Source organism: Hemitrygon akajei, chromosome 11, assembly GCF_048418815.1.
Source record: "Hemitrygon akajei chromosome 11, sHemAka1.3, whole genome shotgun sequence".
NCBI classification, from domain to species: Eukaryota; Metazoa; Chordata; class Chondrichthyes; order Myliobatiformes; family Dasyatidae; genus Hemitrygon; species Hemitrygon akajei.
Window position 1 is genome coordinate 109098050 of NC_133134.1, and position 256471 is coordinate 109354520.

The 256471-nt window shown below is 41.6% G+C and overlaps 2 protein-coding genes across 3 annotated transcripts; one reads left to right on the forward strand and one right to left on the reverse strand.

Moving 5' to 3' along the window:
- Positions 1-29688: 29688 nt before the first annotated feature.
- LOC140735887 (tumor necrosis factor receptor superfamily member 5-like) lies at positions 29689-56796 on the reverse strand. The gene is made up of 9 exons (XM_073061462.1): positions 56338-56796; positions 42142-42226; positions 40656-40781; positions 38114-38263; positions 35015-35111; positions 34253-34308; positions 32203-32313; positions 31305-31342; positions 29689-30622 (listed from the first exon to the last, which is right to left on the reverse strand). Exons 1-9 carry the CDS (start codon positions 56383-56385, stop codon positions 30500-30502), a joined length of 834 nt encoding a protein of 277 aa, XP_072917563.1. The 5' UTR covers positions 56386-56796; the 3' UTR covers positions 29689-30499.
- A 16454-nt stretch (positions 56797-73250) lies between these two features.
- LOC140735886 (AP-1 complex subunit gamma-1-like) lies at positions 73251-234852 on the forward strand. 2 transcript variants are annotated; one of them, XM_073061459.1, is made up of 23 exons: positions 73251-73342; positions 92558-92762; positions 97505-97629; positions 99262-99403; positions 113903-113999; positions 116377-116453; positions 127089-127184; positions 133186-133266; positions 135712-135810; positions 136675-136730; positions 142280-142393; positions 144902-145042; positions 165426-165480; positions 165589-165711; positions 174439-174528; positions 175699-175826; positions 179635-179739; positions 182486-182621; positions 211509-211629; positions 220524-220619; positions 222090-222250; positions 227017-227115; positions 232054-234852. In XM_073061459.1, exons 2-23 carry the CDS (start codon positions 92562-92564, stop codon positions 232153-232155), a joined length of 2445 nt encoding a protein of 814 aa, XP_072917560.1. In that variant the 5' UTR covers positions 73251-73342; positions 92558-92561; the 3' UTR covers positions 232156-234852. The 2 variants fall into 2 exon arrangements, with proteins under 2 accessions (XP_072917560.1, XP_072917561.1); XM_073061460.1 differs by lacking the exon at positions 127089-127184.
- The last annotated feature ends 21619 nt before the right edge of the window (positions 234853-256471 follow it).

The following is a 256471-nucleotide window of genomic DNA, read 5'->3' on the forward strand; positions in this document are numbered from 1 at the left end:
GAAATCTGGATTTATACCAGCACCAACAGCAGCCAATGTGTCTGTTGTGTAAAAATGTTGTTTTTTTTTTCAAATGTGACAATGAAACCATCCATTTGAAGAGAATACACTCTGATAAAGCAAGCAAGAACTTGGTTTATATTCAGTCACTTTTCGAAAACTTTCAGAAACAGAAAACAATTCAAAACATGCTTGTCAGCACTTCACAACAAAACAGCAATGGTTTGCATTTCATTGCTTATTGCTAAATCTGGAAAGCTCTATAGAATTGGAGTGGAACTGATTCTGCCAGCAGTAAGGAAGGTTCTGAGTACAGTTTTTGCATGAGTCACCAGAACAAATTAATAAAGCAATTTCGCTCAGCGATGACGCTGATCAAAGACGAATAGATGAAATGTCTGAAAATGTGGAAGATAACTTGTACAACATACATAGGACAACGGAATTTTTTTTTGCAGTTGGATGAGTCAACTTCACTTAGCAACAAATCTTTGCTTCTTGGTTATGTTTGCTTCATAAAAGATGAAAGTATGGTTCAAGAGTTGTTATTTGCAAGAGGACTAGAAACAGATATGAAAGGGGAGTCAATATTTTGGATTCTTGACCAATTTTTCAAACAGTAGGATATTCCGCTCACCAAGATTCTTGCTTGCGCAGTAGATGGGACACCATCAATGAAGGACACCATTGTCTAATTCACAGGCAACATCTTGACACAAAAAAACCTAAGCGATCAGTTGCACAAATCATTCAATTTTGTTATCAGAGGTAAATAAAATCAAGTGTCATGCTCTCAATTCTTGTCTATTTTGAGAGGTTTGTATTGAGAATGATGAACAGTTTTTATGCTTGCTGTTGCACACAAGAGTCAGGCGGCTCTCTAAAGGAAAGTGCTTTTAGAAACAGTGATAAGATTTTTTGAACACGGATGTTTCATTCAGTAATGAACTCAAGAATATTAGGCTTGACGTTACTCATTTTTTCAGAATTATTTGCAATGTTTAATGAAATCAATCTTCAAATGCAAGGAAATGATGTGAATCTTACCATAATCAATTCAGTTGTCTCCACATTTCTTTCCAAGTTTAACATTGGCCATTGTGACCTTTTCCAATTTCTGAGCCTCTCTGAGCTGGAAGAGAAAGAAAGAACACCAGATTATTATCTTCAAGTGTACTGTACCCACCTGGGTGAGCTGCATAAAGAAATGTCAGAGAAATTTCAGGATCTTCTCTCAATGTAAATTCCAGGTTGGGCAATAAATCCATTTCTGAACCCTTGTAATGAGGAATTAACAGGAAAGATGGAGGAAGAAATGATCTCGCTACAAAATGACTTTGAGCTGAAGCTGAGGTTCAAAAAATCATATCAAGACTTTTGGTTACAGAAAGAAATATCTGAATGCTATCCTGAAGTGCGGAAAAAGGTCGGGATGTTCTGTATTTCCTTTCCAATATCATATTTAGTGGAGCACAGTTTCAGTGCAGTCACCCAACATTTTTCAAAGCAACAGAACAGACTGCAAATTAGTGAACTTAGGGATCTGAGACTCCTTCTGAATAACATTCGGCCTGATGTTGAGAAGCTGATATCACTGCACCAATCCCTTCCATCTCACTGAAAGGTCAAAAAGCAGGGCGTGAATATTTGGCGTGAATAATAAATGGCAATAATGCATGGGCTGGGCCTGGGAAAAACATGATTTCTTCAATCCATATTTCTCATGTTATGCCAGATACAGATGTGTCACATTGCTTTTCAGCAAATGTAATGCATTTCGAGCCAACTCTAAGAGAAGGGTGGGTTAGCAAGAGATTGTGTGATTATGTGATTACATGATCATTGTAATCAATTATGAGGCACTGTGGATCAAATGTTTACAATAAGTAATTCATTTCTTAAATTAAGTCCATAATCCCTCAGGTGTCCCCCCCCCCCCCCCCGATATTGAGCATTCTCCACCTCCCTCTTTATCTTTATCGCCCCTTAGAAATTCCCACCACCCCTGGGGGGGGGGGGGAAGAGGGGTGATACTGCTAACTTTGGGAACTACTGCTATTATAGCGGAAAGGGTCTGCCCAAAGATAGTTACAAGTACCCTCACTAAAGGGAGGTTATATTGTTACTAATGTATGCTCTAAAATTGTTGATAAACATAGTTTTTACCATCATTAAAGAAATCATTTTATTTGTAGCTTTAAATAGATTTGAATTATTTTTGCAATTTTTGTCACTGCTTTGAGTTTGCAGTTCCTATTTTCTTTCATTGTTGCATCGTAAATCAAAATTCTTTATAGTTTTAATGTAATGGCTGGAAAAGGAGTTTGAGTTTAGAACTTCACGGTCATCATAAGTGCAAGCAGCCAATCAGGTACAAGATCATAACAAAGTAGATTGTGAGGTCAAGAGTTCAACTTATTGTAGTAGGGAGCCATTTAATTGTCTAATAACAATGGGGTAGAAACCGAGGCTACATCCACACTAGACCGGATGATTTTGAAAACGCCGGTTTACGTAAAAACGATAGGCGTCCACACCAGGCATTTTTGAAAATACCTCCGTCCACATTAAAATGGGTATTTGGGTGAATCTCCTCCTACTGGGCATGTGCAGGACACATCTACAGAAAACAAGCGACACGTATGGTGTCGAATCTCGCCGTGAAAGACTTGGTGTGTGTTTGTCCAGTTACAGACTAGAGAAACTTAAAAGGAAATTGCCAAACAACGGACAGCTGTTGGCTCTCGTGCAGGAGGACTTTAAACTAAAAATAACTGGAGCGTATGGAGGCAACCGACAGGGAGTTCACGGACAGTATTGGAAACATTTCCTACAGCCATAGTCTCTTCACCGATGAAAGGGACGACAGCTACAACTAAACGCAATAAGGCTTGTTACTGGGCAAAAGTGAAATTTGCTGTTACCTCATTTGTTTGCCTTTACTTTTGCAATGTCTTTCTGTATTATTTTGCTGTATTTAACATATGCAATAAAACAAGTTACTGGGCAAAACTTACAATTTTGAAACTTACAATTTTCCTTTTTTGGCCTTAACACTTTCACGTCTATGCCGAACATAAGCTACTACTTGAAAATGACATTTCGGAAGTAGTGACAATTGCATCTATTGAATGTTTGCACAAGCAATACATTAATAAAGCACCTTGTTAAATGTATAAAACATGTCTGCATCAGTGTTATCCTGTACTTCCATACAATGTTACATTAGGCTGTTACACATCTATTGTCAGAGAAGTACTTGCATAAATAGGTAAACCACCTTCATACAAGCAAGGACAGAAAACAGGGCAAAGTGAGTACACTTATTTATTCAGTAAGTTATGGGTCAAAGTATTTGGTGAGTACATTTCTAACTCTTCTGGCTTCAGTCTTGTTGCCGTCTGTTCTGAAATTGTTAGGTTGTGTGTGGGGGGGGGGGGTTGAAATTCTCTGTCATACTGCAAAGCTGCAGTAACATTCTGCTCAGGGACAGTCTCCTGAAGCCGTCCGCCATTGTTGTTGTGGTGTTGGAGGTTGCTTTCAAGAAAACAATGAAATTCCATGCTGCTGTCACCATCTGTTCCGGCACGTCATGACAGTGTTTGTAAAATGCTCCGGTTACCCCATACACACTACACCAGCCAATCGGCGTTTTCAGATTTAAACACTCTGGAAAGCGTTTTAGAAAACCTCGTTTTCGGGGGGAGGAAAACACCATTTCAGTGTGGACAGAGCATCAAAACAAAGAGAAAAAGCTTCAGTTATGGATTTATCCGGTCTAGTGTGGACATAGCCTGAGCTTGAGCCTGGCGGTACCTGCCTTCAGTCCTTCGTATCTTCTGCGCAGTAGAAGTGGGCAGGAGAGAGAATGTCCAAGGTCAGTGGTGTCTTTGATTATCTCCTTCCCCTGACCTCTCATCAGTAGACCATTTTTACATGATCCTTTACTGCTAAAGTATACACACAGTTGTTAATATCAAACAAAGATATATTGTTTACCTCCTGCTCCATCCCTCACTATCCTGTCTCCATGAACATTAAGTGAGCACAAATCTTCATGCCTAGATTCTTAGTCAATAAGATCCAAAAATGACAAGAGTGACCAGATGCTGATGCCCATGAACTTGAAACTGCTCAAGCTTTCCACTGCTGACCCCTCAGTGAGGATTGGTGTGTGTTCTCCTGACTTCCCCATCCCAAAATCCACAGCCAGTTCCTTGGCCTTGCTGACACTGAGTGCAAAGAATTGCTGTGACACCACTCAACTAGCTGATCTATTTCGCTTCTGTACGCCCCCTTGTTGCCATCTCAGATTCTGCTAACAACAGTGGTGTAATCAGTGATTTTGTACTTGAGCTCAGTCTAGCCACATAGTCGTGAGTAGAGCAGTGGGCTAAGCATGTATCATTGAGTTACGCCTGTGTTGATTGTTGGCGAGGAGGAGATGTTATCAACAATCTATACTAGCTATGATCACCCGATAAGGAAGTCAAGAATCCAGTTGCAGACAAAGGTACAGAGGCCGAATTTTGAAGCTTGTTGATTGGTACTGAGGGGATGAAGGTGTCGAATGCCGAGCTGTAATTAATAAATAGCAGCCTGATGGAAGTACTGCCGATGTCCAGCTGGTCCAACGCGCAGTGGGGAGCCAGTGAGATTGAGTCTGCAGTAGTAGGCAAGATCCTTGCTTAGTTAAGAGTTAATTCTAGCCATGACCAACCTCTCAAAGCATGACATCACAGTAGATTGCAGTGAAACCGGGCGATAGTCAGTGAGGCAGCTCACCTGCTCTTCTTGGCCACCAGTAAGATTGTTTCCTTTTTGAAGCCTGCTGACCGCAGCAGTGAGAGTTTTGAAGATATTCTCAAACACCAGTTGGTTGCTAAAGTTTTCAGTTCCCTGCCAGTACTCACAAAAGCAAGGTAACCTTCATTGTCAAAACACTGAGCTATGAATCCAGGAAAACAGAATTGTTTTCCATCATTGAAAAGAGACATTTAATTGTGCTGCCTCATAGACATAAAAAAGTACATGTCTGAGAATACTGCCATGATTTTAGTTGTCTCTTGAAAACTGTTGCACCAGCTTTCAGTCATGGTACTTACTGTCCACCCCAATCAGAATTTTGCCAGGAAATTATTGACGGTACAGCTATACATTCATCAAAATCACAGTTCTTATCTGTCAGCCATAAAGTACAATCCTCACTCAGTAAGTGTCCAGACTGATGGTTATATAGTCTGTCTCCAGTAGGTTCTCCAGAAATAAGCAGTCTTTGCACTCAAAGGCTGGTTTCCACAGATCCAGATAACTGGACGTTAGGAGAAAAGATCTAAACCGCATTACAGAACTCCTTTTCTCTGAATTCCACAGTATCAAGAACACTACAAGAGTTATCCATGTGACATATCTTTCTCTGAGACTTTCTACTAAGTTTTCCCTGAAGGGCACGGAAATATAAAGTAATATCAGTCTCTGGTGATTCTCTTTTCTCAATCTTCACCTTCTGGAAGGGGACTGTTTACAACCACAAGTTAACACCAGCTTGGCGTAAGGGGCGCTAAAGATGCTTTTCAACAGCACTGGGCACATGTGACCAAAAAAATCGCCTTCAGTCATGTAACAATGAACAGCATTCTGCCTCGTACTGGACAAAAGAGAGGATGTGTGCCAGGTTTCAACAAGGATGTTGCCTGGATTGGGAAGCCTGCCTTATGAGAATAGGTTCAGTGAACTCAGCCTTTTCTCCTTGGAGCGACGGAGGATGAGAGGTGACCTGATAGAGGTGATAATGAGAGGCATTGATCATGTGGATAGTCAGAGACTTTTTCCTAGGGCTAAAATGATTGCCACAAGAGGCCACAAGTTTAAGGTGCTGGGGAGTAGGTACAGAGGAGATATCAGGGGTAGGTTTTTTACTCAGAGAGTGGTGAGTGCATGGAATGGGCTGCTAGCAACTGTAGTGGAGGCAGATACAATGGGGTCTTTTAAGAGACTTTTAGATAGGTACATAGAGCTTAGAAAAGTAGAGGACTATAGTAAGCCTAGTAATTTCTAAGGTAGGGACATGTTCAACACAGCTTTGTGGGCTGAAGGGCCTGAATTGTGCTGTAGGTTTTCTACGTTTCTATGATTTAGAACACTCAAGGTTCACGAATCAGCAGAAGTAATTTGGATCTTCTACACAAACTGTAAACGTGAGTGCATTGTTAACTTCCACTGCAAAGCACAACCCTGTGAAGTGCATGACCGTAGGGTGCTGTTTGTAGATGATTAACGGCAGCATGAGCACCACAACTGATAAGGAGTCTGTGATCTTTTTTGTTTGATTTTTCCCAGCTCAGTGAGATGGAGGAACGCCCCTTTATATCAGACAGCAGCTCTTTGTCTGACACTAACAATTATACACTGCAAGGTGTTGTCCAGGAATTTTGTCTGTGTGGATGGAAAATTTGATTGGTGAAGTTGTCCAATAACCATCTGCCGGGCATTGAATGGCAAACAGACAGTCCGCACCTTACATCAGTGAGGCTGTCCATATATTTTGCTTTATAAAAATTATGGAAGGCTCTTTGAAATGCAGACCTGGAGGGCTAAGGATCCTGCGTCTGTGCTGTCTCACTCTATAACTAGGAGGTGCATACCCTATTCTATCGGATGCAAAGGTACTAAGCTAAAATCACCTACCATCCCACTAGCACATCATTCTCTGCAATGTCCAACAGGATCCTGCCACCAGGCACATCTCCCCCACCCTCCACCCCCCTCCAGCATTTATCCCTGCAACTGTACGAAGTGCTACACCTGCCCCTCTGCCCCTACACTTCCTCCCTCACACCATTTAGGGCCCTAGACAGTCCATCCAGGTGAGGCAGCTCTTCACATGCAAACCCATCAGTGTCATTTATCGGTGTATTTATCTTTATCCTTGTATCTGTTGCTCCCGGTGCAATTTGCTCTACATCGGTGAGACCTTACATAATGGGGGAGATGACTCCGTCCAGCACCTTTGCTCCATCTGCTGCAACAATCAAGATCTCCAACCGACAATCATTTTAATTTCACTTCTCATTCCGACACTAACGTAATTGTCCATGGCCTCCTCCACCGCTATGATGAGGCCAGATGCAGATTGGAGGAGCAACACCTCATATTCCATAAAACCATGACCATATGATATAGGAGCAGAATTAGGCCATTTGGACCATCGAGTCTGCTCCGCCATTTCATCATGGCTGATCAATTTTTCCTCTCAGCCCCAATCTCCTGCCTTCTCCCCAAATCCTTTCATGCCCTGACCAATCAAGAATCTGTTAATCACTCTTAAATATTTGTGAAAACTTGGCCTCCACTGATGCCTCTGGCAGTGAATTCCACAGATCCACTACTCTCTGGCTAAAGAAATTCCTCTTCATCTCTATTCTGAGGTTGTGTCCTCTGGTCCTAGACTCTCCCACCACAGGAAACATCCTCTCCACATCCAGTCTATCAAGGCCTTTCAACATTCCATAGGTTTCAATTAGGTCACCCCTCATTTTTCTGAATTCTAGTGAATACAGGCTGAGAATCAACAAACTCTCTTCATATGAAAGGCCATTCAATCCTGGAAGCATTTCCATGAACCCTCTCCAGTGTTAATACATCCTTTCTAAGATAAGGGGCCCAAAACTGCTGACAATACTTCAAGTAAGCCCTCACCAGTGCTTTATAAAGTCTCCTTGCTTTTATATTCTAGTCCTCTTGAAATGAAGGCCAATATTGCATTTGCCTTCCTCACCACAGACTCAATCTGCAAATTAACCTTTAGGGAATCCTGTACAAGGACTCCACAGTCCCCGTGCATCTCAGATTTTTAAATTTTCTCTCCATTTAGAAAACAGTCAACCCTTTCCTTTCTTCTACTGATGTGCATGACCATACACTTCCTGGTACTGTTTTCCATCTGCCACTTCTTTGCCATTCTCCTAATCCATCCAAGTCCTTCTGTAGCCTCCCTACTTCCTCAAAACTACCTGCCTCTCCACCTATCTTCATATCTCCTGCAAACTTTTCAACAAAGCCATCAATTCAATCATCCAAGTCATTGACATATAATGTGTAAAAGAAGTGGTCCCAGTACAGACCCTTGTGGAACAGCATTAGTCACTGACAGCCAGCCAGAAAAGGCTCCCTTTATTCCCAGTTTTTGCCTCCTGCCAATAAGCCACTGCTTTAACCTTACTAGTATCTTTCCTGTTACACCATGGGCTCTTTACTTGTTAAGGCCTTCTGAAAATCCACATACACAACATCCATCAATTCTCCTTTGTTTATCCTAATGGTTATTTCCTCAAAGAATTCCAACAGTTATGTCAGGTAAGATTTTCCCTTGAGGAAACCGTGCTGGCTTTGGCCTAATTTATCATGTGCCTCCAAATATCCCAAAACCACATCCTTAACAATTGACTCCAACACATTCCCAAGCACTGACGTCAGACTAACTGGCCTATAATTTCCTTTCTTCTGCCTCTCTCCCTTCTTGAAGAGTGGAGTGACATTTGCAATTTTCCAATCTTCTGGAACCATTCCAGAATCTAGTGATTCTTGAAGATCATTACTAATGCCTCCACAATCTCTTCAGCCACCTCTTTCAGAACCCTGTGGTGTACACCATCTGGTCCAGGTGACTTAACTAGCTTCAGGCCTTTCAGTTTCCCAATAACCTTCTCCCTAGTAATGGCAACTTCATTCACTTCTGACCCCTGTCACTCTGGAGCTTCCACCATACTGCTCATGTCTTCCACAGTGAAGACTGATGTAAAATACTTATTCAGTTCATCCACTATTCCCTTTTCTCCCATTTCTACCTCTCCAGCACCTTTTTCCAGCAGGTCTGATATCCACTCTCACCGCTCTTTTACACTTTGTGTATCTGGAGAAACTTTAGGTATCCTCTTTAATATTATTGGCTAGCTTACTTTCTTCTTCCACCTTTTCCTTTGTAACAGCTTTTTAGTTGCTTTCTGTTGTTTTTTAAAAGCTTCCCAATCCTCTAACTTCCCACTAATGTTTGCTCTATTATATGCCCTCTCTTTGGCTTTTATGTTGGCTTTGACTTTTGTTGTTAGCCACAGTTGTGTCATCTTGCCTTTAGAATGCTTCATATATATCCTGTGCCTTCCAAATTGCTTCCAGAAATTCCAGCTATTGCTGCTCTTCTGTCATCCCAGCCAGTGTTATTTTCCAATCAGTCTTGGCCAATTCTTCTCATGCCCCTGTAATTCCCTTTACTCCACTGTAATACTGATACATCTGACTTTATTGTCTCTTTGGTTCTCCTTGTCCTTCCATCTTGGTGATCTCCAATCTGTTGGTATAAAAATCAATTTTGCTAACATCGGGTTACCCCCCCCCCCACCCACACCACCCCTGTTCCTAATCCTTCTGACCCATTACCCTTTCTATTTTCACCGCCTCCCTCCCAACCCTGATCATGATTACTCCCTCAACTTCATCTTCCACCCTCTGGTTCCCTTTCTCCTTCCCTTTATTCCATGGTCTACTGTTCTCTCAGCATCAGATTCTTCATCTTCTTCAGCCATTTGCCTTTTCCATCCATCGCCTTCCAGCAACTTACATAACTCTCTTTTCCCTGCTCCCTTCCCCTCCTATCTATATTCCCCCCCCCCCCCCAAATTGGCCAATCCACTGCCAGCTCCTGTTCTTCCCCTTCACATCTTTTATTCGGGCTTCTGCCCTCTTCCTTCCCAGACCTGAGGAAGGATCTTGGCCCGAAGTGTTGACTTTTTATTTTCCTCCGTAGACGCTGCCTGAGCTGTTGAGCTCCTCCAACATTGTGTGTGTGCTGAGCTAACACCCCGTCAGGTACACTTACAGCATTTAAAAGCTTAGATGAGAATTTTGGTCAGCATGGACTGGTTGAGCCAAAGTACCTATGGCAATGCTGTATGAATCTATGACTCTATGTCTAGTGCTGTCCATACTATGTACTGACTACACATTTCAATACCTATCACTCCACATGTCATAAAACTGATGACCTACCCTACTCTATTGTGAGTGCCACAAGATTTTACTTTCACTCAGCAGAGCTAACCCAGCTGCACTGCCAGTACTGTTTCAGGAACATTGACAATTAGAAAAATGGAGTTTTATTGTGGAATGCAATGCATTTGGGAATCAGAACCCACAGAAATATTGGCCACTTCTTAAGAAAATGCCAAGACACCCCCATTCTTGTGGGATCTCATTGAAACCTTTTGAATGTTGAAAGGCCTAGACAGAGTAGATGCGGAAAGGATGTTTCCCATGGGTGGGGAGGGATGGTCTAGGACAAGAGGGCACAGCCTCAGTATAGAGGGGCAGCCATTTAAAACAGAAATGTAGAGAAATTTCTTTAGCCAAAGGGTGGTGAATTTGTGGAATTTGTTTCCATTGGCATTTGTGGAGGCCAGGTCATTGGGTGTATTTAAGACAGAAATTTTAGGTTCTTGATTGGACACATCATCAAAGGTTACGGCAAGAAGGCCGGGGAGTGGGGCTGAGGAGGGGAAAAGAAGGGTCAGCTATGATTGAATGGCAGAGCAGACTCAATGGGCCAAATGGCCTAATTCTGCTCCTATGTCTTGTGGTCTTATAATGGCAGTAATACATGGCTAACCCTTAAAAATGCCAGTTATGCTGACTGGCTGGAGGAAATGTGACAGCCAAGTTGAAACAGAGAAAGCTTATGCAAATATGGGAAAGTGGTCATTGTGGTAGGAAAAATTTTAAAAAAGGAATCATTTTATCCAAATGTTTGGGAACTACAGAGCTCGGAGATGCAGAGGGATCTGGGAGTCCTGGTGCTTGATTCACGAAAGACAGGTTAAGTCAATAATGAAAGAAACTGAAGGAACTGATTATTTACCGAGAGAGGAATTGAATAGATTGAAAACGAGGATGCTTCCCAACCCAATGAACAGATGATGTCACGGTCAAAAATTTCAAAAAATCAGATTTAATTTCATATGCACAAGTACATGTATGCACAGGTGCAATGAAAAGCTTACTGCAGCAACGTCGCCTGCATGTAGCATCATATAAGCAACATTAGACAAGGAAAGCACAGGTTAAAGATAAATTAAAGACAATTTTTACTTGAAAGAACATAACTAAAAGCAACGTTGCACGTATTGAGGAATGCAATAGCCTATCAACTAAGGAGTCATCTTCGGCAGGGATTGGGGTGGGTGGGGGTACTGTACTAAACTTTACTGAGTGCAGGTTCCCATAACACAGTAGCAATGACTGTCTGATGTGATCACCCTGCCACTCAGTCAACCGATAGAACCGACTCAAGCACACGGCCTTCAATTCCGAACGGCAACTTTGCAATATGAATAAGTTGCAGCAGAAGGAATAAGACAATGTGGTTTAAAATTGTGTGCTATTCTCATGCCTTGGAACCGATAGACTAGTTGCCTCAACTTTATGCAGCAGTCAAGCTTGCCCTAATCAAAAAAAAAGGGGAAGATTTATTTTAAACTTAAGGCAAAGCAGAATCATTTGCTTACTTCTCAGAAAATTGTTTCAGTGTCCATCACCATAGTGACAGTGGAAGAGCTAAGCTGCTTGGCTGGAAGCCCAGAACTATTTGTCCTCCTTCTTGGGTTCCACTCGAAGCATTCAAGCTGTTAGTAAATGCTGCCTGTATTTTGCCTGTACCCTTGCAAGGATCCTGGAAGCTTTTATTATTGAATGCTTGGAAGTGGGTATTTTATTGAATTGTTGGAATTAAAATTAGTTTATGATTGTCACATGTGCTGAGGTATGGTGGAAAGCTTTTCTTGCCTTACTGTTCACTCAGGTTGAATTGTGCATTGAGGTAGGTGTAAGTAATAACAGATTGCAGAATAACAGGCAGCTCCTATAAAGAGAGTCAGTACAAGTAGGCTATAAGATGCAAGGTCATAGTGCAGTAGATTGGGAGGTAAAGAATCCATTGTATCGTGCTGTGGAACCATTCAATAGTCTTATAACAGTAGAGTAGAAGCTATCCTGCAGCCTGATGATACATTCTATCCTGCAGACTCTTGTATCTTCTGCCCAGTAGGAGGATGGAGAAGGGAAAAGGTCTGGAATGGGTAGGGTCTTTGATTATTCTCAGATTTCAAAGTTCAAAGTAAATATATTAACCAAGTACATATTTGTTACCATATAATACCTTGAAATCAATTTTCTTACAGGAATAAAAAGGCATAATTTAGAATTTTACAAAAAAAAACATGTACAAAATTGGTGTTTGTCAGTGTTTGATCTATACAAATAAAAATAATACTGAGAGTATGACTAAAGAGTCCGTAAAGGTTACTCAGAGTAGTGGTAGATGAAGTTACCCACGTGATGCTTGTCAGGTATTAACTATTCATGAACATGGTGGTGTGGGACCTAAAGTTTCTGTACCTTCTTCCTCCTGGTAGTAGCGAGAAGAGGCCTGGCCTGGATGGTGGGGTCTGATGATAGATACTGTTTTCTTATGACAGTGCTCTATATAAATATTCTCAGTGGTGGGAAGTGCTTTGCCTGTGATGGACTGGGCTGTATCCACCGCCTTCTGTACACTTTCCCATTCCTGGGCATTCGTGTTTCCATACCCAGGCTGCGATGCATCGTGCATCGATAGAAGATTTTGTGGACATGCTGAATCTACCCAAACTTCTATGATTACAGAGGCCTAGTCATGCCTTCTCTGTGATGACATGTATGTGGTGGTTCCAGGACAGATCCTCTGATATGTTGAATTAAAGATACTGACCCTCTCCATCTCCAACCCCCTGATGAGGACTGACTCATGGGCCTCCAGATTCTTCCTCCTGTAACCAGCTCTTTGTTTTTACTGATGTTGTAGCACCACTTAACTAGATTTTCAATGTCCCTCCTATACTCTGATTCATTACCTGATTTGATTCGGCCAACAATAGTGGTGTTATCAGCAAACTTAAATATGGTATTGGAGCTGTAAAAGTGAGTGTATAAGCATAAAGTGAGTGGGACAGGGGACTAAGCGTGCACTCTTGTGATGTATCTGCGCTGATGGCAAGTGTGAGGTCTTGTTGCCAGTCGCCACTAACTGGGCTACCAGTGGGGAAATCAAGGGTCCTGTTGCAAAGGAAGATACTAAGGCCTAGATCTTGGAGATTAGTAGTGAGCTTTGAGGGGATGATAGTGTTGAATGCTGAGCCGTGGTCAATAAAGAGCATCCTGACGTATGCATCTTCACTGTCCAGGTGTTCCTGATCTGAGTGAAGACCCAATGAAATAGCATCTACCCCTGACCTTTTGTGCTAGTAAGCAAATTGGAGCAGGTGCAGCAGGAGTTGATATGCTTCATGACCAATGTCTCAAAGCATTCCATCACCATGGATTCAAGTTCTACTGGATGATAGTTATTGAGGCAGGTTACCATGCTTTTCTGAGGTAGTGCAAAGAATAGACAGAGTCCATAGAGAGGAGACAAGTTTCCATGACGTGTTCATATGTGTCCACAACCATGTGCACTTTCTTGCGTCAAAGTCAGGGCAGTTGCTGTACCAAATAGAATGGTTACCAGAGTCTGCAAATGAAGATATTCCCAACAATGCTTTTGGTTAAGATATTTAGCACCCTTATCCAGCAATGATGAAAGAACAGAGATATATTTTCAAGTCATGATATAAGGTGCCTTAGAGATGAACTTGGTGCTGATAGTCCCACACACTTAATATCCTTGTCATAAAGAACACAAGAAATAGAAACAGAAGGAGACTCTTCATTCTCCCCACCCCCCCCCCAACCATGACTGATCCATTATTCAATAAGATCGTGACTGATATTCTCGTTCAGCCTCACTTCCCTTCACTAATCTCAATTCCCCAATTCACTAGTCTGAATATCTACAATAAATCAATTAATGCCTTGGACTAGATAGGCAAAAGGGCCCGTTTTTGTGCAGTCATGCTCTATAACTCAATGGCTTTTAGTATATCAGTTATTAAAACACCGGAGATTGGGGAACTGGTTGGAGATGATCAGAATTAATCAACTAATTTGACACAGGGCGATGGCAAACTCTCCTACATCATGAAGAGGAGATGCAGGAGGCCAAGCGCTAGGCCAGCATGAATTGTCTATCCCTAGCTAGTCCCTGGCCTGAATGAGTTGGCAGGTTACTGAGAGGGCAGTTATGAGTTATGGAATAGAAAGCTGGGTTTTACTGTACAATAATGCACCAAAGATTGACACGTGCAGAGCTATCCATTTTCATTTATCACATCCATTTCTGTGGGAACAGAGCTTTAACATTCTCTCTGTGCTGTTCTCCTTCCATCCAACAGCAGTACTGAACATCTGTAACCTCACTAATTAGTTAGCACTTATAATGCCCGTAACAAGCAAGTTTGCACCTTTTGGACACTTCCCCACTCTCCAGGCATTAGAGGTCAAGTCCTCTGCAACTGCTTGAGGCCATCGGATAAAAATCATTGGACAAGTTTCTATTTTATGACAATATTGAATATGGTTTTACTGAAATCAAGTTAAAGCCCCAAATGTTACAGAACTGGATAGACTAGGAGGCATCTCTTGGCTGTGATGAGTGCCCAAAAGGGAGAAGGGTGGGAGAGTGAAGAGAGCAGGGGCTGGCCTAGTATGGAACAGGAGACATCAAAGGCAGCTGCTGACTACAGGAGCAGGTTCGGGACCAGATGAAATCTTTACTGAGAGATTTGGACTAAAATGCTGCTCTTCCTAGCCCAGGAGAGATGCATTGAAATTGTAACTTGTTTCTTCACCCAGTGACTGAATTCCACGTCAATTCCTAGAGCCTAGGGAATCTAGCCCACTGTTAAAATTTAATCCAGGCTCTTAGCCACGTCCTGCAAAGCCAGGTGGCCAGCTGCTCTTCCTTCATCGAGTCTGGAGGAGAGTGCCAGCTTCTCCTAATAAATAGGCCTGTTCTTGAAGCAGCATGTATCTCTTTTAAAAACCACCAGTTAGAACACACATGACATGAAAATATCATGGATGCTCGTCCATCATTGTCTCTGCGCAAAGTAAACAAGACAAGCTATTTAGATCAGATCTTATGAGCATTATGTATCAGACCAGGATGAGAACCTGTGCTGATTTCAGGTGTTTACCAAGTCAAGAGAATCCCAATTCTAGAATACCTCAAATGCCTGCAGACCAAAGACTTCCAGTCAAGATGATGCCTGCATGCAATTGTCCTTCAGTTGACATCTTCTGGATAGATCATGAAACCATACATTTCAATTCTTTTATATCTTTTATGGTTGTTTTTCATCTCGAATGTGATTCTGGAACTGCTGGAGCCTACGATTTACAGTTTGAAGATCGTTTGGGTGATTCAGCACTCTGCAGTCTGTGAGAGGATTCAGGGAGGCAGAGGCCATGTGTATGAACTGCGTGGCAAGAAGTCCGCGGGACAGGCCGCAAGCCAATGTTTGACTCCACCTCGCCGATTAAAGCGACGAGGGAGATTAAAGCATCGAGGTGAACGCGGAGCGTGAGCTCCGGCAGCCTGCACTTTGATTGTTGGTGGGATCACTCTGCTGCCGGAGAAGAGAGCCTGACTTTAGATCGCTGGTGGAAAGGCCTGCCACTGTGCCTGGAGAAGGGTACATAGGTGTTTTGCGGTTTGGGATATGAACTTGAACTCTACACTTTTCTGTCTTATAGTTATTATATTCTGGGTTTTTCACCCAATCTTGCTCGTTATTTTTGCGTACGGGGGAGGGGGATTTGGAGGCCGATGTGCCTGTTTCAGTTTTGTTTGTTCTTTTGTGTAAGGAGGAGGGATTTGGGGTTGATGATCGTGCTGTTGTTCTTTTCTTTCTTGGTTTTGTGGCTATCTGGAAAAGAAGAATTTCAAAGTTGTACACTTTGATAATAAATGAACGTTTGATTTGTGTCTTCCTAAACTGTCACTCAGGCCCTGTGATGAGTATACAGTTTTAAAATTAGACTGCATTAAAGGGTTATGCTACCTACTTACTCCACGTTGGAATCAGTACAATATCATTTGCTTGTTACAAGTGAGCAGGAGGGTACATTGTTTCTACCACAACCACCCACGGATACCTGGCTGAACACCACAAGTACCTCCAGCTTCCGACAATAAAACTAACGGGGATGTTTCTTTGCTGTTACCTCTCCGTGGTGTTGTATGATGGCATTCCATCACTGGCAATGAATCCAGGATCTGCTGACGTCCAGCCCCAATACAAAACGCTAGTAGTTTCCGTGGGCAAGACTTGATGATGGGAGACCTGGAGGATGCAGGAAGTTATTTATCTCTAGATCTGGCAGTGGTTAGAGACTCATATCAGGAGGAAATGAATGGTTTTCAGAACTATCAGACAACCTTACAAAGATTGTGAGTGTTCAAGGTAGATGATATCATCATCCATTAATGCAGTGGCCAGCACAGTATTTACAAGTGTTATTACGGTGCCGGAATCGTGATGCTTCTAGGAGTAGTTATCTCAGCTGGTCTGATCTACTGCTTATCCAGTGCCGATTGTTAGATAAGACCCTCTGGAAACAATTTTATTTTTTAGATTTTTGTTTTTTTAATTTTTAGTACATTTCTGATACATTTTACATATTATTTAATTTACATTTTGTTTTTTTTTAAACTTTTTCCTCTTTCCTCCTTTCCTCATAATGATTGAAGCCAAACTGAAGTTGAGGTTGGATATTATGCTGGCAGTTACTATGAATGCCTGGCCTATTTCATTATTTGATTACTGATTAATCTATCCTTCATAATGTTCCTTTACTAAATGTAGAGCACCACACCCCATTGAATGATGGATGACGAGACGTTGACTCAGAGTACACAACTGCTTTTGGAGAACTTGTAGCTACACAGCCCCTCTCACAATGTCCCAAGGTGCTTCACGGCCATGGTAAGGGATATCAAACAGCAGGCCTCGCGCAGTGTGGGGAATATTAAAAATGGTTGTTGAGAAAGAGGTGGTAGCAAGACAATTGGAAACTTCCTGGTTTCATTTAAAAATTGTTCCATGGCATCTTTCACAAACACGAGAGGGATCAAATTCCCTCATGACTGGACTGTGTGCAACTTATATAAGAATGAAATTCCACGCGGTCAATACCTATAGCGTGAGAGCAGCAGTCTAAATACTATATATCCAGCCCGGAATTTCAGGGCTTGTTTGTTTAATGTTTTAGTAAGTGACTTCTAATTTTTAATATTTATTTATAAATGTAAAATCTCAAAACTAATCCTAATGGGCCAAAAGGTAACTCAATCTCAACAGGTCCATGGCACATCCATGTTCATTTTTTTACAACAACTGCAGATTTAATGCAAAAAAAAACGGTGCAGCCCTAACAATAATGGAATAAAGTGTAGAAGTGCATATCTCAAGGAACGTGAGAGTTTCTGACAGTTTATGATTTGCCAAGAAGAATGGTCAATTTTACACCAGGTGGATAGGAAAGAAGGAATTGCAGAGGTTAGAGGCCCCCATAAATGATGAATACAAATGCACCCTGTCCTTGTTATATGTGGGGGATACGTCCCTTGCAGTTGACACATAATGTGAATAATTATTTAAATGGAGAAAATAGGGATGCGTCCCAGAGGGCTTCCTAAATATGTTTTATCTGTAATTTATTCACATTTTCATACCAATACGACACAAAAGCAGTACCACAAGGCAACATTCATATTATATTTCATCAATTTATGGTAATATTCAACATAATAAATCATAGAAAGTTAACATACTAGGGTGTACAGTGCTCACCAACAGTGGCTGGTGTGTTTGCTCCGGGAGATGAGTGGTTGTTTGTGTTGGGCAGCTTTACATGGATAATGTGGATGGTTGTGGGTCATCAGGATCATATCAAGCACAGGAAGGCATGAAGGAAGACTCACAGAACTCTTAGGACTCCCGGCAGTAGGAGATGATACCGCTTTGAAGAAAGTGGTGAGGGTTGTTTGCTTGGCAGCATTTTGTTTTTCAGCATAAATTTGTTTGTAGGGAAGAAGGGTTGATGGCAGGGAACAACTGAAATGCGGATTCCGTTCTAAACTTGGGTCCCTGTCCATCACCATCTGCTGCTTGCAGCATCTGAGAGATAGTTTGCCGTAAAAAAAAAGCCTTGAAGGAGGATCACACCTTGGTCAAGTGGTTGAATCAGCGATGTTGTGTTAGGTGGCAGGAAGCACACTGTTATGTTAGGATGAATGCTGCCCAGATGTTTAGGATGGGCTGGCGCATTGTCAAGCAACAAAAGAACTTTAAAGGCAAGATTCTGTTCCCGGCAGTAGCGCCCCAGAGCTCTGTTACCTTCAGCTGATGCCGCGCTGTTTATAATTTCCAACTTTTTTTCAAGTGTTAAAGCGGTTCTCTGCCGCTCGGCTGATGGCCCAGGACATGACATCCGACACTTAGGAGGCACAGTTAAATATTTCAAGCAGAAAATCATTCCACCGTAGGAAAAACCAACAAAAGTTTAAGAGCACAAGATCGCACATCTACTCCTTCTCAAAACCAATGCGAGACTGGCAGGAGTGAGTCTGTGAGACGTGCGCACCTGACTTGTATTGGCAGGAAAGCAGTGCTCTTCGCATAACTGAGTTTTGGATGGATATAAAGAGACAATGGTAGAAATAGGCTCCTCGAATAACTGTGAACCCGCATAGTCTGTGAAGACGCATATAACGAGGATCAGGTGTATATGGCATTGGCATATTGTTCCAATGCCATATTCAAGTTTGCTGGCGACACCACCATCGTAGACCAAATCAAAGATGGAGATAAATCAGCATATAGGAGAGAGATTGAAAATCTGGTTGAGTGGTGCCATTACAACAAACTCTCACTCAATGTTTTATTCACTCAATCTGATTAGGTGAAATCCTGGAAGAAAACCTGATGCAGTCTGTAAGAGAACTGTGACTTAGGAGAAGATTTGTTTTGCATCAAGACAATGACCCAAAGCATAAAGCCAAAGCTACACAGGAATGGCTTAAAAACAAGAAAGTTAATGTCCTGGAGTGGCCAAGTCAGAGCACAGACCTTGATCCAATTTAGAATTTGTGGAAAATGCCTGTTCACTCACGATCCCCATGAAATCTGACAGAGCTTGAGTAGTTTTGTAAAGAATGGGAAAAATTGCAGTGTCCAGATGTCCAAAGCTGATAGAGACCTATCCACACAGACTCAAGGCTGTAGTGCATACTGACTTGAAGAGGGTGAGTAGTTATGTAATCAATTATTTTATGTTTATATTTGTAATTAATTTACAGCAATTTGTAGAAATTTATTTTCACTTTGACACAAAAGAGCCTTTTTCTGTTGATCAGTGTCAGAAAAGCCAAATTAAATCCACTGTGATTCAATGTTGTAAAACAATAAAACATGAAAACTTCCAAGGGGTGAATACTCTTTATAGGCACTGTAGTTATAGAATAATATAGTATGGAAAAAGACCATTAAGTCCATTTGTCAATGCTAACCAAGATGTCGGTCCAGGGTAGTCCAATTTACATGAGTTTGGCCCACACACTTCCAGATGGTTCTGTGACAAAATATATTTTAAACATTGTAATTGAACCCACCTCTACCACTGGCAGTTCATAAACCCATCACATTCTGTGTAAAAAAAAAGTTGTTTCTCAGGTCCCTTTGAAATTTGGCCAAGGGCGCGACAACATTTGGGAGCACCAATCTTCAGTACGATTGCCAGAATGTAGTCAGAATAGCCTTTGCTGTATCCAATGCCTTGCGCTATTTCCTGATATCATTTGGAGTGAATCAAGACACTTCTTGTATTCTATCAGTGACTCTGCATTCACCACTCTTAACTACTCCCCTTCCACCTCACCCATTACTTCCTGCCCTCATTAGCTCCTTGTACCCCATTCCCAACTCATCGACTAGATTTGGAATCCCCATCTAAAAATTGCCATGGAAGAATTCCTGCAGGGTTCACTTCTATTTTAAGTTTGCAACTTCCTAAGCCCTTCGCCTCTAAACTACACTTACAGTGTGCAGTTTTGATGTCCTGATATTCCAGGGTTGAGGGAAGGGCTAATGAGATGGCATCTGCTGTGGATCTGATGCTCTGGTAGGCAAATTGGCATGGATCTAAGATGCTTTTCAAGCAGGAATTGATATGTTTAATCACCAACCTGTCAAAACACTTCTTTACTGTGAATACGAGGAAAACTGCAGATGCTGGAAATTCAAGCAACACACACAAAATGCTGGTGGAACGCAGCAGGCCAGGCAGCATCTATAGGGAAAAGCACTGTCGACATTTCGGGCCAAGACCCTTCATCAGGATTAACTGAAAGAAAAGATAGTAAGAGATTTACTGCCAAAGTGAGCATAGAAGGCATTGAATTCATCTGGAAGTGAAGCTCTGCTGTCACCTAATATATATATATATTCTTATATATATATAAGAAGTGATGGACCCTGGTTGTGGTAGGTGCCTCTGAATGAAATTGCTGTAAATGTAAGTGCTGCTGGACGATGGTCACTGAGGCAGGTCACCACATTCTTCTTGTGCACCGGTATAATTGAAGCCTGCTTGAAGCATTTAGGTTCCTCAGACTGCCAAAGCGAAAGATTAAAGATCTCAGTGAACACCCCAGCCAGTTTATCAGCACAGGTCAGTTACTCGGTCTGGGCTGGATGCCTTGCATGGGTTCACCCTCCGGAAGGCAGTTTGCACATAGCCTCAGAGACTGAAATTGCAGGATCATCAGGGTTGTGGGAATTAATGATAGTTCCTCCATGTTTTGACTGACAAAGTGAGCATAGAAGGCATTGAAATCATCTGAAAGTGAAGCTCTGCTGTCACCTATATATATAAAAGAGGTGATGGACTATGGTGAATGAAATTGAGGAAGGAGCTGGATATCGGTTGATCTGTGTAAATATTATACCGTACATATACATTGTATGTAGCTTTTTTGTCTTTCCTCATTGTACATGTATTTTCATATTTATGTGAAAAAATGGGAGGACTTAATAAAATACGCACACCTGCTATTGATGCGGTCCCAGCTTTTTTTTAGCATCACAGTTAGTGAGGCAGCGCAAGGTTTAAAAAGAGTTTGGGGCCTTTGGAACGTTTTGGTGGGCTGGAATCATTGCAAGAAGTTGCTCATTGCTGAGGTAGCACCAAGTTTCAGAAGAGTTTGGGCCCTTTAGGAGCTTCTCAGCAGAGTGGAAGCATTATGAGAAGTTGCTCATTGTTGAAGCAGCGCAATGTTTAAAACGAGCTCAGGGCTCTTCAGAACTTTTCAGTGATGTGCAAATGTAACGATCCCTTCGGCATTCAGCAGGGGCTAATAAAAGGAAGTAAGGTGTAAGCAGAGTGGTCATCGTTGGAATGGCCATTCCTGGAATGGGCACTGTTAGAGTGGTCAGGCATAGGTGAGCACAGGCCCAGGCTGGAACTTAAGCTTGAGAAGTTAGAGGAACAACAGGTGTGGGCAGGGTGGTAGATAGATAGATAAGGCAGTGGGATGCTCCTCCTGTGAGTTATGGGGTTTCAGGGTACCTGACAGTCTCCCTGATGATTACATCTGCAGGAAATGCATCCAACCACAGCTCTTGGCTGATAACACCAGGGAACTGGAGCTGGAGCTGGAAATACTCCAGATCACCCAGCAGACCGGAAACCTCATAGATAAAGCTTTTACTGAGATGGTCACATTCAGAGGGCAGGCTTCAGATTGTAGCTGGGTGACCACCATGAAAAGTAAGGGGAGTAAGAAGTTAGTATAGGTTTCCCCGTGGCCATTCCTTTCAGCAAAAAGAATACCCTTTGGATTCTGCTTGTGGGGGGGGGGGGGGGAATGATCCAATCAGGGCACAGCAACAGCAGCAAGGTCAGTGGCACTGTGGCTCAGCAGGGAAGGGTAAAGTCAGGCAGAGCGATGATGATAGGAGACTTGATAGCTAGGGGGACAGACAGGAGATCCTGTGGCCGCAAAAGCAACGCCAGGGTGGTGTACTGCCTCCCAGGTACTAGGATCCGCCATGTCCAAGAGCAGCTGCAGAAGATTCTCAAGAGGGAGCGTGAGCAGACTGAGGCCGTGGTGTACAATGACATCCTGCAGATATAGAGGAGGAAGAGGCTGTGCACAGTGAGCACAGAGAGTTAGTGAAGAGACTGAAGAGCAGGACCTCTAAAGTAGTAATCTCTGGATTACTCCCAGTACCACATGCTGGTACTGGGAGTAGGAATAGGGTGATATTACAGGTGAATGAGTGGCTGAGGAAGTGGTGCAAGGGGCAGAGTTTTAAATTTCTACATTGTTGGGATCTCTTCTAGGAAAGGTATGACTTATATGAAAAGGACGCTTACACCTGCACTTGGGGGTGGGGAGGGGGGAACCCATGTTCTTGTGGGCAGGTTGGGGAGGGTTTAAACTATCTGGGAAGCAGATTGATAAGGCTGAGGATGGGGCAGTTGGTATATTCGTTGATACAGTGTGTAGTGAGACAGTGAGGAAGGACAGGCAAATGACAGGACAAAATTGCAGTCGGTGGGATAAGTTGAAGTGCAACATGGGGGAAAAATCGAAAAGAGCAATGAGTACAGGACTGAAACTGGATGGAAACATATCTTTAAAAATATGTGCAATAATTTTTTTTTTCTTTTTCTTTTTTTTTTAAATATATATTATGATATACCTAGGTTTGCCTTGTTTATTTGTTACTTGTATCGTCCATGATTTGGGAATACTTATTTATACTGTAACTATTGCTTATGTATTCTTTCATGTTCAGTTGAAATGTGTATGTTTGTAATCCCATTATCTATGTATCAATTTTATTTTGTTGATATTAATAATAATAATAATAAAGATTGAAAAAGTTAAAAAAATATGTGCAATGATTTCAAATGATATGCACCCCATCTGCTTAATACTCTTTGTCATTATTACTTTCAGCATACAGAATACAATCATTACTTTGCCAAACGTCACACAGTATCAGCATCTCCCCAGTTCCATAGTGACTGTTTGTGACAAGATTTCCCTGGCTTCATCAGCACCTTCTCCTCAGCAACTCGTCAGGCAGCTGATGTGCACCAGGATTTCCTGCCCTCCCCCAAGAGTCTCAAACATTTTCCACTGGTGAAACTTGGCAAGTGGGTTTGCCGCATTTGACTCAGAAGACTGGGGCCATTGTCAGAGATTAGTAGGATCTTGTTGTCAACTAATTAGCTGCTGTGCTTTCCATTTCACAAGAAGAGCTGCCGGTGTATTGGCAGTGTCCATATATCCAACTGGGGATGCCAGTGGTCTGATGCAATTGGAAATTGGGGATGCTATTTAAATGCAGGAGCTTATCGCAGTGGAGTGTAATAATCACACTGCACCCCCTGTTGTAGTGCTTCATATCTCACACCTGCCCGCAGTCTGGAACAGATAAATCCAGTGCTCAGACTGTGAAATAGGTTGAATTATGACAGTAAACACCCAACTAAACAAACATAAATTCAGGTCATGTGTAACCAGGTGTGATTGTGCTATCATAAAGAACGTAGAATTCCTTGTACCAGCCACTGTGATCTTGATGTTATATCAACAGCAACTTGAAATATTTAAAACAGAAAGCTAAAGATGCTGGAAATCAAAAGTAAAATTGAAAAATGCTGGAAAATCTCAGCAGGTCAGACTGCATCTTCAACTAGAACCATAAAGTGATTCTCTCTTTACAAGTGTTACCCAGTTTTCACTTGTTAGTTATATTAAAAATGACTTTTTATGAGCTAAGGAATAAGACACCCTCTTCTTGTATTTAACAAAGGTTCATTACTTTAAAAGGATTTTCACTGGAATATGCATTTGGTCCAGCGGTCTCAACTCAGAGCAAATCCAAAAGGGATATTAGATCCGTCAGCTGACAGTAATGAGAGATACAATGTTCCACTATTTCACCATCCGCACTCCCTGCACTGCCCTGCCCTGAGATGCAGGGTGAGTACATCCTAACATGGAACAGTGCATACACACTATTGGAGGAGTTGGTCTGTATCGCAGACTCACAGTTTGTTACAGCCAGAAGCGGTGACGCTCCAATTGTCCTGCTATCCAATAGTTTGGCATCTGTTCACCAGATTCATGTCTCCCTCACTCTCTTTAAACGCACTGGGACCCTGTTTCCATTCATCCCATTTAACATGCCAGAGTCTTGTTTCCTAAACTCTCTTTAAAAATCAACTGTTGATTCCTCTCCATATAGGCCACCTGTCCTGCTGTGTTCCCCTAGCATTTTGTGTGTGTGTCAGACTTTTAGTGTCCGCCAAATCTCTTGAATTCAGAATGAAATATTGGCTCTCCCTCCAGGGACGCAGACCGACCTAATGAGTGTTTACAGTTCTGCCATTATTGAACATATGTACTTCAGATCCAATTCACCCAGTGGGAAAGTGACCGCTTCACATTTTACCAACAGGGTGTAGAGTCGAGTCTGTCACATGCAGGGCTGAGGGAGTGCTGTGCCATTGACACACTCTGGAACTTTTCAGCTAGTAACCCAGGATAGTTCAGACTCCAGGCTTTAATTTTCATTAGAGCCCTACACTAGGTGCCAAAGAGAGAATTAATATTGGGTCACATATTCAGATACCCAGGCACACCAGATTTTGAGTGTATCGACACAATCCTGCATAAGGAATATACATACAGTCTGCATGGGGATTTACGTGTACAATCCTGAGCTAATATGTACATAGGCTATCATCCATTTAGATATACATATCTTTCTTGAGTCTGAGTGTATGTCACAGCCCTGACTTAGGGTGTACCTGTGCAGTTTGTCAAGTGGTGTACATGTGCAGTCCTGCAGATGCAATTTGATTTTTGGGAGCATGTTACAACCTGGAGTCAGTTTTATATGTGTTGTCCTGTTAGGATGTACTTGCACAGTCCTGATTCTGGATATAAATTTAACAGTCCTGAGGAAGGATTTACTTATGTAGTCCTGAGTTAAGGTGTACTTGCCTGTATTTGCACAGGCCAGAGTTAGGGTGTTCTGTATTTGCACAGGCCAGAGTTAGGGTGTTCTGTACTTGCACAGTCCTATGTTAGGGTGTTCTGTATTTGCACAGGCCAGGGTTAGGGTGTTCTGTATTTCCACAGGCCAGAGTTAGGGTGTCCTGTACTTGCACAGTCCTATGTTAGGGTGTTCTGTATCTGCACAGGCCAGGGTTAGGGTGTTCTGTACTTGCACAGGCCAGAGTTTGGGTGTACTTGCAAAGTCCTGAGTTAGGGTGTTCTGTACTTGCACAGTCCTACGTCAGGGTGTTCTGTATTTGCACAGGCCAGAGTTTGGGTGTACTTGCACAGGCCAGGATTAGGGTGTTCTGTACTTGCACAGGCCAGAGTTAGGGTGTCCTGTACTTGCACAGTCCTATGTTAGGGTGTTCTGTATTTGCACAGGCCAGGGTTAGGGTGTTCTGTATTTGCACAGGCCAGAGTTTGGGTGTACTTGCACAGGCCAGAGTTAAGGTGTACTGTACTTGCACAGGCCAGAGTTAGGGTGTTCTGTATTTGCACAGGCCAGAGTTAGAGTGTTCTGTACTTGCACAACCCAGGGTTAGGGTGTTCTGTACTTGCACAGGCCAGAGTTAGAGTGTTCTGTACTTGCACAGCCCAGGGTTAGGGTGTTCTGTATTTGCACAGGCCAGAGTTAGGGTGTTCTGTATTTGCACAGGCCAGGGTTAGGGTGTTCTGTACTTGCACAGGCCAGAGTTAGAGTGTTCTGTACTTGCACAACCCAGGGTTAGGGTGTTCTGTACTTGCACAGGCCAGAGTTAGAGTGTTCTGTACTTGCACAGCCCAGGGTTAGGGTGTTCTGTATTTGCACAGGCCAGAGTTTGGGTGTACTTGCACAGGCCAGGATTAGGGTGTTCTGTACTTGCACAGGCCAGAGTTAGGGTGTTCTGTACTTGCATAGGCCAGAGTTAGGGTGTCCTGTACTTGCACAGTCCTATGTTAGGGTGTTCTGTATTTGCACAGGCCAGGATTAGGGTGTTCTGTACTTGCACAGTCCTATGTTAGGGTGTTCTGTATTTGCACAAGCCAGGGTTAGGGTGTTCTGTACTTGCACAGGCCAGAGTTAGAGTGTTCTGCACTTGCACAGGCCAGAGTTTGTGTGTCCTGTACTTGCACAGTCCTACGTCAGGGTGTTCTGTACTTGCACAGGCCAGAGTTAGGGTGTCCTGTACTTGCACAGTCCTATGTCAGGGTGTTCTGTATTTGCACAGGCCAGGGTTAGGGTGTTCTGTATTTGCACAGGCCAGAGTTTGGGTGTACTTGCACAGTCCTGAGTTAGGGTGTACTGTACTTGCACAGGCCAGAGTTAGGGTGTCCTGTACTTGCACAGTCCTATGTCAGGGTGTTCTGTATTTGCACAGGCCAGGGTTAGGGTGTTCTGTATTTGCACAGGCCAGAGTTTGGGTGTACTTGCACAGTCCTGAGTTAGGGTGTACTGTACTTGCACAGGCCAGAGTTAGGGTGTCCTGTACTTGCACAGTCCTATGTCAGGGTGTTCTGTATTTGCACAGGCCAGGGTTAGGGTGTTCTGTATTTGCACAGGCCAGAGTTTGGGTGTCCTGTACTTGCACAGTCCTATGTTAGGGTGTTCTGTATTTGCACAGGCCAGGGTTAGGGTGTTCTGTATTTGCACAGGCCAGAGTTTGGGTGTACTTGCACAGTCCTGAGTTAGGGTGTACTGTACTTGCACAGGCCAGAGTTAGGGTGTCCTGTACTTGCACAGTCCTATGTCAGGGTGTTCTGTATTTGCACAGGCCAGGGTTAGGGTGTTCTGTATTTGCACAGGCCAGGGTTAGGGTGTTCTGTACTTGCACAGGCCAGAGTTAGAGTGTTCTGTACTTGCACAACCCAGGGTTAGGGTGTTCTGTACTTGCACAGGCCAGAGTTAGAGTGTTCTGTACTTGCACAGGCCAGGATTAGGGTGTTCTGTACTTGCACAGGCCAGAGTTTGGGTGGACTTGCACAGTCCTGAGTTAGGGTGTTCTGTACTTGCACAGGCCAGAGTTAGAGTGTCCTGTACTTGCACAGTCCTACGTCAGGGTGTCCTGTACTTGCACAGGCCAGAGTTAGGGTGTTCTGTATTTGCACAGGCCAGAGTTTGGGTGTACTTGCAAAGTCCTGAGTTAGGGTGTTCTGTATTTGCACAGGCCAGAGTTAGGGTGTTCTGTATTTGCACAGGCCAGGATTAGGGTGTTCTGTACTTGCACAGGCCAGAGTTAGGGTGTTCTGTACTTGCACAGGCCAGAGTTTGGGTGTACTTGCACAGTCCTGAGTTAGGGTGTTCTGTACTTGCACAGGCCAGAGTTAGAGTGTCCTGTACTTGCACAGTCCTACGTCAGGGTGTCCTGTACTTGCACAGGCCAGAGTTAGGGTGTTCTGTATTTGCACAGGCCAGAGTTTGGGTGTACTTGCACAGGCCAGGATTAGGGTGTTCTGTACTTGCACAGGCCAGAGTTAGGGTGTTCTGTACTTGCACAGGCCAGAGTTTGGGTGGACTTGCACAGTCCTGAGTTAGGGTGTTCTGTACTTGCACAGGCCAAGGGTTAGGGTGTTCTGTACTTGAACAGGCCAGAGTTAGGGTGTACTGAACGTGCACAATGCTAAGTTCGCAGAAACATGGTCATTTTATAAATTACTATACTGTATATTCAACATTGGAACTAAAGTGTTTCCAGGACTGGGCGTTAATAGTGCTGTTTAGCAGCCAAGGTCATCACCTGAAGCATCAACACTTCAGAGATATCACCTGTCCTGCAGAGTATTTCTGTCTCTTTTGGATTTTAGTTAGTACATTTCCACCAGGCAACAATGTGGGTAAGAGGTTGTTGGTGAAATTTCAGTATTGTTAATGCATCTGAAGGTCAGTATGGAGTGGTCATACTGTACTTGTTGGAGATGGTGGTGATCACCACTCTTTTTCATTAGTGGTGCCTATTGGGTTTGGACAGGTTTGAGATCCGAGTTGGGCATGAAAGATAATGCGTGTATCATTGCCTACGCCATCACCTGTTACAATGCCACTTGTCAGCTACAGGTGAATATTGTCTAGATCTTGCTACATACTGGCAGAGACCACCATTGCGCAAGATGTGTTGACTCTTTGCTGTATCCTCCCTTAACTACAAATGACAAGTCTCTCTTTCCCCCGTACAACCAGAAAGGACCTCAAGTATCACCTCCTCTACAGCTTCTCCTCCTCTTTTTCCTGCCATTGGGCTGCAGCTGAGAATGTGTCAGCACGACAGCAGAATTATGAAAGATGCCATAAGCTACCACAAAGTGAGAAGTTTGTCCCTGGACTCTACCAACATGTGCCCTCGGACTGGCTTAGGTGGAAGAATTGGTGCTTGAACACACCAGTGATGGATCTGTAGGAACCTTATAATGGTTAGCCAGGGGTAGTGACTGGTCTTTATCCTCCAGTCCAGCAGGTCTGCTGCAACATGGCGAGTGTGGGTGTCTATCACAATTAAATTCCATTGCACAATTCTCTGTGCATCTTGGCATTCATTCAGTCGAAGCATCCCAGGCAACTTGCAGGCCTGGTACAGCTCCATGATTTGCATTTTATTGGCTAAGGAAAACATGAGTCCAATCAATCACCACTGTTCCATTCAGAAATGCATAGTTGTTGGCAAAGCCTTACACGTGCACTCATAATGCTCCTGACTAGGGATGGAGGGAAACCGTAGCCTCTTGTGTCTCCACGCTCAAAATTTCCTGTTTAGCTGTAAATGCCTTGGGCACACCGGCAAGCACTCTAAAAATGCAAGGTTGTTTTTTCAGTTCTACAGAAATGTGACACAAAGAATTAATGCCTTCAGGTAAGTACTGAGAAAACAGAAATGGAAGTCCTGCATGAAATATTTTTTCTTTGAACAGGTTACATGGCTCCTCTTTGTTTTGTGGGTGTCTGTAGGGAAGATAACTCTCAGGGTTGCATACTGCATACATACTTTGACAATAAATGTACTTTGAACCTTGAACATATCATGGGCATCTAAATTTTTATATCAGAGAAACATTTATTTGAATGAGATTGGTCGATTTCACAATACACCCATCAGGCAGGAGGTACAGGCGCCTTAGGTCCCACAACGCAAGTTTCAGACGCAGTTATTACCCTACAACCATCAAGTTCCTGAACCAGCATGGACAACTTCACTCACCATAACTCCAAACTGATTCTACAACCTGCAAACTCACTTTCAAAGACTCTTTACAACTCATGTTCTCAACATTATTTTAATTTGCAGTTTGTCTTCTTTGGCACGTTGGTTCTTTGTAGGTCTTCCTCTGTTTAAGTATAGCTTTTTTGTAAAATTCTATTTATATTTTTCTTGTAAATTCCTGCAAGAAAATGAACCTCAAAGTAGTATATAGTAACATATGTATACTTTGATAATAAATTTACTTTGAACTTTAGACACCTGCCAGCATAACAAACATAAAACTCACTCCATAGGCTTCTGTCACCTCAGTAATGTGGCACTACGGACCACCACTTACATGACCACGGGCTTATCACTGATTATGTTTTTTTCCTGCACTAAATGTGTTGTTTTTGCACAGTCTTTTTTACTCTCTCTCTCTCTTCAATGTCTTTTATTGTTTATCTGTAACTTATATACAACTTATATTCTGTGTTGTTCGTGCCAACATGTGTATGATGCTGCTGCAAGCAAGCAAGCTTTTCATGAGCAAATGACAACAGACTCTACTTGACGACTTAACACGTCTTCCTTTCTACAACTCTACATTTATTATAAACTACAGCTGTACATTTATTTAAAAAAAAATATATATATATATACATAGGCCAGCAGGAGAATATACAGAGACTGGGGACAATGGGGCTGCAGTGGAAGAGTGGGGAGAGGCCAGGGTTAGGACAGAAAACAGCCTGAATATCCGATTATGTTCACAGTCGATTATTTACACAGGCAAACTCCACATAAATAATTCAACTACTATCACATCCACTGATACTTATTTGCCTTGAGGAAGTGCAAGAGGAGGATTGATAGAATGAAACGTTCCTCCATATCGAGCCAGCTGCAACATCTTGGAGCTGAGAAGTTTCTGTCTCCAAATAAACATGGAAGTAAATTCCCTTGCTACAACTCAGGCAAACATCTACCTGTTCTGTCGCTGCACACGCTGCTTCGTCCATTCATTGCCCCTGTGTCAGGGCCAGATGCACCACAGAGTGCCAAAGGTGACTGTGGCAGCTGTTCCAAACCAGCTTTCAAATGTCAGGATTAAAATGTTCATAGTCGCAGATCATCTCAGGTCAAAGGCCAGAGCTAACTGTTGCTGGATCCGGCAAAAAACACAGCAAACTAAAGACATCAGTGCCATTGCCTAGCCCATTGCAGCCTTTAATCCACCAGCCGTTTACACAAGCAGAAGCTCCGTCATCAGCTCTGGGCTCTTGTCTTCATCGCCAGCTGTAGCCACAATCCTTCCGTTCTCAGTCAGCTCCTGGACTGGCCTTTTTGTAGGCTCTGCACATTTCACCTGAAAATACGAAACCCTGGGTCATTTTATCGAAAGACAAAGCACAGAACAGGGGGGTACTTTCCTTGTTATGGTTTTGATCGGTGGCAATCTACCCTCCAGGTAACACCCACAGATCAGTCCCTGCCACCAGCTGAAGCACTGGTTACACAGCCACTTGATCACTGTGTCAGCATGCAAATAGTGCCACCACCCACCCTCTGCTCTCCATGGTCCTCACCCAAGTCAGCACTAAGCTGTACACCTCAGCACCAATGGCGACCCTTTGCCCAATCACCTTCTCTCCCTGATCACCATCTGTTCCATCACTCCAATCATCAATGACTCCCTCTCCAAGTCACTGAGTTCCCCAGTCAATGATTCCCCTCACGATGGTCACCTGACTCCCTCCTGATTACTATCAACAACGCTCTCTTTCGATGACCAGAAACCTCCCTCAGCTCAAGTCAGTGAACTCCTGCCCACCCCAGCACTCTCTCTACTCCCTCCCTTCATCTATCGTGACCCTTTTCACCACCAGTGTCAACTCGCCTGATCACCGAGTGACTGCTTTTCCTGAGTATCAGTGAGCCCCGCCCCACCCTGCCTCGATAGCCAAGTCATCATCAGAGATCGCTCCCCGGTTCAGCATCAAATGAAATGCGTCAGCATGAAATGTAAGAATGTTCATTACACAACTTACCAGCCTGGTAAATAAAATCCACACCTTGGTCCGATTCTCTGAAATAAAGAAAAGAAATGCAATCAGTCAGGATCTGCAAACTGGAGCCAACACCAACACCCTGACCTGGAGGAAGGTGACGAATGACAAACGTGAAAAGAACCTTTATGTATTTCCAGTAGGCATGGATCAACAAAACATAAAGCACAGAAAGAATTGGCTCGGTGACGTTGTTACATAATGTCCAACATCCATCCGAGAAAGCAGACGGAGCCAAAGGACTGGTTTGCTGCCACTAACTGGAATATATTATGGCTATCCAATACAACCACAGGATGGAGCTGGAGCTGGAGGTTACACACCTGATGCTGTCCTGAAGTTATGGGAAGGCAAAAGCTCAAATCAGAACAGGAAATCTTGCTTCGATCCTAACTATAACTCACCCTATTGTGGGAATCTCTGATGGGAGACTATAAAGGGGGTTTTTATTTTGAACATAATCCTTGCTCTACCTACAGTGGCAATGGTCTATTGGGTATTCATTTCATCAACAGTACCTGAGCTGGGGTGGTTAATATAATGGACAGCTAACTTGGAGTTAATTTCCCTAGAGCAAACACGAGGAAATCTGCAGATGCTGGAAATTCAAACAACAACACACACAAAATGCTGGTGGAACACAGCAGGCCAGGCAGCATCTATAGGAGAAGCACTGTCGACGTTTCGGGCCGAGACCCTTCGTCAGGACTAGTCTCGGCCCGAAACGTCGACAGTGCTTCTCCTATAGATGCTGCCTGGCCTGCTGTGTTCCACCAGCATTTTGTGTGTGTTGTTAATTTCCCTAGTCCAGTATCCTGACAAGTGTAACCTCTACAAAATGGTTAAAAAATAAACACAATGAAAAGCTTTAACTGCTCACCTTGATTATATCCTGAATATATGAAGAAGGACAGCAAGATGACAGAAAGTACTGTACTAAGCAGTGCAATGACCACAACCAATACCACTTTGGATGAAGGTACTTGCGTGCCTGAAAATAAACAGGATAATGAACAATCACAATTCTCTACCAAATCCCGACTCCTTGAAATGTTTGTCAGTAGGAAGGACAAGAAATCAACAAAATTCCCTGAGAGAATACTCTTGGTAACTGGGTAACTTGAGGGATAGTACAGGTGTACGATGACATTAAAAAGACATCAGATCTCGTCACCTGCTGTAAGCTTAGCACACTGTCACACTAGAGTACAGCAACAGGCTTAACAATATCAAAGGACTCGCCGCAGAAGCTTGGAGTTTGATGTTCAAGCCTTGGTTTTACTTTAATTAGGTTTGAGTCTATGTGAACTATTTATACCATTACATTTATTGCAGAGGATAGACTGCAGACATCTTCAAATCATGATCTGCTAATCATCTGCTGGACCACAGGCAGGGGGTCTGATGACTTGCCAATAAATACTACAGAAGGACTGAGAAATGAGACAAAATCATGTGGTCAGTTAAACCACTTTCCCGGCTACATTTTGTTGCAGGATCCCAGATGGATACAATACTAGGTGACCAATTTTGCCATGAGCATTAAAACTCTGAACCACACAACAACTCCTCATATACCCTTCACCGATTTCCTAGCAGAAGCTTTTCGGATACAACCAGCTGCAACTTCAGTAATGAGGCACCCATCAGACACAGCAACACCTACCCACAAAATTGCTAAAAACCAGCAAAGTTACACCCCTGGTTCATCCAACCATCAACGGTGTCACAGTACAAAAATGCTGTTGAATGTTGTTGACTGTTTGGAAACATTCTTATGCCTTAATAATTTGATTACTTTCAGTAGTTTTGATAGAAATAAAACACAAAAAACATCCAATTAAATACAAACAATTGAAACCTTGAAGATGCAAACACTAATTCCCTTACAAATATTTGTTGCATTGAGACTATTGAGAAGAATCTCCTGCATCAATCTGTACAGAGTGCCATTTCCTGCAGATCCCCTGAGTTTGTGCTGGAGGTTACCCCATGTCTGCTCAATGCTGGGGAGTCCAGGATCACCGCTATACGGCTGCAATTCATCGCAGAACCGTGGGGAACTCTATGCAAAAATCAGAATGCACAGAGGTGATTAACCGGACCTGGACACTTTTTGTACAAGGAAACTGCCCCCATCATGCTCCATTCTGTCCAGTCTCCTCCACTACCTGCTTGGTAGGTCTCTGCTAACCTTCTCCCATCATTGTGGCATCTACTTAGTCCTCACCTACTGTATGTTCCCAGTATCTGAGTGAGCACCAGTAGAGTAGTGCAGTGATTGTTTACCGAGTACTTCCTGGGGTTAGAACTGTGGAAAGAGGTGTTACCGATGTGGGAAATACAACCTCTAATGCCCTCCACTTAGACACAGCATGCAAGAAGTCTGAAAGTTGTTTTCTCTGGTGTGTAGTGGCCGAGAGCAGTCCTGACAGAAGTTTATAAGGTTATGAGAGGCATAGATTGAGTAGGCAGCCGGTACCTTTTTGATAGATTTAATAGTAGATGGCAGCATTTAAGGTGAGGGGGTAAGGTTCAAAGGGAAATGTGCAGGGCTAGTTTTTCTTTATGTAGAGAGTGGTGAGTGCCTGAAATGTATGACCAGGGTGTTGGTAGGGGCAGGTACAATAGAGACATTAAAGAGGCTCATAGGTGGGCATTTGAATAGGAAGGAATATGGCGTACATGGCCCATGTGCATACAGAAGGGAACAAGTGTCACTAGCTTCATTAATTCTGCACAACAGCATGAAGGACCTGTTCCTGTTAGGTTCCGTTCTATGGTCTATGAATCACTTACAATTGATGATAATGCATTTCCCTTTTTTAACAAAGCTTTTTAGAACAGAGTGGTGAGATTGCTAACACTTACAACATTGTCAAATTCATGCAATTGTATTTTTAAATTAAAATCTCTAAAGTGGAACTTACCACATTCCACGTCCTTCATAGTCGTACCATTCTCCAACATATGGAGAGAGCCGCAACTGAAGGTAGAAAACAGGAAATACTTTGGTTATTTTTATCCCCTCTACTGAGAGCTCCTGCATCATGCACGATCTAGCTACTAGCAGTTCAGTCTGGTAGCTAGACAGCTCCGGATGTGTTGAAGCATGAACAGTCTTACACACTTGACCAAAGGTGAGACATTAGCTGCAGGCCACAGTGCCTTAGCACAGGAACATTCCGTACAGTTAGGGAAGGGAAAGGTTCATGTGGCTCATTCATGTTCACCTCTCTCCTGTCCAATGGAAGCTGATTCCCCAACACCAAACTCTCCACTGGAAAAATTACTCCTCCAGTACTCTAACTTTGCCATTATAGCCTCTCCCTTCACTATCTAAGAATCCATTAAAATTGAGCTCACTCCTGCTTTAATTCTCCTGTTACACGAAACAGTAGTTGAACATTGTAAGAACCAAGAAAAAATTGCTCATGCATTATGAACACTCTCTCAGCTGGTATCACGAGGAACATGCCTGACATTTCTCTCTCTCCTTGCTTCTCCCGTCCCTGTACTGGTACAACTGAACTAAATCTTCTTCCTTGGTTGAGATCAGACCAAGGTTTTCTGTCTTGTACATCTGTACAACGCAGCATCGTAATCTCTGTGCTCTTCATGACTCTGTGTTAAACTACTTCTGAAATGTGTTAGTATTATATCCTGGAAATTTCATTCCATGCCAGACTTACTCGCTCCATTTCCTGCAGGGTTCCAAGTTAGAAGATATGTTTGAGTAATATCCAGCTTCGCATACGTCGCACACAGGTATTGTGAAATTTGCACCTTCTGGGAAAAAGAAAAGTGTGCTTTTAAATTATGATCTACTTTGTTTATTTGCAAACTGATTAAAAATAATTCAATGCACCATTTTATTAAAATATTGCCGTCATCTATGTCCCAATCTATGGCAAAGTAAACCCCATTAAATCTTTTAATGAGTTAGACCATTTTTGGACCACTTCACTCTTCATAACCAAATAAAAATGCACAAGAAGGAGAAATACCCCAGGACAGGGACTACCTGACTGGTGTGCATTAACTTTTGAAGGAGGAAGATTGAGATGGAGTGAGCAAAGGAATTTTAGAGCCAGCAGCTTAAGGCATTTCTGCTGTTGATGAGTAAAGAGAGTAGGAAGTACACAAGAGGATAGATTTGTGAGAACACTGGGTTCTTGGAACATTGCAGAATAATTCTGGTGAGATAGAGAACATCCAGCTCACAAGACTGTAACATTTGTCTAATGCATAATATTGGAGATGAACAACCATTGCCGTGTATAGCTTTAAGGATATTGGCCTGAAACCCATTTAGACTGCAACATAGCTCACAACAGAACCTGCAGGAAGTTGTTTGCTTCTGTGGAAAAAGCCACAGGAAGAAAATGCTGTCCTGACTGAGTCTTTCTTTAATTTAATAAAATACCCTTATTGTTGACTTAAATTATCAACTGTTTTCCCAGAATCTTGGAGATAAGGAGATATGATGTCAGGAGTGATGGTGTTTGAAACTAAAGTTTAGAAGCTGTGCCTGAATTGGAGTACCAGACATAAGGAACGATCTCACCTGATTGATATAACACATGGACATGCACTGAGAGAGAGAGAAAGCTCAGGAATTCAACTGAGATCAAAAACAGTAGGACCAACTGAGATGGCTGAGCATCTTTCAAAGCAACTAATTTGTCCAAATCTTGGACAGATGGAAGGTAAAGTTCATATTGTATTGAACCAGATTAAAGAAAGTTAAGATGTTATTGTACCACACAGACTGCTGAAGGAACTCAGCTGGCCAGGCAGCATCTATGGAAAAGAGTAAACAGTCAACATTTTGGGCCTGATGACGGATCTCGGCCCAAAATGTCAACTGTTCACTCTTTTCCATAGATGCTGCCTGGCCTGCTGAGTTCCGCCAACATTTTGGGGGTGTAGCTTGGATTTCCAGCATCTGCAGATTTTCTCATCCTCATGTCATTGTACCAAATTGGTTACAAGAAGGAATATGGATTTCAACAGAGTTGACCAACAAAATCTCATACCTCTGCTTGGGATTACCATGGCATAGCAAATGGGACAGAATTGCACTGTAACATGATCATAAAGATCATTTCAGTGCTATGATCTCACTGATGCAGATACGATCTCCTTCACTGAACAGGGGAACTGGAAGGAAATATTTCTGGTGGTGACAGGAAGCAGCCAGCTGTCTTCCCTCTAAGACACATTCCCTTTATCTTAAGGGTAACTTAAGGCCAAACTATAAAGTCAACCCAAAGCAGAGAAAATTGCCCAGTAGGTACTCCAACGCAAGTACCCAGCTCAGTGTATCGAGAAGTCAAGTAACAAGCTGAGGTTCCACCTGGATACAGACGACCTTTATGGAGCTCAGACACAGATCCATTCACCCATGAGGACAGTACAGGTTTCACCAGATCTGAGCAAGGATTTTCATTGGGTTTGGAGAAGAGAATGGGCTCTGACTCGTGGAGCTTGATGAGGAGGGCTCCTATTTCATCTTTCTGGTTCATAGGCATGATCTCAGTTGTGGCACAGACCAGGCCTCATTTGTGCCTTGGGTAGCCTGTTGTGGCTGATGAGGAAGGAGACGCCGTAGCGGGGTGCGTACCACTGGACTCTACGATGGCCTGGTGACTCGCCGCCCCCCCCCCCCCTCCCCCTTCAGTGCTGCCCTTCAGTATTCACACAGTGGAAGACAAGCTGGGTTCCACAGTGCGTTGGGGGTTGGCTCCGCCTGTCGTTGCTGCCCTCCAGTGTTCACTTGGTGAAAGACAAGCTGGATTGCCTTCATCAGTGGCCGCACTGGGCGATATGAGAAACTGCTGCGAGCTGTTCTTGCAGAGACGTGGCTCCAGGCCAACATCCGTGCACCATCAATCTACAGGCCATCACACTCAGGGACTTCGGCTTTATTATTTTTGTAAATATTATTTTCTTTTGTGACTGTATGTTTTCTGCTTTCATAGTTGTACGTGCTCTATGTGCTGCGTGTGATGGTTGGCTCTGTGTTTTGCACCTTGGCCCTGGAGGAATGCTGTTTCATTGGGCTGTATTCATATGTATGGTTGAATGACAATTAAATGGGAACTTGAACTTTCTACACACCACTCAGTAGACAACATTGGAGCAGAACATTGCTTGGAATCAACACAGCCTGGGAGATTTCAGCAAAGACTAGAAACTGAACTGGCCTTGGTGGTGTGAAGACCATAACAGAGTTGGACAAGGACCGGATGCTGAGAGCCTTGAGGAGGGTAAACAAGTAAAGGTTGCATTTCAAGATGAAGGTGGTCTCCATCATGGGTTACATGTTCTACAGAGTTGGGTTGGAGGCAGACCCAGTCAGAGCCAAGTCAGAGAAGATGCCAAGCCTGAAGAGTTGCCAAAGCACAATGATTTCTGAGCATATCAACCAGCAGGCTCAAACTACAAGTCTTCCAGTATATTGGACCTACTGTAAGTCCTGAGACTGAAGGATAACAACATGATGTGAATTTCAATTTTTTAATTTGGGGGAAATGTGTTTCTGTGATTCTGGAGGCAAACCTAACTAAGTGCAGGGTTTCTGATAAGCTTGAGTACCTAGAATTACGAAGAAAAATCAAAACGTTGTCATTTTGGCACAATGGAAATTTTCCTGCTACAAAGCAATGACTCAATCTAGGACGGGGGGAACCAGTTCATTCATTTTCCAATTCTGTTTAAGATCCATCACAGCTGATGACCTCTCCCTGTGTGTCCCACAAGTGTTGGAGGAAGAATGGGAGATTCACCTTCTTTGTACACAACTCCGTAGCCGGGTTCACAGACGCTGTTTTCTTCACAGATCTCACAGTCCTTATTGACACAGTGCTTCCCAACCTGGCACTGACAGACTGTATCACTGATACTGCTGCCAGCCTTTTCAACCACAAATCCTCCATCTACAACGAGACAATTAGAGAATTAGAGGAGATAACACTTATCACATGCCTGTTTGCTGCAACAGAGGGAGGGCTATAACGAAACAATACTTAGGTTCAAATTTCAAAGTAAGTTTATTATCATTGTACTTATATGTCACTGTATACGACCCTGAGGTTCATTTTCTTATGGGTATACACAATAAATCTAAGAAATATTATAGAATCAATGAAACTCCGCACCCAACTGGACGACAGACAACCAATGTGCAAAAGACAACAAACTGTGCAAATAGAAAATAGGAAATAAAAGTAATAATAATTGCAAATAAATAACCAATAAATGATAAGAACATGAGATGAAGAGTCCTTGAAAATGAGTCCATAAGTTGTGGGAACAGTTCATTGATGGGACGAGTGAAGTTGAGTGAAGTTATCCTCTCTGCTTCAAAAGCCTAAGTGTTGAGGTGTAATAACTGTTTCTATTCCTGGGGGTGTGGGTCCTAGGGCTCCTAGACCCTGATGGCAACAGTGGGAGGAGAGCATGGCCTAGGAGGTGGGGGGCTTTAATGATGGAAGCTTCCTTCCTGTAACTACGCTCTGCGTAGATGTGCTCAATGGTGGGGAGTGTTTTACCCATGATGGACTGGGCAGTATCGACTATTTTGTATAGGATTTTAAGGTCAAGGGCATTGTTTATACACCAGGCCATGATACAACTAGTCAGTACACTCTCCACCTCACATGTATAGAATTTTGTCAAAGTTTTGGATGTAACGCCACATCTTCGCGAACTTCTAAGGGAGTAGATGTGCTGCTGTGCTTTCTTCATAATTACACACATGCTGGATCCAGGACACTGAGGCATTTAAAGTTGCTGACTCCACCTCTGACCCTCCAATGAGGACTGGCTCCTGGACCTCTGGTTTCCTCCCCCTGAAGTCAATAATCAGGTCTTTAGCCTTGCTGTCCTTGAGTCAGAGGTTGTTATTGTGGCTACACCCAGCCAGATTTTCAATCTCCCTCAAATATGTTAATTCATCACCACCTTTGATTCAGCTTATGACAGCGGTGACAACTTGAATAGAGCATTGAAGCTGTGCTCAGCCACACAGTCATAAGTGTAAAGTGAGTAGAGCAGGGGGCTAAGCACACAGTCTTGTGGTGCATCTGTGCTGATGGAGATTGTGGAGAAAATGGTGTTTCCAATCCAAACTGACTGGGGTCTGCAAGTCAAGAAATCAGGGATCTAATTGAATAAGGAGGCAGTGAGGCCTAGATTTTGGCGCTTATTGTTTAGTTTTGAGGGGATGATATTATTGAATGCTAAGCTGTAGCCAATGAACTGCATCCTGATGTATGTATTTTTGCTGTCCAGATATTCCAGCATTGAGTGAAGATCCAATGAAACGGCATCTGCTGTGGACCTGTTATGCCAGTAGGCAAATCGGAGTGGATCCAAGTCACTTCTCAGGCAGCAGTTGATGTGCTTCATGTTGCAAAGGGACTTGGGAGTCCTTGTGCAAGATATCCTAAAGGTTAACCTCCAGGTTGAATCGGCGGTGAAGAAAGCGAATGCAATGTTGACATTCATTTCTAGAGGTATAGAATACAAGTTCAGGGATGTGATGTTGAGGCTCTATAAGGCACTCGTGAGATGACACTTGGAGTATTGTGTGTGGTTTTGGGCTTCTTGTTTTATTTTAGAAAGGAGAGGGTTCAGAGAAGATTTATGAGAATGATTCCAGGAATGAAAGGGTTACATTATGAGAAACGTCTGGCAGCTCTTGAGCTGTATTACCTGGAGTTCAGGAGAATGAGGGGTGATCTCATAGAAACATTCAGAATGTTAAGAGGCCTGAGCAGATTAGATATGGCAAAGTTATTTCCCATGGTAGGGGAGTCTAGGACAAGAGGGCATGACTTCAGGATTGAAGGACATTCATTTAGAACTGAGATGCGGAGAAATTACTTTAGTCAGAGGGTGGTAAATCTGTGGAGTTTGTTGCCACGAGTTGGCTGTGGAGGCCAAGTCATAGATAGGTTCTTGATTAGCCAGGGCATCAAAGGGTATGGGGTGAAAGCAGGAGCGTAGGGATGACTGGAAGAATTGGATCAGCCCATGATTGAATGGTGGGACAAATGGCCTACTTCTGCTCCTATATCTTATGGTCTTATCACCAACCTCTCAAAGCACTTCATCACAGTGGATGTAAGTGCTACTGGTTGATAGTAATTGAGGCAGGTTACTCAAGGTATTGGTTAAAGTACTTTTCATCTCTAAACAAATACACTCCCCAATAGTTTTAAGATGATGACATCGTGAAAGTCGTTCTCATGGAGCAGTTTTTCGAGTTAAAAATTAATTAACTTGTTCTGATCAATTAGATACGTAGCAATAAATGATACCCACTATTGGTACAGACTTTATGCAGATGACAATGTTCCAGTCTGTTCCACTTTGACTGATAACGATCAGGGCCACATGGTTGACATTTTGAGTCATTTTTCTCAGTGCACTCGCTGCTCATATACATGCCTGCAAAAAACAAAGTTCGACACTCTCAGCATGGAAAATGTACTCAGTATTTTCCACGAACGTTTATTAACCTGTCTTTGTTTTCAGTCGCCACCATTGTCACGTGAAATGACTTCGAGCCCAGAAATCTCCACCCAACAGATTCCCCATAGGGAAGCAAGTAGCCACACTATATAACATGGTACTATTGGTAAATTGGCTTGTTTATAGTCTGACAGTGGCAGGGGAATAGAATTGTACTTTGACGCTCTTGGGTTGGAGTGAATCTCTCTTCTGACTGGGTTGGCCTGACATACCTCTGGTGCTCCAACAAATGCATCAGATTCAGGTGGGTAGATGGAACTGACTTGCTGGTCAACCATAATCTCATATGAATGGCAGGACGTGCTGAATTGCCAACGCCTGCTCCTGAGTTCAGCTATCTGCTTCATCGAGCACATTCATTCAGTCCATCGTGCCAGCTGGAATCTCCCAGTAGCTGGTTATTTTAATTCTACTTCCCATTCCCACATCAGTACATCTGTCCATGGCCTCCTCCACTGTCGGGTCAAGGCTAAACTCAAATCTGAAGAACAGCAGCTCATATTCCACCTGAGCAGTCTCCAAACTGGCAACATGAACACTAAATTCTCAAACTTCTGGTAACTATTCCCTCTCTGTCTCTTTTCCCTCATTTTCCTTTTCTTTCTCCTCCTGACCCAATTGGCTTCATCACCCGCTCCATCCACCCATCTCACACACACACACACACACACACACACACACACACACACACACACACACACACACACACACACACACACACACACACACACACACACACACACACACACACACACACACACACACAATTCTACACCCCACTTTCCTCAAATAATTCAATGTTCCACCATCCTCACCTATCAAATTTCATCATCTTCATCACTTTGTCACTTCCAACTATCACCTCCCAACTCTTGACATCATTCCCACTCTCCCCCTCCCTCACTTATCTATCACCCCATCCCTCACCTGGATCTACCTATAACCTGCCAGCTCTTGTTCCACCCCTTTCCTTCCACCATGTTATACTGGCTATCTCCTTTCCTAGTCCTGATGAAGGGCCCCAGCTCGAAATGTTGACTGTTTATTCCTTTCCAAAGGCACTGCCTGACCTATTTACTTCCTCCAGAATTTGTGTGTTACTCTGGATTCCCAGCGTCAGCAGAATCTCTTGTGCTTATTATCTCCTCTCCTTCTTTCCAGTCCAGATGAAGTGTCTGGACCTGAAATGTCAATTGTCCATTTCCTTAAGTAGCTACTGCCTGGCCTGCTGCATTTCCCCGGCGCTTTGCTTCAGATATTTAATATCATTACTCACCAGGCGGGCACAAACTGCAGCACTTTCCAAACTTTGCGTATTTAGAGACAGAATCGCAGGCACTGCTTGAGGCATGTTGACAACACTGTAAAAGAAACACAGGCATAATTGGAAAATTGAACCTGTATCAATGATCCATTCAAGCTCAGACTGGCCTTGCCTTCTTGGATAAACAGCACATCAATTCCCAAAGCTGTCTCAAATGGCCCCTCCTTTGGCTTGGTGCTGAAATACCCTTCCTGTTAATCTCAACTTTCAAAGTCGCGTTTGTCGCTATGTGTACATGCGTGCAGAGGTGTAATGTAAAACCTACTTGCTGCAGCATCACAGGCACATAGTGTCAGAAGAAAACCATTCACAAGAAAAATATAATTAGACATAAATTATACAAGAACGAATGCTAATAGAACAAAAAAAGTCCATTGGTGTGTAAGGTGGTCATAGTGTTGCTAAACTGAGGTAGTGATCAAGGTTGTACAGGCTGGGTTCAAGGACTGAAAGGAAGCACAGTACAGTACAAAAGGTTTAGGCATCCTAGATTTTTATATGAATTTTGATTTTGATGCTTTTTTTGTCTTCTTCATTAATGTGTCTGCAGAAAAAAAAGCAAATTTTAGATTTCCAAACATTCGCTTTCCCAAAAAAATTAAATGTACAGAGAAACACACACAAAATGCTGGTTGAACGCTGCAGGCCAGGCAGCATCTATAGGGAGAAGCGCTGTCGATGTTTCGGGCTGAGACCCTTCGCCAGGGCTAAATTGCTTGAATTTCCAGCATCTGCAGATTTCCTCGTGTTTGATGTACAGAGAAAGTTTAAGTTATAGACCACTTTTCAAATAAAAACCTGATTGCTTTGCAGGTATATAGCCCAGTGCACGATTAAACAAAGATAACAATCAGGATGCTGATGGTCAATGACTTAATGAGTAATGAGTTAAATAACCTAAACTGATTAACTGAAACAGAAACGGGTGTAGAAGAAATCAAACTGGGTGAAGGACAATCAAGCTAAAAGGTGAGGGTGTGGCAGATGTGGCGGTTTAACCTTCAAATCATCCATCTTACACCATAGCAAGAGTGAGCAAATCAAGACTCACGCAGTCGTCCTACATCAGCAAGGTCTCTCCCAAGCAGAAATTTTGCGGCAGATGGGAGTGCAAGTTATTCTGAAGAAGCACAAAGAAGCAGGCAAGGTTGAGGACCAAAAACGCAGTGGCCGGCTATGGAAACTGAGTGCAGCAGACAAAAGATGCATCAAACTGACGTCCCTTCTAAATCGGAAGAAGTCCAATGTTGTTATCAGCTCTGAACTCACAAAAACCACTGGAATTCAAGTGCGCCCTCTGCAGTCTGGAGAAGGCTTGTCAGAAATAATCTTGCTGTACAGCCATTCCTCTGATGTGGAAATAAAGCCAAGAGACTCGCCTATGCACAAAAACAGGGGCGCTGAACAATGGCACCAAGTGCTTTGCACTGTCCAGTCAGAATTTTTAATTTTTGACTGAAGCAGGAAGCAGTTTGTCTGTAGAAGAGCTGGAGAGTGTCACGTGGATAAGTATCGGCAGCCAACATTGAAACATGGTGGAGGTTCCCTGCAGGTTTGGGGCTGAATTTCTGCAAATGGAGTTGGTGATCTGGTCAGCGTTAACAAAATCCTCAATTCTGAGAAGTGCAAGCAGATTCTCATCCCACACAATACCATCAGGGAGGTGTCTGATCGGTCCCAGCTGCATTCTGCAGCAGGACAATGACCCCAAAACGTGGTCAAGGTCATAAAGAACTACCTTTAGTGAAAAGAAGAACACAGTATTCTGCAACAGATGGTATGGCCTCCACAGAGCTCTGACCTCAACATCGTTGAGGCTGCCTGCGATGACCTGGAGAGGCAGAAGCAAGTGAGACAGCCAAAGTCTGCAGAAGAACTGTGCCAGGTTCTCCGAGATTCCTGGAACAACTTACCAGACAATTTTCTAATGAAACTGCACCTAAAACTTTTGCACAGTACTGCAGCTGTCCTTGAACCTGGTGTGGGGTCTTCAGGCTTCTGTACCTCTAGTCCAATGGTAGCTGTGAGAAGGTAGCATGACCCGATGGTGCAGATCTTTGATGATGGATGCCGCCTTCTTGAGGCACTACCTCATATAAATATTCCCAGCGGTGGGGAGGGATGTGCCTGTAAGATATTGGGTTGAGTCCAGCACTCATTGCAGCCTCTTACATTCCTACATTTCTGTGCATTTGAATTGCTGTATCCGACATGATACAACCTGTCAGGACACTATCAGCAGTACACATGTAGGCATTTGCTTGTGTGTTCAACCTCTTTAACCTTCAATGAAAATGAAAAAAAAGCTGGCACGCCTTCCTTTTGATTGCCTTTATGTACAGGGACCAGGACACGTCATCTGATATGTTAACGCACAGGAATTAAAGCTACAAGGTAGAATGGTCATTTAGATTACACATGCCACATAGCTGTACAAGTTGTTATTATTGTCTGTGGTGCCAGCTGGAACCAGATCTCTGTCAGCTGCCAGGTTTGTTGATTTCCCAAGGCATTGCCAATTCTGGCCTTGAAACTCATTGGCACTAGGGGTGGGGCAGGTTCACTAAAGGGTCATTGCATGGTGCTGAGACCTGGGGTGCAGGCCACCAAGGAATGTCCTTCACTCTCCTCCCTTTGTGTACTACTTCAATTCAGAGCCTGAAAAGGAAGGTTGGAAGCGAGCTAAGCTGGAAACTAGGGTCAAGTCAGGATTGTCACAAAGAATAAAGACTCTGGGGATCAGGTACGACTTCAGCAGTTGGATTGGGATCTATTTGGGGGACATCACCTCAAAACTATTGTGCTTGACAGATAGGTCTGAAGGGAAGAGGTAAGTGAGAGAACTCGTGTAATACAGATTCCGAGCCTCAGGCCAGGACCGGTTCAAGGAACAGCGCTATGAAAAATGGTATGGACAGGTAGTCAGCGTTAGGTATGGAAACATTTGGCTGAAGCACCAGTACAACTTGATTAAAGTCTCTGAGAATGGCCAATGAGAAGAAAGCAACATGAACTGATTTCTCAGGCAATACATGTGAAGGCATTATATGCTCACCTGATATGAAACCAATCATCAGTGCAAGTGTGATCCAAAACCAGAAATGTCCTGGGACAGAACGGTACTGGGTTAGCAGAATTGTACCCAGAAACTGCCATGAGCAATTTCCAACATGGAGTAATGGTCTTTCAAGTGTCTCATGCCACAGGAGGTTCCGGGCATGAAACTCTTCCTACTGAGATTATAGTTTTACTTAAATAATCTTTTAGTTAATAACAAATCTTTTCCTGACATCTCTCAATAATGAAATGGATGGGGTAAGCAGGAATATCCTACTTAAGCAGCGAATAAGTGGGGGGCATATATTTAAGACCATTGGTGTAAGGAAAGAGTTTTTTTTCCCCACACAAAGATGCGGTGAGTCTGAAACTCTCTGCCTCATATTTCTAGTGATGACCCTTTTAAAAAGTGCCTGTGTTCTGTGACGTGAAAACTGAGAACTAGAGAGCGGGGTTTGTCTAAAGCAGGGGTTCCCAATGTGGGGTCCACAGACCCCTCAGTTAATGGCAGGGTTCTATGGCATAAGAAAGGTTGAGAACCCTTGGTCCAAAGAGTTCTCCTTGGCATGATACGGACAAGGTGGGTCAAATGGCCTCATCCTGTGTTACAGAATGCAGTCTGATCTCAGTAGTCGCTGCTTGGCTGGAGTCAGTGACAAACCAGCTTCCAGTTAGCAGTAAGCACTGTGGCGGGACTTGAATTTGCCCCATGGCATGGCAATGACTCCCAGTAATCTCCACCTCCACTAAACCAAACCCCCACCACTCCATACCACTCCCACCCCACAACCTCTCCCCCCACCATTATCCATCAAGACCCTCCCCCACCTCAGCTTGCACAGGAGCACAAGCAGATGCTGCCAGAGGCAGAGTCCCCTGTGTTTGCTGCAGAATAACGATGGGCCTTTCATACATTATATGGCCATTTTATAAGCACTTAGGTTCTCTCTGTGAATCATGGTGTTGTTCTTCTGCTTTAAAAAGAGGAAATGCTTTTCTTAGAAAATCTCCAGCCTCAGAAATCCCACAAAAAAAATACCAATCTTCTGATGACGAACAGGGAAACAATTACTTCTTTGTTCTTGAAAAAAAATTCCAAGTGGTGTTTTAGACTTCGGGCTCCATACTACAAAGAGAAAGTGGATTAACCGAAATTACCGAAGTTAGTTCCTGCATGTTACTTGTGATTTCTATATAAAATCACAAATTCCACGTCACAGAACAAGATTATTTGGCTCATCTTGTCCATGTGATCCAAAGCAGAACTTAAACAAATCATGCTTTTCAGTTCTTGATCTGAGGCTTTGCAGATCACATGTAATTCTTAAATATCAGAAGAATTGGTGTCTCTGCATCTCAGACCGTAAATTCCATGCCTACCATGCTCTGTGTAAAACAAAAATCCTAAATCCCCTTTAATTCCCAATTCCAGTTCTTCATCTCTCTGCTAAAGTAATGGTACTTTCCTGTCACACCACCCCTCTCTCTAAACATTATTAATTGTCATTAAATCTGTTCCAAGAAAAGCAACACCAGCATATCCAGAATTATATTCCCTTATATCTAAAATCCTGCAGTTTTATAGCATAATCCCATAATCTGCTCTGCACCTTCCCCAGAGCTTCCAAAACCTTCCCGTACTGAGGTAAAAAACTGCAAACAGACCAGAATGTTCTGGCTGCGGCCGAATTGGCATTGGGTGCCATGCCAGCTTTTTCATTGTTGTATGCTTTCCTACCTTGACCTTCTGTAGAATCAGCACCAACTGCCATGTGACAGTAGTCAAGTTATCTGTAAAGTGCCGGAGTTTATGTCTCAAATGATCTGAGGCTTGAACTTCTGACTCAGGGTGTACAGTGCTAACTGCTGGGCTGCAGACATGCAATGACTATTGGTGAATAATGAAACTGTACTATAGGTACCTGTTATGAGCAGAAAAGGAGCAGCAAAATGTCCCAGATTCCTCTCATTTTTCTCAAGAATAACTTTTCGGGATTGACTGTATTCTGAGCTGTACTCTTATGCAAAAAGTATTGTTTGAAAAGACCAAAATTTAGACTTCGGAAATACAATATAAATAGGTTACACTAAGGGGAAGTGTACAACTTTTACTGATTTCTTAATATTTAATGACTTCATCCTTTAACTCTGGAAATATAGCTTTAAGCTTGGTTGTACAAACTTAAATAATGGCTCAAATGTTAATTGTCTTAATGAGTAACTGTTTTATGTCAGGAGAAAATACCAATGTATCACTGATCTATAAACCTGAGGTAGCAAAAGCTCTTCAAGTAGGCAGCTATCAAAACAACTTTGCCCATGGAAGCATGAGTAAAAAGTAGTTTGGGGAGACCACGCCTAGCTCACAAAGAAATTCCACACTGACACTGAATGATAAAGGTGATTAAAATTTGCGAGCAGAGTTTCATCAACAAATTCTTAGGTACATTGTTGGAAGGAACATTGTTTTTTTTTACAAAAGTCTTGCTCCTAAGTGTGGTGGAAGAACAAGGCAATTAAAGCCTGAGTTTCTTATCAATAATCAAGTCTATGGCATCAGTATAGATATCACACTGTTTCTGTACCCCATATTTGCCAAAGAAAACTACACCTTCATAGTTCAGATATGTTTAGGGTGGACGGCTGTTAATAATATTTTGTTCAATGGACTGTACTCTTTCTACAGCTTTAACTGCTATTGTTAATTCTTGGTGAAATATTGCTGAGAAGTTTTTACCGTTTAAATAGCAGACACTTGCCCTAGCAAGGGCAGTAACAAGACAATACAAATTTAACATAATTTACAAAAGATCCAGGGATGATTAGGAGCATTTTCTATTTGCACGGCAAGTTCTACTAGTCACGTTCTCAGTATTATTTATTTAATTAGTTATTGCTGTATTTGCACATGGTTTGTCAGCCTTTGTGTACAGTTTTTCATTGTCGCTGTTGTATTTCTTTGCTCTACTGTGAATGCCTGCAAGAAAATGAAAGTCAGGGTAGTCTATGGCGACAGAGCTTAACTGCCAGCCAGGTAAGGGACAATGGCATGATACGTAGCAGTTAGTGTAATGCTTTACAGCGCCAGCGATCTGAGTTCAATTCCCACTGCTGTCTGTAAGGAATTTGTAAGTTCCCCCTGTGACTGTGTGAATTTCCTTCGGATTCTCCGGTTCCCTCCCACATCCCAAAGACTTATGGTTAGGATTAGTAGTTCTGGACATGCTATGTTGGTATCTGAAGCATGGTGACACTTGTGGGCTGCCTTCAGCACATCCTTTGACACAAACAACACATTTCACTATACGCTTCGATGTTTCAATATACATGTGACAAATAAAACTATTTAATCTTCAGACGCAGAGTAAGTCCTTCCATTTTGTTCAACTTTCCCAAACCTCACCAGAGCAGAGGCTTTGCCTGCTGAGTTCCTCCAGCATTTTGTGTGTGTTGCTTGCATTTCCAGCATCTGCAGATTTTCTCTTTTTTGCACTAGCAATAATATTTTTTCCACGTGTTACACTTCTGCTGCTTTGAATGGAGTTTCACCCCAGATCTACCGTATGGTAGAGAGGGTCCGATTTCAATTCTACTTCCCATTACCATTCCGTAATGTCAGTCCATTGCCTCCTCTACCGTCACGATGCGCCAAAACTCAGGGTGGAGAAAAAATACCTTACGTTCTCTCTGGGTATCCTCCAACCTGATGGCATGAACATTAATTTCTTGAACTTCCAGTAATAGCCCAATTGCCCCCCCCCCCACTTTCACCATTCCCCATTCCTGTTTCACTCTCTCATTTTACCTCCTTCCCTGCCCATCACCTCCCTCTGGTACTCCTCCTTCTTCCCTTTCTTTCTTGGTCTTCTATCCTCTCCTATCAGATTCTCCCTTCTCCAGCCCTTTATCTTTTTCACCAATCAACTTCCCAGCTCTTTACTTCACCCCAGTTTCACCTATCACCTCCCCCCTTGTACCTCTTCCTCCCCTCCCCTTACCTTACTCTTCCAGTTGTGACAAAGGGTCTCAGCCCAAAACGTCAACAGTTTACTCTATTCCATAGATGCTGCCAGGCCTGCTGAATTCCTCCAGCATTTTATATGTATTGATACTGAATGCGAGAATCTCAAACAAGGGCCATTATGCACGGAAGTTATAAGAAACTTATTTTTCATCACTGGGAGCTTATTTAAAGCAAGCTACTTCCTTTAGTACAGCTACATAAGACTTCTAAGAACTGGCATGAATGACACTTTTTCCTGCTTTATTTTCTAACCATATAACAATTACAGCACGGAAACAGGCCATCTCGGCCCTTCCAGTCCATGCCGAATGCTTACACTCACCTAATCCCACTGATCTGCACTCAGCCCATAACCCTCCATTCCTTTCCTGTCCATATACCTATTCAATTTTACTTTAAATGACAATATTGAACCTGCCTCTACCACTTCTACTGGAAGTTCGTTCCACACAGCTACCACTCTCTGAGTAAAGAAATTCCCCCTCGTGTTACCCCTAAACTTTTGCCCCCTAACTCTCAACTCATGTCCTCTTGTTTGAATCTCCCCTACTCTCAATCTTTTCTCTTTCTTTGTTGGTGGGAATGTACCTGGATTTAGCCTAACTCTTTCCCATGATTTATGTCAGAAAAGATTAATAAGAAGAATGCCCTATCAGATTTTTGCCTATGTTTGCATATTGGTTCTGCTTGACAGCATTTCAGAAACATTCTGTCCAGTTCTGTTTCCAGAAATAAAATTCTCGTTTAGTTCCTGGCACATCTCAAAAGTACAGATATGGTTTATGCAAAACAGGAAGCAGAAAGGATAACAGAGAGAAAGCTGAGAGCTGGTCAGACTGAGCATTCGCAATATGTGATCAGCTGCAGAGTAGGGTCGGTGGAAAATCCCCCAACATACAGCAGCTTTGCGCACTGACTTATGCACACGGTGTTCACTCTACCTAATCATGTGGCCACTAAGAGTATACGCAATAATTTTCCCTTTGTGTTAATAATATTAATTTGTAGATGCTGAGCAGTGTGCATAAAATAAATTATCATATGTGGGCATGCACATGGTTTCAATCCGATATATTCCGGTGACACAGCCACTGAGATCAAAAAGAGGCACTACAATGACAAAATTAAGAAATTTTTGTAGTGTCATTGATTTTGTGCTGATTTCTCTCCCTTCACTGACTGCACCAGAATCCTTGCCCCTCTCCACCACAACGCCTCTTCCTTTCTGAAGATAATGCCTTGCTGTTAATGACGATCATCTTTAAGATCCTGCCAAATGACTTTCTTTCAGTGACAAGAAAGTCACTGTTCCAGACCAACATGAATCTACGGTACACTCAGTGTCCACTTTATTAGGTGGAGGAGGTACCTAATAAAGTGGCCACGGAGTGTATATGTACTGAGTGGGAAGGGAGAATCACAGCATTCTTACTGAGTAGTCTTCTTACTATCTGATCCACCTGTCTTCATTTAATCCAACCAAGCATAATATAGCGATAAAAATTAGGAACAATGAGTAAAGAAATGGAAGATGCGACAGAGAGCAGGGATCCTATTATAGATTGGTGAGATGTAGGTTGCAGTAAGCCTGGTGGGACCCCTTTGCTCTACATTTAGTTTAATTGATTTGAACTTAAGAGGAGTAATATAAAAGATGGCTGATGGCAGCTGTAGCTTTGTCAGAAAAACATGCCAAAAAATTGGTCAATATGAAGCAATGTTGTGAAAAGCAACAGCACAGCTGACATAACCACTTTCTTAATGTCCAGATGAGGAATTGGCATGAAATGGGATCCAGTGTAGACAATTACAAGGAAAATTCTGTGATAATCCTGCTTCTTTCCAAAGGCTTCACTTTTGGGGAAGTTTTTGTATAACCTTGCAACTGTTCTTAAAACAGTCAAAGTTCCATTTGAAAATATTTGTTTGCAGTCCTAAAAATATTGTTTGTACCTGGCTGAGGATGGGATAGGACCCTCTGGACAAATTTATAGTGCCTCTACACATGGTAAGGGGTAGTTTCCCAGTTTGCTGTTAAACACTCCTGCTGAATATACTGTGTGGATAATGTACCAGAAATTATCCAGAAGCTTACATCAACTGAACTGGTCTACATCTTCCCTTTCCCCTGCAGTTGACAGCCTAACTTCAACAAATCATCTCTATCTACTCGACTGCACTGGTTCTTGTTCCAGTAAGTGGTATATTTTTGAAATTCTGTTTCTTTCTTTCAAACCACTCTGTGTCTCTGCCCCTTCTTCCTTTTCATGTAATCTCCTCTTAACCTCACCATCTATGATTCTTCAGTTCTGGCCCTTTTACATTCCTGATCTTCATCCTCAGCATCAATGCCATTCTGTGGTATAATCCCCAGGTTCCTCTTAATTCTCTCCACATGAAACATATGTGTATTTTTCTAAGCTTTTGATGACCTGGCCTACTGTTTCATTCGGTAACTCTGCTGATACAAGGCAGTTAAATTGAGCACATGCAACCAAAATGGCTGATCTATTGATTTAGAGAACGCAATAAGAATCCCATGATGGCAACTGGGAAATTTAAATTCAACAGTATAAAAATCTGGAGTATACACCTGTTCGATTCACTGACTAAGGGAGGAAATCTCCCTTTCTTACCTTTACTTATATGCCACTCGAGAAAAAGCTGCCTGAAGCTGCCCAACAAAATGCACAGTTAAGAGGCAGTGAGAGAGGAGAATAACTTCTCAGCATGACCATAAATGGCCAACTGTTGTCCTGAAGCACACTGAGATGTTTCACCGTCTAAGTGACTCAGGTAAATCTGTGCCGTGGTAAAATGATGTTTGCTTCTCAAGTTATAAAGCCCCAGAGGTATTTCATCAATCCATTTTATTTCTTTGTGCTTGACCAAAGAGCTCTGCATCAAATGCTTTACAATAACATCTTTTTATAGACATACCCAGAAAATTTATTAAACCAGAGCTTACAGGATGAGGAAGGGTGTTTGTCTAACAAAAATCCCCTACAACTGACACAGTGCTGAGCTCCCATAAGAATAACAGCAGCTTACTTCCTGCACCAGAAAGAATAGGCCAATTGAACTTCTCACCTTGCAGATAACATTTTTACACTTGATATATATGAAGATATCATATAGTCATTGATATCAGCTTTGATATAATTGCAGTTATTCTGTGCTAAGCAGAGCTTAAAAGAACTTACTTTTAGTCACCATGAGAAGTACAATATTCAATAATCATGCAGAATAATCCCAAAGTAAAAGCAATGGACAAAAATTAGAATTGGAATTGGTTTCTATTATACTGAGATACACTGAAAAACATAGTTCAAGTCCACAGAGACATTTCAAACATAAATACAGCAAGATGGTACAAAGGAAAGCAATAACAGAATGCAGAATAGAGTGTTGCAGGCAAACATTAAGTTGCAGGGGCTGTGACAAAGTATGCGTGGTCAAGAATTCATCTTTAATGTACAGTAGATTAACCAGTTTACCAGATAATCTTATTCTGGTGATGATTGAATCATGAATATTGATCACCACACCTGATGAACTCCTCATGATATATTGATTGGTTTGTTGAATTTTTCCAAATTTACATATTTACATTACATTGGGAGAAATTCCTTCTTCTTTGCACATTGGTGTGGAAACATCCAAAATCATCTGAGAGTTACTGTGGTCTTTGTACAAAATTTCATTTTAACCTATTAAAGATCATATTTCCTCCTGTATATATAAATATGAGGAAGCATGATCAGAAATATAGAAATTGAAAAATAGCCATCAACCCTTGAAGTTTGTTCCAACATTCAATTTAATAATTGCTGATCTTCTGTTTTAACCATATTCCCACTCCTTACCTATATCACTTGTTGCCTTTTTTGTGCTGAGGCATCTATTCACTAAGGAAATACTTTCAGCATCTTGGCCTCCACCACCTTGCAATAGAGGATTCCAGAGTTTCACTATTGAAGAAATTTCTCCTAGTCTCAGTCCTAAATCTTTTGTCCCATAATGTGAGATTTGACCCCATTATTCTAGAAACCTCAGGAAGTGGAAACATTCTCCTCACATCTGGTGGGTCCATCCCTGTCAGACCTTTTGTATGGTTCAACGAGATTCCCTGTTATTGTTCTCAAAGTTCTAATGGATACAGGCTTGCTCAACCCCATCACACCACACACTGCAGTCTAATATCCCGGGAGTCAGAATCGGATTTAATATCATCGGCATATGTCATGAAATTTGTTGTTTTCTGGCAACAGTACATTGCAATGCATAATAAAAAAATAAACTGTAAATTACAATAAGATGCATATATTAAAAAATACATTAAATAAGTAGTGCAAAAAGAGAGATTAAATCAAAAATGGTGAGAGAGTCTTCAAGGATTCATTGTCCATTCAGAAATCTGATGGCTAAGGGAAAGAAGCTGTTCCTTGTGTGTGTGTCTTCAGGCTCGTGTACCTCCTCCTTGATGTTATCAACGAGAAGAGGGCATGTCCTGGGTGATGGAATTCTTAACGATGGATGGCGCCTTTTTAGGGTATCGCCTTTTGAAGGTGTGCTCAATGCTGGGGAGGACAAGAGCCCTTGTTCGAGCTTCTGATTTTACAACCTTCTGCAGCTCTTCAGTATGAAGAACCTCTCTGCACTCACTATGTAGCAAGAACATTCTATCTCAGGTAAGGAGACCGAAATTACACAAAATAATCAAGATGCAATCTAACCGAGGGCTCCAAGTAATTAATCTCTGTCCTACATTAAAATCAGTATTGTATAGTTTGTTTGATGTAGCTTATTAAGACCCCTACACTTGGCCAAATCTTGATGAATTTGACTGGCAGATGTGGGCAAAGTTCCCAGTGATGCCTGCAGAAGTTTACATTGGTCAGCAAGTACGTCAATGAGAAATTTGGGACTTTCAGATGGATTTTCCAGGATCTCATTGCGAAACTGTTTGAGGATACAGAAAATTTACCCCGATATAATCCAGAAGTTGAATCAGGAAATGTAGATTTAGGCTAGAATAGATCCCTGAAAGGTAAAGTCTGCAAAATTACTCAAAGAATAATTATTGCTGCATTGTAGAAGACTACTATCTCTCCAGGAGGATGAAGGAAAATGAGCCACGTGGCTTTCTTTGTCTAATCTTGTTGACTAATAATATTATATTCCCCTCCAACACTGGCCAAGCACTATCCGAGTCACAGAGAGATACAGCAAGGAAAAGGCCCATCGGCCCATCGAGCCCGCACTAACCATCTATCATGTAGTTTTCTATTAACCCTACGCTGACACCTTTTATTGTCTCCAATTCCCATCAATTCTTCCCCAGATTTCACCGCTTTCCTACACACTAGATAACTCTTTCAAAAGCGCTGGCACATGCACAAGCATTATAACGTTTTGTTTCTCTAGAGTCTAGATATTATTGCCAAGGGAAGAGAGCGCTAATCCCTATACACAACGCACAGTTGGTACTGTGGTCATGAAGAAGTTAAAAAGAAATTCATTTCGATCAAATTCAGGCTCTGGGTGTAATAAACTAAACTGTGCCTTCAATCCTAACTCGGTGTAGATAACAGAAACTAATTGGAGTAGGCAGCGCTGCCTCAGATGTGTGCACCACTCTGGGGTGTCTCTACACTGAAGCCCAACGTGCAACCTGTACTAACAAAAATGAACCACTGTGTCACTCAACTCCTCATCATCTGCTGTCTTATCTGTACCCTAGCACCCCCCCCCCACACTTCTGTCGCGCAGTCTCCAAGTTAAACATTTGGAATGCAAAGCAAATTTCCTTTTATAATGCCGCTCTCAGAATGTCCCGTTTTCTGCCGAGCCAAGTTTGTGAACACCGGGATACAAACTCCAGCCTACTGTGGTGAAGAGAAGTTGCAACACGGTGATCGAGCAGCCGAAACGCACCGTGCCCGCAGTCCTGCGATTAACCCCAAACCCAGCGGTCCGGCTCCGTTGTGCCTCGCCCTCTCCCACCCTTAGCGACCCTGCGGCCCACACAGAGGGGCCTAGCCCATTGAGGCCAATCTGACCTCCCAAGGCACGGTTTCAGGGACCGTTTCCCAGCTGAAAATTTCAACCTCATTATGTTTCAACTTTGAACAGGTCCGCTGTCCGAAACGGCAACGGAGCTGCAGCGTTTGCAGTGTCGTGTGTGTCAAAGAGAATGGAAATGCTATAAAAACTCGGGCCAGTAAGCGCCATCTGCGAACAGTGGAACCAATTCGCGTTTAGAATCGGAACTGAGTAAGGTGTAAGAGTCGAAACGTCGCTTTGGTTTCTGTCTCCTCAAATAGATACTGTTTAACTTGTTGCATTCTTCCTGCATTTCTGTTTCAGTATCTTTGTTTTCTGAAACAATGACTTCAGGACCCAGAGTCGGGCTCCCGTGGTTTCATCAACACTGAGATGAGACGCGCGGTTCGAAACGTAATTCAGTGTGACTATGTGGTGACTCACACGCCCCCTTGCCTCCAAATTCAAAAGACCTTATTACCGCACACTTTCTCCTTGCGCTTTCACTGCAGACACCTATGATAATCCTCTGTAAAAAGATGCACTGCGCCTTCATCTCAACAACACACCGATAGAACTCCTTTTCAAACCCTCTGCTATCTCTTCAGCATTGTAGCATCGGACGCTTGGCTTTCTCTCTGCCACCAACAGTCGAAAGTACAAGGGTCAATTGGACCAATTAAATCCAGACTGCGCGACCCAAATAAACTGGAGCCCTCGCCAACCTCCAGTCCCCCGTCCCCCACCCCTGCGCGGGACCCATCGACGCCCAAGGTGATCAGAAGCAAAGGCTCCCTGTTCCGGCTAGTACTATAATTGGATGACTTGGGTCACAATGTATCTCAACCGCAAAATTCCTTACAGGATACTCAGAAACAACGTTATATGTTCTGACTTTTTAGTAGTCCTATCCACCCGACCAATATGTAACAAAAAATATTTTCCCGTTACTTTCAAATGAAACAATCGACCAATCTTACACTATTTAACCTTCTAACTGAACTTGAAACTAATTGTCTTACCTGGAACACAAATAAAGTGCAACAAAACAGGACGCGTGAAGCCAGCATTTCGGCCAAATCTCAGTTGATGATCGCCCGTTAACAAGTGGCAAATGCGTTGTTGAAGGAATCCTTATTATTCGTTCCGAAGAAAGCTAAATTCCCACCTAAAACGTAGCTGCAGCTACTGATAACAAGCTCTGTGACAGAGGATATTTATAAGAAAGCAGTTCCTCTGTCGGGGTATTTTCGCGGGGGCTTTCCAACCACAGCGTCCACTCATTGCACCCCGTTCATTCTCGATTTGTCGGTTTTCTCTCTCTCTGTCTTTCACACACACACACACACACACACACACACACACACACACACACACACACACACACACACACACACACACACAGACACACACACACACACACACAAACACACACACACACACACACACACACACACACACACACACACACACACACAAGGGGGGGAAGAACGGGTCGACGCAAATGATAGAAAATCATTCAAAATTGTCATCAGGTTTAAAAGGTCTGAGTCCCGGAACTCGCGCCCTAGGGCAATTCTTTTGCAAGATTTATATCTGTAAACTGATACGATTTCGATTTTTTTTTAAAAAAAATCATTGGGGTTGTATTTTGTTTTTATGATACACGGAAACCAACAGTTAAATAAACAAAGACAAGGTTCCTGAAATTCGCAGAGTTAGGCTCGCTCCCTTGTGTACCGTAGCAGGTGGGTGGGAAATTACTGTAAATGACGGAGTCTACTCATCATTAAAGCAACAGCGTGCCCACCCAGCTATGCACAAACTAGCAAGGTTAAAAGGACATTTATCCCTTCGGCTTTACCCGTCTGGAGACAAATCTAGTTGGCTATGATGTGGCCTCAGTACATCGTAACCAAAGTACGCCGAAGTTTTCCAGAAGCCTGTGAAAATCTACCTCTCAAAATTGCCAATTTCAGAAACAAGAAATTCGGGGCCATCGCTAATTGCAGCATTGCCCTTTCACCATTTGTTAAAAAAGAAAAGGATGATACTCCATGCATTATCACCTCTCTAATAATGCTAGGTTCTTGTCATAGCCGGGAATGGTAGTGGGGATAAGCTCCCACTACCTATAAAGTGCTCCAAATGGGGTGCGTCTCTAACAGCCTCTGACAACCAAGTCCAACTCTTGGCCTTCACATGTGGATGAGCTACTAGGCCTGGCAGAACTGTTTCTACTGGCGAGAAGGGGCAAAGGTGGACCACTGGCACCACAAAACCAGTTGCTTTGGGCCGGTGGGGCTCGTCAGTCTTGGACGGCAGCCGCCTAGAAAAAGGAAAACTCTGATTTTAAACCACTGCTGCCTTGCGCCCATACCCACCCGTGGGAAAGGCTTCGAGATTAAACCCCGAAGAAGAAATCCGGAGCCAGGGTCCCTAAGGCAGTTTGATGTTGTTTACAACTTCACTCTGGCAACCTCTGCGACAACATGGGTTCCAAGCTGTATTGGCGCTTGCCCTTCCCTTGGACTACACCAGTCACCTGGAGAGGGGAAACCCGCTGCATGGGCAACAGCCGGTTCTTCAAATCTCCCCGCCCAGGCTTGCGCCCTGGAGAGGACACGGTCCACCAGAGGCGCAAACCCACGATCCCCTGGGTTCGACGGCTGTCTACCACTAACCGTACTACTACTCCACATCGTGAGAAATTTTTCAATACCTAACGTGTTTTATATAGTATTTATATTCAAATAGGTCAACAATTCCCCAACACACCAAAAAATATAATTTTGCCCTGGTATTGGATGTAATAGTTTATTAGACTATGATAAGAGAAAAGGCAGATAAGCTTTCAGATAAATTCTGCTTCTCTAACCAGGAGAGTAACACCCAAATAATTGGCAAGACAAATATCCCCAGATTTCCAGATTTACATCTCATTGTTTTTTGTTTATCATAGTATGCTCCAACCAATCACAAATAATCAACACCACCAATTTATATCACTATATATTTAAAGTGTAAGGACTTCCAGAGGATATAAAAAAACACTTCCTGTTATTTTTCTTCCATAAAATTAAATACCTAACTGAGCTTTAAGGTCTCTCTACTTCAACATCATTGCAAGTTCGGTTTGCCTGCAAATTACAGCCTAGCAATGGCTCTTTTGGGCAAGTTTAAGGAAAGAGTTAAATTTCATTCCTCCTTGGTATGTGCTAAAATTTACAACACAAAATGGAAGTTTATAAGATAAATTGCAGTCAGCCTATAATGTGGGTTTGTTTTCAGAAATTACAAGGGAACTAGTGCATAGCTAAGTTTTGGGAACTTACTCGACGCACTAGTCTACAGCTCTGAAACATTTTTTTTGTGGGAAAGGGAAAATTATTATGCAGCTGCAGTGAGAGAGGGAACTTTTTCACTCGGTGTGTGATGAGGGTGTGGAATGAACTGCCAGGGGAAGTGGTTGATGCAGTTCAATTCCAACATTTATGATGAATTTTTATAAGTACATGGATTGGAGGGGTATAGAGCACCATGATCCAGGTGTGAATCAATGGGACTATGCAGAATAATAGTTTGGCACAGACTAGATGGGCCAAAGGGCCTGTTTCTGTGCTGTAGTGACTCTACAACTCTATCAGCAAGACCAAGGAATTAATCATTGACTTCTGGAACAGGAACTCGAGAAAACTTAGAGCCTCATCTAAGGCTCAACAGTAGAAAGGGTAAGCACCTTCAAGTTCCTGGACATCAAGAAAGAGTCATAGAGTTACAGAAAAGTACAGCACAGAAACTTTGGCCCATCTAGTCCATGCCAACCCACTCAATCTGCCTACTCCCATTGACCTGCACCAAGACCACAGCCCTCCATATCCTGACCTTCCATGTACCTACCCAAACTTTTGTTAAACATTGAAATCAAGCTTGCATGCACCATGTGCATTGGCAGTTCACTCCACACTCTCATGACCCTCTGAGTGAACAAGTTTCCCCTCATGTTCCCTTAAACGTTTCACCTTTCGCTCTTAAACCATGACCTCTTGTTGTAGTCCCACCCATCTTAAGTGGAAAAAGCCTACTTGCATTTACCCTATTTATACCCTTATAATTTTGTATAACTATCAAATTTCATCTTAATCTTCTATGTTCCAAGGAATAGAGCCTTAACCTATTCAATCTTTCCATTTTACTCAGGCCCTCCAGATCCAGCAACATCCTTGTAAATTTTCTCTGCACTCTTTCAACCTTGTTTACATCTTTCCTTGTATGTACCAAAACTGCACACAATACTCCAAATTAGGCCTCACCAATGTCTTATACAACTTCAGCATAACATCCCATCTTCTGTACTCAATACATTGATTTACGACGGCCAGTGTGCCGACAGCTTTCTTTACGACCCTATCTACCCCTGACACCACTTTCATCGTATTATGTACCTGTATTCCCAGATGCTTTTGTTCTTTCACACTCCTCAGTTCCCTACTGTTCATTGTGTAAGACCTACTCGTACCCTGGTTGGTCCTACCAAAGTGCAAAACCTCGCACTTGTCTGCATTAAATTCTATTTGCCATTCTTTTAAACCATTTTTCCAGCTGATGCGGATCCCTTTGCAAGCCATGATAACTTTCCTCACTGCCCACTATAACCCCAGTCTTGGTGTCATTCACAAATTTGCTGATCCAGTTAACCACATTATCATCGAGATTGCAATGGACCTAGCATTGATCCCTACGGCACCTTACTAGTCACAGGCCTCCAGTCACAGAGGCAACTATCTACTACCACTCTCTGACTTTTTCCACAAATCCAATGTCTAATCTGATTTACTACTTCATCTTGAATGTCAGGCGACTGAACCATCTTGAACAAACTTCCAGGCAGGGCCTTGTCAAATGCCTTGCTAAAGTCCATGTAGAAAACATCCAATGCCTTACCTTCATCAACTTTCCTGATAACTTCCTCGAAAATTTCTGTAAGAGTGATTAGGCATAATGTGTGAAGCCATGCTGACTCTCCTTAATCAGTCAATGTCTTTCAAAATATATCCAGCACTTTATAATATCTTCCTATAGTTTTCCCACTACTGATGTAGTAGTGGGAAATTACAGGTTCAGATGCCTATAATTTTCTGGTTTATTTTTGTAGTCCTTCTTAAACAGTGGAACAATATTGACTATCCTCCAATCCTCTGATACGTCATCTCAAGTCAAGTCAAGTCACTTTTTATTGTCATTTCGAACATAACTGCTGGTACATTACACAGTAAAAAAAAACATTTTTCAGAACCATGGTGCTACATGAAACAGTACAAAAACTACACTGAACTACGTAAAACAACACAAAAACTACACTAGACTACAGACCTACCCAGGACCGCATAAAGTGCACAAAACAGTACAGGCATTACAGTAAATAATAAACAAGACAATAGGCACAGTAGAGGGCAGTAAGTTGATGTCAGTCCAGGCTCTGGGTATTGAGGAGTCTGATAGCTTGGGGGAAGAAACTGTTACATAGTCTGGTCGTGAGAGCCCGAATGCTTCGGTGCCTTTTCCCAGACGGCAGGAGGGAGAAGAGATTGTATGAGGGGTGCGTGGGGTCCTTCATAATGCTGTTTGCTTTGAGGATGCAGTGTATGGTGTAAATGTCTGTAATGGTGGGAAGAGAGACCCCGATTACTAAGGATACTAAGGATAATTGTTACTAAGGATAATTTAAATAACTCTGACAATTTTTGTACTTGCCTACTGCAGGGTCCAAGGGGACACCTCATCAGGCCCTGGAGATCTATCCACCAAATCCCATTATGATAGTAACCTCCCTGTTTGCTGGAGAAATTGTGGAAATCAAAATGTAAATCATTATCATATTTTTTGGGACTGCCCTGTTATCAAAAACTATTGGAGGGGGATACACAATGCCCTACAAGACATCTTTAAATGTGAAATACCCGTAGAGAGTAAGAGCATATTTTTTGGATATATACCTCAAGAATAGTTGAAAAGAGATAAACATTTAATAAATATACTGTTGGTGGCTGGTAAAAAGACTCTTACTAGGAAATGGTTATCACAGGAGAGCCCAACTTTAAATGCATGGATAGAAATTACAATGGACATTTACAAAATGGAGAAGATAACAGCATCTGTTAGCCATAAGCTGCAACAATTTGATTCATACTGGGGAAAAATGGTTTAACTACATAATACCTCATAGGCCTGATTTTATTCTCACAAATCAACGAATATGTTGTAAAAAAAGATCACTCCCTATTTGTACATAGTTTTTTCCTTTTGCCTGTTTTTTCTTTCCACTCTTTTCTATAAGTGTATACCTCAGATAGATACTTTGTGGAGATTTGTGATATATATGATTATATGATATATATGTACAATGTCTGAAATACATCTTATGGAAATGTTTGTTTGATGAACTTCAATAAAAAAATAAATTACCAAAAAAAAGTTAAAGCCACAACAAGTACAGAGAAAATTGTTTTTCTAGACGTCACCATCTTTAAATTAGCACCAGAAAATTAGCGACTCAAGACAACAGACTCCTATTCCCTCCTATACACAAACTATCATTTCAAACACACTTCAAGGGCAGGATAAAATCACGAATGACCTATTTCCACCAAATCTGCATCAGAGAGGAGGATTTCAACTAGGGATTTACTGTCCTCTTTACTGCATGTAGACAGAAAGGTTACAGTGTAAATGAAAATTCAGGAACATCCAATCAAATTTCGTGAATGTTCTCACAAATCCTACACCACAGAATCAGACAACATATAAGCTACCATTGATGATGGGTTACAGTAGAATGGCCCTCAGTATCCGCAAAATACTTCAAACAACTCAGGGGACATGGCCACACTGGCTCAGTACACAATAGTTTCAGCTTTTAATAGAGCTAACAATTTAAGGGATCTACTGGTTGGCACCAAATGCTACACAACTCCATACTGCAGCGGGAGGCACTGTAGAGCATTAAGCATTTAAGTATACAAAAAAGCATAATAATGGAGCTGTAGGAAAGTGGGTCCAGAGAGTGTAGAAGATAACTCATGAATAGCAGAATTTATTGTAAGCACTTTAGTATAAATAATGATGCATCATGTACATTGGAGAGACAGGTAACAGCTTAAGAGTCAGACTCGGGGCACCTTAGTATTATTATAGGGGAAGACCAGAAATGACCTGTTAGCAACGTTTCCAGCAGCATGGGATCCAATCTTTGGAGATTCTGCACCAGGAAACTAACATGAACTGGCCAACATTTCAGAGAAAGGGAACAGAGAAGAAATGGATCGAAACATTATAAACCTAATCCCCAAATAGTCTACAACAAATCTAAAAATTTGCTTTTAGAGCTATATAATCAGGGCTATAAAAATAGGGTTACACCTTCCTTGTTAATTTAATTCTGAATGGTGACCGAACACATACATAATCATAAGACATACTGTACCCTGGCAAACCACATAGACAACACAGGTAACATCCAGAAAAAACCTTACACCCCTCACCGATCATATGTTCCCATAAATCTACGTACACTCAGACCCCAATCCAGACAGAATCCACCCCATACACGTGAGGTAACACATACTACACTCTCTGCCAATCACAGATACACAGCCACACACTTGCATTGGTGTCTTTCGCATCTCCCCCCACCCACCCCCCACATAGGGCAGGCAACACACATCCCCTCTGACCCTGTACACATTCTTGTACATTCTCCCTTCACACTCACACCTGGGTCCCAAACAGCTCCCTACATCACAGATTTACCACCCCTTGTTCTTACAGACATTCCCACGCTGGTGTCATAGACATCTTCTTTCCAAACAGGCCAGGAAACACAACACTCCTACCTGACCCCACATACCCTCCACAACATTCTCCCTACACGCTTACACCTGAGTCCAGTCCCAAGCAGTTCCCCCACACGTTGTACATGCCACCTCCCCCTCCATCCCACATACGTCCTTTTATACTGGCCACCTTCTCCCAACATAGACAAGAGAAAATCTGCAGATGCTGGAAATCCGAGTAACACACTCAGCAGGCTTGCCAGCATCTATGGAAAAAGGTACAGTTGGTGTTTTGGGGCAGGACTTCTCCCAACATAGACCAGGCAACGTGCATACACTCCCACCGGCCCCGCATTCACTCCCTCCGGCCCCGCATACACTCCCACTGGGCCCCACATACACTCCCACTGGCCTGCATACACTCCCACCGGCCTGCATACACTCCCACCGGCCCCGCATACACTCCCACTGGGCCCCACATACACTCCCACTGGCCTGCATACACTCCCACTGGCCTGCATACACTCCCACCGGCCTGCATACACTCCCACTGGGCCCCACATACACTCCCACTGGCCTGCATACACTCCCACCAGCCTGCATACACTCCCACTGGGCCCCACATTCACTCCCACCAGCCTGCATACACTCCCACCGGCCTGCATATACTCCCATCGGCCTGCATACACTCCCACCGGCCCCGCATTCACTCCCTCCAGCCCCGCATACACTCCCACTGGGCCCCACATACACTCCCACTGGCCTGCATACACTCCCACCGGCCTGCATACACTCCCACTGGGCCCCACATACACTCCCACTGGCCTGCATACACTCCCACCAGCCTGCATACACTCCCACTGGGCCCCGCATTCACTCCCACCGGCCTGCATACACTCCCACTGGCCTGCATACACTCCCACCGGCCTGCATACACTCCCACTGGCCTGCATACACTCCCACTGGCCTGCATACACTCCCACCGGCCCCGCATTCACTCCCACCAGCCTGCATACACTCCCACTGGGCCCCACATACACTCCCACTGGCCCCTCATACACTCCCACCGGCCCCTCATACACTCCCTCTGGCCCCGCATACGCTCCCACCGGCCCCGCATACACTCCCACCGGCCCCGCATACACTCCCACCGGCCCCGCATACACTCCCACCGGCCCTGCATTCACTCCCACCAGCCCCGCATTCACTCCCACCGGCCTGCATACACTCCCACCGCCCCGCATACACTCCCACCGGCCCCGCATACACTCCCACCGGCCCCGCATACACTCCCACTGGCCTGCATACACTCCCACCGGCCCCTCATACACTCCCACTGGCCCCGCATACACTCCCACCGGCCCCGCATACACTCCCACCGGCCCTGCATTCACTCCCACCAGCCCCGCATTCACTCCCACCGGCCTGCATACACTCCCACCGCCCCGCATACACTCCCACCGGCCCCGCATACACTCCCACCGGCCCCGCATACACTCCCACTGGCCTGCATACACTCCCACCGGCCCCTCATACACTCCCACTGGCCCCGCATACACTCCCACCGGCCCCGCATACACTCCCACCGGCCCCGCATACACTCCCACCGGCCCCTCATACACTCCCACCGGCCCCGCATACACTCCCACTTGGCCCCACATACACTCCCTCTGGCCCCGCATACGCTCCCACCGGCCCCGCATACACTCCCACCAGCCTGCATACACTCCCACCGGCCTGCATTCACTCCCACCGGCCCCTCATACACTCCCACTGGCCCCGCATACACTCCCACCGGCCCCGCATACACTCTTGTACATCGGCCCCGAACCCAGATCCCAGACTGATCCTCCCCAACCCCATAGGCTGGTCAACACCCACACCCTCTCACCCATACACTCCCACGCACTCACACCCTGGTCTGTGCAGTGTCCCAGCCTACGCAGACCATTCTACACTGACCCCCTTTCACTCCACGTACCTTGATACACAGTCACATCTTGGTCTCAAGTAGTATCCTTTCCCACGCAGGACAGCTAACACACCCAACTTCACCTTGTAGTATAGACATACACCTACCCATTAGACCATAAGACTTAAGAGCAGAATTAGGCCATTTGCCCCATCGAGTCTACTCCTTGATTCAATCATGTTCCAATCACACACTCACCCAAGCCCCTGAGAGAATCCGCTCCTCACGGGCAAGCCAACGTCCATCCACTCTCATCGTCACATACACCTCCACTGATTCACTCCCACGTTCCCCCAGCAGAGGCTGTCAACACTCCTCCCACAGACTCCTACACACCCCTGCACACTCACATCCTGTTCCCAGACATTGTCCAGTCCACACAGGCTGACCAACACCTGCCCCATTTCATCGCGTGTGCAATTCCATATGCTCATGCCCTTCTTCCAGGCAGTGTGCCCTTCACAAGAGCCAGGTAGCCCAGCCACCCTCACCACACTTACATACACTCACACTCCAATTCACCCACCTGTTCCCCTAAATATCAGTTCCACAACCCTCACTCCCCTGACCCTTTTCAAGACCTCCCAACCTTACGCAAACCCCCCACTAGCCTTACACAACACCTCACACACAAACATACTACAAAACTTGAGATCCTCCCTCACCCCAGTAATAAACAATAAAGGCAATGGAGTGGGACCAGGCTAATGAAGGTGTGGTCCAGATAAAAGTGGTTGGGCCCAGTGAGACTGAATCTCTAGAACGAGATCAATAAAAAGAAGATGGATGATTTTCTCACTGCCCACATATTTATATCCCAGCCCTGACCAAAACTCTCTGGATTCTCCAGATTGGAAGACAGCAAATGTCACATCATTGTTTAATAAGGGATGTAGGCAAAGGACAGGTAACTATACATCAGTTAGCTTTATGTGTGCAATCAGAAAAAAGTTTGAAGCTATCACTAAAGAACAAAGAGCGTATCATCTGGAAGCATCTGGTTCCATTAGACAGGCACAGCATGGTTTCGGGAATGGCAAATCCTGTTTGACACACCTAACGGAATTCTTTGAAGGTATCATGAGTGCATTAAATAGGGGGAGAAAAAGGTAGATTATTGTACTTTTGGATTTCTAGAAGGCTTATCAAAGGCTTATCCATATTATAAGGATTCATGGAGTTGGTGTGGGGTCTGTTAATGTATTAACATAAAGGGTTGGTTACCCAATAGAAGGCAGAGAGTTGGGATAAATATGTGTTTCTCCAGTCAGCAATCAGTAGTGAGTGGAATACAGCAAGGGTTGGTGCAAGGCCCGCGACTTTTCAAGATATACATTAACTATTTGGAAGAGGAGATCAAGTGTAGCAGAGCTAAGTTTGCTGATGACACTAAATTTAGTGAGAAAGCAAATTTTACAGAGAATACAGAGAGTCTGTGGAGTGAAAGAGTCTGCAGAGTGACCTTCATAGGCTATAGGTTGCCCCATATGTGGGTGTGCGGAGAGTGAATGAAAAAGGACATCCCTGAGTATCTCCAGGAGCAGCGTGGAGGACATGCGTCTTTGGGGTGTGGCCTTGTGCGACCACTGTGGACCCAATTCCTCGCCAGTGTTGCCAACTGATGCGCTGTGGGAGATTGGAACATCGAGACAGTCAGAGGCTGTCAGAGGCTGTCAGAGGCCTCTGCACTCTCTCTCTCTCTCTCTCTCTCTCTCTCTCTCTCTCTCTCTCTCTCTCTCTCTCTCTCTCTCTCTCTTGAGTCTGTGATTCTTGAGTCAGGGGAACTCAAAATAAAGGCAATGCTGCAGGATGTAACATCGAAGCAGTGAGCTGTTGGCTCCCCTCTCGCTGTGGAAGGTACGGTACCTCAGCCTCATTCGTGAGAGAGACTTTGGCACGGCGAAAGTGCTGAGTTACGGACAGTGGTTTTTGATGGGCTCTAGATCATGGTCTCTTTCGGGGCTTTGCTAATGCTTGATGGTGGGTGGTGGGGGGGATGTGCTGATGATTTCTGCTGGAACAAGTGGGGGGAGGCTTGAGGCTTTGCCGCTGCTTGAGCATAGGAGGGGTGAGGGGGTTTGTGGTTCTAACGTTTTTCAGTCTTTCATACTTTGGGGTTTTCTTCTGTTTCGTGGATGTCTGCGAAGAGTAAGAATTTCAGGTTGTATACTGTATACATTCTCTGATATTAAATGGAACCATTGAACCATTCTGGGACGTGTGAGAAATGGATTTATGTGGGAGATGGTCTGACAACAGCACAGAATGGAGGTGCCATGGAGTCATGGATGCAGACAGCACCTGAACAGGCCCTTTAGCTAACAGAGGCTGCGACAACCTCTAACCATGCATTTACCTTCACTAACACCATTTCCAATTCTCCTCGCCTTGTTTATCAACTCCACACGTTCTGTCAATCTCCTACAAAATGAATGCAATTTACAATGACTGATTAACCAACACGTGCACCATTAGGATGGGCAGGAGACTGGATCACCCACAAAGTGAAAACTTCACCGAGGGAGCACACACAGTCAGAATGGTACCCCGGACTTCCTTTGCATAATTGTGATTTATCGAGGTTAAAGGATCAACATAGCTTCAAAAATCAGATAACAGTTATTAAGTGAGAAAATGTGGTTGCATCTCAGTAAAAGACAGGGGTAGAGATGACACTAATTGCAATCTGCTCAAGTGCATAAGATAGGGTGATGCTGGAAAACGGATAGACGGCCAACGATCGTACACAGGAAAGCAAATTGTGGCTACGGTTAGGGTTGCAGAAAATAACTTGCAGCTCAATTTCAACTGATACATTTATGCCCCAGAATTGTTAACATTATATCAATGACATTTTGTTAAAACTCAGCAGAATATCGCAACCTTCCTGGATATGTGTGTAAGGTCTCTTCTGGTGATCCAATGGTTCAATCATTTGCAAAACTTGTGCATTTCTGTTATCTATCAGTTTCAGTTTCTGTTTAACCAAATTTTACCATAAAGCTCACTGAGCTGCAGTCTTGAGATCCAAGTATTTACCTTAATAACAACAGCAGCATATTCTATGGCATAAGATCATGAATAATTGAGGCTCACAAGCTGGTCCTCAATGCATTCTCTTCCTTGACCTTTGCAGCAGTAGTTTATTCTGGCTTTCTGGTCTTCTACACGATAACCGATCATTAATCGGAGCATGAAGATCGTGCAGAGGGTGATGAGTGGGAGAAGGTGATAAGTTGAATGAGGAAAGGTAAAGTTGTGAGGCAAAGGCAGATGGGTGAGAGTTGGGAGCTGTCCAGGAAAAAAAATAGACAGGTCGGGGCAGTTGACTGTAAAGGCGGAGAAAGCTGATTATTAAAAAAAAAGATTGGCTTTATTTGCTGCAAGTACTTCGAAACAGACAGTGAAATGTGTTGTTTGTGTCAACAACCAACACAGTCTAAGGATGTGCTGGGGGCAGCCCGCAAGTATCGCCATGCTTCTAGTGCCAACATAGAGTGCCTACAACTTGCTACCCCCAACCGTATGACCTTTGGAAGGTGTGAGGAAACTGGGGCGCCCGGAAGAAACTCGCACGACCACGGGGAAAACATACTTACAGACAGAGGCAGGAACTGAACCCTGATTGCTGGCACTGCACTAACCATTACACTACTGTGCCTCCCTGAGCCATCTCCTACTGTGAGCTGATGAAGGGTGATCAGCGGGAACACAGTGGCTATCAGTGCTGGGATCTGATGAGTAAGGGAGGTGATAATGGGAGGCATTAAAGAAGAGATGAAGGGCAGATGAAACCAGATGGGATTTGGGGGATTACACGGTGGTGTAGATGATACAGTGTGGAAAATATCTGGGTAGTGAGTGAAAGCAAAAAGTAGGTGATGGATGTTGGATGGGTTTTAGGAACAAAAATTGTAGGACCGGAGGAGTATTTGATGGAGGGAGAGGGAGAGGGAGGGGGGAAGAGGTAGGAAGGGAAGACATGAGTAAGGTTTGCTGAAGTTGAAAAATTGAGTGTTCTTGCAATTGGGCTTCAGTCTACCAAGGAAGATTATGAGGGTTGCTTGTCATACATGAGTTCCATTGAATGAATATTAGCCAGCGTGTTCAGGCACTTGTCATCCATCAGACAATTCTGTCAAAAAATACACTGATTAAAGTTCCCGTAGACCATTGTGTACCAACCCTTTCCTCCCTAGTACATTCTGTTCCCTGACCCACTCAATGCCAATGGAAAGATTTTGATTGATGATAGCATGGTATTTGGCAGGTTCTTACACAGTGAAGAAAATTACCTTTGAGTTTATGATCTCGGAGTTGAAACTATTTGTCAATGGAGCAGTATAATATGAACCTTCAAACACTTCAAAACCTTTCCCATCAAGCTGGGTAACAGGCTGGAAGTTTAATTTTCAGTGGATGATTAAAGGATTAAACTTGGTACTGTGGTAGATTCAAAAATATGCCAAGGATATGATGCAACTGTTATATGCAGTAGAATCTCCCAATAGATTTAAGAGCAAGGTCTGGGGACTAATGACACTGAATGTAATTGTACTTTTGGTCTTTACACAGGTGTCTGACACTTAGGGTAGGTTCTGAAGAATGAAAGCGCCTATATAATTATCACCAAAAAGGGATCATAATGGTATTATAGAGAGAGATCCATTAGTGATGGCGGAGCCATGTGGGAACTTGATAAAAACAAACAATGGCCCATGGATCAACGTAGAGAGGTGAGGAGTGGAGTTGGGTGGGCTGAGTGAGCAATGGAGCAGCTCAGTGTGGATAGTGGGTTCATCCTGGCCATGGAGCGAGTATATTTCACTAGAGGCAGGCAGCACCTGATCCACGTGCTGTGACTGACAAGATCATGGATCTCCAACTTACACCCAAAGGGATGTGATGGTAGCTGCTCTCTGTGGCCTGGCATTGGGTGTAAAGTATGTCTTTTGGTTTCCCTCATGTTGATGAAATATTAAAGGTGGTCTGTTATCTGGTGTTTACATGGTAAGGTAGTGATGTTTACATGGTATGGTAGTGATGTTTACATGGTAAGGTAGTGATGTTTACATGGTATGGTAGTGATGTTTACATGGTATAGTAGTGATGTTTACATGGTAAGGTAGTGGATTCCTGAGACTCAGGAACTGGAGTGCCAGCTCTCTCTTTAATCTGACATCTCATTACAATTTGCTTCTGAGATCCATGTCTCTGAGTAAATATGTTCATCTGAGGGTGCTGAGCTCCCACAGGTTGTTGCATCCACATATGGTGTATTGGATACGGAACGGATTTCTGTGACTTTGAGATGTAATTATTGGGTTTCTTAATGTAATATGTACTTCAAGTCAGTTTGGAATGCCAGATGACATTCAGACCCTGCAGGAAATGACCACTGGTGATCAAGGCTTGTTTCAGAGAATCTGAAAATTCATGACATGATGATGGGATGTATTTCTGAAACATCGAGCATTAGGCACGTAATGACTTGTGACATTCTTTACTGAACAGCAATTCAGGTATAAATACATAACAGAACAGAAAGGATAGACGATGCTTTATGAAGTGTTCCTAGAATTTGAAATTTGGTATGGTATTTTTTTGGGATCTGACTTGTACCGACAGGATTTGAGGGTTAGATATTGTACTGCAGGGGATTCTTCCTGTAATGATCCACATAACACAATGACGAGTAGGCAATGAAGGCAAGGCAGTGGATGTTTACATGGACTTGACAAGCTTTGTTGGAGAAGCCAGAGAACGGTAGTGGATGGTTGCCTCTTTCACTGGTGTGCCTCAGGGATTGGTGCTGAGTCCATTGTTGTTTGTCATCTACTGTATATCAACAACCTGAACGATAGCATGTTAGACTGGATCAGTAAATTTGTGGACACTGGTCCCTCAAAGCTATCAGGTGCACAGCCACGCAATAACTGAAATAGCCCTTGTTGCCGCACCACTCGAATGAAGTCAGACAAGAAAAGGCTTCTGAAACATGACAGATTTGCTTTCTTGTACTGAATTTCAATATACCCTTCAACAAATAAATAAAATAAAATTTGTGATTTTTAGATTTCCTTTCTAAATATTCATGGTATGCACATTACAAAAGAAACTGTTTTTGAACCTGTACAGTTTTCAGGCTTGTAAAAACTTCCTACTCAGAGCAATGGTTGGTCTGTGCAGTTGTGAAAAAAAAAGTAGATGGAACATCACTATCAAAGCTTGCAGTGGGATCTGGACCAGCTGGAAAAATGGGCTAAAAAATGGTTGAAGTGATTTAATGCTGACAAGTGTGAGATTTTGCATGCTGGGAAGACAAACCAGGCTAGAACTTACACAGTGAATGGCAGGGCACTGAAGAGTATGGTAGAATAGAGAGATCTGGGAATAAAGATGCATAATTTCTTGAAAGTAAAGAGAGCTTTCGGCATGATGGCATTCGGAAATCAGAGTATCAAATACAGGAGTTGGGATGTTATGTTAAAGTTGTATAAGTTGCTGGACACATAGAAGGATGTCAATAAGATTGAAAGAGTGCAGAGAACATTTACCAGGAGGTTTCTGGGGCACGAGGACCTGAGTTACAGCAAAAGGTTGAGTAGGTTAGGGCTTTATTCCCTGGAGCATAGGAGAATGAGAGGAGGCTTGATGGAAATGCACAAAGCTATGAGGGATGTAGATAGAGTAAATGTAAGCAGGCTTTTTCCACTGAAAATATCTAATTTACCATATATCTAATCAGCCAATCATGTGGCAGCAACTTGATGCATGAAAGCTTGCAAACATGGTTGAGAGGTTTGGTTGTTGCTTCGACCAAACATCAGAGTGGGGAAGAAACGTAATCTAAGAGATGCTCAATGTGTAATGATTGCTGGTGCCAGACAGGGTGCTTTGAGTATCTCAGAAACTGCTGATCTCCTGGGATGTTCATGCACAACAGTCTCTAGTGTTTGCAGAGAATGGTGTGCAAAAGAAAAAAGAAATCTAGTAAGTAACAATTCAGTTGGTGAAAACACTATATTAATGGAAGAGGTCAGAGGAAAATGGCCAGACTGGTTGAAGTTGACAAGGAGGTGTCAGTAATTTATACAACCACATATTACAAAAGAGGTGTGCAAAAGAGTATCTCTGAATGCATAACATATCAAACCTTGAAGTGGATGGGCTACTGCAGCAGAAGACCACAAACAGGAAGAACCTAATAAAGTGGCCACTGAGTGTTTGTTATTAGGTACAGAAGGGACCTAATAAATTGATTTACACTCAGTAACTCCCATGTATTATACCAAGACATTTTAAGTTGTATTATACTCATGAATATTACTGAAACTTAATGGATTATAGATATTTTATCTACAAACCTTGCTTCATCTTGTCAATTTTTCTGTAACAGTATTACGATTGCTAACATAGTCTTCTGCTTTATCTCTCCTTGTAAACTGGCTGATGCATAATTATCATTTAATTACTGCGGAATAGATTTTTTAAAATTAAAATTAAAATAAAACCGCAGAGCCTGCGTCAGAACTATGAAAGAGAGATGAAAATGTAATTTAAGTTAGAGAAAGGGGAGGGAAGGAGGGACAGATTTAAGATGGGGCGAAAAGAGTTTTAAAAAAAATATATATTGACTGGTTTTAGTATGAATCTATCAACAAAATATCCTAACCTTGCAACTTCGTGCCGTTTAGACCGCTACATTCGTGAAAAAAAAATCGTAGCGCGATTATATTTGATTTTGGGGTGATTGAAAGCTCATATTTGGCAAGTTTAGGAATAAAAACTTGATTTATCATTCTATTTACAAACTGTGAAATAACCAAGATTTCCTCATTATTCCGGAAAACCTCTGTTGTCTTCAGTTACGGCTATTTACTGTACAATCGGGAAAATTCCAGGGAAACTTTGCTTTCACTGGCGGCGACAGAAAGCCCCGGGGTTCTCTGACAGTTACAGTTATAGTGACGACTACTGCGACCTGAAAGGCTAAGGAAACTTCAACTTCCAGGATCCACCGCATCCAGCTGCGTGGGGAGATGCTTCAGGGAGTTGAAGTCCACCCCAGCGCAACCGGGAAAGGCGCACTACAACTCCCAGAATGCCAAGAGGTCTTGCTGCGTAGGCGCGTTAAGGCCCTTTCTGACTTCAAACGGCCGCCATCTTTCGGCTTAACGGGGGATAACGGGGAGGTTGTGTCGGTTGCCCTGGCAGGTTATGGTGAGTAACGGGGCGGTCGACAGCCCTTTGCACCGTCGCTGAATGGCTGAGGAAGTGGTGGGTGACGGAGGGGTAGGGTGCTGGGTGAGGCGGCGGATGGAGGGGTGATGGAGAGCTGTGTCCATTCTCCGGTGACAGGTGCACAGGCAGCGTTCCGCTGCAGCGGGCCTCTCACCTCGGTTCGACCACCAACCCTCCTTTTAGCGGACCTCTCACACCCACCTCTGTCTGCAGTGGGCCTCGCTTCCGCTCTCCCCCAACGCCACCGTCGCTGCTGCTGGCCTCTCACCCGGTCCCCCACAGCCCGCACCCCCCTAGGCCCCCTACTGCGGCGGGCCTCTCACCTGGGTGCCGGCATCCCACACACCCATCCCTTCCTCCTCCCACCTGGTCTCTGACACCAAGGTATTCCCGGTGTCTGCGGCCCCGGGCACCCAGGCTTCCCCACCCACATACCCCAATCATGGCGAAGGATGCCAGTCAAACAAAAACACACAGCCACTGGCCATGCCAGGCTGCAAGAAGGAGCGGGATAAGATTGGCTGGAAATACTGGGTGCATTGCAAATGTTCATGTGGCTTTCACTGAGTTTGTTTTATGGTACCAGCCGCAGATCTTCGGGTTCCATATACATTATAATTATTTTCTTGCTTGTCCATTGGTTTTGTCCAAAGCACTTTTTGCCCCCTTTGTACTGCCTGTACCGTGACTCACAAGTAATGTTGTGTGTTGCAGCATAGGGGTGTTTGGCATTGAGGGTTCCGCGCTTGCAATTTCAGGAACATGAAGTCAGCCTGTTTATTTAGTATCATATGTCCTCCATTAACACAAAAAATCCAGAAGCAAAATATAATTAAGATGCTAGAAATTTGAAATAAAACTTGAAAGTGCTAGAGTCATAGAACATCGCAGCACAGAGACAGGCCCTTCGGCCCACCTAGTTCATGCTGAACTGTAACTCTGCCGAGACCTATGGACCCACACCTGGACCATAGCTTTACATAACCCCAATACATGTACTTACCCAAAACAAAATACAAAATGCTGGAGGAACGCAGAAGGTCAGTCAGCATCTATGGAGGGCCCTTTGCAAGGACTGGTGAATTCATGTACTTAACCAAAATTATCTTAAATGTTGCATTTGAACCCATATTCATCACTTCCTGTGACAGCTTTGTCCACACTTGCACCACCTTCTGAGTGAAGAAGTTTCCCCTCAGGCTCCCCTTAAATATTTCACCTTTCACCCTTAACTCTAAGTCTCACCCAAATTCAGTGGAAAAAGCCTGCTTGCATTTACCGTATCTATACCCCTTGTAATTTTGTATACTTAAATCAAATCTCCCCTTATTATCCTGCACTCCAGGGAAAAGAAACCACTAAACTATTCAACTTTTCCCAATTACGTTAGTTGCTGAAGTCCCAGCAACATTCTTGTAAATTTTATTTGTACACCTCAATCTTATTGACATGTTTCCAGTAGGTAGGTGAACAGACTACACCCAATACTTAAAATTATGGCTCACCAATATCTTGTACAAATTTAACAGCAAGCCGGGCAGCATCAGTGCAGAGTGGAATGGTTAATGGTTTCAGGTCCTAGACTTTTCATCTGAAATAGTTTATGCATTAACAAAGTGTGTTGTACTGAAGAGAATGGTTTCCAATCTTGAATCTATCAAGTAAATAATGTTCTGTGTGGTGAAGCATGGTTTCAGTCCTGAAAAGAATTTGTAAAGGGGATATGATGTGTGAGTTGAAGCTGTCCTATATTTGCAAAGTTCTAATGTCACAAACTTTTTGATACATAATTTTGATTCTCTAAAAAATGTTAAAACATTTTTGTTATTCAAAACAAGTGAGAAAATGTTGGAAATACTTTGCAGCTCAGATAACATTGAGTGGAAAGAGAAATAGTTTAAGTTGGAAAACTAAATTTTAATGAAAGACCTGAAACATTAACTACGAATTCCACTTGTGCTCCCTGAACTGCTGAATCCACCATTTTCTGCTTTTGTTTCATATTTCAAACATCTGCATTTTTAAATGTTTTGTTTTTTGTTTGTTACTTAGTAAACATAAAATTTAAATGCATCTAGTGAGTCTGGTTTTGAGTTTCCCAAACAATAGAAGGCTCTGAGAGAAGAGTACATTTATCCAGCTGTGCCACTTCCAAATGGGACATTCTAACAGATGTGTGTACGTGTGTGTGTGTATATATATATATGTGTGTGTATATATATATATATATATATATAATATACATGCACACACATACATCGGTAGCATAGCAGTTAAAGCGATGCTCTTACAGCTTGGTGTGTTCTGGAGTTTAGAGTTAATTTCCAACACTGTTCTGTAAAGAATCGCTGTATGTTCTCCCCATGGGCGCTCTGGTTTCCTCCCACAGTCCAAAGATGTACTGGGTAGGGTAATTAGTTATTGTAAATTGTTCTGTGATTATGTTAGAGTTAATCAGGGTTGTCTAGTTACTGGGACTATGTGGCTCGAAGGGCCTACTCTGAGCTGTATCTTGTATCACTAAATAAAAATAAAATAGAACAAAATGTGTTTGTGTATATGTATATACATATACCATACACTCATAAGGGCCCAAGTTATTGCCTTATCATTCAGACACTCACACCATTGTGCTGCTTTGTGCTTCCCCTATCTCAGGGTCAATGATATTTAGCGTTTCCAGGGAGAAATTAATGCACTACAGTGGATTCCCATTAATCAGGGTAGCCACTTGTTTGGGACAACTCTTAAAGAACAAAAAGTAATTTGAGAAACTAGCTGGGATTTGCTTTGTTTATTTGGGACACTATGCCACTTAATCGGGTCAGGAGACTGCTGCACAGTTTCTAACTAGTGTCAGTTGGGTGCACTTGCATGGTTTTTAGCACTATACCATGCTTTGGAACAAACAGTTTTTAAATAGCATCAGTTGCTTGTGTTCAAAAAACAGTGATTTTTGTCACTGGTGGTTGGTGTGAAATAAGCATTAAGACATTGTTTTGCTCACCAATGTTTCAAGCATTCAGGCTTGGAGATGCCAGAAATGGTCGGAAGTGAAAATGAAACAATTTCATTACTTTAAGTTAGGAATTACGAAGGTATTGACAATCATCATGAATGTTACAATGAAAATGAAGATTTGGAGGATGTAATCTTCTAAAGCAGGGGTGGCCAACCTTTTACATTCCATGTGTCAATATTTTCGCGCACGAGTTCAGATGCGCCATGCAACTCTTGTACCCCCATCAGTTCTTGTAAAAATACGTGAATATAGACATATTTATCATTTTTACATGATATATTGATTTAATATAAAACAAGATAAACATTACTTACCTTAATGAGACTTTTAACAAATTTATTCTGTCTTCTTTTGATTTCTTCCTTTTTCTTAATCACATATTCTTTCCGTAACTCAGACCCAAGCACTAGCTTCAGTTTTCCTTCTATTTCAGTCTGATGTGTTTTATAGTGTTTATTAAGATCATGTCTTCTATTATGTGAGAAAGTGTTTTCACAACCAATGCATAATGATTTTCCTGACGGACCCGCTATAAATAAGAACTCATTTTCCCACTGTTCATTGAACTAACACTTACTTTCACTTTCTGCTTTTCTTTTGCACTGTGATGGGTAACTGAATGTAAAAACAAGGCTTAATTTTCGAAAAAGTACAAGAATACAAATGTTCACAAAGGACGAACAAAGCACAACTCCGTAGCACATGATGGTCAATTGTAAACTGACTGGCAAAAACCTGCGACGCACCGCTGGTGCAGACACCTGGCGCCTCAGGATCAAACAAGTATGAAACGTATATTGAACAGTTATGGAACGACTGCAGAACAAAAGTCCTTTCCTAGTTTGACTCATTGAACATTTTTTAAAATTGAAAACAGATTAATGTGAAAAAAGATAACATTCGCCAAAAGATGTGCACGAAATAATAAAATCGCTAAAAATAATTGCTAAGTTTTAGATTTATTCTCAGTAAAACCTATTTCTAGTTCTAAGCTACTTGAATTCCTGTTGCAGATTTTTTTTCTACAAATCAGTTTTTGGTTAATACTTTTTGCATGAGTAGGCTTTTTTTATTATCACTGCAGTACAATGCGCCACTTCTAGTCATCAAATGCGCCACAGGTTGACCATCCCTGTTCTAAAGCATCGTATGAAGGCAGCCTATTATCTGCACTTGGTGTTTGTGCTGATTTTGTTCAGAAGAAGTATGCAGGTGAACTCTGTCAATAGCTATTAGGAACTAATGCACAGTTTTATAGTATTGTAGAGATATTGGTTGTATTGCAATTTGTTCTGTATTTCATTTAATAACATAAATTGTTACTCAAAGCTTGCTTTTTTAAAATGCCTTTTAACTATTTCCATGAAACTTCAGCTAATTGGGGCAGCTGCTTAATTGAGTTGATGTGTCCAAATTAACTGGAAACCTGTGTGTCTGTGTGTGTGAGATACATATTAGATTGCTTTGTATCACATGATAGTACAGGACGCATTATGTTAACTGTGTTGATACTTTGTTTAGAATGTATGAATATTAGAAAATAGGAATGGGAAAAAATAAAGGTGCCAGAGGAACAGAAACAGGCAGGATCTATGGAGGAAAATGGATTTTTCAAGACTTAAAAGCTAGAATAGAGATAGACAGTATAAAGATGTGCAGGAAAAAGATGGAACAAGACCTGATGAACAGAAGGTGGATCTTTTGAGGAGTGATATGCAGATGGAGAAGGAATTATTTGATACTGTAGTAGAGACTGGGAGGTAATAGATGGAGAAAATAAAAAGCTGCAGAGGATGGAATCTGATGAGAAAGCATGGAATCAACTGAGGGAGGTGCAGGGAGGAACAATGAGAAGAGGGACACAGTGGGATGGTCTCTCTCTCTCTCAATAGTTGCAGTTATCTCTGGGGATACAGTACTCTATCTTTCACGGCAATTCTGTGATTGCTGTTCCTCAGTGATACAATCTAACCAGATTATCAGTTTTCACATGACTGTTAGCCACTCACAATATTATCTCTCCACAACTTTTCTGATACCACAACAATTATGTGATCTGCCCACCACAAAGTAGTCTATTTTTAAAAATTTTCTTGTGTATAGAGTTAAGAAACTGCAAGGAAAGAAGACCATGATGGGTGTTAGATACAGGCCTCCAAATGGTAGCCAGAATGTAGAATATAAATTATAACAGGAGAAAGAAAAGGCATGTAAAAAGGGTCGTGTTACAATAGCCATGGGGGATTTCAATATGCAGGTCTATTGGGAAAAACAGGTTGGTGCTGCATCCTAAGAGATGAAATTTGTATAATGCCTATGAGATGGCTTTTTAGAGCAGCTTGTGGTTGAGCCCACTAGGGGAAAGGCAATTCTGGACTGGGTGTTGTATAATAAACCAGATTTGATTTGAGAACTTAACATAAAGGAACCCTTGGACACAGTGATCATAATATGATAGAATTCAACCTGCAGTATGATGGGGAGAAGATAAAGTCAGATATATCACTATTACAATGAACTAACAGGAATTATAGAAACATGAGAGAGGAGCTGGCCAAAGTTGAGGATTGATACATCCCAAAGATGAAGACATTTTGGAATGGGAGGATGAGACAACCGTGACTGGCGAGGGATGTCAAAGACAGCATTGAAGGAAAAGAGAGTGCATATAATATAGCAAAAATTAGTGAGAAATTAAAGGATTAGGAAGGCAGTAAAAACCAATAGAGGCAACTAAAAGCCATAAGGAGAGAAAAGATACATTATGAAGGTAAGCTAGCCATTAATATAAGAGAACATACCAAATGTTTTTCCAGATATAAAAAGAGTAAAAGAGAGGCGAAAGACTGCTAGGAAAAGACACTGGAGAGGTAGTAAAGGGGAACAAAGAAATGTAGACAAACTTAAGTATTTTGTGTTAGTCTTCACTGTGAAAATCATTACCTGTATGCCAGAAATTTGAGAGTGTCATGGGGCAGAAGTGAGTGTGGTTGTTATTTCTAAAGAGAAGGAAGCTGAAAGATTTGAAGGTAGATAAGTTACCTGGACTAGATGAGCTACACCCTCAGCGCTCTGAAAGAGGTAGCTGAAGAGATTGTGGAGACATTAGTAATAATCTTTCAAGAATAACTAGATTCTGGAAAATTGCAAATGTCACTCCACTCTTTAAGAAGGGAGGGAGGCAGAAGAAATTATAGGCCAGTTAGCCTGACCTCAGTGTTTGGAAGATGTTGGAATCCATTATTAAGGATGAAGTTTTGGGATACTTGAAGGCACATGGTAAAATAGGCCAAAGTCTGCATGGTTTTCCTTTAAGGGGAAATCTTGCCTGACAAATCTGCTGGAATTCTTTGAAGAAATAGCAAGCAGGCTAGACAAAGGAGAATCGGTGGATGTTGTTTACTTGGATTTTCAGAAGCGCTTTGACAAGATGCTGCATGTGAGGCTGGTTAACAAAATAAGAGCCCAAAGTATTACAGGAAAGATGCTATCATGGATAGAAGATTGACTGACTGGCAGGAGGCAAAGAGTGGGAATAAAGGAGGGCTTTTCTGGTTGGCTGCTGGTGACTAATGGTGCTCCACAGAGAAGAGTATTGCAACCTCTTCCTTTCACATTATACATCAGTGATTTGGATGATGCCATCGATGGCGTTGTGGCCAAGTTTGTAGATAATATGGAGATAGGTGGAGGGGCAGATAGTGTTATGGAAGCTGGGAGGTTGCAGAAGAACTTAGAAAGATTGGGAGAATGGTCAAAGAAGTGGCAGATGGAATATAATGTAGGGAAGTGTATGGTCATGCATATTGTTAGGAAGAAAGGCATAGACTATATTCTAAACGGGAAGAAAATTCAAAAATCAGAGGTGCAAAGAGACTAAGGAGTCCTTGTGTGGGATTCCTTAAAGGTTAATTTGCAGATTGAGTCAGTGGTAAGGGAAGCAAATACAATGTTAGCATTCATTTCAAGGGCACTAGAATATAAGAACAGAGATGAAATGCTGTGTTTTATAAGGCACAGTAGGAGTTTTGTGAGTCAATTTTGGACCCCTTGTCTAAGAAAAGATGTGCTGGCATTGTAGGGGTTCCAGACGACATTTATAAGTATGATTCCAAGATTGAAGGGACTACTGTGAGGAGCGTTTGATCACTCTGGGGTTGTACTCACTGGAATTTAGAAGAATGGGGTGGGGGGGGGAAATCTTATTGAAACTAATCGAATATTAAAAGGCCTAAATAGTGGAAGTGGAGAGGTTGTTTCGTACAGCAGGTGAGTCTAGGATCAGAGGGCACAGCCTCAGAATAGAGGGACATCTATTTAGAACAGAGGTGAGGAGGACTTTCTATAGCCAGACTGTAGTGATTGTGTGAACTTCATTGTCACAAAAGGCCATGGAGGCCAAGTCATTTGAGTATCTTTAAAGTGGAAGTTGATGGTTTCTTGATTAGTCAAGTCGTCAAAGGCTATAGGGAGAAGGTTTCATCTTTTTCCATTGATAGAAATAATAAATAGAGGCTATAGCTTTAAGGTGAGAGGGGAAAAGTATTTGTAAGATTGTTAGGTGCTTAGAGCACACTGCCAGGGTGGTGGTGAATGGCATTTAATTAGATAATTGAGTATGCAGGAAATGGAGGGATATTGGTTTAGTTTAATTTAGCTTCTGTTGACACAGACTCTGTTAGTTAAAGGGCATGTTCCCTAAGAATTGTGTGTATTTCAATATAATATAGTGTTCAAATACCAGAAACTGTTACTTTAAATTGAAAAGAATAAAGTTTAATGGATATTTGAATTGTTTCTTTTTATAATGGCAGGTGCCTAGAAGGGTAAGTGATGAAAGTAGAGACAATAGTGATGTTTAAGAGCAATGGGGCAGCTGCATGAACTGGCAGGTAATGGAAAGATATAGACCATGAGCAACCAGATTAGTATCATGGTCAGCACAGACTTTGTGGGTGGTAGACTCTGTTATTGTGCTGTACAGACTGTTCTCTGTAACACTCCTCCCAAACCACCCCACACCCATACTAACTCCTTTTGCCACCAATTCTGCCAAGCTCTTCAGCTTTCCGGGTCCTAAGTTGTGACATCCATTTCTGAAACTGCATTGTTGTGTTGCCTTGTCCTCTTTCCTTATAGCAATACTTGCTTGTTTGCCCAAGCTTTAGTGCCATCTATATTAACATCCTTCCTATTCAGTGTCACTGTGTTTGATTGCATACCTGTGAAGAGCTAGGAATGACTTATTACAATAGCTGTATAAATCATTTCAGATTAAACTCTACATTTGGATCTTGTTAATTAAGAATGCTCAGAATTAGGATAATAGGTAAATTGATGAGATATTAGAAATAAAACAAAATACAACAGACAACATACACAAAATGCTGGAGGAACTCAGCAGGCCAGGCAGCATCTATGAAAAAAGTAAAGTAACATCAACTGTACGTTTTTCTGTAGATGCTGCATGGCCTGCTGAGTTCCTCCAGCATTGTGTATGTGTGTGTGTGTGTTGCTTGGATTCCCAGCATCTGCAGATTTTGTCTTGTTAGTGACTTGAAAATACAACAGACTGTTCAGAAAACAGATGCATGCTGGCCTTTATTGCTGAGGTGAGGACACAAAAGCAAAGAAGTTCTGCTGATAGCATATGTACTTTTATTTAATGTTTGTGCACTCTAATCAGAATTCATTATTTTCCATTATAATTTATACATGAGTCTGCTAATGTAAAGTAATTGTTCTCAATCTAGACGGGCTCTATGGTTTCAGTTGCTGAGTATTTTCAGAAGTCAACAGATCTTTGAATAGTATGTAAATAAAACCTTAGTGTTGGAAAGCAGTGCTAAGGAAGAAGATAAGCAATGGACATTAACTGGAATGGCAGACTCAAGGGGAGGAACTCAGGTTGTCCATCTGCTATTATGTTTCTGAATGATTTTAACAATTTGATTTATCAGAACTTACTGTTAGAACTTGCAGGAAAGATTTGGGAGTTTTTATTATGTATTTAAAAACTGTAGTTACTGGAATTTCACTGAACTGTCCAGCCAAGGAGATTAGTCCTCATGGAACTCCCCAGTTTAGCAAAATTTAACTTACTGAATTCATTTACTTTTGAAGCAAGAAATGAAAGTTTGTCATTGGTCAGTTCTTTACTGTTATTTTTCCTTTTGTTATTTTTTTTCTTTCCTTCTGAAGTCTCCTCTTTTTCTCTGAGTATCGCTGTGTCTAATGTAGCCTTGAGGGTGCTAATAGTCTTCCAGTTATTTTTTTATGGAGCAATTCTTTATGCGAACAGTGAAACTTGTAAATTTAACCAATGAATGCTATTTTGGGAAGAAGGCAATGAGACACCTGTGGTCTTGTCTCTGATTACTTGATTATTAGAGGTTAAGTATTCAGCATTGTCTTTGCCTCATGCCCCCACTTCTCCATTTTTGATAGGTAGAATAGGAACAAGATAGTTCTGTTTCCATCAAACGAACACAAGGCGAAAACCAAATGACAGAGATTCACTGGGAGATGCAAACTGTTTTCTGGAATCACCAGTATCATCTTGCAACCCAAAGCTATACTTTATTTCTATAATACCATCACACAAGCAGGCCAGAACCAGTCCTTTCCCAAACAAACGGAAATAAGGCATTCAGAAAACTTCCAAAGCATTCATATATTAAAAGAATAAAAATTTGTGGTGGCACAGTGGTCAGCACATTGCTTTACAATGCCAAGCAATCACCAAAAGAGGTTCATTTCCTGCCACTGCCTTAAGGAGTTTAGAGCAGCATGGTAGTACAGTGTAGCAGTTAGCTTAATGTTATTATATTGCCAGTGACCCGAGTTCAATTCCTGCACTGTGTAAGGAGTTTACGAGGGGTGGTTGATACGTTCGTGGCCTAATGTAGAAGAGTCAATTTTAGAAAACCTAGCACATTCATATTTCAACATAGTCCCCTCCTACATTTGCACACTTACTCCAGCGGTCGTGGAACATACAGATCTTGGACCTCCAGAAAGTGTCCACACCAGGGGTGATTGATAAGTTCATCGTCTAAGGTAGAAGGAGATGAGTTATACAGCTCTCGTTACATGTGCATGCAGTTCAACTCTGTGAGTGATTATGCGGAAAGTTTGAAGTTGATAACTCATCTCCTTCTACCTTAGGCCATGAATTTATAAATCCCCCCCCCCGATGAGTTATTAACTTCAAACTTTCTGCATAATCACTCAAAGAGTTGAACTGTGTGTGCAAGTAACGAGAGCTGTATAACTGATCTCCTTCGACCTTAAGCCACGAACTTATCAATCACCCCTGCTGTGGACATGTTCTGGAGGTCCAAAATCTGTATGCTTCACGACCGCGGGACTAAGTGTGTAAATGTAGGAGGGGACTACGTTGAAAAATAAATAAAAATTGACTCCTTCTAACTTGGGCAATGAACTTATCAATCACCCCTCGTATACATTCTCCCTGTGACTGCATGGGTTTTCTCCCACATCCCAAAGATATATAGGTTAGTTGGTTAATTGGTCACATAGATGTAATTGGTGGCACAGTCTCATTTGGACAGGTGATCCTGATGTCATGCTGTACCTCTAAATAAAAATAAAATACAATTAGTTAACAAATCAATGAATATAAATTTATTCTTCTGCATCATAATTAATGGATTTGTTGATCCTGAGTCTGGCACGTTAATTCCCCAGTGTCACTGCTGATGGCTGCAACAAATACACAATCCTCCAATATATTCTTAAGTGTCCCATCAGAAGACAGCTGGCAAAACTCCAGTGAAGAGCAGTCAGCATTTGAGGGTTTCTCCATTCACAAGGGAATCCTGGACTTTAATAGATAAAGAACAGAGCACGATGTTTGTGGACTGTAATGTCATTTCTTGTACTAAGTAATTCATTATGAAATCAAGCCCTAATCAAGCTGTTTGGTAATGAATACCACACACAAAATGCTGTAGAATGCAGCAGGCCAGGCAGCATCTATAGGAAGAAGCACTGTTGACGTTTCGGGCCGAGACCCTTCATCAGGACTAACTGAAAGAAGAGATGGTAAGAAATTTGAAAGTAGGAGGGGGAAATCTGAAATGATAGGAGAAGACAGGAGGGGGTAGAATGAAGCTAAGTGCTGGAAAGGTGATTGGTAAAAGTGATACAGAGCTGGAGAAGGGAAAGGATCATGGGATGGGAGGCCTAGGGAGAAAGAAAGGGGGAGGGGAGCACCAGAGGGAGATGGAGAACAGGCAGAGTGATGGGCAGAGAGAGAAAAAAAAGGAGGGAGTGGGAAATAAATAAATCAGGGATGGGGTAAGAGGGGAAGGAGGGGCATTAACGAAAGTTAGTGAAATCAATGTTCATGCCATTAGGTTGGAGGCTACCCAGACGGAATATAAGGTGTTGTTCCTCCAACCTGAGTGCGGCTTCATCTTGACAGTAGAGGAGGCCATGGATAGACATATCAGAATGGGAATGGGACGTGGAATTAAAATGTGTGGCCACTGGGAGATCCTGCCTTCTCTGGCGGACCGAGTGTAAATGTTCAGTGAAACGGTCTCTCAGTCTGCGTTGGGTCTCACCAATATATAAAAGGCCACACCGGAAGCACCAGACGCAGTATACCACACCAGCCAACTCACAGGTGAAGTGTCATCTCACCTGGAAGTACTGTCTGGGGCCCTGAATGGTGGTGAGGGAGGAAGTGTAGGGGCTGGTGTAGCATTTGTTCCGCTTACAAAGATAAGTGCCAGGAGGGAGATCAGTGGGAAGGGATGGGGGCGACAAATGGACAAGGGAGTCGTGTAGGGAGCGATCCCTGTGGAAAGCAGAAAGGGGGGGTGGGAAAGATATGCTTGGTAGTGGGATCCCGTTGGAGGTGGCGGAAGTTATGGAGGATTATACATTGGACCTGGAAGCTGATGGGGTGGTAGATGAGGACAAGGGGAACCCTATCCCGAGTGGGGTGCGGATGGGGTGAGAGCATATGTGCGTGAAATGGGACAGATGCGTTTGAGAGCAGAGTTGATGGTGGAGGAAGGGAAGCCCCTTTGTTTAAAGAAGGAATACATCTCCTTTGTCCTGGAATGAAAAGCCTCATCCTGAGAGCAGATGCGGCAGTGACAGCGGAATTGCGAGAAGGGGATGGCATTTTTGCAAGAGACAGGATGGGAAGAGGAATAGTCCAGGTAGCTGTGAGAGTCAGTAGGCTTATAGTAGATAACCCATCTCCAGAGATGGAGACAGAAAGATCGAGAAAGGGGAGGGAGGTGTCAGATGTCCTACCAGGTAAATTTGAGGGCAGAGTGAGAGTTGGAGGCAAAGTTCATGAAGTCTCAACGAGCTCAGCATGCGTGCAGGAGGCAGCGCCAATGCAGTTGTCGACGCAGCGAAGGAAAAGAGGGGGACGGATACCCGTATAGGCTTGGAACATGCACTGTTCCACAAAGCCAACAAAAAGGTAGGCATAGCTGGGACCCATACGGGTGCCCATGGCTACACCTTTGGTTTGGAGGAAGTTGGAGGAGCCAAAGGAGAAATAATTGAGGGTAAGGACTAATTCCGCCAGACGGAGGAGAGTGGCGGTAGAGGGGAATTGGTTAGGTCTGGAATCCAAAAAGAAGCGGAGAGCTTTGAGACCTTCCTGGTGAGAGATGGAGGTATATAGGGACTGGATGTCCATGGTGAAAATAAGGCAGGGTGAGCCAGGGAACTTAAAATCACTGAAAAGATTCAAAGCGTGAGAAGTGTCACGAACGTAGGTGGGAAGGGATTGGACGGGGGGGGGGTGGGGGGATAAAAGTGTCAAGGTATGCAGAAATGAGTTCGGTGGGGCAGGAGCTAGCCGAGACAATGGGTCTACCAATGAGTGCTTTAATTGTTTTATTTTGGAGGGAAGAGGGTTCATATTATGTTCCTGTACCACCACCATGGTAATGTAAGGTTGAAGCCTGATTCTATCTTGATTCCTTATCCCCTTTTGAGTTGAGCATAATTTGCTTGGCAAATTATTTTTGGGAACATTTCTGTCTGCATAGTTCCCAGGAGAAATCGCTGGATCATCAATGCAAATAAGAACGTTTTCTGATTATTCCTACTTTCCTGAATTGATTGAGAGGATGTCATTCACTGAAATTGTAAGACGGACAGAGCAATGGCAAGTGGAATTTAACTTTGATAAGTGCAAGTTGATGCACTTTGGGAGGAATAGTAAAGGTAGGTGAATGATTTGCTGTGACTGGTGCAGCACTAAAGTGTTCAAAGAAACCGAGGCTTCTATACAAGTTCAAGTATCCCTAAATATAACAGGTAGAGAAGTTGAAAACATGCAGAAATATTTGTCTCCATTAGTCAGGACATAGAAAACCAGAGCAGAGAGGTTCTGAAACAAATTTGTGAAACATTGCTGGAGTATTGTGGGCTGTTTTAATTGCCACATTCTGTAGGAAGGATGTGATTGTTCTAAAGAAGTTACGGAGGAGATTCACAAGATGTTGCCTGCAATAGAGTGTTTCAATTAGAGTAGCAGAGACTGGTTTGCTTTCATGGAGCAAGAAGGAAGAATTTTTTTTCACCCAAGTGGTGCTGGAAATCTGAATCCACTATCTGGGGAGCCAGATATTTTAGCAACTATTAATCAGGTTTGGATAAGCATTTGAATCACCAGTGCATAAAAGGAATAGAATGTCATTACAAAGGGGGTGAATACTTTCTCAGCCTCATAATACTGGTTTTTAATTTTTACTAAATTGTTGACAAGTTTTTGATTTTTTTAAAATTTGACACGATACACAATGTTTTGCAGATTAGCTCCAAAATATCCTACTTAAATATATTTTAGATTTGGAAAATGAGACAGTAAAATGTGAAAATAATTGTGGGAGCTGAATACTTTTCCAAGGCACTGTACCATTCTGAGTGGAAATATCATTATAACATCATTATTTCTGGGTCTCAATCTTAGATCTTCCTACCTTATTGCATTGACAAAAAGACTGCAAAATTCAATGCAGCATGTTTTTCATAATACGGTTTCGTGTTCCTGGTCCACTGTTAGTGCACATTGTATATTTCAGTCAGTTTACTCTGCAGGAGTTTTACATTCCCATCATCTATGTATGTACTTCTGGCACATTAATCAACCTGAAATGCATCAATAAGCATTTACATAAATTAGTGCAAACAATGAGCCTTGTATACTGAGGCTTCTCATAACAAATATTCTCAAAGTTTGCACATTGGTTTGCACATTGTTGAATATTTATTGGCCATTCATTGTTGGAAATCTTCAGTATTCTGCCCAGTAAGACATCAGGATGAGGTTGTAAATGGATTAGACATTGGCTTCACAGGAGAAGCCAGGAAGTGGTAATAGTTACCTCTGTGACTAGTGGTGTATCACTAGTCCTTTGTTGTTTTCTGTATCAATGATCTGGATGATAATGTGGTTAATTGGATCAGCAAATTTGCAGATGATACTAAGGTTGTGGGTGTAGTGGATAACGAGGAAGACTATTAAAGCTTTCAGCAGAATGTGGACCAGATGAAAAATGGACTGAAAAATGGCAGGTGGAATTTAATGCAGAAAAATGAGGTATTGCACTTTGGGAGGATAAACCAGGGTAAGACTTGCACAGTGATAGGCATTGAGGAGTGAGGTAGAAGAGGGGGATCTGGGAATCAGATCCAATAATTCCTTGAAAGTGGCTTCACAGGCAGATAGGGTTGTAAAGAGAGCTTCAGGCACATTACCTTCATAAGTTAAAATATTGAGTTGGGATGTTATGTTGAAGTTGTACAAAACATTGTTGAGGCCTAATTTAGAGTATTTCTGTTCACTTACCTGCAGAAATAATCTCAATAACATTGAAAGTACTTACTGTGTGCAGATAAAATTTTCAAGGATGTTGATAGGACTTGAGCACCTGAGTTATAGGGAAAGATTGAATAGGTTAGGACTTAATTCCCTCATGCATAGAAGAGTGAGAGGAGAGTTAATGGGGATATACAAAGTTATGAGGTGTATAGATGGGGAAAATATCAGCAGCCTTTTCCCACTGAGGTTGAGTGAGCCTAAAACTAGAGGTCATGGCTTAAGGGTGAAAGATGAAACATTTAAGGGGAACATGAAGGGGAATTTCTTCACTCAGAGAGTGGGTGAGAGTGTGGAATGAGCTGCTAGCAGAAATGGTGGATTAAGGTTTGATTTCACCGTCGAAGAGAAAATTAGATGGCTACATGGTTGGGGTGGGGGGGTGTTTGGAGTGCTGTGGTCCAGCTACAGGTCAATGGGGCTTGGCAGATTATACTTTGGCATGGATTACATGGGCTAAAGAGCTTGTTTCTGTGCTTAGTGTTCTATGACTCCATAACTTTGTAATATTTAATTGTTGGATGTAGTTAAAGCTTTCATCAAATTATTTTATTTCTGCTGTCCAGTGACATTTTGGTATGCTGATACTATTCATTGTTCCTGCCGAGATTTATAACAGTTTATACTTTTGGCAATTCAATTCTTATTCAGTAGACAGCAAAATAAAAATGATGCATTGAAATAATTATCTTTCAACAGTTTTTTTTTTAATGGCTGGCCATGGCTGTTGTTCAATAGAAATGATTACCTTTATCTTTTTTGAGCAGAATTAAACTTGGGAGCAATAACAAAGATGAATGAGAATGTTGTCAATAGCATAGTCTAGATTGGGGTTCCCAACCTGTGGTCCGTGGTAAGGGTCTATGGCATAAAACAGGTAGAGATACCCTGGTCTAGATCTAACCAACTTATTTTCAACTGTTCTATGGAATTTTGGGCCCAGAACATCTTGCCCTCCCCCCATGCTTAAAGTGCACATTTTCCCTTGTATCTCTTTTATCAATGTCACAATGCTGTGTGTTTAAATTTGTGCAGGTTGTTATGCTATTATTCAGCATCTCAATTGGTGGTGCATAAATATTCACTCAGTTTTCTACATTTCTACGGACTTGTTCCCTAAACAAATGCCTGACTTGAATGATACATGTTTACGCAGTCTGTTCTGGTACAGCAAAGTGATTGATTTTAGTTATATTTCCAAGTTCATATTTGCTGCCAGTTTCAGATTCAGTTATTTATCACGTGTACATTGAAACGCACAGTGAAATGCAGTGTTTGTGTTAACAACAAACAGAACCAAAGGATGTGCTGCGGAAAGCCCGCAGTGCAATATTTATATAGACATATCTATATAAATCTCAGGAAATGTATTGTGGAGAGGGGTGGAAAAGTGGGAGAAACCATTAAAAGTATTCCCTCACCTCATCTCATACTGAAATAATTGGATGTAGGTGGAAGGTGGAGTATAATTAGGGGTAGAAGATATCAATGATTCTTTTAGAGGGATGCTCTCTGTAAAGCATTTATAAAGTTTGGGGATATCTGAGGTGATGCCATCTACTCCCAAGACCTTGTTATATTATAAGACATATTTGGCCTTGTTAACAACTTTGGGTTTTGATCTTCCATGCATTACTATTCCAGAAAACATATGGAGCCACACCAGCCAGAACCAATGTGACCCAAACTTTAACTTCAGTATAGTCAGAGGCATTGCTCTGAGCCACTGATGATTTCACCAAGATATGGAGGAGGATGGGTTGTAAGCTCAATGCCCACCAAATATAGGTCTTTCAACAGTTTGTAGTCTGCTCCTGCTGCACCATACTGCTCCCCAACAATAAAAATTCACAGAAAGAACTGGAGAGCTTGGACTACTTACCATATCTTGGGAGGCACCAGTCTGGGGGGGGGGGGGGGGCGGTGAGCTGCCATCAGTGCAGGCTGGGATGAATTTCTTTAATGTATTGATACAGTCCTTTGTTGATTTGAACAAAAGGACATCATAAGATCAAATCTTTTAACTTGATACAAAATTCACATATGAACAACTGTGATCATTGTCCTTTTATGTGCTTCCTGGATTATCACAAGGCACTGGAAAGTACTATTATATTGTTCCTACAGAATCGTACAAGTCCAATGGAAGATGAATTGCTAAAGTCTGTGCTTCTCCCAGACCAAGTACCCACAGGCCCTAGTTATCCAGTCAACTCTTTTGTGTAGGCTATGTTTTTCACATGTTCAAAACTAAACTCCTGAAACTAATACCTTTTCTATGATAGAGTTTGGAATGGCGATTACATGGAAAACAGAGGTGAAAAATTAGTGATATGCTAAAAATTGCTTTCAAGAAATGCAGCATCTCCACTCTCTGTTGGGAATTTTTGCCCCATGACTGTACAGGGTGGAAAAGGAATATTTGGAGTGGTATTGAGAATCGCAGGTCTAAGCAACAGGAAGCCCCAGGAACTGTATGTGGTTGAAGGAGTGGACCACTTTACAAACCACCCACCCACTCATTCCATCAGCCACCATCTATGAACTAGTGCGAGGTTCCCACATTGGTCTCATTGTCCTCCTTAGAATCCACAAAATCAGAGTACAAGTAAGTCATCCTCAATACTGCAGTGCTACCCTTGAGGAAGTGATTCTGAAGGTAGATTGCTCTATTTGCTGGTTGTGATTAGAAGATCACATAAATCAATCATGAAGAAAAGTTTCATCTCATAGCACAAGGGTTGTTAAAAACTTCTCTGTAAAATTAGATCTGGCCTATTCACAAGTGCAGTAAAATGTAGAAAGAGACAGTTTAAGTAGTAGCACGATAAAAGGCCTCTATTTGTGGGGAAAAAAACTAAATCATTCTATAGATTTGAGTTCTACATCAAAGATGTTCCAGAACATCATATCCTGCAAGGAAATGACATGTTAAATAGGGACAATGTCTAGATAGCCTCTGCAACATAGCAGGGATATGCTGGTTGATGGTGCAGGAAAAAGTAATCACATTTGTTTTGAAAGCACCAAACCCACTGAGTGCAATAATGCAAAAATGGAGAAGGGATCTCTTGTCATTATTTTTGAGGTAAATAAAATTCTTACTGTAAGCTTTTTTCTGATCACTAACCAAATTTATTAGCCATCCAATCTACAGTTTGTCAGCAACAACAAATCAACTGTGTAATATTTCTAACAATGTGATTTGATCAGTACGAGATGCTACTGTTTTGTTATGCTTTCCCTTTGAAAGTTGTGATGTCAACTCAGAAACCTGAATGCATTATAAGCTTCCAAGCAGGACCAAGTTCTCAGATAAGTGTGCAAGCATATTAAGGGTGTCAACAATGAATGGATCACTCTGCCTTCAAGCGTTAAAGCCCCTTCATGGATAGGAGATTTTCATTTATAGCCAACTAGAGATGCTTTCAGTGGTGTCATTAAGTCATTATTCTCACAAATGAGAAATATTTTAGGCCAAACTCATGTAGCCTGAATGCCTTTGCTAGGGATTTGCCTGTTGACCCAATATAGGTAAGGTCTTGAGAAACTATACAATTTTCAAGAGTATGGACAACAAATGCTTTGAATCCTCGAAGTACTTGTGGTGTTCATTAGCAAGGCTTCATGTCAGTTTTTATTTGAAAGGAGCCAATAACTCTTGGAAATTGTTTAATGAACGGAATAGGAAGTAAAACTATAGGTCCATGAAACAGTGGACAAACCATTTTTTATACCATGGACCAATACCATTAAGCAGGTGTACGTGGACACCAGGTTGGGAACCCCTAAGTTAGAGGGATTCATAAAAAATGTTTCTGATAGCATTTTTGAAACCATTTGATGATACTACATTAATTTCAAACACTTTGGTGCTAAGTGGTGATTTATTTGTTGAAATTGTGATGTTCTGATAGTTCAGCCAGGTGGATTATTTTTCTGTTCTATATTTCATGGGGGGCACATCCATGGCTTACTAGAAACATCTGCTATACTAAGCCAACTGGATGCTGATCCTGGTTGGTTCTAGAACACTTTGAGAAGTTGCTTCACCATGGAAGACATTGTAGCTGGTCATATTCCTATGTGGACACTTTAACAGCATTTTATGAACAATCATCAATAATATGATAATTAAGGCAACAATTAAAATTGATTTGCTTATTGAAGAATGTCATTTGTCAGAAATTTGAACTATAACTTGTTGCTTTTAAAATCAGGAGCCTCCTAAAGACTTCATGTTAATTCTGTCTTTATGTGTTTGATAGTTATGCTAGCTTAATCTTTTCAGCAAAATGCCAGCTCCTGTTCGCTTGCGAGAACTGATACGCACAATCCGTGCAGCCAGAACACAAGCAGAAGAGCGAGACGTCATTCAGAAAGAGTGTGCACTCATCAGGTCATCCTTCCGCGAGGAAGACAACACGTATCGTTGCCGAAATGTAGCAAAACTCATCTACATGCATATGCTTGGGTACCCAGCACACTTTGGCCAGGTAAGATGCAATAAGTGTTTTATTTTTTCTAAAGAATTACTTGCCCCCTATCCCCAAAATAGTTCCTGTTTATTAATCTTTTTGATTTTCTACTATTTTCCTTATGCTTATTTTGTTTCAAAGTAAGTTCATGATGTAATGCAGGCTGCACTTTGCCCGCAATAATTTTTTCATGACCTCATTCTTCATTTAACAGCTGATATGTTCTATCCTATCCTTTGTCTAGTATGTAGAAGGGCTCTTTTTAGGTCAGTACGTACAGATAAACAGAATTTATGGTTGACTTAGAACAGGGGTGTCAAACTCATTTTAGGTCACAGGCCGGATTGAGCAAAATGCAGCTTCATGCGGGCCGGATCAGTCGGACGCGTGCGAACGCAGTTTTCGTTGCCTCCGTTTTTTCAGCCTGCTCTCATGTGTCTCAGTCTCTGCTATAACTACAAAGTGTTTCACTTTACAAATTCCGTTTCTTATGAAGAAGTCTGCTGAGCAAGACTGCCGAATAAACACTAAAAACCCTGAAAACCTGGTACCTGAATAAACTCAGCATTAGCCATATCATACACCATAGGCGCTTCGATTACTGAGACCAGCTTTAATAGTAATTAGATATTATCTCGCGGGCCAAAGATAATTCCACCGCGGGCCGGATTTGGCCCGCGGGCCTTGAGTTTGACATATGTGACTTAGAGCATTCATTTAGTTGATGCATTTTATGGATATGAATATCAAATTGTACACAATAATTTACAGCTCTACAAGCTTTGTTAAAGTAATTGTATGTGTAAAATTACATAAATAGAACTTTGTAACAGGCTATTAAACTGAACAACTATCTTCAGTTATGTTCCAAATAAATACCTTTCCCATCCAGTTTCTGTAATCATATCAGCATAACCCAGTTTCTTTCTTGTGAAATGCAATTTCTCTTTAAGACATTCTTTAAATATCTACTTTATTAATTACATTTTTCCTTGGAAATGATCACTGAAAAGAATAGTCTGTAACTTCCCTTATGTAGCTGAGCTTTTGAACTGTCTATACAACTTGACATTTTTGCGCTGTGAACTGAAGTCTCAAAGTTACAGGATGATTACAGGATGTTATTTGCTTGCTTATATTATTTGCACAATATGTATTTTTCTGCACATTGGGTGTTCGATTTTTTTAATGAATTCTATTGGATATCTTTGTTTTGTGACTTCTTGGAAGGAGACAAATCTCAACGTTGTATATAGTATACGTACTTCAAACTTCTTTTAAAAAAAAGTTTCAGCCACTATTGGTCATAGTGTTTTCCACATTCCAGCCTTTCCATAAGCTTTGCTGAACAGTGGCTCTATCAGTTTATGATCTCTTCACATTTACACATATTAACATTCATAAACCATAGGTACCCATTCTACAAATGTCTTCATCCTCCAGAGTATCAAACAGGCAACTGATCAATGTTACTGTTGTATTGACTGTTGTTTTGAATGAGACTGTTGACCAAGTGTAGTCCCATCACTTTCAAAAAAACTAAATAGTCCCAGTTTTAATACTTGTGGAATACCATTTGGCATCTTTTTAAAAACGTTTAAGCTCCTCGTGCAATTCTAACTACCTTCAGCTAATACTTTTGTGTTACTGCCTGCTTGCTATTCATTCTGCTATTTGTCCCCAAATCCTGTAGAGGTTTGCTGTCTTGACTCTTAACAATTGAAAACTTGTGATAATCATTACATATACTTCATTACCCTGTTGACTCACTTTTGTTGCCTGAGAATAAAATGTTGGTCAAGGGTGTCTCTCCCTTTAAAATCTGTTTTGATTACACATATCTTTTCAGTTTCTCTAGCAATTTTGAAAGGGATTCTTTTTTTGTTCCAACAGCCTATATTAGTTGGTGATTCCCTGAAATTTTTAATAGAAGAATCAGATTACATTTAAGCTAATTCTCTGACATTGTATCCTTTACTAATTAATTTTTATATTCGTTATGATGCCTCTACTGTGTATTTTTAAAAATATACATGCATACAATTTATTCTAACTTGTTTACAAGTTTTTGTTTACAAAACTTAAAAATATCTTTCTGGCATGTGGTGATTTCTCTCCAAGTACTACATACAGTGGCATGCAAAAGTTTGGGCACCCCGGTCAAAATTTCTGTCACTGTGAATAGTTAAGTGAGTAGAAGACGAACTGATCTCCAAAAGTCATAATGTTAAAGATGAAACATTCTTCAACATTTTAAGCAAGATTAGTGTATTATTTTTGTTTTGTACAATTTTAGAGTGGAAAAAAAGGAAAGGAGCACCATGCAGAAGTTTGGGCACCCCAAGAGATTTGAGCTCTCAGATCACTTTTACCTAGGTCTCAGACCTTAATTCACTTGTTAGGGCTATGGCTTGTTCACAATCATTGTTAGGAAAGGCCAGGTGATGCAAATTTCAAAGCTTTATAAATACCCTGACTCCTCAAACCTTGTCCCAACAATCAGCAGCCATGGGTTCCTCTAAGCAGCTGCCTAGAACTCTGAAAGTTAAAATAAATGATGCCCACAAAGCAGGAGAAGGCTATAAGAAGATAGCAAAACGTTTTCAAGTAGCCGTTTCCTCAATTCGTAATATAATTAAGAAATGGCAGTACCAGGAATGGTGGAGGTCAAATTGAGGTCTGGAAGACCAAGAAAACTTTCCGAGAGAACTGCTTGTAGAATTGCTAGAAAGACAAATCAAAGCCCCCATTTGACGGCAAAAGACCTTCAGAAAGATTTAGCAAACTGTGGAGTGGTGGTGCACTGTTCTACAGTGCAGCGACACCTGCACAAATATGACCTTCATGGAACAGTCATCAGAAGAAAACCTTTCCAGTGTCCTCACAACAAAATTCAGCATCAGAAGTTTGCAAAGGAACATTTAAAAAAGCCTGATGCATTTTGGAAACAAGTCCTGTGGACTGATGAAGTTAAAATAGAACTCTCTGGCCCAATGAGCAAAGATATGTTTGGAGAAAAAAGGGTGCAGAATTTCATGAAAAGAACACCTCTCCAATTGTTAAGCACGGGGGTGGATTGATCATGCTTTGGGCTTGTGTTGCAGCCAGTGGCATGAGAAACATTTCACTGGTAGAGGGAAGAATGAATTCAATTAAATACCAATAAATTCAGGAAGCAAACATCACACCGTCTGTAAAAAAGCTGAAGATGAAGAGGATGGCTTTTACAACAGGATAATGATCCGAAACACACCTCAAAATCCACAATGGACTACCTCAAGAGGCGCAAGCTGAAGGTTTTGCCATGGCCCTCACAGTCCCCAGACCTAAACGTCATCAAAAATCTGTGGATGGACCTCAAAAGAGCAGTGCATGCAAGACTGCCCAAGAATCTCACAGAACTAGAAGCCTTTTGCAAGGAAGAATGGGCAAAAATTCCCCAAACAAGAATTGAAAGACTGTTAGCTGGCTACAGGAAGAGTTTCCAAGCTGTGATACTTGCCAAAGGGGGTGTTACTAAGTACTGACCATGCAGGGTGCCTAAAATTTTGCTTCGGGCCCTTTTCCTTTTTTGTTATTTTGAAACTGATGGAAATAAAAAAGTAATCTTGTTTAAAATAGTAAGGAAAAGTGTCATCTTTAACTTTATGCCTTTTGGAAATCAGCTCATCTTTTACTTGCTTAGCTATTCACCGTAACAGAAATTTTGACTAGGATGCCCAAACTTTTGCATACCACTGTAACAGTTTAATTTCATGCATGCGCCATTGGCTTAAATTAGTGACCAGGTTTTAGCTAAGTAAATTGCTAACTATGGCAAGTGTGCATAAATTGAAATAAGTTCATTTGGGAGAAAATCTCATTCTCTATTCCTGAAGATAGTGGCTTTTATTATAATATTTATCTGTTCCACAGTCGAAAGGTATTTAATTCATGTAATGTTTCTTCATTTGTTGGTTTGCTGATGGCTCTATTGATTACCAGCCAGCATATCAAAAAGTGTTTTGACCATTGTTTATAAGTTCCAGTAGGGCCATTGGTTAGCAGTCAGCAATGCTGACTTGCCTTTAGCAAGCTCTATTCGAAGTATTTAGGTGGCTAATACACTATCAGGTTCAATTAATAAATTTAAGCCTATAACCTGTTTCTCCTCTCACCTTACTCCTATCCTATCCCCTTAGTTTTAGACTCTCCTACCTTAGAAAAAGCACTGGGATCATTCAACTTATTTAATTCTCTTATAATTTTATACACTTCTATAAAGCCACACCCCTCACCCCCACACTCCAGGCCAAATAAAGTCCCAGCAAATCACACCTCTCCTTACAATCTTCGGCCTGAGATACAGTAATATGTTGGTTAGGTCTCCAAGCTAATCACCTGCCCTCAGCATGAACTACTTCCTGCATTCCACTGTAGGCAGGATGTGTCTCAGATGGACACAGAAAGGCCCCATGGTATGAGGAAAATATTGGAGGCTTATTTGAAGGGAAGCTATTATATTACGCAAAAAAAATGTAAAGTTTGGTTTCAAATACATATGGGAGAGTTTTAAAGTGGAGCTCAATCAGTTAATAACAATAAAACTGGTCAGTCAGTTTAAAAAGTCGTCTTGTGTAATCTCATGCACCATTTCACTTATCATTTTTAAATTTATAAACTAAATGCATTGACAGTATAAAGTAAGGTAACATTTAAGATAGTACTCAGGATGAAGCTGTATTTGAAATTTGAATCTTGTGACTTTCTTTTTTACACAGCTGGAATGTTTAAAGCTAATTGCATCTCAAAGATTCACAGACAAGCGGATTGGTTACCTTGGAGCAATGCTGCTACTAGATGAGAGACAAGATGTCCATCTACTGATGACAAACTGCCTTAAGAAGTAGGTACTAAATGTTTTTCTTTAAGTTGTACGCTTCAGATTAAACTTGATTTCAATCCGTAACTTCAGTGTCAAAATTGGTTCTCTTGATTCATTATGCAGGAAAGTGATTTTATTCTGTGTCTGTTTTCTATTTCTGAAGCCATCAAGTCTTACAATCCTATAATTTTGCATTATCATCAGTGATATTTAATTTGTGACATTTTGTCACTTGTAAACCCAGGTATTGGTTGCTAGTCATAGTTATGGCATGCAGAATGATTTGACCATTCAAAGTTCAAAGTAAATTTGTTATTAAATTTGTATATGTCACCATGTGCTACACTGAGATTCATTTTCTTGCAGATATTCAGGTAGAATAAAGAAATATAATAGAATCAATGAAAAATCTGCCATGATGGAATGTAGAGCAGACTACTCCTATGTCTTATGCTGTGAAAATCACACCCAAACACTAACAAACAATGGGCGAAAGAAGACAATCTGTGCAAATATAAACAAACAAATAAAAATACTGAGAAAATTGGTTGTAGAGTCCTTGAAAGTATGTCCTTAGGTTGTGGAATCAGTTCAGAGTTAAGGCAAAGTTATCCACACTGCTTCAGGAGCTTGATGGTTAAAGAGCACACTGCTTACTTGGCTGAAGTTATCAAAAAAAAACTTATTTCAGCCAGTGATGCTCATATCCTGGGAATATTTTTTAAGATTTTGAAATTTGTTTTAGTTACCCAAAATTTTAGTGAACTAGGCCCCACAATTTAACCTTTCTCACCAGGCTCAAGAAGATCTTCCGAAGAAAGTTGTCTAAAACTTTCTTTTTCCTTAAGTTACTGCTATCCCAGGGTGGAGCTACGTCTCTATCGAAGGAGATGTAAGCCACTCCTTCCCTCTGCTAGTCTGCAGGTCACCATTGGGCAAGGTGTAGCACCTGCTTATCCCCCGCATTTAAGGACATGTGAAGCCATGGGAGTAGGTGGTGGATGGTCATATGAGCAACTGGTGCATATCATAAGTCCTGGTTTTGTGACTACTGACGCCAGGGAGACGCTGTATTGATAATAGCTGTGATTGCCTGTCTTCTAAAGACATTGCCTGGAAGAAGGCACTGGCAAACCACTTATGCAGAAAAATTTTGCACAGAACAGTCATGGTCATGTAAACACCATGATTGCCTATGTCATACAACACGGCACATAACGAGTGAAATATTGCTATCTCAGTCCATATTCAGATGATTGAAGTCCCAGTTATCAATATTCTATGGCTTTTACACATTTCTGCGATTTTCATACAAATTTGCTGCTCAATATCCTTTCCAATAAATAGAAGCTTGTAGCCAAAGCCCCAAGAGAGTAATCTGCCCTTGATTGAACCACGGTGTCCAATTTCCTCCAACATGACTTCTAGGTCTCTTATTGCCACAACATTGTAATTCCACATGATTAATCAAGCCTGTGGCTCAGCAGTCTTATTAAATATACTCATTGTGCTTACAGGCATGCACCATAAACATATCTCATCCCGTACATTCTCTTTAGCTAATCATATCAAAAGGCTTTGATTTTTGTGAATATGAGAATTGATGTTTGTTTTTCTTAACTGTGCAGACATATATTTTGTGCCTCTCTACAGTGACTTGAACCATAACACACAGTTTGTCCAGGGTCTGTCTCTGTGTACACTAGGCTGCATGGGATCATCGGATATGTGCCGAGATCTGGCTGGAGAAGTGGAGAAGCTGCTGAAAAACTCTAATTCTTACATTCGTAAAAAGGTGAGATTTGCTTGCGCACAAGGACTAAGACCATAAAGACCGTACCAATTGACAAAGGATAAACTTCAACTTAATTCATCTGTAACTATCGGAATGCATTTAATCATAAATAATTTCCATTTCTAATTTACTCATTTTAAATTATTCTGACCTTTTATGAAGTGATGCATTGATAATATAGATGTTATTTATAAAATGACACATCCTCTGACTAATTCTCTGGCAACTAATAACTCTGGCAACATTAGGGAGATCTACCATTCATATGCATGATTCTTGGTATGGCCAACACATCCTAAAAATTGTGCCTTCCTATGTATTAGTATCCTGCCTTGCTATCTTTGTTTAAATCTACGCAAAAAAATTGCATTTTTAGTGCCTTCACAGTGGTCTGCACTTCAAGGGTTCATCTTGTCTCAAAAGCCTAGGTTTCAAGTGAATAATTTTGTCTTGAAGACGATTTGCACGGTCAGGAGAAATATGAAACAAAAAAATTCAGGTAAACTTTTAAGTAATACTAAATGCTAGCTTTTTAAAAAAAAAAGCAAGACAATCAAAGAAGGGAGTCTTTGTGATTCTTTCAATAGAAAGCCTGAAAGTTTAATTCAGATATTTAATTTTTCTTTAAGTAGAAAGCAATTGATTTTTTTACTGGAATTGCCTAATTACATATGTTCATGTTTTATAAAGTTACACTATTGCGCAGTTATAGTGAAATTAAACCTTTCATGATATACACAATCTCATGTCTTCTGCTTCAAATATAAGGGACATCAAATGGAGATGACAGCTGGTTTCTCCTCCTGTCCCGACAATTAATGTTGCCATTCACTTCTGTGTAGTGCTGATAGATCTGCGTCGGTATCAACACCGTCAGACAAAACTTGACCTATATTATACCTTTCTCCCGTTTCTCTATCTTTCTGTCTTCATCCTTGGAGACAGTCTAGTTACCCATTGACTCTCACGGCTACCTGAACTATACCTTTTCCCACCATATCCCTTGTTAAAATGCCACCCACTTCTCTCAGTTCCACTGTCTTCGCCACATCTGCTCTCAGGATGAGGCCTTTCATTCGAGAACTATATAAGCGTCCTCCGCCTTCAAAGAAAGGGCTTCCCTTCCTCCGCCATCAACGCTGTCCTCACCTGCCTCTCTTCCATTTCGCACAAGTCTGTCCTCACCCAATTCTTCTGCTGCCACACCAGGGATAGAGCTCCTCTTGTCCTCACCTATCACCCAACTATCCACCATGTCCAGCACGTAATTCTAAGTAACCTCCACCATCTTCAAAGGGATCCCACTACTAAGCACTTCCTTCCCTCACCCCACTTTCTGCTTTTCACAAGAATCTCTTCCTGTGCTATTCCCTTGTCCACTTGTCCCTCCACTGATCTCCCTCCTGGTACTTAGCCTTGCAAGCGGAACAAGTATCACATCTGCCCTACACCTCCTTCCTCACTAACAATCAGGGCCCCAAATAGTCCTTCCAGGTGATGGAACACTTCACCTGTGAGTCTTTTGAGGTCATCAACTATGTCCAGAGCTCCCACTGTGGCTTCCTGTGATTTGGTGAGACCGGACATAGATTGTGAGACCACTTCGCTGAGCACCTACGCTCCGTCTGTCAGAAAAAGTGGGATCTGCCGGAGGCCACTTAATAAAGGTGCCACTGAGTGTATATTCATGGTCTGCTGTTGTAGCCTATCCACTCCAGAGTTTGATGCACTCAGAGATGCTCTTCTGCACACCACTGTTGTAATGTTTGGGTATTTGAGTTGCACTCGCCTTTCTGTCAGCTTGAATCGGTCTAGCCATTCTCCTCTGACCTCACTCCTTAACAAGGTGCTTTGGCCCACAGAAATGCTGCTCGCAGGATGTTTTTCTGGTTTTTCCACACTATTCTCTAAACTCTAGGGACTGTTGTGCATCCCAAGAGATCAGTAGTTACTGAGATGCCCGCTTGGCACCAACAATCATTCCACAGTCAGTCACTTGCATCACAACAACTGAACCTCTTGACCATCATGCCTGCATGTTTTTATGCATTGAGTTGGTGCCATATGATTGGCTAATTGGATATATGCATTAATAAGCAAATAAGGTAACCTGATAAGGTAACCGCTGAGTGTAGTTTGGTTTCCTCAAGTGTCTTAGTTTAGATTTGGAATTATATTGCAAACTTGGGCCTACTTCAGGCAGCTTCTTCAATGACAGTCACTTCCTTTAAGTGTTCTAGGTAAGAATCACAATCAGGTTTATTACCACTGATGTGTCATAAAATTTGTTGTTTTTCTGGCAGCAGTACAGTGCAAGACATAAAAAATTACTGTGCTGCAATTTAAAAAAAAAAAAATAACAAAAAGAGGAATAGTGATGTAGTAATGATAAGTTCATGGACAGTTAAAATCTGCAGCTTCTATTGATCCTGTGCATTGCAGCCTGCATACTAGGCATTGATACAACCAATCAGCATGCTTCCACGGTATATCTGTTGAAATTTGCTGGGGTCTTTGGTGTTATATCAGATCTCCTATGTATCCTAATGAAGTATAACCACTGGCATGTCTTCTTCATGATTGTATCAATATGTTGATCCCACTATAGATTTGTTGAGATGTTGACATACAGGAACTTGAAGGTGCTCACTCTTTCCATTACCGACCCATCAATGATTATGCTGGTTGACTTCTACTGCCCTATCTTAAACACTGTGTTTGAATCCAAGTGTATTTCAATGTTCTGTACCAAATTTTAATCTCTTGTGTACTTGGTCCTTAGTTTTGTCTACCTTAAAGGAGATTACACTTTAGTTGAGATGTCATTCATTTTGATTCAATAGCTACTCTGTCCAGTGATAGGCAGAGTTAATAATCAATGTAAGATTAATGACAGTATTCTTAGCATTGTAGAGATTTGCCATGCAAGTTGATAGGATGGTTAAGAAGTCCTATGCTGTATTGGTCTTCATTAGTCAGGGGATTGAGTTTAAGAGCTATGAGGTAATGTTGCAGCTCCTTTAAACAAAAACTCAGGTTAGACCACATTTGGAGTATAGTGTGTAGTTGTGGTCTCCTCATAATAGGAAGGATGTGGATGCTTTAGAGAAGGTGCAGAGGTGATTTACCAGGGTGCTGCCTGGATTAGAGAGCATGTCTTATGAAGATAGGTTGAATGAGCTGGAGTTTTTTCCTTTGGAGTGAAGAAGGATGAGAGACAACTTGATAGAGGTGTGATAGATTATAAGAGGCACAGATGGAGTGTTTTTTTTTCCCTAGGGAGGCTGTAGCTAATACCAACTGACATCCATTTAAGGGGAGATGTCAGAGGTAAGTAAGTTACATTTTATAACTAAATAAGTTAAATTTACTTTCTAGGATGTTACCCTCATATTTGAAAACTGGCCAGTTCACAATGAGGGCTTTTCCAATTCTCCTCCCTATTATCTCTTCCTTGTGTGGCTGGTCTCTGGAGTTGTCACTGCCAATGCCTTGTACAGTCTTATTCTCTCACATATTCTCCAGATCCTTTTAAATCAATTATAAAGCTACAAGTCCATTCTTTTCCAGATACATGCTTATTTTCCAACTTCTCCATCTACTACCTGCACTTCTGACCTTGCGGTTATCACTTATTTTTTGCAGCCCATTGATTGCCCATTCATTTGTAATGAGCTCAGCATATAGGATACATCTGTTCTAATGTACAACACAAATCAATCAAGGTCGCTTCATGTTCCTCACAATTCTGAATCTGAACTTTAAACTTAACCAACTACTTGCTAGATAAGCTCCACTCTTAGATCCGGTTAGAATACAGATCTCATATTTGTATACAGCTTTAGTATTATCCAACACCCAGTATCAAAACTTGTGTGCATGTTGTTCAACATTAATACCACTCTTTTCATTCCCTCCATAAATTCTTGTCTGCTGTTAGTCTTTGATGACCCAGAAATGATTATGGAATTACAGAATTGCTCAAAAGTTCCAACACATGCTAAAATTATTGGACCATTGAATCCATTCTGGCATTCCTAAAGAGCAAATTCTGACAAAGTCTTTGATCTGAATCAGTGACTTTACTATTCATTGCATAAATGCTACTTGACTTGGTAAGTGTTCAAAACATTTTCTGTTGAGCAATCCTGCTATTCCCACCCTCTCTTCTTACCAGTTTGCTATCCATAGCTACCTACATTCTCTCAACACTTCCCCCTGCTTCACTTGCTCTTGGTAACTGGATCTACCATTGCACCTGGCAATGCAAACCAGATCACTTGTTCTCTTTAAATAATCGAAATATCTTTTTTTTTTAAACTAATCGCCTTCATTCTGTACCCCTCTGGTTCTTGATCATTCAGCCAATGGAATGATCTGTCTACAGTGTATACCCTTCTGAATGCTTCTATCTGATACCCTTACGGCTGCTCATTTTCCAAATATAACAGCCCCAGCTTCTCCAAAATTTGACTCCAAGGGTAAAGTATGAATTTTAATAGATTTCTTCTGTACCCTCTCAAGTCTTTATTACTATCCTAAAGTTTAGTAGCTCAAACTCCAAGACAATGCTTTAGATGTGGTTAAACCTTTGGTTTATAAAGGTTCATCACAACTTCTATACTCTTGATACCTAGCCAACTTTTCATCCTTACTGTTAGAGTCTCTTTTATTTAATGTCTTTGATTCCAAGCCTATTATGTAGGTTCTTATCAATTGTTTCTTGGACAATCATATATATCACATTTGTCTTATCCACCCTCACTTCAAGAAAAGTTATTTGGACACAGTTTGCCTTTAACAAAGCATGCTGACAATCTCTTGTCAAGCCATACTTATCCAAGTGCCTACAAATTCTACCCCTATTTACTATTTCTAGAATTTACCTTATCTTTGGGGTTGAATTTGCTTATTTATAATTACTTGATCTATGCATTCTTGAATAAAGTTATAACAGTTGTGGCTTTCCTGTCCTTGGGCATAATCCTAAATCTGTAGATCTTTGAAAGGCTATAGCCAAGACATTTCCTCCCTTTAGCATCAGGTTTATTATCATGGACGTATTGTGAAATTTGTTGTTTTGCAGTGTGAGATAAATTACTGTAAGTTACAAAAAGAAATAATACAGAAGGTTATTAATAATGAGATAGCATTCATGGATTTGTGGACTATTCAAAAAATCTGATGGCAGGGCCAAAGAAGCTGTTGCTGAGTCATTCAGCGAGGATCTTCAGGCTTCTGTACCATCTCCCTGATGGTAGTAATGAAAAGACAGTATCACCTGGATGGTGAAGGTCTTTTGTGATGGACGCTACATGCTTGAGGCACTACCTCTTGAAGGAATCCTCAAAGGTGGGGACAGTTTTGCCGTGATGAAACTGGCTTAGTCTACAACCCTTTAACACCTCTTACAGTCCTGTGTATTGAAGCCTCTGTACCAGGCTGTGATGCAACCAGTCAGAATGCTGTCCATTATATGTCTATAGAAATTTAGAGAAGTGTTCAACATACCAAATCTCCTTAAACTGAGTTAGAGCAGCTGGCACATCATCTTCATTGTTGCATATGTATGTCAGGCCTAGGGTAGATCCTCAAATATTGATATCTTAGAACTTGCTTACCCTTTCCACCCTCAGTGAGGTTCTGTGTGTATTCTTCCAACTTCCCATCCTGAAGTCCAGAATCTATGCTTGGTCTTGCTGACATTGAATGTAAGGTTGCTGTGACTAACCAGCTGATTTGTCTCACTCCTGTACACCACCTTGTTACCATCTGTGATTTTAATATTGGTCCTTAAATGACTGTGGTCTCCCAATAAGGACATTACGGATCGAATTGCAGAGAGAGGCTTTGTAGTTCCTCATTTTTTATCAGTTTTTAGTCCACTCAGAATTTCAGCTGCATTGTCTTTTAGTCTTTTCCCAACTCGACTGCAGTTTCTTCTTTGGTAGAGAATAATGTAACTATTTAATACTTCAACCATGCTCTCTGTCTGCAAAAATAGATTTCATATTTTTACTGGTTTATGATTAGCTGTGTCTACATATGCCAAAAATAAGAACCAATGGAAAAAATGCTGTAGCATTCAACAATGACCCTTGTCAGTCCTGAAATTCAAATTTTTCATCCTTTACAAAAGCAGCATGGCCATCTTGAAACAGAAAATGGAATGTGTTGATATTGAAATTTAAAATAATTTAAAGTCCCTTTCTCTCTTCCCTTGCGAATTCCAAGAAATAACCCAGAATCTCTTTAAGAGGAATCACTTGAAAATGGCCCGTGAAGCATTTGTCTATTTTTTGCTATAACCTTTTTTTATGTACAGATTGCCCAAATACTGTGCACAAGTATTTCAGCAGGTGAAATTATCACATAACTGGGATTTCTGGTTTGCTCAAAAAGGCTAAATAAAATTGTTTGCATTTTAAAGCAACTACGGTAGTGATGACTTGAGACTGAGAGAAAGAACTAATAATAATTGAAACCGGTGGTTGCTCACATTTCACCTAAAACTGAGAATCCTGCTCCTGAACATAAGGGTTCATTTTAACTGATTAAATTGCATAGCCTATTTTTGAGCTGCATATTGATACAAGATTGAGCATCGTTTCTGTTTCTCTGGGACCTTTAAAGTTTACATGTGGATATGGTAAATATGTGGGATGGGAACCAGGATGATAGAGCTGAGGATGAGCCAGCAGGTTTACAAATAGATGATGAATGTAAGGAAGGATGAACCAATGATTGGGTACAAATACAGACAGCAAAGAGTTAAATTGTACCACAGAGGCAAAATTCAAAAGGGGAAAGAATGCAGGACAAGGTGCTGTATTTAAATGCGCATAGCATTTGGAATAAAGAGGATGAACTTGTGCCGCAGTTACAGATTGGTCAGTATGATGTTGTGGCTGAAAGAAGACCATAGTTGGGAGCTTAATGGCAAAGTATTTAATTTAATTTATTAATTATTGTATGTAATTAGTTTTGCTACAACAAGTGTATGGGACATTGGAAAAAAAGTTGAATTTCCCCATGGGGATGAATAAAGTATCTATCTATCTATCTATCTATCTATCTATCTATCTATCTATTTGTTTTCAAAAGGACAGGCAGGAAGGCATAGGCAATGGTATGGCTCTGTTGGTAAGAGATGGAATTACATCTTTAGAAAGAGGTGACATATGGTCAGAGAATGGTGAATCTTTGTGGGTAGAGTTAACCAACTGCAAGGGTAAAATAAAAGTATGGGAATCAAATATGGGCCTCCAAATAGTGGCCAAGATGTGGGGTTGAGATTGCAAAGGGAGCTGGAAAAGGCATGTAATAGGGTAATGACTCAATTGTAATGGGGTCTTTAATATGCAAGGGGATTGGGAATATACAAGGGTGTTGGATCGTAAGAGAGGGAATTTGTTGAATGCCTACAAGATGGCTTTTTAGAGTGGCTTGTGCTTGATCCTACTCAGAAAGGCTATCTTAGATTGGATGTTGTGCAATAACCCATATCTTATTAGGGAGCTTAATGTAAAGGAACCCTTAGGAGTCAGTGATCATAATATGATTGAATGCATACTGCAGTTTGAAAGGGAGAAGCATAAGTCACATATATCAGTATTGCAATGGAATAAAGGGAATTAGAGGCATGAGAGAGGAACTTGCTCAGGTGGATTGGAGGAGGATACTGGCAAGGATGACGGCAGAGCAGAGATGGCTGTATTTTCTGGGAACAGTTCAAAAGGCACAGTATAGATATGTCCCACAGAAGTGGTTCTCAAATGGCAGGTGTGGGCAACCGTAGCTGACAAAGGAAGTTAAGGACTGCAAAAAAGCAAGAAAAGGGTATATAAGGTAGCAAAAGTGAGTGGGAAGTTGGTTGATTGAGAAGTTTTTAAAATCCACCAAAAGGCAACTATAAAAACTATAAGAAGGGAAAAGATGAAGTATGAGGGCAAACTAGCCAATAATATAAAGCAGGATACTAAAAGTTTTTTTTTTCACTTATATAAAGTTATATAAGAGTTATATAAAATGATGCTGGTAGGGTAGTAATGGAGGACAAAGAAATGGCAGATTAACTTAATGGGTACTTTGCATCTGTCTTCACTGTGGATGACACTAGCAGTGTGCCAGAGATCTGTAAGTGTCAGGAAGCAGGAGCGCTATGGCTATTACAAAGGAAAAAGTGCTAGACAAACTCAAAAGTCTCAAGATGGATAAGTCACCCGGACCAGATGGACCATAAAATCCATCCCCGAATCCTGAGAGGTTGCTGAAGAAATAACCAAAGCATTGGTCATGATCTTTCAAGAATCATTTGATTCTTGCATGGTCCCAGAGGAGTGGAGGATTGCAAATGTCACTCCACCCTAAGAAGGGAGGAAGGCAAAATAAAGGAAATTTTAGGCCAGTTGGCCTAACTTCAGAGGTTGGGAAAGTGTTAGTCTTATTATTAAGGATGAAGTTTCAGGGTACTTGGAGACTAATGATAAAATAAGTCAAAGTCAGCATAGTTTCTGTAAAGGGAAATCTTGCCTAACCAATCTGTTAGAGTTCTTCGAGGAGATTACAAGCAGGGAATGTTACTTACTTGGATTTTCAGAAGGCATTTGATAAGGTGCCACACAAGGCTGCTGAACAAGATAAAATCTTATGGTGTTACAGGAATGATACTAGGATAGAAAGAGGAATGGCTTACAGCCAGGAGGCAGCGAATGGGAATAGGGGCCATTTCTGGTTGGCTGCCAGTGACTAGTGGTGTCTCAAGGGTCAGTATTGGGACAACTACTCTTCACATTGTTAGTCAGTGATATGGATAATGGAATTGATGGCCTTGTGGCAAAGTTTGCAGATGATATGAAAATAAGTGGAGGGGTAGGTAGTGCTGAGGAAGCAATGTGATTGCAGCAGGACTTAGACAAATTGGAAGAATGAGCAAAAAAGTGTCAGATGGAATACAGTGTTGGGAAATGTATGATAATGCTTTTTGTAAAAGGAACAGTAGTGTGGACTATTATCTAAATGCGGAGAAGGTTCAAACATCAGAGGTACTGAGGGACTTGGGAGTCCTCGCGCAAGACTGCCAGAAGGTTAATTTGCAGGTTGAGTCTGTGGTAAAGAAGACACATGCATTGTTGGCATTTCAAGGGGAATAAAATATAAAAGCAAGGAGATAATGCTGAGGCTTTATAAGACACTAATTAGGTTGCACTGTGAACATTGTCAACAGTTTTGGGTCCCATATCTCAGGAAGGATGTGTTGTTATTGGAGAGAGTCCAGAGGAGGTTCACAAGGATGATTCTGGGGATGAAGAGGTTATCATATGAGGAGTGTTTGGCTGCTTTGCGCCTGTACTCACTGGAATTTAGAAGTATCAGTTGGGATCTCATTGAAACCTACCGAATGTTGAAAGGACTAGATATGGTTGATATGGAGAGGATGTTTCCTCTGGTGGAGGTATCCAGAACTAGATGGCACATCCTCAAAGTTGAAGGGTGACCTTTTAGAACAGAGGTAAGAAGAAATTTTTTAGTCAGAGAGTAGTGAATTTGTGGAATGCTCTGCCACATACTGGGATGGAGGACAAGTCCGTGGGTATATTTAAGGTAGAAGTTGATAATTTCCTGGTCGGTCAGGGCATCAAAGGCAGGTGTATGGGGCTGAGTGGGATCTGACATCAGACATGATGAATTGGTGGAGTGGACTCAATGAGCTGAATAGCCTAATTCTGTTCCTATGTTACTGGTCTTATGCCTTGAACTATGAGCTAGAAAAATTGAAATTATACCAATAGTTTACTTGGCAGTGAAGAACCACAGTGCATGGATTTTAAAGTCATTGATACAAATGTTAGAAGAGGGATGAAGAAGAGTATTTTTACTTAGGCTTGAATGTGGTAGGCCAGGAATTCACCGCCTGAAGGGTAATGGAAGCTATATTTTTTAAAAAAGTCATTACATCTAAAAATATTCCTGGAATTGTACTTAAGCTGCTATGACCTGCAGCACATTTTATAAGGCCAAATATCTTATTTATTACGATAGGCCTATGGCTACCTTCTGTGATGGATTTTTTTTGTATGATTCTGTTATGACATTCTAACTAGTGGTGCAATAATGGACAAATGTTTTGCAAAGAACAATCTAGTGAAACCTGAGTAAGAGAGCTGGTGTAGACTGTAAACAATCTCAGTGGAAATTCCCCATGTAAATGAGTTCATTAACCTCCTATTGATAAAGATAAACCAATGAAAAATGTGCAGATTTTCAAAGGCAATAACAACCTTTTTGTGGATGTGTAATCAACCTTTGATTTTTTTAATAAATATGCAGAGTAGCGAAGTCTTCACAGTTCAAATTCAGCAAGCTCTGGTCTAAAATGTCTCTGCATTTAAAGCAAGGTCAAATGTAATAGAATAATTAATCAGGAAAATTTCCAGAGATGGAACAAGGGATCGTCGTTTCAGTAGCTTCAAAGTAAAAGCCCTGGTACAGGTATGAAATTGTGATGTGACTTACAGCATCACTATTTCAGTACCTGATTAGTTAATCACACTTTGATTAGTTAATTGTGAGAAATTATTTCCAAAATTGCTGCTAACAAGTGGAAGCATTAAAAATTTGCAACTCAGATAATTCTGCGGAGTGAAGATGCACAAGATTTTTTAGATTTTTGCAACAAAGGAAGACAAATGCTTTCACACAATCAGATTGCATTTGCGTTGTGCTTATGTGGTTAACAAGAAAAAAACATAGCTTCAGAAAGGCATAGTTGAAAAATGTTTTTTCAATGTGTCTCTGAAGGGAAAAAAAGACTATTTTAATTAAGTATTTGCCATCTTCATTTGCAGTGAGTCATTGATCAGGTAGGTTTTTATTACAAAGCATAAACTTCTCTTTACCAAACATTGCATTTTCAGATACTTATCAGAAAGATGCAGGGAATTAACCAGGCACTCTTCAGCCTAATTGTTTGCCGAATCAAACTTTTGCATTCTTTCATGTGCATCAGCTGAAGTCCAGTTTCTCTTTGAAAACATTCTGGAACATGGAAATTGAACATAGCAGATGCTATGAAGGTGGGTAGCCCGAGACCAGCCTATTAGCACAACTGGTCTCTTGTCTGCCAGTGGAGGAAATAATTGTCTCTATACTGGCAGTCACTACTTCTGTGGTCATAAGGATATTGCAAGATAACATGAGTCATTTGGCTGCTGAATTGGAACCTGTGAAGAGGGTACTCTCTGATTAGCTGGTGAATGCTCTGGAGATTTAGTGGTACCGTAGATTTCGCACTACAGAGCGCACCTGATTAAAAGCCGCTGGCTCTAATTTTAGAAAGAAAATCAATTTTGTACTTGTACAAGCCGCACCGGATTTTAGGCCGCACCGGATTTTCGGCCGCAGGTGTCCCACGTTGTAATATGAGATATTTACACAGAAAGATATTACACGTGAGGATTTTTTAACTTTTAATTAAATCCATATGGTAACATAAACAAATACATATTGCAAATGCTTTTTTTCGAACCGTGCCTGTAACGCGGCTACTTTTAAATATACGTTGCGTATACTTCTTTACTGAACAACATTCCAATATCTCCTAACGACTGGTAAAAAATATATATACTGCAGCCTACCAGGAAAAGTTATTGATCGCCTTTAACTTAAAAGCAGCGTTCGCTCAGATCTAATGCCGCTCGCGTAATGCGCTCGCCCCCCTCCTTCCCGTTTATCGCAAACCGGTATTTTTCCCACAAGACGCGGCGAAACCGGGTGTGACGTCATAGCATCCCGCGATGTAGTACAGAAAACAAATATAGTTAAAACACTTCTAACTTTAACTAGAAAATGAATTACTAAGCGAAAATATTATAAACTAAATAACTGCCATAAAGGCAGCACAATGCTTTTCTTCGAGTGTTTTCCATGTTGATGAGGGTGAGTACAAATGACTGATTTACAATAATTTAATTGTGAAAGTGCGCTTGATTTATCGTACAATTTCATTGGACCTCTGTGAACTACTCATCAATTTTATTGGTCTACTGTTACGAGGCAAAATGTTTTTGGCGGCATGAAAAAAAATCATGCATTAGCCGCACCGTAGTAAAGGCCGCAGTGTTCAAAGCTGTTCAAAATGTGGGAAAAAAGTAGCGGCTTATAATCCGACATCTACGGTAGTTTTTATTTCTGGCAAGGATGTACAATTTTTCTGATCCTGGCTGGATTAGGCAGCCTGAAGTGATTTTGATGCAGCTGTTCACAGTTTTCCTTGTGCAAATGGTGTATTCCCATAATGGAAAATTATGTTCTGCTGGAGTAATGTGATATGAGCGAGAGCCTCTGATTGGTATATTCTTTATTTTTTGTTCGCAAATTATCATGACATGAGATGTTAATTTATTCATAAAGAAAAATTATATGTGTGTAAGTCTAGCAAACTGAAATAAAACAGGGTCCTTAACAGGGTCATTGATCCTGTTATAGTTACAATTCTATAGATATACCGAGTATGCCTGCAGGAAAATGAAACTTGGGGTTGTATATGGTGACATATATGTACTTTGATAATAACATTTACTTTGAACTTTGAAAGGATATAAAGAAACCAGGAAAGAACTCAAGATAGGGCTTGAGGGCTGAAAAGGGCCATGAAATACCCCTGACAAGTACGATTTGGGAAAATCTAAATGCATTTTATAAATGTATATCTATTAAAAACAAGAGGGCAGTTAAGGAGAGAGTAGGACCACCCAAATAAAAGAAAGAATTTATGCCTGGAACTGGAGGATATGGGCAAAGTACTAAACAAGTCCTTGACTTTGATATTCACATTGAAGCACGTGGAGGAAAGTGAGATCAGTATAGGGAATGTTAATAATCTAGGTCATGCTGAGTCAAAGGAAGAGATGATGTGTCTAGTGAAGAACATTCAGATTCATGGTCCCCAGAGCCTGATGGGATTTATCTTGGGTTATTGAGAGAGACAGAACAGGAGATTATTAGGGCTTGAAAAAAAAACCTTTCTATATTCTCTAGCCACAAGTGAGGTCCCAGAGGACTGGGGAGTGCCCAGCATTGTCCCTTTGTTTGAACAGGGTAGTAAGGATAATCCAGGAAATTGTGAACTGGTGAGCCTCTCATTAGTGGTATGGAAGCTGTTGGAGAAACCTCTTGGGGATTGAATTTATTCTCATTTAGAAAAAGCAGGACTTATTAAGGATAGTCAGCATGGTTTTGTATGGGCTGGTCTTATCTTACATCCTTGATTAGGTTTTATGAGGAGGTATGAATGCTTTTGAGGTTAAGACAGTGGAAGTTGTCTTCATTGACTTTCAGGCATTTGACAGGGTCCCTCATGGGAGCTAACCTAGAAGGTTAAGATACATGGAATCCATAGTAACTTGGTAGATTGTCTTCTACAACAAAGCCAGGTTTTACTCCAGACGGTAGTGATGGAAGGGTGTATTCTGATTGGAGGTCTGTAACTTGTAGCATTCTGCAGGGATTAGTGCTGAAACCCCTGTTGTTCATGATATACAGTATGTAAATGACTTGCATGAAAACATACAAAGGCTGTTAGTTATTTTGGAGATTATGCTAAAAGTTATGGATAGTGAAGGTTGTTGCAGGATTTACAATTGCACACATGGGTGGAGAAATGGCAGATGAAGTTTATTTCAGACAAATGTAAGGCATTGCACTTCAGGAGATCAAATACAGAGGAAAGTATACAGAACTTAGGATATTGATGTACAGAATGATCTTGGGTCCAAGACCATAGCTTCCTGAAAATGGCAACACAAGTGGATAAGGTGTTGAAGAAGGCATATGGCATACTTCATCGGTCAGACTGAACATTGCAGTCAGGAAATCATTTTGCAGTTCTATAAAACTGGGTGGGTCACATTTGGAGTATTGTGTGCATCTCTGCTTGCCCCATTGTGGGAAGGACATAAAGGGTGCAGTAGATGTTCACCAGGATGTTGCCTAGATTAGAGAGTATTAGCCATAAGAAGTATTTGGACAAATTTGGGAATTTTTTCTCTGTAAATAAAGGGACTGAGGGAAGACCTGGCAGAAGTGTACAAAGTTATGAGAGGCATAAATAGGATCGATAGTCTCTGTGGGGTAGAAATGTCAAATACTAGATATCAAACTTTAAGGTGAGATAGATTATATTTTAAGGAGATTTATGAGAAGGGTGGAGGTGCCTGAAACATGCTGCCAGGGGATGGTAGTCGCAGATATAAACATGGTATATAAGCAGCATTGAGACATGCAAGGAATAGAGGGATGGAGATCATATAGTAGATTTAGTTTGGCAGAATTGGCAGCACAGATATCGTGGGCCAAGTAGTCTGTTCCGTTACTGTTCTGCATTTTATGAAGTTAATCGGATCTGGTTCTGCTAATGTGCTTTGTCTTTTGAAAGGATTTCAGAAGTTTGCTTGTGTCTGGTACTTAAATGACTCACAGCTAACGATGTCTTGTTCACAGGCTGCACTGGCTGCTGTACATGTTATTAGGAAAGTACCAGAGCTCTTGGAGATGTTTCTGCCTGCTACGAAAAACCTACTTAATGATAAGAATCATGGTATGTGGCCTTGTTTTAAAGTGTAACTTGCTGAAAATACTGTTTTACTTAATGCTGTTATAGTTAGATTTTCGTTCTTTTTTTTGTTTCAATCCTTTGAGAGTCTTATCTAGGATAAGTTTTCTTCCCAGAATGTTGATTAACCAGTTCAGTTTTGTTTCAGCAATATGTCTGCTCACAATCACCTCTACTAGTGGAAGTTTTATTAAAAATTTCAGTGATCTCTAGCTTACTTCCAAATATCAGTGGTGCAATTTAAGCACCATGCTCTGAATTATTAGATCAGTAGTGTAAATGTGATCCCATCACACTCCTTGCAGATTTTATTTTTTTAGCATAATAAAATGTAGTCAGTTGATGCTTGGCAGAAGGGCAAGGTGGTATCTAAATATGTAATAAATGCAACCCTTGCACCCAAAGAGGTGGATAAATTAACAAAAAATCTAGAAAGAAAATAGGTTCTCACTTTCCCAAAGTATTATGAATGAAAGTAGAGCCTTGAAAATGTGCACTTCTATTTTGATTTTTAGACAATTACATGGACAGTGACCACCATATTATTATAATATTCCCAGATAGCTTAGAATATTCATGCTAAAATAATATATTGTAGCAACATCCAACTTATTCAGTAATTTATACTAGGTCATGGGGAAGTGCACTTGCACTGGTTATCAATTGCACTACATTTGGTAGAGTATGACTTATGAAGCAAGTGACTGTGAAAGTAGTTCTATTTTCCTTTAAGTCAGAATTACAAGTGGCAGTGCTTGTATTATATTGCCTTACTTTTAGAATGTTGTTCACATTTCTACCATGTAATCTTTTCAATCATAAACATGTGTTTTTCTGTAATAGTGATTGAGAATGCAATAGAGAATGGTGATTCTATGTGATACCAAGTTTTAGGCAGCAGTGTCTTTTGTCATGCAAGTACATAAGAACATATGTAATATGACAGGAGTAGGCCATTCAGCCTGATCTTCCATTAAGCAAGATCATGACTAATCTACTTCAAATACCTTTTTCAGCCCTAGCTCATATTCCCTTTCAAATATCTTGTCATTGCATGTTGAGCCTTCCAGTGTTGAGGTTCAGCCATTGATTTAATTTGAAGCATTGCAGTTGCTCTTAAGACCAGAAAGGAATAACCATAATTCTGTAGATTGACCACTGTATGTAAATCAAATAAAATAGCATGGCACGTGCACTAAGTTAAGCCTGGATTTTTTAAAGCATAGCTTATAGCACTTGTTTATCAATTAAAGTTTCATTTTTTGTCACCATCAATTTGTATTTTAGTGAATACAAAAATGATGGTGGTTAATGAAATAATGAAATAGGTTAAATGCAAGTTGAAGACCATGTTAAAATTCATAGTGAAAGTGAGAAGAATTTGTACGTCATTTAGATATGCCATATGGCAGTCTAAATTACTATTAATATCAAATCTGCCATTTCAACTTGTAGGATTTATTGCCATCTGTTTTTCTCAGTTCTGTATTCTAAAAACTAAAGTTCAAAGACATGATCTAATTGGAAAGGGTCTAAATGGCCAAGTTACCTTGTGTTCTCTATAGGGCACAATACCTTCACATTGTTATTCATGACAATGAATGTTGATGGACCTTGTAACTGAATGCACCTAGGGAAGATGCTGAGCAGAATCTGTTCTTGCCAGTTGTCCTCATTTACTGTGCACCATATCAGCATGGCTATCCTAGCTAACATAATTATACCTGTTTTCTCCCTTCCCAATCCTCAATCCAAAGTTGTTAGCTTTGAAATTAGTCGATCGGTTCAACCAACTGGTAGCACATGGGAATGATAGAATCTGGGAGTTCTCTGGCACACTAGTGTTACACTACATGTAGCCATCAGAGCATCTCTTGATTTTCCCATCTGTAAATTAGCCTTCCTATCACTTGTCCCAGCAAGAGGAACAGAATAGTGACTGGTAACTGGGAGGTGTGGAATTGTTCCTTGATACTTCAATATCTTTAATAGAGAGGAAGAATTTCTCAGAGCTCTTCATGACAGATGAAACAGATATTCCACAATCCCCCTTGCTTTTGCACCCTTCCATTCCACCAGGCACTGTTTTATTAGCTTCAGCAATTTTATCTCCCTAGGAATATTACCTACTACGAGTTATCCACTGCGTCACTTGTGTACTTTTTAAGTTGCTGATTTGTTTTGTATCTTGGCGTATTTTTGTTTACAGACTGGTTACAGTTTTATGGTTTCTCTTAAGCAAAGACTAGAAATGAGTGAAGGTGCAGTAGTTTCTGGGGTCATCAGCATTATAATTCACTGCCTTGTCGTTCATTTGATGCATTCATCAGTTAAAACACTTCTCTCTTTCTTTGTCTTCAAGGTGTTCTCCATGCTGCTGTTGTCCTTGTCATAGAAATGTGTAAACATAGCCCTGACACACACACTTATTTTCGCAAGGTACAGCCACATCGTGTTTACCATTGCTATCAGAAACCTGTTTTTTTCAATGTACTCATTTATATCCAGCTTTTTGCTTTTAAAAACTTTTTAACTTGCTAATGTTGCAGGTACTGTTCATTGTGCAATTATAAAATAGATATTAAAATAAAGTAATGAAACATAATAAATGTTTTATATAATTTTTGTTCATTCTGTAACTGGGAAAAGCTTGGACTTCATTTTGATGCAGATTTATCTGTACAATGTATTTGTGTGCCATGGAGAAAGACGTTTTTAAAATATAATGTGGACATATAAAATTAAAGCGAAGCTACTACCTAGTGAGTAACTATCACACTGTAAGCTTTCAGGTTTGATAGCCGGTCAGCTTTTGTGTTAATCATTCTCAGAATCAGAATCAGGTTTATTATCACCGGCGTCACTGGAAATTTGTTAACTTAGCAGCAGCAGTTCAATGCAATACATAATCTAGCAGAGAGAGAAAAAAATAATAGTAAAATAAAATAAAACATAATGATGACAGGAAGGAAGGAAAAAGTAGTCCTGCCTTTGGAGGGGAAATACCTGTGCTAAAAGCTGACTGGATGCAGCTGATCGGAAGGTATGTACATCTGGCCAGGCCAGGGTTGATTGGTGCCCTTTGGTGTGTTCTCACTCTCCTTTGACATATATGGAAAATATGACCTTGTGGGCTGATGATGAAACATTATCTTAATAAGAGAGAGAGCGAAAACAAAGTGCAATAAAATTGATCAGGGAAGCCCATTAACCAGATATAAGAGGAATTGGTGGATACATGGTGCACTAAAATAGACATCGAGGACCAAACTAGGCCTTGTCCCTGAGCTTATAGGTCTTATACCCAGCATAGTGAGTGAAATTGAAGTTGGTCAGCTGAAGAAAGTGGGCAAGTGAATTTAACTCTGACAGATACAGGGATTTTTTTTGGGAAAGTAAACCAAGCTAGGGTAACACAGGGAATGGCAGGACCCTGAAGAGTCTGGTAGAACAGAGTGACCCCAGGGCTATCAGTATGCAGATCACTGAAAGTGCCAACACCGGTAGATAGGGTGGTGAAGGTGGTGTAGATCATGCTTGCTTTCACTGACTGTGGCATTGCATACAAGGATTGATAAAATTATCCAAAATGCTGGTTAGCTGTACTTGAGTATTATTTGCAATTCTGTTCGCCATGCTATATGTGATTAAACTAGAGGAGGCACAGTAAAGATTCGCATCGATGTTGCCAGGACTGGAGAGTTATCAGGTGAGACTGGATAGGCTGGAACTGTTTTCCCTGGATCAATGTATAAGTTACAAAATAATGTAGGGCATAAATAGGATAGACAGCTTTTTTCCAGTTGTAAGGGAGTCTTACTAGAAGGCATAGTTAAAGGAGAGATGAGGAGTAAGTTTTTATTTCCACCCAGATAGCGGGTGGTCTGTGGAATAAGTTGCAAGAGGTGATGATACAGCCAGGTACAATTACAACATCTGGACAGATACATGGACAGGATGTATTTGGAGAGATATTGTGTCAATGCAGGCAAGATACCATAAGATGGGTGTTTAGGTCAGCATGGGCAGATCAGACCAAATGGCCTGTTTTCATGTTGTATTATGAATCTATAAATGCAAGGAACATGGCAAGTCCAGTCAGCCAGTGAAGTTCAGGGACTAGACCCATGGCTGCTGCAGCCCGTGGGTGGGCACTAGAAAACAACACTGTCAACAAAGTTTTATGATCCTGCCATCTCAGCGTAGATAACAAGGTGTCCTTCCTCTCATGAAACACGGGATGGGACTGAAAGTAAAGTAATCCAAGTCATAAATATGACCATGAGAAAGAAAGGGAAAATTATGGATGAAGAAATAAAGGCTGGTTGATGAGGCTTTTGTAATAGTAAAGAAACCTAAGTAGTCCAAAATTTAGTCTGCAGCAGCAGGATTATTCCAGGGTGGTTCTGGTCACTGTAAACAGTGTCAATGCATTTGGAGTGGCCCAGGTATTTCCAGCCTTACCATAACCTGTTAGGATAATGTTAGTGGTAAAAGTAGTGTCCTGTTTCAAAATCATGAAGGACAATGAAGTTTCTCTTTAGATACAGGAAATCCTGTACAAGATGAGGCTATTGGCAAGCACACTTGCTTCTAGAGTGTCCTTTCAATATTGACTGCTCTACCGATGATGATGATTGTGCCTGTAGTGCTGCCACCCTGTGGTCTGAACTTCCTTAAATTTTCATACTTCTCTATTCTTGTTAGGAGGTATAATTTCAAGTTAGTAGGAGATGTGCTTAGTTAGTTTATGGATGACAAAAGTTGGCGGTGATGTGAATCACCAGGAAAGCTGTCTCAGGTTACAGTAAGATATAAACCAGATGGAAAATTGGGCAGAGCATGGTCAAATGAAATTTAGTCTCAAGTACAATTTCAAGTTTAATTGTCATTCAACATGAATACAGCAAAATGATCCAGCATTACTCTGGGATCAATGTGCAAAACACAGTACCAACAGTCATTCACAGCAGAAGGCACATATAGCACATGTATGATAGCAAAATGCAGTCACAAAAAATAGTCCAAGTCCCTGAGTCCATGAATGTTGCAACAGCCTGCAGTCAAACACAGTACGGCTTGTATTCTGCCAAGCAAACATCAGGATCGGCACCAACTCCAGCATGGACGCCACGCTGCACCGCCTCTGGCACTCTGGTGGAACAGACTCTCTCTCACCTCAAGTTCTGCTAGGCAGTTTTAAACAGTCAACACCACAGCTATGACCAAGGCCACACAGCTTCCCCACCGTCTGCCAATAAACCACTGAATTGGACTTGCACCATTCCACATTAACAATGTCCAACAGGTTCTTGGGATACACAGCCTTCATGCACCCACTCCAGCGTTTCGCTGATGCAGGCAGCAGTGCGATCCACACCAAGTCCAGCTCCTTCAGTTTTTCTGCCACTGAGTAACTCGCTGATGGGAAAGTGGGGTAGACCTGCAGTACTTTAAGCTCTTAATGTCCAGCTGGGTTTTGCGATTGTAAAAAAAAAAATAAGTTTATAAAGCAATAACACTCAGTTGCTGTGTCTTGAGTGTGCCAGCGTCTTCCCAGAATTCAGTGTTCAAATTCAAGTTTATTGTCATTCAACTGTACACAGCTGAATGAAACAACATTCCTCTGGACCAAGATGCACAACGCAGTACATATAACTCATACACATAACACATAAAATTATATAACCACAAATAAACTAATAAATAATAATATGCCTATATGATACAATTTTAAAAAGTAAACTATAATACAACTGGCACTTAATGTGTGAAGAGACCCGGGTGGTGCCAGGGAGTTCAGTAGTTCAAGTCTTATGGCCTGGGGAAAGAAACTGTTTCCTATCCAAACAGTTTGTGTCCTAATGCTCTGGTATATCCTGCCTGACAGTAGGGATCAAAAGATTGTTGGATGGATAATTGACAATGCTAAGGGCCTTGCACGCGCAGCCCTCCTGATAAATATCTCTAATGGGTGGAAGAGAGACCTGATAATCCCCGCAGCAGTCCTTGCAGTCCTAGTAGTCAGATGTCTTGCAATTCGCATACCAGACAGTGATGTAGCTGGTCAAACACTCTCTATGTTTCTCCTGTAAAAATCGGTTAAAATGTTTGAGGGAGAGGAAGCTTCGCTCAGCTCAGTCTCCTCAGGAAGTGGAGGCACTGCTGTACTTTCTTGACCAAAGAGGTGGTGTTGAGAGATCGTCCATTACATGCATTCTCAGAAGCTTCATACTCCTAACTCTGTCCATGGAGGAACTGTGTATGTGCAGTAAAGACTGCAGTCCTCACTCATCCACAGTCATCTCTGTGGTCTCGTCCGTGTTGAGACTCAAGTTGTTGTGTTAGGACGTTCTACCAGCCGCTGTACTTTCTCTCTGTACGCCATCTCATCGCCGTTGTTGATGAGGCCAACTACTGCTGTGTCATCAGTGAACTTGATGATTCAGTTTGATCTGGATCTAGCAATGCAGTCATGCGTCAGCAGTGTGAACAACAGTGTATTGAGCTTGGCAGCCCTGGGGAATGCCTGTGCTCAGCATGATGGAGCTAGACATGTTACTGCCCACGCAGACTGTGGCCTTTCTGTCAAGAAATCCATGATCCAGTTACAGGAAGAGGTGTTGAGACTCAGTGAGGACAGTTTACCCACCAACATCTAAGGGATGATCATATTGTGTGCAAGCTGATTCCTTTTATAAATTAAAATAGGGACCAGGACCTGTACTCTAACTGGTAAGGTGCTACGGAATATTGATGAATGGAGGAATCTTGGTGATCCAAGTCCATAATTCTCTGGTGTGTTTTTCTTCGCAGGCTGAGACATAGAGTATAAAAGTTGGTGTGTTATATTGCAACTTTACAAATTACTGCTTAGACTGCACATGGAATATTGTGTCCCGTTTTTTTTGCCACACTATGGTAAGGATGTGATTGCACTGGAGAGCATGGAGAGACAATTTACCAGGGCGTTGCCTGGATTTTGATGATTTTAATTGTGGGCAGAGACTGCATAGGTTCATATCTGGAATGCATTGTCAGAAGTGGTGGAATTTTATACAATCACTACATTTAGGAGGTCTTTAGACAGCCACTTGAATAGACGAAGTGTAGAAGGATTTGGTCTGAATGCAGAAGTATTGGATTCGTGTACATGGGCAAAAAGATTGGCATGGATCTGGTGACCCAGAGGACCCATTTCTGTGATGTATGATTAAAACTCTTAAACCCCATACTTTGATCAAGCTTTTAACCGTCTACCCTAATATTCAGCAACAAGTTATGTTTTTTGACATTACTGTGGAGAGGCTTGAGATAGTTTCACTTACATACTTGACACTTCATGACAGTAAACTCTATGACTTTGCTGGATCTAAGAAGTAGGATGGCAGCTAAGTACAGAACAAATATTGTTGATGTCCATAATTCTACCAGAAGAATTGTTTTGGCAGTGTTATGGTGCCACCACAAGTTTGTCATCATATTTTACCTGCAGCGGTATTTTATATCTTGGCATTGCAGGTGAAAAATTTGCTGGAGTTTGAACCTAATCCCATAATACTCCAGGCCACAATATGTCCATGACCTAGTGGCTCCAGGTGATGCTGACATAAGTATTTCCTTGAGCCCCTAATCTACTTCAATTAATCTCATTAGCATACATTTTTCTTCCTTTTTCCCTTGTGCTTATCTAGCTTTGTCTTAAACAAATATTGCCTCCTTGTGACATATTTCGTACTCTTGCAAATCAGTGAATACGTTATTCTCAGTAGTCTATTGGCTAATAGCTTCATGTTTTACATTCCCAGGAGTTAGAGAATCTGAAGTTCTTCAAACATCCAATGAATTATGCCTTGCCCTTCTTTAGTGAGGCTTTCCTTTCCTGGTTATCACCTCTCAATTGTATATTCCCTTAAACAAAGGTGGATGTCAGTTGGATCCCCAGTAACATATATGATGGTTCTTGGAACAATTTCATTTCCCCCACTATTTCTCTTGTTATATATTCAACATGCTCATTAACATCTCACTTCATCCAATGTTCCTACTACCCATCTACCTGTTGTAACAACTTACTCTGGCTGTGTACGTGCATCTACTGATGCTTCTGGACACATCTTCAGTGATGTTCCTGTAATCATCGGGTGTTTCGGGTCTTTCAACATCATACACCCTCTTCCAGGTGACCCAGTCAGGGCTGATCAGACCCCAGCTTATGTCCAGATGGCTAGCTACTTCTTACTCCATGGCTCCTCTCTTTTGATCCACAGCCATCTTGAGGCCCTCTCTGCCACATCAGTGGTACTGCGGATGGTTCTCCTCTTCCTTTCTCCCTCTGTGCCCAATTTGCTGAAGGCTCTGGCTAAAGAACGGGCTGCGAATCCCCTTTATCCAACCTCTACTGGGAGACACCTCGCTCTCCATCCAACCTGCTGACAGTTGCTGACCAGTCCTGAGTACTTAGAGAGCTTCCTTTCAAAGGCCTCTTCCAAACGATCTTCCCATGGGTCTGTCAGCTCCAGCAGCACCACTTGCTTTGTACCTTGTGAACCTCCATTTCCTTTCATAATATAGAGACCAAAATGATGCAAATTGTAACTTGGGATAGTGTTTACAGTAACATTCAATAAATTTATGGTTGATCTTTTACCTCCATGCCTCTTTCCTGTAATAATCCCTTATTCCTGATTCCCTTTAATTTCTTAAGGCTTAGAATGTAGAACAGAGAACAGCACAGTACAGGTTATTTAGCCCTCAGTGTTGTGACAACCTTTTGACCTACTCCCAGCTCAATCTTGCACTTACCTCCCAAGTAGTCCTCTATTTTTCTTTAATCCACGTGCCTATCTAAGAATTGAAATGTCCTTAATATATATGTATCTGTCTCTATCACCATCCTTAGCAGCACATTCCATACAGTCACCACCCTCTGAAAAGCCTACCTCTGGCATCTTGCCTATACTTTCCTCCACTTGTCTTAAAATGATGACCTGTGGTATATTACCCATTGCCACTCTGGGAAAAAGGCACTGGCAGTCCACTCTATCTGTGTCTTATAAAATGATGTTCCTTATCAAGTCACCCCTCATCCTTCTTCACTCCAAAGAGGAAAGCCCTGGTTCACACAACCTTTCCTCATAACACAAGCTCTCTAGTCCAGGCATCATCCTGGTAGATCCCCTCTGCATCCTCTCTAAAGCTTCCACATCCTTCCTACTCCAAGTGCAGTCTAACCATAATCTGCTAGAGCTGCAACATTAAACATTGAGGAAGCAGTTTTCAAAAGTTGATACTGTTGTAGATTGATACAATACCCCATTTAATCAACATTACATATAAATACCTTCCATGAAGTTACCACAGAAAAGTATCCATTACCCAGATGAATGAATCTGTTGGTTTCCAATAACTACAAGGCAAATATGAAATGTTATGGGGATTCAAGAAATCTAGAATAAAAACAGAAAATGTAGCATACTTATTGATCTCTTTCTTGAATATACTGTATGACTGTGTTCACACCTTTCTAGAATGGAGAATTTTCTCGGTTCATTTCCATCTGGGTGAAGACATTTTTTTTCCTTAACTGTTCTAAATAGCTTGCCCCTTAAAGTGAGACTGTCCTCATTTCTAGACTCTGCTGCTAAGGGTAGTAGATTCACAGTTCTACAGCTTGGAAATGGACCTTTCGGCCTAACTCATTCATGTTCCTACTCACATGTATTAAACATTGTAATTGTATCAGTCTTTACCATTCTTCCTGGCAGCTTGTTATAGATTCATAAGAGTTGTACAATGACCTGTACTACATTAAGCCGCAAATGATTTTTGAACATTTTGATGAGGTCCTCCCTCTTTCGCACATTGGCCAAGCAGCTTAATTTCTCATATGACAAATCTGACATTCCAGAAATAATTTTGGTGAACTTTCACTGCACTTCACCATCAAAAATGTCATAATTTCTTCAGTAGTAAGGCCAGACTTGTGCACTTATTGAAGCAAGTATCCCTACTCTTTCTTGTATTTAATTTCTTTTGGATTACAGCTAATGTATAGTTGGCCTTCCTAATTGTTGCATGTAAATATTAATATTCAGTACTTCATGCACAAGGATACTCATTAAATGCCAACACCTTTTGAATCCCTCATTTAGAAAACGCTCTGCCCTTTTGTTCTGTGAAGGTGAACAAACTCATAATTTTCCACATTATATTCCATCTGCCTATTCATTAACTTCCTTGAAACTTTGACATTTTTATAGCCCACACCATTTCCATACCTACTGTCATCTGCATTTCAAGATCAAATTGTTTGTCCAATCTTTCTTTTATCATTTCAAGGGATGCAATGAATTTGGCCAATTATCAACGTTTTGTTATTTTGGAGACAACAAAGTCCTGATTCATAGCTATAGTTTTGAGATTTCATTCTTCAAAATATATGAATCCTGTACGGGTTTTTGTTCCTGTGAGAACTTCACTCAAAATATTGATAGAATAATGAAAATTGTTAGATTTGTTAGTACAACTTAGCATCGTCAAAATGCAAAACTGTCGCTACTGGAGTAATGCAGCTCTCCAAAGTGCAAGGGAACAATGTGCATCTTCACTAAACAGTGAACTAGTTCTGTCCTCAGTTAGTACCAGTTATGGCTTCAGCTTCCCTAAGTTGAGAAGGATGAATTATTGACTTCATTTTGTAATTGTTGTTGCTCTGTGATTGAGGACTTTAATGAATTCAGTTATTTGTTTAGATCATTTATATTCTTGGTGATTTCCTGACTAGGCTTGATTTTGCTTAGCCACAGACTTATGTAGCCACAGCCACATAAGAATCTGATTAATTACTGCCTGGGAACAGTATTTACAAGTGCATCAGTGAATTTTGACAATGGAGGAAAGTGAGGCCCAATTAATCTGTATTATCCTCTCAAGCCCATACAACTGTCAGTGTGGTTTCTCACATAAAATAATTAAAGTACCTTACTTCCAAATTTTGGCTGTTTCCTCCCTGAGTAAGCACTCAGTACTACTAACTTTTTTTAAAAAAATGCTTTTTCTATGCTCTGTCTGCATCTTTCTGCTTTAATGAATATCTTTCTTTCCTCTGCTTTCATAATTTGGAATTTAGAATGAGAAGGTAAGGCTGTCACCAATAAGAAGGCAATTCAACCTGCACTCTCTGCACTAAACTTACTCGGGAGCCTTCAGCATGAGCTGATTTGAGTCTAATAAGGTCACCAATAGGAACAACATTGAAAAGGCAACACCAACTGTAGGACAGTTGCCAATAAATGAATCAAAGATGCATAATGGTAGATTTGAATCGTGATTCTGCATAAATAGAATAAAGTTAATCACCATGTGCTGCTATTTGTGCTGTGCTTTTGTGAAATTATACATCAAACCCAGCATTGATGCAAAATAATATTTGTTGCATATAAGGGTTGTGCCTATTTTCCCACTAATTTTAATGTTCTTTCTCTTAATAAATAAGGTTGAGTTTGTTTTATATTATGTTTTCTCCACAATGCAAATAGTCCAAAGCCGTCCTTGAAGTTGCCTTAAATAGTCAATTTCTAGGTAAATGATGTGGTTGATATAATTATATCCATTTATGGAATTTAGGCATTGTTGTGCATCTCAGTTGCTCTTAAAGATCCTATTGAGCTGCCATAAACTGCTGTACTGTCTGATGAAAGTACTACTGCAGTACTACTGATAGGAGTTCTGGAATTTAAACTAAATGATCTTGAAGATCAAAATATTTGAGTTCTAGTGTGTAACTTGGGTGAGAACATGCAGGCGGCAGTGATGCCTTGTCCCTGCTGCTCTTGACCCTCTAGATAGTAGAGGCTCTATCTTGTTCATTTTTTAGATGGCACAAACTGCAGACAAAATAAGATAGTATTGAAGTAAGTGAATCTTTAGTGTGTTGTGTTACCTAGTGGCCAGCTTGTTACTGTTTTAGTTGTCAGGTTCTGCTCTTTCTACTCATTGGTGACCACTACTCCAATGGCAATAGCTGACTTGCAGTAGGCATTTCTAATGACCATTTGACTATATGGTGGTTAGATGGTTTCTTGCTGGAGTTGATGGCATGTGCAGAGTGACTGTTACTTGTCACTTATCAGGCCATGCCTGAATATTATCCAGGTTTTGCTGCAAATGAGTTACTGATGCAGTTGAAAGTGTTTGGGCCTAGGCTACAGCCCTTAGGAACTCTCACTGAGATTATTGACCTCATTTAACCCTTCTGACCATTCTTTATCATACCTGGTCAAATGCTTCTTGATATCAGGGGCACACACTCTTGTCTCACTTCTGGAATTCTGCTCAAGGCACCATTTCTGAAATCAAAGCTATAAAGATTTTAGCTGTAGATTTGATCGATTAATCATAAAATGAGTGGCATTTTAATAAAGTTGATTGAATCCACAATTTTGGAACAGAGCACTCGTCCCAGTTAGTTTTATAATGAGAAATACCAGGAATAACTAAAGTTTTATGTTGGCTATATTCTTGTCACTTGTTCATACCGTATTTATAAAATAAGCAACGTTATTAGTTCAAGAAAATGCTGTACAGCACTGTCCATGCCCAAGTTGTAATCCGTTACTTTCATGTTGCTGGCTTTCTTTGTTCTTTTTGTTCTCATCTTTGCATTAGTTTTTATTACAGTTCTCTTTTCTATCACCAAATAGTTATGATCGGAAATTGCTTGTTTAAGAGGAGCATTTGGTCAGCAAATTAGGTTTTTGGTCTTGGGCTTAGATTTTAAGTGGGTCTATTTGCATCACTTAGTATCAAGGACTCTATGCTAAGTGTGCTGTTAATTCTTATTAGCTAAAGATGATATAATAGGTGCTGGCTACAAGATTTTTAATGTTAATAGAGTTTTAAGTTTGCTTATCTTTAATCTGTTCTTTGATATCTGCTTTATATGTAAAGTTTGGTCTCATATGCTCCTTTCCCCAATCCATATCAATTATATTGAGATGACTGATATCATTGTTAATATTTTTGGAGGCTAATCATTAATTACCATATAATAGATGCTCTCTTCAATCTCAGGTTGTTCCACAACTGGTCAAATCCCTGAAGAATCTAATAATGTCTGGTTACTCACCGGAACATGATGTGTCTGGAATTAGTGACCCTTTCCTTCAGGTAGGTTCCAGATCTCCATTAAAGAAATAGCCATCACATATTTACTGCTGTGTTTAATATTTCTGGAACAGCTGAAAAGGCATCCTTTGGTACTTCTGAGCTGTATTATATAATATAAAGCAATGATATTTTTTCCTCTGCTCTATAGAATTATAGAAAATGCAGGATGCGTATAGTGGTCAATGTGTCTGTACTGGTCAAAAAAAAGTTGTCAGCCTCATACAAAAGGTCCAGGTATGATCTCCGGAAAGCCATCTCATGGGTAAAGTGGAATTCCAAACTAAAAAAGAGGGACGCCTCACGTCTTAATAAGCTGGTAAGGAAGGCGGGCTCTGTCGTGGGCAAAGTACTGGAGAGTTTAACATCGGTAGCTGAGCGAAGGGCGCTGAGTAGGCTACGGTCAATTATGGATAACTCTGAACATCCTCTACATAGCACCATCCAGAGACAGAGAAGCAGTTTCAGCGACAGGTTACTATTGATGCAATGCTCCTCAGACAGGATGAAGAGGTCAATACTCCCCAATGCCATTAGGCTTTACAATTCTACCGCCAGGACTTAAGAACTTTTTAAAAGCTATTATTAATGCTTTTTGAGATAGTGATTTAGATGCATATCATATTTTTTACTGAGTTAAGTATTGTATGTAATTAGTTTTGCTACGACAAGTGTATGGGACATTGGAAAAAAGTTGAATTTCCCCATGGGGATGAATAAAGTATCTATCTATCTATCTAAACTTGAATCAACGAAGGATGCTCAACAGTTGTGGAAGGGCTTGAATGCTATCACCTCTTATAAAGTAAAATCAAGCGACGTAGCAATGATGGGTCTTCGCTTCCAGATGAGCTCAATGCCCTCTGTGCTTGCTTTAACCATCAAAGCAGGGAGGAACCATCACAAACTCCTATGATGATCCTGTGATTTCAGTCTCTGAGGCTGACATACAGCAGCCTTCAGAAGGGTGAATCCACAAAAAGCTTCCAGACCAGACAGGGTACCTGGCCTAGTATTAAAGACCTGTGTTGATCAACTGGGTGGAGTGTTCACTGAGATCTTTAACCTTTCCCTTCGGCAGTCTGAGGTATCTACCTGCTTCAAGTAGTTTTCACTTATACTGGTACCTAAGAAGATGTGGTAACCTGCCTCAATAACTATCATCCAGCAGCACTTACATCCAGCTGGCTCCAATTCATCTACCAGGGCAACAGGTCCAAAGTAGGTGCCATCTCATTAGGTCTTCACTCAACCCTAGAACATCTGGACAGCAAAGATGCACATATGAGGATGCCCTTTATTGACTACAGCTCGTCAATAACTCCTCAAAACTAATCAATAAGGTTCAAAACCTTGACCTCAATACCTCCTTGTGCATTTGGTCATTGATTTCCTCATTTGTAGACCCAATCAATTTGGATTGGCAACAGCATCTCCTCAACAATCTCCATTAGCACAGGTGTACCAGAAGGCCATGAGCTTAGCCCGCTGCACTACTTGTTTTATTCTTGTGACTGTGTCATTAAGCATGATTTCAATACCATTTTCAAGTTTGCTGACAACACCATTGTCATAGGCCAAATCAAAGGTGGTGATGAATTAACATAAAGGAGTGAGGTTAAAAATCTGTTTGAGTGGTGCCACAACAACCTCTTACTCAATGTCAGTATAACTAAGGAGCTGATTATTGAGTTCAAGAGGAGGAAACAAGAGATCCATTAGCCAGTCCTCATTGGAGGATCAGAGGTGGAGATAGTCAGCAGCTTTAAATTCCTCAGTGTTATCATTTTGGAGGACGTGTCCAGGGCCCAGTACATACATGCAATTACAAATAAACACATTTGTGAAGATTCAACATGACATCTAAAACTTTGAGAACATTTTATAGCTGTGTGGTAGAAAGTCTAATGACTAGTTGCATCACAGCCTGATGTAAATGCCAATGCCCTGAAAGGGAAAATCCTACAAAAGATGGTGCATATGACCCAGTCTATCACAGATAAAGCCCTACCCACCATTGAGCATATGCACACGAAGCATTGAAGCAGAAAAGCAGCATTCATCGTGAGGTCCCTCCCACCACTCAGGTCACGCCCTCTTCTTGCTGCTACCATCAGGAAGAAAGTACAGGAGCCCCAGGACTCTCACCAAGAAGAGTTATTAGCCCTCAACCATCAGGCTCTTGAACTAAAGAGATAACTTCACTTACCCAATCATTGAAATGTTCCCACAACCTATGTAGTTGCTTTGCTTTCTAATGTTCTTGATATTTATTGCTTTTGTTGTTATTATTATTTCCTTTTTGTATTTGTACATTTGTCTTTTGTACACTGGTTGAATGCCCAAGTTGGTTCAGTCTTTCATTGATTCTATTATGGTTTTATTGAGTATGCCTGCAAGAAATTGAATTTCAGTGTTGTGTATGTTGACATATATGATCTTCGATAATAAATTTACTTTGAACTTTGATTCCAGTACTTGGTTTGTAGCCCTGATGGCTGTGGCTCTTCAAGTATATTTCCCGTGTTTCATAAAATAAGGATCTCTGCTTCTTTCACCCTTTCAGTCAATGAATATCTTATCCCTACTACGCTTGAATTTCCTCATCTTTGTTATGATTCTTCTGCCTATGAAAATTTCAGGTTTTTCCCACTTGTGCCCTTTAGACCTCTTAGAATTTTAGACAGCTCAGTTGAGTGTACCTGCAGCCTCTGCCTTAAAGAAACAATTGTAACCTAAATTATCTTTCCTTGTCTCTGCAGTTGTCTAGTATCAGTAAAGGTGTCCATATTGTGCTAGGGTACTGATGACCATGAATCTACAAAAAATCCTTTATATGGGAGCTATAACAATGATAGCAGAGAAACTGGAGGAAAGTAAAGGTGGCTAAACGCATTTCTATTTCAGTCCTGTTTCAGCATATGCACTTTCCAGTGTGGATGATTGAATGGAGGTAAAAACTACAGCAAAATTTTTCTTTGATGTTATCCAGAGATGATAATGAAACTTCACTCATCCATGCAAGTGGAGAGTATTCCATTACACTCTTGATTGGAACCTTGTAGTATGGGCTTTTGGGAGTTTGGAAGTGAGTTACTCCCTGTAGGAGTTGTGAATTAAATTGGCTGAAGACTGGTATCTGTTGTGCTGGGTAGCACTGGAGGAGGCCAAGATAGATCATCCACTCCAAAATTCTAACTGAAGATTTACTCAAATGTTCAAGTGTATTATTTTGCACAGTTGTCTTGGGTTTCTGCCTTATTGAGGACAGGGATATTTCTGGAACCTCCAGTGAGTTGTTTAATTATCCATCACCATTCATGACAGGATGTGATAGGACTACAGAACTTGGATTGATCCGTTGTTTGTGGGATTGCTTAGCTCTGCGATTTGCTTGCCGTTATGTTGCTTAACATGCAAGTTGTCCTCTCATATCACTTCACTAGGTTGATTCCTCGCTCTGAGGTGCTGCTCCAGGTATGCCCTCCTGCACTCTTTATCAAACCAGGGTTGATCCCCCTTGTTTGATTTTGATAGTAGAGTTGGAGGTACGCTGGGGCATGAGATTGCAGATTGTGGTTGAGGACTCTTCTATTGCTGATGGCCTGCAGTGCCTCATGAATACTCAGTTCAAGTTTGCTAGATCTGCTTGCAGTCTGCTGTACTTCACATGATGATAGTGCCACACAACAGAAGCAAAGTCGGGTAGTATTTCCAACAGTACATCCTTTCCTGATGAGTTCAATATATTCTATGTGCATTTAAAACAAAAGGGAAATGGAATGTCACCACCTGTTGGGCAGCTTCCAATACAGACATTAGATTGTCTTCTGGAAAGTGAAAGCATCTAGCCTTGATGAAATTCTTGACCATATCCTTAGTTCTGTGCAAATATACTGGTGATGATATTTACAGACATTCCATGCTTCCATCTAATGTTCCCTCCGCTTTAAGACGACCACTGTCATCCCAGAAGACCATTGTCTTCTGTTTTACTCATACCAGCAAGGCAGGTACTGGTAAAACAGCCAGCATGGTCAAAGGGCCTGCCTCATCCTGAACATTCCTCCTCCTTGCCTCTCCCACTGGGCAGATTATATAAAACCTGAAATCACACTGTCTCACTGTTATAAGACTATTGAACAGACCTCTTGTACTATAAGGTGGATTCTTGACCTCACATTCTACCTTGTCATAGGCCCCAACATTATTCACTGCCTGAACTGCACTTTCTGTGTAACTGTAATACCATATTCTGTATTCTGTTATTGCTTTCTCCTTGTACTGATAAGATGAAATGATCTACCTGTACAAAATGCAAAACAAAGTTGTTCACTGTACCTCAATACATGTGACAATAACAAACCAAATCACCGTGTATCTTCACTGTGAAAGTGGGAATTTTTTTTCAGTAGTCATTCCTATCGATACTCTCAGTTGAAGATGAAGTTCAGAAGAACTTGTTTACCTCAAACCTGCCATAGTCCCAATCTAGCAGTGACGTCCTTTTAGCGCTTCAATAAGTGGTGGTCCCAACCCAGAGTATATTCTGTGCTTTACCCATTCTCAGTGCTTTCTCCCTGTGGTGTTCCATACACAGTAGTATTAATTTGTCAATGGTGGTGGGGGGAGGGGGGGAAGGTGGAAGATGATAGACAGTAATCAATAGAAGGCTTCCTTGCCCAAGTTTTATTTGATGCCCTGAGATTTTGTGGATCCAGAGTTAATGTTGAGGACACCCATGTTAGTTGCTTCCAAACCATACACCACAGTTGCCAGTAGGCCAGACTATACCCAGGGAAGGAGATGATGGCGTGTGGAATTTGACTGCAAGTCCAGATTCAATGAGCTTGTGTCAAGGTGCTGCTTGACTAGTAAGTGAGATGGTTCTTCCTGTTTTAGTACATATCCCCAGATGCTGACAAGAGGATTTTACCGGATCAACGGGCAGTTGTTGCTATTGTTTCTCATGCTTAGGTGGATTTCTGGTGGTCTGATTGATTTTGTTTCATTGTGGCTTCCTAGTGGTTTCATTACAACTGAATGGCTTGCTGGGCAATTTCAAAGAGCAGTTAACTACATTGCTGTGGCTCTGGAGCCACATGTAGCCCAGACCAGGTAAGGATGGTGGATTTCTTTCCCTATAGGACATTAAATGAATTGATGGGTCTTTACAACCATTGACTATAGGTTTCATGATCACTGGACTTTTTAATTCCAGTATTAAAAATTCCACTTCCTTATCCTGCCTTTCATTGAATTCATTTTTGTATCTTGCTATACAGCAGGTGAAGATATTTACAGCAATTACTGTGGAATACAATTGTATCTTTATACAGTTGTACTATTGGTGAAATGGTGGTATTTTATATTAATTATACAATAATGTCCTGATGAAGGGTTTTGACTCATGTTGACAGTTCCTTTCCCCCTTTCAGATACAACTCAATCCACTGATTTCCTCTGACAGTTTGTTTATTGCTGCAGATTCCAACTGTAGTTTCTTGTGTCTCAAATGTATTTTTCTGTTTTGTTGAATTACTATGCAGTGCACAACTTAAATAATAGAAACAGAAGTAAAATAGATCGCTATCTGAGTTTGCACTGCCATTTGCCAAAACTGCCTCACAACCTATTTGTTGTTTGAGCATTTAAGTACTTACTGCAGTACTCTTTAAGTGCTGCATTAATCAGACCAATGGACAGAATTGCAAAATTATGCTCTTAGCATCACTAGAAGTCAAAATTTCAGACACTAAGTGATTAAAAAGACAACAGTGCATTCACAACAGACATCTGAAGCTTGTCCATTTAGTGCCATGGAAAAGGTTTTCCTTCCAAAAGTATTGCAAACCAATGTTGTATCTAATTCTGCTCCTATAGCTTATAGTCTTTAATCCTGTTTGATTTAAGTTGCTGTCCAAATAATTGTATTGGTCGTCTGTTTGAAGATTTCTCCTATTTCCTCCAAAATGTATTTAAGAGGATCTTTTCTCTTTTGCAGGTGCAGATTTTAAGGTTGTTGAGAATGCTAGGAAAAAGTGATGATGAAGCCAGTGAACAAATGAATGATATTCTCGCACAGGTGAGCAGTTCTGCTGAACTGTCTTTGATCCAAAACAATGAACTCTTTTCATGTCATCGATGCTGCCTGAGCTGTTGAGTCTTTCCAGCATTTTTAAAATTTCTAGAGCAGTGTACTAAATGGTTTTAAAGAAGGCAAGGTGCACATAATAGTGGACATTTGATTCATAAAAGCAATCTGTAAAGATGAGGTTGAACTTAGAATCCAGGGTGAATTTTCTAGGTTTTATTGGATGACTTATCCATTACCATGGGGCACCACAGTAGCATAGCAGTTAGCGTGATGTTATTACTCATGAGTTTGGAGTTCATTCTGGCACTGTTTGTAAGAAGTTTGTATATTCTTCCTGTGACCTTGTGGGTTTACTCCACGTGCTCCAGTTTCCTCCCACAGTCCAAAGCCATGATGGTTAGTAAGTTAATTGGTCATTATAAATTGGCCTGTGATCAGGCTGGTATTTATTTATTTAGCAATAGAACGTGGAGTAGACCCTTCTAGCCTTTCGAGTAATGCCACTCCGGTTAGCCCCGACAAACTCAATTAACCCTAACCTAATCACAGGACAATTTACAATGACCAATAAACCTACTCTGTGCATCTGTGATTAAATAGGTGGGTTGCTGGGCAGCATGGCTAGTTAGGCTGGAAGGGCCTGTTCCGTGCTGTATCTCTAAATAACTAACTAAATAAATAAATTATTCTGACGTTTATGCAAGTTGATTTCTTTACCTACAGATTGCACATACATGTCCTCTGCCCAGTTTTGGCTCTAACTTTGAACTTTCTTAATTTTACAAAGATTTTTATTTTGGTCTTTGGATTCATAATTTTAAAATATTTATGAACTATTTAGAGCAGTTTTTAAATATGTGTATCAGTCAAAACTTAGGACACTAAGTGATGAAAGAAAAACAATACATTCACAATAGATGCCTGAAGCTTGTCCATTTAGTGCCATGCAAAAGTCATGAATATACATTAATAGGCATTTAAATAGGTGCATGAACTGCCATGGAATAGAGGGATACGCACCTATGCAGGCAAATGGATAAGTTAAATTGTTGTGGTTGGTATAGACATGGTGACTAAAGGGCATGTTCCTGTGCTATTTTTTTTATATTCTATAATCAATGTGCAAAATAGGCAGAATGAACATCTTTAAGTTAATCACATTGTTAAGTCAATCTTTTCTTTGCATGGGTAACCATCTTGTCCTATTGTTTAAGTCTTAATCGTGGTCTCTTAAAGTATGTACAGTCCCCTTTTACACTCCTAAGCTTTTGCAATAAAAACATTCCATTTGGTTACTAAATTGCTTTTTCTGATACTCAGCCTCATGAAAAAATAAGGCCAGGGAATTTGCCATCAAATTGGATCCTTCTGTGTAGCTATTTGAAAATAAGTTCCTTTTGTTGCTGCCTCCATATTGTTTTTGATCTATGTTTTAAATTAACTTGATTAAGAAGAAACATTTTTCTTGCTGATTCTTGCAGCTGCTGATAACACCGAAGTTGCCATACAGGTAGAATCTGTTGGGCAGCTTAGAGAAAAAAAGCTTTGTTACTGACCTTAGCAGTTTCTGCAGATTTCATTTGTAATTCCTGCTCATTGGACAGGATACAAATGTTACTTGAAATGCAAATAACTATAAATACCGCTTCTGTCAAATACAGAGATAAGGACTTAGTCACTTCAGAAAAGCAATCATGATTAATTTCATATTTTTTTATTTGTAAAGACTAATTTCTAAAACAGAATTCTCACAAGCAATCAAATTAATTTTATGTTAAGTTTTTTTGAGATTGAAAACATGAGAACTTTATTCCTTCTAATTGATAATAATTAGTAAAATAATGTAGGAATGATGTTATGATGGCACTGTCCACATGCGAAGTCTCATATGGTGCTAGATTCTCTCTTAAGTTCTGATTGAGACGATCAATGAGGTGGGGGATCTTTTCTAGGACAGCACTAATGATTACAAGCAGTTTGCTAAATTCTGGGCCAGTAGATAAAAGGAAAGTGATGAGATAAAGAACACATTAATATTTAATTCCAGTGAGGAATCAGTGTTAATTATGAAAAAGAGTCTCTACTTTTAAATGGAGATTTGTTTCATCACTTACCTCTATAACTTTTATCTCAAGAAAACATTTGGAGTAATATTTAATGACAAGTTGAAGGATAATAAAGATGTTTCTTTAAGCAGAGATGATACTATAAACCCCACCGTATACTTAAGGCACCTGAACTGTAGTCACCTTATAGGCTCACGTTTCAAACACTAACTGTACAAGATGCTGTGAAGAAACCTTATTTTAATATGACCAACATTGATCGCCATTGAAATCTATATTAACAATCAACCACGTTCTTCCAATCATTTTGCCATTCTCAATTTAAAATGAGTTGTTTCAGACATGTTTTCTCCCCCCCCAATTTTAGGTTGCAACCAACACTGAAACCAGTAAAAATGTAGGCAATGCCATTTTGTATGAAACAGTGTTAACCGTAATGGATATCAAATCTGAAAGTGGGTTAAGGGTAAGTGAGATTTCTTTTGTTACTGAGATTCCCTTGTTACTGACAAGTACCTTCAGACTGCTCAGTTTCAAACATGGTTAGATCTATCTGAAATTGCATCCTTTTTGATGGGTGAAGGAGAATCACTGTGTGCGAAAGGTGGGATTTACCCAGTGAAGGCACATTCATGGCTGCCGGAACAATGTATCTACCTTAAAAGCAGATTGAAGAGAAAGGTCCACAACACTACTGTGGTGGGAGAGAGGGAGAGAAAGTAAAGGCACCTTTAGATAAATTTTGGGACGCTTTTGCTTCAAAAGTTGTAACATTTCACAAAGGTGCAGGGCATTGCAGACAATGTCACTGCAGAATTGTATAATAAATTATGTACCAAGATGTTCCCATTGGATAGATCAGCATTTGTTTCCCCAGACTGAGAGGTTGGAACGTTAATGGTGTAAAAGGCTTGAGTGCTTTGACAAAGAACAAAAGAGTATAGACACTGGAAAACAACTTGGTGGTGGTGGTAGAATGAGGGAGGTGCGGAGAGGAAATGGTGGGGTTGGAAGTAATTTACAGAAAATGTTCAGGGTGTCTGAACATTTACAGGAATAATAGAAACATTGATTACAATACATGCTCAACAGCTTTCATGCAGCTTAGTTCTCTCCTTTGTCCATCGTGAGATAGAATACCATCCTGATGTTTATCATTCAGGTTTCTAGCCTGTCACCACTTGTGAAGCAAAACCCAGTTATTGCCACACCATTAAAAGAGCAAGACCAATGTTCTGTCAGATGCTTGTCAGAATTACTGTAATGATAGATTAATTATAAATATATTTATAATTTTTGTGTAATAACCTGTATTTTTTCTAATCCTCAGGTTCTAGCTGTAAATATTTTGGGTAGATTTTTACTAAACAATGATAAAAATATTAGGTAAGTATAGCTGTGAGATTTAATTTTGTGTTGGATGTAAACACGAATTCATACTAACTCTTAAGGCTAAACCTTTACTCTCCTTCTGCCTTTGTCTCCAGTTTTATTCATTATAAATGTCACAACAACTTTAACTCTCCACTGGATGTTATTGCTGAAACACTATGGTTGACCTGTCTTTGTTAGTAGAGCTTGGGGTTACTGACATCTCTCATCATTTTAAGAGAAATATTTTAAGTTCTGAACTAGTCAAATCAAACTACCAGGAGATAATTTGGTATTTCATTAGATTTGAACATTAGCCAAATTAACACTTCCAAATTGTTAATAATAGCTAATAATCTCAACATTGCAAAGTTAAGGCATAGCATAAGTTGGAACCACAATGGAAAGCTTTAGACTTTTTATCATCCATTGGTTGAACATCAGATCATGTGGAGGTGAATTAATCAAATGGACACTACTGAATCCTTTTATTCATCAGTCTGCAATAATTTTTTGGTTGAAGCTGATCTGGCCAACTGTTTATTTTCTTTTTTTTTTGAAAAGTCTTTGGAAACTAGTAGGTGCAAGTAAAATGCTATCCTGTAGAATAATCAATAGTACAGTTAAATAATCAAAACCGGGAGATAAATCTGACAATTTCATGATGCTAAAATCCGCATTGTGGAAGTTGGTTATGGGGATGTATTAAGCAACCCACATTCAAAGGCCATCCTGGGAGATTATCCTCTGTTGAGGGAACTGCTGGCTTATTAGCACCACTCCTCTTGTCTTGGCTAAGCCAAAATTGAGTTTGCAGTATGAGGAATAAAGGTGACCTAATCCTTGCCTACCTGCCTGTCCATTACATTAATGGTAGAAGTGACCACTGCATAGCCATTAAGGCAACAAAGTCCAGTTTTTAAACCAGGAATTGCTAAATTTTGCAAATTCTGTTGTGCTAAATGAACTACTACTACTAAATGAAACCAATTCAAAACAATTCAATGATCTGGGTATTCTTGAGATCAGAAACACCAAGCAGGTAATCCATCTTGGCCTTATCCTGAAGTGCTTGCCATCACAGAAGCCAGTTTCAAGCCAGTTTGTCAGATTCAGTAAATTCTGTGGAACTAATTTAACATGTTTGTCTAGGTATTAAAACTTGCTTTATCTCTAGCCAGGTTGGTTCCAGTAGAGTTACAGTAATGGTAACTACCCAACAATGGGGAAAATTACCCAGCTGTATCCCGACCAAACTTCCCAACGCTTAATTTGACCAGCACTCTGTAAAGCCCCTTTTGTCAAATGCTGTCATGATTCATGATACCATTCTTCTGGAATTCATTCTTGTCTAAGGCTGCAATTAGGTCACTCATTAGAATCAAAACTGTGTACTGCTAGATAACTACCAATAGCACTATCAGTGATCCCTTGCTGCAAACTGCTCATTGACTGTAAATCTGTTATTTTATTGGCTAGATTTTTTTGGGCTTGGAATATTTCTCACTTTCAGTAGATACCAATGTTATAATTGTACTGGCAAGTCTGAGTTAGAGAAACTGTAAACACAAGGAAATCTGCAGATGCTGGAAATTCAAGCAACACACACAAAATGCTGGTGGAACACAGCAGGCCAGGCAGCATCTATAGGGAGAAGCGCTGTCGACGTTTCGGGCCGAGACCCTTCATCAGGACTAACTGACAGGAAAGATAGTAAGAGATTTGAAAGTAGGAGGGGGAGGGGAAAATGCGAAATGATAGGAGAAGACCGGAGGGGTGGAGTGAAGCTGAGAGCTAGAAAGGTGATTGGCAAAAGGGATACAGAGCTAGAGAAGGGAAAGGATCATGGAATGGGAGGCCTAGGGAGAAAGAAAGGGGGAGGGGAGCACCAGAGGGAGATGGAGAACAGGCAGAGTGATGGGCAGAGAGAGAAAGAAAAAAAAGGAGGGAAAAAAATATATCAGGGATGGGGTAAGAAGGGGAGGAGGGGCATTAAGGGAAGTTAGAGAAGTCAATGTTCATGCCATCAGGTTGGAGGCTACCCAGTCGGTATATAAGGTGTTGTTCCTCCAACCTGAGTGTGGCTTCACCGTGACAGTAGAGGAGGCCATGGATAGACATATCAGAATGGGAATGGGACGTGTAATTAATGCCGGCTCTGTCTCCGAGCTTACTTCCTTGACAAGGACTCTCCTACTCCCACCGATGACCCCTTCTCCTGTCTTCAACCCTCCTCCTCTTCATGGACACCCCGCTCTGGTCTTCTGCCTGCTCTGGATCTCTTTATTGCTAATTGCCGACGGAACATCAACCGTCTCGACTTCACCACACCGTGTTCCAATTCCAACCTCTCTCCTTCCGAACGCTCTGCTCTCCGCTCTCTCCACACCAATCCCAACCTTACTATAAAACCCGCTGATAAGGGGGGAGCTGTTGTAGTCTGGTGTACTGACCTCTACCTGGCCGAGGCACAGCGACAACTCTCTGATACTTCCTTTTATTTACCCCTTGATCATGACCCCACTAAGGAGAACCAGGCCACTGTCTCCTATACCATCACCAACCTTATCAGCTCTGGGGATCTCCCATCCACTGCCACCAACCTCATAGTTCCCACACCCCGTACTTCCCGTTTCTACCTCCTACCGAAGATCCACAAACCTACCTATCCAGGTAGACCCATTGTCTCAGTTTGCTCCTGCCCCACCAAACTCATTTCTGGATCTCCCAGTGGCCATACATTTTAATTCCACGTCCCATTCCCATTCTGATATGTCTATCCATGGCCTCCTCTACTGTCAAGGTGAAGCCGCACTCAGGTTGGAGAAACAACACCTTATATACTGTCTGGGTAGCCTCCAACCTGATGGCATGAACATCGACTTCTCTAACTTCTGTTAGTCCTAACAAAGGGTCTCGGCCTGAAACGTCGACAGCGCTTCTCCCTATAGATGCTGCCTGGCCTTCTGTGTTCCACCAGCATTTTGTGTGTGTAGATAAACTGTACACTGAATTCCATGTAGTTAAGGGGTGAATTCTATATTCCTCAGTTCGTTAAACATAAACCAAGGAAAAGTTAGCAGTCCATTTGCATAGAAGGAGTAAGGTGGAACGAGCAATGGGAATGCCTGTGATGACTAAACAATCACTAAGGAAGAAAGTGGTTTGTTTAAATGACGGAGTTATTTAAGTGGGGCATGAAAAGAGAAACATTGAAGTCATAGTGAGGGGAAACAGACACTGTCTGCTGCAGCAAAGACAGGAGTTAAAAAAAAAGCAGGTTTAAGGAAATCCAACTGATAAGGTAGTTGAGTTGACAGCACAGACAGCAGCATGAGTATGGTATTAAGCTGTTAGGGACATGTGGTTACAGGGTGACCAGAGCTGAGTGGTTATATAGTGTTCTAAAAGAGCAGATGAGAAAGCAAAAGGAGGTGGAGTAGTGAGTCAAGATAAAGAGGCAGTGCATAATTGCAAAGTTGAAGCCAGGGGAAAGAAGACATGGATGAGAGAAGTCTATAGGCCCACAAATCTGACCTCCCTCGATAGAGTGGAACATAAATGGGGAAACATTTAAGATGTATTTGAAGGATCTGCAATTGTCATGGGGAAATTTTAAACTGCATGTTGATTGGATGAACCAAATTTGACAAGGGTATCATAGAAAAGTTATTTGTGGAGTGTGCCTCTTATTACAGAAGCTATGTGCAAACATGCTATTTTAAATTTGATCATGAATTGTAAGAAAGGATTAGCAAGAGTTATAGGTCATGTAGAGGGCAGTAACTATAATATGATAAAACTCTAAATGCAGTTTGACAGTAAACATCACAACCAAAACTACTGTCTTCAATTTAAATAAGGGAAATCGATTTTGAAAAGGTGCAGTTATCTTGCATGGACTGAGAAAATGTGCGGAGTGAGTAACAGGTTAGTAGCTGAGCTCCAGTTGATATTCAGACAGCTGGTTCATGACACTTAGCAAGAATATATCCAAATTAGAGAGAGGCACTGTCTGTCACTAACTAAACCTATAAAATATTAGGAGCAGAATTAGATCATTTGGCCTATTGAATCATGACTTTTTGTTTAAACCCATTCTCTTGCCAGTTAGTTCTCTTGCCATCTAGCAAGATGCTAGAGCTGACATTCAGCGGAAGTGGCTAATAGTTAGGAAAGCTGAAAATAATCATAGAACATCACAGTACAGTACAGGCCCTTAGGCCCACGGTGTTGTTCCAACATTTCACCCTACTCTAAGATCAATCTTTCCTTCACTCCTACATAGCTCTCCACTTTTGTATAAACCATGTGCCTATCTAACAGTTCTTAAGTGCCTCCCTACCCCTGGTAGAGCATTCCGCATACCCACCACTCTCCGTGTAAAGAATTTACCTCTGACATACTCCTTAAACTATCCACCACTTAAAATTATGCCACTTGCGCCCAGGGAAAAAGTCTTTGACTATCCATTCAGTCTATGCCCACCTCTATCAAGTCATCTCTTCTCCTTCGCTCAACAAGAAAGCCCTAGCTTGCGAAAACGTATCCTCACAAAACACTCTCTCTAGTCTAGGCAGGATCCTAGTAATTCTCATTTGCACTCTCTCGAAAGCTTCCACATCCTTCCTATAATGAAGTAACTAGAACTGAACACAATATTCCAAGTGTGGTTTAACCAGGGTTTTATAGAGCTGCACCATGACCTCGTAGTTCTTGAACTCAATCTCCTAACTAATGAAAACAAACACACCTTGTATCTTCTTGACAATCCTGTCAACTTGTGTTGAACTTTGAGGGATATGGATATGAATTCCAAGATCCCTCTGTTCCTCCTTACTTTTAAGAATCGTGCCACTAACCCTGTATTCTTCCTTCAAATTTGACCTTCAAAGTGAATCATTTCAATCTTTTCAAGGGTGCGTGCCATCTGCTACTTCTCAGCCCAGCTCTGCATCCTGTCAGTGTCCTGTTGCAACCTATGACAGCCCTCTACACTATCTACAAATCCACCAATGTCGTGTCATCTACAAACTTACCTACCCCCCTCCCCTTCCATTTATATCACAAAGAGCAAATCCCAAACAGATCACTGTGGAACATTACTGGGCTTTCTTATCAAAGTGCTACAGCTATGGAAGTGAGCTCTGGTCAACACCATATTAGAAGTAAAGGAAATTAATTAAGTGGTTGTGTTTCACTGAAGGCAGGGCTCCACAGATCCTTTGGTAGAGTGTTAACAGTTTAGATAGAAATTGTTGTACCCCTCAGTGGCTGAGAGATGCCAGAATGGTTTCCTTGAAAATAGTATCTCAGCTGCGATCTCTACAGAAATCTCCATTTCTGTAACTCAGTGATCTGGATTCCCAGCACTGCACCATGGAAATTTTGTTAAGCAAGTAGTTCCCAATTTGCCTTTGTACTCTTTCTGTTATAGCATGAGAGCTGTTCCTTTTCTTTCAGTAAATCTCTTCATGGGTTGTGCTTCCTCTCCCATCTATCCTTCTGTATTTTTGTATTATTAAATAAAAATTCTTATTTCAAAAGCTTTTTATTTTCTGAAGGTACGTTGCATTGACGTCACTTTTGAAGATGGTGCAGACAGACCACAATGCAGTACAGAGACACCGGAGTACGATCGTAGACTGCCTCACTGACCTTGATGTCTCCATTAAAAGGTGATGGCCCAATGACTTGTAAAGCAGAACTTACACTGGTAATGGATAAATTTCAGCTTCCGTTTCCTTGATCCTTTAAGATATTGTCGTAAATTAGTTTCCCAGAATTGTCATGGTACAAACGTAAATTTCATATGCAACGAATTGTTAGAAACAAGAACAGAGAGCGTAACACACAAAATGTGATATGCTATTGTGCTCTCTGTTCCCTGTTTCTAACAATATGATTTGTTGTGCTCATTCAAAGCCAATTAGAGGTCACTTGATGTTTTTTCATAGTCCTAGTTACATCTCCAATGTGTTTTTCTAACATTGACCTCCCAGAGATGGTTTGTGCATGGGCTCGGGCAGTAGTTATTGATGAGCTACTTGATATCATGGGGTGGCTCTATTACCAATTACCAGTCTTGAGTGGAAGTCACATTAACTTAAAAACCATTGCGCATAATGGCTTTAGAAACAGAAAGTTACTTTAGGGTACAGGGTGAGGTCATGATTGGTCTGAAGTGAAGGTGAAGTGGTGAAGGTAGAGTGGTGACAAGGTCAGAATTGAGTATTTTAGGTTTTGCTGAGATTAATACTGGAAGTTAATCCCAACACCACTCACCTGCTGTCCTTTAGCTCCTAAGCTTTAGGTAAATGGGTATAAATATCTGCCCCCCACAAAATTTGTCTTCAACTTCATAACTGTAATTCATTCTGTGACTTGCAAATTAATGAGGTATAACAGAGAAGCAATTTTGTTAGCCTGAACAGTTAACACCACAGTTACTGGTACTGAGAGCCCCACGAGTATTTTATTGATCATTGATCATTTTAAATAGTGACATTTTACACATGATAGTTGATTAAAAATAGTTAATATTTCAAGGGTCCTATTTGTGAAAATACAGGATATTACATGATATTTGTGATATTGCAGGATATGATAGGAAATATTTTGGAATATTTCTTGTCAATCTTAGTTTAATGGGGTATGTTTTGAATTATACAACCAGGGTATGTTTATACACAGTGAAAAACGTTTCACAGGAAGAAATTAAATGAGCCACTAAATCTAATAAGGCAGCATTTCCTGGAGTGTGCTTATGCCAATAACCTCCGCTACATTGGATTGGTGGCTAAAGAAAAACAACAGTAGATTATATATTTAGTACAATATTATCAAATTGCACTATCTCTTGAATTTATACATAATATGAGATCTGGTAGAGTTATCCTAAACATATCTATTCACATCTTCAAAGGAATATATGTGGATAGCACTCATCCAGCAGCATTTTCAAGCAATGTACATTTAGATCATGACAAACTTCACTGTAGATCTTGTGTACTATATATGTTTTCTCTTTCTTAATACATAGTCACATTTCTGATGGAGGTTTTCCAGGAAAATTGCTTTGTCTTTCATGAGAGTATATCCATTTGTACTCTGTTTAAAGCAACAAACTTTGTGCTTCCTGGTGGTTTAATTTAGAACTTCTTAGCCAGAATCTATTGGCAGACTCTCTTCTCCTGCCCTGTTTTCCCATCATTCACTACTCACCCTGCTCATACTACCCTATCAACCCATAGGCATCTTTCCTTCTAAGTAGTGGCAAAGCTGCATAGTATTATTTTGATATGTCTCAGAATTATCTTTGTGGTCCCATACTGTTGCCCAACAAGTCCACTTTTAAAGTTAAATCACTTTATAAAAACACGACAGCTGTCTATCGTGTGTAGCTTGTTTGGTAAAGATCCAGGCATTTGTGGAAAAATAAATTTGTGGCAATTGATGAATGTACTGGGATTAAGAACCTTTCCACTTAGCTACTGGTATATGGCCACCATGCGTGATCATCGAGTGTATCCAACCCAATGAGAAATTTGAGATTTATTAAGTTGATTTCTATCCTGCTTTGTCAAAACCATTGATGTAGAGCCTGAAGCTTCATCCAATATGAGGAGACTGGTTTCATTAATCGGTAGCATTATTTTGATCTTTGTGCATGTTGCATAATGTCAGTGGCTTTTCCTGAGCCGTATCCCCATGATATGCATTATACAAAGAATCACATGAAGACAACAAGGTAATTGGTTTGTATAATTGTATCCAAGTGAATAATTTTCATGTTCTAAAAACAACTCATTGTGAAATTGTTAATAATTTAATTTGATTCTACTGTGCTGGCAATATATTTTTCACATCTGTTGGCACCAGAACAGTTCTGAAAACCTAGTGAATTTGTCGAAGTTGCATTAGGCAGCATAAGACTGGGAGCACACACTCAGAGGTCACTTTATTAGGTACAGAGAGTGCCTAATTAAGTGATGACTGAGTGCCTATGTTTGGTAAAGGAGATGGTACTGCAATCATATATGCCTTTTGCTTTCATTTCAGTTTTTTTTTTCTAATTTACTAGTTGTTCATTTCTGAATCCAAATTTTAGACATTCTGAATGGAGGTTGTGCTACCATCTATGAAAGAGCAGCTTTAATGCAACTACTTTGTTCTTTGTCACCTAGACGTGCGATGGATTTGTGCTTTGCCCTGGTTAATGGCAGTAATGTTCGAGGAATGATGAAAGAATTGCTCTATTTTCTGGACCACTGTGACCCGGAGTTTAAGGCTGATTGTGCTTCAGGAATATTCCTGGCAGCGGAAAAGTAAGTAAGGAAATGTCATTTGTGCTTTTGCCTTAAGGCATGGCTGTTACTACTCTATGCCCAGGTTGATTTAAGCTACTAAAACCACAAATTTAGTTTGTTCTTGGACTGCTTACATTCTTGTGCTGAAGGTTAAGCTTGTGTGCAACACATGCACAATTTTGTGTTTAAAAATACTTATTAGCTCACATTTCTTCCACCTATCACAATAATGTTGTTTTTAATTTAACACTAAACTTCCTGTTCAATACAAAATCAATCTTTACCAACTATAGGATAGAGTTATAACATAAAAAAGCATAGAAACAGGCCCTTCTGCCCAACTGGTCCATGCATCTTCCAAGCCTCATCCATCCAAATACCTCTTACCCACCTTGATCACTCTCTACCCTCTGTGTAAAAAAAAATTATATATATGTGTGTGTATGTATATAAAATTATGTATGTGTGTGTATACATATATTAGTTTTGTACTCTCTTAAGAACTATGACTGGAACCTGATCTGTAATCCTCATGTTTTTAGAAACCTCTTTGAGGTCACCCCTCATCTTCCTACATTCTAGAGAATAAAGGCTGAGTGTGGCCAACCTCTCCCTATAACTCGGGCCCTTTAGTCCAGACAGCACCCTCTTAGCTTGACAATGTATTTCCTGTAACAAGATGATGTTACGTACCCCGTAACTGGGTCACTTACCAGCAAAGATAGAGAGGTCCGTTGAAGTCTGATGGTACTATTTTTAAAAGTATTTATTGATAAAGGGGCACAAAATAAGATTAATGCAAACATACAGATCATATACGTCGTCAATACTAAATCTAAAAGCGCGGGTATAATAATAATCAATAAGAAATAGCTCTATCGTTGTCTAGGGGATAATGTATTGTCCGATGGAAATATAAAAGTCACTGTCATTCAAGCTGCAGCTCTTTGGGTTTAAGAGAGACGGTTTTAAACTTGCCCAGGTCTTTTATGATGCCAGTCCTTTGAGTCGGGGGAGTTGATTTCCCCGTTGCTAGCTAAAAGCCGTTTTCCGTCGTTCCAGCCACCAGTCCCAAGCAACGGAACTGAACGCACATGGCCTCCTTCAAATGGCTTCCCGCTATTACAGGATCACTAGCGTTGCTTCTGGTGCGTCTGAGGGGCTGTTCCTACAGACCCTCTTTTATCCTGACTTGCAGGGTTGTAGATGTCAATCAGGTTGGGGTGATGCAATTTCTTTCTCACCCAGCCCACTTTGCCTGAGGGCAGTGTTACGAACCCCGTAACTGGGTCACTTACCAGCAAAGATAGAAAGGTCCGTTGAAGTCTGATGGTACTATTTTTAAACGTTTTTATTTATAAAGGGGCACAAAAATAAAGTTAATACAAATAATAAATTCAGATAATATACGTCGTCAATACTCAATCTAAAGCGCAGGTATAGTAATAATCATCAATAAGAAGTAGCTCTATCGTTTTGTCTAGGGGTAAGAATATTGTCCGATGGAAATATAAAAGTCTCTCGAGTTCATGCAGGCTTTAGCCTTTCGGGGACCGCTGGGTTTCACGTGTTGGAGAGAGAGAGAGAGATTTTTGGTGAAAAAAGAAACTTGCCCAGTCTTTTAGGACACAAACCGTTGAATCGGGAACGTGGGTTCCCCGTTGTTAGATCAAAGTCCTTTTCGGTGTTATCAGCCATCCGTTCCCCAGGCCAGGGGAAACGGACCACACGTGGCTTCCGAATAGCTTCCCGTTATCATGGGAGCGATGAGCGATGGTGTCTCCTTCTGGTGTGTCGCTAGGGGACTGCCCCCTGCAGCCCCTCTTTTATCTTGACTTGCAGGGTTGTAGATGTCAATCAGGGTGGGGTGATGCAATCCCCAGCCCACATTGCCCGAGGGTGTACACGTAGCCCTGAGAGCTGGCACGTAGTATAGGATTGCAATCCACAAAGGTGTCTCCAAGAAACAATGGTCAAATCCGTTGCTTTGTCCTGCTGAGGATTCTCTCTCATTTCCTGGGTCCAAGACCCGAATTAATAGCAATCTTGCGATTCTCAAGAAGGAGGGGGCTGGGATCATAACACCTCCCCTCTTAAAAACGTTTTTACCAGCGGTTAAAACGGAGTGGTACAGAGTCTTACAGGATTTTAGAATCTAACATAATACAAAAGCTTTTCTTTTAACTACAGAGCCATACAGTTATACATTTAATTCAGCATCTAGATAAACAATCCGCTAGCACATTATCACTCCCCTTAATGTGCTGTATCTTAATATCGAATTATTGCAGCATCAGACTCCAGCTCAATAACCTCCTGTTTTTATTTTTCATATTGGCCAGGAATACCAACGGGTTGTGATCGGTATAGACCACTAGGGGTTTTTGCGCTAGACAAATGTACACTTCGAAATGTTGTATCGCCAACACAAGTGCCAACAATTCCTTTTCCATGGTAGAGTAATTCCTCTGGTGTACATTGAACTTCCGAGAGAAATATGCTACCGGGTGCTCCACTCCATCCCCTGCTTGCTGTAATAGGACTGCTCCTGCAGCCTCATCACTCGCGTCCGTTGCCAAGGAGAAGGATGCTAACAAATCGGGTGCTTTAACACAGGGTGATGGCACAATATGGCTTTTAACTTTTCAAAAGCATTCTGACAAGAATGACCCCACTCAAATTTTTCGTCCTTCTGTAGGAGTTTTGTAAGGGAAAATTTTTACAGAATTTCCGATAGTATCCCACCATGCCCAAAAACCTCCTCAGGGCCCTTTTATTGTAGGGTACAGGGACCTCAGAAATAGCCTGGACCTTCGCCTGCACAGGAGCCAACTGCCCTTCTCCCACCACATACCCCAAATAGGTGATCGTGGCATGACCAAATTCACTCTTTGCGAGGTTTACTGTAAGGTGGGCTGCCGACATTTGGGTAAACAGATTTTCTACAGCCTCCAGGTGCTCCCCCCAGGTGTCATTCCAAACTACCACATCGTCAAGATAAGCCTTGGTGTGGGTTAACCCCTTTATCACAGCATCTATCATCCGCTGAAATGTCCCTGGTGCATTTTTCATCCCAAACGGCATAACGTTGTACTCGTACAACCCGGATGGGGTGACAAAGGCTGAAATCTCTCGAGCCCTGTCCGTTAAAGGAACGCACCAGTACCCCTTTAACAAGTCAATTTTTGTGATGTACCTCGCCTTCCCCACTTGATCAATGCAACCATCCACCCGGGGGATAGGGTAAGCATCTGTCTGGGTGACCGCGTTGACCTTCCGGTAATCGGTACAGAATCTTATGGTCCCGTCCGGCTTTGGGACAACCACGCAAGGAGAAGCTCACGCGGAAGAGGATTCGCGGATTATCCCAGCAGCTAGCATATGTTCAATCTCCTTTCCTACTAGCTGGCTCTTTTCAGAATTCATCCGATAAGGGGCCTGTTTTATAGGTTGGGTTGAGGTAACTATCACATCATGTTTCGTCCCACTACACCTTCGGGGAACATCTGGGCATAAGTCTGCATGCCGGTTAATGAGCTGTATTACCTGCTCCCGCTGTTCAGGCTTTAAGTGGCTAACTTTATCCGCAAGGCTTGCCAATACGATAGAGTTCTCCAATCTGGTGGGGACTATACCTATCTTTTCAAACCGCTCTGGTCCCTCCTTACCATCCCCCTCTACCTCATCGGTTTTCATGGCCGCACCGACCACCGCGGGGGTGGTTTCATGGTACCTTTTCATCATGTTCACGTGGACTAATTGGGTCGGCTTTCGCCGGTCGGGGGTTTCAATCACGTAATTCAGCGAGTCTATTTTCTTACGCACTGTATATGGTCCTTGAAACCTCGCCTGAAGGGGTTGGGTAACTACCGGAAATAGGACCAAAACCTGGTCGCCTACATGAAACTCTCGTTCTCTCGCTCTCGGGTTATACCACTGACTCATTTTGTCCTGGGAGTCTTTAAGGTTTTCTTTTGCCAAGGCGCATACTTTATGCAGCCTTTCCCGGAATTTCAGAACATAGTTGATCACACTGACTTGAACGGTTGGGCTAGACCACTTTTCTTTCAGTAGGGTTAGAGGTCCCCTGGGCCTGTGACCGAAAACGAGCTCAAACGGACTGAACCCCAGTGAGCACTGGACTGTATCCCTTACGGCAAATAACAGAAGGGGTAAAGCCTCATCCCAGTCTCGAACATTCTCCTGACAATAAGTTTTAAGCATGGTCTTTAGTGTAGCGTGGAACCTTTCCAACGCTCCTTGGGATTCCGGGTGGTACGCAGAGGCTAGAATTTGTTTGACCCCTAGCTGGGTCATCATCTGCCGAAATGCGCTAGACGTGAATGTACTCCCCTGATCCGATTGTATCTCCTTAGACAGCCCCACTGTGGTAAAGAATTTAATGAGGGCCTTCACCACCACAGAGGTCCTAATATTACCCAGAGGCACAGCCTCTGGAAAGCGTGTAGCGGCACACATCAGGGTCATGATATACTGCCGCCCACTCGCAGTTTTAGGTAAGGGTCCCGCAAAATCCACAATGATTCGGGAGAAAGGCTCCTCGCATGCGGGGATGGGTCGGAGGGGTGCCTTAGGGATAACTTGGTTCGGCTTACCCACCACTTGGCATGTATGACACCTTTTACAATACTCAGTAATATCTTTTCTCAGGTTTGGCCAATAGAACTCTCTCTGAACCCGATCCACTGTCTTCGTTATTCCCAAATGCCCACCTAAAGGTCCCTTATGAGCTAATTTCAAAATTTCATCCCGATACACTTTCGGAACTACTATCTGATGTACCACCGCCCAGTCCTCATCGACCGGCACCGTGGGGGGCCTCCATTTCCTCATCAACACACCCTCCTTCAGGTAGTAACCCTCGGGCTCTGTCTCAACCTCGGTCTCAGAAAGAACCAACTTTCTCAAGGCTATCAGCTCCGCGTCACCTTCCTGTTCCCGTACAAACTCTCTTCTTGCTAAGGGCAGGTCTACCTCCCCCCGTTTACTCTCTCCTCCCTCCCTACTCTCCGGTTTACCTTCCTCTGACCCTCGCTGGTACAGAGTCGGTAAAAACATTTCGGCCAAATCAAAACTGGCCAGATTTAAACTGCTCTCGGTCTCAGCTGCCTTTTTCGACATGCTGCGAGTGACCGCGCATGCGGGATAGATCTTAGGATCTGAGGGAGGGGCCTCAACCCTCGCAGGCTGGGTTGTCAGCTTCATGGCCGCACCCATCTTCCCACCCGCTAGGTCGTTACCCAGAAGGACGTCCACACCTTCCCCCGGCAACTCCGGCAGGACCCCCAGTTCCACTGGTCCCGACACCAACTCACAATCTAGAAGGACCCTATGCAAAGGCACCACTTTGGTCCATTTTCCTATGCCTCTCAGGGCTAACTCTCCCGTCTGAGGTCCGAACTCTAACACTTTACTGCTAATCAATGATAGCTCAGCCCCACTGTCTCTCCAGATCCATACTGGAATTTGTGGGCCTCCCTCCTCCACAGACACGGTTCCTTCGGAACTAAACGTCTCACGCCCCTCCTGTACTCCATCTACCGGGGGCCCTCTCGCCGATTTTCTGATCGACGCAATACAGCCTATAGTGATAGCTGCTTTCCCTTTTTCTGGCTCCTTCCTCGGAGCGGGGCATTTAGATGCAATATATCCCACCTTTCCACAATTAAAACAGGTCAAACCAGGAAATCTCCAGGTTTCTGGCCTGTTATCCTCACTTTTTCTGCTAGCTCCCGGCTGAGTTTCTCCCTTAGCCGGTGGGCTTTCCCTACCGTTCCCACGGTCTCTCGGGTAACTTTTTGTCGAGGAAAACTTTGTCTTGTGGGTTAGGGCATATTCATCTGCGAACCTAGCAAATTCTGAGATGGACTTATTCGGCCTCTCATTCAAATACATCCGGATCTCTTCCGGAACACAACCTTTAAATTCCTAATCAAAAGTAACTCCCTGAGACGCCCATAATCCTCGTCCACCTGTTCTGCGGTGCACCAACGGTCCAAGAGCACACCCTTCTCATGGGCTAGCTCGGTATACGTTTGATTCCACCCTTTCCTTAAATTTCTGAACTTTTGTCTGTACGCCTCAGGTACCAATTCATAAATCCGGAGAATGGCCTCCTTTACTTCGGCATAATTCTCCGCTTCTCCCTCCTCCATGGACAATGCCGCATATGCTCGTTGTGCCTTCCCTTTTAACACACTTTGTAACAACGCCACCCACTGCTCTTTGGGCCACTTCTGATTCACTGCCACCTTTTCAAAAAGCAAGAAATAACTACCAACATCCGTCTCCTCGAACGGAGGTACTAACCTCAACTCCCGACTAACATTAAACCGCTCCTCTCGGTCTGACCCTTGATCTCTTCGCTCTTGCCTTAACTTCTCCATCTCCAAGTCATGTTTCCTCTGTTTCTCTGCCTCCTCATACTCTCTCTCCCTCTCTTTTTCAGCTGTTTCCAGCTGTTTTAACTGAATTTCATGCTCTCTTTGCCTCTTGGCTCGGTCCTGCTCTTTTTTCACCTCTAACCCCTTTAGTTGGAGCTCATGCTCCCGTTTCACCTCTAATTCCTTTAGCTGGAACGCCTGCTCCCCTTGTTTGTCGGCCCTTTCTTTATCCTTCTCAGCTGCTTCCAGCTGCTTTCCTTTAATTTCATGTTCCAACCTTAATTTCTCCAACTCTAACTGATCCGTCCCACTCGCTAGTATCTTTTCAGGGATATTTTCCAATACCTCAGCTGTAAACACATTCTTCCCAATGTAATACTGAGTTATGGCCCTTCGCACCTCCCGCTTTTTCATTGACGACCTCACCTCTGTGAGGCTTAACCCCTTCGCCAAATTTACCAAGTCTAATTTGGTGGCCGCCTCTAGTGCCCCCAGAGTCGGATTTCCCATAAATTCCTCCACGTCCATCTTTGCTGGTTTCCCGTCTGGCTACCCGCATACCAGATCCAAGTTTGGACTTACAATCCCGATTCACTGGCCTCCCAATTTGGTGTCAAATCCTGAGACGAGAACCCCCAAGTTGTTACAAACCCCGTAACTGGGTCACTTACCAGCAAAGATAGAGAGGTCCGCTGAAGTCTGATGGTACTATTTTTAAACGTTTTTATTTATAAAGGGGCACAAAAGTAAGGTTAATACAAACATTCAGATAATATACGTCGTCAATACTCATTCTAAAGCGCAGGTATAGTAATAATCATCAATAAGAAGTAGCTCTATCATTTTGTCTAGGGGTAAAAATATTGTCCGATGGAAATATAAAAGTCTCTCGAGTTCATGCAGGCTTTAGCCTTTCGGGGACCGCTGGGTTTCACGTGTTGAAGAGAGAGAGAGAGAGATTTTTGGTGAGAAAAGAAACTTGCCCAGTCTTTAGGACGCAAACCGTTGAATCGGGAACGTGGGTTCCCCGTTGTTAGTTCAAAGTCCTTTTCGGTGTTATCAGCCATCCATTCCCCAGGCCAGGGGAAACGGACCACACGTGGCTTCCGAATAGCTTCCCGTTATCACGGGAGCGATGAGCGATGGTGTCTCCTTCTGATGCGTCGCTAGGGGGACTGCCCCCTGCAGCCCCTCTTTTATCTTGACTTGCAGGGTTGTAGATGTCAATCAGGGTGGGGTGATGCAATCCCCAGCCCACATTGCCCGAGGGTGTACACGTAGCCCTGAGAGCTGGCACGTAGTATAGGATCGCAATCCACAAAGGTGTCTCCAAGAAACAATGGCCAAATCCGTTGCTTTGTCCTGCTGAGGATTCTCTCTCATTTCCTGGGTCTAAGACCCGAATTAATAGCGATCTTGCGATTCTCAAGAAGGAGGGGCTGGGATCATAACAGCGGTCACGTAGCATAGCATCTCAATCCACAAATGTGTCTCCAAGAGACAATGGCCATGTCCCGTAGCTTTACATCGCCGGGGAATGAGGCATTTTGCACGTCTTCTCTTATTTCCTGGGTCCCCTGACCCAACCCAATAGTGATCTTGCGGTTCTCACAAAGGAGGGGGCTGCAGGCATAACACCCCCCTTCTTCAATGCGTTTTTACCAGCGGTTAAAACGAAGTAGTACAGAGTCTTACAGGATTGTGGAATCTACCACAATACAAAAGCTTTTCCTCTTCACTACAGAGTAATACAGTTATACATCCAATTCAGCATCCAAACAGTTAACGATTACAGTGTCACTTCCTTTACTAGCTTAACATCTTGTACCTTACTAAAGTCTTTTAGCATCAGACTTCAATTTAATAACCACCTATTTTTTTTTCAGCAAACAAAACTAAAGAGTTGTGATCTTAAGCTTGCGTGTATACTACAAAAGGTCATGCAAATACCAATCGTTATGTTGTTTTCAAATTTAACAGGCAGGCTTCCATGGGAGTTGTCTTTTATTATTCACAGGCTTTGTCGAAATCCCTTAAAACCGGTTTCTGCTATTTAAAAATGGCGTCCCCCATTAACCCTCGCCTCTTTTCCAGTTATTTCCCACGTGGGGAGCTCAGGTAGCCTGGCAAAATAGGCTTTTTGCCACTTCTTTCATAGGAGTTATTTTATCAACACTGTGTCCCAAACTTAGACCATCTTCTGAATTTCCACCCAATTCTTTAATTTTACACAGGTGGCTAGCCCTCTCGTCAGGACCCTTCAGGCTATTGGTTTTTAATTCGAACCCTTTGTTCAAGCAGCATTTCAAATTCTGCCTTTTCACACCACATTCTGGAATAACAATAGTGTGGGGGCCCCCCGTCAAAATCTGTAAGCGATCTGCAGGGTTTAAAATTTCTTCATTCGATTCGGGAACTACAGATTTCCCGTTTCCTTCAATAATAATATTTATCTCCCCATTTTTGAGCTCCGCATTAACTTTCAACACACCTTCGAGCACAAACACCTGGGAACTCTCACTTCCCACTATTACCAAGGTTAACCCTTTCTTCACTGAACCAGGTCTATCTGACCCAAAAGGACGGCCGTCTCGTTCAACTGAATCAAATACCTCAGACTTTTTCTGAGCTCCGTTACTAGGTTCAGTACCACGTGCATCCCTATCTTGGATACACTCAAACGGGACATTGGCCTCTTCCAGGCTTTCAATACCCGTACCCTTTTCAAATTCTAAATTCCCCTGATCCTCCCAGTTACTCTCTGGGCAACTCCCTTCCGGAGTAACCTCAACCCCGCGGGCTGAAACAACCCCATCTGCCAACCCAGCAGACTTCTTCAAGGCAAGGGCACCCTTTTCATCTAGGACTGCCCTCATTTCATTATCGGGAACACCTTTAGAATTTTCAACTTCTTCAAACAGTTCTGCCAAACCAGACAGATCATCCATGTCCAACTCTGAACCTCTTAACCGCTCTAACGGTTCCTCATCTTTATTTTCTGCCTCTAGAACCTTTCTCCTCGCTAAGGGCAGATCTACCCCCTCTCCCTTACCCTCTTTCACTTTACTACTCTTCGTTTTACCACCCTCTAAACCCTCGTGGTACAGGGTCGGTAAAAACGTCTCGGCCAAATCGAAACTGGCCAGATTTAAACTGCTCTCGTTCTCAGCTGCCTCTCTCGACAGGCTGCGAGTGACCGCGCATGCGGGATAACTCTTGGAATCTAGGGGCGGAGCCTCAACACTCACAGGCTGTTTGGTCAGCTTCATGGCTGCCCAAACCTTACCACCTGCTAAATTGTTACCAAGAAGGACGTCCGCATCGGTTCTCGGGAATTCTGATCGCACCCCTATTTCAACTGGTCCAGACACCAGCTCACAATCCATAATGACCTTATGTAAGGGCACCATTTCTGTCCCTTTACTTATTCCTTTCACAGCTACCATTCTTGTCTTGCGACCAAACTCTAGTACCTTACTGCTGATCAATGACAGCTCAGCCCCTGTGTCTCTCCAGATCCGTACGGGAACTGGTGTGTCTCCCTCCCTCACAGACACGGTTCCGTGTGACAGACAAGTCTCAGACCCTTCTCGTACTCTGTCTACCCAGGGCTCTCTTGTCGATTTACTGATTACCACGACACATCCGATAGGGACTGCTGCTTTCCCTTTTCCTGTCTCTTTCCTCGGAGCAAAGCACCGAGATGCAATATGCCCACTCTTTCCACAATTAAAACAGGTCAAGCCCGGAAATCTCTGTCCGTCTGGCCTTTCCCCCTCAACCTTACCACTAGCTCCCGGCGGGACCTCTGCCTCAGACGGCGGACTTTCTCGATTGTTCCCACGGTCTCTCTGGGAACTTTTATTTGAGGAAAACTTTGTCTTGTGGGTTAAGGCATATTCATCTGCGAATCTAGCAAATTCTGAGATGGACTTATTCGGCTTCTCATTCAAATACATCCGGATATCCTCCGAAACACAACCTTTAAATTCCTCAATCAGAAGTAACTCCCTGAGACGCCAATAATCCTCTTCCACTATCTCTGCTGTGCACCAACAGTCCAAGAGCACACCCTTCTCATAGGCAAACTCGGTATACGTCTGATTCCACCCTTTCTTTAAATTTCTAAACTTCTGTCTATACACCTCAGGTACTAGCTCATAACTCCGGAGAATGGCCGCCTTTACTTTGTCATACCTCTCCTCCTCTTCCTCCTCCATGGACAACGCCGTATATGCCCGCTGTGCCTTCCCTTTTAACACACTTTGTAACAACACCACCCACTGTTCTCTGGGTCACTTCTGATTCACTGCCACCTTTTCAAAAATCAAGAAATAACTATCAACATCCGTCTCCTTGAACGGAGGTACTAACCTCAACTCCCGACTAACATTAAACCGCTCCTCTCGGTCTGACCCCTGAACTCGTTGCTCTTGCCTTAACTTCTCCATCTCCAAGTCATGTTTCCTCTGTTTCTCTGCCTCCCCCTCCTTCTCAGCTGCTTCCAGCTGTTTTAACTGAAGTTCATGCTCTCTTTGCTTCTCAGCTCTGTCCTGCTCCCGTTTCACCTCTAACTCTTTTAGCTGGAGCGCATGCTCCCTTTCTTTCTCCTTCTCTAACTTCTTTCTTTCACCCGCTCTAACTCCTCTCTCTCTCTCTCTCTCTCGGCTCTTTCTTTCTCCTTCTCGGCCCGCTCTAACTCCTCTCTCTCTCTTGGCTCGCTCTTTCTCCTTCTCGGCCCGCTCTAACTCCTTCTCTCTCTCTCGGCTCTTTCTTTCTCCTTCTCGGCTGCTTCCAGCTGTTTTACCCTAATTTCATGTTCCAACCTTAATTTCTCCAACTCTAACTGAGCCGTCCCACTAGCTGGTACCTTTTCAGGGATATTTTCCAATACCTCAGCTGTAAACACATTCTTCCCAATATAATACTGAGTTATTGCCCTTCGCACCTCCCGCTTTTTCATTGACAACCTCACCTCTGCGAGGTTTAACCCCTTCGCCAAATTTATCAAGTCTGATTCGGTGGCCGCCTCCAGCGCCTCCAGAGTCGGGTTTTCTATAAATTCCCCCACGTCCATCTTTGCTGGTTTCCCGTCTGGCTACCTGCGTAACCAGATCCAAGTTTGGACTTACAAGCCCGATTCACTGGCCCTCCAATTTGGTATCAAATCGCGAGATGAGAACCCCAATTTGTTACGTACCCCGTAACTGGGTCACTTACCAGCAAAGATAGAGAGGTCTGTTGAAGTCTGATGGTACAATTTTTATAAGTATTTATTGATAAAGGGGCACAAAATAAGATTAATGCAAACATACAGATAATATACGTCGTCAATACTAAATCTAAAAGTGCGGGTATAATAATAATCAATAAGAAATAGCTCTATCGTTGTCTAGGGGATAATGTATTGTCCGATGGAAATATAAAAGTCACTGTCATTCAAGCTGCAGCTCTTTGGGTTTAAGAGAGACGGTTTTAAACTTGCCCAGGTCTTTTATGATGCCAGTCCTTTGAGTCGGGGGAGTTGATTTCCCCATTGCTAGCTAAAAGGCGTTTTCCGTGGTTCAAGCCACCAGTCCCAAGCAACGGAACTGAACGCACGTGGCCTCCTTCAAATGGCTTTGCGCTATTACGGGATCACTAGCGTTGCTTCTGGTGCGTCTGAGGGGCTGTTCCTACAGACCCTCTTTTATCCTGACTTGCAGGGTTGTAGATGTCAGTCAGGTTGGGGTGATGCAATCTCTTTCTCACCCAGCCCACTTTGCCTGAGGGCGGTCACGTAGCATAGCATCTCAATCCACAAATGTGTCTCCAAGAGACAATGGCCATGTCCCGTAGCTTTATATCGCCGGGGAACGAGGCATTCTGCACGTCTCTCTCTCATTTCCTGGGTCCCCTGACCCAACCCAATAGTGCTCTTGCGGTTCTCACAAAGGAGGGGGCTGCAGGCATAACAATGACCAAAACTGTACACAAAACTCCAAGTGCAGCTTCAACTTGTATTACTGCATCATAATGTCCCTGCTTCTAAACTCGATGCCATGGGTGATCAAAGCTAGCATGTGAAATGCCTATTTTACCAACATGTCTTTTTGTGTGGCTGCTTTCAGTGAACTGTGTGCTCTAATACACGGGTGTTTTCTATGCTAAGTACAAGAAAGCAGTACCGAGCTATCACATCTGTTTAACTATTTTTAAATTATTTTTTGTTTTGAAACCATATCTCTCATCTCTAGCAGATCCTCCTCTGCCACAGTTAGTTGTGAAACTGTAGTGTAGAGGTTAGTTAGATGTTTTTTGTATGTTTTGAGGGCAAGTGTTACTCTTCTGGAAGTATATATTCACCTGTTATTGTAAATTGTAAAGTATAGTTTACCTAAATGCTTTGGCTATCACAAAGCTTTGAATTCAAATGCAAAGCCAATTTGTAAGCTATAAATTATTGACAATGAACATGTAGGGATTGCACAATGTCTGGTCACCACAACTAACAATTGAGACTTTGAAAATAGGTGTGTTTGCATCAAAATGAGGAAGAATAGAAGCACAAAATATTTAATAGGAAATGAGTTGTAAGGACAGATTTCGCTATTTTTAGTAGCTGTTGTCAAAAATTGTTTTATAAGTTGTCACAATTATTCAGTCAAACTTCTTTCAGGTTTTGTTGCAGACTGAGTTTCGTAATGTTCTTGTGACCTGATGGTGATATTTAATAAATTGTGTTGGATAGTTTTTAATGCTTTTCTCAATATCCACTCAAATATTTCTTCCACAGTATGCATGGATTATTTAATGTCAAGCATTGGTAGGTCACAACTGCAGCAGTTGACCATATAAGAAGTAGGGCTGAATCATGTCAGTATTTCAGCACCTGGAGGAATTTGCATACACTATACTGCACTGGAAATGAAAGGGATGACATCTGACTTGCGGGGAAACATTGGCAGTACTTGGGCACACTCCTCAGTTAAATTCTGTGCCACAATAAATTCTGCGAAATTACAATTGGTTCCGATTGGTTTTGGGAATCTATTGAAGTATTAAGTTCCCTAAACCTCTAGAAGAATTCTCCAATTTCATTTGTCTTTTTCTTGAATATTATTGAAAGTTTAAAGTCTATGTTAAATTGATTCAGATGTTTAGAAGATGATGGCTTCCAATCCAACTGCTGGTTTCGTTGTGCATTTATCCAAGTGTGGAGATGACATTCAATAGGAAAAGGTTGTTTGCCCTCCAGTTATATGGTTCATTGCATATTAAGGTGGGATCAGTGATTAAGCTTACTAAACTGTTTCCCCATTGATGCACATAGCATAAATAAATATAAAAGAAAGCTGGATTCTACACAGCAAGTTTCTTAAACTTGTTCGGAATCTGCAGATGTTTATTTGATATGTTTCCACAATATACTTCAGGTGTATCAATGGGCAACAACTGTTTAAAATGTGTTTTCAATGGAGTATAAAAGGCTCAGAGGGTAAAATTTTTGAGGTGGATTCTGGAAAGCTTTTTGACACAATTTAAAGATAGACTAATTGGAGTGTCACTGGGAGACAATTTTGCAGACAGTGACCATAAGTCTGTAAGTGGTTGTGGAGAAAGATGAGGCTAATTCAGGAACCGAGGTCTTAAACTGATGGATGGCTAATTTATTTAAAGTAGGACTGATCCTGACAAAAGTAGTCTGGGGGCATCTGTTTGCCAGTCTGCATCTGCACAATGGGAAGTATTCAAAGGAGAAATAGCAAGTGTTTGGGGCCATTGTGCTGCTTTGAAGGTGAAAGCCAAGGGTGACTATTACAGGAAATATAGGTTGAATAAAGAAAATAAACAAGGTATATAGCAGCTGGGAAGAACTATAGAGATGGGGTGACCTACAAGAAGTATAGGTTACTAGAAAAGCAAATAGGAGTCCCAAACAACACTGTTAGACAAGTATATTGAGGACAAAATAATAGACATGAATAAGGTAAGGCCCATTGGTCCACAAGGCAATCTGTGCACACAGCCAGAAGCTATAGGTGAGGTCATTAAAGAATATTTTTAATCGGTACTCATAAAGGCAACGGTTTTATAGTTGCAGAATTCAGCAAAGAGGAAGGTGAAATTCTATTATACTTCCATTAAGAGGAAGTATTCAATGCCTTACTGGTCTTCAAGGTAGGTAAATCTTTGGGGCAGGATGGGATTTTCTTTCAGGCTTCTCCAGGAGGCAAGGCAAGAGATTGCTGGGTTTCTGGCTGAAGTTTATAAATCTTCGCTGACCATGAGTGAGGTAATAAAAGGCAAATGTAGTCCCCATTTCAAGAAGGCCAGCAAGGAAAATTCTGGCAATTAGGGACCAGTGAGTCTAGCATTAGTGGCAGGAAGGTTATTGGGTATAAAAAAAGGTCTGAGGGACAGAATTAATGATCGCTTGTTGATCAGAAATAGCCAGGCATGACTGTGTAAGGGTAGATCTTGTTTGACCAATCTGGTTGAAATTTTGAGAAGATAGCAGTGTACTTATAAAAGCAGTGCAGAAAATGTGATTTACAAGGATTTCATTAAGCCATTGAGAAGGTCCCACATAACTGGATCATAACTATAGGCCCATGAGATTGCAAATGGAGATGGGGTGATTGGAAAGTGTTGTTTTTGTGATTGGATGTCGATGATTAGTAGTGTTTATTAGAGGTTGGTGCTAGATCCTTGCTTTTGGTAATATATGGGAATGATCTGGATCCTGTCCTTCCTGGAGCAGAGAAGGTTCGACCTGCATGTGCTTGTCCAGGGGAAGACAGCCTCGGGCCCAGCCAAACTGAGAAATCTTGTTTGTGTGGATGCTGCGTGAGGTGTTGCCCAGTTACAAATCCGTACCACAAAGTATCAGACGGTACACCTTATGCAATTAAACAATTGCGATTTATCATTCTTAATCTGACTATAGTATTAGTAAAGAAACTAGAAAGAAAAAGGGTCCATTTTAATGAAACAGTCTAAAGGCTGATTTATGCTTCTGCGTAGTAGCCTACACTGTAGCCTTTGTAAGTGGTCTGCGCCATTGTGAGCATTTATACCTGTGCTTTGGTGTGTCTGCATTGCTCTGCAATTCGCCGCCAAAACACTAGTTGGCGGTGGGGTTTCTATGCCACTGTGTAGAGTTACTTTGCGTACCTCAAACAATGGCGACTGAGTGCATCATCTTGGAGTTGGAGCTAATAAATATTGAACAAGGGTTATTTTTATTGAAATTACTGCAACACAAAAAAAGAGAAGACGTCAGAGGAGATGATATGTATGACCATTGAAGGGATTGAGGCAGAAGGAGGGTGAATTTTCTGTGCTCGTCTGCTCAGTGAGAAACATGGACGAGGAAATGCATTTCAAATATTTTTGGATGTCAGCAGGTAGATTTGATGATTTGGTTCATTGTCTCCAACCATTTATTTCACATCAGTGTACGCACAGTATGCCTATAGACAAGAAGAAATGCGATGCTACCAAGCCGACCGATCACAGTTGTTGCGGTCTGTGTCGCCGCGATGTGCAGTTACATTTTTGGAGAGGTGCGTGTCAGGCTATGGGGTAGGGTAGGGTGCAGGGTACAGCATAGGTTATGCAGCTACGCCGTACCTGAGGCATTCATTTGACGCAGAAGTATAAATCAGCCTTAACGTGCACGTTGGAGCTCACAGTTCCTTCCATTCGTTCCCATCAACCTCCTCTGAGCCTCGTCGACTCCTGCACCCTCGCTCCAAATCCACTTCATCCTGCAGTCTACCAACTCTCTCCACTTGCATCTTCTCTCTTCATCTCTCCCCAGCAAAAGACCACGAATACCTTCTCTCAGACACACAAGAAGGAATAACACATGCCTCTTAATGGATGGCACACATTCCAAACCCCCGTTATCTCTAGTCATAATTCAAGCACTGCTGCTACAGAGAAACCATTACATTTGCTGTGAAACACTACAGAGAGGCCATTACATTAGCAGTGAAACCTTACAGAGCGTTACACTCTTTTCCCCCTCCCCCACCAAATTTAGTCATGTCCTCATGACGTTGAGATAATTCGCCAATCCTTCCTGCAAAGCACAAAGTCCAACCCAGGTGTAAAAGGCAGTGACATAGCTCCCCTAAATGGTAGGGGCCACACTTTGTTCTCCCGATGCTACATAGGCCAGTGGATCCGGGAGTCTCCTAATTCTGACACTTCCGTTCCCCCTCACCTAACTCTTCAGGTTCCAGCACTACTGGGGATACTTCTGGTCTAACTGGCGAGACTTCCCTGGGCCCATAACTCATGCCTACCTGCAACTCGGACCCATCTGTCCCGTGGCCAAGCCCGGCTTCATCCCTCGCAGGGTCCTGCTGCAACCCAGGCTGTCCACAGATAGTTCCCCCCCCCCCCCCCCCCCCCCAATTTCATCTGACCTAGCGGGAGAAGGGCTGGGCGTCTCTTCCTCAATCAATAGTGAGTTAACAAAAGGCAGCATTCAGATCCTCATCCTCCAAATCAGTATCCCTCTCAGAGGTGGGGGCTGGCTTAACCTCTCCTGCTGTTGGCCCTGCAGTCACCCCGTGTCTCCGCAGAGTCCTGTTATTGGGTGTAGGCTCCAGGTCAGGCTCTGGGTCTTCCTGCACCTCTTGTCCCAGAAGCAGAAGGTGGTTCCGCTGGAGAATCTTGACAGGCCCATTTCCATCCTCAAGCTTCACTTGGAAAACTGGCAGATTTGCCATCTAACTCTCTACCACATAGGGCAAAACCGCCCATCGAATAGCCAGCTTATGCTTCTCAGGTAGCCCCAAATTCTTTATGATGACTCGGTCTCCTGGCAGGTTTTGGGAGAACCTCACCTTTTGATCACACCTCCTCTTATTTCCTTGATTCTGCTTGGCAGCCGCGTCCCCAGCTAACTCATAGGCCCTTTTCAGCTCCCTTTTCATATCAGACACGTACTTCAGATAAGTCTTCGGTGGCAAGTCACCCTCGTCAGTCCCAAAACAAAGATCAGTGGGCAACCTCGCTCCTGGTCCTTGACATCTTGACTCCAAGCATGCCCAGTAACTCATGGATGAGTCTGTTCTCGAAATCCCGTCCCTGATTACAATGTATCCACCTGGGGAGGCCATAATAAATGAAATACTTCTCCCATAACACTTTGGCCACCATGGACGCCCTCTGGTCCTCGGCAGGAAAAGCCTGCACATGTCTGTGTAGTGATCCGTAATGACTAAGACATTCACTGTGTTGCTGACATCAGGTTCTATTGACCGGAAATCCATACACACCAAGTCCAGCAGCCCTGCACTCTGCAAGTGTGTGCAAGTGTGTCTTCCACCGTATGCATCAAATGCACGACTTGCAGTATTCTTCAACCTCCAGCTCCATTCAGGGCAGTGAAACCAGTCTCTGAGCAATCCATAGGTCTTTTCAACCCCCAAATGTCCAGGATCATCATGAATTGACTTCAACAAAATCCTCCGATACTTCTCTGGCAAAACCAGCTAGCAACGCCGAGGTTGGTCTGGAGGTGACCTCACCTGGTATAGGATCTGGTTCCGCAACTCTAACAGAGGCCATTCTTTCAGTAATGGAGGCACCACCATGTGTTTCGTTTTCTCCACCTGAGCCATGACTCCCTTTTCGACCGCTGACCAAATGGTACCAATGTCCAGGTCATCTCACTGAGCATTCTGCCACTTCCCCAGAACTTAATTCCAGCAGCTGATTTGTCTTCAGAGCAATCAGGTTACAGTAAACTTGTGGAATGGCCTCATCAGAAGCTCCCAGTTGATCCACTGCTCAAACCTGCCTGCCCCTGCTTTCCCTCTGCCTTCACAGTGATGGCAAACTGACACATGGCCTTCATCCCCGGGGCAGGGATGCTCTCTTTCTCTCCTCATCCCTGTCCATTCCCACATGCGTCCATCAGGACGAAGCATCAGCATTAATGTTCCTGCTTCTCAGCCGGTACTTCAGGCTGAAATCATAGGCAGACAACGCCACCAACCACTGATGACCTGTGGCGTCCAGTTTCACCAAGGTCAAGATATAAGTTAGGGGATTGTTGTCTGTACTTACCTCAAACTTGGCCCCATAGAGGTAGTCACTCAGCTTATCCACCACCACCCATTTCAACACCAGAAACTCCACAACTGGTGCATGGGATTGTTTTTCTTGAAGGGCGATGGACTCCAGCTGACAAATGCAACGTGTCTCAACGCGATCCCCTTATCCTGATACAGGAAGCCCCCTAAGCCCTCTCGGCTGGCATTGTATGCAGTACATATGGCAATGGGGCGTCCACAAAAGCCAGCATTGGCACCTGGTTCAGCAGGTCCTTCAGCAACTGAAAGGCCTCTTTGCATTTTGCATCCCACCTCAGACCAAAGGGCTCTAGCGGGCTAAGATACTCTCCACCCTCCTGCCCTTTTTCTCTCTCCCTGCCTTCCCCAAGGGAAAGTAACTGCACAGAAGCTGATTCATCGGGTGACTCAGTTTCACGTAGTCCTTCACGAACCTCCAATGGTAACCACAGAACACGAGGAACAAACGCAAAAGGCTCACAGTCTCAGGTCTGAGCCAGGTGGTCACCGCCTCTATCTTAGCTGGATCTGGAGCTACTCCATCCTGTGAGACTATGTGCCCAACATAGCTAACAGGCGTTTTACAGAACAGGTACATGTCCAGGGAAAGTTTTAATCCTTCATCTTTCAAGCAGCCCAGTACCTTCAGTAGCCTTGCTTCATGTTCTTCCAAAGTGGACCCATATACTATGAGGTCATCCAGATACACCAATACCTCAAGCAAATTTATATCCCCCACTGTCTTCTCCATAACCTTCTGGAAAGTTGCAGGGGCTCCTCATATACCCTGGGGCATCCTTTCAAACTGTAAGAATCCCAGAGGACATATAAATGCCATCTTCTCTTTGTCAGCCTCCCTCATGGGGATGTGATAACATCCATCCCTCAAGTCCCGCACACTGAACCACTTGGCACCACTCAGCGTGTCTTCTATCCTGGGGACAGTATGCTGGTCAGTAGAGTTTGGTGCTAGATCCTTGCTTTGGTAATATCTGGGAATGATTTACATCCTGTCCTTCCTGGAGCAGAGAAGGTTATGTAAGTGCGGACATGATTAGTTTGTTTGAAATGAGGCAGTATAGACAGGATTGATTACCAGTCAAGCATTTCCCCATATCGGTGATGAATAAAACTTAAGAGGACAGAGATTTAGGGTTAGGGCAAGAGACCTGGAGGGAATCTGATGTTTTTTTTTAACCCAGCGAACTGAATACTGGATTACACTGTCTGACAAAGTGCTGGAAGCAAAGTCACTGACAGCATTTGTGAACTGTCTAGATGAGCATTTGAATCACACAAGTAGTAGAACGTTGCAGACCAAGTGCTGGAAGGTAGGATTAATACAGATCAGTACCCACTGGACAGCATGAGCCAAATGGCCTTTTTCCATGCTCTGGTTTTGACGCTATGTGTTTTGAAGTTAATTTGTATTGCACATTGTTTCTTTATGGACCACTGTAAGTTACCTTGGAGTTGAGATAATGGAAATATTTGTGGAATTAGGAAGCTGTCCTGTAATGAAATATGAGAAACAGATCAAGTTTATAAGAATGACAGATGTTCTTGTGGCAAATTATAAGATTATGAGTGAGGTAGCTGGAGCACTGGCTAAAAGCCCCTATCTTCTGTATGATAAATCTAGGTCTAGAGCACATTTTCAAATAAGAGTCAACATTTTGGACTGAGTTCTTTGGAATTTGTAGCTGCAGAGGGCTGTGGCTGCTTTGTCATTGAACGTGTTCAAAACTAAGATTGGGGAATTGAGTGGAAAAGTGCACTCAAGTGGGGGGAAAAGCAGACAGTTCAGTCTTGATCATGATGAGTAGCAAAGGAGGTTCAAGCTGCAATTTGGCTTGGTCTAGCTATTCTTTTGATTGAGTATATGACCTAATTTAATGTTACAAATCATGTGGTCTTTTCTAGATACGCCCCCAACAAGCGATGGCACATTGACACCATCATGAGAGTGCTCACCACAGTATGTATCACCTCCAGCCACAATCTCTGATATTTGCACTTTACAGTTGTTAGAATGCTACAGGACAGGTTCCATTGCTGCAGTACTTTTGTTTTACCTTCTCCACAGGCTGGAAGTTATGTCCGAGATGACTCCGTGCCTCTGCTGATTCAGCTCATCAGTAATGCAAACTCTCTTCATTCATACATTGTGCAGAAACTTTATCAGGCTATTCGTGTGGATATTTCACAGGCAAGTAGCAAAATATGCTGTTTACATTTATTAAAAATAAAGTTATGTTGCTTATATCAGTGCAAAGTGCTTGGTACAAGATGCTGTATTTAACTCCATTTCAAATACCTATATTAAACCATACAGAACAATGTTTATGCTGGCAGAATCCAACCTGATCTTACTTCCCAACTTCCATATCCTTGTTGGCTGTAGTAGTTTGTGCATTCCAAGTGCTTTTGAAATTTGGATTCTACCTCTTCTGCTCTTGAGGCAGGTGTATAGGGGTGGCCAGTCTTATCTTCCTAAAATCTGTATCCCTGAGTCTTTTGTCCTCTCTGCTGATAATAACAGAACTCAAAGCCCCACGTTACACTACACAATTCCTCAGCTGCCTTTTCCAAAGAGAATAATTTAGCCTGTTTCTGTTTGTTATAAATAAAATTGTCCAGTCTAGCTACATTATTTTAAAAGCCTTTGCATCCTCCCTCATGTTCATTTGTGACTCAAAACCACACAGTACCTGAGTTACAACTTGACTAACCTTTTTTGATGTAGTTCAAATGCAACCTCAATTTTGTATTCTATGCTTTCAATAACGTGTTTTATCCTATTTGCCTTTTGTTTGGTCATCTTATCTTCATTCTCATCATTCTTATGTGGTTATTCTTATTTGGTCATTTTATCTTGCAGCTATTTTTGGGGATCTATGGGCATCCCTTTGAGTATGTTCCTCTGGCTTTCTCGGTCTCTTGTCATCCATTGTCCCATCTCCTTCTCCAGTGCATTATCTGTGCTTCTGAAACTTATCTATGGCATTTATTTTGCCATCTTGTTGCTTTGTTGGTATTTCCTGAAACCTGGTTCTCTCCCTTTTACTCTAAAACTGTTGCATTTTCTGCAGTCATCTAAATGGGGCCTCCTACTTTTAAATACATCTGGTATATTCCAGGAAAAAAGGTATTCTTAAATCCTGTGGAACTCCACTACAAGCTTCTGTATTAGTTTCTGTCCCTAAGTTATATTTCTAATATTTGCCCATCACCCATAGACCCTTAATTATATGCTTTATCATTACTTCTCTCTTTAAACAACTGGTCCTGTGCATTATGCCTCTGGACAGAAAGGACTAAACATGGTTAGAATTTATTTTCCTCCCTTCTCTTATCTGTCTTGGATATGCTTCATCTCAGTCTAATTTTGTATACTTTAATATGCTAAATCACCTGTTTCCTCTCAGTCTCCCCTTATCCATTTGTAAGTATTGTATGTGCACGGTCACCAATTTAGATAAACTAGATGCATAATTATTATTGTAGGCCACGCGCACTTCATCTGGCAGCATACAGATTAGTTTGGTCTCTAGAGCTTTTGTCATTTTTGTTAACCTCTTCTCTTGTCTTTGGTCTCCTTTGATAGCATGCTGGTGTTTTAATTTCATAAAACCATAAGACATAGGAGTAGAAATAAAAACATTTGGCCCATCGAGTTTGCTCCGCCATTCCATTTTAGTTGATCCATTTTCCATCTTAATCCCGTACTCCTGCCTTCTCCCCATAATTTTTTCACACCCTGACTAATCAAGAACCTATCAACCTCTGCCTCAAATACACCCAGTGACCAGGACTTCACAGCAACCTGTGGCAACAAATTCCACAGATTCATCACCTTCTGGCTAAAGAAATTCCTCCTTACCTCCATTCTCAATGAATGTTCCTGTATTCTGAGGCTGTGCCCTCTGGTCCTAAACTTCCATACTTTAGAAATATCCGCTCCATATCCACCCTATCTGGCCCTTTCAACATTCAACATGTTTCAGTGAGATCCCACCTCATTCTTCTAAATTCCAGTGAATACAGACCCAGAACCATCAAGTCCATCTCGTATGTTAACTCTTTCATCTGGGAATCATTCTTGTGAGCCTCCTCTGAACCTTCTCCAATGTCAGCACATCTTTTCTTAGTTAAGGGGCCCAGAACTCAGAAAAGATACTCCAAGTGAGGCCTCATCAGTGTCTTACAAAACCTGAGCATTATATAATTGTTTTTATATTCTAGTCCTCTCAAAATGAATGCTACCATATTTGCCTTCCTCACAACCGATTCAACTTGCAAATTATGGAATCCTGCGCAAACCCCTTTGCACCTCGGATTTTTTAATTTTCTCTCCCCATTTAGAAAATAGACTATGTTTTTATTCCTTCTACAAAAGTGTATTCACTTCAAAACCCTGTGTTCCATATATATCACTTTTTTTTTGCCCATTCTCCCAATCTGTCTAAGACCTTCAGACTACCTGCTTCCTCAAAACTGTCTCTCCTCTTCCCCCCCCCCCCAGAAAAGGGGTCAATGAGTCAACCAGAAAAGGCTCCCTTTATTCTCACTCTTTGTTTCCTGTGAATCAGCTATTCTTCTATCTATGCTAGTATCTTTCCTGTAATACCACGGGCTCTTAACTTGTTAAGCAATCTCGTGTATCACCTTGTCAAAGGCTTTCTAAAAATCCAAGTACGTAACACCTACCCATTCTCCTTTGTCTATCCTGCTTGTTATTTTCTCAAAGAATTCCAGCAGATTTATCAGGCAAGATTTCTCCTTGAGGAAATCATGCTGACGTTGGCCAATTATATCATGTACAAGTACTTTGAAACCTCAAACTTAACAGTTGACTCCAACACCTTCCCAATCACTGCGATTAAGCTAATTGGTTTATAATTCCCTGTCTTCTGCCTCCCTCCCTTCTTGAAGAGTTGCGTAACATTTGTGATGTGTTCCAGAACAAGACCAGAATCTAGTGATTCTTGAAAGATCGTTACTGATGTTTCCACAGTCTCTTCAGGTACCGCTTTCAGAACCCTGAGATATTGTCCATCGAATACAAGTGACTTACCTACCTTAACCTTTCGAGTTCTAAGCACTTTCTTGTGAATATTAACAAATACACTCACTTCTGTCCCCTGACACACTCAAACTTACGGCATAGTGCTAAGTGTCTTACACAGTGAAGACTGATGCAAAATACTTATAGTCGGCCCTCCTTATCTGCGGGGGATTGGTTCCAGGACTCTCTGTGGATACCAAAAAACGTGGATGCTCAAGTTGGTGGACTTTAGGACCCAGCGGAGTGTCGGAGCTTATTTAACCTGTCTCAGTGTGGCGGAGCTTGGGACCCACTTCCCACAGTGTTTCTGTTCTGGAAAACGATCATGAGTGAAAGTAAAGTGGAAATAATAAAGCGATCCGAAAGAGGTGAAATGCCATCGGTCTTTGGAAAAGTGTTAGGGTACAGTCAGGATAAAGTGAGAATAATGGAGCATGTGAAGGCCCTGCCCCGATGAAAGCTACAATTATTACTAAGCAACGCAGTGGTTTAATTATTGGAATACATACATTTCTTAAGTGTTTTATATGCATAGAAAGGTAAAATATATACTATATACTAAGACAAACGTTTGCCTAACTGACGCTAAATAATACCAGATGTACCTGTTCCGACTTAGAGAACTTCCATTTTTTTTCGATTCCCAATCCGCAGCAACCTATACACATCCTTCCATATACTTTTAAATCATCTCTAGATTACTTATAATTCCTAATACAATGTAAATGCTATGTAAGTAGTTGTTATACTGTATTGTTTAGGGAATAATGACAAGAAAAAAAGTCTGTACATGCTCAAACAACGAGTGCTGGAGAGAGAACTTCCGGGTTTTCCTGATCCGCGGTTGGTTGAATCTGCGCATGTGGAACTTGCAGATAAGGAGGGCCGACTGTGTTCACCTCCAATTCCTTGTCCCCCATTACTACCTCACCATGGTCATTTTCCAGCAGTCCTATATCTACTCTTGCCTCTTTTTCTCTTTATATATCTGAAAAAAATACCTTTTGATATGCTCCTTGATGTTATTGGCTAGCTTACTTTCATATTTCATCTTTTCCCTCCTTATGGCTTTTTAGTTGCCTTCTGTTGGTTTTTAAAAGCTTCCCAATTCTCTTAACTTCCCACTAATTTTTGCTTTAATTTATGTCCTCTCTTTTGCTTTTATGTTGTCTTTGTTCAAAGTTCAAAGTCAATTTATTGTCAAAGTACATAGGTCACCATATACAACCCTGAGATGAATTTTCTTCCGGGTATACTCAATAAATCCATAATTGAACAACAACTATTATAGAATCATTGTAAGACTGCACCAACTTGGGTGTTCAGCCAGTATCCAGAAGACAACTAACTGCAAATACAAAAAAATGAATTAATAGTAATAAATAAACAAGCAATAGTTATTGAGAACATGAGATGAAGAGTCCTTGAAAGTGAGTCCACAGGCTGTGGGAACGTTTCAGTAATGGGGCAAGTAAAGTTGAGTGAGTCAAGAACCTAATGGTTGAGGGGGTGTTATCAGTCCTGAGGCTCCTGTACCATCTTCCAGAAGGCAGCAGCGAGAAGAAAGCATGTCTTTGGTAGTGGGGGTCCCTGACAATGTATGTTGCTTTCCTGTGACAACATTTCATGTAGTTGTGCTTAATGGTTGGGAGGTCTTCACCCGTGATGGACTGGGCTGTATCCACCACCCTTTGTAGGATTTTCTGTTCAAGGACATTAGTGTTTCCATGCCAGTCTGTGTTGCAGCCTGTCAATATACTCTTCACTATGTTTGTGTCATTCTGCTCTTATAATACTTCTTTGGAGTGTATCTATCCTACAATGAATTGCTTCCAGAAACTCCAGCCTTTGCTGTTCTACTAGTGTCCCCTTCAAATCAACTTTGGCCAGCTTCTCTTTCATGCCTCTAATTCCTCCACTGAAATACTGATAACATCTGATTTTAGCTTCTCCCTCTCAAGTTGCAGGGTGAATTTAATCATATGATCACTATCTCCAAAGAATTCCTTTACCTTAAACTCCCTAATCAAATTGGGTTCACCTAATCCAAAATAGCCTTTCTCCTAGTGAGCTCAACCACAAGTTGCTTTAAAAAACCATCACATAGGCATTCTACAAATTCTCTATCTTGCGACCTAGCACCAGTCTGGTTTTCCCAAACTGTTTGCATATTGAAATCTCTAATGACTATCATCACATTGCCTTTTGACATGGCATGCCTTTCCTATCTCCTGTTGTAATTTGTACCCCACAGCCTGAATATAACTCCCATCAAGGTCTTTATACCCTTGAAGTTTCTTAACTCTATCCACAAGGATCCTACATCTTCCAATCCTATGTTACCCCTTTCTAAGGATTTGATTTTGCTTTTTTACCAACAGAGCCACATCACCCCTTCTGCCCAGCTGCCTATCCTTTTGATGCAATGTGTTAAGCTCCCAATTTATAATCTTCTTTCAGCCACAACTCAGTTATGTCCACGATGTCATATCTGCCAATCTCTAACTGATCATCTGTCTTATTCCATATACTGCATGCATTCAAATATAATACTTTCAGTCCTGTATCCATCACCCTCTATCGATTTTTGTCCCCACGTTACACTGCAACTCATCCGACTGACTCCAATTTTGATTAATATCTGCCTGTTCTCCCTAAGAGTCTCACTACACACGGCATTTGCTTGTATACCAACTGCACCATCATCAGCTCTACCACTCCAGTTCCTATCCTCTACCAAATTAATTTAAACACTGCCCAACAGCTCTAGCAAATCGGCTTCAGGTGTTATCCGTCACTTTCGTACAGGTCGTACCTTACCCAAGATCCAGAAATCTGAAGCCCTGCCCTCTGTACCAGTTCCTCAGCCATGTATTCCTCTGTCAAATCATCTTATTTTTACCTCCACTAGCACGTGGCACACCCTGGAACTTTTCAGCTTTCTATTAAATTCCCTAAATTCTCCTTTCAGGACTTCCTCCCTTTTCAAAGTTCAAAGTGCATTTATTACAGACAGACAGACATACTTTATTGATCCTGAGGGAAATTGGGTTTCATTACAGCTGCACCAAGAATAGTGAAGAAATATAGCAATATAAACCATAAATAATTAAATAATAATAAGTTAATCATGCCAAGTGGAAATAAGTCCAGGACCAGCCTATTGGCTCAGGGTGTCTGACACTCCGAGGGAGGAGTTGTAAAGTTTGATGGCTACAGGTAGAAGTGACTTCCTATGCCGCTCAATGTTGCATCTCGGTGGAATGAGTCTCTGGCTGAATATACTCCTGTGCCTAACCAATACATTATGGAGTGGATGGGAGACATTGTCCAAGATGGCATGCAACTTGGACAGCATCCTCTTTTCAGACACCACCGTCAGAGAGTCCAGTTCCATCCCCACAACATCACTGGCCTTATGAATGAGTTTGTTGATTCTGTTGGTGTCTGCTACCCTCAGCCTGCTGCCCCAGCACACAACAGCAAACATGATAGCACTGGATGTATACATACATCCATCCAAGTATGTATACTATATACAACCTTTAGATTTGTCTGCTTACAGGCAACCACAAAACAAAGAAACCAAATGGAACCCATTTTTAAAAAAGCGACCATCAAATGCCCAATGTGCAAGAAATAAAACCAAATTGTGCAAACAATAAAAGTAAGCAAGTAACATTCAGAACTGAACTGAGTCCACAGCCACAAAGTCAATTATCTCTGCAGCGGATCCAGGAGCCCGTTAGTTGCAAGCCACAGTGTCAGTTCAGCACAGAGATAATTAAACCTCACAGAGCAGCAAGCTGAACTCTGGCTGCGACCCCTGAATCTTTTCAATCTGGCCTGGTACTTAGATTGGCCAAAACCTTAGGTACTTCCGTGCTCTTGGACACGGGCCCTCCGCTTCGATATGCTCTCAGCCCTGGCCTCAACTGTCTCGATTCAGCCTGTGTCCGACCTTTCCATCTAGACCAGCTCTTAAGTCAGCCAAACAGCAGTTTGTTCCTCTCTCTCAGGCCCAGGCCTTGCCACCTTAATTCTACCACTTAGGATTGCCTCCAGGTCCACTCTAGCAATGGCCAAACATTGGCTCATTCCATGCTCGCGGGTCTGGGTCCTGCCACCTCGATGTGGCCTGTACCTGCCACAACCATCTTGCACCTACAAGACTTTAGATCACACTGCAAAAGTGCCAGGTGGTACACAACATTCAAAAGCTCAACTCCGAAAAGGAAGTTACAGGCAATGATTATTTCTGAGAAAAAGTGTGATTAATTAAGTGGTTGATAGTCTTGTTTGCTACCAGAGTGTCGATGGCATGTTTCACCATGACCACCTTAAACCAGATCAATTTCCTTCCAATGTAGCTATGGAATCCCCTATCACTATTGCAGTCCTCTTCTCCCCCCCTCCCCCCACTTACCTTCTGTACCACAGTACCAAACTCAATGCAAGAGACCTGATCACTGCGCCAACCCCCCCCCCCCCCCCCCGGATAGATTGTCCCCCTCAACAGTATCCAAAGCATATACTTATAATTGAGGGGAATGGCTGCAGGTGTACTCTTCACTAGCTGCACATTTCCTTTCCTTCTGACAGTCACCCAGGTACCTACCTTCTGCAGCTTAGGGGTGTCTACTTCCTAACGATCGTATCACCTCCTCATTTTCCCGTATGAACCAAAGGTCATCAAGCAGCAGCTCCAGTTCCTTAACACGTTCTCTGAGGAGCTGCAGCTCATTGTACCTAGTGCAAATTAGGTTATCCGGGAAGCTGGAAGTCTCCCAGAATTCACACATCTCATTAAAGAACACAACACGGCCCCTGGAGCCTTCCTCACTGCAGTAACTGACTAAGAATGAAGAAGAAACTTACCTCGTCCAAGCCTGTTGAGCCGAAGCCTCCCTGGTCTAACACTGGTCCACTCACATGATGGCCACTCAACTCGTCCCCACCTTATTTTTATTTGCCTTTGCAAATGAATCGTGATACAATTGGGCTGCCCGAAAAAGTTGAAATCTCAGAAGTGCTACTTTTTAAATCATTCACGCCTACCTGTCTGGAGCCTCCTCTGTTGTTTCAATTGGACCACCACTGTGCTTCCATAAATTCACCTGTCTGTATCTTCCCTGAACAAAAAAACAACATTGGAAGATCTTAGCAGATGAAACAGCATCTTTGGAGACAAATATATATCAACAACTTCATCCACTAAATTCTACAGTATTCCTTTTTTTTGGTCCAGATTACCATATCTGCCACCTCTTCTGTCCTCAGACTTCCTTATTGGCTTCTTAATATTTTGTCTCTGTTGCCTTCAAATTTACTTAGAAATTGTTATTGTTACAAATATGAACTGTGATCCTTGACTATTCAGTGCAATCCTTGTCAACCCCCTCCCCTTATAACAACTCTTTAATGATTTTCTTCAAATCTGAATGGTATAAAATGTTCGAATAAATAAGTCACTCACTCAGTTCAGCATTACAATAACAGTCTTGGCTAAATTCAGTTTAACTTGCTAACTGCCTTAACTTTTATTTTGATTATTGCCTTCTGTCTTAGTCTTCCCATTTTGATTAATAGCAAGACAAGAAAAACTGACTTGAAGTTTCAGACTAGTGAGCATTTTGGTTCAACCTCTATTGGATGGCAGTCTTTGCTGAAGTTGAAACAGCCAATTGCTCTTTGTTCTGCCTTTCATGCATATGCTTCCACCTTCCAGATCTTTCTCCATTTCAGCAACCTCTCATTATGTTAAGTATTCTTTGTTTTACTTTATAAACCAGTTGCCAAAATTTGCATGAAAGTAACTTGGTCCAAAGTGGGCTGATGTGTTTCATTTTGATCATTTTTTTTTAACAGCAACCTCTTGTACAAGTTGCAGTGTGGTGTATTGGAGAGTATGGGGATCTTCTGTTGTCAGGAGAGTTTGAGGACGAAATGCCAGTTCAGGTACAAATGTGCTATGCGTTTTGCAAACTTGTCACTCTCTCTGCTGAAGTGAATTGAAGTCTCTTGAGCAACTGAATTGCAATTTTTTTCTGCATGATCCTTTTTGTTTCATTCATCTAGTGTCAACTCTGTTATGTCATGGCATTTAGTAGTACACCTGCTTATATACAGACATCATGTGGCAGAAACCCGGTGCATAAAAGCATCCAGACATGTTCAAGAGGTTCAGTTGTGCAGATGAAACATCAGAATGGGGAAGAAATGTAATCTAAGTGACCATGACTGTGAAATGATTGCGGTGCCAGACAGGGTGGTTTGAGTATCTTAGAAACTGCTGATCTCCCAGGGTTTTCACACGTAAGTCTCTAGAGTTTACAGAGAATAGTGCAAAATATAAAGAACACTGAGTGGCTGTTCTGTAGGCAAAAACACTTTGTTAATGAGAGAGTTCAGAGGAGAATGACAAAATTGGTTCAAGCTGACAGGAAGGTAAGAGTAACTCAAATAACCATGCATTATAACAGTAGCTTGCAAAGGAGCAACTCTGAATACACAACACGTCAAACTTGAAGTGGATGGGCTATAACAGCAGAAGACCACATTAGATTTCACTCCTGTACCCACATTATTAGATACATCCTAATAAAGTGACTACTGAGTGCATATGTAAGTTTTATAAGTTGTGTGCCATTCACCTTGCCTTTGTTTTAAATGTGTCACTGAATACTAATACAGAATTGCCTCTTATAATTGGCTGACCTAATGAACTTCTGCCCAATCAAAAATCTTATTGTGTGGGTCTTGAGTGTTCTTGGTGTTTCAGCCATCAAGGAGTTTAAGTTAGGCGGAATTGACTAGCTGTTCTTTTGTTACCCATAAACTGATCTTGAACCCATCTTTTTTTTGTTCAAATATGGAGAATTGCAAATAAATTGCAACATATTAAAAATTAATAATCTGTTTTAATAACTTCTGTTCAAATGTGTTTTTAGAATTGGATTATGCAGCTCTTGCTGCTTTTATTGGGCTCCATTGTCTCCAACTTTGCATGTTCAACGTGAAAGCTTGTCAAAGCATTCTTTGTATCATGGGGGTTTTAGCCGCTATTCTGTGGGTACTCAGCAGATTCAATCTCATTGTACACACTCTGCTGTATCTTTACCTATGTAGGTTACAGAAGATGAGGTGTTGGATGTTTTAGAAAAGATTTTGCACTCCAGTCTCTCAGCACTTGCAACACGTGAATATGCATTAACTGCCATTATGAAGCTTAGCACACGACTGCAAAGCAGCACAAAGTAAGTGGAAAATATGTTGTCTCACCACCTCAAATGTTCATTAACTGGTTCTCTTTAAGTGATAGTAAATCTTTCAAATAGCAGTATGGCTGAGTGGTATTAAAGCATGCATCCAGTGAGTCATTGATCTATACCGAAAATGTTCTTTTTCACAAAGGAAATATGGTATTTTTAATGTAAAATTCATATTTTTAAACTAATTTTGCACATTGAGTAATACAATTCTTGAATAAATTTGATTATCATTGCATTAACATTGTTGTGGGAAGCACCTACCAGAAATCTATATAGCTGATCCACTAACTCCAAGATCACTCTATACTTCAGTGTTCTTAAGGTTGCTACCATTTACTCTAAATGTTCTAACAAATATTATTAACATCTGTGGCTACAAAATAGGTTAAAGGGTCCGCATAAAGAATAAGATGGAGAATAAATGTGGATCAAGGTGACTTACCAACACCATCTCAAGTACTTACAGCAGTTGGCATAGGCAGATAGTGTTAAGTTTGGTGTTCTTGGCCATATCCTATAAAGATATTTCTATATATTATTTCATTTTATGTGCTTTTGTTATGTGATTTTTTTTGTCTCACAAGTCTGCAGATCAAACCTTGATCACTGGTTATTATGACTCATGAGGAGTAGCTCAAATAAGTGTGGTAACAGTATAGTCCAGTCTGTTGATTTCCCATAGATGTGAGGTAAAAATTACAAATGACTATTAAAAAAAAGCTTCATGTGGAACAAAGTAACTAAATTCATAAAATCTTACAGCACAGAAATAGGCCCTTTTAGCTCACTTCGTCAATGCCAGCCACTAATCCCTCTGCATTTGCCTGCATTAGGCCCATATCCCTCTGTGTTTCCTTTCAAATGCCTTTTGAACGTGAATTATATCTGTCTGTAGCACCACAACAGACAGCTGAGTCCAGATAACCATCACCCTCTGGAAACATATCCTTAGTATATATACTTATATAAGGTATATTTTAAAATTTCACCCTCTCACTTGTGCTTTCTAGTTAGTTTCATGCCCCGGGAAAAAATACATTATCTATCTTATCCATATTTCTCATAAGTACATAAACATCTTCAAGGTAAATTGGTTTTTTATAGTCATATGTACCAAAGTACAGTTAAGAATTTGTTTTGCTTGCCATATGTGTACAGATCATTTCACTACAAAAGTGCATTGAGGTAACATGGGAAAACAATAGAATGCAGAATGAAGTATTCTGATCATTACAGGTAAATTGTGAGGTCATGAATTCATTTTATCATGCTACAGGACATTTGGTAGGTGCTTTTAGGGGAGGGAAAAGATAATGTCCTTCATAGGTGGAGACTTTAAATATGTTGGCTGATTTATCAAGGCAGCAAGAGGAGTAGACAGCTATGGAGGAGAGCCTGATTTCCACAATGTTCTCAACTGTGTCACATATCAACTTCTGCCTGAGAAGTAATTTTGATCCGTTCCCATTTGCCTATCGGAGCAACAGGTCCACAGCAGATACAATCTTATTGGCTCTTCACTCAACCACGGAGTATCTGGACAGCAATGATGCATACATCAGGATGCTCTTTATCAACTGCAGATCAGTATTCAATACCATTATCCCCTCAAAACTATTCAATAAGCTCCTAGACCTTAGCCTCAATTCCTCCTTGTGCAACTGGATCCTCCATTTAGGATCGGCAACTATATCTCCTCTCTGATCTCCATTAGCACAGGTGCACCACAAGGCTGCTCTACTCACTTTTCACTTACGACTGTATGGGTAAGCAAAGCTCCAATATCGTATTCAAGTTTGTTGATAACACCACTGTCATGGGCCCAAAACAAAGGTGGTGATAAATCAGCATATAGGAGAGAGATTGAAAATCTGGCTGAGTGCTGCCATAACAACAACTTACTCAATGTCAGTAAGACCAGGGAGCTGATTATTGACTTCAGAAGAAGGAAACCAGAAGTCCATGAGCTAGTCCTTATCGAGGGATCAGAGGTGGAGAGGGTTAGTAACATTAAAAATTCCTCAGTGTTACTATTTCGGAAGACCTGACCTGCTCTCAAGCACCTAAGTGCAATTACAAAGAAAGCACGGTATCACCTCTGCTTCCTTTTGAGTTTTTGAAGATTCTGCATGACATCTAAAGCTTTGGCAAATTTCTAGAAATATGTGGTGGAGAGTATATTAACAGGCTCTTTCACAGCCTGGTATGGAAACACCAATGTCCTTGAACAGAACATCCTACAGAAGTAGTGGATACAGCCCAGTCATCACGAATAAAGCCCACCACCATCCCTCCCCCCCCCCCCCCCCCCATATCATTGAGCATATCTGCATGAAACAATGTCAAGGAAAGCAGCATCCATAATCAGGGACTCCAACTCCCAAGTCATGCTGTCTTCTCACTGCTGCCATCAGGAAGAAGGTACAGAAGCCTCAGGACTCTCACCACCAGGCTCAGGAACAGTTTTACCCCTCAACCATCAGTCTCTGAACCAAAGGGATAACTTCACTCAGCTTCACTTGCCCCATCAATGAAATGTTCCCACAACCAATGGACTCACTTTCAAGGACTCTTCATCTCATGTTCTCAATTATTTATTGTTTATTTATTTTTTATTATTATTGCTTTTGTATTTGCACAGTTTCTCTTTCTGCACACTGGTTGAACCTCCAAGTTGGTGTGGTTTTTTCATTGATTCTGTTAATGGTTATTATTCTATAGAGTTATTGAGTATGCCCACAAGAAAATGAATTTCAGGGTTGTATATGGTGTCATATATGTACTTTGATAATGAATTTACTTTGAACTTTGCAGTTTATTGTGGTCTGAGCAGAGTAGTTGTATACCTAGGTGTGATGCATCCAGAAAGGATGCTTTCTACGATGCATCATTAAAATTGGTAAGGGTCAAAAGGACATACCATATTGTTTTAGTATCCCCTAGACACCCCAGTTGACTTGTTGGAGGAGCCCCACTCCTCTTCAGGATTTTCAGACCTGTCGGGGAACAACAACTTGCCTTACAGGGCAGCTGAATCCATTCCAAGTTCCACTTGTATCAATGCTCTACCTTAATTTTCTAACGAGAGTAAACCTAGCCTATCCATTCTCTGCCTGTCCTCCATTCCCAGCAAGATCCTAGTGAATCTGTTCTGCCACTCTTGCCACAACAACTTTTCTGGACTATCACCAGAATGGTACCCAATAAGTGCCATCTAGCCAATATCTGGTACACTGAAAAAGGGACATCTCAATTCTTAATCAGTGCCTTAGCCTTTCAGGGAAGCATGCCATATGTCTTCCTCATTACTGCACCCACCTGTGTTGCCAATTTTAGTGAGCTACTAACTTGAATTCCAAAGTCCCTCTATACACTAACACTCTTTGGGTCTCTACCATTTACTCTATATGTCTTACTGGATTTTGACCTGACTTGCGTTGGGTTAGCTTGTGATAAGTGCCTATGTGAGTGTCGCTCTAATGTGGCAATTTAGGATGAACCTCTTCATGCTTCTATACAAATTGTGCCTTATTTGGCCTCAAGTTTCTCTTATTAGGGTATAAGTCTAATTACCTGTTTGAGGAACTATTTTGCACCAAAAGTTAGCACCTGCAAGATAAAATGGGGGAAAAAATGGTAACAGTGGTGGTAGGGAGGGAGGGAGTGGTATAGGATGGATGAATGGGAATTACTCATCCATGAATGCTTCTTGAGCACTTACTACTTTGGAAAGTTGCTTCTTTTTTTACTAGTTGACACAGGATGTTTCACTTCAACATCTGGTCCTTTACAGTCGCATCAGAAAGGCAGTTTCTATCTACGGAAGCAGTTTGGATGTGGAGCTTCAACAGCGAGCAGTGGAATACAGTGTTCTCTTTGTGAGGTTCGATCACATGAGGTTAGTGAGGTCAGAATTTTTATTATGGAAATGACACACAGGTAGAATGCAATTCATCGTCATCGTTCTTCATGGACTTTGCTCCCGGCCCCAGATTTAGGAGGGTTTCTTGGGTTACTTTTTTGCTGAGTTGTGTTGATGGAGGTTTGCAAGCAGTTATATGGTCATGTTGTGTGTGAAGTCGAATGTCACACAATATCCCTGAGGACTAAAAACATGAACACAAAAACATCCACAATGATGAGTCAATTTTTAAGGAAACACAGTAATTTTTTTTACTACTATGCCAGATGGTTTAAAAGTGATTTATAAAATAATGGACACAATGCTTTTTCAAAGGAAAATTCACTTACCATTTTTTTTTGTTTTGTTGTTACTTTGAATCTGCTGCCTTCTACTGGATTTCTTGTGCCACATCATCTAAGAGAATTTCAGCTGGGTTTTGACATTGAGCTTCTAACATATTTTGTTGTATTCACATAGCCCACATAGCCATCAGACAGTAGTACTGATTGGGTCTTTTCATCAGTCTTTGCAGCTGTAGTAAGAGTTCTAGGGTTATCCTTAGCTTTATATGGACAAAAAAGAGAGATCTGGTTAACTCAGCATAACCAAAATATAGAAGAATCTGGTGCCATCTAGATTGCTAGTTTTATATGAATGATGTACATACCAAACCAACCATCGTGGAGGGCAAATAGTAAAACTACATGCAATTTGTGAACATTTTTGATATTTATCTCAAATAACATTGATAAATTTATGCACATAATAGTATAACAAAAATAAATGAAAACTATTGTTGCAGTTACTGATCCAGGTGAAATTTTGGATGAAAGCACTAAAGATACAGTTGCTAAATTCACTGATGATAGAGTGGTATGCGAGTAAACTGAAAAGAAACTAAGACTATAAAGAAATTATACAGATAAACGGAATAGTCAAAGATCTGGAGAATGGATTAAGATGTAAGGAAAAAGTGGAATTATTTATTTTGAGAGACAAGTACTTTATCTAAAAGGTGAGAGATTACAATTCTTGAGGTGGAGAGGGAGGTCTAGCACTTGGTTTGAAAAGGCTTCATTTTCATTGCTGCCAGATCTGAGTTCCTCCAGCATTTTTGTATTTGCATACAGGTACAAATAACGTGGAAAGCTAGCAATGTTATTGTTTATTGTAGGAGAATTTGTGGTATTTGTAAAGAAGCTGCACATTGGTTATAAAGAGCATTGTCAAGAGCACGCATACAGTACCAAGCACATTATTGGTCTTATTTCATGAAGATATGAAAACATTTGAATCAGTTTGTGAAATGGGTGGTTTGCTTTTATCAGAAGATTACATAGTCTAGGCATGTATCTGCTTGAGTTTAGGGTAGGTATTGCTATAATTGAAACATGAGTGAATGCGGAGAGGATGTTTCATCTTGTGGGAGAATCTGATTAGAACTTGATTTTAAGGAATGCAAGTATAGCACTGTGGAAGAAATGGCTGGTGTGGACTTAAAGCTAGATTAAAGTGTCAAGGCCCAGGAGCAAAATACAAACTGGTGTTTAGCATCATTATTCCATGCCAGCCACGATCCCCCACCTGAGTTCATCCCATCTCCCTCTCTTCTCATTACTACCATCAGGCAGGAGGTTCAGGAGTCTTGGTTCCTATACTGCCAGATTCAGAAGCAGTTGTTGCCCTGCCCAGGCTCCAGGCCCAGCTTCATCCCCCTCATCTCTGAATTGATTCTGCAGCCTGTGGACTCACTTTCAGAGACTCTGCAGCTCATATTTTCTGTATGATTTGTTTACTACTTTTACTTTTTTCATGTTTTGTCCTCGTTGGCACATTGGAAATCTGGCAGTCTTTGTTGTGTGTGTTCTTTTGTGGATTCTGTTGTATTTGTTTTTTTCTCTGTGGGTGCCTGCAAGAAAATGAATCTCAAGGTTGTATATGGTATATATACTTTGATAATAAATTTACTTTGAACTCTGAGGAATGGGATGGGTGAGGAAGGGGGTTGATGTGAGAAGCTGGGAGGTGATAGGTGGAAGAGGTAAAGGTCTGAAGGAATCTAAAGGAGAAATCAGTGGACCATAGAAGAAAGGAAAGGAGGAAGAAACCAGAGAAAGGTGATGTGCAAGTGAGGAGAAGTGGTTAGAGGGGAAACAGAATGGACAACAGAAAAAGAAGGGGGGATGGGGGAGTAATTACCAGCAGTTAGACCCCACCCACTGAGGATATTGCTCATTGTGTTGTGGGGCACTGCAAGCATACAAGATATGATAAAACAGATCTCACAGTACAAAACTGGGAATCCATGATGAAGGGTCTCGGCCCGAAATGGGGAGATGTCAGAGGATTTTTAAACAGTGGGGTTTACACTTTTGAGGGGGATGGTAGGGTCAAATATATTAGGGACATTTTTAAGAGGCTCTTAGGCAAATGAATGAAAGAAAAATAGAGGGCTATGCAAAGTTACCTTACTGTAGGTTAGCAGCTCAGCACAACATTGTGGGCCAAATCAACTGCACTGTGCTGAACTGTTTAGTGTACTGTACTGTCTTTCCCTCTCACCTAATCTCACGTATAATCTGCCATCTTGTATTCCTTCCCCTCCCCCACCTTTTACTGGCTTCTGCTCCCTTCCTTTCCAGCTCTGACAAGGGTTTTGGCCCGCTATAGATATTGCCTGACTTGCTAAGTTCTTGCAACATTTTGCATGTATAATTTTTAATACTTGTGTTTCTCTTAGACCAGCTTTACTAGAACGAATGCCTCTCATTCAGAAGAGTGGTACCAATGGACCTATAAATGCTACAGTTAACGGAGAAGAAAAGGAGGAAGGGGGGAACTTACCAGAGCAAGAGCAGCTCTCCCAGCAAGCCCAGGTATGCACGTTATGTAGAATTTTCAACCGTGTATAGTAGAGAAACTGCTAAGTGCATAACTTTCTGAGGTAATTGTCATTAATGTATTCATTTCCATATGCTGTATACCAGTCTTCAGTGGAATTAAACAGTTACCATCTGATAATTTTACACCATTCATCATTAAAATAGCAGTTTGCTTTTTCTTGAGTCATTTATACAGCACAGATTCTAAACTTCACTGTGCTGCTTCAGGGAAGGGAAAAATTACCTGGATACTAAATTTGAAGTACTTAATCTAATGGCGGTCCTAGGGCAAGAGGGTGTGAATGTGAGTGACACAGGTAGGGGTATCTAAGAAGTAGTGTTGGAGGAGCCTCAGCCCTTGAGCTGAGATTGTTATTCACTTTTGAGGATGAGACTGGGGGCTTTTGGAAGGATGAGCAAATGAACTGTGCCACCATGGTTTAAGGGGCCATTCAAGAGGAGAAGAAAAGAGAAATATAGTTGTAATTGGGGAATATAGTCAGGAATAGACACAATTCTCTGTCGCAAGTGTCTAGGGTCCTGAAGGCTATGTTGTCTGCCTGGTACCTGGGTTCAGGACATCTCATCTAACCTGCAGAGGAATTTTGGAGTAGGAGGGGCAAGATCCAGTTGTTATGGTTCATGTGGTTGCCAAAACTGCCTAGGAACTTTGAACAGCTAGAACAAAATTACAACACAGAACCAAAAAGGTAATAATCTCTGGATTGTTACTTGAGCCATGTGCAAGTTGGCACAGAGATCAGAGAGGTAAATGTGTGACTCAAAGATTGGTGTGGGCGAAGTAGGTTTGAAATCATGGGACATTGGTACCAGTATTAGGGAAGGAGGAATCTGTTCCGATGGGACGGGCACCACCTAAACCATGCTGGGACCAGGGTCATGGTGAATTGCATAACTAGGACTGTGGGTAGGGCTTTAAACTGAGTAGTGGAGGGGTGGGTTCAACAGCTCTGTAAAGTATGGATAAAGTAAATGAGAAGGGAGAGCCCAAGAGAAGTTACTGAAGTCCTTCAGTGTAACGTATAAGACAAAGTTCAGAAAGCGATAAGAATTTAATTTCATGTAACATGGGGACAAAATTGAAAAGGATAGTGAATACAGGATGGATGCTGCTATTTTTGAATGCATGTGTTATATTTGAGTGGTTGAGCCAACTAGGGAAAAGGCAATTCGGTGATTATAATATACACAAGAATTTCTGCAGATACTGGGAATCCAAAGCAGCATACACAAAATGCTGAGGAACTCAGCAGGTCAGCTGGCATCCATGGAAATGAACAACGGTTGATGTTTCGGGCGGAGATCTTTCTTCAGGACTAGAAAGGAAGGAGGGTAAATGCCTGAATTAAAGGTGGGGGGGGAGGGGGAAGAAGGATGTCTGGTAGCTGATAGGTGAAGCCAGGAGGGTGGTAAAGGTAAAGGACTGGAGATGAAGTAATTTGATAGGAGAGGAGATTGGATCATAGGAGAAGGGGAAGGAGCAGGGACGCCAGGGGAAGTGATAGGCAAGTGAGAAGAGGTAAGGAGCCAAAGTGGGAAATAAAAGAAAAGGGGAGGGGGAGAGAATTTTTCTTTACTAGAAGGAGAAATCACTATTCATGCCATCAAATTGGAGGCTACCCAGGTGGAATATATGATGTTACTTCTGCACCTCATCATGGCAACAAGAGAAGGACATGGACTGACATATCAGAACGGGAATCAGAATTAAAAAGTTTGGCCATCAGGAAGATCCGCTGTTTGTGGATGTAGCAGAGGTGATCGATGAAGCATTTCCCCAATTTGTGATGGGTTTCACCAATGAAGAGGACACTGCATCGGGAGCACTGGATACAATAGATGGCCCCACAGATCCACAGGTGAATTGTTGCCTCACCTGGAAGGTCTGTTTGGAGCCCTGAATGGTGGTGATTGGGCAGGTGTAGCACTTTGGCTGCTTGCAGGGATAACTGCCGGGAGGAAGGTGAGTGGGGAGGGATGAAAGGACAGGGGAGTCCTTGTGGAAAGTGGAGAGTAGGAGGGAGGTAAAGATGTGTTTGATGGCAAGATCCCTTTGGAGACAGTGGAAGCTGTTGAGAATGATTTGTTGGATGCAGAGGCTTATGAGTTGGCAGTTAAGGACACAAGGAACTCTCTCACTGTTAACACCAGTATTCAGGTGCCCTCCTGAAGTCAACAACCATCTCTTTTGTTTTGTTCACATTCAGAGACAGGTTGTTGGCTCTGCACCAGTCCATTAGCTTCGGAGCCTTTTCCCAGACGGCAGGAGGGAGAAGAGATTGTATGAGGGGTGCATGGGGTCCTTCATAATGCTGTTTCCTTTGCGGATGCAGCGTGTAGTGTAAATGTCCGTGATGGGGGAAGAGAGACCCCGATGATCTTCTCAGCTGACCTCACTACCCGCTACAGGGTCTTGCGATCCGAGATGGTGTAATTTCCAAACCAGGCAGTGATGCAGCTGCTCAGGATGCTCTCAATACAACCCCTGTAGAATGTGATGAGGATTGGGGGTGGGAGATGGACTTTCCTCAGCCTTCACAGAAAGTAGAGATGCTGCTGGGCTTTCTTTGCTACGGAGCTGGTGTTGAGGGACCAGGTGAGATTCTCCACTAGGTGAACACCAAGAAATTTGGTGCTCTTAACGATCTCTACCGAGGAGTCGTCGATGTTCAGCGGGGAGTGGTTGCTCCGTACCCTCCTGAAGTCAACAACCATCTCTTTCGTTTTGTTCACATTCAGAGACAGGTTGTTGGCTCTGTACCAGTCTGTTAGCCGCTGCACCTCCTCTCTGTAAGCTTACTCGTCGTTCTTGCTGATGAGACCCACCACGGTCGTGTCATCGGCGAACTTGATGATGTGGTTCGAGCTGTGTGTTGCAGCACAGTCGTGCTTCAGCAGAGTGAACAGCAGTGGACTGAGCACCGCAGCCCTGGGGAGCCCCCGTGCTCAGTGTGATGGTGTTGGAGATGCTGCTCCCGATCCGGACTGACTGAGGTCTCCCAGTCAGGAAGTCTAGGATCCAGTTGCAGAGGGAGGTGTTCAGGCCCAATAGGCTCAGCTTTCCAATCAGTTTCTGAGGGATGATTGTGTTGAATGCTGAACTGAAGTCTATGAACAGCATCTGAACGTATGTGTCCTTTTTGTCCAGGTGGGTTAGGGCCAGGTGGAGGGTGATGGCAATGGCGTCGTCTGTTGAGTGGTCGGGACGGTACGCACTGCAGGGGGTCCAGTGAAGGGGGGCAGCAGGGTCTTGATATGCCTCAGGACGAGCCTCTCAAAACACTTCATGTTGATGGATGTAAGTGCAACAGGACAGTAGTCATTTAGGCAGGACACTGAAGACTTCTTCGGCACGGGGACGATGGTGGCGGCCTTGAAGCACGTTGGAATGGTGGCGTTGCTCAGGGAGATGTTGAAGATGTCAGTGAGAACATCTGCTAGCTGGTCTGCACATCCTCTGAGCACTCTACCAGGAATGTTGTCTGGTCCAGCAGCCTTCCATGAGTTGACCCTGCACAGGGTTCTTCTCACGTTGGCCACGGTGAGACGCAGCACCTGTTTATTTGTAGGAGGAGTGGACTTCCTCGCCACCACGTCATTTTCCTCCTCAAAACGGGCGTAGAAGTTATTCAGCGCATCTGGGAGGGACGCATCACCTGCACAGTCAGGTGATGTTGTCCTGCAATTGGTGATGTCCTGGATGCCCTTCCACATGTGCTGCGTGTCACCACTGTCCTGGAAGTAACTGTGGATTAGCTGGGCATGTGCACGCTTTGCCCCTCTGATGGCCCGGGACAGTTTGGCCCTTGCTGTTGATAGGGCTGCCTTGTCACTTGCTCTGAAGGCGGAGTCACGGGTCCTCAGCAGCGCATGCACCTCCACAGTCATCCATGGATTCTGGTTAGCGCATATAGTGATGGTCTTGGACAGAGTAACATCATCAATGCACTTGCTGATGTAGCTGGTCACTGATGCTGTGTACTCCTCTAAGTTGGTAGAGTTGCCATCGGTTGCAGCCTCCCTGAACATGTGCCAGTCAGTGTGTTCAAAGCAGTCTTGAAGAGCAGAGATGGCTTCTGCTGGCCAGGTTTTCACCTGCTTCTGAACTGGTCTGGAGCACCTGACAAGGATTATACTGGGATTAGCATAACAGAGATGTGGTCTGAGTAACCGAGGTGGGGGTGGGGCTCTGCCTGGTACGCGTCGGGGATGTTTGTATAAACTGGGTCCAACACGTTCTCCCCCCTCGTTGCAAAGTCCACATTCTGATGGAATTTGGGGAGCACTGACTTAAGGTTCACGTGGTTAAAATCACCGGCAACAATAAATGGTCCATCAGGGTGTATGTTCTGCAGTTCGCTAATAGCCCCGTACAGTTCACAGAGCGTCTCCTACCATTTGTAGGATTTTCCTTGTAATTTTATTTATATAATGGGTCCAGGACAGGTCTTCTTGAGATAGTAACACCCAGAAATTTAAAGTTACTGACCCTCTCCACCTCTGACCCTCCAAATGGTCCTGGCTCATGGACCTCTGGTTTCCCTTATGTGAAGTCTACTTCATGTGGAAGATGCCAGCTCTATGCCAAAAATTTGAGATGGTCGGGCTAAAGTGAGTGTAGTTCTTATTACTAAGGAGAAAGTGTTTGGGAAGTTGAAAGGACATGTCACCAGGACCAGATAGACTATACCCTAGGGATATCCCTTTAGAACAGAAATTGGGAGGAAATTCTTTGGCCAGGTGGTGGTGAAGCTGTGGAAATCATTGAAACCAATGGTTGTGAAGGTAAAGTCATTGGATACATTTAATGCAGACATTGATAAGGTTCTTGATTAGTAAGGGCATTGAAGGTTATCAGGAGAAGGCAAGAGAATGTTGTTGAGAGAGAAAATAAATCAGCCATGATCAAATGGTGGAGCAGTCTCAATAGGCTGAATGGCTTAATTCCTATGGTCTTACAGAAACAGGCCGAGTCCCTTCATGTCTATGCTGACCACAGGGCGCCTATCTATACTAATCCCATTTTCCAGCTTTCAGCAGACTACCTCTCTGCCTTGGCAGTGTAAGTGCTTATCAAGATGTTTCTGCATCTCTTCAGCATATTCTAACTTCCTTTACTATGGCAAAGAGTTTCTCAATTATCACTATGTCTAAGCCCCCCTCATAATTTCATATACCTCAGTCACCCATCCCCTCCTCCCACCCAGCTTCAAGGTAAACAAATCCATCCAATCTGAAATACTCTATCCCTGGCATCCTAGTAAATTTCCTGTGCAACCTGGACCACTCAGTACACCACTTGTGTCCTGACTAATGTTCTATAAAGTTACTCCTTAAATGTTTTTGTTAGATTATGGTTAAAAATGATCTTTCATTAGAGAATGTGAAAATAGTGATTAATCATGGGGATTAAACAGATACATTGCAGTAAGGTTGCTAGATGAATTATTAAATAGGCTGTGATATTTTAGATTGGTACGTACATAAAATATGCATTTTCATAGTTGTGATAAAGTAGAATTTTAACTTGGGGAAATAAAATAGTTTTTCAAGTATTTCCTCTTTGTTTTATTTGATTTTATGTAGCAATACTGAGTGGAGTAGGCTCATGCAAGCTCTTGAGCCATGCCACCCCAACAACCCTCAACAAACCTGATTAACCCTGACTTAGTCATGGCACAATTTACAATGGCCAATTAATCTACCCAGTAGATCTTTGGACTGTGGGAGAAAACCAGAGGTTTCAAAGAAAGCCCACATATTCCATAGGGAGGACATACAGAGACTCCTTACAGATAAAGGTGCTAAAATTGAACTCCGAATTCCGGAATGTCCCAAACTGTAAGATCGTTGCACTAACGACACACTACCATGGCACTACCTTGCTGATTATGACCTGTTTTACCAAACCACTTACATTTTACCAGCAAATCATTTAAGGTCTGCATTTCTGTTTAGCTGTTTGACAATTATAAATGGTCTCAAATCTTGTGCATCTCAAATGAAATGCAGGTAATTTAGTTCCTAGTTTACATCTAACAAGCTCCCATAGATAGAAGTGGTAGTGGCAGACACTGTCAAAGTGGATTGAGGGATAAATATTAGTTACGAAAACTTCAGCACACTGAACCTCCAATTTTGATTATCTGCAATTCCATTATTTTTATATAAATATCATCTTTTGAAACCCTGGCAGATGGACTATTTACAGTATATTCCGGAGTATAAGCCAACCCGGAGTATAAGCAGACCCACCATTTTCTTTTTTTTGTAATTTATTTTTTTATTGAAGTTCATCAAACAAACATTTCCATAAAATGTATTTCAGACATTATACATATATATCATATAATCATATATATCGCAAAATCTCCACAAAGTATTTATCTGGGGTATACACTTAAAGAGTGGAAAGAAAAAAACAAGCAAAAGGAAAGAACTATGTACAAGTAGGGAATGATTTTTTTTTACAACAGGTTCATTGATTTATGAGAATAAAATCAGGCCTATGAGGCATTATGTAGTTAAACCATTTTTCCCAGTATGAATCAAATTGTTCCAGCTTATGATTAACAGATGCTGTTATCTTCGCCATTTTGTAAATGTCCATTGTAATTTCCATCCATGTATTTAAAGTTGGGCTCTCCTGTGATAACCATTTCCTAGTAAGAGTCTTTTTACCAGCCACCAACAGTATATTCATTAAATATTTATCTCTTTTCAACCATTCTTGAGGTATATATCCAAAATATATGGCCTTACTCTCCAAGGGTATTTCACATTTAAAGATGTCTCGTAGGGCATTGTGTATCCCCCTCCAATAGTTTTTGATAACAGGGAAGTCCCAAAAAATATGATAATGATTTGCATTTTGATTTCCACAATTTCTCCAGCAAACAGGGAGGTTACTATCATAATGGGATTTCTGAGAGGGCGTAATAAAATATCTTATCAAGTTTTTCCATCCAAACTCCCTCCATTTCTGTGAATTGGTACACTTCCATTGATATCTCCATATTGTTGTCCATTCTTCCTCAGATATAATTATCCCTCCTTCCTTCTCCCATTTTGTTTTAATGTATGAAGTCGAATGTGTTTTAAGATTTGACAACCCCTTATACATGCTTGAAATGATTCTACTACCGTTATCTGAATTATATGCTTTTCTAAAGAGCTCTATCAAGCATGTATTTGCCTTGGTTACATTTTTAAGCGTCATTAACATATTGTCGCATCTGTAAATACCGATAAAAATCTTGTTTTTCTAGATAGATAGATAGATACTTTATTCATCCCCATGGGGAAATTCAACATTTTTTCCAATGTCCCATACACTTATTGTAGCAAAACTAATTACATACAATACAATACTTAACTCAGTATAATATGATATGCATCTAAAATCACCCTCTCAAAAAGCATTAATAAATAGCTTTTAAAAAGTTCTTAAATAGTTTACTAAAATACATTAAATGGTAACTTAAGCTCAGTCCTAACCCCGGCACTTTAACATATCTTACCCCTGGCGGTTGAATTGTAAAGCCGAATGGCATTGGGGAGTAATGATCTCTTCATCCTGTCTGAGGAGCATTGCATCGATAGCAACCTGCTGCTGAAGCTGCTTCTCTGTCTCTGGATGGTGCTATGCAGAGGATGTTCAGGGTTTTCCATGATTGACCGTAGCCTACTCAGCGCCCTTCGCTCTGCTACCGATGTCATACTCTCCAGTTCTCCACCTTTCTAAAAGGTGTTTCTCTTTAAGCATTTCAAAACTGAACAATGTTCCTTCTTTCATTATGTTGCAAAGAACTGTTATTCCTTTAGCTGTCCAGTTCTTAAATCTAGCATCCAATTTATTTGGTATAAAATCAGAGTCATATGCACACCATTTAAGAATTGCAATATCTCCCTCTAGATTATATTCTTTTATAGTGGTTTTCCATATCTTAAGAGTCAATTTCACCCATGAGTTATCAATAGTATTTAAGTACCTTCGCAGGTTGTTATCAGCCAAAATTGCTTGTATGGGGATGGGAAGTACCCGCTCCTCAATGTTTTTCCATTGAGTGTCATATGATGGGTTGCACCAACGTATCACAGCTCTCAACTGTGCTGCAAAATAATAATCTCTAAGAGAAGGCAAGCCCCATCCCCCCTTTTCCTTTGCTAATTGCAAAGTTTTGAGACGAACTCTAGGCCTTTTACCCCGCCAAATATACCTTGATAGCATCTTGTTCCATTCACTGAATTGATTTTGATTAATCTCTGTTGGTAAGGTCTGAAAGAGATATAACAGTCTGGGCAGTATATTCATTTTAATAGACTCAATCCTTGAACTAAGACTGAAAAAAGGAATCAGACTGACCCCCCCATTTTCAAGGTTAAAAAAGTGACTTTTTCATGTTACCTTTGTATAAGCCGATCCCTTTTGTAGAGGTTTTTGATTTAACCAGAAAAGATCACAAGATCTCACATGCTGGTTTCAGCTGTGCTGGACCCGGAACCTGGAAATTTTGTGAACCAGTACCCACTAAGAAATACACAATGTAGAGCGTTATAAGCGAATTCTTAATAAATAAATCAGGGAGGGAAATTTTGGATTAGGTCTCCAATGGTAAATAATCCTTTGAAATGTAACCCCTGCAGAACCATTTAGCGCCCATCATAATCTTGTTAAACTATAACACGGGGTGGTGGGATCAGTACGTCTATGCAGTATTAAGTTTGCGACCGCCATGTATAAAAGATTAAAAAGAATGCGATATTATGCTGGCTTCAAGCTGAATGTTGTTGATTTGCTAAAGGAACAAATAATTCTGCAGCTGCTAAGAAGTTTAGTGTAAACGAGAAACAAGTGAGAGAGTGGAGAAAGGCAGAGGAAACGTTGAGGGAAATTCCAAAGATGAAATGTGCAAACCGCAGGAAAACATGCCAGTGGCCAGAACTGGAAGAAAAAGTTTTAGAGTGGGTGAATCACCAGCAATCGTCCGGATACATTGTTACCAGAGAAATGATTCAAGTTCAAACGTTGAAATGGGCTAAGAAACACCGTGAGGTCAGCAAAAATTTCAAAGCTACACAAAGTTGGTGCACCTGATTTAAGAATAGACGTGATCTTGTGTTGAGACAAAAAAGAAAGATTGCTCAGAAAATTCCCGCAGGGTGTTGTTTACGTTCAAGAACCCTGCTGGATGGACGAAGCCGGTTGCTTGAAGTGGGTTAGAGAGGTGTGGCGTCGACATCCTGAAGGTTTCGGGAAGGAAAAGTCGCTACTTATCCGGGATGTGTTCAAAGCGCATTTGTCAGGTGAGACAAAAGCAGCATTGAAAGATGAAAATACGGACATTGCAGTCATCCCCAGTGGTTTGATCTCCGTGCTCCAGCCACTAGATGTGAGTTTAAACAAATCATTCAAAGAATTCATGCGACGACAGTGGAACAAATTTGACTCAAAAACAGCCAATAAATACAACCTGTCTTCCGTGTATTCATTTTTCCAAAGTTGGCACCCTGTGTATAAGCTGACCCCTTAATTTTAAGACCAAAATTATGGGCCAAATTCTCGGCTTATACACCGGAATTTACAGTTTCAAAAAGGCAGGTGGGTGATGTACATGTTTAATTTTGTTCTCTTAAATATTCTGATAAATTTGAAGAATTTTTTTGGCTCCTGGGGAAATTTTAATTGTTTTCTATTCTTATATTTAAATAAAACACGACCTCAGCATAGAGTGAAAGGGACTAAAAGGCAGCCAGTTTAGCTCAAATGATCGTAGCCAATGTACTGAAAGTAACAAGGTCCCAGGATTCACTCTAGGTGGGGACTTCAGTGTGCATCACCAACAGTTGCTTGGCAGCACCACCACTGTCTACACTGGTTGAGTCTTGCGGATACGGTTGCCAGCCCTCGTTTACAGTAAACAATGAGTAAATCAACATGGGGATGATAAACCTCGAATTCATCTTCACAGTTTTTCCTCTGGCAGATACATTTGTCTGTGACTGCATTGGTTAAAGGGATACTCCGTAGTGTTTGTGGAGACAAAGCTCTCTTAAAACTGAGGGCACTGTTCATAGTGTTGTGGGCCATGACAAACGTACTTGATATGGTAGACAAAACAGATCTTGCAGTACAGAATTGGGTATCCATGAGGCAGTGTTGATGATCATCAGCAGTAATGAATCTCACCACATCCTGTAATCTTATGGTCCAGTATTTCTTCCACATTAATATCAAACCAGGGAATTAACTTTTTTTTTATGAGGAGTTCAGAAGGACATACCAGGAACAGCACCAAGCATACTTAAAGTACAAACTGCTAGGGCAGCAATACAGGACTACATTCAGATAAATTGAGCTAAGTACTCACATAGCCAACAAATTATCTGAGATCTACAGTACTACAACACACAGTCACGAATCAGTGTTCATTAACTAATTGAAGAAGGCACCTGCAAGAAAAGACTCAGCTTTGATAGCAGGCTCAGGATGTGAGCCTAAAGAAAAGGCTATATTACTGACTCTGTTCAGCCAGAAAAGCTGGGGAATGGTGCTGCTGAGATCCCTGCCATCAGAAGCCAATCTTCAGGCAATTTGATTGACTCTATGATGATGACTGAGCACAGGATACAGCAAAGGCTATGAAAGGTAGCATCCTGTATCATATCAGATAGATTGTGAGGATGTGGCGAGTGCACCTGTGGCCAATTGATCTTGCAGTGAACCGATTGCGCCTTCTACATGCTTTTGGGCACAAGTTTTCGAGTGTGTATGTTTTTATCCTAGTGGGCCCGGTTCGTCGCTCCATGCTGTTTAAGTTGCCCTGCCTGTACTGTTACTAACATGACTCAGTAAAAATATTTATTCATACTATTGCATTGTAATTCTTGTTCTGCGCATGCGTAACATTTGGTACAAGGATCAAAACAAGAATGACCACTCTGCTCCAAGCACCCGATCCAGCTTTGGGCCGCAGCTGTGGCAAAACTGGACCCTGGAATCTGGCTGCAGTTGAAGAAAACCTTCAACTAAAATTGGTAGGAGTTTGGACTACATCAAACTCCTACCAATTTTAACCCTACAGCAAAGCTGGAGGAAGCAATGAAACTCAAGCTGCTCCTCACGCACCTTTGAAAACTCAAGCAGAAATATTTCGATGCTCTACAGCTACAGAATTAATCTGAACTGATGGGTGCATTTGAGGCTTTGAACAACACTAGGGGGACACAGGTCTTTACGACACACTTCACATTCTCATAGCTGTGGCAGGCATCCAAAGAGAACGTAAATGATTTCATCACAAAACTAACCCTAGTGGTGCAGGAATGCAAATACAAAGATTTTCCCCCCGAACAGATTCAAAGAAGCAATGCTTATCCAAATGTTCAGTGTTGGAGTCCAAAATGGGAGGACTCAGGAGAGCCTACAATCCAAAAAACACGATTTGTTCTGGGACAAAGCATGCTCCGTAGCTTGCCACTAGGAGGCAGTCAAGAGAGGTCTTACACAGATTCAGCCACCCATATCAACACTGATTAAAGCAGTACTGGAGTAGATGGCCCCTTCTGAAAATGTTAATGTTCATCAGCGGATACCAACCTGCAGCTCAGTCTCCACAGAGGTGTCATAAGTATAGGGAAAGGCATGCCCAATGGTCCAGTAGCAAGTTGGTCAGAAGATAGGGCACTTTGAGAAGGTATGCTTCGCTAAGCAGTGTGCCATTAGAAAATGGCAGACCATCAACTTAATACAAGGAGATGGCCAGAACAAGGAAACGGGCACTGTTTTTATAAGTTCATGAAGTTGTTATTGTTCCTCTCCAAACTGTGTGGCATATCGGGTGGCATTTCTTTAGTGTGTGTCTGTTTTTTACGAGGCCGAGTTGCTAGCTCAATGCTTAACCCAACACTGATGGAAAGCATGCAAGGAGCCGGCCGGATTCAAACCAGGGACCATTCACCTCAAGAGTCTGGTGCTGATACCACTGCACCACCGGCTGGTTTCAAACCCATGAATTGAGCTACTGAAATCAACCTCCTTGGTTATATACACAGTGGACATGCAGCCCATAAAGTTTGAGCTAAATGTCAGGTCAGCCATCACCTTGAAGTGAATTATTCTTATGCCAGATTCCAAAATTACGACCACCAAACTTGGTGTTCCTCAGCTACACTGGAGACGGCCTGGATATGCATGATGTCTTTACAGCAGAAGGTTCACGTGAGGGGGGAGGCCTGTTACATTTACCCACGCATGTGGTCAGAACTAGAATCAGGTTTAATATCACTGACATATGTTGTGATATTTGTTTTGTGGCAGTAGTACATTGAAATACATAAAATATATAAATTACAATACGAAATGTATGTATAATTTAAATTATATGAGTAGTGTAAGATGAGAAGAAAAAAAATACTATGGTAGTGTTCATTATCCATCCAGGAATCTGATGATGGAGGGGAAGAAGCTGTTCCTGATACATTGAGTGTGTGTCTTCAGGCTCCTGCACCGTCCTGTACCATTGATGGTAGCAATGAAAAGAAGGCATGTTCTGGGTGATGGGAGACCTTAATGATAGATGCTGCCTTTTTGAGGCATCATGTTTTGAAGATATCCTGGATGTTGGAGAGGCCTATGCTCATGGTGGAACTGGCAGAGTTTACAACTTCCCACAGCTTTTTCTGATCCTGGCCTCTCCATACCAGATGGCAATGCAACCAGTTAAAATGCTCTTCATGGTACAACTGTAGAAATTGATGAGTGTCTTTGGTGACACACGAATTCAAACTGCTAATGAAATATAGTCACAGCCATATCTTCTTTGTAATTGCATCAATATGTTGGGTCCAGGAAAGATCCTCAGAGATGTTTACACCCAGGAACTTGAAACTGCTCACACTTTCCACTTCTGATCTCTTGACAAGGACTGCTGTTTTCCCTGGACTTTCCCTTCCTGAAGTGCACAATCAATTCTTTGGTCTTACTGATGTTGAGTGCAAGGTTGTTGCCGTGAAACCACTCAACCAGCTGAGCTTTCTTACTCTGTACACCTCATCCCCATCTGAAATTCTTCCAATAATAGTTGTGTTGTCGACAAGTTTATGGATGACATTTGAGCTGTACCTAGCCACACAACTGTGGATTTAGAGGGAGTAAAACAGTGGCCTAAGCATGCATCCTTGAGGTGCACCAGTGTTAATTGTCAGTGAGAAGGAGATAGTATTTCCGATTCGCACAGACTGTCTTCCTGGTGAGAAAGTCAAAGATCCAGTTGCAGTGGGAGGTATAGAGGCCCACGTATCTGAGCTTGTTCATTAGAATTGAGGGTGTGGTTGTCCTGAATGCTGAGTTGTAATCAATAAACTGCAGCCTAACATAGGTATTGCTATTGATCCAAGGGGAACCAGTGAGATTGATTCCACTGTAGATCTATTTTGGCAGTGAATCCAAGTCCTTGCCTGGTCAGGAGTTGATTCTAGCCATGATCAACCTGTCAAAGCATTTCATCACAGTAGACATAAGTGCCATTGGGGCAGCTCACCCTGCTCTTCTTGGGCACTGGTATGATTGTCACCCTTTTGAAGCAGGTGGGAACCTCCTACTGCAGCAGTGAGAGATTAAAGATGTCCTTGAACACTGTGCCAGTTGGTTGACACAGATTTTCAGAGCCCCATGAGGTACACCATCAGGGGTGATCCCTTGCAAGAGTTCATCCTCTTGAAAGATGTTCTGACATCAGCCTCCGAGACAGCGATCACAGGGTCACCGTATGCTGCAGGGATTCGCTCAGGTGTAGTTTTATTTTCCCTTTCAAAGCATGCTTAAAAGACACGGAGCTCATCTGGGAGTGAAGTATCACAGTCATTCATGATGTTAGGTTTAGCTTTTTAATAGCCTGCGAAGTCTGCCAGAGCTGATGTGTATTTGATTCCGTCTAAACTCAGTCGAAATTGGTTTCTGCCCTTTAAATTGTAAGTCGTACTTTGACTTGAATATTTCTGGATCACCAGTCTCGAATACCACAGATCTAGCCTTCAGTAGACCACGAATCCCCAGTTCATTTCTGGCTTTTGGTTTTGATATATTTGGTGTGTTCTCAAAGGTGCACGCACACATCACAGGTCTTGATAAATTCAGTAATAATTCAGGTGCAATCATCCAGTCAAAGATGAATCCCTGAATATTGTCCAGGACAGCACTCCTCCACTTCCCTTGTCCATAGCTTCTTGGTCCTCACCACGGGTGCTGTGGTTTTTCGTCTCTGCCTATATTTTGGGAGTAGAAATACAGCCAGGTGATCGGATTTCCAAAGTGTGGGCATGGGATGACACAGTAATCATTGCTGATGGTGGTATAACAGTGAGAGTCTAAAGTCAGGGGAGGCTGATGGCCTTGCTCACTATGCAGAAATTGGATTAAAAAGATTCCATCAGTGCTGTCCTGCATCAACCATATTGGGAGGAGCCCCACATTGAATTCTCTATTACAAAACCAGCAGCATGTTTTCCAAGCTGATACTTCGGATCAATACTGTGTTCCAGCGGCTAAGTTCAAGTTTAAGGAAAACTGTCAGCTTAAGTTTTACAAGGCCGACCCAGTGCCGAATGCAGTGGGCCTAAAGGTAGAAGAATATGACTGATTACAGAGAATGATGTGATACAGCTGGCCTTGACAAGTGCAGAATTTAAGGAGTTTGTGAAGAATGGTGTTAGGCAGCTGAGAGCAGCTCCATATCATGCAGCATCAAATGGCCTGGTGGAGTGAGCAGAGCAAACAGTGAAATGAGACAGTGTTCAATTCCACTCAAATTGTCAGCTCATGGAGCAGACCAGGACAGTGTTTAGGCAAGGGCTAATAAATGGCAAGTCATATTCATGCTGCAAAAGTGCCAGGCACTTACCTTTGCCAAAAAGAGATGGTCTTACCACTAATCTTGGCATTCAATAGCATTAAAGGTTCAAAGATTTGCAGGAAATTTAATTTCTAAGTTTTTTTGTATTCTGTTTATTACCTTGAGATTCATTTTCTTACAGGCATTTACAAGAAAAAAATAAACAAATACAATAGAATTTAAGAAAAACTATATATAAAGACTGACAAACAGCCATTGTGTAAAAGAAGACGAACTACAAAATAACGATAAAACAAAATAATGCAGAGAACAAAAGTTGTAAAGAGTCCTTGGAAGTGAGTCATTGCATCAGTTCTGAATTGTGAGTGAAGATATCGATATCAGTTCAGGAGCTTGATGATTGTAAGGTAATAACTGTTCCTGAACCTGGTGGAGTGGGACTTGAGGCTTCTGTATCTCCTGCCCAATAGTAGTAGTGAGAAGAGAACATGGCCTGAACAGTGACTGTCTTTGGATGCTGCTTTCTTGTGGTTGCGCTCCATGCAAATGTACTCGGTGGAGAGGGCTTTGCCTGTGATGGACTGGGCTGTATCTGCAATTTTCTGTAGTCTTTTCCATTTCTGGGCATTGGTGTTTCCATACCAGGCCATGATGCAGGTCTTCACAGTGCACCTATAGAAATAGATCAGAGTTTTTGGTGACATCCCAAATCTACATAAACTTCTCAGAAAGGAGAGGTACTCTCATGTACCAAAGTAGCTCCTCTGATATGCTAATATTAAGGAATGGGGACTGGCTCGGGGACCTCCGGTTTCTTCTTTCTGTGGACGATAATCACTTCTTTGGTTTTGCTGACATCAAGTGAGAGGTTGTTGTTGAGGTGCCATTCAACTAGATTTTCTTTAGGATGATTCATTACAACTCTTGATTTGGCCAACAACAGTAATTGTCATCAGCAAGCTTAAATTCGGCATTTGAAGTATACTTAGCTCCCTGCTTTACTCACTTTATACCTATGATTATGTAGCTAAGTACACTGTCTTGTGATGCATCTGGTGAATGTGGAGAAGATGTCATTGCCAGTCGATACTCAGAGGCTCGCCAGTGAGAAAATTGATGGTCCACTTGCACAGGAAGGTGTTAAGGCCTAGGACCTGGACTTTAATGATGAATTTTGAGGTTGGATGCTGGGCTGTAGTCAGTGAAGAGCATCTAGGTATATGATCTTCATTGTCCGGGTGTTCCAAATCTGAGATAGAAACATAGAAAATCTACAGCACAATACAGGTCCTTCGACCCACAAAGCTGTGCTGAAAATGTTCCTACCTTAGAACTACCTAGGCTTTACCCATAGCCCTCTATTTTTCTAAGCTCTATGTAGCCATCTGGGAATAGAGTTGTTAGATCTCTGTTATCTTTCCTGATCCTTAGGGTTCTTCCAGGAGTCAAGAAAAGCGAGCAGTCTTAATTTTTTATAATTGTTTATTTTAAAATACATACAAACACACAAGTGCTAAGCAAATTAAGTAAAGAGCTGAGAAACAAAGCTGAGACAAATGAACACAAAGGAGGCAAAGGTAAAAAGAAATGATGAAGCCCCTGAAAAATCCATCTCCTTTTTAATCAAGAGAAATTCTTTAGATAAAATTATCCAATCACTGGTTGCACAACTATATAACATGGGTAATGTGCTAACAGTTGGCCAATGAAAAATGAGAAAGGTGATAAACCACTAGTTTAACTACTATACCACTTTCTGCCAGTGAGTGGGGACAAATCACCATATACTGTGAAAAATACATGAGTTTGTTAAAAAGTACAAATTATGATAAAACTGCAACTTCAGTCTTACATTAATTCATCTACTATCTTATTTAAAAAGTATAAAAATAAACAGTGGTTTCCAATAGGGAGAAGGGCCAATAAAATGATATCTGTTTCGAGATAGATATTTCAGATAAAAACAACGGCGCATGTGCACCAACTTTAATAGTCTGCTCACAAGTGCATGAAAAAGTATATCGTAACATCTCCCTTTTTATCAAAACAAAGAAAAGGAACAATTGTATTAACAATTAAACTCATTCCTCTGGAGTCTGCTTTCCAGTATATTTTCGTGGAATTAACTTTCAAAGCATTCATTAATCATGCCTTATTTCTCTTATGCCTGTCACAAATACACTCATTATTTCTGTTTGTATGAGCGTCTATACAAAATATAAAACATACTAAAATCAGACTTCAACTTCAGACTACAAACTACACAACCTCAAATAGGACATGGTCTTTCTTTGAGTATAAACATAACCTTAAAATTCCAAGTAGTGTCACAGACTTGTTCAATTGTTAATGCAATTATTCAATGTGGGACAAAGTCTTCTAGATATTGTGGCCTTTTCACTGTGTGGCCAGAACGAGTTTTTACTGTTTTGTCCGAGTCCTGTTGTTTCTTATTTGCATGTTTCAATGTTTGTGTTGTATCATTAGCCTCTGCTAGTGTTTGGCTGTGTGCATTTGATGCGGTAGGCACACTGTGGTCATTGATCTCAGTTGTTTGACCTGATTTTGCCTGTTCGTGTGTGATTAGCTTTTCAGGCGGTTTCTCAGTCGTCTTTCGTAGATGTATGCGATTACGTCGGTAGATCTCAGAAGGGGTTTGAACTACATATGAATGCTCATCAAGACGCTGACACACAATTGCTTTCTCCCAATCCTTTTTTACCTTGCACCAGGGGTTGCATGCGCACGGTATCCCCTTCAATGAGTGGGGTAAGATCTTTGGCTGATTTGTTGTAATTGTCGGCTTGCTGCTGGACGCGTTGTTTCATACGCTCGTGTTCACGTACAACTCTGGGTTCCAGTAAACTCGATGTTGTAGGCAGGAGGGTGTGTGTGTGCGGCGATTCACCAGACACTGGGCAGGACTCGTACTGAGCCCTCACGAAGGTGTGTTGTGATGGTCTAGAAGTGTGAGGTAGGGATCTGCTCGCAATTTGTTGCTCTTTATGAGGATCTGCTTAGCTGTTTTAACTGCTGATTCAGCTTTTCCATTTGCTTTGCTATTTCCGGGACTGCTACACAAGTGCTCAAAATCCCATTCTCATGCAAATCTGTGAAACTCCACTGATGTGTATTGTGGCCCATTATCACTAACCACTTGTGTTGGGCTACCATATCACGCAAAATGAAGCTTCAGTTTGCGAATAACAGCTGCGCTGGTCGTATTGCAAAGAAGATCTGCCTCAAAGAAATTGTTGTAACCAACGGTGACGAGGTTCTCTTTTCCTTCAAATGTAAATAGGTTGGTACCTATCTTTTCCCAAGGCCGAGCAGGTACCTCATGACTCATAAGCGATTCTTTCTGCTGACTCATTTCATATGTTTGACAAACATCACATGTCGCAATATATTGCTTGATGTCGCTGCTTATGCCTGGCCAAAAAAGACATTCACGTGCGCGTCTGAGGCATCCTTCTACGCCCAAGTGTGACGAATGAATTATTTCCTTCATTTGCTTTTGCTCACTTTGCGGTATGATGACACGCTCACCTTTGAAGATTAAGCTGTCTTGGACTGCGAGCTCATCCCTATAGCTATAGTAAGGTGCGAGTTGCTCTGGTAGCGTGTCACATTCGCTGGGCCATCCACTGATGATTACGCGTTTCAACATCTGTAGTGTGTCATCTTTCGCTATTTCGATGCGAATCTGCTCTAGACGCTCATCGTGGATTGGCAGGTGCAGTAGCATGTTGACTTCGTCGAGGCTGTTCTCCTAGCCTGGAGTACCGCTAACTGCTCACGATAGCGTATCCACGAGGTGCATCTGCTTTCCTTGACAGTAGGTGATGTCGAAATCATAGCTCTGCAGGCAAAGAAGCATTTCCTGTAGGCGCTTTGGTGCCTTCACCAACGGCTTCTTAACTATCATTTCGAGTGGCTAGTGATCACAGAGTACTCTTGTGAAGTAGCCAGAAGTGTATTGATGAAAACACTCAAGTGCGAATACAATTGCGAGCATTTCCTTTTTGATTGCTGTGTAATGCATTTCTGTGTCCGTTAGCACGCTGCTTGCATATGCGATCGGACGCCCATTCTGGAGGAGTGCTGCCCCTAGGCCTTTGTTGCTGTCGTCACATTGGATGGTTAGCTCTTCCTTAAAATTGTAGTATGCTAACACCGGTGCTTTGGATACCGTCCGCCTGATCTTGGAGAGAGCGTTTTGCTGCTCAGCTGACCACTCCCATGCTACATCTGGCTTTGTCAGCTGTCTTATTGGCTCAAGGGTATCTGAGAGACTTGGTACAAAATGGCTCAGGTAGTTGACAAATCCGATCAATCACTGCACTCCCTGCACATCTGTGAGTGCTGGTATGTTGAGAATGTCAGTGACCTTTTTAGGATCAGGCTGAAGTCCCTCACTTGTGATGAGATGCCCCAAAAAGGGTATCTCTGTCACTCTGAAGACAGATTTGTGCTTATTGAGCTTGATATACTGCTCTGCACAACACTGTAATAGCTGCTCAAGTTTCACATCATGATCAGCGATTGCCTTTCCCTGCGTTTCCCCTTTTCCGTACACCAGAATGTCGTCTGCAACGCAGATCAAGTCAAGTCACTTTTATTGTCATTTTGACCATAACTGCTGGTAAGTACACAGTAAAAATGAGACAACTTTTTTCAGGACCATGGTGTTACATGACACAGAACAAAAACTAGACTGAACTATGTAAAAAACAACACAGAGAAAACTACACTAGACTACAGACCTACACAGGACTACATAAAGTGCACAAAAACAGTGCAGGCATTACAATAAGTAATAAACAGGACAATAGGGCAAGGTGTCAGTCCAGGCTCTGGGTATTGAGGAGTCTGATAGCTTGGGGCAAGAAACTGTTACATAGTCTGGTCGTGAGAGGCCAAAAGCTTCGGAGCCTTTTCCCAGACGGCAGGAGGGAGAAGAGATTGTATGAGGGGTGCATGGGGTCCTTCATAATGCTGTTTACATTGTGGATGCAGCGTGTAGTGTAAATGGCCGTGATGGGGGAAGAGAGACCCTGATGATCTTCTCAGCGGACCTCACTACCCGCTGCAGGGTCTTGCGATCCGAGATGGTGTAATTTCCGAACCAGGCAGTGATGCAGCTGCTCAGGATGCTCTCAATACAACCCCTGTAGAATGTGATGAAGATTGGGGGTGGGAGATGGACTTTCCCTCAGCCTTCACAGAAAGTAGAGACGCTGCTGGGCTTTCTTTGCTACGGAGCTGGTGTTGAGGGACCAGGTGAGATTCTCTGCCAGGTGAACACCAAGAAATTTGGTGCTCTTAACAATCTCTACCGAGGAGTCGTCAATGTTCAGTGGGGAGTGGTTGCTCCGTACCCTTCTGAAGTCAACAACCATCTCTTTCGTTTTGTTCACATTCAGAGACAGGTTGTTGGCTCTGTACCAGTCTGTTAGCCGCTGTACCTCCTCTCTGTAAGCTTACTCGTCGTTTTTGCTGATGAGACCCACCACGGTCGTGTCATTGGTGAACTTGATGATGTGGTTCGAGCTGTGTGTTGCAGCACAGTCGTGCTTCAGCAGAGTGAACAGCAGTGGACTGAGCACGCAGCCCTGGGGAGCCCCCGTGCTCAGTGTGATGGTGTTGGAGATGTTGCTCCCGATCCGGACTGACTGAGGTCTCCCAGTCAGGAAGTCTAGGATCCAGTTACAGAGGGAGGTGTTCAGGCCCAGTAGGCTCAGCTTTCCAATCAGTTTCTGGGGGATGATTGTGTTGAATGTTGAACTGAAGTCTATGAACAGCATCCGAACGTATTTGTCTTTTTTGTCCAGGTGGGTTAGGACCAGGTGGAGGGTGATAGCAATGGCATCATCTGTTGAGCGGTTGGGACGGTACACAAACTGCAGGGAATCCAGTGAGGGGGGCTCACTCCCGGTAGGCCCTTCAGCGCTTGATGCAGTCTGCACTGGAAGATCTCTGATGACATGCTGATTTCAAATGGAAGTCTGAGGCATCTATACCGCCCAAAAGGTGTGTTGAAGGTGGTGAGCACGCTTGATTCACTGTCCAATTTCACTTGCCAGAATTCAGAACTCATATCAAGCTTACTCTGAAAACCTTAGCCTGGTCAAGATCTAGAAAAATGTCCTCTATCACCGGAAGGGGGTAGTGTTCTCTCCTCAGTGCTTTGTTCAAAGGTCAAGGGTCAATGCATATACAAAGATTGCCGTTCCTCTTCTCTGCAACCACTAGCTGGCTAGCCCATCTTGTAGGTTCATGGACTGGAGCTATCACCTTGCAGTCTACCAGTTGATCAAGATCAACTTTCACTGTCCGCTTCATAGCGTGAGGTAGACGTCATGGGGGTAACACTGTGGGTTGAACTTCCTCATTAGTCTGCAGATGAGCTGCACCCGGACGCTCCCCGAGTGCATCATCGAACACCTCTGCATAGCGTTCTTCTGGTGTGCATTGTTTTTCTTTGAGTGTAGATGCATGCACCCTACGAAAGTTGTCATCGTTGACCGTAATCAGCTTCATTTGTGGCTGGCCCTGCTTCCCAGCAATGGTGTAAAGTCGTCAATGACCACGACAAATTCGACAGAATACTCGCGGTTCATCATGGGGTTATGCAGTTTCACTCTGCACATCTCTTCTGCATCCATGGTGGTCTTGTTCCACATCATCAGCTTTTTTGTGCATTGTCTTAGTGTGTGAACTACTCCCTCCAAGTATTTGCGGGGTAAAATGTTATTGTTTGCTCCACTTTCGACTTGGAAATCTATTGGCTTTCCATTGATGAGCATTTGTGCGAATACGTCATCCTTTGTCTTCAAACTGTTGACCACCAGTATGACATTGTCAATAAACTCGGTGCTGCTGTCACTGATGGTTTGGTCATCACTTTGTGCTTCCACCCATGCACGGGCTTCTGCTTGCATACCTTTGCAAAGTGATTTCAAATGCCACACGCCTTGCACAAGTGTCCGTATGCTAGGCGTTGTTGCTTGTCTCTTGCATGTTCCGTGCCACAGTACTTGCAAAGGTTCACTTTGCTTCTGTGGCTGTTCAAGGTGCCTTTTGCTCTGGCTCCACCACTAGCACTAGCCTTCTGTCCAGGATGCTTTCAACCTTTCTTGTTAGCGCGAGGTTTAATCCCATGGACAGTAATGGACCTGCTATCTGCAGCTGTACTGACTGCTTGTAGGTGTTATTCAGCCAGATGTCAATGCAATTATCCAGCGTTAGCCTTCTCTCTTGTAACAGATGTTTTCTGGTTTGGGAGCCGTTAATGTCCAGTACGATCTTGTCTCTCAGCAGACTGTCTGACATACACGAGCAAAAATTACATGTCTTTGCAAGAGATCTAAGGCTGGCAAGAAATGATTTAGAGGTCTCACCTTGTTCCTGTTGCTGCTTGTTGAACAAGTACCATTCATATGTCTCATTTTTCTCACCCATAAGCATATCTGTCAAATGCAGCTAAAATCTTTGTGAGGTCTTGGCTTTCAGCCTCATCTGTGAACACAAAACTGTTGTAGACTTCAAGTCCTAACAGTCCAATTGTATGCAAAAATAATGCCGTCTGGTATGCTGGAACTTGTTTGTGCAGTGTGCTACGATGCAGTAGTTTGTCCACATCTGCCGCCATGTCTTCCATCCGTCTATCAGTCCACGGTTGACCGTCATGGCCAGTGGCGGGCAAATGCCGCTGACTGGGGGAGGACTTCTGGCCCAACCATGGTTCCCCGGCACGGGGTTGCCCACAGGTGCTGCTGTCTCACCTCCAGGCATTGCTACTACACCCGTCTCTATTTGTGGCTAGTTGCTCGTCTCAGTTGATATTTTTCTCACCTTCCGACGTTTCAGAGTTGCACTATCACTATGCTGCCAACTGCAAGTTGAAAAAATCAGGCGCTACGGTTGAAAAAAGCAATTCTCCGAGCACCACTGCTACCACCATGTTTCAAGACAGATATTTCAGATAAAAACATGCATGCACACCAGCTTTAATCGTCTGCTCACGAGTGCATGCACGAATATATTGTAACAATATCTACTGTCGACCTGTTGTGATAATTGGCAAATTGGAGCAGATTCAGGTCACTCCTCAGGCTGGGGTTGATATGCTTCGTGGCCAACCTCTCAAAGCACTTCATCACGGTGGATGCAAGTGCTACTGGGTGCTAGTCATTGAAGCAGGTTATCGTATTCTTCTTAGGCACTGTTAAAATTGAAGTCTGCTTGATGCAAGTTAGCATTTCAGACTGCTGAAGCAAGAAGTTCAAGATGTTCATAAACGCTTCAGCCTGTGATCAGCACAAGTCTTCAGAACTCAGCCAAGTGCCACATCTGGGCCATATGTTCTCATGGGTGTATCCTACTGACGGATGCTTTCACATCGCAGAGGCATTATTATTGCTAAGTCTCCCACTGTCAATATCCTAAGACATCACTGTTGACTAGAAGCTCAACTGTTCTAGCCAGTGTGACTGCAGGAGCTGGTCAAAGGCTAAGTATCTTGCATTGAGTAATTCACCTAAATGACATGCTATGTTACGGTCTATTCACCAGCTACAAGATAGAAGTCAAATGTTGGTTGGAATGCTCGATTCTAATTTAGATGAGTGCAACTTGGAAAACTTGATATCATTAACCCTGAAGTCATCAGTGCTGGGAGATATGGAAGAAGACCCTGGGCAAAGTCCACACGCCCCTCAGGAAGAGATGGAACTGCATTAAGAGCTCGGACCAGCCTGTACACGCAATCTAATAGGCATGGGCAAGTTTGCGTCCTAGGTGTGAAGTTTTCTTGTTATTCTTTTATTGGAAAGTCATTCGATGCACTGTTGTATTTAGTTAATTAAGGGGCTGGTTTGTTTCTGAGTATTGCAGATTAGAGTTTTAAGGCAATGGTTCAGTTAACTTGTTAGTACAAGGATAACATGGTAAGGTGATGTAAGTCCGCTTAGAATATGCTTTCTAAGGTGATCACGAGGAAATCAGCAGATGCTGGAAATTCAAGCAACACACACAAAATGCTGGTGGAACACAGCAGGCCAGGCAGCATCTATAAGGAGAGATCTATAACTAGTCCTGACGAAGGGTCTCAGCCTGAAACGTCGACAGTGCTTCTCCTTATAGATGCTGCCTGGCCTGCTGTGTTCCACCAGCATTTTGTGTGTGTTTCTAAGGTGATATTCAACACACCCAAATGTCATACTTCATCAAGAATGAAGCTGAAAAATAGCAGTTTGTTCTGAATAACTTTAGTTGTACATGTTCATTTCGGGTTATGTCTCCAGTAGACTTGTTTACATTCATGGGCGCCAGATAAGACATCACTGGCATCATCGGGGGGAGTGGGAAGGGGGTAACTCAGGGTTCGACCACTGACTTACAACAGATCCAGGGGAAGATGTGCCACACAGATAAATTAGAAAATCTTACTATTGTATCATTTAATGTTAGAGGATTAAACTCTCCCTACCAGCGTTCAAAGGTTTTAGATTTCTTACGCAGAAAGAAAATATTGCGCTGTTACAGAAAACACATCTTAAACCTAATGACATTCCAGGGTATGAAAGGAGTTATATTAATGAAATGTAGTATTACTGTATCAATTGAAAGGACTGGCTCCGACAATGGAGGACGTCTAGCTTTTTGCTGTACATCCATTCAGGGTAAAAAAAAGTTGCATTCATTAGCCTATGCTGCAACTATATTAGAGGCTGAATTTTTTTCCCTCAATTACCTCAATTACTGAAGTTAAGTGACTACCAATTATATGTTGGTTCGGACATGAATGCTTTGGTAAATAATAACCTCGATAAATCTTCAACTATATCAAGTTCTCAAGAATTTGCTTCCAAAGCACTTAACCTCTTTCTAACGGATTTAAATTTAACTGATGTGTGGAGGGTGCATAATCCATCTGCTAATTCCTTCTTCTCCACAAAACATAAAACTTTCTCTCGGATAGATATCCTCTGGTTTGCTGCCTTTGGTACACTCAATAGAATTTTTGCCCAGACATCTATCTGATCACAACCCAGTTATCTCTACTTTTAATTATGGCAAAATCAAAAATAAGGCTATTAGGTGGAGGTTTGACTCCACGCTTCTAAAAAAACGAATTTCTAACACAACTGAGAACAAAACTGATGGAGTTTATAAATTTAAATAAAAATAGTGTCTTGGATGTGACAGTGGTTTGGGCTCCATCAAGGGTTTCTTACGAAATAACGCCATATGGTTCAGTTCTCATCTACATAAAAGGCAGCTTCAAAAGATTTCCACCCTAGAAGAACAATAAGGTTTTGGAGAATGATCCACCATAACAAAGGAGATACACCATATCAAAAGAAAACAAGCAGAAATAAATGATTTATTAATAAGCAGGGCAGAATATATGATCCATATAACCAAACATAAGTATTATGCAGAAGGCAGCAGACCGAGCCATCCCTTGGCATTAACGCTCAAACAACAGGAAGCTAAAAGGTCTGTATTGATTAGATGTGCTAAATGTGGAGTAGTATCTTCAACAGAGGAAATAAATGAGACATTCAAGAATTACTTTAAAGAACTCTATACAAGTGTCTCAGTTCCTTCTGAGAATGACCACCAATTTTTTTTAGTTGATTAGACCTCCCTACATTGTCATTAGAGGACACCAAAACTCTAAATTTTTTATTACACTGGATGAGCTAGTCAAAGCTACAAATAAGGGTCGTACGCCAGGTATAGATGGCATACCTGTGGAACTTTACGTAGCACTTTGGGATATTCTTGGACCAGTATGGTTATATGGTTATGGTTAGAAACATTAAATTATGCTATTGGAAATGGCGCTTTCCATAGAGATCTAAACACAGACCTGATCACAGTTATACCTAAGCCCAGTAGGGACCCCTTGGAGTGTGCCAATCACCATCCTATCTCCTTGATAAATGCCAACCTCAAGATATTTTCCAAAGTCTTAGCCAGTAGACTCGCGACAGTAGTTGGGAAAATAATTAGCCCAGATCAAACAGGCTTTATCAGGGGACGTCTCGCATCTGATAATATTTGCCGGCTCTTACACATACTAAGTGTAACACATAAAATCACGCCTGCCTGTGGCCTGCTATTTCTAAATGCTGAAAAAGCGTTCGATCGCCTTGAACGGTCATATCTTTGGAGAGTTCTAAAAGAATTTAAGTTCGGCGATAAATTTATCAATATGATTTGAACATTATATGCTAATCTCTCAGCCTAGGTATGTGTGGGAGGAGGTTTCTCAGAGTTATTTGACATAGGATGGGACACACGACAAGGAGACCCTTTGTCTCCTTTAATTTTTACTATATTTATTGAACCGCTTGGACATTTAATTAGAAACTCTCCTCAGGTCTCCCCTATTACAATAGGTACAACATCAAATTTGATACCACTTTACGCAGACGACACATTAGTTTATATGGCAAATGTTCAACAAATTCTCCCCTATGTTTTAAAAACACTGAAGCAATTTGGATTTCTTTCAGGATACAAAGTTAATCTGTCAAAATCAGCACTGATGCTGATTAATACAGATAAAAGTAAGGTGTCTCTCCCTCCCCAGATTAATGTTACAAATGAGGTCCTCTGCTTGGGTATTAAAGTTAATACTTCCCTAAAGTCTGTGCCTAAAACAAATTACTCGTAATTTTGAAAAAAATAGTTAAAGATATTAATAGATGGAGACACCTGCCAGCATCAGTCCCAGCCCGTATATCGGTCATTAAAATGAACATCTTACCCCACATTAATTTTATCAGCTCAATGATCCCACTTGCACCTCCAGCAGGATATTGGTAAAAACTGGACTCCTTATTACGATGCTATGTTTGGAACAGTAAACGACCCAGTATAAAGTGGTCAGCTCTACAATTCAAAAGCAGATGGGGAATTGGCATGTTCAAATTTTAAACTGTATCACTGGGCATTTGTATTAAAAAGTCTTAGCTACTGGATGGAGGAGGATAAAGTTTTGTCATGGAAAAATATAGAACAAGAGCTAATAGCACCAATGAGGTTGAAGGACTTTCTCCTTATAGGTATGTCTACCAAAAAATTTGATTTGTATTACGGTCCAATTTTAACCCATATGCTACAAGTGTTTAGAGCAGCAGACAAATTCCTAAAATTTAAAAGCGTGTGGTACAAATCATCTCCATTATGGAACAATAATCATTTTCTATCTGGGGGGGAAACCATTCACTAACAAAACTTGGGAGGATAAAGGTATTACTGCTCTTCAAGATATAAATGGGGCAGTACTAACCTTAGCTTTCAAGAACTGGTATCTCGATATAATAAGCACTCTCTTCTACTTTAGAGTAAGATCAGCTTGTAAAGCCTACAGGATTCCCTGGGGTCAGATTTAAAGGACCATCCCATTTTAAGTTGGATACAGAGTGCTCCAAGACAGATAGTGTCATATATCTATGATAAACTCCCAGAAATATATGCCCACATCAGGACTGAAAACCTGGGATAGGGACATATCTGAATTGGGACAAGACTTAGACTGGGATGCAATTTGGGATAATGCTGCCAGTGCTTTGAAAAACCCAAATCATTGGTATATACACTTGAAGTTTTGTCATAGAGCATAATTAACACCGAGAATTAGACATCAAATGGGACTGGTTCCTGACCCATATTGCTCATTTTGCTCCCACGGAGCCGTTGGCTCTTTTATATATGTTGTATGGGAATGTCCAAGGGTTTTTGGTTTGTGGGGGAATGTTATCAGTACTCTTACAGAACTAATGGGGGTACAATTACCAATGGACCCCGCTGTACATCAACTAAATGATGACTCCCACCTTTCCCTTACGGAAAAAACACGCAAAATCTGGTTGGCAGGCCTGACTGCAGATAAGAAGATTGTAGTCCAGTGTTGGAAACCTCCTCATGATATTTCAAGTACTTACTGGCTTTGGAGCTTTTTGGACATTTCTTACCTGGAATTATCATCAGCAAGAGTAAATGATGCATGACCAAACACAATCTTAATGTGGACAAATTTGATATCTAACTTAAAAGATCTTCTGTTAAAATAGGAATGCTCTGTCTGTGTATGCACTACTATTCGATTGGTTGGTAGAGGGTTGGGGGGTGGTTGGGTTAATCAGTCAAAATGTAATTGGCAACTGGTTGCATTGAATGTAATTTGTTGGTGTTGCAATAAAAATTAGTGATTTAAAAAAAAACTTGATATCATCCAAGATGAGCAGACTGCTTGATTGGCACCCCACAGCTGTCCTAAAGTATTAATTCTCTCCTCCACTGACTCTCAGTAACGCAGTGCAACATGGACTGCAGTTGCTTGCCTAAGCTTGCCCTGCAACACCTTTCAAACTTGCAACTTGTTCACCAAGGAGGACAAAGGCACCACCTGCAGGATCCTCTCCAAGACATTTACCACCCTGACTTAGTAAAGTATCACTTTTCTCAGCACAAAATCTGAACCCTAGAACTCCATACCCAACACATTGTGGAAGAATCTTTGCTGGGAAGACTATAGCGGTTTAAGAAGGTGACAGCACCTTGAAGGCGATGCTCAGATCCCAAAAATTAATATAGTTTTACTAGTAAAATAGCAAAGTTAATTTTCAAAACATACCAATACATCAACCTATAAAACTACCAGCACAAACCTGATTGTATCTACAAAGAAGTAAGCTCCATTTTGTGAATAGATAGATGGTAAAACATTGTGTCAAATCACTTTACTATGTTCACAAGTTCACTAAATGTGATCCCTATTACATGCCAATAAATATAACAGGTCATATTGGAAGATTCATGGATATGGTCATCACACAAGGGGGCAATAGAATAAGACAATGTACTAATCTAATACTAAGTTGTTGAGCTCATTAGTTCTAAATGAAACTGACTGGTTCATTTGTGTCTATGCTCATTTATATAAGGGCTAAATTCATGTGTTTTAATCCAGCGTATATTTTTTCAGGTTAACAATTTGCTGGATCTGCTTGATGACAGTAAGACAGCTGTATCACTGCCTGAGGAAAGCAATGTACATCAAACAAGAGGAGAGCTGCTAGATCTGTTGGATGGACTAAATGTGCCAGGTGAGCAAATATCTTTGCAAGTCTGCAATTAATAATGTAAATGCCAAATAAATGTATTTTTATAAGGAGTAACAATAAATTTTGTGCAAGAATTAATTTTGAAGGATGGTTTTTAAGAGAAAAAAGAGGAAGTGGCAGAGCAAAATTACACTTAGGGAATCTTAAATGCCAGTGGAAAGAATGAAAGATATTGTACTAAATAGAAGAGGCAGATGAATTGTAGTGTTGGAGACGTTTACGAGTTATGGAATTCACTCTAGAACTTAAAATTAAAAGTGGAATAATTGATCTCTCTCCCTTTCTCAGGAGCTCTGAACTACTTATGTCAGATGAATGTAGAACTCTATCCTGTTGGAGGCACAGCATAGGTAACACTTAATATGAAGGGCCCAAAATGCAACATTATTAAAAGGAAAGAATAATATGCTGTTCATACTTTTAATAACCCCAACTGTAATTATTTTCAAGCTAACTTAGTAGATGAATGACCCTTTTGAAAATGATCTGTGGGTGTAAGCACTGGAGTATGCTCAATGTCCTAAAGGATCAGCTACAGAGATTAGGATGAAGACACGAGAGACTGCAGCTGCCAGAATCTGGAGCAATGCACAAGATACTCGAAGAACTCAGTAGGTCAGGCAGCATCTAAGGAGAGAAATGAACAATTGATGTTTCAGGTCAAGACAATTCATCTGGATACTTTTCCACATGAATGGTCTCAACACAAAGCATCGACCATCAAATCCACTTCATAGTTGCTGCCTGATGCACTGAGTTCCTCCAGCACATCATGCATTGCATTTAGATTGGATGTTGGCCATTCTGGTAGCTTGTTCTTGAAAGACTCTGAGGACTTGAGGTTTTGCAGTGTGTAATTTGAAGTTGCAAAAATTGTTTAAATACATAGTGTGGTGAACTTTGAAATATTAGAATATGAAGTGAATCACAGCACTACTGAAGGAAAGGGAAGTAACTTTCTGACGAGAAATGAGAATTGGGATCATCCCAGTTGATCACCCAGTGCAAAGAGATTTGACCTAATTTCCTGGGTTTTTTAGGATCAAAAGATTTGTTAGATGAGTTCTGTCATGCTGTCCAGGTCTCAGAGTTCAATTGCAAAGGCAAGGTAATACTGAGTGTCATTTTTTTTTTAGTTTGTGATTCATGCCTTACCAAATGCATGGTGTGTAACACTACAGTAGTGTCAACCCACTGTTCGCCACTGGTAGAGTCCTTAACAGTGAAGTGTAGGTCCTACTACTTAACAAGGGAAGTCACTGCCATTCTGATTGTGGCTGTATATATCCCCTCTTGTGCAAATACTAAGTAAACACTGTGAGCTCTACAGTACTATCAGTGACCTGTAAACCACACACCCCAATGGTTTCTTTATTGTGGTCTGGGACTTCAGTCGTGCAAACTTAAAACGTTCCTACCTAAATTGTATCAACATGTGGACTTTGCTATCAGAGGTGGGAACACATTAGTCCTTGGTTTACAACAACATCCATGGGGCCTATAACATCCCAGCCCCCACCTTGGATACTCTGATCATTTATCTATTATGCTAATCCCTGCATACAGACCACTACTAAAACAAATCAAACCAATCCTTAAGGAAATTAGGGTTGAACCAATAGGAGCAATCTCAACATTATAGAACTGATTTGAAATTACAGACTGGGACATATTCAGGGAGCTGGCCACCCAGGATCATCATATATTTATTAATGAATATGCAGGATTCATGACTGGCTCTGTGGTGAAGTACATCAAAGATGTCACTGTCATTAAATCTATCATTATTTGGGCTAATCAGAGCAATGGCTGATAAAAGAGGTCCAGGCACTGCTGAAAGAACGAGATGCAGCCTTCAGTTTGGGGGATGAGATGGCTCTCAGGTCAGCAGGCACTGCACTTTTCCATGCCATCAGGAAGGCAAAAACAGATCTACACACAGAGAATCTACAGCCATTTCTGTGTTACTACGGACATGCAGCGAATGTGACTTAAAGTCATAGAACATGACAGCACAGAGATAGGCGAGTAGGCCCATCTAGTCTGCGCTGAATCATTTATCCGCCTAGCCCATCAACCTGCACTCAGACCAGACCTCCATACCCATCCATGTACCTATCCAAACTTCTCTTCCACTGGCAGCTTGTTCCACACTCTCACCACCTTCTGAGTGAAGTAGTTCCCCCTCATGTTCCCATAACTGTTCACCTTTCACCCTTAACTCATAACCTCTAGTTCTTGTATCTCTCAACCGCAGTGGAAAAATGTGCTTGTATTTACGCTATCTATAACCCCTAATTTTGTATACCTCTATCAAATCTCACCTCCTTCTAATACTTTCCAAGCTCATTGACATCTTTCTTGTAGGTAGGTGACCAAAACTGCATGCAATACTCCAAATTAGGCCTACCAATGCCTTATGCAACTTCAACATAACATCCCAACTCCTGTACTCAATACTTTGATTTATAAAGGCCAATGTTGCCAAAGACTTTCTTTAGGACCCTATCTTCTTGTTGCATCATTTTCGAAGAATTATAGATCTATATTCCCAGATTCCTCTATTCTACTGCGATCCTCAGTGCCCTATCATTCACCATTGCAAGTCCTACCTTGTTTGTCCTCCCAAAGTGCAACACCCCTTCCTTGGTGTCATCCGAGCACAATTCCTGAAGCACACTACTAGCCCCAAGCCTCCAGTCAGAGAAGCAACCATCTATTACCACTCTCTGGCTTCCACCACTAATGTCTAATCCAATTTACTACCTCATCCTGAGTGCTGACAGATTGTACCTTCTTCACCAGCCTCCCATGTGGGACCTTGTCAAATGCCTTACTGAAGTCCATTAGCAACATCCACTGACTTGCCTTCATCCACTCTCCTGGTAACTTTCTTGAAAAACTCTAAGATTGATTAGTCATGATCTACCACACACAAATCCATGTTGACTATCCCTAATCAGACCCTCTCTATCCAAATACATAATATTTGATCCTTGATTTCCTCACTTACAGACCTCAGTCAGTTTGGATTGACAACATCTCCACAATTTCCATCAGCACAGATGCACCACAAGGCTCTGTGCTTAGCCCCCTGCTCTTCTCGCTTTATACTTGTGACGTAAGGCTAAGCACAGTCCAATGCCATATTTACATTTGTTGGCAACAATACTGTCATTGGCCAAATCAAAGATGGTGATGAGTCAGCATATATGAAAAAGACTGAAAATCTGGCTGAGTGGTGCCATAACAACAAGCTCTCATTCAATGTCAGCAAGACGAAGGAGCTGATTATTGACCTCAGGAGGAGGGATCCAGAGGTCCAGGAGCCAGTCCTCATTAGGGGATCAGAGGTGGACAGGGTCAGCAGTTTTAAATTCCTTGGTGTTATAATTTCAGAGGATCCAGCAGGTAAGTGCAGCTATAAAGAAAGAATGGTGGTGCCTCTACTTCCTTAGATGTTTGCAAAGATTCTGCGTGACATCTAAAACATGGACAAACTTCTATAGATGTGTGGTGGAGAGTATATTCTCTGGTTGCATAACGGCCTGGTATAGAAACACCAATGCCCTTGAATGGAAAATTCTACAAAAGGTAGTAGATACAATCCAGTCCATCATGGGTAAAGCCCTCTCCACCATTGAGCACATCTGCATCGAGTGCTGTTGCTGGAAAGCAGCATCCAACAACAAGGACGCCCACCACCCAGGCCATGATCCCTTCTCGCTACTGCCATCAGGAAGAAGGTACAGGAGCCTCAGGACCCACACCACCAGGTTGACGAACAGTTATTACCCCTCAACCATCTGGCTCTTGAACCAGTGGGGATAACTTCACCCAACTTCACTCATCCCATAACTGAACTGTTCATGTTCTTGATATTTACTGCTTATTTATTTAATATTATTATTTCTGTTATTTTTCTTTTGTATTTGCAGTTTGTTGTTTTTTTCCACATTGGCTGTTTGCTCGTCCTGTTGGGTGCAGTCTTTCATTGATTCTATTATATTTCTTGGATTTACTGTGTCTGCAAGAAAATGGATGTCAGGCTTGTATATGGTGACATACAGTATGTACTTCGATAATAAATTCACTTTGAACTTTATATATTCAGTCCCTTTGAAAACCTTTAGAAACTTGCCCACTGCTGATATCAGGCTCACCGGCCTATAATTCCTGGTTTACTCTTAGAGCATTTCTTAAACTCTTCATTTGTTCCTTCCTGTCTATATGTGCAATGCACCACCTTATTTTTCTTGACCAGGGCCTCAATATCTTTCAAAAACCAAGGTTCCCTAAACTTGTTATCATTGCCTTTTATCCTAATAGGAACATACAAACTCTGTACTCTCAATATTTCAGTTTTGAAGACCTCCTACTTACCAAGTACAGAAAACAACCTGTCCCAATCCACACTTGCCAGATCTTTTCTGATATAATCAAAATCAGCCTTTTCTCAATTGAGAATCTTAACCCGAGGACCAGACCTATCCTTCTCCATTATTTTCTTGAAAATAATGGCATTCTGATCACTAGATGCAAAGTGTTCCCCTAGAAAAAAAGACTTCTGTCAACTGCCCTGTCTCATTTCCTAATAAATCTAGTTTCGCACTCTCTCTGGTTGGGTCCTCTGTGTATTAATTAAGGAAACTATCATGAATACATCTGACAAACTCTATCCACCCCTTTTATAGTATGAGATCCCAATCAATATGTTGAAAGCTAAAATCGCCCATGATGCAACAATCTGCAATCTCTCTACAAATTTGCTCCTCTGATTCCAGCAGACTGTTAGGTAGTCTATGCTTTTATCTCCTTAACTTGATCGTCACTTTCTTATTCCTCAGTTCCACCCATATAACCTCAGTAGACAAGCTCTCCAGTTGCTCCTGTCTGAGCACTGCATTGACATTTTCCCTGACTAATAATGCTAGCCCTCACCCTTTAATTCTCCTGCTCTATCATGTCTAAAGCAATGAAACCCTGGAACATTGAGCTGCCAGTCCTGAAGATAATTCTCACTGGTGGCTACAATATCATAATTCTGTGTGTTGATCCATGCCCTAAGCTCATCTACCTTTCCTACAATATTCCTTGCATTGAGGTATACACAGCTCAGAACATTACTCTCACCACACTCGACCTTTTGATTCCTGACTTTGTATTTAGGCTTAGCAACATTTTTCCCCACAACCACTCTACTAACTGCTCTGGCACTTTGATTCCCATTCCCCTGCAACTCCAGTTCAAACCTTCCCACAAGGATATTAGTCCCCCTCCAATTCAGGTGCAAACTTGTCTCTACTGTACATATCCCACCTTCCCTGGAAGAAAGTCCAATGATCAAAAAATCTGAAGCTCTCCTTCCTGCACCATCTCCTTAGCCACATATTAAACTGTGTGATCTTCCTATCTCTGGCCTCATTAGCACATGTCACCAGGTAGCCCAACCAAAATCATAATACTGGAGGTCCTGTCCTTTAAATTAGCATCTAACTCCTTGAACTCACTTTGTAGGACTTTGTCACCCATCCTACCCATGTCATTGATTCTGAAGTCGACCAGGGCATCTGGCTGCTCACTCTTACCCCCCGCCCCCTTTAAGAATGCTGTGGACTTGATCCAAGATGTCCCTGACCCTGGCACCTGGGAAGCTATGTACCATCTGGGAATCTCATTCTCAACCACAGAACTTCCTGTCTTTCCTCTAACCATGGAATCCTCTATCATTACAAGTTGCCTCTTCTTCCTCCCTTCCCTTCTGACCTTAAGGCTGGACTCAGTGACGGAGATCTGGCAGCTGTGGCTTTCCACTGCTAGGTCATCCTCCCCAACACGATCCAAATGAATGTACCTGTTGTTGAAGGGAATGGCCACAGGGGTACTCATCACTGGCTGTTTGTCTTTCCCTTTTGAGGGTCACCTGGTTACCTGTGTCCTGCACCTTGGGTGTAACTACATCCCTGTCAGTCAACCCCTCAGGCCCCCAAATGATCCAAAGTTCATCTAGCTCCACCTCCTCCAATTTCTTAACACGGTCTGAAAGAAGCTGCAGCTGGTTGCACTTCTTGGCAGTATAGTCATCAGGGATACTGGAGATCTCCCTGCCTATTAATGTAAGATGACACTGGTGAACCACAGCGACATTTTGAGGCTACGTACAAGACTTTTAAATATATACCTCTGTTGAATTGCTCTCACTGCAATCTGCAGCATGTAAATTCCCTCTAAGTAGTTTTAAATCAACCTAATGATTTACAGTTTTCACAATCATTTGAAGGACTGGGTGGATCAAGCAGGTATGCCGCCTTTAAGCAGATGAAAATTCATTGCCATGCTGAAAGGTCTTGGTCCAAAGTGTCGACTGTACTCTACTTTCATAAATGCTGCCTGGCCTGCTGAGTTCCTCGAGCATCTTGTGTGTGTTGCTTGGATTTCCAGCATCTGCAGATTTTCTCATTTGAAAATAAGAGATCATTGTGTTCTGTCTGTGCAAGGCATCGCTTTTTCCCAGCACGCCAAATACAGTGATCAGAGCAGAAGGTTTCTCAGTCTGCAGAATGGATAAAACTGCTGATTCAGAAAAGGCAAAAGGTGGAGGTGTGTGTTTTATAATATACTCTCGGTGGTGCTCTGATGTGGCAGTTTTGTCAAACTCGTGTTCCCCCAACCTTAAATACCTAACTGTAAAAAGCCGTCTGTTCTATTTACCAAGGGAGTTCTCCATAATCCTGACCACAGTTTACATATCACCAGCAGCCGACTTCAATCAAACGTTTGAGATACTGCATGACACCATCTCCAAACAAGAAACAGTTCATCCTGGCACATTTCAAATCATATTTGGAGACTTCAATCAGGGTTGTTTGAAGAAAACTCTGCCTAATTGCCATAAGCATATAACCTGTAGTACCAGAGATCCTACCACTGTTATACTAAGAAATGCTTACCTTTCCTTGCCCAGGCTGCATTTCAGTAATCAAATCACGTGGCTGTCCTTCTCCTACCTGCATAGAGGCAGAAGCTAAAGAGCAAAGCTCCAGAGATTAGGACAACAAAGGTGATTATGGGAGGCAGAGGAGCAGCTACGGGATTGTTTCAAGTCAATGGACTGGGCTGTGTTCAAGGACTCCTCTGTGGATCTGAATGGATACACCATGGTTGTCACGGACTTTATTAAATGTTGGTGATTTCAGACAAAATCATCCAGTCTTCCCGAACCAGAAGCCCTGGATGAACCATGAGATCCACAATTTTCTGAGAGCCCGATCAGAGGCATTCAAGTCTGTTGACCAAGAAAGTTATAAGAGATCCGAGTATGATCTCCGAAAAGCCATTTCAGGACAAAGTGGCATTTCCGGACTAAACTTGAATCAACTAAAATTGTGGCAGGGCTTGAATACTATCACCTCTTAGAAGTTAAATCAGCAACAAAAATGATATGGCTTATACAGAGAGAGAGTGGCTTCTGGACTGGTGCGAATACAACAGCTTGAGTCTCAACATGGATTAATTAAGGAGATGATTGTGGACTTCAGGAAGGTGAGGGCTGACCTATCCCCACTGCACATTAACAGCTGCTTCATGGAGAGAGTCAGGAACAACAGGTTTCCTGGAGTGCATATCATAGATGATCTCACCTGATCCCTCAGTATCACCTCTTTAGTCAAGGACGCACAGCAGCACCTGCACTTCCTGAGGAGATTGAGGCAAGTTTAGTTTCCCTGCCCTCATTCTTAACACATTCTACTGCAGCAGCATCGGGAGTGCCTGAACCAGCTGCATTGCAGTCAAGGCATCTGACTGTAAGACCCTGCAACAGATTGTGAGGACTACTGAGAGAATCATCAAGCTCTTTCTCCCCCACCCACCAGAAGTGCTGCGTTCAGGGACCCCTCCCATCCATCCCACAATCTCTTTGACCTCCTAACATCAAGCAGAAGGTTCAGCAGTATAAAAGTAAAGACTGTTAGGCTGGGTAACCACTTCTTCCCCAGATCGTGAGATTTCTGAATACCCTGCCACCCAGAACACAGCCCCAGTAACAATAATACATTTGTATTTTTAACTATATGTCATTTATGCACTTTATGTCAACTTGTATATGCATTTGCAGAATACTTTTTTGTCTGTTAATATTATGTTGATGTTATTTTATGTGCGGTATGTGATATATGTACTGTGTTTTGCACATTGCTCCCTAAGAAACGTTGTTTCATTTTGCTCTATATATGTATATAGTTGAATGACAATGAACTTGAACTTTCTTCCTGCCTTTCTCTCTTGGAAGTGCTTCATCTTCATCAAGAATTGGCTCTAAAGCCATGCAATGCAATCTGATACCTCAGCTAAGTGATTACTAATCACATCGCAGTTTTAGCCCATATATGCAGTTATAAGAGCAGCATTAGAAAGTATCTGGTGACACAAGAGGCTGCTGATGCTGTGATCTGGAGCAGAACAAAACAACAGGAGGAATTCAGTTGGTCAGTCCTGATCATGTTTTGACATCCTTTGCCTGACTCACTGAGTTCCTCCAGCAGTTTTTTTTTGCATCAGTAAGTATGTGTTCAGTGATTGATACCTAACCCATGGATGATGAAGAATAAAATGCAGTCCTGCCTTGTCATCTTGACTCAACTAGTACCTGAAGGCATTAAGCAACCTAATAAATGGATTATTGAGGCATATCATTTGATGCTTAACTAATCTGTATGGGTAATAGTTTCTTAATTTAAAGTCTAGTGTCAGTGAATAATGATTAAAAAAAACAATTACCCTAGACACACCAAATTATAAATGCGTCGTAAAGTTGTAATGGACAAAATTTTAAAAAGCCAAAATATTTTTTTTTCTCATTCTATGATGTATTTCAGACTTGCAGTCATCAGGTCTGTCAGCTGGGCAGCCACAATTGGTTCCAGATGGTATTGCTCCTCCCAGTTTTCAGAATGCTTCCAGTTTAAAGCAAGGTAAGGTACAAGAAACCCCACACTGGAATAAACTGTGCAAAAATAGTGATTTGCCATCTTTTCCCAGCTGGTTGTGACATAAGCATATTGTGAAATTTCCATTTATTCTGAGTATGTACTCAGATGATATTTGACTTGTCATCGTAACAAACCTGAGGAATGGAATTCTTAGGAAAGCAAACTAAATATGTAGTCTGGAAAGCTCAAAAACTGATGTTGAACACTAGCTTGTATATTCTTTTGATGCTTGCTACAAAAACAAAACTATCCAATTTCAGACTTAAAAGATCCACTTTGAAATTTATGGGAGCTATTGCTTAGTTACTTTCCATTGAAATTTGTACAGAACTGAATCAAAAAACAAGTAAAATGATGGCATGATTTGGTTTTAGCTTTAGTACTCAACAAAGCATAATTGAACTTACAAATACTAGTTCTGGTAAGGATACTTCTGTAAGTGATATCCTTCCCATCTAATAGTTTCTTCTTTCACAAGAATGAGGAAGGAAGTCTGAAAGTATAAATAAATAAGTTTATAGTTACTGCTAAGATTATTTTGTTGGGTGGCAAATCATGAAATTAGATTTTTATAGAAAATTAATTTCTGTCCAAATTGTTAATCGAGAATTTGTGATGTTGAAATATTTTTTTTTGTATTGACAGAACATTAAAGATGCTCTAATATAATACTCATAATAAATTTCTGCTTGTTATAGAAATTTTTCTTCTAAGAGTATGTTTCTTAATCACATCATGTACCTTGGGTCTGTTTAATATATTGATAGTCACCTTGGCTCACTGCTGGAATTTGGGACATGGGTTCATACTCCAAACCAGCATGTGATTTTGATTTGTAATATTTATGTCTGGCACTAAGTGCTGTCTTGATGGAGGCATTGTATGTTGGATGAATGTGGCTTTGTTTTAAAATTTCACTTGTGCCGATGAATGTTGGAGGTTCCAAAATATGACTGTGTAGAGGTTCCTGCGGTATCCTGACCAACATTTCTCGAAGATGCCGTTAACCACAGGCCAAATAGACACCCATCTTACAATGGTGCAGGAGACTTTTGCACACCTCCAATAACACAGGTTTGGTTCCTGCCTCAAGGAGCTGACAGTGAAGTTCTGTAAATTGGTCCTAGTTTACTTCAATGACAGGAAAATCGAGGGGTCATTGATGACATATGAAAGGGTGAGTGTGAGTACAGGGAAACAAGAACTGACAAAACGCTTTGAGCACTGGTATAGCTTGATTGCCCAAATGGCTTCTGTTGTAAAGAAATAATAAATATGAATATCAGTAGGATCTTGCTGTCTTTGAAATAGCTGCCACATTGAGTATATGATTGCCCTTAAAAATCCATAGCACATTTTTAGAATGTTTGGAGACCTGATGAGACATTATATAAATGACACTTCAATGTTTTTGAATGTCTAAATCTAGTTAAGAAATGCAATTTGTTCCAGGTATACCTTCCATTGTCGCATTCAATCAAAATGGGCTGAAAATAGAATTTTCTTTTGAACGGTCCAAAGCAAACCCAAATATGCTATTCATTACCCTGCGTGCATCAAATTCCACTGAGATGGATATGAGCAACTTTGTTTTGCAAGCTGCGGTACCAAAGGTGAGTTTTGAGTAGGTTGTCTGTTGTTCAGGTGGTCAACGTGCATAAAGTGAAAGTGAAGCTGAGACACAAGAAAATAATTACCTTTTATTTTCCTGGCTAGTGTTTGCCATTGAGACTGGAAACTGTAGCGTGCTAATGTTGCCACCAATGTCTCAGTAATACACTTCATCAGATGAATTTATACTGTCCTATTGTCTGTCAAACCCTCCAACTGCCATAACCTGACACACCTTCCTCCAATGTTTTATAAATGGTTCCCTCTCTTTGGATTCAGGTGGTTTCAGTTGCTGGATGAACAGTTCAGAGAAGCCAATTCAAATCCTATCACACCTATCATGGAGCTTAAATTATGTTCTGAACTTAATTTTATAAAATGCTACCCAATAATCTCTTAGAGCTACCACATTGTGTAATCCCAACTTGATCACAAACTGTCACCTTTACACATCCTGGTCTCTGTTTGGTTCCGACCTACCATGTGGTTGTTTTTTTTATATTGCACTCTGAAATAGATAAGCAAACCATAAATTTGTAAAAAAAAAAAAGCAATCAAGTTAACAGGGTAAGAATAAAACTGGACAGGCCACTTGTACTTATTATTGATCTAAATAGCAAAGTTGATAACTGCAGTTGACTTGAAGATCTTCCTCACAAATACGAGAGCTATTCCAGGGATCTGAACTACAGCCTGATTATAGTCATACTCACACAATCCTAACCTGGTTCAAATCCTACCCACCACCATAAACATTAATTATTCGTCTATCATAGTGAATAATCAAAATGACTCAGGATCTCTGAGACCCATGATTTCTGCCACAAAAATGATAAGGGCAGCAGGCATGTAGAAGCTTTACCATTTGCATATGCCCCTTCAAGAGACATCATCCTGTCATTGAAATCATACCATTTCCAGACCACTTTCTTGGGTTGTTACTGAGCTAAGCCTTTGACTCATACCCTTTCATATCCTCCATAACTTCGCTCAAATAGAAGACAAAAGTGAATGGACTAGCAGTTCTGATCCATATCCATCTGGCACTCCACTTTCCATGAAACAACGTATTCAAAGCAGTCTAACCTGCTTAGTTCCTCCAGCATTTTGTGTGTGCTGCAGCCATCTACTGTTTTCCCCATCACTTCTGTTCGTCAGTCACTTCTAGTTCAGCTTTTGCTATTTAAGCCCATCATGGTTTGCCACTGTTTCATTGCTTCTCTGTAAACTTCAATTATTTCCCACCTACACATCTCCCTTTCTTTTCAGACTACTAAAACACCTTGCTTCTCGCTGCTTAGATGTTGTATTTTGAGGTTTCTTCTTTGCACTTTATTTCTCCCCCTTCCATATGCTCATGTGAACATCCCCTTGGCCTGTAGCTTTATTCTTCATCCATTTCTGACACTTCCATTACACCTCTGGAAAAATTCCATGCAACTATTTTTCTATGTTGTAAGTACATAAAAGTCACTGGGTATAAAGTATGACTTTTGGTTCCAATGGTGAAATGTACAGTTGACATTGGTGTTTAAAGTGCCTAAGGGTCAACTTCTACCTTGTATTTTAGCTAGGGGAAGCAAGGGCATAAGACATTATTCCCCTTTAAATGGTTCCCCTGTTGTTATATTGAGAGGAGAAATGAATTCTCTCTCACAGGGAATCTCTGGTGAAGTAGATGTGATATGTTCCGTACCCGAAACTCTTTGTAATTGAGCCATGGATTGCTTTTCTTTTACATTTGTGTAATATGTGTCCAAAATATTGGTACCCTACTTGAATTTAATTAACCTCTATCATGTATTTAAAGCAAGGGTCCCTCCCCTTTCTTGATCTCTCTCTGTCTCAATCTCTGGAGACAGCTTATCTACTGATTTCTATTACAAACCCACAGACCCTCACAGCAACCTGGACTATACCTCCTCCCACCCTGTTACTTGTAAAAACACCAACCCCTTCTCTCAATTTCTCTGTCTCTGTTGCATCTATTCTCAGGATGAGGCTTTTCATTCCAGAACGAAGGAGATGTCCAGCTTTTCAAAGAAAAGGGGCGTCCCTTCCTCCACCATCATGCTACTCTCAACCACATCTCTTCCATTTCACGCACATTTGCTCTTACCCCATTCTCCTGCCACCCTACCAAGGATAGGGCTCCTCTTGTCCTCACCTGTCACTCCACTGACCTCCGGGTCAACACAATTCTTTAAAACTTGTGCTATCTCCAACAGGATCCCACCACCAAGCACATCTTTGCCTCCCCCCCCCCCCACCCTAGTTTCTGCTTTCTGTAGGGATCACTCCCTACACAACTCCCTTGTCCATTCGTCCTTCCTCACCGATCTCCCTCCTGGCACTTACCCTTGCAAGCGGAACAAGTACTACACCTGCCCCTACACCTCCTCCGTCACTACCATTCAGGGCCCTAAACAGTCCTTCCAGGTGAGGCGACACTTTACATCTGAGTCTTGGGGTCATATACTGTGTCCGGTGCTCCCAGTGTGGCTTCCTGTATATCGGTGAGACCTGATGCAGATTGGGAGACTGTTTTGCCAAGCATGTACGTTCCATTCACTAGAAAAAGCTTATTTCCCAGTGGCCACCCATTTTAATTCCACTTCCCACTCCCATTCCAATATGTCCATCCATGGCCGCCTCCATTGTTGTGTTGAGGCCACACTTGGGTTAGAAGAACAACATCTTGTATTCTGTCTGGATAGCCTTCAACCTGATGGCATGAACATTGATTTTTTGAACTTCCAATAATGCCCCCCCCCCCACTTCCTTCACCATTCTCCATCCTCTTTTCCCTCTCTTGCCTTATCTCCTTGCCTACCCATCGCCTCCCTCTGGTGCTCCTCCCCCTTTTCTTATTCCATAGCCTTCTGTCCTCTATCAGATCCCCCTTTCTCTAGCCCTGTATTGCTTTCACCAATCAATTTTCCAGCTCTTCATCCCTCCCCCTTCAGGTATCACCAATCACCTCATGTTTCTCTCTCCCCTCCCCCACCTTTTAAATCTACTCCTCAGCTTTTTTTCTCCAGTCCTACTGAAGGGTCTTGACCTGAAATGTCAACTGTACACTTTTCCGTAGATACTGCCTGGTCTGCTGAGTTCCTTCAACAATAATACTGTTGGCTCAGTATTATTTCATTGGATCTTATTCATACTAATTCTCAATGGATTAGTTGTGGGAATTTTAATTACTGTTCTAGAGTGTACTGCAATATTTTAATTGTTTTCCTAGTGAGGTTCTTGCGGCTTTTCTGTGCATCAGTATTGCTCTCACCTATGTTTTTGTATCTTATGTGTGTCATTATGAATGGCAGACAAGCTTGTATGGCACTACACCAGGAGCCTCCCAGAGTAGATTTAATAATCCCTATGACAGCATTTTGATGTGTCCGTAGCATTGTGTATGGTAGTTGCACAGCCACAAGGTGTCCTGCTGTAATAAAAGCAGAAAATGCTGGAAACACTTCAAAGTATATTTGTTATCAAACTATATATATGTGACATTGAGATTCATTTTCTTATAAGCATTCACAGTAGAACAGAGGAACACAATAGAATCAATGAAAAGCTACACACCTAGACTTATCAGGTTATGCAGTATCTGTGGAGAGAGTTACAGAGATAATGTTTCAAGTCAAAGACCCTGCTGCTGAACTTAGGAGGGCAAAATAACTAGCTTTAAGTTGCAGAGAGGATGCAATGGATAGAACATAGGGAATTTCTAAGACAGTGCTGTGGAGGTAAGTTGTAGCGGCAGTCTGGTTGGCTAGTTAATGGGGGAAGTTAAAGAGTACATAGATATGTGAGTATGTGTCAAATGCAGGGTTATAGACCGGGTCAACAGGTTAAACTGAGCCAAAAATCACATGACCTGCAGAAGAAATGGTCATTTCTGATACAAACAAAGCAAGTGAGTTATCCAAAGTTTTAGAATTTAATATTGAGTCCAGCAGGCTTCAGCGTGTCCAGATGGAGGAGGTGCTCTTCCTCAAGCTTACATTGGACACCCTTGTAACAGTACAGGAGACCATAGACAGGTCTGAGTGGGAATGGGCTAGAAAATTAGAGTAGCAGGCAACCAGGAGCTCTTGGCATCCCTGCAGATAATAAATGCTCCACAAACTGGTCACTTGATCTGTTTCTAAAATGTAGAAAAGAAACCCATCGTGAATAATGAATGCAATACACTAGATTAGAGGAAGTGCAAGTGAATCTCTGCTTGTCTAAGGAGGAGCAAAAGATGGTGGAGGAGGAGGAACAGAGTAAGGACCCATAAGAAAATTATCCCTTTAAATTCTTGTGATGCAAGCTTGTTGAACCTCGCAGAAATTGTGAAGGATGATTCTTTGAATAGGGGGAATGATGCGGTAGAAGCTGAAAACAAGGGGAGCTCTGTTCTTTGTCGAAGAGAGGGTGTGAGGTCATAGCTACAGAAAATGAGATGCAGCTGAAGACTCTGATAGAGACATTTCAGAGACCTTAGGTTGAAATGTGCCGTTGTATTCTTAAGGTAAGAAATGATGCCAACTCAAATTTACCATGGAACAATAAGACCATAAGAAATAGAAGCAGAATTGGCCTATTTAGCCCAGTGATTCAGCTCAGTCATTCAATCATGGTTGATTTACTATCCCTCTTAACACCAATCTCCCCATAACCTTTGACGCCTTTACTAATCAAGAACCTAATAGGACCAAGAAGGGGTTAGGCATGGAGAGTCTGAAATGGTCATTTATATCCAGTTTCTGTCTTGCAGTCTTTTCAACTACAATTGATGTCCCCCAGTGGCAGCACCATTCCTGCTAGGAATTCTGGAGCAGTCACGCAGGTGATGCGAGTTCTCAATTCACAAAAGGTTGGTCTTTCATCCTTGCCGTCACCTACAACCTGGTGAATGCCGCAGTTAAATGTAACCATTTCTTGCCAATGGCTCTAGCACCTGTTACATAATATATGCAAAATTTACATTTTTAACAATGGTATATGTATAATTGCTTCATTTGCATGTTTAGATTAGAGTGTAGCTTAATGCAGCTTTGAAAGGCTGCTACAGGAGAAGCACCAGTGAAGGGAAGGTGAAGTTTTTACAACTACTGTAAAAACTAGAAATCACAGAATCAATTGAGAGATCAATTAATGTTTGAGTGTGATCTTTAGGTCTGAAAAATGTTGCAGGATTTAAAGATCTACAGAAGAAGAATTTAAAAAGAAATGGTGAGGGAGGGGGAACTGAGATAAGGCAGAATGTTTCACATCCGTTGAATAGCTAAGAGGATAAATAAAGATTGCTTTGCGGTAAGTGCAAATAGAAATTGCAAATCCATTTCAAATAACATATTTGGAAGAAATTAGTGCAGTGAGTTTGGTCTGAAATTCTTAAACAAAGTGCTGTGTTGGATCTTTACAGGTAAAGAGTGTCCAATCTGAAGATGTGCCATTCCATAATCTTGTGTTGCAACATTGTTGGAGATAAAAGACAGAAAGGATACAATTAAATGAAAGGTGTTTGGAAGGTCTTTGCAACCAAACGCATTCCCTCAAAAGCAGCCACTCAAACTTGTTTTCTTCAGTAGAAAATAGACTGTGTTGCAAGTACTGAATTCAGTGTATTAAATTGTGGAAAAAAAAGGGCAAGAAAATTCCTTTTTCTGCTGAATGATGTGTTTGGGGCCCTGGTTCCAGTTTGTACACATCCAACTAGAACCATCTGTATTTGACTCCACTATTTCCTTGAAATAGGAATTGTTACTGAAACTCTATGGTCCAAAACATATACCTGCCTTTCCATGGAAAGTTTTAAACATCTTTTGCTGCAGCACTACCCATTCCCCTCTTTTTTGTTTGTTTGTTTGAGGTACTGGGATGACATTGAAAGACCATAATCAGATTAGTTTCTGTTTTAGCCTAAAATAGATGATTTTGTTTTCAATTTCTACATTACTCGAAGTATTCCACTTCTGAATCATTACTTTCTCAATTCTCCCTCTTCGGCAGAAATCCACTTTAAACCCACTGATTCCCACAGCTATCTTGATCACAGTTACATTCCACTGCCTGTAGGTATTCTATTCTCCCAGTCTGTGATCAGTTTATCAATTTTGATGCAACTATCTTCCACATTGTTTTTGAAATGTATTTTTCTTCAATAATTCTCCTCACCCAAGTGATTCAAAACTCCTACTCCAATTAAAGTGTTTTGATCCAATTAACTTAAACCGTTAATCAAACTGATTTATGTTCAATAAAACAGATCGTATAAGTTATACTGTAGATGTGCCTTGGCCGTCAGTTGTTTGAATCGAGTTTCTATGTATGCAAGTGCCCACTCCAATTCATCGTTTTGTTGAAAGTGGCAACCCTATTTAAACATTAACTAAATATTTCTTAAAATTAACGCTACTTCTACCTTGAGTCATACCAACAAGTTACATATTGTTTAGTTGTTATTTAGAAAACCAGTGAGCATCATAGGCCATAACTGTTGAACTGCCAGCTGATTCTTTGATCAGGCGGTGTCACTAGTTTATGACTTTGAATTTGCCTGAAGGACAAGGGGCAGAAAGTATTATTCCTTGCAAAGACATATTGCTATATAAAGTTGGTGTACAAGAATCTCCCCTGGCCGAACACCCGTATCTATCTCTTTTCTTAGCTTTTAAGAAAATAATTTGAGCCAATTAACTGAATGTAGGAAGTGAGTTCAGCTTCAATATTCTAAAGGGATTGTTCCTTCTGCATATCGGAGCTCTCCTCTGATGTTTCCTCCTATGACAACTTCCAATGAAAATGCAGTAGAGAACCTCTTGCTTCCCCACTCTTTCTAGAATTCAAATCATGTTTTGCTGTACTTTCCCTTTTGAGCAAACTGTAATCTTCTCACCACCTTAACAGTGGTAGAGTTCCTTTTGTCCTTACCTGACACCCCATGACCCTCTGAAGCCAACACATCATCCTCCGCAACTTCCGCCATCTCCAAAGGGATTCTACCACCAAACATAACTTTACCTCCCCCTCTCCACTTACTGCAGGGGTAGCTCCCTCCGTGATTCCCTTGTCCATTTGTCCCTCCCCACTAATCTCCTTTCTGGCACTTATTCCTGCAAGTGGCCAAAGTGCTACACCTGCCTATTCACCTCCTCCCTCACCTCCATTCAGGGCCCCAAACAGTCCTTCCAGGTGAGGCAACACTTCACCTGCGAATCTGATGGGAGCATCTGTTGTGTCTGGTGCCCCCAATGAGGCCTCCTCTACTTTGATGAGACCTGTTGTAAATTGACGGACCACTTTATTGAGCACCTCCACTCCATCTGCCAAAATTGGAACTTCCCAGTGGCCAAACATTTTCATTACGTTTCCTATTCTCGTCCGACATGTCGGGTCCATGCCTTCCATTTGTGCCAAGATGAGGCCACCCTCAGGGTGGAAGAGCAACACGCACAAACTGCTGGAGGAACTCAGCAAGCCAGTCTGCAAGTATGGAAAAGAGTACAGTCAACGTTTTGGGCCAAGACCCTTCATCAATTCTGATGAATGAAACATCGATTGTCCTCTTTGCATAGATACTGCCTGGCCTGCTGAGTTCCTCCAGCATTTTGTGTGGGTAGCATGAATATTGATTTCTCCTTCCGGTTAAAAAAAATTTCCCTCTTCTATTCGCCACTCTGGCCTCTCATCTCTTCCCACCTCCCTGTGAGTGGCCTCTCCTTCCTTTTCTTTTATGGCCCACTCTTCTCTCCGATCAGTTTTCTTCCTCTCCAGCCCTTGATCTTCCCCACACTATCACCTTCTAGCTAGCCGCCGCCTCTTCTCCCCACCTTTTTATTCTGGCGTCTGCCCCCTTCTTCTCCAGTCCTGAAGAGGAGTCTCAGCCCAAAACATCGACCAGTTATATATTTCCATAGATGCCTGGCCTGCTGAGTTCCTCCAGCATTTTGTGTGTGTTGCTTTGGATTTCCAACATCTGCAGACTTTCTCGTCTTTATGATTTACTATAATCTTCTGTTTTGCTGGAATCACCCTATTGCAGGAACCAAATATAGGTTGGTTGGTTGTGAAAAGACACTCTCTCACCCCTATTCCCACAGTTTATAATGAAATAGAGCATCTGTACAAGACGTGAAACTCCGATGCTTCAACGTTGATTTTACCCTTCTCCACTGCCTCATCCCACACTACTGAAAAGCTGTGTTCACCCATGACATTCTCCACACAGTGGCCAGCAGCATGAATGGGTGACGACTAAAAAGCATGCAGATGTTGCAATCTTGAACAAAAACCAGAATGTTGGAAGAATCCAAGCAACATCTATGGGAAAGAAAGGTGTAAGTCAAAGTTTTAAGTTAAGACCCTGCATCAGGACTGGGTGGAAACAGGAGGAATTGTCAGTATGTAGTAGGATGTTTGGGATGGGACAGGATGGTAGGTGATGGTGGAACTAGATGGGGAGGAATGCTGGTCAGAGAGAGCCAGGTGGGGGAGTGAATGGGACAGGTGAACAAAAGGAGAAGAAAACTAGGGAGACAAATGAGTATATGTGGGATGAGTACAGTGGGATTGTAGGTTACCTAAAATTGGAAAATTTGGTGGTCCATACCATTGCGTTGTAAGGTACCCAAGCAGAACATTATTTTTTCACTGTACGTTTGCCCTCTTTCTAGCAATGGTGTCCTCCCACACACATCCTTCTGTTTCATTAGCTTTTATTCTTGGTTCATTCATCCCTCCCATCCTCTTTCCCCATCTGATTCTATACAAGCTCATCATTCCCTCCTCATGTGCCTTCACCTATCACCTACCAGCTTCTAAACACAAAGTATACTGCAGATGCTGGGGTCAAAGCAACACCTACAACACGCTGGAGGAACTCAGCAGGTCGGGCAGCATTTGTGGAAATGAGCAGTCAATGTTTCGGGCCAAGACGTTGACTGCTTGTTTCCACGGATGCTGCCCGACCTGCTGAGTTCCTCCAGCGTGTTGTACGTGTTACCTCCCAGCTTCTGTCACTTCTCTACATACTGGCAGAGTTTCTTGGTCCCGCTAAGTCTAAATGCAGGGTTTCAACCAGAAATGTAAATTTATACCTTAGACTTCTACAGATGCTGCTTAATGCACTGAGTTTGTCCAGTGTTTTGTTTTCAATGTCACTGATGAGGGTGCTTATTTCATTATCCACACTTTTCAAAGGCTCTGGACTCTCTCAAGACTGGCAAACCTTGCACTGAGATTGTCCTCTTCTGAGCGTCTGTACCTCAATGAACACAAAACAAAAAATGTGTCCGAGGAGTGTTAATCTATTAGCGTTCCCTTTGATATTCTTCAATATTCTAGCCTGGCACTTCAGCCCCATGCTGGACATGACATTAAGATGAGGTCTTGTTTGCTTGAAAGTGGATATAAAGATGTGACACAATGAAAAGCAGTGCTATTATCACTGATACCCTGGCTTGTATTTATTCCCCCCCCCCCCCCATTAATAGTATGAAAACAGATTATGTCATCATTACACAGCAAGATTCCAGCCCACACAGGTTCATGAACTACAACGGCAGCAGCTCAGTGGAGTTCATATAAAAGTGGCAGGAACTATGTCTTTGTTCCATTTGAACCATTCGTAACTGAGCTTGATGCCTTGCCTTGTACAGTAATTGTTTCTGCTATTGGGATAATCATAAAGCACCAAGTTCATATTGTGGAGTGAATTTTCATTTCCATTTGAAGTTTCCTGGAAACAATGAGATACAGTAATTGTGTCTAATACTGAAGTCTGATCTAAAGTGTTGTTTTGCTTTTGAAGCACCCATTGAGGATGAGGCTGAAGTTGATGTACAATCACAAGGAAGTACCAATTGAGGTAATGACAGATGTCAATGAGTTCCCAACCCAAGCCTGGGAGTGATTTGAACAGGAATGTTGAATCCATGGACTAGACTTTACACTGTGATTGCTGGCCAGAAGCTGCTGCAATATACAGTCACCCTGTAGACAAAGCTGGCATCAGACTTCACCAGTATTGAAGAGGAAACTGTTTCCTTCCCGATAATTCTACAAGGACAATATTTCTGTGTTGGATCCATTGTATTTCTGAGGTGGAATCTCATAACAATCTGTTACCATGGATCTGTTTGTAATAAGATGTTAAGTAGCTTTGAACAAAAATAATACCTACATGATTAAGTAGGAACAAAATCATGCATTCAGAACCCAGCTCTTTGGTTTAGCTGAGAATTCTATTTATTATTTGAAATGTTCAGAGAAAACAAGGAATATTCATGTTAATGCTGTGACAACTTGTACAATTTGATATAGCTACATAATTAATTTGAGATTGTTACATGTCTGTTGTTCCATTGATGGTTTTCTTCAGATAGATGCAAACCTCTAAAAAAGTCCTCTTGTTCCAAGAAGACCAGAGCCCTCATGTTGCAGACTCCATAATAGATTCAGGCTTTTGGCAATATGATAGTGTCATTATGCCAGCATTGGTCCTCCACTGTAATGACCTGTGTTCATTTAAGGAATGGAACAGGGTGAAGAGAGAAAGCAGTTTCGTTTACAGTCCAGATTGTAGCTTTCCCCTTGAAGAAAATCCTAGTGACCGTGAGCCTTTAACCACACAGTAAGCTATTTTTAAAAATGCAACACTTCCTTTACTGAAGATCTGCACTCTAGTTACAAACTTGTTTTGCACTGATGTGAAAGATAAACAAAACTCAACACTTGCTACTCACCAAAATGTCACCACTTAAAAGGAATGAGATTTAACTTTTGCGCATTTTGAAATGAGTCATTTTGCAGGTTCTTTGGAACAGTATGTTGTTAGGCTATGTTTTGTTTTTTTCTTGTCTATATTGTAATGTGGTACAGTTATCATTTTGGTAGCCTTTTTGTTCACTGTTTTCAGATGTCTAGCAAAAAATGTTGACCTATCAGCATAGTACAAAGCTGCTATTTTGATTAAACCTAAGGCAAGGTTTGTCTTACTGAAGGAGACTTGAATATTGTTTTCCAAAATAGAACTAGTTAATTTTCTTATATGTTCTCATTAATTTTTTTAAATAAAAAAATCTAAATTCTATACACTAAAGACTGATGGCCAGTATTGCAGTTTTTGTTATTCTGCCTTCACCTTCAAAAGGGTGTGGAGTATGTAGTTACATTCATAACTGCAGTTCACAGATCAAAACAAATTCCTAATGCTTTAAGCAAATTCTGCTTACATCTGTTTTCTATTTATAGACAGATTAATTGAGTAGGGAAGGTGAGAAAAGGGGAGATTAAATTGGAATTTTGTTTGTTGCATTTGTGTCACCCTGTTTGGGTGTTTTCTTTTTGCTTTGTGTAAATGTACAACCTGTCTTACTGTTCAGTTTTGAAGCTGCTGGTGTAGAAAGTGCAATGCAAGTTGCAAGGTTTGTGTTCCAGGTTTGTGGGTGTGTGGTGTAATGGCCAACTTGCCTATGGCTGACGACAGCAAGCTACATCAAATGAGCCCTTAGAGACAGCTCCATATTTATTAGTTTGAAATGTATTTTGATGTTTGACTCAGTATATCTCCATTTGGAGACTAATTATATCACTCAGAACTGTCCATATTGCATCACCACTGTATGCTGCATTGCAGTTTAGAACATGACTGTAGTGAATGGCCCAAGAGAGCCATTGCGAAGTTAATGAAATTACAAATCCCTAAACAATAGTCACAAAGGTTACTCCGCTGATCACTGTCTGCACCAAAACCCTACAAGGTTATATTTTCCAGATTGCAAGCAAGGAAAACCCAGACAACTGTAAACCTTGTGTTACCCAAGTGAGATTTAGTGAATACTTTTCAGAATCTGCTCATTTAATAAATGGCCTGGATAGTTTGGGCCATCTCCAATAACACCACTATTCAGGCAACATATGCCCAAAAAGTAGCACAATCAATGGGGCAACCCCAGTGGACAATGGATTTCTCTGCAAAACTTGCTGCACCATCCCGTTTTGCTATAGAATACTGTAAGTCATGTTCACAGTTTATATACATTTTCAAAGTGTTCAAATTAACTTTCAGTTTTGTTCAGTGAATGTCGTACACAGTGGTGCAGACACAAATGTAGGGTTGTTAACTTTGTACCCAGTAATAAAAGAAAATTAGCTATGGATGATTTCTTGTACATCTGGAGATCTATGAAAGATCAGGAGAGGTTCATAGGAGCCATTTCAGTTTTGTTATTACTTCTGTATGGAGAATGTAAACAAGTATTGATAACGTGAATAAATGGCTCAGAACTGAGTGAAACAGAAGTGCAAGGGGCTCAGCCCAGCACATGGCGTGGATTATTGGTTGTAATTGTTGTGAGGGGGCTTCCTGACTGCAGCCGAGTCATTAGCTGGTGCATGTAACTGTGTATTCTGTAATCCCGGCTGGCTGGTGGTTGACTGAGAGTGGTGGATACATATCTAGGTAATTTTATTTTAAGTTAATTTCCTTGAGATGTACTGATGAGATATGGCAGTGATATCTATTGAGTATATCGTGGGTAAATAGAAATAAGGACCACCCATCAGTTCAGTACACTTTGGCAATGAATAAAAGTTATTTTGAAAGCAAGTCTCATTTTTTAATTTCCATTGTCATCAGTATCTCTTTTTGGTGAAGTTCCACACTGCACATTTCCAATGCCTGTTGGACAGGTGTGTGCCTAACAATATACAACTGAAGTGAAGGCATTATTTATGTCTCAATCTCATCTTTGACTAAATGGCTTGGTTTCATAAAATCTAGTTAAATTTGCATTTGGTCTGGGAGCTATCCCTTAGAATCAAACGAACGTCAATATGTACTTACAGTCAGTTTATAGAAACTCCTCACTTTAAGAAAATCTGCAGACACTGGAAATCCAAGCAATACACACAAAATGCTGGAGAAGCTCAGCAGGCCAGGCAGCATCTAGGAAGAGTACAGTCAACATTTCAGGCTGAAATCCTTTGGCAGGAGTGGAGGAAAAAGTACTGAGGAGTAGATTTAGAAAATGGTGGAAGGAGAGAGAGAAACACAAGGTGATAGGTGAACCCTGAAGGGGGAGGGATGAAGTAAAGCACTGGGAAGTAAATTGGTAAAAGAGACAGAAACCCATGGAAGAAAGAAAAGGGAGAAGGAGCACCAGAGGGAGGCGATTAGTGGACAAGGAGATTTAAAAGGTGGGGAGATGGGAAATCGTGAAGTGGGGGGGGCATTATCAGAAGTTCAAGAATCAGTGTTCATGCCATCAGGTTGGAGGCTACCCAAATAGAATATACGGTGGTGGTCCTCCAACCTAAGTGTGGCCTCATCACAACAGTGGAGGAGGCTATAGATAGACGTATGGGAATGGGAAGTGGAATTAAATGTGTCTGGTGCTCCCAGTATGGCCTCTTGTATATCGGTGAGACCCGACATAAATTAGGGAGTCTGCTTGGCTGAGTACCTACACTCTGTCTGGAAAAAGTGAGATCTCCCAGTGGCCTCCCATTTTAATTTCACTTCCCATTCCCATTCTGATATATCTATCCATGGCCTCCTGCACTGTCATGATGAGGCCACACTGAGGTTGGAGGAACAACTTGTATTCTGTTTGGGTAGCCTCCAACCTGATGGCATAAACATAGATTTCTCGAACTTGCAATGATATCCCCCACCCCCTCTCCTTCACCATTTCCCATCCCCTTTTCCCTCTCTCACCTTATCTCCTTGCCTGCCCATCACCTCCCGCTGGTGCTCTTTCCCTCTTCTTTCTTCCATGGCCTTCTGTTTCTTTCACCAATTTATTTCCCAGCCTTTTACTTGATCTCTTCCAACCCCACCCCCACCTTTTAAATCTACTCCTTAGCTTTTTTTCTCTAGTTATGCTGAAGGGTTTTTGGCCGGAAATGTCGACTGTACTCTTCCTAGATGCCACAGGCCTGCTGAGTTCCTCCAGCATTTTGTGTGTGTTTGCATGAACTGGACTGGATTTCTACAAGCCTAGAAATGTTCATGTATGAGTTGGGGCAGGGGTGAATGTAGTGGCCATTATTAAAGACATGGTGTTGAGGTAGCTGAAGGTAAATAAGTCATTTGGACCAAATGGATTACATCCTGGAGTTTTGAAAGAGGTAGCTGAAGAGATTGTGGCGGCATCAATAGCAATCTTTTAAGAATCAGTGGAGTCTGGTAGTGTCCCAGAGCACTGAATATTCACAGCTGGGTCACTACTATTTAAGATGAGAATTATAGGTTGGTTAGCTTGACCTTAGAGCTGAGTAAGAGAATTTTAAGGATGAGGTTCTGGGTACCTGGAAGTATATGATAAAAATAGGAGACTCAGTAGTTAGGAGGGCGTGCAGGAGATTCTCTGGCTTCGAAAAGGAAGCAGGATGGTGTGATACCTCCCAGGAACTAGAGTCTCAGAGTGGCTACAGTTTATTCTCGAGGGAGGGTGAGCAGACAAGGGTCATGATGCACATTGGCACCAATGGCATAGGTTGAAAGGGTGAAGAGGTCCTGTGCAGTGAATGTAGGGAGTTATTGCAAAAGGCTGAAGAACAGGAAATCGAAGGTAGTAATCTCTGGATTACTCTTCATGCCATGTGCTAGTCAGGTCAGGAACAGGATGACTACAAATGAACAAGTTGCTGAGAAACTGGTGCAGAGGGCAGGATTTCAGATTTCTGGATCATTGGGATCTCTTTTGGGACAGATATGACCTGTACAAAAAAAACCAGGTTCCACCTGAACATGAAGGGGACCAATATCCTTGTTGGCTGGTTTGCTAGTGCAATTGGCATGGGGAGGGGAACAAGAATGATGGGGCAGTTGGTATATAAGTCTATGCAATGTGTAGTGAAACTGTGAAGATGGATAGGCAGGTGATAGGGCGAAGTTGCAGCCAGTGGAATAAGGTGAAATCTAACATGGGAACAAAATCAAAAAGGGTGATGGATACGGGACTGAAGGTTTTAGATTTCAATGCATGCAGTATACAGAACAGGATAGATCATCTTGTGCAGTTAGAGATTGACAGGTATGACTTTGTGGGCATCACTAAGATGTGGCTGGAAGAAGATCATAGCTGGGAGCTTAACCTCCAAGGATACACCTGTATCAAAGGGACAGGCAGGTGGCTCTTGGTAAAAAATGAAATCAAATCCTTCAACAGATGTGACATAGGATTGGAAGATAGAGAATCCTTGTGGCTAGGGTTTCCGGTGACGTCTAGATTGGCAGCTTAAGTCACTAGCTCCTCCTGAAAAATGAGTATTAAGCCCCGTTAACCCATCAAATACAGTATTTTTCAAAAAATATTTGAACTGAAAAGAGGGGCAAGAATGGAAATTAAAAAAGTGACACTGCAGAGCCTGCGGCCAAGAGGAGTGCAGGAGCTGCTCGCCTACCCGACCGTGTGCTAGCGAGGTGGACGCTGGGCCTCGTTCAGGCGAAGCGGCAAATATGATAGAAATTCTAAAAGAGATAAGGGAGTTCCAGAAAGAAATAAAGCAGCAGCTACATGATATTAAGTCAGAGGTCACCAACATCAATCAAAAAATAGCGGTGGAAGAGACTCGAATTGAGAAGGTGGAAGATCACGTTCAAAACATTGAACAAATACTGAGTAAGACAATAAAAATATTAAATCACCAAGAAATTAAACTGCTTGACCTGGAGGGAAGATCGTGGCGAAAAAATATCAGAATCTGCAACGTTCCCGAAGGAGCAGAGGGCTTGTCTATGACGGAGTTTGTCGGAAAGTTGCTGCGGGACACGCTGGAGCTTCCCTCAACTATGGAGCTGGAAATCGAGAGAACGCATCGTGCACTAGTCCTGAAACCTACCCAAGATAAGCCACGCTCAATAATAATTAATTTCCTTCAGTACAGCACCAAGGCGGAGATTCTACAAAGGGCCTGGGATAAGAAAGTGTTTTTAGACGATAAAGTAATATATTTTGACCAAGATTACCCCCCCCACCGCGGTCCTGCAGAAACATAAAGAATACTCTGAAGTAAAGTGAGTACTAAAACAAAAAAATATTAGATTTCAAACAATGTACCCTGCTAAACTTCGGGTGTTTTATGACGACGGAAAGCGGTTGTACCAGACAGTGGAAGAGGCGACTACAGATATAAAGGCTAGAGGGCTGCCCGTCAGCGTGACCAAACCAAGGGAAAGCCTGGCAGAGGAATTATCCCGCTCCACTTGAGAAATAGTGCGAGAATCGAGAAGGCAGGAGACGAGAGGAGGTCGAGAGAAGTATATCAGGAAGAGACCGGGAGTTTCCCAAGACAGTCCTCAGCCCCTCCAGAAGAGCCATAAAGTTTGGCTAACTTTAAAAATGTTGAGAAGCTAAACGGAAGCAAAAGTAGATGGTGATATACCTATCTCAAGAAATAATTACTATAATGTGGATTTTATATTATTTAGTTGTTATTCTTTATTCGCCCACTTACCCCTTTTTCCACACCAAAATGAGAATATATATGTGTACATGTATGTGTATGTATGTAATATATATATGTGCATCTATCTATGTATATATATATATATATATATATATATATATATATATATATATATATATATATATATAATGTGTGTGGGTGTGTGTGCATATAGATGTATATATAGGAGTACACAGGGAAATCTTTTCTGTGTAATGGATTTGTTCACTGACTTTTATGAATACTGCAATGGGGGCCCTCAACTCACAAGTAGGAGGGGTTATCCGCCACAGCTAGACATTTCCTCTAGCTCAACGCAGGGTCATCAACTAGAAACCTCAGCCTTGGAATCACACGTTCATTGCCATTTTTGTTATTATTTGCGTTTCTTGGTTCTTATTTGTTCAGGGAGTAGATCGATTAAGTTTTATTCTAATTTCAGTGATACATTGACAGATAAATACAGATGGCTAAGGACAAGGTAAAATTCATTTCTTTTAATGTAAATGGGCTATTAAATCCAATCAAACATAAGAGAATTTTATCCAAAATGAAAAAAAAGCAAGCCCATGTAGTATATTTACAGAAAACTCATTTAAGTGATAATGAGCATAAAAAACTAAAGAGAATGGGCTTCACTAATTTGTTTTTCTCCTCATATAAATCAGGACATAGAAGAGGAGTTGCTATTCTTATCTCAAGTAAGCTAAATTTTTAAAAAGTATTCGAAATGGGAGATAAAGAGGGCAGATATATTCTGGTAAGGGGGAATATGGACGGAAATTCAGTTACTCTATTGAATATGTACGCACCCCCGGGAAGTGATATTGGTTTCTTTCAGAAAATTACTGATATTATGGTAACGGAAACAGATGGTCTTCTGATATGTGGGGGAGACTTAAATTTACAATTACAATCAAACTTAGACTCTTCCAATAGAAAAACCTATGAAACAAAATCTTTACATAAGAAAGTTAATACACTTTTTGAGGATATTGGTTTAATTGATATATGGAAGGACCTTTTCCCCGACAGAAGGGATTACACTCATTATTCTGCTCCTCATTCTGTATATACAAGAATAGACTATTTCATAACATTTGGAAAAGACAAAGACAAAATAAACACCTGTGGAATTGGGACAATAGATGTAAGTGACCATGCACCTATATATTTATCTGTTGATTTTGACCTACAACCAAAGAATACTATTTGGAAACTAAATTCAAGTCTACTCAATGATCCGTACTTTAAGGAACAAATTAAAAAAGAAATTGGTCTCTACTTAGAATTTAATGATAATGGAGAGGTTTCACCTCCCATTTTATGGGATACTCTGAAGGCGGTCTTAAGAGGGAAAATTCTTATATCTTCATATAAGAAAAAAATAAGGAATAAAACATAAAAGGAATTACAAAATAGGCTGAAGGAACTAGAGAAAAAACACAAATTGAATTTGGCACAGGATACATTAGGGGAAATTAAAAGAATTAGGAATGAAATTAATAGTTTGGCGACACAAGAAATCAGGAAAAATTTAATATTTCTGAAACAGAGACATTATGAAAGTGGATCGAAATCTATGAAAATACTGGTGTGGAAACTGAAAAAAAATTAGCAGAAAATACAATTTATAGAATTAGGGACCCAAGAACGAAAATGATAAAAAAAATAAGCTAAGTGAAATTCAAGAAGCTTTTGAAGTGTTTTACAAAACTCTACATTCCAAAGTTCCAGGGGGAAGCATAACCCAAATTGACACCTTCTTGAATTCTCTAGAGTTACCCACTTTAAGCGAAGAACAAAATAGAAGGATGACTGCTGACATAACTGAAGTTGAATTAAAAGCTGCAATTAGTAGGCTTAAATTAAGCAAGTCACCAGGATCAGATGGGTATACGACAGAGCGGTACAAAGAATTTGAAAATGAGTTCATTCCTGTTTTACTCCCCACACTGAACTGGGCTCTAAAAAAGGCACAAATGCCACCCAGTTGGAAGGAAGCAATAATCTCAGCTATACCGAAAGAAGGCAAGGATAAAATGGAATGCAGGTCATTTAGACCAATATCCGTTCTTAATGTAGATTATAGATTATTTACATCCATCATGGCCAAACGATTAGAGGAGTTTCTACCCATACTGATACATAACGATCAGACAGGTTTTATATGACAACGCCAGACACAAGATAATATACGAAGACACTGTACATTATGGATCATATACAAAAAAATAAAATCGAAGCAATAGTGATAAGCGTGGATGCTGAAAAAGCATTTGATTCGGTTAATTGGAATTTTCTTTACAGAGTTTTACATAGATTTGGTTTCCAAGACAATTATTAAAACTATACAGACACTATATGACAATCCTACTGCTAGGATTAAAATCAATGGATATTTATCAAATAGTCTTACTCTAGAAAGGGGCACGAGACAGGGTTGTGCATGGTCACCGCTACATATTATATCTGGAACCATTAGCTCAATACATCAAACAAAATGAAGATATCAGGGGAATTACTATTAAAAGGACAGAGCATAAATTGGCTTGTTATGCAAATGACATTTTGATCTATCTAGGGCAACCAACACACTCTTTACCTAAATTGATGCAATCCTTTGAACAACATGGTCAATTATCAGGATACAAGATCAACATAGATAAAACCCAATTACTTTCATATTACTATAGCCCACCAAGAGAAATTGAAAGTAGATACCCCTGGGCATGGCACACAGTCTTTCAAATACTTGGGCATCATTATGCCAAAAGATTTGGCAAAATTATCAGAATGTAATTATCAGCCTTTATATAAAAAAATTAAGGAAGATGTGGCAAGATGGAACCTGATTCCTTTTTTCAGTCTCAGTTCAAGGATTGAGTATATTAAAATGAATATACTGCCCAGACTGTTATATCTCTTTCAGACTCTACCAATAGAGATTAATCAAAATCAATTCAATGAATGGAACAAGATGTTATCAAGGTATGTTTGGCAGGGTAAAAGGTCTAGAGTTCATCTCAAAACTTTGTAATTAGTAAAGGAAAAGGGGGGATGGGGCCTACCTTCTCTTAGAGATTATTATTTTGCAGCACAGTTGAGAGCTGTGATATGTTGGTGCAACCCATCATATGACGCTCAATGGAAAACATTGTGGAGCGGGTAGTTCCCAACCCCATACAAGCAATTTTGGCTGATAACAACCTGCAAAGGTACATAAATACTATTGATAACCCATGGGTGAAATTGACTCTTAAAATATGGAAAACTACTATAAAAGAATATAATCTAGAGGGAGATATTGCAATTCTTAAAAGGTGTGCATATGACTCGGATTTTACACCAAATAAATTGGATGCTTGATTTAAGGACTGGACAGCTAAAGGAATAACAGTTCTTTGCAACATAATGAAAGAAGGAACACTGTTCAGTTTTGAAATGCTTAAAGAGAAACACCTTTTAGAAAAACAAGACTTTTATCGATATTTACAGATGCAACAATATGTTAATAAGATGCTTAAAATGTAACCAAGGCAAATACATGCTTGATAGAGCCCTTCAGAAAAGCACATAATTCAGATAATGGTAGTAGAATCATTTCAAGCATGTATAAGGGGTTGTCAAATCTTAAAACACATTCGACTTCATACATTAAAACAAACTGGGAGAAGGAAGGAGGGATAATTATATCTGAGGAAGAATGGACAATAATATGGAGATATCAATGGAAGTGCACCAGTTCACAGAAATGGAGGGAGTTTGGATGGAAAAACTTGATAAGATATTTTATTACACCCTCTCAGAAATCCCATTATGATAGTAACCTCCCTGTTTGCTGGAGAAATTGTGGAAATCAAAATGCAAATCATTATCATATTTTTTGGGACTGCCCTGTTATCAAAGACTATTGGAGGGGGATACACAATGCCCTACAAGACATCTTTAAATGTGAAATACCCTTAGAGAGTAAGACCATATATTTTGGATATATACCACAAGAATGGTTGAAAAGAGATAAATATTTAATGAATATACTGTTGGTAGCTGGTAAAAAGACTCTTATTAGTAAATGGTTATCACAGGAGAGCCCAACTTTAAATAAATGGATGGAAATTACAATGGACATTTACAAAATGGCGAAGATAACAGCATCTGTTAATCATAAGCTGGAACAATTTGATTCATACTGGGAAAAATGGTTTAACTACATAATGCCTCATAGGCCTGATTTTATTCTCACAAATCAATGAATCTGTTGTAAAAAAAAAAGATCACTCCCTACTTGTACATAGTTCTTTCCTTTTGCTTGTTTTTTCTTTCCTCTTTTTTCTATGTGTATACCTCAGATAAATACTTTGTGGAGATTTGTGATATATATGATTATATGATATATATGTACAATGTCTGAAATACATCTTATGGAAATGTTTGTTTGATGATGAACTTCAATAAAATATATAAATTACAAAAAAAAGAATCCTTGTGGCTAGAGTTAAGAAACTGCAAGGGTAAAATACTGATGGGAGTTATGTACAGGCCTCCCAAACAGTAGCCAGGATGTGGGATACAAATTAGAACAGGACATGGAAAAGGCATGTAAGAAGGACAATATTACAATGGTCATGGGGGGTCTCAATATGCAGGTAGATTGCGGAAATCAGTTTGTTGCTGGATCCCAAGTGAGAGAATTTCTCAAATGCCTATGAGATGGCTTTTTAGAGCAGCTTGTGATTAAGGTCACTCAAGGAAAGGCAATTGTGGAGTGGGTGCTTTAAATTAGGGACCCAAGGTAAAGGAACCTTAGGAGGTAGTGATTGTAATATGGTAGAATTCACCCTGAAATTTGAGAAGGAGAAACTAAAGTCAGATGTATCAGTATTACAGTGGATTAAAGGGAATTACAGAGTCATGAGAGAGGAGCTAGCCAAAATTGATTGGAAGGGGACACTGACAGGGATAGCAACAAAACAGCAATGGCTCAGTTTCTGAGGGTAATTCAGAAGGTGCCAGATAGATACATTCCAAAGATGAAGAAGTATTCTCAAGGGACAAAAAAACAGCCACGGGTGCCAAAGAACATCAAAGACAGCAAAAAAGAAAAAGAGAAGACATAGAATAGAGCAAAAATTAGTGGGGAGTTAGAGGATTGGGAAACTTTTACAAACTAACAAAAGGCAATTTAAAAAACCATAAGGGAAGAAAGATGAAATGTGAAGGTAAGCTAGCTAAAAGTATCAAAGAGGATACCAAAGTTTTTTTCTCAAATACATAAAGAATAAAGGGGTGAGAGTGGATTTTGGACTGCTGGAAGATGACAGTGGAGAAGTGGAAATGGGGTCAAAGAAATGGCAGGTGAACTTAAATATTTTGCGTCAGTCTTCACTGTTTAAGACACTGGCAAATATGCCAGAAATTCAAGTGTCAAGGGGCAGAAGTGAATGTGGTTGCTATTAATAGGAAGGAATGCTTGGAAAGTTGTAAGGTCTAAAGGTAGATAAGTCATCTGGACCAGACGGACTACACTCTAGGGTTCTGAAAGACGTGGTTGAAGAGATTGTGGAGGCATTGGTAATGATCTTTCAAGAATCACTAGATTCTGGAATGGTTCAGGAGGACTGGAACATTGCAAATGTCACTCCATTCTTTAAGAAAGGGAAGAGGCAGAAGAAAGGAAATTATAGGCCAGTTAGCCTGACCTCAGTAGTTGGATGATGTTGGAGTCTATTATTAGACAACGGTTTTGGGGTTCTTGGAAGTGCATGTTAAAGTACACAAATGTCAGCATGGTTTTAAGGTGAAATTTTGCCTGACATATCCATTTAAATTCTTGAGGAAATAACATGCAGGGTAGATAAAGGGAAATCGGTGGACGTTGTTGGGTTTTCAGAAGGCCTTTGACAAGGAGCCGCACATGAGGCTACTTAACAAGATAAGACACCATGGTATTACAGGAAAGATACCAGCATGATAGAGGATTAGTTGACTGGCAGGAGACAAAGTGTCAGAATAAAAGGGCCTGTACTGGTCAGCGATGTTCCATAGTGGTCGATATTGGGATTGCTTCTTTTCACATTATATGTCAATGATTTGGATGATAGAATTGATGGCTTCGTGGCCAGAATTGCAGATAATACAAAGATACGTGGATGGGCAGGTCGTGTTGATGAAGCAGGTAGTCTGTGGAAGGACTGGACGGATTGGAAGAATGGGAAAAGAAGTGTCAGATAGAATATAGTGTAGGGAAGTGTATGGTTATGCACTTTGCTGGAAGGAATAAAGGAGTAGACTATTTTCTAAGTGGGAAGAAAATTCAAAATTAAGAAGTGCAAAGGGATTTGGGACCCCTTCAGCAAGATTCCCTAAAGGTTAATTGTAGATTGAGTCAGTATTAAGGATGACAAATGCAATTTTGGCATTCATTTCAAGAGGACTAGAATACAGGAGTAAGGATGTAATGCTGAGCCTTTGTAAGGCATTGATTAGACTACACAGAGTATTGTGAGCAGTCGTGGGCCCTTAACTAAGAAAAACTTTCAAAAGTCAAGACGTTATGTTGCAACTTTATAAAAATTCTGGTTAGGCCACATCTGGATTACTGCAGACTGTTCTGGTTGCCCCATTATAGGAAGGGTGTTGAGGCTTTGGAGAGGGTGCAGAAGAGGTTTACCAGGATGCTGCCTGGTTTAAAGGGCATGTGAGAGGCTGGACAAACTTGGGTTGTTTTCTTTGGAGTGGCAGAGTCTGAGGAGAGATCTGATGCAGGTTTAAAAGATTATGAGAAGTACAGATTATGAGTAGACAGGGAATATCCCCAGAGTAGCGGGCATGCATTGAAGGTGAGAAGGGGTAGGTTCGAAGGGATTGTGAGAGGTAAGTTTTTTTTTTACTAAGAGTGGTGAATGCCTGGAATGCGCTGCCTGGTATGGTGGTACATTAGAGGCATTTAAGAGACATTGAGATGGGTACATGAATGTGAGGAAGATGGAGGGATATGAACATTGTGTGGTTAGGAGGGATAAGTTTTGGGGTTTTTGTTTTATTTACTTTTTAGCTGGTTGGGTACAACATTGTGGGCTGAAGGGCCTGTTCCTGTGCTGTACTGTTCAATGTACAGCATGCCCACAACTCACTCACCCTAGCTACATGTCTTTGGAATATGGAAGGAAAATGGAACAGCTGGAAGAAACTCACACGGTCACAGGGAGAACGTACAAACTCCTTACAGATAGCGGCAGAATTTAAACCCCAATCTTACAGCTGGCACTGTAACATGATTGTGTATCTGCTAGGCTACTACACCGCCTGAATCTGGAATGTTTCTGCGCAGCATAGTCTACTGGAGAATAATGCTATTAGTATTGATTACCAAGGATGAAAAGCTTACAAAGGACAGCATTGTGACTGCGATTTGAGTCACTGGATAGATACTGAAGCTGTGATATAACGGTTTTTATTCATCACAACCAGCAGGCATTCTCTTGGTAAACTTAGAACATAGAAATCTACAGCACATTACTGGCCCCACATTGCTGTGCCAACCATGTAACCTACTCTAGAAACTGCCTAGGATTTCCCTAGCCCATAGCCCTCTATTTTTCTAAGCTTCACGTACCTATCTAAGAGGCTCTGAAAAGACCCTATTGTATCTGCTTCCGACACCTCCACCAGCAGTGCATTCCACACGCCCACCACTCTCTGTGTGGAAAACTTACCCCTGACATCCCCTCGGTACCTATTCCCAAGCACCTTAGAACTATGCCCCTCATGTTAGCCATTTCAGCCCTGGGAAAAAGCCTTAGGCTATCTACACAATAAGGTCTTCCAAACTCAAACTACATCACATTTTATACACTTTAGATCAAAGGTAACTGGTTGATTCAATACAGTTTCAATAGTTCCAGTGGCATTGCTTTTCAACACTTTGATTCTGACAGTGCTTTCTTTGAGTTACGTATCCAAAGTGGGAGACACACCTAGATGCTCAAACTCCTTTGCTGGGACAAAGTAATTCACACAGATGGGCTAAAAGCTTCTGGGAACAGAGATCCAGACACCCAAAATTAACACTGTGAGGGTCATCTCCAAGTACACAAATATCCCAACTATTGATTGATCAAATATTCCTAGGACCATGTTTGACAAATTGATCTCAGTTACGACGGTGCAAATAACTTAGCCCATACTTGCTTGGTTTGAGGTAGTTCAGTTAACATAACTTCTTTGCCTTAGGTTTGGCTGATGCACATCTCCTAACAGCAGGCTTCCTGCTGTGGGCCAGCAGCCTGTGCTCTGCAGACAATACTATTCGTTTACAAAGCTGTCCTTTTAACTTCAGACTGATTACTGCTTGCAATTAAGAACTGATTCAGGTACTTGTTTGAATTTGTATCTGTTATATTCAATTGCAAAATAATCCCCAACAACAGATGCCATGCAAAAATTACCAAACATTCTTGCCAAGAAAAGCCTGTCAATTGGAAGTCTCACTCCAGGACTTGATGGTAATTTATTGTAGTATATAGTGATTTTTTCATGTCTTGCAGTCTACTGCTGCAACAAATTTCATAATGTACAGTGCCTATAAAAAGTATTGTATAAAAGTATTGGAAGTTTTCATGTTTTATTGTTTTACAACTTTGAATCACAATGGATTTAATTTGGCTTTTTTGATACTAATTAACAGAAAAGACTCTTTTGTATCAAAGTGAAAATGAATTTCTACAAATTGGTCTAAATTTATTACAATTATTAAACACAAAATAATTGATTGCATAATTACTCACCCCCTTTGATTCAGTATTTAGTAGATGCACCCTTGTCTGCAATTACAGCCTTGAGTCTGTGTGGATAGGTCTCTATCAGCTTTGCACATCTGGACACTGCAATTTTCCCCTATTCTTCTTTACGAAGCTGCTCAGGATCTGTCAGATTCCATGGAGATCATGAGTGAACAGCCCTTATCAGGTCCAGCCGCAAATTCTCAATTGGAGTGAGATCTGGACTCTGATTGGCTACTCCAGGACATTATTTTTGTTGTTTTTAAGTTATTCCTGCAGCTTTGGCTTTATACTTCGGGTCATTGTCTTGCTAAAAACAAATCTTCTCCCAAGTCCCAGTTCCCTTGCAGACTGCATCAGGTTTTCCTTGAGGATTTCCCTGTATTTTGCTGCATTCATTTTACCTTCTACCTTCACGAGCCTTCCAGGGCCTGCTGCAGTGAAGCATCCCCACAGCATGATGCAGCCACCACCATGCTTCATGGTAGGGGTGGTGTGATTTTGATTATGTGCGGTATCTGGTTTACACCAAACATAGTGTTTAATCTGATAACCACAAAGCTCAATTTTGGTTTCATCAGACCATAGAACCTTCTTCCAGCTGACTTCAGCATCTTCCACATGCCTTCTGACAAACTCTAGATGATAAGAGGGATAGGTAGAGATTTTTTCCAACAGTGCCACACTCCAATAAAGCTGTGGCCGGTGAAGCATCTGGGCAACAGTTGTTGTATGTGCAGTCTCTCCCATCTCAGCCACTGAAGCTTGTAACTCCTCCAAAGTTGTCATAGGTCTCTTGGTGGCCTCTCTCACTAGTCCCCTTCTTGGACAGGTTTTGAGAAAGGCCTGCTCTGGGCAGATTTACAGCTGTGCCATATTCTTTCCATTTCTTGATTATTGACTTAACTGTACTCCAACGGATATTCAGTGACTTGGAAATTTTCTTGTATCCATCTCCTGACTTGTGCTTTTCAATAACCTTTTTGCGGATTTGCTTGGAGTGTTGTTTTGTCTTCATGGTGTGGTTTTTGCCAGGACACTGATGCACCAGCAGTTGAACATGGGTGTATTTTTACTACAATCAACTGAAAGACCATGACAGTACACAGGTGATCTCCATTTAACTAATTATCTGACTTTTAAAACCAATTGACTGCACCAGAGATGATTTGATGCGTCATATTAAAGGAGCTGTGTGCTTATGCAATCAATTATTTTGTGTTTTATATTTGTAATTAAATCAGATCACTTTGTAGAGATCTGTTTGCACGTTGACACCAAAGAGTGTTTTTCTGTTGATCAGTGAGTGAAAAAGCTAAATTCAATCCACTGTGATTCAATGTCATAAAACAATACGACATGAAAACTTACTGGGGGTGCTGAATACTATGTCAGTGTTAATATCCTGATTCTGAGTTTGACTAAGCTATTCTTTAATACTTCCATTCAAAAATACTGCATTGTCAATGCATTTTTTTATTCATTTATGGGATTTGAGCATCGCCAGCTAAGCCAGCATTTATTGCCTATCCCTAGTTGCCCTTGAGAAGCTGGAGATGGCTACCTTCTTGAACTGCCACAGTCACTGAGGTGTAGGTACACCCACAGTGCTGTTAGGGAGGGAAATCCATGATTTTGACCCAGTGACAATGAAGGAACGGCGATATGCTTCCAAGTCAGGATGGTGAGTGACTTGGAGGGGGATCTGCTGTTCTCGTCCTTCTAGATGGTAGTGGTCGTGGGTCTGGAAGGTGCTGCCTTAGGAACTTTGGTGTGTTGTTGCAGTGCACCTTGTAGATAGCACACACTGCTGAAACTGTTCGTCGATGATGGAGGGTTCGGATGCTTGTGGAAGGGGTACCAATCAAGTGGGCTGCCTTGCACCAGATGGTGTCAAGCTTCTTGAGTGTTGATGGAGCTGTACTCATCCGTGCAAGTGGCAAGAATTCCATAACATTCCTGATAGTAGATTAAACTCTTCAGCTGTCACGTGAGTGTAAACAACCCTCAAGTATTATTCTGAAGAGCAAATGGATTCTTCCTAGTACCCAGGTAAATACTGACTCTTACCTCACTTCCAGCGTTGTCTGGTTATCTCAGGAAGCTTGCTCTTCTGCCAGCCTCTTGCCCTCAAAGAGTCACTGTTTATCCACCAACTCAAGCAAAGATTTCAGCCACATGAAGCTTTAGAGAGGGTACAGAGGAGATTTACCAGGATGTTGCTTGGACTAGAGGACTTACGTTATGAAGATAGATTGAGTGAGATAGGGCTTTTCTCTCTGGAGTGAAGGAGGATGAGAGGTGACTTGATAGAAATGTACAAGATGATAAGAGGCATAGATCGAGTGGATAGCCAGAAGCATTTTCCCAAGGTGGAAATGGCAAATACAAGGGGCATTATTTTATGGTGAATGGAGAAAAGTATAGGGGAGAAGGTCAGAGGTAAACCACATTACACAGAGAGTGATGAGTGTGCAGGGATGCCTAACATTAGGGTTATTTTAGAAACTCTCAGACAGGTGCATGCATGGTAGAAAACGTGTGAGTTATGTCAGGTGGAAGGGATAGATTGATCTTAGACAAAGTTAAAAGTGGGCCAAAGGACCTGGACTGTATTGTAATGTGCTATGTCCTTTACGAATCGTTGCTTAGTCTGAAGGACTGTTTAGGACCACGGATGGGGGGGAGGGGATGATGTAAGATGGCAGATGTTGCTTCTCTTGCTGTTGCACAGGGGAATTCTAACTGGCATCAGGAGAGGAACAGTTCATGGAAATGAAAATTGAACCAGGGATTTGTGAAGGGAACGGTCCCGGGAAGGCTGAAAGGGGAGGAGAGCAATAGATGGATCTGGTGGCAGAATCTTACTTGAAGCCAGTGGAAATTACAGCAGATAATTTGAGTGAGGGGGCTGCTAACATTGAAGGTGAGGATGAGGTAATCCTCTCCTAGCTGTCGGAGGGAGGGAGGAATAGGAGCAAAAGAGTGGAAATATAAGAGGAATGAGAACTCTAGTCAAGAGGCAGCCACTGTTAAGGAAAAAGTAAAACCTCTGAAGATGACCTGGGTGAAGATGGTGATATAATGACAGCTATAACAGAGCCCAAGGAATGGGAGAATAGAGACCTTTAAGGGAAGAGATGTGGCCTGAGAATTAGCAATGGCATCAGATTCAGCCTTACTCCATTTACCACAATCTCTCAGCCAGCTTTTGCATCATTCAGTCTTTCCTGGTCTCCAACCAGTCAGAGATTCCCATTGCATTTCAGTTTCTAACTTTCCTAGTCTTGATGAAAGCTCATTCGCTCAATTTTTTACCTGTTTCTCTCTCCACGTCGACCGTCCGATCTACTGTGTATTTCCAGCATTCACTCACAGTTTTTATTAGCTAGTTGTTCTCTCAATCCCTCTAGCTGAGTCATGCACTGTGCTGCAGGGTTTCAACCTGAAATGCCGAGAATTTCTTTCCTCACCCATGCTGAGTTCCTCCAGCAGATTGTGTGTTGCTCCAGATTCCAGCATCTGCAATCTCTTCTGTCTCTACTAAGTGTTCCTTTTCCTCCCTTTCAAAACTAATTTCAGACTTTTCCCTTTCATTATACCTTCGACAGTTCCTTTCCTTTTGTTTTGATGTTTTGTTTCAAAAAACCAGAAAGCAAAGTACCGCACTTCCTGACTTCAGGAGAAACAAGTGTCAACACTTGAGGTCAATTATCCCATGGGGAAGATCGCAAGATGGAGACTGGCACTGATATTTTATTGAAAATGTTCAAAAATACAGATTATAACAAAATTAGTCCAAAAGTCTCTAACAGCTCAATGTAACATTACTCACTAAAATAACTGAAAAGACCAGAATTAAGAATTTTACATCAGAAAATTATTGTACAGTAGCTGTCACAGGCATCGATCAAATACAGATGTTCAAGTGGTCTTGGCGGAACTAAGAGAGTCGACCGTGGCTCAGATGGGCTTTGCCTCTTAATTCAAGCTGCACTGATGGCTTCATATTCCAATGCTGGTGGATGTGCCATCATTCAAGTGAGGATGGATCATGACACCATGATACTTGGAGACACAGGAGACTGCAGTTGCTGGGATCCTCAGCAAAAACACAAACTGCAGGAGGAACTCAGCAGGTTGGGCAGTGTCTGTGCATGGCCACTGTTTTGAGTCAAGGTCATAACTAAAGGGTCTCAATCCAAAACATCAACCATCCCTTTGCCTTCACAGGGGCTGCTCGACCTATTAAGTTCCTTCAGTCATTTGATTTTTGTTCCTCATGATACCGATTGAAGAATAACAAGAATTTCTTCCTGTGTCCTGGGCAACATCTATCCTTTGAACAAAGATTAATTTGGTACTCGACCCATTTATATTAGTACTATTTGTGGAACCTTGCCAAATGTTGGGGGAGATCTCATTGAAACCTTTTGAATGTTGAAAGGCCTAGACAGAGTAGATGTGGGAGAGTCTAGGACAAGAGGGTACAGCCTCAGGATAGAGGGGTGCCCTTTCAAAACAGAGATGCAGAGACATTTCTTCAGCCAAAGGGTGGTGAATTTGTGGAATTTGTTACCACATGCAGCTGTGGAGGCCAGGTCGTTGGGAGAATTTAAGGCAGAGATTGATAGGTTCTTGATTGGACATGGCATCAAAGGTTATGGGGCAGTGTTCCCTCTAATTTTTAGTAGTCAGTGTGCACAAAAATCTTATGTTGTGCGAATTTTTTCCCTGTGACAAAAGTATGTGCGCACTGAATGCACACATGGTACAGTTTTTTTCTCTCTCCTGTCTTTGGCATTTACCCATTCTTTGTAAACTCTATCTAGACTAATAGAACTTCCATCCAATTGATAGCTTTTGATTCTCATTAACATATCCAAATGACATCCACCTAAACGGTTTCTCAGCTTGTTTTTGAGTTGATTCATTAGGCTAAAACCTCACTCACAGTCCGCACTAGGTGCAAGAAAGGTTCCCCCAATGTCCATCAACTGTGCAAGGTCGCAAAACTGTTCATTTTCAAGTACAAATGCCACCATTTGAGCAAAGTTTAAAATCAGTTTGGATTTAATTTTTTCTTGCACGGACTATTTGAAATCCAAATTGGAACCCAATTTCCCTCGGGATCAATAAAGTATGTCTGTCTGTCTGTCTATCAAATCATTAAACTGTCTATTACAGTATTTTCAGCTAGAAAATCATGATATTTTAGACATAAGGCATTAACCTGTTCATCGCCAAATGTAAAGTCACAATCTGCAATTGCGGAGAAATCAAAAGCTGACCATTCTTGTACCTCATCTTCAGGAAACCCTTCTTCTCAATGAACACAAAGACTATTTATAGAAGTTAACAGCAAACTTGGATCTACTGTGACGTTTTTTGTGTAGCAGTTTCCTCTATTTTATTAAGCTGCTCAACTTTAAACAAATTTGCAGTTCTTTTGCACTTCACGCCCTTCGTTTCTTTTGAATTCAACATAGTGAATCAATATATTTTTCAATAAAAACCTAGTTAGCTACCTACAGGATTTGAAACAGATCTTTGTAAACTTTACGATATGAACACTGTCCGCCAAAGATGGCTGCCGCCATGATACAGCTGTACAAACCTGAACGGGAATGGTGAGGTGACATAAATGAGTGACATGCATTGTGGTATTTGAAAATCCAGCTAACTAGTTAACAGAAACATTTAGCTAAAAGATTATTTTCAGTAAGTATAATTATTAATTACTACATTATTTTAGGTAACTAACCTTTTGTGTGCACATTAATTTCCTTTGTGCACTGGTTGAAAATTGTGTGTGCGCACGCACATGCGCACAGCTTAGAGGGAACATAGTTTCAGGGAGAAGGCCCAGAACTGGGGTTGAGGAAGAGATAGAAAAAAGGATCAGCCATGATTGAATGGCAGAGAAGACTCAATGGGCTAGATGGCCTAATTCTGCTCCTATGTTGTATGGTCAAATGGTCTTATGGAATGCAAATTGGCTGTTCTGTTTCTCTACATTCCAATGGTGCATAGCGGCCTGAAATGCAACTGTACTGTGTATGTTAATCAAAATGGCTTCTTTGTTTTGTTAAAAGTAGGAATGCTTCTTTGTTATGATAAGTGCTTTCTCTCGCAGTTGTTTAGCTTTAGAATTGCTGATAATGGGGATTGCATTTATTTGTTAACCAATGGGGAAATGTTATTTTGTCTTGTAAGGCTGGGAGCTTGGGGGTTTTCGCAGTCTTTTCAGGGAGTCAGGAAGAAGACGCCGAGGCAGATGGACGTGTACTGCACTGCTTGGTCAACCACCGGGGGTGGTCCCAGGTGCGAGGATGTGGAGGTCGGAGGAAAGTGACGAGGGGTGGAACGGTTCGATGGTTGAGCTCCAACGATGTGCACTAAACTGACTGAACTCTGAAAAGTTTGGCGCCTTTTACTTTATTTTATTTTCCTTCATATATACTGTATTGTTAGTACTCATTTAGTTTTAGTAAAATCTTTAAAGTGTATTCCATAACGGTATCTGCTGTGAGTTTGATATTGTGTGTGTGCGACGCGGCATTAACTTGATTCCCACAGCACCTGCGTATACGGGAGGCGGGGTTGGAGAGCGGCTGGAATTTTTTCCCCTAGACATATACCAGCCTGTTGGGCAAGTGTCACACAACAAAACCTCCTGAGGTTCTGAAGCCTTTACAACTCACCACATAAGTACAATCCTAACAGTATTCTAGCAAATCTCACTGAATTATCACCAGCATTCGCTTCTCATGGGTATTGCTCTGCAGTCACTGATACCCTTCCCTAGAGATTCATCCGCTCATTAACACTTAGTGCGGGAGGCATGTTGCACTCTTCAGTGGAATTAATTTTAGAAGCAAACACGCAGCAACTTTTCAAGCTTCTGACCTAAGCAACCATAGCTATGCAAGTGCCCACTCGACTGGTGGAGGAACAGAGGTGAGTGGCAGCAGGGGCACAGTTCCTCTCCCAGGGTCAATATCAGAGTCGTGAGAGATTCCTGCTCTGCACAGTTCCATTCCACTGTCAAGTCAGGTTAACAAAGCCCCCACAGTAACATCTCAGCACTCTGACACTGGCTAGTCTCCATGGCCCACCTTTCCAGCTCTGCGGTCTCAGCAGTACTGGATAAACACTGCTCGGTAAGGTGGCTGTAAGTAGTAAGCTGGTGCACTTCCCACCCACTGAAGGAGCTGAGCAAACATCATCTGATGCAAATATAAAAACACAAGTTAAAAAAGAAAATTGTAATTGTCATACAGCATGCAGTGCCACCAACACTGCTGAAGTGGTTGCAAAGAAATGATGAAGAATTGAATTATTTCTTGTTGATGAGATTGGCTCTGTTTCATCTGTGATTACTGAAGATGTTTGGAAGCTTGACTGAGGTCAGATAGATTTCCATCAGTGAAGACTGACTCAGTGGCTCCAGGAAAGGGGGTCTGAACTCAGAGCATGACAGGTGCAGAGGCAGCATTGCTTAGAGATGTCTGCTGTCATTGACCCTACTCTTGGAAGCATGTTGTAGGGTTAGGATCACGGCTACCTGATAAAGGAGAAGATCGATGGCCGATTTGAAAACAAGATCTTCAATTATTCTTATACTCAGAGGGAGTATACGGAATAACTCACCGGAATAACTCACTTTATACTCACCGGAAGAGATGAGAATAAAATTCACTAGCACCTGACTTCACTGGTGGCTCCTAGGATATGGGAAGTGCACCACTCTTGCCAGGGGATTTACAATAAAATAAAGATTAGCTTAATTTGCAACGTTTAATTGAAACATACATCACTTACGTCAAATCAAATCAGTAAGGGTGGTGTTGGGCATCCTGCAAGTGTTGCCACACTTCTGATGCCAACATAGCATGCCCACAGCTCGCTAACCCTAAACCGGATCACCTGCATGCGGTCACGGGGAGAATATGTCAGAACCGTGACCGGTTTTGTCTCATTTCTGCTCACCCAACCTGGAACATCGAGCAGTTGAATGCCGTCCACTTTATTAGCCAAGAGAGTTTCCCACCACCATCCTGGTAGCGGGATACGTTCCACCTCAGGCCAATGCCAAGCAGATCTGGAGGAGCTGAGCGATGTAATCCTCAGGGACAAAGCAGCACACCCTGATTCCTTCCCTATCACTGCAGGGATTTCAACCAGGCCATCTTGAAGAATTACCACCAACATATCACCTGTGGAACCAGAGGAGCCCACACACTTGCCCACTGTTATACCACCATCAAGAATGCTTTCCGTGCCATCCCATACCCATACTGGCTGTACTTCCACTCTCAGTGTATAGGCAGAGGCTAAAGACTGCAACACCAGTGGTGAGGACCAAGAAGGTATGGTGAAGGGAGGTGGAGAAATGATTACAAGACTGTTTTGAGTTAGTGGACTGGACAATATTCAGGGATTCATCTTTGACTCTGAATGAATACATCATAGTTGTCATTGATTTCATCGAGACCTGTGCGTATGAGTGTGTGCCTTCGAGAACATACGTGCATACCCAAACCAAAAGCTATAGATGAATCAGTACATTCATAGTCTGCTGAGGGCTAGATCTGTGTCATTTAAAACCATTGATTCAAAAATATACAAAAGGTCAAAGTACGACCTATGGAAGGCTATTTTAGAGCAAACAAACAAATCTAAGTGAGGTTCCAGACAGAATCAGATGTACGGCAGCTCTGGCAGGGTTCACAAGCCATTATCACCTACAAACCAAAAACTAACATAAGAATGGCTGTGATGCTTCACTCCCAGCTGAGCTCAATGCCGTTTGTTCACGCTTTGAAAGGGAGAATAAAGCTACACCTGTGCAAATCCCTGAGGCAGCCAATGACCCTGTGATCTCTGTCTCAGAGGCCCATATCAGAACACCTTTCAACAGGTGAACCCTCACAAGTCATTAGGCCCTGATGTTGTACCTGGTAGGACTCTGAAAACCTGTGCAATACA

Coding starts and splice junctions, on each gene's coding strand:
- LOC140735887 (XM_073061462.1), bottom strand. CDS start 56,385: ATGCTGGCTTCACGCGTCCTGTTTTGTTGCACTTTATTTGTGTTCCAG. Junction 42,227..56,337: donor GCACTTTATTTGTGTTCCAG/GTAAGACAATTA, acceptor TTTCTTTTACAG/TGTTGTCAACATGCCTCAAG. Junction 38,264..40,655: donor GCATAAAGTCTGTACCAATA/GTGGGTATCATT, acceptor GTCTCGTTGTAG/ATGGAGGATTTGTGGTTGAA.
- LOC140735886 (XM_073061459.1), top strand. CDS start 92,562: ATGCCAGCTCCTGTTCGCTTGCGAGAACTGATACGCACAATCCGTGCA. Junction 92,763..97,504: donor ACCCAGCACACTTTGGCCAG/GTAAGATGCAAT, acceptor TTTTTTACACAG/CTGGAATGTTTAAAGCTAAT. Junction 99,404..113,902: donor ATTCTTACATTCGTAAAAAG/GTGAGATTTGCT, acceptor TCTTGTTCACAG/GCTGCACTGGCTGCTGTACA.